Here is a 243,793-nt window from a genome sequence, read left to right on the forward strand (position 1 = left end):
GGACGTAGGTCCTTGCGTTTAATCTTGGGTAATGTAATTATGATGTGTCTTGTTGTGTTCCTCCTTGGGTCCAGCTTCTTTGGGACTCTCTGAGCTTCCTGGACTTCCCGGAAGTCTATTTCCTTTGCCAGATCGGGGAAGTTCTCCATTATTTGTTCAAATAAGTTTTCAATTTTTTGTTCTTCCTCTTCTCCTTCTGGCACCCCTATAATTCGGATGTTGGAACGTTTCAAGGTGTCCTGGAGGTTCCTAAGCCTCTCCTCATTTTTCCAAGTTCTTGTTTCTTCATTCTTTTCTGGTTGAATGTTTGTTTCTTCCTTCTGGTCCATACCATTGATTTGAGTCCCAGTTTCCTTCTCATCACTATTGGTTCCCTGTACATTTTCCTTTGTTTCTGTTAGCATAGGCTTCATTTTTTCATCTGTTTTTTGAATAGATTCAACCAAGTCTGTGAGCATATTGATAACCAGTGCTTTGAACTGTGCATCCGAAAGGTTGGCTATCTCTTCGTCGCTTAGTTGTATTTTTTCTGGAGCTTTGAAGTGTTCTGTCATTTGGGCCATTTTTTTTGTTTGTTTGTCTTGGCGCGTCTGTTACTTTAAGGGGCGGAGCCTTAGGTGTTCACCGGGGCGGGGTAATGCTGGTCGCTGCGCTGTGATGCTGTACGTGGGGGCGGGGCGGAGAGGGGGCAATGGCGCCCGCTTCACTCTCCTCCGGATTTCAATCCTTCACTCCGATACCCACAATCAAATTGGGCCCCTCTGGTGCTGGTTCCCGAGTAAGTGGGCCTGTGCACACTCTAGGCCCCTGTGGGGCTCTCCAACAACCTCTCCTGTGAGGCTGGGAGTCTCTCCTGCTGCCGCCCCAACCCCCAGGGGCGCTTTCAATCAGAGGTTTGAGGCTTTATTTCCCCGAGCTGGAGCCCTGGGTTGCACAGCGGTCTGCTTCTCTGCCCGCCGTTCGTCCGGTTTATCTGTGGGCGAATGTGGTGCCGCAATGTGCTATCCGCCACTCTGAGTCCGGCCCTCTGGGTTTATCTGTGCAAATGTGGGACTGCAGGGTCTGCTAGTGCTCGGACTGCCTGCGCCATTTGTCCCACACTCCGCCAGTCTCAGTCCCGCCACAGCCACGCGAGTCCTCTCCACCCCAGTGCCGTCTCCGCCCCTCCTACCAGTCTGGATGAATGATTATTTTCTGTTTCCTTGGTGTTGGTCCCCCTTGCTGTTCGATTCTCTGTCAGTTCTGGTTGTGCGAGGAGGCGCAGTGTGTCTACCTACGCCGCCATCTTGGTTCTCCTTTCTTTCTTTCTTTCTTTCTTTCTTTCTTTCTTTCTTTCTTTCTTTCTTTCTTTCTTTCCATTTTGGTGAGAACATTTAAGTTCTACTCTCTTAGCAAATTTTGATTAAATACAGTAAAAGCAAATACAGTATTATGAACTATAGTCACCATATCTTACATTAGATCCTCATGCTAACTTTTCTAAAAAAAGAAAAGTATCAAGCATACAAAAAAGTGGAGAGAATAATACAGTATGCCCCATATACTTCTCACCCAGATTCAACAATTAGAATTTTGCCACATTTACTCTACCCCTCTTTCCTTCTTCCCCTTTGGTGGACTGTTTTATTTAAAGCAAATCAAAGATAACAAGTCATTGCAGCCCTACAGACTTCAATATGCGTCTCTAAAAAAAAAAAAAGAAAGAAAAAAAAAAACATTTCTTACAGAACCACAACGCTATTATCACACCCAACAAAATAAACAGTAATTATTTGGTATCCTCTAATACTAAGCCTCTTCCTCTAACTATAAGGAATGATACCTCAGGGTTAGAATCAGAGCTAAGGAAAAGCCCCTCCCCACCCTCTATGTTGTTTGAGGGGTAAGAAATACTAGCCACAACTTCATTCTCCAAGCCTCAACCCAGAACGTTTGGTTTTACAAGGTGGACATTTCCCATAGACATCTGCCTTTTGGGTCTTACCCCTAAAGCAGCCTCTAAAACAAGAGCAGGGATTTTCAGCTACAAGAGTGTTCTCAAACTATAGACTGTATCAGAACCATCTGGAAGGCTTGCTGAAATACAGAGTCTGGGCCCTAACTCCAGAGTTTCCAGTGTACAGAGTCTGCAGCAGGCCTAATTGCTAACAAGTTCCCAGATAAGGATTCTGCTAGTCCAGGAACCAAACTTGGAGAGCCCCTGAACCCCAGTAAACTACCCAAATGACTCTTTGCTGGACAAATCTAGAGCCTGCACTGCTGCCCACCACTTAATGCCCAACTATGGTTTCAGCAGAGCCTTGTGCTAGGCACCACCTGTGTGCAGGGAGGGACTTGGGATCTCTTCATTACCCTGAGTTATTCCAGCTGCTGACACACTTGGGCCTTGATGTATCAGTCCCCTCCAATTGGGCTTCTGCTACCTATTACCCAGCAACTGGAGCCCGGCCTTGCTTGGCCATGACTGGGCTCCTTGCCATCTCCATTCTCTAATGGACCATAATCCTCATCCTCCCACCTCAGTCTCCTCTGGTCAAGTGACCTCACACCAGGTCCTTGACTTGTCCCAGAGCTTGGTTGAGTTTCTCCTTTCCCTTCCGACCACCTCCAAGAGTTGTGAGAAGACATCCTTTCCTTTTGTCTACCCAGAGCAGCACCTTTTTCTAATTCACACAAAGGTGGAGTGCCAGGCCCTAGTCTGGCTCTCTGTCAATTGCTTGCTCCACTCTGATTCCTGGATTCAGCCTGGAGCATAACTGAATGCTCCAGCACTTTTGAATAATGAGTCCTACCTGCTCCCCACCCCCAAACATGCTCGTTTTCCTGTCCCTCCCTGCCCCAATCCTTGCCTGAACCTACAATGCATGTGCCTTTCTGCTGGTTCCTTCCCAGCCTAGGCCACACGGGGGCCGCCTGCCTGTGGTTCTGTCAAGGCCCAGGCCTGAGCCACGTGGGCTTCTTCAAAAACCACAGCCCTATCCATTGCCTGGCTGTGCAGAGGCTGGAAAGAGCCAGACCAAGCTGTATCTTATTTGCCCCTTAAATGTAGATACATTCAAGGTCTGGACCCCAAAAGTTATTAAAATTAAAGTCAACACATGATGGTTCATGAACCCATGGCCTGCCCCAAGCAGGTGTGATGGCTCTCCTGCGATCAGGATCCCGCCCCAGGACACATCCGCACCCTAGCAGCACCTGGTTTGTTTCTCAGAGTAGCTGTTTTCCTGAGGTATATAATGCTGGGCCTGGTTTTCCTCTTTGTCAGAGGGGTCGCTGCTGGGGCTCAGATCCCTTTCTACAACAAAAACCTGTTGGCCAGCCAGTTAGTGAGCCCATGTCACAAACCCATTAACCCCCAGAAGAGGCCTCATGGACAAAAACTGAGGAAGAAGGTATAAGGGCCCCACCCTGGCAGAGGAGATAGGTGGGTGCATCCATCTATCCATCCAACCAATAAACATTCACTGAAAGCCTATGAAACCACGGACTATTGTAGACACTGGGAGCACCATAGAGAACCAAACAGACAAAATCTTTGTCCTTGTGGATGTTACATTCTGATGGAGGAGACAGATAATAAGTAAGTGAGAAATATATTGTAAAAGAATGCCCTAATATAACACTATATTAGAGTCCAAACAACACAACTGTGCAAATGTGGGATATTGTGAGATTAATGAAACATCAGGCTGAACCTGCTATTGAGGACAGAAACCAGTTGCTAATCAAATGTTGTCATTTCTCAAATTAAAGTAAAGTGTGTTCTACTAAAGGGCTTCCCTGTGCAAGTAATGTAAGAAGAAAATACTAAGAAAAATAATAAAACAAATCAGGAATATATAAAATGTCTGGGACAGTGAAAATTTTAAATAGCTTTATTTATATAATAAGTAGAATGCCTCACTAAGGAAGTAGCTGGGAGGTGGGGCACAACTCTTCCAATGATGCACAGAGAAACCCAGAAACTCTGAGCTGAAAAGTGCAAAAAAAAAAGAGAGAGAGAAAGAAAGAGAGAGAGAGAGGAGGGGGAGTGTCTCTGAAAAGAAGGTAGTAACAAGAGTCAAGAATTCAGTCTTGAAGGAACCAGAAACAGATTGTCTAGCAATTGATGGTGTACTTTCTGGCATCCCTTCAGACAGAGAAGGAAGGGGACCTTCCAGACAGGTGGACCAAGACAGATGACCCAGAGGTGTGTTTTCAAAGGATAAGGCTTTTCTCATCTGGGTCTTAGAAGTGCAAGAGTTAAGCTGAGCCAGAGGAAAAAAGGGGAATGAAGTGTGAAAAATCCAAGATGAGGAAGAATGGTTTTATTTCTGGCGAAAGGCCCTTGGATGGCATTGCAGAGCTGAGATGCAGAGTGGTACCTACAGATGCGTAAGAAGCCCAGCAGGAGGGCTGCCACTGCAGTCTTCGTGTGCTGTGGAGCGGCCTGGCCCAGAGCTGGCAGTGCAGAGGAGAAGGCTGGAGAGGGTGGCAGCCAGAAACTGTGGGCCCTTGGGGGCCCCTTTGTCTCTCTAAATATGTGTAGGAGGCAGCAAGTGACAGAGGTTTACTTAACTCTGAAGCAGCTCCCCTATTCCTGTTTATTCTTCTTCCTTTAATGACACGGTGAACTCGTGGTCTCCAGAGGTGCCAGGAATGAATTAGCCATTCTGCTCACTTCGGTGTTAGCAGAAACCAAGGAGTGTCCTGCTGCAGGTAGGTCTCAGCTGTGTCTGGGGACAGCCAGATGACGATACCACATGAATACTGTTCCTGCCCTCCTGAAAACAAACTATCATGCCAGCACTGATAGCCAAGAAAGAGGGGTGGGGAGTGAGGTGGGGGGAGTAGGAGGGTAGGATGGGGGTCATACCACTGGGAGGGAGAGGCTGGTGGCTACTCAGACCACCAAGGAATTAAATGTTCCACTCCTCTTTGGAGGAAAATAATTCAGTAGATTCATTTCCTCTTTCTCTTTCTTTTCTTTTTTCTCCCTTCCTTCCTTCCTTCCTTCCTTCCTTCCTTCCTTCCTTCCTTCCTTCCTTCCTTCCTTCCTTTCCACCTACTCTTGTTTGCTATGGCCACAGACTCTCCAATAAGAGATCTCTTAAACTGCCTCCTCTTTTTCTATGTCTCAGCTCCTCCACCAGTACTAACTGCACGCATGTGAACACCCCACACAAATCCTCATTTCTAACCAGTTGTGCCTAATCACCCACTGGCTCATGCCTAACTCCCTACCATTCCACAGTAGCCTATAGAAACCCTCTCCATCATCCATTTATTCTGATTTTTTCCCTCACTTTAACCCAAACCCGACATCCTGTCTCTCACTGCCTTGCCTCCTCCCAGGCTCTTCAACACAAAGGGGAAAGGGGAGCCCGTCAAGTCCATGCACGCCACTTGGTCATGCTAGCCTGGTACTTATCACCTGGTTACACCACCTTCTCCAGGCTGCTGCCACTTCCTAGTTCACATTTTTCTCTTTTCCCTGTTATTGTCAGTGACCTCAGCCTTCATGTCAATGACCAGTCCAGTACCCCAACCACCCTCTTCTGGGCTCTCCTCCATCCTGGTGACCTTTGTTCCACAGTGTGATGGCCACAGCTGGACCCCATTTCACAGTTCCACCTTCCCCACAGAGCTGGAGTGTAATGCTGTCTCTCTACAACCAGGGCCTCACCTGCTGACATTCCCTACTTCCTCACCCCTTATGAATAGGTTCTTTGTTGTCTCATTTAGTCCTCTCATTTCTTGACCCTTCATAATTCACACGGTCTAATATCCCTCTTTGGTCTACATTTTCAACATTCATACACATACACACAGTCACATGCACAGCTCTCTGGAGACTGCCACATCTTCTCTCCTGGTGTCCGTCTTCCCCATCAGTTAGCACTGCCGAACCAGAGGAAGAAAACACTCTCTATGTAAAGGAAAAAAAAAATTCTCTGTGCAAAACTACCTTCTCTTCCAAAATGATAACAATATACAAGGTCTGTCCAGAAAAAGTCCAGCCATTGTTATATAATGAGAACAGTTTGAGTGATAGCGATGTAAATTGGCAGCCAAGGAGAGTGGACTGGAATGCTCATGCATGAACAATGACAACTTCACTGTACTAATCAGTGGGGGCAGTAGATGCTGTTGAGTGAGCATGGGTACTGTGTGGCCCTTGTATTAAAAATGACTGAGCAAGTAGAGCAAGGAATCTGCATCAAATATTGCATTAAGCTTCTTGAACATTCCTCCACAGAAACTACTCAGATGATTCAGAAGGTTGCAGCCATGGGTGCCTGGTGAGAGGCAGCTTCATCACAACAATGCACCTGCTCATGCATCACGCCTCAAACAGAGTATTGGTGAAACATCGAATCACCCAGCTGACTCAGCCCCACTACAGCCCAGATTTGGTGCCCTGTGACTTCTGGCTTTTCCCAAAACAAAAATCACCAATAAAAGGAAATAGATTTCAAATCATTGATGAGATTCAAGAAAATGCAACAGGACAGCTGATGGCAGATGGGAGAACTGTGTGAGGTCACAAGGTGCCTACTTGGAAGGGGACTGAGGCATCACTGTCCTATGTACAATGTTTCTTGTATCTTCTTCAATAAATGTCTCTATTTTTCATATTACATGGCTGGATACTTTCTTCTAAACACTTTGCATGGATTATCTCATTTAATCATCCCAATAACCCATGAGGTGAGTACAATTTTTACCCCCACTTTACATATAAGTAATCCCAAAACACAATAAAAAGGGACTTGCCCACGGTCATACAGTTGGAGGCAGGATTGGATTCAAACCCAGAATTCACTGTGCTTTACTGCCATCAACCAACTCTCACCCCCAAATTACATCGAACATGTGTTGGTTTCAGTAAGATATTAATGGCAGGACCTAGAAAAGTTTTGTGATTCATTCTAACCTGTTCAGTGCATGATACAGTAGAGGACCACAATAAAGATATATTGAAAGTATTCAAATTATAAAAATCAAATTTGTGCATAAAATTAAGACACTCAAGTTGATGAAGTAAGCTACAAAGTGAGATAGCTAAACAGAGGGAAGCATGAATGAAAGGTATAAATGTGCATATTTGAGGAGGAAAGGTTTTGTTCTACCTGAATTATCAAACTTTAAAATGTTGATGACACTAATTTACACTCATTCAGACACAAATTTCCAATGGTCGACGCATTCCCATACATTTTTCAAAAAAAAAAAATCAACACTTGGAATAAACAGCCTTGCAAATATTATCAGAAATTTCTTAAACTCAGATTCTTAATGTGATCCTGGAAAATGTGGTGTTTTCTGTATCTGAGAACTGATCCCTGGAACAAGATAGCCAGTGGTAAAGAAACCCACTGTTAACATAAGCATACAAATATAGGCATTGGTGCTGAGGCAAAGGATGTCTGGGAACTGTGGGGAGATCCTGAGTGGCCTGTGGTTTACCAGGCACTCGTCATTCCCACTTGCCATGTGGAACAATGGCTGAAAAAGACCCTCAACCACTGCCTGCAAGATAGGCTTTCAACTGGCAAAGTAGAGACATGTCTGAACCTCAGCCTTCTCTCACAATCTAATCCCTCCAGCATCAAGAATATTGCTATTAAACAGCAGCTGCTCCCAGCCAGACAGGTGACCAGCATGTCAGACTGCTAGCACATCTCTCTGAACTGGTCAAATGCAAACACCAAAATCAGAACAGAAAGAAAACAAACAAAAACCTTCCAATATATTCTCATAACCAAATGCAAGTCCAGCTGCCTGCCACAACAAAAGCCAAAATCAGGAGACAGGTACTGTGAAAAGAAAAGTGGTTTATTTGAGTGCTGGTCACCTGAGAAGATGGGGGACTCATGTCTCAAAGCCCATCTTAACATCTCAGTGCAGGCTGAAGTTTTTATAAGGGAGAGGGAAAGCAAAACAAAGAGATCAAGGAGACAGGGTTGAAAAGTTCTCTATGTGCAGACCAGCACGGTTCATTCCGACAAGGACCTCAAAAGTGATCAAGCGATGGTCTGGTGTGCATCATCCTGGTTTTGTCATCCTGATTCTACATCATCCTGGCTGTATGGTTGAAGGTCAGCAAACCTCCCAGACTGGGATGACTGATGGTTGGAGTCTGTATTTTTGAAGTTAGTTCCTAGGATTCCTATACAAACATTCTGTTCATCTACAGGCTACATATTAGTTACAGTCAGCATTTACAGAAACAATGTCAAAAGAATGGCGGGGTGGGTTACAATTCCCCCACTGTTACATTCTAAGAAAGGTAAACACATGAGATACGAGGAATGTTTTAAGAAGTGTCTTAGGACCAGTGATTACACATGAGTAAGGGTGAGGCACATTAGAGTGTATGCACCGGTAGAAGAGAAAGAACCTCCAAAACAGCAAATTGAGAATCAAAACTCAAGTTTCACAGACTGTGGCAAATGCAGCTTTGGTGAAACCCATCAACCCCAGACCAGCCTCATTTGTCATTTAAGAATAGATCCTTGGTCCTTTCTGAAGAACCGACAAGATGGCAGAAGTGGAGTAGAAGAAGCAGACATCCTGCAAGTTTACCTACTGCAGCATGGATCTCGACCAGCTGCTTGGCATGTCCTACGAGCAGCTGATGCAGCTGTACAGGGTCCAGCAGCAGCAGCAGCAGCTGAACCGAGGCCTGCAGAGGAAGCAGCTCTCACTGCTGAAGCACCTGTGCAAGGCCAAGAAGGAGGCACCACCTACGGAGAAGCCCAAGGTGGTGAAGATGCACCTATGGAATATGATCATCCTGCTAGAGATGGTGGGCTGGGCAGCATGGTGGGTATGTACAAGGGTAAAGCCCTCAATCAGGCAGAAATCAAGCCAATCGGCTACTACCTGAGCAAGCTCTCCATCACCTACCAGCCAGCGAAGATGTTAAGGCCCAGCATCATGGCCACCCATTCCTCCTGCTTTATCCCTCTGAAGTAGCCAATAAAGGCACAGACTTCTTGAAAAAAGAAGGAGGAGGAGCGGGAGGATAGATATCTTTTAGGAGTCAAATATCTGAAGGTAATTAACTAGCACAGATGGTCCCCAATTTATGATGATTTGACTTATGCTTTTCCGACTTTACAATTGTGTGAGAGCAATGCACTGAAGACTATGCTTGCTGAGCTTTGACCAAGAGTCCATGCCCAGTGCCTCCCAGCGGCTATTCCCCAGCCTCATCAGAACAGGGAGAAACCGATGGCTCTGTCATTGTAGCATCGCCATAGTACAGCGATTACGTTAGTGCAATGCTTCAAACGTTCTCAGGCCCAGTGAGCTTTCCGCTGTGCACGTGAACGGTGAGCACACAAAAAGCCATTCTGTTTTTCAGTTCAGTAGTGTATTCAGTAAATTACATGAAATATTCACTTAAAACACTTTATTCAACACTTTATTATAAAGTAGGCTTTGTGTTAGATGATGTTGCCCAACTGTAGACTAATGTTCTGAGCATACTGAAGGTTGGCTAGGCTAAGCTATGGCATTCAGTAGGTTAGGTGTATTAAATGCATTTCTGACTTATGGTGTTTTCAGCTTATGATTGGTTTATCGGGATGTAACCCCATTGTAAGTTAAGAAGCATCTGTACTATCTCAGTGGGTCACAATAAACTCGTCTGCTTGGCAGTCAGCAAATGTTTTCCAAAATGGTGGTAGCAGAGTACAATGGCAAATAAGCTGGAGAGATGTAGGGAGACTGGCTCTCCCACCCATTGCTGGTGTGTGTGGATGCCACAGTATTTTTGGCAACAATTGGACAAGACGTATTAAAACAAAATGCACATGCCCTTGGTACCAGCAGTCCCACCCTGGGAAGTGTAACCTATGAAATGAAAGCACCTGAGGGTAATAATATGTGTGCAGAGCTGTTTATTGCAGTGTGTGTGCGTCAACAAAAACCTGGAAACAACCTGAAGTTCTCTCTGTGCAGGACTGATGGAATAAATGTGCAACGGGCATCTGTAGCTGCCAATTCATCCTCATCTGTCCCCTTCTCCCTTGCTCACAGAAACTCAATCTCCTTTAGGTATCCATTCCCAGAGAAAGGAGACCTGCAATCCCAGCTCCAGAGGAAAACCTATGTTAGTCCTAAGTGAAGTAGACTTGAAATCGACAGTTCCACCCCGATGGCACCACCGAAGCTATCTGAGCTGGCTGTCACTCCATCTGCTTGAGCCCCATTTTCTCACCTGAAAAAAACACTCATTTCCACACTTGCCCTTCCCACATGGTAAGGTTTTTAAGTGAGATGATGTGAAAGCATTTTGCAAACTTCTAAACATTCTACCTTTTTAAATCACTATAGATTTTGAAAAAAAAATCAGCTTCTGGATGTGCATGTTAAACTGTATGTCTGCATTCACCTCCTGGCCCATGGTCACACCCACCCCTCCTCCACCCCGCAGTGCTCCTACACGTGAGCTGCGGAGCAGCCAGACAGGTCCCTTAGCGATGCCAGTTCACCACTGGTCTTTTTACGCATAGGGACCCAGCCAACTCCTTAACTTTTTTTCTGGTATTTTTTTCCCCAAGGACAATTTACACTTATTTGCTAATGACTCTGACTAAACATACTTCAAACATAGCAGAAGTTAAAGAATCTGTCAGGTGAAGCCATTTCATAACAGCTAAAGGTCCATGGAGAGTGATGTGAGCATCATCTCAAGCTGAGGCCCTGGTTCTGGGCAAACAGCTGGTGGGTGGACCTGGTCCTCCTGGCCTTCATAGGAGCCTCCAAGGAACTAGTGCTCACACTTGTGCTTGATGTGTTTCCACAGCTTCCCCTGGATGCTGTGTTCACAGATCACATCCATGCCTTTATGGAAGGTATGCTAGGAGAACAGGGCACCATGGCGATGATAAGGGCAAAGGTGGAGGGTTTGCTGAATAGCAGGGAGTAAAACCTCCCAGTTAATGCCAGAGCTGCCATGCTTCTCCCTTTGATGAACTTTTAATCAAAAAGGATGATGGCTGTAGAACCCAACTGCTCTTCCTTAAGAAGGAATTTCTCTCAAGTTTTCTTGCTCCTGATTCATTACTAAGATATTCCATCCACATCCATTCTCTTTCCAAGGAGGAGCATTTAAGAGTTGCTTTCTGGATCCCAGTCATCTCCACATTTACAGTCACAGATGCTGCTGTAAGCTGAGGAGATGTCAACATTCGCTGGCTTTGCTCCACTTATTCCCATGCTTCCAAAGCTGTCCCCACCCCCTCACACCACTGTGACTCTCTCCTTTCCCTGACACTCACTTGTTCACACTGCCCTGCACTCCCTTGGTTTTCTCTAAGCACTCAGTTTGTCTGAAATAGTTTCCCATATTCTCCCATCCAAGTACTAACCAGGCCCAACCCTGCTTAGCTTCAGAGATCAGATGAGATGGGGCGCGTTCAGGGTGGTATGACCGTAGACCAGTTTCCCATTTTCTGTGTATAGAAACTTGCTTGCTTCTTCTTCAGTGGGGTAGGAATTAGCAAAATTTGCTCCCAAACTGCTGTTTTATTTTCTTTTTTCCTAACAGAGATGCCAGTCTGCTGTGTGTGCGCATGCCGGTGTGCACATATTTTTACAGACCTAGGAGCTGGGTCACTTGGGGATGAGCTGGCATACTGAGATTGTGGTACCAAAGCTAACCCATTTGGTTTTAACAAAAAGTTGTTCTCTACCAAGAGTAGCTCTGAGACCTGGACAGAGGAACAACATATGGGAAACAAGTGGAAGCGAGAAGGGGATCCCAGGGGACCTGGAAGAAACAATGGGGTGGCACAGGGTTAAAGGGACACTGGGTTGTATAGCAGAGAGCCATCTGGCACTGGTATGCAGGACCTCCAGGGCCCCTTCTTCCGCCTGGCTTCACAATCCTTCCATAGCCCAAGGCAGAGGACCCACAAAGAAATGTCACAGAGAGCACGTGGCTGGTGCAGTCAGACAGACCTGGGTTTGAATATCGACGCTGCCCCTTGCTACGACCTTGGTAAAGTCACCTCTCTGCACCCCAGTGGCCTCCCCTGTGAAGAAAGAATAATGAGGGAAAAAATGACGATGGAGGCCCGTGCCTCAAAAGGGTTTGTGGTAGAATAAAGTAAACTCATTCTGCCTCAGGGAGAAAAATAAGTGCCAGTAAGGGAGAAAGCAAGCCAGCCTGACACAGCAGGTATTAGTGACAGCCCTGCAATAAGAACTACTGGGTGACAGAACCTTTGACGAGTTTGCTCTAATTTTGCTGGGCCCCAGGCTAATCCTCTAAGGTTAGGTCTGCTTTCTCACTGAATGGGCAGTTATTTCTTTTTTAAAAATGCATTGGTCACTTGATAGACATATAAGCAAGAGCAAATGATTTGTCTCCATCCCCATTACAGACCTCCTCAACACCTCCCCATGTTACCTGAGGATTTACATGGTGCCCCGGAAGGAAGACCTGGCCCCTACTCCAGATTCCGACACTGCTCGTATGACCACAGATTGGTCATTTACCCTCCCTCGGGGCCTTGTTTATCCATGTGAAATAAGATATTGGAATCAGGAGCTGTCTACAGTTTCTTCCATCTCGCCCACCAATGATTTTCGCCCTCGGCCATATAAGTCTTGGCCTTATCTCCCAACACTGAACTCCTCTCCCAGGCCTGGGTCTCCCCCAGGAGTCTGTGTTAACTGTAAAATGTTCTGAAAAATCAGAGTTCCAACATCACAGCTACCACAAGAGGAAGACACCACAGGCTGAGCTAATTGTCCAGAAGCTCTGCTGGTGGGTCGCAGGGCCAGTCCTGAGGTGGTGGTAGGGAGTGCATCACTCCTCCCCACCCAAATCTTGCCCCATCTGGGCTCTTCCACTTCTCCATGAGAGGACCAAATCTTGGTGGCTTTCAGCTAGAAGCTGCTCCTTCCCGCACACCCCAGTTCCTTGTTGTCTACAGACATGTTCCCACATACTGGCATTTGTGATGTGCCCGGAAGGCAAGGTGATTATGTATTCCAGAAAGAAACAGCCTCCACCACACCTGGGGTTGGGGGAACTAGGACCATTGTGCTCTTACTGGCTCCATTATAAACAGTTTATAGAGACAAAGAGGTCAAGTTCCATGGGAGCCCATTCATTCACTGAAAATTCACCACAGGCCACACTGCAGCCCAGTCCCAGAAAGGAACGGCCTGTGCCCCTTGTGAACGCATGATGCAAGCTGGGTTTGGAGCCGGAGTAGGTGGGGTGGGAGGTAAACCTCGGTGTCACTGTATCTTTTAGAGTCACAGAACTTCTAGCAGCAGGCAGATACAGCATTTTCATGGACCACAGGGCAAGGGGGTGATGACACTGCTCCTCACTGTGTGCTGACAGCTAACCCACTCTATCCCAACACTCCTCAGCTGGTCCCACGCCCTGGGCCTCGGTCCATGGCCCCCTTCCCTTCAATAGTTGCCATTGTTCAGGGAATCTCTTCCTTTTGTTTTTCCATCCATTTGTACCTCGGCTCATTTGTTTTCCATTCTTGGGAGCAATTCATCTGCTCTTGGGCCCCACAATGTCTTTCTCCCCTTGATTCCTAGACAGGATGCTCGGACAGGTCCATTGTCTCAACAGTGGCCAACTCACGACATTTAGTGAAAGTTGTGTTTTATACAGAAAAACCAATAGGATTCCAATTTCTATCCATGGTAACTTCTGGGAAGTTTTGGAATGCTGCTGCTGAGGCACGGCTTGGCCTTTGTCCTCTTGTCTTTGATTGGACTTTGGGGTAAGCCAAATTCCAGGGGGAAATCTGGAGGAAATTCCTGTGATGCCAAGACAATGGGCAGAGCACCCCCCTGTTCCTCTCTGGCCTTCTAAAGACATTAGAACACTATACTACATTGATAGAGTGAAGGGCAAAGGGAATAGGGTCTTCTTTCCACTGCCCTGTGCATAGACAGCCCTTCCTGGCTGTTCAAGAGAAGTGGATCAGAGGGAAAAAAAGAAAAACTCAGTGAGTTCAGTGCAGTTTGGACTCAAGCAGGCCTGCGTGTGGGAAGGACAGAGGCTGGCAAGAAAAGGTTTGTCAAAGACCTGGCCTGAAAGTCCCTAATTGGGTAGCATTTTGTCAATTCACTAGCAGACTTTGCCCTGGGTGCACCAGAGAAATCGCTGTTGCTGGGATCATTATGGGTACAATTATCCCAGTTATTAATGTGCCGCCAACTGTGGGAGGGGTGGGGTGTCCAGCTCCATCCACGGGCTCTTGCGCTTCAGGTTTCCACTTCCCTGCAGTGCAGGATGACTCTCAGCTTTCCACTGAACTGTAAAGGTAGCTAATAGCATCTCTTATCTTCAACAGAAAGTTGCACGGAATTATTGACAAAAGAGAGGCTGCAGAAGAACTGGTTGTAAGAGTCTCAAGGGTTGGGTCTTCTTCAGGAATACAATAAATCCAGCAAGTAGAGAAAAGATATGGCTCAAAGGGGAATCATTCTTTTCCCAAGCCTGGGTTTTTCAGGGAAAGTGTGTTGCTGGTAAGGAAAGTATTTCCAAACAGAACCTCAGGGCTGCAAGGAAAGGATCAGATCCTCCCCTTTGGGGCCCCCTAGCCTTGGGGCTCACAATGTGTACGTACATGTACATAGATATGCGCGCACGCACACACCCTCCGCGCTAGTCCCGGAGTCCATGCAGTGGGGAGGGGACACCTCCGGCCCCACTGATCTGTAGGGAGGCCGCCTCCCCGAGACTGCACAAAGGTACCTCTTCAACATGGCGGAGACTCAGTACTCTTGGCAGAAACACTTGGCACTGGCAGGAAATCTCAGCAGGGCGGCTTGTTTCCGCTCATCAAACACCAGTAGCTTTCACCAAGAGCAGCAGAAAATAGGAGAAATGTGTCTGATCGCATCCGGGCCGTGTGTCAGCACTATTCTGAGGCAGAGTTGCTGGATTCTAGCTTTGAAGAAAAGGTTGTTACACTCTTCTTCTGCCCCACAGCATCAGCCAACTCAGAAACAGTTGGCAGGGACTTACCTGAAACTCAGCTGCCTTTTCGATACCTCTGGCACAAACTTTGGAGGGTCAGTTATTGAGAAACAGAAGCTAGTGACAGAGCTCACCCTCTCCCTACTAATCACGGGACTCCCAGTTACTCCGGAGAAATGACTGCCCAGGAGCTAATGATTGTACACTTGGGCCTCTCTTGTACCTTCTCTCTGACCACACCCACTCCAATAGCTTCCAGTCTGTTTCATTCTTGTTGGTCCCATCAAAGGCTGGGGGAAGCCAATGTAAACTCCATGTATCAGTATGGCTTGCATCTGCTCAGCAGCTCCAAAAGGAAAAAATTGGTGCATGAGGAGATAGAATCTGTGAATTATCAATGGATCCAGTATTGGAGGATGCCCAAAAATACTCCAACAAGTATTTCTTCTTGTAACTGCAACCACCCCCCTCACAAGAGCTACCCATGACTCCTTTCCTTACACCACAATTTCCTGCCCCAGCCGAGAAGGGAGTGGCTACTGGGAAGACAGGACTCGTGTGTTCCACACTTGGATTCACTCCTGTAGGTCCACCTCATACATCCATCAGTACAAAAGGACTTCTTTGAGGAGTATGAAGCCTCACACTCTCCAGAGTGCTGCCTTGGCAGGTCAGAACTGTTAAGAAGAATGAATTTAAACAGACTGCCAATAAATGTAATCTCTGAAATACACCCTGACGCATCCTGAAGCCAAGAAGAGTAATCGCCCGGGGAGCATCCAGACAAGTGATTCAGGATGGTGGTCAAGGGCAGTTCGTATCCTCCTGTTCGCCTCTTGTCTGCTTTATGCTTCTTACTCTTTTACTGAGGGAGATTATATACATTAAAGTACACAAATCTTAAGCAGCTTGGTGACTTTTTACAGTTGCCAGTAGCCCAGGGGGCTCCCTCATGCCCCTTCCAAGTTAACTCCAACCTCCAGAGGCAACTGCTCCTCCAACTTCTGTCACCATAGATAGTTCTGCCTGTTCAGAGGCCCCATGTAAACGGAATCCACACGTGCTCTTTTGCATCTGTCACTCAATATTTTGTCTGCGACACTGGCTCGTGTGGTCGAATGGAGGGGTGGTTTGGTCTTTTTTATCGTTGAGTTGTATTCTGTTGTATGAAAATCCTTACTCTATTTCAGTCCCTTCCAGCATGAGTGAGCCGTGTGGGCTTGGAGCCTCTGCTGGGCAACCCAGGGATGCAGGCCAAAATCCAGGCATGGGGAAGAGGAAATGAAATGAAAAGGCTGACCTCAGAATCCTCAGGAAGGGTGGGGGGCAGCAGTGCTGTCTCAGACCATTTGTCCTGGGCACTCCTGCTGAGCGGGGAAGGAAAGTTTCAGCTCAGCCTCTCATTCCCAACCCCAGGAACAGCTGACTGCTCCTAGGCCATCGGCCCCCTTCCCAAAAGTCAGTTCCCCAAGGACCAAGGGGGGACCCAGAGCCCCAGAGGCTGCTCCACAAGCCAGCATGAGAACAGGCCTTTTATTTTATTTGTTTCCCCCTGGCTGACTAGCCAAACCAGTCGAGCATGACAACAGTCTGCCCATTAATGCTGAGTGCCAGCCCAGCATCTGTTTCCATTTCTCTCCTGCTTCCCGTGGGTGGTGGGTGGGAGCTCACTCCAACTCCTCTCCACTTTTCCCTCCTAATCACGATCATTTGTTTTAACAGCACTGCAAGCGACAGTGGCTACAAAACCCTGCAGTGCCCACGCAGAGCGCCGGCCTTTCCCACATCCCAGGCCCAGTCTAAAGTGAAATTAAAACAGCCCACGGTGGCATTATCCTCTTTCTTGCTTGTTTTGCAGGAGCTCTGGCTACTTTTAGAATTTCTTTACTGCCTGAGGTGGCCTCCGCATGTCCAACCATTCCTCCACTGGTTTCCAAAGACAAATGCCAAGACCTCACTTACCCATGCCTAGCGCCTTAAAGGTCTGAAAATCAAAGAACTGACCTTTGCAAGGTGGCCTGGCACACCTACTTTGGAAAGGAGAAAGCACTCCCTCTGGGTCCTGGTCTTAATGAAAACAGAAGGGAGCTCCAGAAAATGTGAAAGGGGTTATTGCAGAGATGACAGAGCACCCACGGCCACCCACTCTACCTTTCCTTTTTTACTCCAAACCCAAGGGTCCTGGATGGCCACCCTCCACCAAACCCCCAACAAACACCAAGTTATCAGGCCAGCCCCCTTGTCACTGCCACAAGCCGAGTCTGACCCCAGGCCCAGCTTCCATGCCTCTCTCCTTCAATTCGCTGCCCAGCATCCCCCCTACACACACACACCTTGCCATAAGGCCAATAATGCTTTATCCTTGAGCTCAACTTTTCCATTCACTTAGGAGTAGAGTTGCTGTGGGTGACTCACATGTGTAATCTCAAGAATGGTAAAGTGTGGAATGCTCACTGCACTTGGATTTATAAAACCAGAGTTTGTCTTGACTCCGATGCTTAACACGTGTGACCTTGGGCTCAGTCCCAAGGCTGAGCCAATGTTTCTACATCTGCAAAATGGGGTTATCAATACCCTTCCGCCTACTCTCATTACAAAGCAATACGTGTTTGTTGTAAATGATTCCAAAAACCCTGGCTATGAGGAGTCGATGTGCATGTGAGGGTGAATCTGTGCCAACCTTCATCGCTGCTTTTTTCTATACTGGGTCCAGGGAGCTTCTGCTTGTCCAAGTTCCTCCTTCTTTGGGGATGTGGGCCAAAAGGACACTCCCTAACTATTCAGGAATAATAGTCAAGTTCCCAGGCATCAGGCACTCGCTCTGTGCCCAGTATTGGCATCGTGCCAAGTTACATCTTCATCCCATTTAATCCTCGTAAAAATTCTTTGAGGTAGGTATTATTAATCCCATTGTATCAAGGAGGCAACAGGCCCAGGGAAGCTAGGTCACTTGCTCAAGATCACACAGGTAGGGAATGGAGGAACCAAAATTTAACTTTAGCATGACTTCTTTCAGTCACCAGGTCATACTGCTGTTATGGGTTGAATTGTGGCTCCTCAAAACTTTTACGCTGAAACCCTAACACCCAGTATATCAGAATATAACTATATTTGGAGAGAGCAATTTAAAGAAGTAATTAAGTTAAAAAAGAACCTTTGAGGTAGACCCTAATTCACTCTGATTGGAGTCTTTATAAGAAGTGGGACAGACACCAGAGATGTGCATGCATGGAGAAAAGGCCATGTGAGGACACCAGGAGAAGACACAACCATCTGCAAGTCAGAGAGAGAGGCCTCAGAAGAAACCAGACCTGCAGACACCTTGATCTTAGATTTCCAGTCTCCAAAACTGTCAGAAAATAAATTTCTGTTGCTTAAGCTACCCAGCCTATAAAATTGTGTTATGAAGACTCCAACAAACTAATACAAATGCCTCCTACCTTCTTTTGAGAATGGCCCAAAACCTGGTCACTGCTCCAGCTGGCCCCACAGACTAACCAGCGCTCAGAGTAATAACAAAAAAATCTGGGGAAAGAGAGAAGGAATGGAAGAAGAAAGAGCCAAACTGTCACCCAACCCTCAACCACTCCTACTATCCTAAATCATTTTCCACCCGAGTGTCCCTGGGGCTCACTGTCCCTTTTCACATCCCTGCTCAGAACTGGAATCTCCTCTGAGCCTCTGACCTTGACCAATGGAAAAAGACTTCCTGTCTTCTTCTAGCCCACAGGACCACAGATGCCTATGGCTACTTGGGAACAAGCAGTGGATAGGCATCTGTGCTGAGATAAACAATCCTCGATGCAGAGTACATGTGTGAAGCCCAAGAAAGATGGTGTGAAGATGAAAGACTGTGCCAGAAGGGCTGCTGCAGGCACTGGGGAGGCCTGTGGAAGGACAGAGACAGGAGAAGTTACCCTGGGCCCCTGTGGGCAAACAGCCTTCAGAGCTGCCCACGTGGCACCCTTTTCTGCCTCATCAGCCACCCTGGCTCTTTCCCTCACCACCACTTGCAGGCCAGAGGCCCTGGAACTCAGTGACATTTAACCCAACCTCTGCAGGTTAAGAACCAGTACCGTAACCCCCGTTGGGTCCACAGCAACATGGACAATAATTTCAAGACTTGTCTCTCCTTTTACTCCTGAGACTCTGTCTCAGGCCTGTTATATAAGATTCCTATTGCTACTACAACAAATCACCACACATTTAGTGGCTAAGGCTAACACAAATGTATTATCTTTCTGTTCTGTAGGTCAGAGGATGACACCAGTCTCACTGGCCTAAAACCTAAGGGAGGGCAGGACTCTTTCAGCTGCCCACACCCCTGGGGTCCCAAGCCCTTCCTTCATCCTCAAAGCTGGCAATGACTGGTGGTCTTTCTCTAATTGTGTCACTCTGACCTGACCCTCCTGCCTCCTTTTTTTTTTTTAAATTTATAGGGACCCTTGTGATAATATGGCTCGCAGATAATCCAGGATCATCACTTTATCTTGAAGTCATCTGATTAGCAACCTTAATTTTCCTCTTGGCATGTAACCTGTATTCCTGGGTTCTGGGAATTAGGACCTAGATCCACTGGAAAGTAATTATTCTGCCTGTCACACCCCTGGATTTACTCACTTTCCAGGGTTTTTTCTACACCACTCCCCCATCCTTCTCTGCCATCACCCACCTCACTCCCCCTTCATAATAAACCCTGTAGCTGAGCCCACCCAAGTGTGGAAACAGTACCTGCAGGCTCAGGTGTCTTTCTGGACCCATAGGACACTGCCTCCAGGATGCCATCCACCCGTGCAGCATGAATCATCTAGATTCAGGACTGGCCATGAGAACAGAGGGCTGCTGCTGATGACTAAGGAGGTCAGGCCATTTCCCCAGTTTCTTACACCTCATGGTGAGGACATCACACCGGGTTAAGATCCCATTTCCCAACCTTTGTGTCCATGACGATGATGGTCCAATCATCCAAAAGCAATTGCTTCCTGAGGAACTTTAACCTACCAGGTTGCTAACCAGAGATGCAGGGCCCACTGGCCACACACATTAGAACCCCTCTTTTCCAGAAGGCTGTTTGGTGAACACAGAACAATAGGAGAAAGAACTTCATTTGTCTGGAGGGTATGTTTCCATCAAATCATGAAAGCTGGATGACTCATATTTTTCCAGCATGCAAATACTCTTGTTAAGTGGCCTGAGAGTTTCCCACTGAGTGTTTTAAATAAGTGCTTCATACACACACCCTCTCCCACCCTCACGGCTCCGCGATAACCCCAAATTTGTGATTTCTTCCTTCCTACCCTGTAAAATTCCTCAGAACAGGCACCCAAGGATCTCACCCTTTCATACAAGGCTCATGCTGAAGCTATACCCATCCCCAGGTGTCTGGAGCCTTTGGGTGGGGGTGGGGGGGGGAGTCGGAGAATAGGGGATGAAGGGGGAGAGGTCCATTGTGTCACTAGTTAAGAACTTTTCTTGTGTTCTACCAGATAGAACCACAGAATGGAAAAGCTGGAAGAAAGAAGGGGGATCTCAAAGTTCATGTCACCCAACCCTACCATTTCACAAATGAGGAAACTATAAAAACAGTTTGGAACATTAAAGGCTGTATATAATTATTGCTATTGTTGTAATCATCTTCATCACCATCTTAACCACCATGGTTTGGGAGCCTGGACTCCACTGTCCACTGATGAGTCACTTTGCTCAGGCTCTTTTTCAGGAGAGGGGCATTCTCACCTCCCCTTATGAAGAGTCCCCACAGGCTCCTCTGGCCATTGAGGAAGAAGTGGTGGCCATGAGATGCTGAGAGCTTACTCTTGGGCAGGGTCCCCAGGGCCACGCACCGTCCTCCAAGTCCCCTGACTGTGAAACACTGAGAAGGGAAGCTAAATACTGAAGAAGTCACTCAGAGTAGGATGACTACAGACAAAGGTGGGGAATGATGCAGAGGTGGGGACTGCCAGGAGGCTTTAACTAATCACTAACACGTCTGGAGCACTTACTGCTTTCTAGACCCTGGTCCTTGTAGGCGCTATTTTATTGGATCATCACACCGACCCTTCACAATCACCCAGTTTTGCAGATGAGAACCCTGAGGTACCCAGAGGATAAGTAACCTTGACTTTGCCAAGGTCAAGAGGTTGGCAAGTGGCAGATCCAGCATATGAATCCAGGAACCAACTCCTAATCCCCAGCTTCATTTCTGATTGGGTGCAGAACATTTTTTCCCCACCCCTTTTCCTTTTTCTCTCTCATCCCTAATCTTCCCTTCCCCACAAAGTTGCCAGGGGGGTGACTCACATGCATTTCTTTGCCCAGTCCCCTCCACTCCAACCCCACCCCCCCAAGCTTGGCATGCTATTTCTGGAGGGAAGAGTCTGGGGAGGAGCCCAAGAGAGGCTGTTTTCAATTCTAAACTCTAAAGCAGCCAAAACCAGCACAGGGCCTTGCCCACTAGGGACTTCCTAAGGAATGATGAAGATGGCATTGGTAGTGATGACAGCTGGAAGGAAGCAGGAGGCTGAAACGTCAGGGACAGAGCAGGACAATTTGAATAAGACTATCATTTGCTAAACCCTACACCAAAATCTTTGCCAGCCACATAATTGCTATGCTTGTGCCTGGACTTCCATTCCAACTGGACTTCTCTGAGCAGCCATCCTGGGGGCTTCCAAGATCCTGGGTATGAAGCGGTAGGGGACTCGAGCGCTCCACGCTCCCATGGAGCTCCAGGCTGCCTGGAGTCGGAAGCAGAGAAAAGCTTTCTGTTGTCCCCAACCCTTAAACCGGTTTCTAGCTTGTCAAAGCCCCTCGGAATTGCCGGGTAGGCACAATATAAACATTCATGTAGTTACAGGATAATAATTACACCTTCCTTGTACAGAACACCTTTCTTCCGCAGAGCAGCCAGCTTCTCACATTATCTCATTAATCCTCCCGTCCCTGGGAGGCAGGGAGGGCCCAGTGTGATTACCTGAATTTCACCGAGGGAGAGGGTGGGGAGGGATGGAGGGAGAGAGGGAAAAGATGCTTGCCCGGGGTCACACAGTTAAGGTTTAGTCTGTGCTGGGGGCTTGGCCAAACATCAGAAAAATAATCATGGGTGCCTTCGACTGAAAGCACTTCGATTGACTGCTTTCGTGAGACTACACCAGGCAGCCATGGGCATGGGTCCCTCAGTCCTGGAAGTGGCCTTATGAGGCTGGGATCGTTATGGTCCCCATGTTACAGATGAGAAGACTGAGTTCAGGTAAGTGCAGATCCTCAACAAAGGTGTCAGAGGCAGTGTGGCACCACACGCTTTTCCTTCTTCTTCCAGCAGACACCTAACAGCCTGCTCCGAATCAGGCCTCCTTCCAAGAGCAGTGCTGGGTAAACAAAAGCCGAGCACCTGAAGTGGGGGAGGTGGTGACACCCTCCCTTGGCCCCCAGGAAGGTCAGAGCAGTAGCAGGGCAAACAGGAGGCTGCAAAAGCAACTCATTATTTAGCAGTATGGAATCCATAGAAAAGGCCTTATTCACCAAGGGCTGCACCGCACCCCAGCCCCTCCTCCAGTCCCATTCCTGCTTCCTGGCTCATCCTTTTGACAACAGGGACAATTACAGCTATTCATACCCACCATGAGGCCACCTGCCACAGACCCATTCTGATGCACATGGAGCAAAAGATCAGGCACAAAGCAGGCCAGCCTGAGGTTTTCCACCAGACCTGGGAGTGGACCCCCTCAGTGCATTCAGGGCAGCAGGGGTCTCTGCAGATTCAGGGGATCCAGCCCACCCTGGGAGACCTAGTCAAGGAGCCTGATACTGGAGACTACTCAGGCCTGCTCACCACACCTTGGCCTCACATTTGTTATGCAGGTTCAGCCCTTGAGAAACTGGCCTTCGGAATTACAGCTGGGGTAGTTGTCCTGGGCAAGCATGTAGTCTGAGAGCCTAAGTCCTGGTGCCCACACAGAGTGCTTTGGATGTGACTCTAGAGCCAGCTTATACCGGCTTAAGGGAGGACTTAAATTTTCAGGAATTTCGTGAGATGGTTGATATCACATTGATGGCTCAAAACCAGCCAGGGCTGGAGAATTTAAAACATGTTAATTGGCAAATGCCACAAATCAGCTCCACCCTCTGTTAAACCAGTACCAGCACACCGCGGCCTGGGCTCAGGAGCAGCATCTAGGGCAGTCTGCAAAACTAAGGCTGAAGTTTCATGGAGGCCCAGGGGCAAGTGAGTGGCTTCCTTTATTACAGCACGGACTGGCTTTCTTCTTGCTGTGTTTCTGGGCACATCTCGCTACCTTTGAGAAATGTCCTGTAAGCCCATTCTTGAAGAGAAATGTTATTTGGACCCAAAGAATGAATCTTCACTGTGGAGAAATTGGCCATCCTTGGCTGTCAGATCTTCTACATTGTCACGAGAGCCTAGACACTGACCCACGCAATCATTGCAAACTTTCGGTGAATTAGACACAAAAGTTTGCAATCCTTGCAAATTTTTGGTGAATTAACTGAATGATTTTTTTTAAAGTTTCAGTTTCCTCTAGTTGGATAAACCTATAGGTGTCAGAGACAAACTGTTATAAAGAGAGAAAGTTTTGTTTGCTACCTTTATTGATTGCTGCCTTTGAATTTGGGATAATAAACTGGTCTTTCCCAGCTCAGCCTCAAGAGCCCTGCCTGTGCCGAGACTTCACATGGAACTTCTCAGGGTGCACCTGAGTGACTGTAAATGGCCTCGCTGATTTTATCAAAACATTTACAGTCTCTGCAAGAAGAAACAGGAGGGCCAGAGAGAATCCTCCCTGGGTCGTTTTGAAAGAAATTTTCATGAGCCTAGTGAAATGCCTTATAAGACTGAGGACAGTGAGTCTCCTGGGGTTGCTGTTTTAGGCTTGGGTCTAAAGTAATTAAGAGTGTGAATAAACGACAAGGTACTACAAAAACCTCCAAACACCCTCTCGAGTGAATGTCCAGGCAAAGCGTTACAGATGCTATCTCTTTACCAGGAGTTTACAATATTTTGCCATGTTTCTTCCCAACTCTGAGCCCCCCTCATCCCTGCAGACACCCCACTTCCCGAACCCAAATCCTAAAGGTCCCTGCAGCTCCCAAACCCTGTGGCTGGGGGAGGAGAGCAACTCACTTCTAGGACTCCAGGCCTCCTTGATCCTGGCCTCTGGGCTGCACATTTGAACACAGTTCCTGCTTCAACAGGAAAGGAAGAAACTTCAATGCCATTCATTCATGCAACACATACTTATTGATTGATTGATCACCTATCATGTTCCAGGCATGGTTCTAGACATTGGGGATGCAGCGAAGAGCAACATGGACCTGCTCTGCCCTGGAGGAGGTACATAGAAAATTGGGGCCACGTCTGGGAGGGTTCTATCCCCCAGGTTACAAAGGCTTCCCAGGAAGCATGGTTTCAGGTGTGACCTAAAGGGAAAGTAGGAAATATCAGGGGTCAGCGAACTTTTTTCTCTAAAGGTCCCTACAATAGCCCCACAATAGTGAGAAAGCTCAGGAGTAAATGTTCTCGGCTTTGCGGGATTTACGCTGTCTGTGGTAACTCTCAGTTCTGCTGGTAGTCGTGCAAAAGCAGCCGCAGGCTGTCTGGGCAGGAATGAGAGTGGCTGTGTTCCAACAGGACTTTATTTATGGACACTGACGTTTGAATTCCATCAAATGTTCAGGGTCACAAAATATTATTCCTGTTTTGATTTTTGTCTACCATTTAAAAATATGAAAATCATTCTTAGTTCATGGCCCACAGGCAGCAGTGTGCTCGCCTCTGATGGAGACAGACCTGTATGGTGTGAAGGTCAGGGGTGGGGAGGGTGCAGGGTTTTCCAGGCTGAGGGAGGCCCGGAGGTGGCAGAGAAGGAGGTGAACCTAGATGGAACCCCATAAACCTTGAAAAATAATTTTGACTTTATGCTATGGGTCAGTGATTGGCTTTAAACGAGGCTGTCTTTTGTTAGACAAATATTTATTGAGTGCCTCCTAAATGCCAGACACTCTTAGGGGCTATTCTAGACTGAGTAGTCTGGAAAGGTTTTCTTAAGAGATGGCATTTGCACTGAGACCTGAACTACAAGACCAGGTTGATGGGGTGATGTAACCCTAATTCCAACAATTAACTTTAAGGAGGGTTGTAAATCCTCCTTTTACAAGTGAGAAAATGGAGACTCAGCAAGGTTAAGTAAGTTGTCCAAAGTCACAGAGCTAATAGGTGGCAGAGAGTCAGGATTTTAGCTGCTCTGGGTTCAAATGCTGCCTCTGGCATTTATTAACAATGTAATCTCAGAGTCCCCATACACTAATTATGAGTTCCTTCTGTTCTTCCATCAAGAAGCATGTCTAGTAAAGCTTGTACATTCCAAATGAAAGTACCGAGGGCTTAGTATGTGCCAGAATTGTTCTAGGTGCTTGAGACAGTGAACAAAAAGTGTCTGAGACAGTGAAAAAAAAACTAAGATTCCCTATATCCTGAGAGGGCAGGAAGAGGGGGGTGAAATTTTTAGATGGGGTAGTCAGGGTAAAACTCATTGAGGAAGTAACATTTGAACAGACTTAAAGGAGATGAGGGAGTTAGCTACATGATACTTTTGGAAGAGAGTTCCAGGCAAAAGGGAACAGCTAGTGCAAAGGCCCCAGCACTGAAAGCAGGTTGGTGTGTTCAAGAAGCAGCTAGGAGGTCAGTGTGGCTGGAGCAGAATGAGGAACATTGAAAGTGGCAAGAGATGGTATCTGAGAGGTGATATGGGGGTGGTGGTCAGGGGGATCAAGAAACCTCACTTTTCAACTTTACTCTGAAGTTTGTTATCTCAAGCCTCAAGCATCTGGATCCTGTCTAGGGTCCCTCAAAGCTCCATGAGTTTGTGGCTCTGTGACAGAGGGAACACAATCTGTGCCCACCCTGCCCCCGCACTGAGTAGTCACCCAAAGAGAGAGGCAGGCGTTGGGAGGAGACTGGGAGTACTGGCCACCAGGCCCCAGACTTGGGAACATGAACTAATGGGGTACTTATCTGAAGCATGAGAGGGCCTGGACCACATGTAGCTCCCTAAATCTGAAAGCTCCCTGGCTCTCAGAAATTGGGTGCAATACAAGGGGGGAATGTTGGGCTCATGAAGACAAATTTCAAAGATTTCCTTTTTTCTTCTTCTTCAAATTCTTGGTATTCTGTAAGACTCGCCTGGCTCTAGCCCAATCCTAGGGTGATAAGAATACACTGAGAGGCAGGCTAGGGTCCAGGCTGTGCCAGAAGGACCATAAAGATGGCCCCCCAGCCAGGTCTTGGTTGGAGAGGGTTGAGGTAGGGGTTAGAGGAGAGCAGGAGAAAAGCTTTCAGACCACAACAAAATAAGTTTGGCACTCATCCCCCAGTCCTATTGCAAATCTAGTTTATTGTGTGGCCAGGTCTTCTGAGTTTTCTCTTTGGCAGATTTTGTCTTTATTTTCTTATGCATCTGTTTCTGAGTCTACTTCCTTTGCCTTAAATAGATCAGTAATGGCCTCAGACTGCGTATGGGGTTAGACTGAGATGTTTGGGCTTCCTCGCAGCCTCCCTCAGGTTTCTCCTGCCTCCTGTCTCCCTGAGGAAGTAGCACAGAGTCCAAGAGCATGGACCGGCATAAAGGGGAGGCGTCCTTATGGATCTGGTCTTGAGACAAATACAGTGACAGCTCCTCTTGACTTTCCAAAAGCAACAGACTTTTGTGTGTGTCTTGGGGAATTTCTTCTGTCCTTAAGCCAGATTCCATTTCTGCCAAGAAATCCACTTTCTAGTCAAGGAAAATTCTTGGAGCCAAATGCACACTCCACTACCCAGCCCCAACATGTACCATGGGCCACCTGTAAATAAATCCATTGTCTTGTTTGAGCTCAGTGTGAATTCCTCAGCAGTTAAAAATGTTGGTTTGTTTTTTCCTGCTCTTTACAGGCTGGTATTTCATTAGATACATTTCCTTCATTCCTTCCTTGCTACCCCTGACTAAGAATCCCTTTACCTTCTGACATTCTCCTTCTTTGCATCTCTGAGCTCCTCACAGGCCTTGTTCTGAGTTATTCCCCCCCGCAGAGAACTGCCCAATGACCAAGTATCCAGTCCATTTACTGTTGCATTTGTCCCTGACTCTAGGAATGTGCTCGTTTAACTGAGGCTTTCTGCAAAGACATCTAAGGAGGTGTGGAGATGCACAAAGAGACAAAGATAGCTTTTCTTTTTTAAAAAAAATATTATTTTTAATGACATAAGTCTTTTCTTTCAATATGTAGGATGCAAAGAAACTGCTTCCTGGGGAGAAAGATGACTCTTCGCAAGCCAGCAAGGAAAGATGCCACTTTTTACCTTCTTTGTTTTTTATCTGGGGCTTTACTGGACCGTCTTCCCTTAGTCTCTTTTTTTTTAATTTTATTTTTTTATTTATTCATTTGATAGAGAGAAGAAGAAGGGGTGGGGGAGAAAGGAAAACATCAATTTGCTGTTCCACTTATTCATGCATTCATCGGTTGATTTTTGTATGTCCCCTGACCAGAGATCGAACCCGCAGCCTCAGTGTATCAGCATAACACTCTAACCAACTGAGATACCCGGCCAGACCCCCTTAGCCTTTCGATAGAAAAGGCTCTTGTCACAAACACCAGAGACCAGCAGGCTTAGAACTGGATTGGTCAACACTGTAATGGAAACTCACCAGCCTCAGGGGCCTCAGGACCTGTAAAAGTTGGGGGTGCAGCTGCATTTCTCGGGACAGGAGTCCCTATGCCTGGTGTGACGGAGCCAGGCGACCTAGCGGTTACAGGCAGGTGCCCTTTCCCCCTGTGCTAGCTGGAGTAGGTTTCTGAACATCTCTGTGTCTCAGGCTCCTTGTTTATAAAGTGAGGATAATATAAGTAGCTACCTCTTAGCATTGTTGCAAGGATTAAATTGGATAATCTATGTATAGCAATTAAAATAGTGTCTGATGCATTACAAGTACTAGCTATTTTTTATTATTATCATTGCAGTAATATTTGATAATAGACGTCTCTCCTATGGGCTGTACAAAGCAAGGGTTGGACAAACTCTCCATTTCTTCATATAGAGACACACACAGAGTGTGGCCCCAAGTACAAAGCCTTTATAAATCCCTCAGCCCATACCAAGATGCTTGCTTAACCCTAAGCCCTCACTTCGAGCCCATCCTCTTGATCCTGGCACTAAGCTGGCAGCCAGTCCCAGGCCCCCATCAAGGTCAGAGAGGAGAAAGATGGAGGGCCAGCTGCTTCACCTCCTTCACTAGTGGGGAGGTGCAGCAGCAGGGAGCAGCAACAGTTGGGACTTTGGCAGCAGGAGTGAAGTCCTCAGCCAAAGAGTGACCAACCAAGCATGAGACAGCCTTGCTCTCCTCCTGTCACACACAACCCCAGCACACACCCTCACAACCCCCCCAACACACACATAACACTTCCAACCCTACATAACTCCCCCACACACACACCATCCCCAACACACACAATGCCACGACACCCCAACAAATACAACACCACATTACACAACACCACACTACACAACACACACACAAAATACCTTCACCACTACACAAAACAGCAACACACGTAGCGCTGCAACACAAATACAACATACCCCAACACTAGTCAACACCACAACACATACAAAACACCCCATTACTACACAGTACATCAACACACACAGTACCTCAACACACATGCAACCCCCCTACACTACACAACACCCCAACACACACAGACACTGACAAAGCTGTTCTGTTCTCTATTCCAGCCTCTTTGCCTTTTTCTCTAGGACAGACCCTGACAGGGACGCCCTCTTAAGTCCAGTCTGGAATGTAGGACTGCAGTGGAAGGCGAAAGAAGGTGGCAGGACCGTACACGGACACTGGAGTCAGAGGGACCGTGTGAATCTCAGCTTATCTGTGTACTAGCGGTGGAACTTGGCGAGGGAACTCATCTCTCTGAGCTTGTTCCCTTGTCTGCAAAATAGTAATAATGCCTACATGTGACACATTCAACACAGGTGCCTGGTATGAAGACCTTTCCTACAGGTGGAAATTGTTGTGTTGTCATTGTGCACGGTTCTTACTGTGGCTGAGAATGGGGCAGGTAAAGGAAAAGAAAGGGGTGGTGGGGAGGCTCGAGGCGAACCGCTGACTGAGGGAATCTCCCCCCGAGAAGGAAACCATTACCCTTTGTCCTCTCAGTAAGTTTCCGCAGTGTCTTCAGAAGCTTACATCTGTCATGGTCTCCACCTTGGGTCCTCAAAGGGTGCAGTCTTCAGCAAATGTATTAATTAGCATTATATTATCAACCCAAACCACTGATTTAAACAGCAGAACCCTTACTTTATTGTCCCACCTGCCCGCCAGCAGAAAACAATGTGGTTGTTTCTCACGTGATCGAAGAGCCCCCTTATATTCTCACACATGACCATCCCTCACAGCTGAGCCCTGGGCAGGACCCCCAATTCACTAACTAATGGCCATCCTGTGTGGAGACATTCCAACCAGGTTCTTGCTCCCAGCTACAGCTGTCCCATCTTTCTGACAGTGGCTCTTTCCATTTTTAGGGTCCCAGACCTCCTCGAGAGTCTGGTGAAAGGATCAAACTCTTCCTTCCAATTTTGTTCTGACTGGTTTCTGGGCCCCCTTCAGACCAGTGCTCTGGGAGATGTGGGACACCAGTGCCTGCTTCCTGTCCCGCCTGTTCGGTGCAGTGTCGACAGGAGTTGGGCTTCCCTGAGGATCGGAGAGTTCTTCCACCTGGTGGCCTGCATAGAGCCAGCTTGTCAAAGTGAAGCAGTGAAGCAGTCCGGTGTGCGCACCTGGCGGCTTTGCTTAGAGCTTCAGATTCTGGCGAGGAACCCAAAGAGGGTTGGGCCAGGCGGGGTGTACACATCCTCTCTTCCTCCAGCAACAGGAGGAAATGCAGGAGCTTGTGTGTCTGTCTGCACTATTTTGAGATTTGCTAAACTATCCCACATTTCTGGAAAACAAAACAAAACAAAAACAAAGGATGGGCCACTCCCTAATATTCTACAGCCAGAGAGGGTTATGCAGTTCTGACAGGTGTTGTAGGGAAGGGAAGCTCTCACCTATGCCAGAGCCAAAGTGGGAACTCAGTAATAGTACCTAACACGAACTGGGGACTCAGTCTGTGCCAAGTTCACTTAGCTGAATCCCTTCAACAGCCTATGTGGTAGGAACTACTATTATCCTCATTTTATAGATAAAGAAACAGGAGCACTGAATTAAAACAACTTGCCAAGATCCCAGCAGGGAAGAGCTGGGATTTGGCCCCAGGGTGTCTAACTCCTGAGCCCAAACTGCTAACCTTTGTACCACCTCCACTATCCTTTACCTCATCGTTGTTATTGTAGAAGTGGCAGGGGAACGCAGGAGCAAAAACAAACTTTCCCACAGTGCTCATCTCTGGCATCCTCTCCAATAATGTTACACCCCCAGCAGTTTTGAATCTGGAGAAGTGACGTAACTGTCAAGCAGGGTTGGTTCCCTGATGCCTTCTGGTCTCTCTTGCCCATGAATTTCAGGTGCCCAAGAAACCAAAGGCATGAGAAAGGGACAGGTAGAGCTCAATGGCAAAGTTCTACCAAACAGGGCATTCAGGCTTTTAGACTCGGACCAGAGGACCTCACTGCCGGGTTGCTCTCCACCCACACCTGCTCCTTAGTGAAGTACTTTTTCATGGCTGCAGGCCAATCCCTTTACTACATCCACAATAGCCAGCAGAACCATGGCTGGACCAAGACCCTAAACACATATCCTGGTGGCCGCCAAAAAGTCACCAGAACACTTTCTCTAAGGACTAAAAAATAAGATGCTCTGAGCCTCGGCTTTACTACAACCTAAGTCACCCACTGCTCACAAAGGACCTAATTACAAATTCCTGTCTCAAATCCCTGATATGAGTGCACTCTCTACAGTACAGGCGATACACAGAAGCCCAAGAATATACTTCACAGTCACAGTTCAACCAGCTATATCATGGTGTTAAAACAGGACTATATTTTTTGACCCAGATCACATACTTGTAGACATCTGATAATGCCAGCAGCAGCTTCTACACTCAAAATGCCAGAGGGCGCCTATGCAGATATTCCGGGTACATTTTATAACCATTCTGATTGGCATTTGAGAACAAAATCCATCTTTGTCACCATGCTGGCAACGTGATGTAAAACCCCGGAAGCTACTCAGACACACGACTTGATTTCTTCCCATAGTATTGACACACTCCTCACACCCCTTTGGTTGACTTTTTCTTGTGAAGGACCCAAGTGAGAGAACAATTTAGAAGGTCAAAATGGAACCTTGAGAATAGCCTCCTTCTACAGATTTGGAAAATGAGACTAGAGAAGCTAAATCACATTACTTAGTATATTTGTTGGGAAGGCCCCTGTGTTTGGAGGCAGAAACTTGGGCTGGAGTACTAGTTTTGCCTCTTCAATCTCTCTCTCTCTGACCTTGGTGAACTTACTTACAAGCCTCAGTTTTCTCCTCTGTAAAAGGGGACCATAAGCCCCATCTCACAGAGTGGATTACATGGGATACTGTAGCATGTGGAAATGCTTCATAAAATGTAGCACCTCGTGCAAACAGTGTGTTATGAAAGGCACACCCCAGGACAGCACTCTTGTCCCTTTCTCTATGGAAAAGATCAGAGAAGCACTGGTGGGTGCTGGGAATGTTCATGCTAGCCCTCCACTGTGGGCTTCTTTTTTAATTAAGATCATATCTTTTCCTTTCGTTCGGAGGGGGGAGAGCCTGGCCGGGTCTTCACAGCCTCCAGACCTGCATATGTCTCCACTGTCAGGGCAGGACAAAACCCAAAAGGAGAAAGGGGAAAAATAAATCTTTTGTTTTTGAAGCTAAATAGCCCAAAATGCAGCTAGAAAAGGTTCCATAAAGGTTTGACTTTCACCAGCACAGACTGGAAACAAAGCTGGCCCCTCCCCTGGCCATGCCCTCTGACCCCTCTGCCTGGAAGACCTCTGCTCACTCAGACTCAGATCTGGTTTCAGGTTCTTCCTCTAGAGCGGTTTGCCTTTGGGGGGTGGGGACGGAGTGAGTTAGCGGCAGCCTCAGTTTCCCAGTGGCAGGGGCGTCACTGATCACTCTTGGTGAGCAATTTTCTGTGTCTGCTGCAGAGTCTCACGCAAGGTGGGTTTAGAGGGAGGAATGTACTAAAGAAATGATCCTCCTGACACCACCTTCAGAAATTCAGGGCTCAGGGCTCAAATAGAGTATTCGACAGGGCTCACCCCCTTTCCTTCTGTTTCCTCCCCGCCACCCCCATCCCCACCCTGTATACATTAAACTCATTCTTTCCGCTTGACAATGGCCACTGTGTTTCCTCTGAGCTCTGTTCAGTTTGGGTCTGTGTCCATAGATTTTCTCAGAAAACATCCATAAATCCCCTCAGCCACTGTAACACAATTGACAGTAATTCTTTATTTGTTGTTAAAGTTGCCACTGGCCGCCACCCTGGAGCTGGGATTGCTTTCTATCATTCCTTCAGACACATCCCTCTGCGGCCAAACCGGAAGCCCAGACCCTCGCTTCCAGGACCTCAGGATGAACTCAAGAGAAACAGAAAGTGTAACGAGCCTGAGATGATTTCCATCCATTTGTGGGGGAGGTTCTCCCCTCTCTCCCATAGCCAGTCCCAGCATAACTGGAATATTCTTTGAACAGGAATATTCTCATTGGCAGAAGGCAGAGGCAGAACGAGCAGAGGGAGCTGGGAAATACAGGACTCAGTTTTGAGGCCTGTCTTTGAAATTTTCTCATCAGGAAAGTGGAAGAAAGGAGATTTGCATTCTCTGCCTCTCAGGAGAACAGGGAGGGCAGAAGGCAGCAGTGACTTGGAAGGTGCTTGGTGAACAGTCCTGTGTAGAATGTGGGCTGCGTAGTCCTGGCTTCCAAAGTCTTAACGTCATTGTCATGGATGCTGCCGTTGGTGCACCGCAAAAATAAAACCATGATAGTACAGATTCTGAGGGGGACATGAGCAGAGACCCCAGGACGAGCCCTTCACTTGGATTATTTCATTTAACTCCCACATTGGCCTTGTGAATTAGGTTGTATTCTTAACCACCAGACCCCCCACCCCTTTGCTGGTGAGGAAACAGGCCCAGCAAGGTTGAGTAATTGGCTCAAGGCCACACAACATATGGTGGAGCCAAGCCTTGAACCTGGGTTTTCTGTGTGACCTTGGGCAAGCAATTTCAGATCCCTAAGTCTCAGTTTCCTCATCTGCAAACAATTAAGGAGCTGCCCAGGATGACCTGCCAGACTGACCCTTTCAGGCCTGAGATTACAGGACTGCCATCTTCAACAGTTCTACCCGAGACTATGTCCACAGGCCAAGCCCACATGCCGGTAGGGGCGACCCTCAGCGGCTACCTGTGGGATGGACCACGTGGCAGCTCCGTCAGTCCAGCCCCACACACTCCTCTGTAGGCCCCTCACTGGTCGCATCTTCCAGGGCCAGCGCCGCCTATTAGTCACAACAGAGACCCAGCCTGTGGGGTCTGTGCCCAGTGACAGGAAAGCTGCTCTGTCAAGGAGCCACAGGCTGCAGGGCCGGCCAGATGGACACAGCTTTCCCAAACAGAAGAAATACTCTCCCTGGCACCCCGCCTCCCTGGCTCTGTAAGCAAACCCAGAAGAAAAGCCACCCTGCATGCAGCCTGCTGACAGGCATCGTGGTGGCGGCATGCCAGCTCGTGCCCACGTCCCTCAATCAGTTCATTTTCCCCACCTCCTCCCTGGGGCACCGCCTGGTTCCTCTCCTGGGGTCCCCCAGAAAGGAAGCAGGGCAAGTGCAGGCAGAGGCAGCCCCGCTCTCAGTCCAGTCTCCACAAGGCAATTTCAAAGGCTCGACTCTGTGGGAGTTGCTGGGGACTCTCCAAAACCGGAATGGCTTCAGAGCCTCCAGAAAGATTTCCTGTCTCACCTTCACCCCCGCTGCCTGCTCTTCCCAGAATATGAGATGCACGTATTCCAGAAAGCTCATGCTGACATGTGAGATTACCTTCTGAGCTGTCGAGCTGTCGTAAACATACCAGGAGGGAGAGTCATATTGTGCTTCAAGAAAGGGAACTTGGCCACCAACCGACTGCCTTGGCACAACCTTCAAGGGAGGCCTCCGCAACTCGTTGCCTCGGTTTCCTCCAGGGTAAAAGTGAGGCTGTGTCCAGTGGGTGGCCAGCTTTGGGAGAAGCCCAGAACTTTTAATACATACAACCAGGTACAACAACATGACCTAGGGTCACGCACACCTGAATTTTATAGGATAAATTTTTTTTCTATTTATCGACTCTAGTCCGATCTGTTGTCATGACTGATGAGCGCCTGGTGTGAGTCCTTGGGATTCAGATAGAGGAGGCCTCAGTTACCATTTCATTGGGCCTGACCCAACTGAGAGGAACTGATATTTTTCCTTAACCTCACAGAACAACTTGTTCTCTGCAAGAGCTGGCAAATGAACTGCATGTAAAAAATGTTGATTGCCGTGGGCCCCCTGGAAGCCAGGTATGAAATGCCAGGGAAATGCTGAGTCCTCATTAACAACCTGAGTGACCAGTTAGTCAGCCCCAAGTAGTCGGAGCTCCTCATCAATTCCCTTCTTCCTCCTACATGAGGCAGAATCTTCTCTCTAAAGACAAAGGGCTCTGGAGGCCCTTCGCACCTTCTTGCATCTAGGGAATCCCTATTTCCTTCACTGGCCAAGGGCAGGGAAAGTGGGTTACCATGGGGGTCTGAGGATTTACAGGCACTGCTTCTCCAACAAAGCATTTCTGTGGGTGTGAGGGCGGCCAGGGTCTGCCGAGCAGGGATGAGTGAGTGAGTCATGTGACCTGTCTGCTTCCACCTGTGAAAAGGGAGATGTGCCTCTTCTGCTCTTTGGGATGATGGAGAAGCCCATGAAATACCTAGGCAAGCATTTGGGCAATAAAGATAAAACCCTACTTGAGGATTTCAGGGATATTTTAAAGATGCTTTCTTTTGATAACTGAGGGAGAAAAAATTATGGTTTGTGCCTAGATTTGCCTGGGCATCTGCTGACTTTTATATGGATTTGGTAAAAGTAAGTCAGGTAATCTTCCTTTACCAGGTCCCATCTCTGGGGCCCAGGGGGTGTCTCAGACCAAACTCTGCCACCAAGAGGCCATCACCCAGCACCCCATCTCTATACACCCACACTCCTTCACCATGACTGCGTGGTCTTCAGACACAGCAGCTAGCTTTGAAATGACTTCATACTTGGTTCCCAGGCCCAGTAATGGTTGTGTACAACCCTACACATCTCTCCTCAAGGGGTCTCTTTGGAGGTCACAGTCACGTTTAGCCAGGGGAGGCTGACCAGTATGAGTGCCACAGGCCTGGAGTTGTGGCAAAAACAACACTGACAGATTCACTCAGGGCAGGAACCTGTGACCTCGAGCACAGATGAGCTGTAATCAATGGGCTGAGCAGACAATCCCCAGGGTTAAGACTAACAGGTCCCAAGATATTCTTAACCACCACTTAAGCTATTAGATAAGGCCACTTTCCTGCACAGACCTGGGACTACAGCTCTTTAATATTTTTTTAAACAGATTTTGGCATCTTTCACTACATGTGATTTCAGAGAGTTTCTTTCTTTTACAATCTAAAAAAACAATGTCTGGTTATATACATTAAAAACCCAAGACAAATGTCCAGCATGTTAGTGTGTATGCAATAAATAGTTATTTTAAAAATAAATTCAGTCATTCAACATCTATTTACTGAGCACCTATTATGTACCAGGCACTATTCTAATATTCTAAGATTTGGGGGACACCATTGTGAATTACACAGAAAAAAGTTCCTGATATAAGAGAGCAGTAAATATATGTCAGATAGGAATATGTGCTATGAAGATAAATTAGACAAGGTAAACTAGAGTGAAACGGGAGCTTCAATCTTAGACAGTCATGGGGGAAACTCTGAAAACATTTGCGTGAAGGCCTGAATGAGGTGAGGGAGGAGGCTGCAAAAGTATCTGACAAAGAGCACCCAAGGCACGAGGAACAGCAAGGTCAAATGCAGGAATGCACTTGGCATTTCTGAAGAACAACAAGGAGGCTGTGGCTGGAGCAAAGGGAAGGAGTAAAGAGTAAGAGGAGGTGACCTTGGAGAGGCTGCCAGGGGCCAGCACAGGCTGGGTTTTGAAGGTCCCGGTAAGGCTTTGGGGTCTTATACCCAGTGCAGTGGGGAACCATGGAGGGGTTTGGGCAGGGATGTACTGTGTGGCTATGCTCTAGAGAAGCCACTGCAGAGAAGTCAGGATGGAAGATGGGCAGTCACGGCAGAGTCCAGATGAGAAACGATGGTGCCTTGGGCTGCGGTGGAGCAGTGGAGGGTAAGACGTGGTTATGTTATACATTGGATGTACTCTTAAGGTAGAGCCAACAGGATTTACCAAGAGATTGGAATGAATGAATTAAAACTACTTTAAAAAAATCTCTCAACAAATAGGTCAACTAGGTCTCTTTGAGCTGAGAGAAACTTCTCTGGTGGCTTTTTATTTATATACCCACTTTCTTAATTGTACTTATTTCTTTGATCATGGGCTATTAGGTTAACTATGGCAGTAAGTAGAGCTCAGTTATAGACCCAAATCAAACTCTCCCTGACCATGTTCCTCACAGGCCGTGCCCAGGAGGTTAGGACCACACAGATTCATTCTTTAGACATTCCATTACTGGTGTGCTCATTCGGCATGCTACCTCAAGATAAGCGGGCCTAGAAATATTTGACTTGTCTAGAAAAACATATTGCTAAACTTGAAAACAACAATGAAAAGGATTAATGGGAATCAAGGGGCAAAGGCTGTGTGATTTTTCTAGCAATTAAAAACTATGGGAAAACACTTGTTTTTTTTTTTTTAAAGAAAACATTTTAAAAGTCTAAACACATGAAGGGAAAAATCCATGAGGTTTCAGAATCTTGGAAAAACAAGCAAAAATAAAACAAAACCCAAAAACCTCATAACTCAATTACCCATGTCACTGGGAATTATCCTCTTCTTCATTTCTACCCACAGCATAATGACAGACAAATTACATGCCTGAGGTCACACTCCAGGCTGAGACCTACACCTCTTTGTCCCTTTTTCCTACATCAGACACAAAATGGATCTAAAGGAAACTGGGTAAGGACTTAAAAAAATCAGGGGTGGGGGGAGCCCAAATACGCTGTTTGTTGGTTTTAATATAACATGCTTCATCTTGCACTTTATACAAGGTATGCTTGGAAGAGAGTATCAGGGATTATAAAAAGATCACGTTTTCCCTGCCTGGGATCATAGAATGACAGATATGTAAGAATGTTGAGATTATCTGGTCCAGGATATCTGACCACTGGAATGTCAGGCCAGAAGGCAGCAGACCCCTGGGCTGACGCATACTGTTCCGTAGCAGCCCTGACCTCGGCCAGCTCCCTCGCTGCCCAGATGAAGAGCGGGACACCCAGGGAGGTGTAATGGTTTTACCATGATCACACAAGTAGCTAATGGATGAGTTTTTTCAAAAAACCAGTACTGTTTCCACCACAATCTCTGTCACTTATTTAAAATTAAACATCAAATATAAATACCAGATAATGAAATACCATCATCTCCAAATAACTTTGGCTTATGTCCTAAAAATTTTAGGAGTAAGGCTAACTTCAGGTACAGCTCGAGAAAAGGACCAGTTTCTCTCTCCCCCCCTTCTTGGGTCAGCTTCTGTGGGATTTGCTTCTTTCTCAGATAGGCACTTCCCCCACGGTGACAATGTGGCTGCTTAAATCTCTAGACCTAACACATTATCACCTCAGGTTAAATCCAGCAAGAAAAAGGGTTCTCTGCCCCCTACCCCCACACACTCACTTTCCAGCAAAAGCCTCATGATGTCTCCTTGGCTGTGGCTGGGTCTATGCCCAGATGGTTAGGTCCCTCCCCAAGGTCCCTCCCCAACTCCCACCTCCAAACCTGGACTGAAGGTGAAGGAGTGGTGGCTCGCCCAAAGGCAACTTGGGGATTATAACCAGAAGTGGGCTTAAATGGATACGTGAATATGGAGAGCCAAAGGCAACAACTGTCACAAATTGCAGTCACACATGTTGCGACATTTGGGAAGGTGGACTGCAGGGAGGTCCTCCAGCACAGAATTTGGCAGTGGACAGGCAAGGACAGGAGGGCCCCGTTAGAGAGTGCTTCCTCTTATAATGTGGGCCTGTGTGGCATTAGCAAACACTAAATCCGGTGAAAAGGTGTTATAAAGAATATAGGATTCCAAACAAAGGAAGAATCGTGATCAGGTTGGGGTTGTGGGTAAGATTTGTGGAATTGCTGGGTTTTGAATTAAATTTCGAAAACAAGGGGAACAAGATGACAAGGTAGAGGAGAGAAGTGTTTCAAGTGAGGCATGAAGACCTGTTGCTGGCAACAATCGTGTGGGTGAGAGGTGGAAAGCCTTCACTCGCTCTCTTGTTCATTCCTTTGTTCAGTCAATGAATATTGATCGAACCCCTACCATGTGCCATACACAACTGTAGGTGCTGAAGCTAGAGCAGTGAACGAGGTTACAGTCCCTCTTGCAAAGACTTGAACCTAGTGGTGTCCATAACAAAGAGAATGGAAAAGTGTCACAATAGGGAAAGCTCAGGGCCCTGTGGGAACACATGTGGGACACCTCACTGAGACCCAGGGAAAGGAGAACATGACTCTGGCTGAGATCCAGAAACAAGCCATCGTGAGCCAAGAAAAGTAGGAGAGGGGCTCATTCTGGCTGAGGGAAGAATGTGTGCAAAGACCCAGTGGGATGGAAGAGCAAGGATAGGGTGGTTGGCGGCCATGAAGCCAGGTGGGAGACTTTAGATTTGATGAGACAGAACACAGGAAACCACTGCAGGCCCTAAGCGGGGTCACACATCCTGACAATAGTGTAGAAGCAAAACGATTATGCCAGGTAAGAGAAGGACAGTCTTTGGGATACTGTCTTGCCAAAAAGAGGTGGGATTTCTGATCTCAGGATATGAAGTCCAATTGGAATGAAGCTTGAGGTTAGAAAAACACATAACCCAGCAATGCAGACAAGAAGTGCTTGTGGCTCGAAGGAAATCAAGGGTGTGTGAAGTGAAGATGAGAACTAAGGAGAGCCAGGGAAGGACAGGGCCATAGATAATAATGGCAGAATGTTATTTCAGCAAGAATGCTGATAGCAGCAGCCAGAACACTCTGCCAAAAAATCCAGGGAGCTGGATAATGCCAAGTGTTGGCAGGGGTATGGGGATTTAGAAATGCTTGTCCATGCTGATGGGAGTGTGGGTTGTTGCAGTCATCTGGGGAGCAATCTGGCATATTTGGTAAATTACAGGCAGACCTTATAACACAGCAATTCTACTCCTAGGAATAAACCCCTAATGCATTTTCTAACCCATAATGCCAACTGCAGCATTATTCATGTGATGGGAAATTGGAAGCAACTTGCGTGTCCATATGTGAAAGTGAATAAGTAACAGTGGTAAACACACACCATGGAATATTATGCAGCACTTAAAAACTTGGTGCTAAGCAAAAACCATCCAAACAAATCCAAAAGTCAAATGAGATATGTAGCCATACTATTAATATAAATAAAATACAGGTTCTCCGAAAAGTTAACACTGCAACTTGCCCAACCCCTTCCACTCAGCACTTCTGATTCCCTTTCTCTGGATTATTTTTTCCTTAGCACTTACCATCTTCTACCATACTGATAATTCTCTAATTTTTATGCTTATAAATTATTGTCTTTCCTCCCGTTAGCATATACATTCCACAAGGGCAGTGAATCAGGGGATGGTTTATTTGCTAATGCATCCCCAAATGCCTGGTACATAGCAGTTACTGAATACTTGTTGAATGAATCAATGAACAAGACAATATACATTTTGCAAGAACACATATAAACCAAAAGATCCACTTTAGGCACATGAGATAGCGCTTAGCTAAGAGCTTGGCCAGGAAGTTGTATGAGGCATGAAATGGAGGCTAGAGGGGCCGTGCTGCGCCGAACACCCTAGACTGAGAGGCACGTTAGTGGTTTCTTAGTTCCGCTCTCCCCTGCCTGCCAGTAGCTGGCCTCAGCTGCGATCAGCCATGCCTGACTCTTCCAGAACATCGGGTCTTGAAAACATCAGCCTGATGACACGAGAAGCCCCTGTTCTGGGAGCCCAGAGTCTGAAGGGCTCCTGGTGGATGGGTGGGTCTCCCTAAACCCATCTTGGGGAAGCTGTTAGCTGGAGGAGTCTGCCCCGGGGTCCACTCAGGCCCCTTAGAAGTCTGGCCAGTTTCTGGATTTGGGATTCCCAACTGGTTCACACACATTAGTAGGTTTAAAACAAAACAAACACTAGAATCACCCTAGAAGGTACTTAACCAGTAGCTTGAGAAACATCTGGGAAGTTTTGGAAAACACAAATTCCCAAGCCTAATTCCCATGGAGATTCATATGGTCTTCAGGAGCCCAGGAATTTGGTTTATTTCGTTCGAACTCCCCAGGTCGTTGTAGCCCAGCCAGAACCTGAGCCCCACACTGGGTAGTCAGAATCCCAGTCAGTCCCCCACAGCCAACGTGGCTCTCCCCAGAGAGGCAAGAAATCAGTGCTTTCCTCCATCCCCCACCAGGAATGCTGGAGGGAGCTTCAGAAGCTGAAGAAGTCAGAACTCTGGATGGAAGTGGACAGGTAATGGGCCAAAACACCCCCCTCGGCCTTGCCCTAGTATCAGCATTCCAGGCCCACCCACCTGGGCTCTTGGTCACCAGGAGACCTCACGCGTACAAACAGGCCCTAACCTGCCCTGAGCCCAGATCCGGAGCTTCCCAAGCTGCTCTCTCAGCCTGCTTTGAACAAAGGCGATTGTTCTCCCAGGAATGTACTACAGGGAGATGTCTGTCCATCCTTTCCCTTCTCTCCATCCCTTCCATCTCTGCTCCCACCTCTAATCAATCCCTGGGAGGGAAGGTCTCCTGAATATGCTTGCTCTTGGCTACCTTTTCCTTTCCAACTTGAAAGTCACACGCTCTTACTTGTGGTTATTTGTGCACAAATCCCTCCAGCAGTCAGAGGCACATTTTCAAGGCTGGAGGCTGAAGTTCGAGCAGATGAGGGTTTTTTAAATACACCTTGGGAGTTGCCGACCTTCCTGTGGGAATCGTCCCATTATTTAAAGGATGGATTGTGCCTGTCCCTGCCCCCACCTGATGAAGCAGTAAATTGTAACAAGAGAATCTGGCTAAACGAGTTTCCGATTCAAACGTTATCTTGTGGACAAAGAACTCTTTGAATATGGTTTCTGTGTTTGGCTTCTTGTGATGGAGTGGAAAGTTGTTTTCACTGTTGCCGGAATTCTTCTCTCCCTTCAGCATGTCCCCAGCGCTCACTGGGAAGGCAGCCGCAGGCAGGCTGGGGGCAAGGAGAGGCCACGTGGCCAGGGGAGCTGTGGCCAGGCCATTTCCTGCTCATTAACACATAGATATTGATAATATTTCTCTCTAGGAAGCTGCCACTGAGAAGGCAAGTTGTCCCCTCCAGTCACCATGTCGTCCATAGGCAGAGGGCCCCTTTCGGGAAGAGCCCATAATCCAAACATGCTTGGGGCTGGCGGTTGATGGAAAGCTCCTATTTTAAAAGGGCTCCAAATCTAAACAGAATGTGTCTGGTTACTGGCAAAATTAAATTACCCTCCCCTGGAGAAACTTCCCCTTCCAGTGAAAACAAAGTTATAGTTACAGATAAAATAGTAACTTGGGCATGAATTCCTAGAGGTTTCTCAGAGCAAGCAAGTGTGATTGTTAAATGTATGGTCTTGAATTCATTCTGTTTGTCTCACTTTGATATACTTCATAAATGAGAAGGCACAAAAACCTTTTTGTTGTTGTTGTAGCAGTTAAAGGGTCAAAAATTCCATAGACGCTTTGGTGAAAAGCACCTGGAGGCCCGGGTTTTACTGAACTCTCTTCTCTTGGCTGCCCTGGGAAATCTCTCTCTCTCTTTTTTTCCCCCCTAGAAATATGATAAACAGGCTGCCCAGGAGCAAAGGAAAAGGTAGAAACTTTTCCTGTTCTGTGTCCTCTTTTTCTCAAGGAAAGATTACAGTTAACACTCTGCCTTCTTGGACATTTCTCATCAAACTCTCTCCTCAGTTTTTCTTGCCTCCAGAAACAAGTGAAACAGGATTTCAGTGTTCAAAGTAGCCAACAAGAGAGCCCTTCCTGTCAATCATTTCATTTACCCCACCGGTCTTTGCCGAGGTTCTGCTTCAGGCTGTCACAACGCTAGCTAGGCTCTGAGTCTTCAAGGGAACTAATATTTGTCAAGTAGGAAGGGGACCAAAGTTTTGTCACCCAAAAACTCCCTTTTGAGATACTGATTTTGAAGCTAGTTATTAAGAAACAAAGACTCAGAAAAAACATTTGACCCTCCCCCTTTCCTGTCTAGGAGATTCCGAGAGAAAGATCTGCGCCAAGAAGGGAACCAGACAGGCTCCAAGCAGGAGCCTGTTACGCAGGTCCCCCACGTCCCGTTGTTTCTGGGTTTTCTGGCAAGAGCCTGTCTGCCACCTGCGTTTGGCTCTTCCTAAGCTACCTGTAAACTATCTGAGTCCTTTGAAATCTCAGACCCTTGCCCTACTCTCCTTTTCTCCTTTGTCCAGAATGGCATAAAAACCTCAACTGTCCCATGTGTTTCGGGTCTCGTTGTTACATGGCACCCCAAATGTACGTCCACATAATCAACTCTGTGCTTTTTCTCCAGTTACTTAACTCCTGTATGGTTTTGTGAACTGATGTCACCCCAATAAATTCCATCTTAAGAATAAATAAATAAATCTTTCTCTGTTAATTTGATTATAAACCCAGCTAGAAGAACTTAGACGGTGAGAGGAAAAACACATTTTTTTTAGCTCCTACAAGTAAGTACATTCCCTTTTACAACTCCCTTTCAACCTTCATAACTCATCCAGAGGCTGAGCAGAAGGAAAAATGGCCTCTGGATTTGAAAACGCTTAGAGACTGACGAGGGAGGTCAGATTGCAGAGAAGAAACCTCCAGAGAATGGCACGAGGCCTCTGTTAATCCTGGCCTAACCCGGTGGCAGAGACACATTAAAAGTGCTGCAGCCTGGAGAAGAGAGATCAGAAAGACCCGGGCCCCCAGGTGCTTTCAACCAAAGAGTCTAGAATATCCAATTCTGTGGGTTGGGTTTGTTAAGCGTTTCAGCTGGAAAGACCTCTTCCTCTGAGACCCAGACCTCAACAATAATGCTCCTCTCTTTCTTTTGAAGCCAGTTTCGAATCTCTTCCCTGACAGAGAAACTTTATCTCCTACATCCTCTGCGCTCTTCTTAGTTACATCCGTGGACATGGAGCCGGCAAGTCCAGCTGGACCTTGCCACAGCTCTGTTCTAAAGAGAGCTATGTCATCAACATGAGTTTATGTTTGGGGGAAATTTGCTTTTATTTTGCTTTTGATTAATGTGCTAAGATGTTACATTAGGGAAGGATCCTCTCCCTCCCCTCCACTTGTGGGCCCCACCAAGCTGGGTGGGTTCTCTGCAGAGGCAAATGTGAGCATGAGTGCTCCCGGGGCTTGGCAGGGCTGCACGGCTGTGAAGCAATGGCTCTTCCATCACACTGTCATCGCATTGCGGAAAACACCCTGAGCCGCGCAGCTGCAGCACCGCTGGCAGCACAGAGCTGATTGCGAGGGGGTAGGCCCTGGGTCAGCCCCTCCTGCCTGCCACAGCTTCCCAGAGATGTCTGTGGTGAGGTGGTAGGTTCTTCACTGGCCCTGAGACCCCTGACCCATCGCTGGGCTGGAATGGGTACTCAGTCACCATGCTGAACAATCATGTGAGGACTTGGGTGTGTCCAAGTTATCATCATTACCTTTTATTACACTGTCACCAGAGCCACCCATCCCTTGCTATGCTCCGACATAGTCCACCTAGGCCTCCTCACAACCAGACTGCCATTCCTTAAACTCTTCCTATGTAGAAATTGTGGACCCCTAACTGTTGAGGTGACAGTGGTTTTAAAATTCAACTCAGGCCCTAGCTGCTGTGGCTCAGTGGATTGAGTGCCAGCCTGCAAATCAAAGGGTCGCTGGTTCAATTCCCCGTCAGGGCACATACCTGGGTTGCAGGCCAGTTCCCCAGTAGGGGGCGCACAAGAAGCAACCACACATTGATGTTTCTCGCCCTTTCTCCCTCCCCTCCCCTCTCTCTAAAAATAAATAAATAAAATCTGTAAATAAATATATATATAAAATTCAAGTCAGAACAAATTCAATAAGCATCTATTATTTCCATTTATTTCACATTTATTGATCTCCTATGTGCCTGCCAATGGGCATACAACAGTGAATGAAGCTGGTCTTAGAAGGTTAGTGAAGGACTGACACTAGTCATTTATTCCTCAGTCTTCCAGAAAGATTCCCAGATGCCCTCTCCCTATTTGTTTGACTCCCCCAGCAAAAAGAAATAGCCACAACAATTGGCTAGAGTGTGAAAAAGAGAGTGTGTATAGTCAGACATAGATTCAAACTGCTGCTGCATTACTTCTCTATTATGAGACATTAAGCTACTTAATTAACATCTCGGAGCTCACGTTCCTCTTTTGTAAAGTGGCGATAATATATCCTTCTTTCAAAGAGTGCTGTGAAGTGCTCATTTTGGCAGCACATGTACTAAAATTGGAAGGATACAGAGAAGATTGACATGGCCCCTACACGAGGGTGACACGCAAATTCGTGAAGTGTTCTGTGTTTTTAACAGTCCCTCAGACGGGGAAAAGGAAGATGTTAGAAGATAAAATTAACAATGTGGAAAAATTCAGCTGGGCACAATTAAGAAACAAATGATTTCCCCACTCGAAGATAAAGAAACTGTAAACAGAACTAGAAGCTGTTGGGAATGTTTTTTTTCAGATGACACATTGCCTATTTGAATAAATTTGTATGTCAACTTACAAAAGAAAAAGAAAAGAAAGGAAGGAAGAGAGCGCAATGGAGACAACAAGCTAACAAGTGCAGATTTGCCCAATTTGGTGCCAGACATACACAAGCAGGCCCTGTCAAATGGTAGCTACTACTGTGGTGGTGATTATGTGTTATTATTACTATTGCTACAACTGCTGTTATTAACAGATCTGTGAAGAATAACAATAGTCTTTTTGAGAAAAGTAATACGGGGAAACTTTAGGAGAACGTCCCTTCTAGGTTGTAGCATAATCTAAGTTTCAAGTAGGGGAAAAGCAAATGTTCTATCTTTCTGGAGAAAAAAAAATGATTGAGGGTTTTTGTTTGTTTGTTTGTTTGTTTTTAACTTAAATGGGATCTTCAGTTGATTAGTCCACCCCTGGGGATCAGTATTCTTCTTCTTCAAAAAAAATTAGTGTTCTCTGCCTAATCTGTCAATAAGTTCAAATAAAAGATGTTGGGTTGGAGCCCTACTCTGAGTTAGCAGAGGGAGAAAGGGAGTTATCACAAACACTTTTTCCTTATTTTTCTTTTAAAGGGGTTGGCAGATGATAATTTTTTTTAAAAAAGTCATCACCACCTAAAAATGCTTTATAAGTGAATGAGTATTGTTTGTCTTTTTGCTTTTCCTTTTCTTAGCTTGGGGAAGTCAGAAAGTGCTACAAGGGATAATTGTAACTTTGTGTCTCCTTTTTTCATCCCTTAGACAAGCAGAGAAAGTAATTCACTTTCGGAATTCACCAGAAATCAGTTCATTCAGACCAGGTCAATAGCTGAGCTTGTAAGTGGTCAGCAAGCAAAAGTTTAAAAAAACTAGTATGTCAATTTGGGTTTTATTGTACAGAAAGGATCTTCATTTCTTTTTAAGATAATCTAGTTTTGGCTTATAAGGCCCAAGAAGATAAACTAGATGAATAACCCCACTTATTAAAAAAATTTTTTTTCTTCCAACACAATAACCATGAAGTGGTTTTCATGATATCCATTTTCAGATTTTGGTATAAAGCCCAATTCACAATTTAAATACAGTTTTCCTATTTTTATGGCCAATACATTGAGTATATATCTTTCTCACTGTTTAAATCAGAGTGAAAATTTTCTTCTAGAAGTATTTATTTTCCCTCTTTAATTTTGATTCATGTGCCTCTGGAGAATATATCTCTTTTATCATTCTAATTCCAAAAATGAAAGGAAAGCAGAAAATGAAATGCTATTGGTCTGTTCCTTTAAAAGGTTATTTGGAGGGGTCATTCCCGAACTTTTTTTTTTATAAACCATATTTCAAGTCTTTGATCTTGACAGCCCTGAAATACTACCTCACAATTACATCACAACTATGAAATAACTTTTGTTGGCTAGTGAAGTGACTTTTCAAAAGGTTCCACTAAACATACAAAAATCACAGTGAAAGGATGTCAGAGTGTTCCAAATGACTAGTGATGGCATTAAAATTGCCAGTATTGCTATATATTGCACAGTTAAGAGTTTTCTCAAGGATATCTGGTGGCCACCAACTCAGATTGAACTAAAGGAACATAGTTATTGATAAGCTTTGGAACAACATTTGCTGTGGGTTTCTCCTTTTTTTTTTCCTTCTCTCCTAACATAGAAGCTGATTGTCCTCCGATATAACAAAGAGAAATTGGAATAGGCTCTAGCAAAGGTTTTATTTGATCAACAAACACTGCACAAAGAATAGTTGTGCATTTCCTTGCTTTCCACATCTCTCTTCTGTAGGTTCATCCCTACCCCAAATGTCCCCTTTTCTCCAACCCTCCCCACAACTTTCCTAGAGGAAAAATCTCTAAAATCTCCCCTTGCACAGTATGACAATTATCAGGTAACAGAATGTCAGTGGGGTCAGCTTCAGAGGAAGAAATGTTTAGCCAGAGAGAAAGAGAAGTCTGCTTGTGCTGTAATCAGCAGCACCCACACCCCTTCTTTTGCTATTTATTTCTCTGTCACACATTTCTCACCCTGGAGAATGCTCAGGCCTGTATCTCACCCCCACTCCACCTCCCTAAGCACTCTGCTGGCTTGTTGATGAGCCCTGGTCCTGGTCTGGCTGTAGATTCCACCCACAGCCTGGGGTGTGTCCTGCCTGAACCTTGGCTCTTTACTCAAAACCACTTGATAAATAAAATTTTAAACATTCTTTGGATGCTCCTGGTATTTAATCACTCTCTAAATCGGTTTCACATTAAAAAGTTCAGAAACTGGCTTTTCTGGTCAAGATGGAGGTATAGGTAGATATACATCACCTCTTCGTGCAACCACAAAAAGGCATTACCACTAAATCTCAACAAATAATACCCCAAACTGTCAGAAAATCAAACTGTATGGTAGTCCAACAACCAAGGATTTAAAGAAGCCACAGTCAGCCAGATGAGTAGGAAGGGCAGAGACGTGGAGATGGGGTAGAGGCGAGGAGACATGGTGTGGCACAGAGAGGCAACAGTGGTGGCATGGACATGGATGGTCTCACATTCACGTGTGGTAGATAAAAATCAGAAGGGATACCTTGGAAGCAAGCAATCCCAGCCCCCAGCCAGACTGCACAGTCTAGGATTCTAGTGACAAGAAGATAAATCCCCATAACTTCTGGCTGTAAAAACAAGTGGGGATTGGGGCAGCAGAAGAAACAGCCAGATTTTCACAAAACTTTGCTTAGAGGGCCCACACAATCTTAAAAAGTATGAAAACCCACCTATCCTGGGATTCAACACCAGGGCAACAGTTGGAAGGGTGCCAGTTGCATATGGGGAGTGGGTGAAGGACTGGTAATGGGGTGACTGCTGGGAAAATGCCCAGAAGCCAGGCAGCAGCACAGTCCCCTCTCCATTCCCTCCCCCACACAGAGCCACAAAGCAGTGAAGCAGGTTGCCCCACCCTGGTGATTACCCAAAGGTTCTACCCCACACAATTTACAGGTACCTTTTATAGGGAGTCAAAAGCTCTACCTAAATCCCAGAAACAAACACGGGGAGGTTGCCAAATTGAGGAGACAAAGAAATATGGCCCAAATGAAAGAAAAGAACAAAAGCCCAGAAAAAGAACTAAATGAATCTAAATGATCAACAACCTATCAGATGCAAAGTTCAAAACATTGGTGATCAGGATGCTCAAAGATATCACTGAGTGCAGCAACAACATAAAGGAAGAAATGAAGGTTACATTAACAGAAATAAAGAAAAATCGACAGGGAATCAAGAGTGATGGGAAGGAAGCTGGGATTCAAATCAGCGATTTGGAACATAGGAAGAAATAGACATTCAACCAGTACAGAAAGAAGAAACAAGAATTAAAAAAACAAAACAAAACACAAGGATAGTATAAGAAGACTCTGGGACACCTCCAAATGTGCCAAACATCTGAATCATAGGGATGCCAGAAGAAGAAGAGGAAGAGCAAGACATTGAAAACTTATTTGAAAAAATAGTGAAAGAAAGCTTCCCTAATTTAGTGAATGAAATAGACATATAAGTCCAGGAACAACAGAGAGTCCCAAATAAGTTGGACACAAACAGGACCACACCAAGACACATCATAATTAAAATGCCAAAGGTTAAAGATAAAGAGAGAATCTTAAAAACAGCAAGAGAAAAGCAGATAGTTACCTACAAAAGAGTTCCCATAAGACTATCAGCTGATTTCTCAAAAGAAAGTTTGTAGGCAAGAAGGGACTGGCAAGAAGTATTCAAAGTGATGAAAAGGAAGGATCTACAACCAAGATTACTGTATCCAGCAAAGCTATCACTTAGAATGGAAGGACAGATAAAGTGCTTTCCAGATAACATAAAGCTAAAGGAGTTCAACACCAGTCATTATTACATGAAATGTTAAAGGGACTTATTTAAGGAAAAGAAGAAGATCAAAACTATGAACATTAAAAAGGCAACAAATTCACAACTATCAACAACTGAATAAAAAAACAAGCAAACTATGGAAACAACTAGAACAGGAACAGAATCATGGGTATGGAGATCATTTGGAGGGTTATCCGTTGGGAGGGGGAAGGGGGAGAAAGGGAGAAAAGGTACAGGGATTAAAGAGCATAACTGGTAGGTACAAAATAGACAGGGAGATATTAAGAATAGCATAGGAAATGGAGAAGCCAAAGAGTTTATATGCATGACCCATGGACATGAACAAAGGGGGAAGGGAGATTGCTGGAGGGAAGGAGGTGCAAAGGGAAAAAATGAGACAACTGTAATAACATAATCAATAAAATATACTTTTATAAAAATTCAGAAACTTTTTTAAGAAGAAAGGGGGGAAAGTGAGGGAAAAGATGGGAACTATCTGTCCAAAGTGGGTGATCCTTTGTTTTGCCACAGCAGACCCACACAGGAAGCCAAATGGTGGTTTCCCTGAGAGCACGTGTGGCATGAAGCGCGTCTTCACAGTCCAATCAGAGATTATGTTGACTATTAATAGGGCTGCCACCCTTCTGTCTGGACTTTTCTTGTAACATCCTTCAACATAGCTGTAAATCCGTATGATTCTAAATCTCTGTGGCTACATGGAGAAAAATGTAGTCCAGCTGAAGTAGAAGTAACATTATTTATTGTCTAGTAGTTTTCCTTCTTACTGAGTATTGGAAAAGAAGGAAGTTGAGGAGGATGAGAATCTTATAGGTTATAAGGGAGGTGTAGCTAAGGGTGGCCCACCAGGAAGTCCTCTGAAGTAAAAGGCAAGGTCTTTAGTGCCTGCTGGAGTTGCCAGGGAATCTTGCCTGAAGAAAGTGGCCCAAGTTGGACCTTAATTATAAATACCTCAGATTCACTGTCACACACAAGTTAGGGGGGTCGATGTGTCATGGCAATGGACATGGAAAACAGGGTGCGGGCCAAGGGAGAAAAGGGAAAGGGCCAGAGCTTCGTGGACACAATGAGACAGTAAGGACTGTGGAATAAGTGTAGAAGAATGGTTGATGTTGAAACTCTGGGAAAAACAATCTTTCTTTTAACAAATCAACACCAGATTCCTGCCATAGAGATAAGAAAAGTGGTGATGAATCAGCTCAATATAATCTCTAAAGGCGCCAATCTTTTTGGAGATATGGCAATCTAGCTATAAAGTCTCTGGTTTCCCAACATTCTCCCTTCTGCTCCTTACAGTGTAGAGTGACATTGATGTATTAAACCTAAGTGAATCAAAGTTAATTTACTTTTGAGGATTTCTCAACAGACTTCAAGCTATAAGTTGTTATGAAACTGAAGCTGGAATTCCTTGCCATCCCACAAATGTAGACTTAGAGGAAGAGATGGATCACCTCAGAAAAAAAAAGGACAGAAACTCCTATTTTCGGGTCAGGGCAAGTAACAGTAAAAAGAGGAAGCAATTTTATTTAATAAATGATTTTATGACCTATGAGATCTCCCCTCCTAGGATCCAGCTGTGGTTCACACTGTCGTGCTCTGGTCCTGGAGACATGACCTTGCCTGAGCCCAGGGCCACCGTGGAATCGGAGACAGCTGAGTAAAGGCCTGGCTGAGAGCCTTCAAAGGTAAGTCAAGTGAGTCGGTAAGTTTCCCTAAACAAAGAACACACACTTGCACAAGTATTTGATAGAGAACAAATTTCTATAAACATTTCCTTCTGAGCAAAGCTTGAGGCAGAGGCCAGATTTTTCCCATAGAAAAGGAGAGAGATGAATGGAGATGATTATACTCACTGGTTTTCTTTCTGAGGTCATAAATTTTCATTATTTGCCAGAAGTAATCATGCACATGCACAGTGAGATGGACAAGCCATCTAATGTAAATACCACCAAGCTTACAGCTCAGTCTCCTGTTAGCAAAGAAGTCTCTGAAGTTCCTCCACTCTGAAGTGAGTCCTTCTTCCTATGCCTTCAGACCTGGCTTTTCTTAGAGCAGCCAGGGATGTTTTCGATCCTCTTCAGCTCAAGCCTGCATCAAAAGCAGAGATAGGCTCTGTTTCGAAAAAAAGAAGCTGGAGAGCAGACTCCTTAGTGAATATTTGCCTTCTGCATGCCCAGTGCCACATGCGGCTCCGGGGGGAAACACAGAGGAACAGCACCCAGTTTTTGCCCTTGAGAAGTTCATGGTGTAGTGTGGGAGTCAGGCTCCCAGGCTCCTCTCGTGGTAGCTGTTCCTGAAAGGGGACCATGGTTGCTAGGCAGCGGGTCCAGAACAGTTATTCAAGTCTGGAAGTCAAGTCCTGCTTTTAGCTCTGCCCCTTGACATATGAGATAAGTCACTCATCTCAGAATCACTGCCTACAGTGTAATACATATAATTAGTGAATTACTTAACATCTATAATGAGCTGCAGTTACATATGCCCAGATATATTTTAATGACTCAAATTAAAACGGAATATAATTCTGTTCCCAGGTCATCTTGAGTAAAACCCAAGTACCTTTCCCCACCAGTCTTACAGGTCATTATCATATTTCTTTGGTGTCCTCCAAAATGCCATTCACAAATTCAGTAAGTACTTACTGAGCAAATGACTCAGAACCATTCTGATTTCTTTGAATTGCTCATTGGCTCCTCATGCTCCCAAGTCTAGTACTGAGACAACCTTGTCCTTCATTCTGTCATGGACATCAGCCTGGTATCCATTCCATCTTTCTCTATTAATAGCCCCTCATTTGGTTTTGGAAATGATCCCTCCCTATTAGACATAATCATGGTTGTTCCTTTACATACACCTAAGGTAGGCTAGAAACAGAACATCAGAATTTCAATATTGTATGTTCTTGAGAATGGTCCAAGTCCAACTGAGACTGCAGTGTCCTGAAGAGATTATTTCTTAGTTCCTGCTGGGCCCCAGGACCTCCCCGGCTTCTGTCCTCCCCGCGCCTGTCTTTTCTGCTTTCCCTTTAGTTCTGTGACCTGCCTTCATATTCTTACAATAAAATTTTTTTGTGCTTAAAATAACTATAATTGGTTTCTCTTGCTTGCAATGGAAGTATTCTAACTCCTGCCCATACCTTAGAAAAAGTGCAGGTAACTTAACTGGGATAACAAAATAAAGAAAAACTTTGCAAACTAAAAGAAGTCTTCCAAATCTAATCAAACTCTTGTTTTGCAGACAATCTGACCCAGAGAAGTGAAGAGACTTGATCAGAATCATAAAATTGGTTGGTGGTAGTCCAGCCTAGAACCCAGGGTACCTGGCTCCCTATGTAGGAGCCTCTCCGCTTTTCCACTCTGTTTCCTGCCCACAGGTCTCCTCTTCTAAGATTATTGTCTATGGCTGCTTTCATGCTCAGCAACAGAGTTGAATAGTTACAGCAGAGAACGTATAGTTTCCAAAGCCTAAAATATTTGCTATCTGGCCCTTTACAGAAAAAGTTTGCCTGTACCTGCCATATATAATTCATAAATGAATGAATGTGGCTGTGTTCCAATAAAATTTTATTTAAAGGCACTGAAATGTGAATTTTATAAATTTTCAAGTTTTTCAAAATGTTCTGTTATTTTTCTCAGACATTAAAAAATGCAAAACCACCCTGGCTGGCGTGGCTCAGTGGATTGAGCACTGGCCTGTGAACCAAGGGGTTGCTGGTTTGATTCCCCTTCGAGGCACATGCCTGGGTTGCGTCTGGGTCCCCTGTGGGGGGCACATGAGAGGCAACCACACATTGATGTTTCTTTTCCTCTCTTTCTCCCTCCTTTCTCCTCTCTCTCAAAATAAATAAATAAAACCTTTTAAAAAATATAAAACCATTCTTAGTTCATGGACTGTACAAAAATATGCAACAGGTTGAATTTGACCTACAGGCTGTAGTCCACTGATCCCTGCTTTAAGCCCGCTTTATGCTACTTGCTATGAAATACATTTATTGATTGTCCACACTGCAGTAGGTATACAATGAGGAATGACATACAATCCCTTCCCCCAAGGACTTCACAATCTACTTACAGACTCAAGGCTTTTTCCCTCCCTTCCCTTCTTTCTAAAAATAAATAAAATCCTTTTTTAAATGGAAGATTTAAATGTTAGAGTCAAACCATAAAAACCCTTGAAAAAACATAAGCAGTAAAATCTCAGACATTTGCTTTTATTTAAAGATTTTATTTATTTATTTTTAGAGAGATTTGAATGGAGGGAGAACGAGAGGGAGAGAAACGTCGCTGTGTGGTCACCTCTCACACACCCCTACTAGGGACCTGGCCCGCAACCCAGGCATGTGCCCTGACTGAGAATCAAACCAGCGACCCTTTGGTTCACAGGCCAGTGCTCAATCCACTGAACCACACCAGCCAGGGCTCAGACATTTCTCATAACAATATTTTTTTGATATATCTCTTCAGGCAAGGGAAACAAAAGAAAAAATAAACAAATGAAACTACATCGAACTAAAAAGGTTTTGCACAGCAACAGAAACCATCAACAAAATGAAAAGACAACCCACTAAATGGGAGAGCATATTTGTCAGTGATACATCTGACAAGGGGTTAAAATCCAAAATTTATAAAGAACTTATAAAACTCAACACCCCCAAAAAACCCCAATTAAAAAACAGGTAAAGGGCCTAAATAGACAATTTTCCAAAGAGGACATGCAAATGGCCAATAGACATATGAAAAGATGCTAAACATCACTAATCATCAGAAAAAGGCAAATTAAAACCACAATGTATCTAACAGGTATCACTTTATACCTGTCAGAATGGCTATCATTAATAAATCAACCAACAACAAGTGTTGTTGCAAGAATGTGAAGAAAAGGGAACCCTTGTGCACTGTTTGTGGGAGTGCAGGCTGGTGCAGCCACTGTGGAAGCAGTATCGAGATACCTGAAAAAATTAAAAATGGAATTGTTTTATAACCCAGCAATTCCTTTTGTGGGAATATACCTGAAGGAATCCAAGACACTAATTCTAAGGAACATATGCACTCATATGTTTATTGCTGTGTTATTTACAATCACCAAGATTTGGAAGCTGCCCAAGCGTCAATCAGTCGATGAGTAGGTTAAAAAGGTGTGGTGCATTTATACAATGGAACACTACTTGCCATAAAAAAAGAAAGAAATCTTACCCTTTGTGACAGCATGGATGGACCTGGAGAGCATTCCGCTAAGGGAAATAAGCCAGTCGAAAAAGACATGTACCTTATGATTTCACTCCGATGTGGAATCCAATGAGAAAAATAAACAAATAAAACAGAAACAGACTCACAGACAGAGAACAAACTGTCAGCTGTCAGAGGGAAGAGAGGTTTTGGGGCTGGGTGAAGAAGGGTGAAGGGATTAAGAAAAAAAAAACCCTCATAGATACAGACAATAGGAATGGTGACTACCAGAGGAAAAGGGGGAAGACGGGAGGTAGAAGAAGGTATAGAGGGGATAAACGGTGATGGAAGGAGATGTGACTTGGGGTGGTGAACACACAATACAATATACAGATGATGTGTTATGAAATTGTACATCTAAAACCTATATAATTTTATTAACCAGTGTTACCCCCAATAAATACAATAAAAATAATTTTTTATAAAAAACCGCATATCTGTGTTTTATTGGGCTTGGGCACATTAACTGGAAGAAATCATCATCCTTAAGAAATCACCTCTGTGAGAGAAGAAAATGTATAATAAACAAAAGGTTGAAACGATCCCAGGTGGAGGCAGTCACGCATCCAGGTTACTGTATCTCTAAACAGTTTGCTGGACTGACACAGCTTCATCTGAAATGACATAACTTAACCAGTGCAGTGCATGCTGCCGTCCAAGTGCTACATGATAAGGGTGGTAATGTGGAGCAGCTCCCGAGAGGGCAGAAGAACAGCTGTTAGTGTCACCTGGGAATGGCGCCCACATAAAATTCTCATCTCTTTGACAAGGATTCTAAAGTCCCCCTGTCACTGTCACTCACCCACAAAATTAATGACTAAAGGAGAGAAGGAGGGGAAATGCCTAGCCCCTGAAATAGAGAGAAAGACAGAGAGAGGGACAGAGCAAGTTAATAAATAAAACAAGAGCCTGAAGGGAAGAGCTGCTTTGTCAGAATATAAATATTTCCCTTCTCCTTTTATCTTTAATGTAGTGTGAGAAGCTTATTAAAGGGAAATGCATCTCTGTCCCTGGAGCCCTCGCACAAGCCTTGCGGGAGCTGCCTGCACAACGGTCTCGCCTTAGCCCCACACTTATATAAACTCTCCCTGCTGGAAGTGAGCGTAATACACAGAGCAATAAAGAAGGGCTGAGGGAAGAAAGGGAAGCCATTGTGGCCATAGGATGCTTATCTTGATGGGCCCAGTGTCCTGTTATGTTAATCCCTGGGAGATGCTGAGAGACTGAGGATGAGGAATGCCTGTCTACTCAAAGGCTTGGCTTGAGAGTCCAGGAAAGCTGGCATAGCTAGACTTTTACTCCCCTCCACTAAGAAGAACAATATCCAAATTTAGACAAAGGGGAATTTGTGTCCAAGAGTAAGACTGACAGAAAAGCTGACAGGGGTGGGGATCTAGAGTCCTGTGAGCACTCCTCCTCCAAGGAGTCCTCTCAGGCTGCTGACCTCACATCTCTAAGAAGACAGCAAGGGTGGGCAGTCCCAACATCCAGCGTTGCTGAGCCTAGCTAGAGCCATCACTATTCCAATTCCAGATTTCCACCCTCCACATCTCCCTAAAAGCCCTAAAAATAGGGCAGGACATTCAGAGCCTGCATACCAATTCAGGCTAGCAGCTTACACGGCATGATGCTGGGACTGTGCTGGTCATGTTACCACCGTATGTGTAGGGTCAAGCACGGGGTCCGGCACCCCTGGGTTTAGATGGATGAATAACACGTGCATTCTTGTTGGCCATCTTTGCTGCCTCTCCAAAGATCTCTGGTCTGATCGGGATTTGGGTTCCACCACACTCTTGGGTTATCTCTCATCTTTGCTGATCATTTTGAGATATTTGGCCATGTGGTTACACAGGGATAAGCAATCCATTCATCAGGTGTCATAGTCTAGCCAATGGCAGGCGTGGGAGAGCCCCTAAAAAATGGCTGCCAAAGGTGCTTCTCTTTCATTCATAGTGACTGTTCTTCCCCAGAGGAGCTGGCCGCAGTTGCTTTACTGCTATATCCACACCAAAACATACTCATGCATTTTTATTTCTACAATGTAATGAATGGAGAGGACAGACATTTCTTAAATCAGCATTTCTGGCTCTCTTGCCAGGGTATTCATTTATCATCTTGCACCTAGCAAGGGTTTGCTGCCTTTTCAGACCCATCAGGCATTGAATATCACTCTTGCTGCAGAACCTACTTTGCATTCCCACAGAGACTCCTCCCACTATGATTTCTTTTTTGGTTTCATTCTCGCTAAGTTTGTGAATCTGGTTCCCTTTCCCACTGAACCTCATGTAGGTTGGAATAAAAACTAAGTTACAAATCAGAAGGCTCAAGGCATTGCTATTCCACTGTGCTCACCACTTTCAGGACCAATTACATCTTATGGCAATGTCTGTGTTACAGGGAAGGGTATAATTCAGGGATGGTGAGCCATCCTTAGCTGCTTCCTAGGGAATTCCTGGCCCATCGTTCTAAACATTGCCTTGGAGCTATTTACAGTACCTGATTTAACATTCCGCCTCCTTCAAAAGCCTCTTCCAAACGCCCCTTGGCTGTGGCTGCTTTGGGGGCCTGGAATCTTTTGAGGGCCTATTTCCAGGGTTCCCACAAACAGTCTGCAGGAGGAGAAGGCATTGGGGGAGGGCGGCACATACTTATCTGAGGGGCCTTTGTATGGAAGAGAGATTAAATTTGTACTATGAAGATCAATGGAAGCCTTGGAGAGGCAGATTTCAGTTCAATATCATGAAGGACTTTCTAACAATTAAATCTGTCTGAGAAATGGAAAGGGAACCCTTTAAATAGACCCCTTTCTTCCAGAAGTTCAGGCAGAGGTGAGGTCTCTCTCCAACCAGAGCTGCCCATGACACATACCTGAGATTTGTCAGTGTGATTAAACAAGGCCTCCAGTTCTGGAGTCCAACTGCCTGGGTTCAAATCCCAGCGCTAAAACTTACTAGCTCCATGATCTTGGGGAAGTTATTTAGCCTCTCTTAAAAATGCAGACAAAGACACATTAGACTTTCTTGGCAATTGTGAGAGTTGATGTTTTTGTTTGCATGTTTGTTGTAATGTTTGTCAAAAGAATCTGAGGTTTGGTTTGGTTTGTTTTTTTAATCCTAACCAGAGGACATGTTCATTGACTCTAGAGAGAAAGGAAGGGAGAGAGAAACATTGAAGTGAGAAAGAAACATCCATCAGCTGCCTCCCACAAGAACCCCAACCCTGGATCAAACCCCTACCTCCCACCCCTGCAACCTAAGTATGTGCCCTGACCAGGGGTCAACCCGAGATATTTTGGTGAATGGGAAGATGATCCAACCAACTGAGCCACCTGGCCAGGGCAAGAATCTGAGGTTTTTAAACAGTAAAATAATGTTCTAAGCATTTGCATGTGCTAAGCCCTTACTGGTTTATAGGAATCATAAAAGAGAGGCCACCATTTTTTCACTAGCTACAACATAAAACAACATTTTGTAATTAATGTTATTTTACATACATACAGTATATAAACACAAACTTTAGCATTTAGGCTTTCAGAGATTGTGATGAGGAAAATTCTTTTAAACCAACAAATTGAACTGCATAGGGTAAAGAAAGTTAAGAAACAACAATCCATTTATTCAGCAAATATTTATTAAGTACCCACCTAGTACAAAGGCTGTTGGGAAATATAGAAATGGCTTAGATGCAGATGCTGCCTGTTGGGGGCTTGCCAGGTACCAAATAACTACTTCTGATCCTTCCACTTGCAAAAATGGACAGTGTTCCACAGGCTCTATAAATGCATAATATTCTGTAGGGACTTTTGAGCTGGTTTGTATTCCAAATAAAATGGACAGGGCAATAATATAAAGCATGGCGGAATATTTACCCCTCCCATTTTGTCCGTTTTCATTAGAAGTTCAGCTTCTCTAAAGATTGTGATCATGTTGACAAACTCTATGTGCATATTGCCTGAGAATGAAAAATAACTTTTTTTCCTTTCACTCATACTTAGCACCATTCTTGGTTCTGAAGGCCTTATGCCTAAAAAGGACATGGGTAGAAATAAACACAGGATGCCCAAAATATCTTTTACTGTGGGTTGTAGGCATCCAGATTTGGAAAAGCAAGCTTTCTCTTCGGTAGTTCCTGCGGTCTGTAGCAACTTGCAAATAACCATCTCTTCAGCTTATTCATTCATTGGAAACACTTAGATGGAAACCTGACTTCCCCCCAGGTCCTCCCATTTCTATGAGAATTTTGATTCTCAGTTGAGCATAGCGGACACTGGCAGCCTTCTGAGAAACCAGAAACTTTCGTCCCCATCTGCCTAGACTAAATTGTCTCTTTAAACCATTAAAGACCAGTAATAATTACCCTTTATGGAGCATTTACAACATTCCAGGTACTAAGTTCATTGCACTCTCTCACTTGATCTTCGCAATCCTGTGAGATGGGTGCTAGTATGATCGCCGTTTCACAAATGAGGAATCTGGGGCCCAGACAAGGTAAGTAGCTTGTCCAAAGCCACATAACTTACAAGCTGCTGAAAAAGGATTCGAATCTACAGAATCTATGTTCACATCTATTATCTCCAAAGATAGGAGAGTCCCTACTATACCAAAAGTAAGAGCTTTCAAAATAGTTAATGGGAAAACAACTCTATCACTCTTCCTAGGGGAGTGAGAAACGGGAGATGATTACTAGGAGAGGCCCAGCAGCCCACGGATGCCCTGGTCTTGTGATGTCCTCTTGGACCACTGGCTACAGAGAAGGTAGATAGAAATGTGTCCTCCTAGAGGCTTCCACAGAACACAGGAGCTCACCCTGTCTGCTCTCTGGGGGCTTCCTCCAGGGCAGACACACTTAGGTGCCGTACCCTCAAGAGCAGACTCAACTTCTTCCCTTTTCTTCTTTCCTTACCACAAGTTTTTTTTTCTTCAAAGCCAGAGCTAGGTCTGAAGTTCAGTTTTTTACTATCTGTGTGATTTTGGAACTCTGTCTATCTTGGCTTTCCCATCTATAAAATGGATCCCATAGACAGAAGCTATTTCAAAGGGCTTTTATGAGGATAAAGATTCAAAGAGTGTGGGTTAAGGTCATGCCTGGCCATGGTAGGCACTCAATAAATGTTAGCTGTTAATACATGTAATGATATGACTAATATCAGACATTGGAATCCATCCACTGGCTTTCTCTTAACTGTTCAACTGCAATTTAAGTCAGGATATCATCAACCCTGAATGCTAAGGCACAGCAAGACCAATATGGTCCTCAGAGCTAAGGCCTTAAAATAATGGGTCATCTCTGGGAGCTGTAGACCAGCTTATAAATTTTAGGCTAGGGGAAGAGGAGGAGAGAAGTTTCACAGGTAAACCAAAGCTCCTTTTGGCAGAGTGAGAAGTCTGTCACCTCTTTTGTTTATCTCTTCTTTAAATGTTTCCTCTCCCCCACCTTCTGGGCTGCTTTCAAAACTCCTCCATTTTGGTAGCAGCTCTTCACAAGTCTGCTGGAAGCCACAGGAATGGGCCAACAGCACTGTCCCCAGCTCACACAGCCAGCAGGAGCAGCCCCTTGTCCCTCCCCAGCCTCTGGGATCTAGCTGGCCCAGCAACCTCCCTTCCCTTCCCATTCCTTCCTGACAAAGCACAGCTGGGGCGAGGGTGGGAGGGGGATGCAGTTGAGGCCATGGCCAATGAGCAGAGCAGACACATTCACCCCTATTCCATGGATTTCCCAGACACAAGCCAACAGGAAGCCCCTAGCATAGCCAGTTACTCTGATCTTTCACTCTGGAACTCACACAAGCCATTTCCAACATGAGGTGGCCAGGAAGCAGAGATAAATAAATAAATAGATACATAAATAAAGTTGGGCCATTTATGTGCAAAGCTCTTGGACAAAGCACAGGAAGGACCAGGAACCCAAAAATATGGGTTTCAGTCCCAGTTCTTTCTGTGAACTCTTGGATAATTCAATCTGCCATCTTGGGCTTTGGCTTTTTCATCTATAAAATGAAGGTGAAGAACTACTGATCTCTGATATCCTTTCTAAAAATAAATCCCCAAATCATTCTCCAACTCAGCCCCTACTCTTTATTTTTTTTAAGATTTTATTTATTTATCTTTAGAGAGAGGGGAAGGGACGGAGAAAGAGACGAAGAGAAACATCAATGTGTGAGAGAAACATCAACTGACTGGTCACGTCTTGCATGCCTCCAACCAGGGACCTGGCCCACAACCCAGGCATGTACAGTGACCAGGAATCGAACTGGTGACCTTTTGGTTAGCAGGCCTAATCAATCCCCTGAGCCACACCAGCCAGGGCAGCCCCGCCTCTTTAAATCACAGCATGGGCTGGCTCCTAGCTCAGTGCCAAACTCCCACTATAATTTTGGAGACAAATTCAAGATCTTCACAGAAAACCAAATCCATTTGGTTCATCAACACTGTAAGTTCCTTGATTGCAGGCACACATTATATTCCCAGCATCTCACACAGTGCCTGGCACATGGTAATCCCTAAATACATTTAAAAATCAATAAAGCCCACATGGTTTTATTTCATCCTTTTCAAGTTAATATGTACCTTATTTAGTCATTTGGGCATTCTTTCAATCATTTATCGAGTGGCCGCTATGCGCTTAGCACTCCATCCCACACCACTGTAAATACCCAGGATTTGAATACACTTCTGTGACTCCTTAAAAACAAAGTAAGTGGTGACTGAAGAGGGGAATTAAAAATCAAGGAGAGATTCCTCAACATATTAATGAGTCAGCTAAGAAATAAATGGCTTCTCTGTCTCCATCCCAGAGACTTCTTTCTGATAGCCAGCATTCTAATAAAAGTTGCTTTTAACCAGCTTCAGAATTCCAAAGCCAAAATTAACACCATACAACGGAGGGTCCCAAATAAATTCAGAAGGTAGACCCGAGCCACAGACGGACTTGATTCACTAATGAAAAGGAAATCTCCAAACCCTCCCCAGTCTCAACCCAGCTCCTTCCACCTTCTCTTAATCACCTCTCCAATCCACCGCCTCCCTCTAGGGACCCTGCCAGGTCGCTCCGGCCCAACCACGCCTCAGCTCCTCCCTCAGGTGAGGCCATTCTCAAATTAAATCACAACAGAGGGGCAGTCAGTCTGCAATGATCTGTGTTTATTTAGTAAATGGGTTGATTGCCCTCATTTGTGGAGATTAAGAGTTAACTTCCCAAAGCAAAGAGAATAGATTTCTCCTAGGGCAGCCCCAGATAATTAAGAGAAAAAAAATAAAATTCAAATACTGCTCCCCCTCACCCCCGCCACACACACACCACCCCTCCCCATCCAGTTTTGGCCTTTCAGTGGCCTCTCCTGCAAGGTAGCCACAGGCCTCAGTTTCAGTGACCTAGGGGAGAAAGGATTTGGTAAACAAAGGCTTAGGAATTCTTTAGGTCCCTTTAAACTGACATCTGGCAAATTTGAGAGCCCAAAACAGTTTCCCTCTTCTCCCTGTTCTGACTTTGAAACGCAAATGTTTTGAGGTTTGTGTTCTCTCCCATTTACAGAGTGTTTAATCCAAATGGAGTCAAACCACTTTGTCTACACCTTAATTGAAGAGTGTGGCTCTAGGGTTTAAAGTGCCATTTCACAATAATAAGGAGGCGGCAGGGAGGAGAGGGAAAGGGGACTAAGAGAAAATGTGAAAGGGAAGAAAAGCGATGGGTAAGTGGCCCTTAAGCCCACACTCAGGGCTGCACTCACAGCCTTCTGGGCAGCCGTGGGGCACAGGTGGTGAGCCTCAACTGAGTGGACGGCAGGAACTGGAAGGAGACTCACTCGGCTTTGTGGGCAACTTCCACAAAACACAGGAAAAAGCCCTGATGGTGGAAAGGTCTGGCCCAGGTAAGGAACCCCCAAATACAGCCATAGGCTCTCAGAGCCAGGCCAGATCACTCAGACCAGCTTTCTGGATTTACAGACAAAGACAGGCTCAGAGAGGTTAACTGACTTGCCCGAGGCCAAGAGCTTGGTGGCTGGACTGAGACCCCAAGAATTCTTCTCATTTCCCTAGCTGAAACTGAAGCCTTTCCTTTGTTTGATCCTCAGGAGAGAGAAATGCACCACATCCATCTCAAAATAAACTTTCATTTACTTGGGAAGACAGTTTAATGACTTCATATGTTTTTCCAAGTGAAACAACCAAATATTTTCACCTTGTCTCCTCATCAGCTGTTTCGGATCTTGGCTGCACATTAATGCATATGGGGAGATTTTAGGCAGATTCTCCAGGGGTGGGCACCAGGAAGTAGTTTTTTAAAGTAGATTTAAAAAATATGAAATCCTTGTACCACCATCCACACCCCCTTTGAGAATCACCTTTTTAACTTATTTGAGTTACTCTTCCTACTGGTTCCTTCATGCCACTTAATTTATTTCATGCGTCCCAAATTTACATTCAACCTAAAAACAATAGCAGGGCATCCTTGACACATTTAGCTGTGGTCTAATATGATTCCCTGGTCTTTTGTTCCTAGTTAGCCTTTTGCCATCCAGTATTTCTGCAATTTATGGTTTCTTATTTTCACTGTACTTCATCTGACTGACGAATTGCACAATTTGCTTAAACAAATCAAACATCTACCTTGTGAAAGGCAAAAGAGAGAAACAAGGCACAGATCCTACTCTCAGGCACCTGTCAGATGAATAGGTGGTGGTGGGGCGGGCGGGGGCGGCGGGGAACGTAAGCACTAAAATACAAGTGAATACAAGTAATATCACACGAGCTATAGAACCTTCAAAGAAAGATGATGAAGAAAACTGGCATTTGATGAATGCCTACTATGTGCCAGGTTCCATAAGATAAATTAGGATTAGGCTTAGCTGAGAGTCACAAAACACCCTAAAATAATGTTGGCTTAAAGTAGACATGTTTGTTTTGATCTCCTATTTGAGAAATCCAGAGAGAATCCATCACAGGCTGGTACAGTGCACCACAGTGTTAGGGACCCTTCTATCTTTTCCTCCTTTCCCAAGATTATACCATGGTCCACAGTAGTCTCTGGGGTTCCAGCCATCAGGAAGAGGGAAGACAGGATGGTACACCTACTGCCTTTATGTTGCTCACAGCACCACTGCTGACATTCCACAGGCAAGACCCAGCTGGATGGACCTAAGGGAGGCTTTCATATAGAGTCTTTATTCCAAGTGTTTATATGTCCTGCTAAAGATTGGGGACTCTATTACCATGGAAGAAGAGAACAGATATTGGGGGACAACTAGCAACCTCCACACTATGCTAAGGACTTTATATACTTTAGAGCTTTATTTTGCCTAACAACTCAAGAGAAAGAGGTCTCTGGGTCTTTATAGATAATTTCTATCTTGCAACAGTTTTGCAATTACTCAGTTGAATCAATTAAATATCAATTGCAGTCCTAAGAGGTATCTTTTAAAATTCTTTCTATAAAACATTGAGCAAGAGGAAGGTGGCTGCAAGGCTGAGCCTTGCTGGCCAACACTAAATGGGTGCCTCTCCTGAGCTGGCACTAATCCTTGGAGTCAGCCTTCCACAACTGTGGGCCCACCTGCCAGGAGAAAGTCAGAAGAGACCTGTATTTTCACCCTTTTCCGGGCACTGACACTGTGATTAGTGAGCTTCTCTCTAGTTGCCAGGAATAGACAGGTGGTCAGGTGGCTTCATTAATGATCATGGTAGGATTCCAAAGGAAGGAGCTAAGAAACAGTTCTTATGACCTAGTCTTCTCCTTTTGAAACATTCTTTCCTTCCCTCCTTTCTTTGTTCCTTCCTTCCTTTTTTCCTATAATGTTCCATTATGAGAGGACTTTGCTATCCTCTCTGTCCTCCTACTTCTCCTATTACCACCAATTGTTCTCTCTATTCACCTCACTGCTTCATGCCTTGTGCTTCCTCCATGCTTCTACTACTTCCTGGTTCTGCTTCTGCCCTTCTCGAGGAATGTCTCTCAGCTTCTGCCAGTATATTTTACATTCACACCTTCCAAATGAAAGGATCTAATTGGGTGGCCACTCAATATCCAGAGGGCACGCCTTTTGAACACAGAGGTCTCATGCCAAACAAACTCAAGGCTGGGTCAGATTCTTGCCAATTCCTGGCTCAATCATCTGAGGTGAGGGGTCATATGAGACAAGGTACAAGGATGGCCATGCCAGTCTGAGGAACTGCTGTGAATGAACCATGCAAGTTAACAGCTATTGCATTATAGAATAGCCACTGTGAACTCACCCACACGGAGTGCCAGGTTCAATATCACACCATGCAACCAGACATTTGTCCAACGCCCCCCCCACACACACACCTTATTCTCTTACACACACACACACACACACACACACACACACTTCACACACCTTATTCTCCATCATGGTTCTTATTCCATCCTTCAGTTCAAAATGTAATCAAGTAGAATAAGGGCTTTACGAAAGACTAAAGACGTTCCATAATGCACAATGCACTGCTTTGGAACACAAGTCTGGGTCTGTGGTTCTCAAACCTGAGAACAGTTTAAACATTAAATCCTCAAGTCCAATGTCAGAGATTCTGACTCAACATGTCTGAGGTGGAGCCAGGCTTCTAAAAACAACAAGAAGAAAGAATTTTAACTCCTCAGGTAATTCTCATGATCATCCAGATTTGGGATCGACTGCTCCAGTTTCCACTTCACTCTTCTAGAAGGTTCCTTGGGGGGTTTCAATATTATTGTGTTGTTACTGCAGCTTCTTCTGCTAGCTCTCTGCTGACTGACATGGCCTGCCAACATTTTCTGCTGGAGAGGGCCTGCTACATTGCCAAGTTTCCCAATGGTCCTGGTGGGCAAGAACAGCACCCACATATCCTAATCTAGATCCCCACTGGTGCAGTTTCACCAATGGGAATTGAATTGTTTCCTGAAAAATTAGAAAACATTTGGGAACATTACCAAGTCTGTTTGAAACCTGAGTATGTATAATATTCAGGGAGACATAGCTGATTTGGGGCTTCTCTAACTATTGGAATGGTTTTGATAACATGTAGAAAAGGATAAAAATTAGTGACGTTTACCATGAAGGGATCAAATAGCAGTGCAGTGTAAAGTGAAAAATGTTATCTAGATCTGGGTTTTAGATCAATCTTTACTACTATGAAAAGGAACTTATACCTGGAACTTTGAAGGATCGTTATAAAATTAGAGACATTGTACCTAAAGCACCTGGCACCTTATAAATGGTAGTCCTCCTATTAAAAATATTTAATAATTGCTCAAAATAATCTCAAGAGAGTAAATTCTGTAAACCCAGTGGTGTGCCAGCTCTTGCGAGAGCTGATTATGTGCACCTTTCCAAACTCTAAGTTCAGTTGTTCAACAATCAGTGATAGCAGCGGTATTCACATCATGGAAATTGACAAATGTATATAGATCAGGGCTCTTTTCCTAAAATGCTGGTCATTAAACATCTACCTGCATACGCTATGAAAAGTCACAACCTCGGCAGAAAGCCAGAGCCACAAAATATGCACCTAACTTGGTATTTCATTTTATTTCTATGATTTGCATCCATATAACCAAACCAGGATTCTGCCCTTCTGATGTTTTTGCCCATAGACCACAAAACATTTTCATAAGTATTATTTCATTAACTCTCCCAACACTCTAAGGGAACCAGGGAGGTTAAGTGACTTGCCTGAGGCAGGACAGGAAATCAATGGTGAAAAGCAGAACTAAAGTGGTCTGTACCGACTACTTCTGCCACCCATCCTACACATCAGTACGCTGCAGACTGTTATTAAAGGCATGGGTAACAATTACCAACAGTGCTTTTACCTCATAACCCAAATTGCCAAAGTCTCTTTCTTTAGGCTGTAGTTCCAATGCTCTTTCCTTTGCGTATATATTTCACTCCCCAAAATGACCCACCATCTGCTCTTGGAGGCTTTTCCCCAGGGTTACATGTTGTCTTCAATTAGTCAGCTTCCTCTGCATTCCTTCTTCCTCTAGTCTGAAGGCCTGTGTTGGAAAACACAGTTGCCCAGAGTTAGGGTTCTGTTCTGACTCCAACAGAGGCAGGTGGCATCATAACCAATCGACATGTGTTTTTATTTGTGACCCGTTCTCTGGACTCCCAAAGAGCAGAGACCCGAGAGTTATTTCTCTTTCTGGCTTCATCTCCATAATATTTTGGGAGTGAATGAATAACCCTTATGGTAAACAGTCTCTAAATTGACTCCCAGTGATCCTCACCCTCCAATGGATTTTCGTGCACAAGTGTAGCTCCTGTTGCCCCTCGAGTGTGGGTAGACCTAGTATCTTGCTTCTAATGAATAGAACATGGCAAAAGTGACAGGATTTTACTTCCAAGGTTAGGTTACAGAAAGACTACAACTTCCATCTTTATTGCTATCTTTTATGGGCATGCTCTCTCTCCCCCCCATTTATTCTCTCTCTCTCTCTCCACTTGCTCTGGGGGAACAAGGTGCCGTGTCTGAAGTGGCCTTATGAGACACCCACATTGCAAGGAACTGATGTCTTTGGCCAGCAGCTAGTGAGAACTTAAGGCCTGCCAACAGCCACATGATGAATTGGAAATGGACACTCTGAGGCCTGCCAATAGCCACGAGTGAGTTTGGAAGTGAATCCTCCTCCAATCGAACCTTGATGTAACTACAAGTCCCAAACCAACTTTGATTTCGGTATTGTGAGAGACCCCAAGCCAGAGGACCCACTAAGTACACCCAGATTTCTGACACACAGAAACTGTGAAATATTAATGTTTGTTGTTTTAAGCTGCTAAGTTTGGGGGTAATTTTTTTTTAGACAACAATAGATAACTAATACAACCCTCAAGCAACCTAGGAAATAGTCAAACATTTTCATGATATAAATCACCTCCACTGGGTAGGGCCTAGCATGTGTAACAGGACTTTAGCATGGCCTCCTCTTCTTCAATCAAGACATCTCTCAAGTTCATAACACTTGAAAGTCTATGTCAGGGGCAAGACTGTTTCAGTTTGGAGAATGATCCAACACTCCAAACTAACCTGAAAAGAAGTCAATGGCAACCTGGTGACTGGAAATTCCAAGTCATCTATGTTATGAAGTCACAAGCCATCTGGTACAAGAGAGGCCAGAAAGGGAAGTAGATGCTATGCTACAAGCTGCCCTTTCTGGTTTTGCATGAGTAATTCTTGCAGCTGGCGTTTCACTACAACCACAGGATTGTGGCACCGCAAAGGTGGCCATTTTCAAATGTGGCCTGACATCAGAATGTAATTCAACTAGATGAAGCTGGGACTTGGCCAAAATAAGTAGCATTTAAATAATTGGGGCCAATTAATAGCATCACTTTCCTGTGGGACCGAATGACTATGATGTGAAGAAATAAAAGCCTTTGTAGTTTTGAAGGGCAGGGCAACTAGAAGTTTTGCAGCAGGCACTTAAAAAATTTTCCACCCTTAGCTCACCAAAGAAGATATCAGTTAGTAGCTTCAGGAGTTGGGTATGGAAGGTGTTGTCTGGAAAAGAAAATTAAACTGATCCTTGACAGAATGTGAACCAATGTTACATTTCTCACAGAACCTGAAACAGACTATTTAGCCCTAACTGTAAACTTACTTTCCTGATCTAACTCACCTCTTTGAAATCACAGCATTCTGTACCAGGCAAGGTATGGAAAGCTACCCCACCCTCTCAAACAGCAAATTCTGATTTTCCAGAATAATTTTGGAGTGGATTTTTTTAAATAACCTTAAAAAAACAAAACACTTTCCAATAAATTGGGGTTTGCTCCTCTGTTTTTTATATTTGTCTGCCTGAGACAGAGCAAGAGGACTCTTATCTGTACTATTTTCTACCTGGGATGGATTTTCTGCATCTTATATGTAGATTGTTTTAAAAATATTTCATTCATCTTTTGTAGTTTTAAGGGCTTTTTTTTTTCTTTCTAAATAATTACCCTATTACCTAACATCAGGGAGCTGTCTGCATCTATGAATTGAAGTTCATCAACTAAACTGATTTCAGTTGTATTTGAGACACAGTATTTTATCCTGTCTGTTTTCATTTTATTTGATGACAGTGCTTGCAATTTCTCCCTCAATAAGCAAAGATGACTTAGATCTGGGGCCTGATAAATAAGCATGCAAATTTGATTTAGAAAAGGAGGATAACCTAAAGTTCCCAGAGAGAAAAAAGGATTTTCAACTCCCCACCGTACACACTTTAAATGACAAAGCAAAGCAGCAGCATTGTCCTCAAACAACATCTTTCAAAGCAACATCAATGCTCCCCGATTATAGGAAATACGAATAAAAATTCAGAAAGAAAAAGAGGAGCTTTAAAAAAAAAATACAAGGAAGGAAACATTTTTAAAGCAAATATCATTAATCCTTCATATTACCTTGAGGCAGAAACCGGCAAAGAAATTTAAAATACTGTCGCGGATGTGAGGGGGAAACGATGCTTCGGAAGAACGTGATGAGGGCTCCTGTTGAGGACCCGATCGGCCCAAATGATTCAGCCCTCCAGACCCACTAACAGAAGTGGGAAACGAGCAAGAACTGTGAAGTGGAAGGCAAGATGCCCAGTAACTTTCAGTAACAGAAAATAAAAGAAAATAGAGGAAGCCCAAATCTCCAGTGGAAGGGAAGAAACCCAATGAATTGTCTTAGATTTCAAGATCAGTGTTGTTTCTTGCTGGAGAAGAGGCTCCCCGAGGGCAGCAGCAGAGACAGCCTCTTCTGCAAACAGGAAACCTGATCAGAAATCCCTCCGGGCTCCAGCCCTGGGAACTGAGGCTGGCAGAAGGAAGGGCTCAGCCGGGAGTAGCGTTTTTTAAAGCATAGAATTGCTCTATGATTGAGTGTGCGTGTGTGACAGAGAGAGGCAGAATATTTCCTTTCTCAACATGTCTCTTTCCTGCATGGCAATTTCTGATATCCCTTGCTGTCCTGCGAGAAGGGAGAGGTGCCCCCGCCCCCGCCCGCAGTCACTTCTGACCTCCCGGAGAGAGCGCGGGCGCGCGCGCGAGCACCCAGTGCCTGGAGCAGGGTGAATATTTGACGGAACAAAAGAACGCTTGCCAATCAGAAAACGCTACCCGAGAACAAGGGTACCCTCTCTTTGTGTTTTGAAAACTCTTTAATTAGAAAATGCCCTTGTTTCTACTACTCATTAAAACTTTTCTACCCATATTCCAAATAGAGGGTCAAATTATTGCTTCCGCAACGAAGATGTGGTCCTAAATGACCACACGCCCGAAGAACTAGGGAAAACAGGGCAATTCAAGACATGCTTTAAACCGTACAGTGTTCCTCTGCACTCGGTCTCAGGTTACTTTTATAACCATTCACTGCACCACCACCACCCTCCCCTTCCCTCCCCGCCCACGACACTTAGTTTTCTCATAACCTCACTAAAGCTACATCAGATCCCTATACTCTGGGCCGTGCGCGCAGTTGGGGTGGCCAGGGGCCGGGGGGTCCCCCGCTCCCACCGCTCCAGTAGGAAGGATCTGCCTTTCCTCCCGCCTAAGTGGGCCCCCTCCATCTGACTCCGATTTCTCCTGGGACGCGGCCCCTCCTCCTTTTTACAACTAGGAGTGGGAGTGAGGGGGGATTGTGACCTCATGTCGTCTGTTTGGGTCTGCGGAGAGAAAAGCAATCTGAGAGATGCACCCCCTTTTGCCCCATACCAAAGCCTACATTTAGGACCCGGTTTCCTAAAAGTCCCAGCAAAACCCAGCATTTTCAGACCAAGTAGGGCTAATGTGACTCTGGGTCACGTCTCTGTCTGCTCAGGCTCTGCATTATTCTTAGCTTGGTTCTCCCTGCAAAAGTCTACCCGATGCGCCATTCAGAAATGTGTATTATAGTGTTCTTGGAAAAGGAACAAATCTTTCAAGCAAACCCCCTTTCTGGTGCGTATACCTTCCCCCACCCCCGAGACAATTCAGGGTAAAAGTTTTTCTTAACTTTTCTCTCCCAGCCCCCTGCCCCTCCCCTCAGGAATCCGCCCTGAGCGCTGCAGGCACCGCCTCTCAGATTCCCTCGCCGGCCCCTTCCGACTTCCACCCAATCCGGAGGCGGCCACACAGAATACAAACGCTGCTATTGGGCAGCCCTGAAACTCGAGGACCCGCCCCCGGAGTGGTTTGTGAATGGGGGGGAGGGGAGGGGGCGGGACAGCCCGGAACCCCGCGATCCCGACGCTTCTTCTGGCGAGTTGCGCGGCTCCGAGGCGTTACTCTGCGCTTTCTCCAGGCCGGTGGCGGTGGCGGCAGCAGTGGGCCCCGGGACTCACGGGCCACGGCTGCGCGGGGCTGGAAAGGCCAGGCCCAGGCCGCGGGCACTCAGACCTCGCAGCTTCGGACGCGGTGTAACTGGATTTCGAAAAAGAACTCGCTGAGCTCTTGGTTCCAAGGCACTGACTGGACTCAGAGCGAGAATCAGCCGTTTGGCTGAAACTTGGAGCCGAGCTTTTGGAGCTGAAGAAGGAGCGAGGAGTGTTGAAAAAGACAGCGGCAAAGGCGGCGAGGAGGCGGAGCTGCACCGCCGAGGCGGCGGCCTCAGCTAGCAGTCGGCGACGCCGGGCTCTCCCCTGCGGGGGTCTGGACTTGGTGTGGGGGGCGCGCGCATTGCTGTGCGCTGTGGGTCAGAAGACTTGGGCAAACTTTCAAAGGTAGTAACTGGAGACGCTTGTTGCTCATCACCGCAGAAAAAGCCGCACCGTTACGTCGTGGCAGCAGGAGAAGGCGGTGCCCCTGGCCCAAGCCAACGAGTTTGGGGCCCCGGCAGCCGCGCAACTGCTGCGTGGAGGCGGCTGCGGCGCCCCCGCAGCGCAGGCACCTCAGCTGCAGCGCCCTCGGCTCCGCGCCACCCACGGCCCGGCCCCGGCGCCGGGAAGACTCTCATGAGCCCGGCGTGGTGGCGCCTCCCGGGATCCAACCCTCTCTTGGCTGCCTCGTCGTGCTTCTCCAGCTGAGAGCGCCGCTGCACCCTCGAACGGTGATGCAGAGCCCCGGCGCGGCCATGCCGTGCTCTCTCGTGGGCCTATGTACCCTGGTGTTTGCTCTGCTGGGCGCGCTGATGCCCGCGGGCGCCGGGGCTCAGCCGTACCACGGCGAAAAAGGCATCTCGGTGCCGGACCACGGTTTCTGCCAGCTCATCTCCATCCCGCTGTGCACGGACATCGCCTACAACCAGACCATCCTGCCCAACCTGCTGGGCCACACCAACCAAGAGGATGCGGGCCTCGAGGTGCACCAGTTCTACCCGCTGGTGAAGGTGCAGTGTTCTCCCGAGCTGCGCTTCTTCCTGTGCTCCATGTACGCACCCGTGTGCACCGTGCTGGATAAGGCCATCCCGCCGTGCCGCTCTCTGTGCGAGCGAGCCCGCCAGGGCTGCGAAGCGCTCATGAACAAGTTCGGCTTTCAGTGGCCGGAGCGGCTGCGCTGCGAGAACTTCCCGGTGCATGGTGCCGGCGAGATCTGCGTGGGTCAGAACACGTCCGACGGCTCCGGGGGCCCTGGCGGCGGCCCTACCGCCTACCCCACCGCGCCTTACATGCCCGACCTGCCCTTTACCGCACTGCCCCCGGGGGCCGCTGACGGCAGGGGCCGTACCACCTTTCCCTTTTCGTGCCCCCGCCAACTCAAGGTCCCCCCCTACCTGGGCTACCGCTTCCTGGGCGAGCGCGACTGTGGGGCCCCGTGCGAGCCTGGCCGCGCCAACGGCCTCATGTACTTTAAAGAGGAAGAGAGGCGCTTCGCTCGCCTTTGGGTGGGCGTGTGGTCAGTGCTTTGCTGCGCGTCCACGCTCTTCACTGTTCTCACCTATCTAGTGGACATGCGGCGCTTCAGCTACCCCGAGCGGCCCATCATCTTCCTGTCGGGGTGCTATTTCATGGTAGCGGTGGCGCACGTGGCCGGCTTCCTCTTGGAGGACCGCGCCGTGTGCGTGGAGCGCTTCTCAGATGACGGCTACCGCACGGTGGCGCAGGGCACCAAGAAGGAGGGCTGCACCATCCTCTTCATGGTCCTCTACTTTTTCGGCATGGCCAGTTCTATCTGGTGGGTCATCCTGTCGCTCACTTGGTTCCTGGCGGCTGGCATGAAGTGGGGCCACGAGGCCATCGAGGCCAACTCGCAGTACTTCCACCTGGCGGCGTGGGCGGTACCTGCAGTCAAGACCATCACCATCCTGGCCATGGGCCAGGTGGATGGGGACCTGCTCAGCGGGGTGTGCTACGTGGGCCTGTCCAGCGTGGACGCGCTGCGGGGCTTCGTGCTGGCCCCCCTGTTCGTCTACCTCTTCATCGGCACGTCCTTCCTGCTGGCGGGCTTCGTGTCGCTCTTCCGCATCCGCACCATCATGAAGCACGACGGCACCAAGACCGAGAAGCTGGAGAAGCTCATGGTACGCATCGGGGTCTTCAGCGTGCTCTATACCGTGCCGGCTACCATCGTCCTGGCCTGTTATTTCTACGAGCAGGCCTTCCGCGAACATTGGGAGCGCACCTGGCTCCTGCAGACGTGCAAGAGCTATGCGGTGCCCTGCCCGCCCGGCCATTTCCCGCCCATGAGCCCTGACTTCACTGTCTTCATGATCAAGTACCTGATGACCATGATTGTGGGCATCACAACTGGCTTCTGGATCTGGTCCGGCAAGACCCTGCAGTCTTGGCGCCGCTTCTACCACAGACTCAGCCACAGCAGCAAGGGGGAGACTGCGGTATGAGCCCCGGCCCTTCCCCCACCCTCCCTTCCTCCACTCTAACCGAGGGAAAGGCGCGGTAGGGAAAGAACTTGGGGCGGGGGGGCTTGTTTCTGTAACCTCCTCCCCCTCCAATGAGAGGTGACTTAGAAGTGAGAAGACTTAATGTAGACGTGGGACGAGGGGTGGGCTTGGATAGAGGACTGAGTGGAAAGATGGTTCGGGTGAAAAGACTTCTGGCAAAGACTTGCAGGATAATGATAATGAAACTAATAATGATGGTGTTTATCATGTATGGTACGGACCGACCTGGCCTCTCGAGAAGAGAAGATTGCTCTGAGTTCTTCCCAGATCCGGCTGAACTGGGACTGTGAGCGATTCCCCTGCTGCAAGACAAGTGGCCTGTGCTCAATCCTGTGAGGCCCCGGTGAAAGGTACAGCTCCGTCTGCAGCGGCTGCTTTGTTGGAAAAAGGGAGGACTCCCTGCGGTGCCCTTGTCAAGCGGTGGTCAAACCATAATCTCTTTTCACTGGGGCCAAACTGGAGCCCAGATGGGTTAATTTCCAGGGTCAGACAGTACAGTCTCTCCTCCCCTGCCCCCTCCCGCCTGGTTCGCCCCTCCCCCCCACTCCTTTAAAGTCTTGTAAAATAAGCATTTGGAAGTCTTGGGAGGCCTGCCTCCTAGAATCCTAATGTGAGGATGCAAAAGAAATGAAGATAGCTTTTGGAGATGATGCAAAGGAGATGAGTAGTAGGTATTTCTGCTATTTTTAAAATGTTCTGTGGAAGGCAGGAGAAAGAAACAAGGGTGTTTTATTTGGTTTAATACCCTGAAAAGAAGTGATGACTTGTTGCTTTTCAAAACAGGAATGCATTTTTCCCCTTGTCTTTGTTGTGAGAGACAAAAGAGGAAACAAAAGTGTCTCTCTGTGGAAAGGCATAACTGAAGACAGCAACTTTTATAGGCAAAGTCGAGCAAAGCTGAGGTCTCTTTGGATGTTAATTCGGTTGAGATAAACATTCCTTTTTAAGGAAAAGTGAAAGGGCCTGTGCGTCCATACCCTCATTGGGTCAGAGGTTCTGACTTGGCTAAAGGAAATGCAAAGGGTTTTGTTGTTTGTTTTACATACACTTAACTCAGAACACATGATCCATTGGGCTCTGTAAAATGTTTAGGGTTCTCTCTCCCTTCATTTTTTTTTCTTCCTATAAACCATTTAGGTTTTCTTTTTTTTTTCCCAGTGTGAATCCTTCGAGCTAAAAGGAAGAGCGTAATGTCTCAGCCTCCATAATACAGGAAAGTTAAATTTAAAAAGTAAAAACAATTTTTTGTCCTGTTTTAGTAGTCCCACAAATCCACTCATGAAACATTATGTGTATGCTGACCCTGTCTTTGTGTGGCTGGGTGGGGAGGTGACCTGCAGAAATGATAGTGAATGAAGAGGATAGTTCAAATCATGGGCCCCCGTTTTAAGGGAAATCATTAAAAGAAGGTAAACTTCAAAGTCATTCGGGAGTTCTTTGAAATGTGCTGGATGATTTAAATTTATTAATCTTAAATCATGTACTTCTTTTTCTATAATAGAACTCTGATTCTTTTGCATAATGGTCTAAAGCTGAGCAGAGAATCATGGGAGCTAACCTTACTCCACCTTTGACAGCACCCTGCAATCTTGCAACACTGTCCTATTTCTCAAGACAGTTTTTAAATGCTGTTTTCAACCGTTTTTAAATCATACAGGGTACTGTCAGGAATACAAGTTACTTTATATAATCTAATGTTCAGTTGAGTGGAGCTGCTTTTTATATTCAAGTTAACATTGACCTTGTGTTTCTTAATCCTCCCAAACTGTCTTATTTGTCAGATTTTTAAAACTCCCACCATGCAATTTTCAGGATATTTTTTGTTGTATCTCTTGCATGTGAAATTTGTAAAATAGAGACAAGTGCAGTATGTATATTTTGTAAATCTCCCATTTTTGTAAGAAAATATATATTGTATTTATACATTTTTACTTTGGATTTTCATTTTGTTTTGCCTTTAAAAGTCTACAAGGAAGCCCCACTTTATCACATGTACAGATCACAAATAAATTTTTTTAAAATACAGAGTGAACATTTATTTAGTTTACAGTGCCTATATATCATTAAGCCAGCGAACTAAACTTTGTGTTATACAAACAAGGTGTGGAGGGACACCATTGGATGGGTCTCTCGAGGAGGAAGAGGTGATATATTAGTGAGGTCTTTTTCTCCTTGCCTTTTAAAATACAGTGTAATGAATGCCTTAATTGTCCCTTAATTTTTTTTCTGTTGCTGCTTCCTGCCTCCCTCTACACCACCCACCACACACTCCCCTAAGCCTTTTCACATCCTGCTTTGGATAACTTATTGAAGGTACAGAATAAGCATCCCCTTTAAAGAGGTGCTATCTGATCCATGTTTTTACTACCCTTCAGAGGTGAAGTACATATCTGAAAGGGGACTACAAGATATTTTTGGTCTGCTTTTGTTGGGAAGAATTCAGTGAGTAGGTTTTTTGTTTTTTTTTTAAACTGATTGGTGTTTTTGTATCCTGATGAACCTTATCTAAATTGTTAATACTTTGGTCCTTTGGCTTAAGGTTGGCCAGGAAATTCAGTAGACGATTCCAGATATCAGGAGCCTTGCATATGGAGCATTCCTCAGCTATAAGCTTCACTCTACCTTCTAGGTCACTGGAATCAGAGGTCAAGTGATTCCCTGAGGTGACAGTGAAGGTGGCAGTGACTCAGCAGCTCTGGCAGGAATAGACTCTATGCCTAACCCCAGAATGGCCTCAGAAGTCACCGAAGCTATTCTTTCCTCTTCGGGAGAGGCTAACTTCAGAATCAGATTAGACTGAAGCCTTCACTATCCCAGCACTTTGATATTAAACAGTGTCTCAGGGAAATACCAAAGGCATTCTGAATACTTTCAATTCTAAGCCTCACTACCTTGCTTCCTGGCTTTTCATAATGTAGTCGCCTCATTTCTCGGGCAGCTGTGGAGACCCAGCAGCGGACTGGATGCTGCTGTTTTCCTTGCCTTCTTCGGCTCTAAATTTTTGTACTTCTAAAGCTCAACAGAAACAGTTCTGTTTTTGTTTTAATTAACAGGCTCACACACATGGCTGGTGTGTTTTACAAACACACAGAATGAAAATCAGTGACAGACGGTCCTCCCCAGGAGGAGGAAGTCACGCCGCTGCACTCTGGGCAGAGCAGCTTTAAGGTCCTCCAGGGTTTTCATCACAATGGGTGTGAGGTCATCTTAACCTGTGAAGATTTGGGCATCAAGCAAGGGGAAAAATAGCGACTTTAAGTCTCTTAAGGTTTATCCAGTTTTTGCTCATAAAATGACACCTTTTAGGTTAAAGCATGCCTTTTTTAACACCACACTAATACCGCCTGTTAAGAATGTTTGCTTTTAGAGTAGGTGGAAAGCTCCCAACAGGGTTTTTTTGCTCACAAATTAACTGCTAACGGCACTTAGACCCTTCTGTGGGGAGAGCTGCGTGACTACTCCTATAAATGTGTCCCTTTCCTCCTTTCAGCACTGCCTGGTCCTCTGAGGCTCTCAAAGATTGAAGAGCATTGCTCTTTAGTGAGGGAACAAAGACCCTGTATGAATAAATTACTACCTGCTTTTTTGTAAGCAAAGATAAAAGTGCTCAGTTTAATTCATTTCACATTGTGGTATGTCCTTATGTGGTGGATTTTTAAGAATTTTAGAAGCTCAGGGATTTTTTAAGAGGGCGCCTCTAAGTCAGGAAATATGTGAGGGAGAGTGTTTGTGCAAGGGCACGTGCAAAGGTTAAGAAAAACGTTGGCAGGAGTTTGGTGTTAATCCCTAGATAAGGAGCAGAAACACTTGTGAAAATTTTCTGCAGTTTATAAAACAAAATTGGTCTACACAATAATTGCACACAACACCTAATTTTTTAAAGTAGGTGTGTGAGAAATCTTGGCAGGAAATAAATGTCTTGTCTCTTACCATTAAAAAAAAGTAGAATTTTTTAAAATATGCTTGAAAGAAAATAGTGATATTAGAAAATTTCTGAGTAGAACTATAAAAGTAACAGCTGTAGGTTTGAACCTGTAATTATACTGGGAAATTCTCTTCCAACTCTCCCATCTTTAATTTCACTGAAAAGGCAGGTGGCTATTTATAGATGGTATATTTTTATATATGCATATGTGGATGGTGAATAACAGTCCACAGGCTCCAGGAAATCCTAGAAGAGACCAAAAGCACTCCAAAGTGGACTAAAACAATCCATAGATCTGTTCTACTTTTCTCTTACTTCACCCTCAGTGGCATTAAACTGCTTTCATAAAACTTGGTTCTCCAGCTCTTTTCAATTTGTAGCACTTGTTACATCTGAATCTGTATTCCTCACATTTCACACAAAGCGAACTAGTTAAAAGTGCACCACTAAAATGTCAGGTCTTGGGTAAACACACATTGTGATTCTTTCCTTGGTTAAAAAAGTTCAGTCGCTTGGAATTTTCTCAATTAGTGCCACAGTCTTAGAAAAAAGGAAGTTTGACCAAGGCAATAGTTTGTTATAAGTGACTCAGTTCAAGAAGTACCGACCAGCATACAACTGTAATTGAATAACAATAAAAATTAAAAAAAAAAAAAGTACCGACCAAGCAGCCACTACATAAAAGGTGCTATGACAGGGACTGGTGGGATTACAAATAAAAGTAAAAGACAGCCCACCTGAAAAACTTACTACATAGTTCAGGGTGAGGAGGGCATTCCCAAGAAGGAATAAGAAACTAACTACATTTCTAGACAGAGCTTGGCAAGTGCCATTATAGAGCCCAAATGCTGTTTAGAAGAATATTACTTGACATTTGGTGACATTTACTGTTTTTAAAAGCCACTTTCACATTCATTATTTGACTTTATCCTCACAATTATTATAACAACCCTACAATGTGGAATAATCCCCATTTTAAAGATGAAGGTTAGTATCCCTAACCCTCTTTCAGAAAACTTCAGACTAACAATAAAACTGAAGCTATTGTGAGGGATTCAAATGTAGTTGGCTGGGGTATAACTTCACTTTACAAGGAACTTTAGGGAGCTCTAGTCCACCTCTTTGCTATTTAGCTTCTTTTAATGCTTCACACCTGCGCATCTCTTTATGCAGCTTGGCCCTGACACCAAATTCAGTTTGTAGTTTAAGAAGTGGTCTTTCCGAGATGGACCTATTAGGAGCAAAGAGTGGCATTTGGGAGGCAGAGACAAAGTGTGTGGGGGCGGGGGGGGGGGGGCAGTAAGTCCCAAACAGTCATGAATGAAAATAAGCTGCTCAAATGATCTGGGTCAGACAACAACCTACTACTACTCGCCCTTAGAAAATATGATCCCCAAACTTCAGCTTGGCCTTGCAGATTCCAGAGGACAATTCAAGGGGGAAAATATCTTAGGGAAGGTACAGCAGGACAGGGAACCAGAAAGATACTACCAACAATGAAAGCTTGTGTGGCCTAACCTCCCACCAATTATACTTTTGGATTTCTTAAGGAAAAACAAATAGCATGTAGCATTTAGTTCCCCTTTCCAGGTCTGGGGTGGTTGCAGGGAGACATGGGTGGCAGCTGGTCCCTGAGTTGCAGCAGATGAAGAGAACAAGTCCTTGAACTAAAATCATAAATTATCTTCAGTGCCAACAAATTGTTTCTTGAGGACTTGGGACGTGCCAGGTTGCTGTGCTAGGCTCTGGATATAGCACACTGGCTTCTGGAATGTGTTCTTCTGAGCCTTCTTAGCCAGAGCTATGCACACACTCCTCACTTTGCTTAACACCAGTCTTTCAAACGCAGCGTGGGCCCAAAACACCTTCCTTTGTGTTTGCAAGCTACACAGGGCATACCATGTTTTATTGTGTTTCACTTTATGGTGCTTTGCAGATACCGTGTTTACACAAATTGAAGGTAACACCCTCCACCAGCAAAAAGATTACGACTCACTGAATGCTCAGATGATGGTTAGCACTTTTAAGAAATATTTTTAAATTAAGGTTTGTACATTTTTTAGACACAGTGCTATTGCACATTTAATAGACTACATTATAGTGTAAATGTAACTCTTATATGTACTAGGAAACCAAAAAATCATGTGGCTCACATTATTGGGATACTTGCTTTACTGCAATGGTCTGGAACAGAGCCCACAATATCTCTGAGGTATGCCTGTATCTTTCTTCCTATCATCCTAAGTACTGACAACAAATGGGTAGCTATATCATAATCACATTCTGAAGATGGGAAACCATGAGGCTAAACGCAGCTTGTTCAGCATCACGAGGAATCTCAGGCCAGCCCACAATAAAGGATTGAGGCAGTCACCCAAAGACTCTGAATCTGGCTCTCTTTTCCTCAGAACAGTGTGCTTAGAAGACGTGGTGTGTCTAGGAGAGGGACGTAAGAGGACGGGGGGAGTGATGGGTGTTTGAGCTTTGTGAAAGGAGCATGATTGTACAGACGTGCTGCCCAGGGCACTGAAGATTGGTTCTTTGTACTTTGGTGATAATGATCATTATCTTTATAACTGCTCGCATTTCTTGAACACTGACTCTCTGCTAAGCCCTGGGTACAATATGACCTACTAGTTAAGATAATCTATGCAAAGCCCTCACCAGGGTACTTGACATCTAAGAAATGATTGATGAACATCAGCATTATTGTTAACATATAATTGTCTCCCTTATTCTTCACAAAAACCTGAGGTAGGTATCATTGTTCCCTATTTCACATGTGAGGAAACTCAAGCTCTGAAAGGCGAGCTGAGAGCAGCAAAAATGACTACAGCCTGTTCCTCTGATCACTAAGCTACAAATACTTACTGAGGTCTTCATGTCTTCCATTCCGTTATTATTATTTTAAATTTAGTCCAGGATTAAAGTGGCAATAAGTAAGGAAAAGAATTTACTTCAGAACAGAATGGAATTGAGGAGGCAGGCATTCCCAGTGCTGCTCCCCAGGAAGAATTTTTACTTTTTCAATGAGAAGCAGAAAGCTCATTAATGCTCCTTGAATTCTGGAAGACTGGATGCTGCCTGTGCTTGTGTGAGTTTCTACATTGGGGTCTGAGGGCCTGGTAGCAAGAATGAGCCTGTGGAAATGCTACCCAGACACCGCCTAGAGCCCCTTGGAGGGCTGGTTTCAGAGTCCCTCCAGAGCCTTCTTCCACTGTTGCAGCTTCCTTCCCTGCCCATGCCAACCTGAGGGTTGGGGCAGGGGCTAAGTGAGAAAGCTCATACTCTTTGCTGACCAAGAATCAGTGAACAAGAGCATGAGGAAAACAAACCCTAGCACCACAGAAATCCTCTTCCTAAAGGCCTATTGGAAGAATCACAAGAACCTTGAGAGTATTATTACCATATATATCATTCAGTATTATCACAACGAAATGATAATATCATAGCTGTCCTTTAATAAGTGCTTACTATGTGCATGTCCTGTGTTAAGCACTTACACTTATTCATTTAATCCATAAAACAGCATGATGAGGTGGAAATTATTCTCATTTTCCAGGCTGTCAATGTAGAATTCTTTTAAAAAAATTTAATCTTTATTGTATTTTTTTTCCATTACCGTTTAGTCCAATGGAATTGGGAATCATCCTGAGCATAAGTTGCACATGAGATCAAAAGAGAGCTTGTGCAAGCGTCCCCTCCTAAGTACCCGTTTTATTACCCCCAGTTTCCAGAAGGAGCGACTGAGGCACAGAGAATTTATCTGGACCTGAAGGAGGTAGGATGGGGACTATTTTAGGACTACTTCCCCTCAGAGTGCTCTTTAGCAAACTGGAAGCACCTGAGAAAAGAGTGAAAACAATTCCAGAGAAGTAATTAAATTTTTTCCCCTCCATTCGTACGTAGCTCCAGAAAGTGTGAATTCTTATGGCAACATACCTTTTTTGTTGTTGTTTGTTAATTAAAAAAACACACATAAACTAATTTCCTGAGCTACAACAACAGCAGCAGCAACAAATTCAGTGCATCGGCAGAGAAAGAAGTGGGTCGTCGCCTCTGTCCTGATGCTGAATGTCAGGGCGGAGCGGCATCTTGCACCCTGAGCCCACTGCACCTCCTCTCCCTTATGACATCTGTCGGCAGGATAACTGGATTTCCAACAGGGGGAAGGGTCCTGTCACAGGGGACTTCATAGCAGAAAGTGTCAAATAAGAAACAAAAGGTTTTTTACCCAGTACAACTATCTGATAATCTGCTAATTAAACCTGTTAGATATAATGGGGACCGAGAGTCCACTTTTTAGTGTATGGGCTTAGGTGAGCTTTAGGTTGCTTAGAAATGATATATTCTCACAGAAAATCAAGTCACACATAAAAGAAATACAAGGCGGTAGTTGCTGGGGTGTGGGTGTGTGTAGGAGACTATTTTGAATAAAAGGAGTCTTGTATGAGATAGTTCAAACTGGAACTATCTAGAGGCCGACTTAAGGAGGGAAAACCTAAATGTTAAGGTAAGATCATTGTTATTTAATCTGTTATTAAAACATTACTTCTCCTCTCTCTGTCTCTCCCTTTGTCTCTCTCCGCCTCTCCTTCTCTCTCTCTCTCTCTCTCTCTCTCTCTCTGTCCTTCCAGATCAACACCGAAACACCATAGTTAGAGCTGCATTTCTCATCGTTAACTTCTGGGTCTCAGTGCATGAGGGTGGACACGGATGTCAAATGGATGCCGTTTGACACGCTTGCACAAAGACACATACTGGCCTAAAAAGGGATCATTTAATTTTTAGTAGAAAAAAAGTCCATTTTAAGGATAATTCGTTGCCATTTTCATCACCATTTGCTCTAAGCATTTCCAAGAATTAAATTCATAAATAGCACACTTTTTAAAAGAAAAAGTCAATGCCATATTAATTCGCCATCAGTGACTCCAGCTTCCAGGATAGCATGCATATGCCAGTGCTTCTTGCGAATTCTTCAAAAGCCAAATGGCTTGATAAAGTCAGAAGAGCCCCAGAAAATGAGAGCAAATGTTCCAAACCAAACCAACCTCTCAAGTCACAAAGAAGTTTTATTTTGCTGTTAGCACAAGTGGCTGAAAAAAAAAAGGCTAAAAATTAAACTTTCAAGTTCTTCACTCAGGGTCCACTGTAGGGGAGCTCCCCCTACAAAAGTGGATTCAGATTTCATTTAAGGTGGGAATCTATTTCACTATTAGAGTTAAATGAAACAGCAAGGAAATTCAGTCAGTTCATCTTTGATGAGAGGAAGGCGATGTACAATTCCTCCATTCACCTAGTGGTTTTGAGCCTATGAGTTGTACCAAATGTTTACTTCAGATAACTAAGTCCCCATTCGGAGCATACCACCACTCATATTTATAACTGCTCTGTGCTGTCTCTCAGGATTGTTCCAATCTGTCTGAGCAATTAAAGTGGCTGCTGAAAAAAATCTATGCAATCTCTGTCATCCAATTGGAATGCTACCTAACTTGCCTTTTCATATTGTTAAATTATAAAACACAATTTTCTGCTAGTCAGAACACCAGGTTTGGATTCTGCTTATGAATAGAAATACTCAACAGGTTCCACCTCCAAAACATTATCGTGTCTCTTAATCCTGGCTATCTGATTAAGAAAATAAAAGAATTTAACCCAAGATTAGCCTTTTGCATAGGATCAGCCTTCAAGAAAAATCAGAATGGAGCTAGCCTCATTTTTCTCCAGGACAATTCTTTTAACCTAGAGAGCTTTCTTACCTGTCACTCTGCACCAAGAAAAAGGAAACACTGAGATGAAATGTATTTTTAAAAAAAGATCAAAGGGAAAACCAGGAAGGGGAGAGAGATTGAGAAAGAGCAAGATAGCAAGAAAAAAATTCTGAACACAGCCCTGCTTCTGAGCCACTGACACCTTGATTTAATCATTCCTTTGACAACTATTGATTTTCCATCATTACTCTCATTCTCTGTATATAACCCCAGAGTTATAATAAGCAGTAACAGTAATGGAGGGTTTTGATGTATTAGACACATATGTAGAGTGTAGTACACACTCTACATCTTACTTCATTTGATTCTCTCAACAACTCTCTGAGATAGAAACTATTACCCCATTTTAAAGACAGAGAAAGCTGAGACACCAAGAGGTTAAGGAACTTACCCAAGACCCTTGACTCTTATACTGTACTGCATCCCTCTTCCTGGTTTGTTTTCCAACTCTGACTGCTGCATGACTGAAGAAACAGAATTGACTCTGTTTCTTTGGAATTTCACTAAAACTGTGACTAGTTTTTTGGGGAAATTGTGAAATGCATTTATTCTAAGCCACATGTTACTTGTGAGCGGGAAATTACACCCTTTTCCATGATCTATGTTTGATGACTTCACCTCACTTGACAGACTATCACCGAAGGGTCATGACCACCACTGGGGAAGCCGGAGCCAAAGGGAATTTGGATATAGCTCATCTCACTGTGTTTTTACATAAAATGAGTTGCAGGGGTGCTGGACAAGAACACCCCCGACCCAGGGTAAAGTGACTCCAGAACGTCAACATTCAAGTCCAGCTGACTCCCTGCACGTGCTTTCCGAGTGTTCACTGTGTCTGGTCCCCAAACTTCCCCCAACACTGAGGGATTTGAGAGATAATAACAGATTCCCTAAGGAGTTTGGGCATTGTTTGGAAAGGATGAGTTAATGACTCCCTCCAAGCATGAAAAAAGTCACCAGTGTCATTCCAGTTTAGGGAAATATCTTCGGCTCAGTCATTGCGTGCATGGTGCTAAGATGGTCAAGGGACACAGAATGTCTCTCAGCCAATGTAGGCTCTGTCACCTCAGCCTGAGATATCCCTTTTCCCTACCAGGGCATCCTGGATAGGAAATCACGGATATTTAAAAACCTACCCATCACCATTGTCAGAAGAATAAGGCAAAGCAGGCACCTTTTTACCAGAGAGCCAGCTACTGTAGCTGCCTCCGTAGGACTTGTCTCTGGGGAGAGGGGGCATTTACAAGGGAAATCATGTTCCCCCCTGCCATTGTCATGGACTGGCTTGCTTTACTGCCTTCCCCTGTAGCCCTGTAGGTTCTTGGTGTTTAAGAGGCATCCTGGACTGCCAGGGCAAGGGCAATGGTTTGAGATCCAATAGCTGGTGCTACATATTTCACTCTACCAGCAACTACAATTTATCCTTGGCCCTGTCCTCTCCCTTAACTTCTACAATTGGCCAACCAACTTGGATTCCAGTTCCTCCCTATGGTCACCATCGCTTGCTTACATCACTCTATTTGCTCCCTAACTGGTCTCCCTACCTCCATTCTGGTCCCTCCTCCCTACACCAGACGGAATCATGGTAAATGCCACTGTGACTATGTCTCTTCCTTGTTTAAAATCCTAAGCACAGCATACAAGGCCTCCTGTAATCTCTACCTAGATCTCCAGCCTCATCTCCCACCATTGCTGCTGTGATCCATTTACAGTTGCCCTACATACTCATGTGTCACAGGAATTCATTTTTTGATGAAAGGAAGAATTTGTAGCTATTTCAGCCACGGAAAGCTAATTGAGCCCATTATTGGATGCACTCCAGCTCTCTCGCTCTGCAAAAATGAACAGTAATATGGATTCAGAAGAAAATCAAAGTGAAGGCACAGATATCTACATCATCACCCTGGGACACTCCTATATCACCCTGGAACAACTAAAGGAATCCCAAGAAGAAGGGATAGTACTGGATTAAAAAAAATCAAACGAGATCATTATTAGTGCCTATGCAGTGATTTGCCGTACATTTGATCTCTAGTGTTCATGATAACATCCAGTACAGAGCGAAGCTCAGTGTACTGGGCTGTCTATCGTCTCACCAAAATTTATGTCCTCCCCAGAATATCAGAACCTGACCTTATTTGGAGATAGGTTCAAATGTAGTTAATGTAGTTAAGATGATGTCATACTGGAGCAAGGTGGGCCCTTAGTCCAACATGACTGTTGCCCCTGCCCCTAGAAAGGGCAGAAAAACACACGAGGAGAATGCCATCTGATGACAGAGGCAGAGATTGGAATTTTGTGTCTAAAAGGAAAACAAAACAAAACAAAACAAGGTTTACTGGCAACCACCAGAAGCTAAAAGAGACAAGGAAGTTTGCTTCCCTGGAGCCTCCAGGGAGAACATGGTCACGTTAACATCTTATTTCAGACTTACAGCCTCCAGAACTGTGAGAGAATAAATTTCTGTTGTTTTAAGCCAAGTAGTCTGTGGTAATTTGTTAAAGCAGTCCGAGGAAAGTAGTACCTCAGTGATTGTCTATTGGATAAACAAATAAAATGAATGAATGAATCACATGTGGAAAATTATTTGAAGCCAAATAAAGTATTAGCAAACTTAGGAAAATGATATAAATCCATTTCTCCTGCCCCATGACCCCATAACTAAATTAGAGGAAACATATAGTTGGAACTCTAAATACTAGTTTTGCTATAGATTGGCTCTAATACTTCACTTAGCTAGAGAATGAAACTAAGAACCCAGAGGCTCTTTTCAAGAAATCATAAATCCTTTTGGAAATCTGATAAAAACAATCAGCTCAGTCTCCAAAAAAATGCAAATATGGTCAAATATGCCCAAGATTACAGACAATTTCCTCCTGCCTCCCCAAACCCATTGAGCCAAGATTAAGAACTTCTGAATTAGAAGACACAGGTAGAATATTTAGGATTTTTCACCAATTCTTTGGACACACTAAACATTAAAAAGGGTAACAGAGTTGTTTCTCCTTTATAAACAAGGCCATGTCAAGCCATGGGGCCCTCATCATCTGGAATGGGCTTCCATGTCTCACCTAAGAATGACAGTTGGCTCAGGAGAGCAACTTGGCCTGGAAATGTAGAGACCGGAACTGCATCCGAATCCAGCTTTGCCATTTACTGCTTTTGTTCTTTCTCTCTTCTGTTCAACCCCAGTCCCAGTAAAAACGTGGATGCTTTTAGGGTCAGAGGACAGGTTAATAAGATAATGTTAGTGAAGCACTTTGCCCCCAGGAAAAGGTTCCTATGTAAACATGAGATATTATTAGACATTATCAAACCTCAGCCCTGCCAGCAGTGACCCAGCCAGGGGTGAGCCCTCTTCCTTATCTACTGTTTGGCCAAATTGGGGTTTTTTTCTCCAAGGCAGAGTGTGGGAGGTCTCCTGTTGACTGGTGTTGGGGATTCTCTGATAAGTGGACCCTATCACCTCCCCTTAAGCAGTACAAACAGATCATTTGATTACATTTGATTAAAGGCTCCCTTCTTTACCAGCAGAGAGCCTCAAATCTCTTTGTGCATACATATTAAAGCAATAATCTTCAGGGAATTCTTTTCCTCTGTGTATAATGTCAGTGTGCATTATTAAAAATTTATCAATAGAAAAATAAATCTTATTTCATATTTGGTGGTTGTAATTTTTTTTTTACCTCTTAGGAATGATTGCATAGGATTTCCCTCTTCTGCTGCTTTTGGCCAAATTGAAAAGAAGAAGAAAAACACAGTGGTTTCAGGGACATTGGTTTTAGAACTTACTAAAAATAACAAAAAGTGTAATTTCTACAGTTACTAAATTATAATCAAACTTACATGTTTCAAATTTACATTTTCTCTTCTCCATCCCCCACCTACTGCCAAAAAAAAAAGTCAAAAAAGGTTGGGGGTGGGCAGAGAGCAGTTGCTTGGGTTCTATGGGAATTTGTTTTTTGGGGGGGGTTTTCAAAGAAAAACTTTATATATTTATTTGTCTTATTAAAATGCAAGAAATTGGCATAGGTGTTATATATATATATTTTTTTGTTACTGTTATTCAATTACAGTTGTATGCCTTTTCTCCCCACCCCTCTACCCCACCCCAGCTGAACCCACCTCCCTTCCCCACCTCCACCCTCCCCCTTGATTTTGTCCATGTGTCCTTTATAGTAGTTCCTGTAATCCCCTCTCCTCACTGTCCCCTCCCCACTGCCCCCTGACTATTGTTAGATTGTTCTTAACTTCAATGTCTCTGGTTATATTTTGTTTCCTTTTTTCTTCTGTTGATTATGTTCCAGTTAAAGGTGAGATCATATGGAATTTGACATTTTTTAAAAAACAAATTCCCAGTTAAATACCATATGATCTCACCTTTAACTGGGAATTTGTTTTTTAAAAAATTTCAAGGGAGCTTTTTTCATCATTAGAATTGACAAGGACATAGTGAACTGAGAGAAACCTAAAATGACAGCAGTAATTTTCATCAACATGAAGATGACATAGAATCTTAACTCAGACCCTTAAGGAATCCCACCACAAAGGAAAAAGAGTTCACCCACAATTACCCCCTCCTCATGCACACTTACTGAGGGTGCCTGACATACATTAGCCAGTGCTCCCAGCATCTGGTCAAACTACATTTCATCAAATTTCATCGGTCATACTGTTCAACTAGAAGGGTGACTTTTCAAAGAGATTGTTAAATCCTAACCATGTACAGTATAAGAATCTTCTCTCCCTTCCTTCCTTCCTTCGTTCCTTCCTTCCTTCTTTTGTTCCTCCCTTCCTTCCTTCCTCCCTTCCTTCCTTCCTTCTTTCTTCCCTCCCTCTCTCCTTTCTATTATGTACCAGACACTGCTAAGTAAAGGTGAATGACATATTCTACTACCTATAAGATTGCATTTAAACCATTGGGATTGCAGATCTCACAACTTTTGGATGGATAGAGATGTACCTTGGGAAGAGAAAATTGTCTTTACTGAGTGAGAGAGACAGGGAGAGTGGAGGAGCAAGAGGAAGATAATTGGTAAGAATGAGTGCCTTGGAAGGGCCTGTTTCAGACAAGTTTGAAAGGCATAGTTATGATCAACTGCTAATATTCTCACCATTTTACTTCCTACCCTTTCCCTCCAGTGGATCAAACATTTAACAGCTACCCAGAACCACCTTAGATGACCCCCTTCACCCAACCTATGATATATGACCTAGGTGTTTGTACCCGGGACACAAGTATTTATATCTCAGGCTGAATTATGAAGGTGTGGAATTCTCCTAGCTCTTTTCCTCTCTGAACACTGAGTCCTAGGAACATTCATACCTCATCAAAAAGCAAGAAGGATGAATGAAAGAGACCGCCATTAGGTTTTAGAAAAAATATACATTAAAGTTGTTTAAATACATATTTAACGTTTACTAAAAATAACTCTGATTGAAGGAGAAAATTAATTAAAGCAGACGAAAAGCTTCTAATCAGATTTATGCTATCTGATCATGTAATTAGACCTGGCTTTTAAGCCATCCTAACAAGTTTATTTGAAAAGGAAGAGAGATCGTTGTTTATTGGAATGGCAATAATTTGTTTCTTTTAAATTGACTCCTAGTGTGAATACGTTGATGCCTGCTGTTTTCTAAGAGGCAGCATGGAAAGTTTCCAGGAAAAGTTCACATTCCAGGGGCAGCTTTGGAATCTACTTTCCATTGCAACCCAAGTCTGCCACTGGGGTTTGAGTTCGTCCCAACAAAATGCCAGCTTTCAAAGGCAACCTCAACAGGCAGCCAACACTGCAGCTGTGCCAGGGGCTGGATAAGGCGCCCAGCTTTGAGTTCAGCCATCACGATAATGGAGGGCATTTCCGAAATCTTACCTTCACCATATCCTAAAGCACCAAAAAGCACTAAAAAGCACTATGGTCACCAAAGGCTGGAACTTCAGAAGCCAGCAGGGAGGACTTGGAGACAGCATTAACATTCTGACATGAAGTCTGCCTGAAAAGAGCTGCAGTGAAAAGGGAGAAGGGAGTACTAAATCTTTCTCTGCCCAGTGCTCCCAAATGTCCAAAAGCAGTGTTGCCAGTTGCTTGATAAAAATGAGTACATTCCATAGGAATTTTAAGGTGCAAAATAAAAATAATCCATAACTCACTTAAAAGTAGAGATATATTTTCCAGTCCCTCACTACTCTAAGCTGTAGATTAAAAATACTTAATTTTATTCATAAGGAGTTTAGATCAGAAGAGAGATAGAGACTGGGGGTCCTGAAAGAGGAAGTGGGAATTTCAATCTGGTTTGATCTTGAAGGCCTAACAGATGACCAATTCTTTATACATATCCATGAAAGCAACGCTCCTTCTTTCTTCTGAGAACATCCAGCATGCTCATAGTGACCATGAACCCCACCATGGTGGTAGAACATGGACTAATCACAGTCCTTCCCTGACGAAGTTCCCCTGAACACAATTGACTGTTGTGAGGGTAGGTATTTGACCTAAGCTGGGGCAAGTTGTACTTTCCCCTGGGAATTGGAACTGGAATTGGAAAGGAGAAGCCAGCCTTTCCTTGGGTCCCAGGGCTATAGGACATAAGTTCAGGAGCCAATAGTGGCTATTTGATGGGCCTGAGAAATGAGAGGCAGCAATAGCATCCTAATGCCATTTGGGTCCCTGATTCTGTTTGCTCCTGAGATGTAACTCAATATCATCATAATAACAGTTAACCAATTTTGCTTAAAAACAAATAAACTCTGTTTAAAGGAATAATTAGCACAATAAGGAAATATTAGTATGTCCTTATAATCATCCTTTAGGTCTGCTTTCTTTTCTCCTCTGGACTTTCCTATAGGCACTGCTTCAGTGCCTGAGTAACATATCACTTTCCTGGAGACCATCCAATAGTGCTAACTTCTAAAACATAGCAGTAGTTGGGAACGGAATGGGAAATAACAAATCAAATGAGACAGTAGATCGGGAATCTATTGAGGACACGTACCTGGCACCTCATCCACAAGGATTGGGTATCTATATGGGTTCTCCAAGAAGCAGACACCAAGACAGGATTGGATATGCAAGAGATTTATTAGAAAAAACACCTTGACCCTGGCTGGTGTGGCTCAGTGGAGTGCCAACCTGTGAACCAAAGGGTTGCCAGTTCAATTACCAGTGAGGGCACATGCCTGGGTTTTGGGCCAGGTCCCCAGTGGGGGGCCCTTGAGGGGCAATCACACATTGATGTTTCTCTACTTCTCTTTCTCCCTCCCTTCCCCTCTCTCTAAAAATAAATAAATAAAATCTTTAAAAAAGAAAAAATACCTATAAGGGGAAATGAGGAGGGAGCCAGAACTGTCAGACAAGGGACAGGTCTGACCATGTGAAGGAGAGGGGAAGGAAAAAAGTTTAGACAGAAGTATCTTAGACTGTTGTGCAGTTCTAAAAATGTCCAGTAAGGATGCTAGGGAGTGCTTTAGCCAAAGTCATCCACCAGAGGAGTCCCATGTCTGCAGTGTTTCTCAAGAACAAGCCTGCTTGCTTACTCTGAAAATCTTGAGTTGGATACTCAGAGTTTATCTCATTTAGATATCTGCTTTATTCCCTTTCTTCTCAGACTCTTATCTGTTCACACCTTAACATTTCTAAAATTGGAATGCTGCTTATAACTTATGTCAAAAGAAATTTGCCCCTGCTGGCAGGAGAGTAAGTTGAGACAGAGTAGTTATTGTCTGCCCATGGGAGAACTTAGCGAGGCACATTTATAAGTGAAGCAAATATTTATTGCTGAAGGCATAACTATACTTTCATGTTTTCTAGCAAAAAAACAGCCAAGTACTTCAGGGAACACAGGAAGTGGATTGCCAGACTACACAACGGGTACTGTAATTACATGCAATAATAATTGACAGATATCTCAGGAGAAATAGCAGAATTTTTAAAGTTAAGGAAGGTTGCTGTGATCAACTCTCATTGCAAAGTCATCCTCAGAAGCCCAATATCTTTAGGAACCATCTGGATGATTTCAAGAGAAGCTGTTTACCTTCTAGAAAGGAATAATTTAATTAAGGGTAGGATAAAATTATAAGCTTAACCAAATAGGAAATACAAATGAAACCTTGGTATCCCATAAAATGACTAATAATTAGACCACCTAAGTTTATATTTGGTAAGAAGATTGAAATCAGCAGGCCAGGTGATAAAAAGCAGAGAATCCCCATAATGCTATACACAACTGCCAGTGGGATGGTCCAGGAACATCCCTCGGCTGAATTTGAAAGAGGTTTATTCTCAAACATTGAATAAAGTACTGAAAAAGAGTATGTGGGTAAATCTTATTTTTGTGTTAATATTAATGATAGTGGTCTTCCCCCCCCCCAAACTCTGTTATTAAACAATCAGTGTTATCTTAAAATATATGGCATCTTACCTCTTGCTGGGTAGCTCAGTTGGTTGGAGCATCATCCTATACACAAAAATGTTGCGGGTACTGATGTTTCTCTCTCATGTCAATGTTTCTCTCTCACATTAATGTCTCTCTCTTGTTTACTCTCTCTCTCTCCCTTCCTCTCTCTGTAAAATCAATAAACATATACTCAGTTGAGAATTTACAAAAAAAATTTCAATATGGCATCTTAGATTTGAGGAACTAGGGTTTCTATAATAATAAGTTGTTAATAAAATATAATAAAATGACTTTATGTTGATGCCAAAAGCATTTGTTAAGTATGATTAAATCCAGATCCTGTAATGAGAATCCTGTGCAGTTTACCACATTGAGTTGGCAAAGCTCACAATATGTATCACAATTCACTCTTCCACACCTATAGATGATATAACTAATCAGCCATGAAACCCCTTTTTTGCTAGGCCAGGACTCTGCAGAATTATTCTCAATCAAGTGTTCTAAGCAGCCACTAACAATGGATTGGATTCAGTACATAATAGGAAACCTATTTGCTTCACTACACTATGTTTTATATGGAATTATCTCCAAGGAGTATACAGGTGGTTCTAACACCAGTCTCCTCTTACTCCATCCTAAAGAATTAATGAAAATTCATGATAGCATAGCTAAAAGAACCATTTGGGGATCAGTTTGGAATCTTCTTGCAGGTTCTCTAGAGCTAGTGTTCCATATTGTTTGGGGCCACCCAACCTTGTTACCAACCACAAAAATTTCTGTTTTTGTTTATGTATTTGCTTATATATGGCCTTTCAGTGCCAAGCATCTTTCAACTGATGTATGCAAAAGGTTTTCTTCCTTAAAATATGCCCTACAAATGCTTGCTGTCTGTTCTGCTAACTAATGAAAATACCAATGTGGTATTTTATAAAGTCTAACACCAAGGGTTCTATGTTTTTATTCTCTTGGTCTTTAATCAAGGTACTGTCCTTTGCTGGGAAGATAAAAATTGCTTCCTGCTTTGAATCCAAGCTGGAAATGTGTCTCTCATTTAAGTATATCTTGAAAATTCCTCACATCATCAAGGCTCCTCCAGAGAAAAGCAGCTCAAGATATTACTATTTAATTACACCAAGCCCAGTATCATATAGGATCACTATTTTCCCTTGCTAGGCTGTGAGCTTTCTGATCATTATACTATTTACCCATTTCTCCTTATCATACTATCTCTTATAAAAACATCCATATAGAAAGTGCTCAGTAATTTTTTTCCTTTTTTAAAATGAAAAAAAATATTTGATTGAGACCCATCTCAAAAGGGCTCAAAGAGAAGAGAATGCTTCTACCACACTGGGCTACATCTCCATTCCTATCTACTGTAACTCACAGATCTGAGGAAGAAGTAAGATAATTTTGTTTCTATAAATATTACCTCCTCCTCATCTCCATTCCAAAGAAATAGAATCCCTGACCTTCAAGAAATTCCTCAACCTGAAAAATAATCATAGAGAGCCTCCATATGTTGCACCTGTTGTTCTCACTGCTGGCAAAACATTAGAATCACCTGGGGAGCTTCTAAAATTTCAGTGAACAGGTCCTACTTCAGAATAAATTAACCAGAATCTGTAGGTGTGGGGCCAGGCACATTTCTTCTGGCCCTTAGTGACAGCCCCATGTGATAGGCACTATTATCCCCATTTCCTAGATGAGGAAACTGAGGCTCAGAGGTTAAGAATTTTCCAATTATACATCTCATAAGAAATAGAGCAAAGCTGGAGGACAATGTAGAAAAAAAAAAACTCCCTGACAGAGCAACAAAATGAAAAAAGACTCAGAAAGAATGAAGAAGGTTTAAGTGAGCTTCAGGACAACATGAAACATAATAATATTGATATCATAGGGATGCCAGAAGGAGAAGAAGAGGAGCAAGAGAAAGAATACCTCTTTGAAAAAATAATGACAGAAAACTTCTTAACTTGATGAAGGAGAAAGTCATGCAAGTCCAGGAAGCACAGAGGGTCCCAATCAAGATGAATCCAAAGAGGCCCACCCCAAGACACGTCATAATAAAAATGGCAAAATCTAAAGACAAAGAGAGAATCTTAAAGGCAGCAAGGGAGAAGAAGCTAGTAACATACAAGGGACCTCTGATAAAGCTATCAGCAGATTTCTCAACAGAAACACTATAAGCCAGAAGGAAATGGCAGAAAATATTCCAAGAAATGAAAAGCAAAGGCCTGCACCCAAGACTACTCTACCCAGCAAGGCTCTCATTTAAAATGGAAGGTGAAAATAAGGAGTTTCCCAGACAAAAGAAGGTTAAAAGTATGCATCTCCACCAAAGAGGCAGTGCAAGAGATGCTAAAGGGACTGCTTTAAGAAGATGAAAGAAAGGCCCTGGCTGGTGTAGCTCAGTGGATTGAGTGTGGGTTGCAAACCAGAGGGTTGCCAGTTTGATTCCCAGGTAGGGCACATGCCTGGGTTGTGAGCCAGGTCCCCAGTGGGGGCCATGCGAGAGGCAATCACACAATGATGTTTTTCTCCCCCTCTCTTTCTACCCCCCTTCCCCTCTCTCTAAAAATAAATAAAATCTTTTTAAAAACATGAAGAAAGGGAGAGAGAGAAAGAGGAACTCAGGTAAAAAGGGGGGAAAATGGCAATGAATAAATACCTATCAATAATAACCTTAAATGTAAATGGATTAAATGCTCCAATCAAAAGACATAGGGTAGCTGAATGGATAAGAAAACATACCCTGCATACTGTATTTTGTCACGTATAACATGCATCCATGGTTTTTGCCCAAACTTTCAGGGAAAAACTTTCATTTTAATTCAATTATTTATTTATTTATTTATTTATTTATTTATTTATTTATATTTAGAAACAAAATGAAGTATCATATTCAAGGGTAATTATCTTGCATACGGATATTGTACTGTTTTCTAGAGTTACACACTCAACACATAAGCATAAATAAAAGAATTTAAAACATTTATATAGATGCAGAATTAGTACTACCCGTGTATAATGCATACCCTTAGTTTCCCCTCAAAAATTTGGGCAAAAAAGTATGCATTATACAGAGCAAAATATGGTATATGTTGTGTACCAGAGACCCACCTGAGAACAAAAGATGTACACAGATTGAAAGTGAAGGGATGGAAAAAAATATTCCCAGAAAAAGGACATGAAAAAAAAGCTGGGTAGCAATATTTATATCAGATAAAATAAATTCCAAAACAAAGTCCATAAAAAGAGATATGGACTACATAATACTTAAGGGAGCAATCCATCAAGATATAACCCTTATAAACATATATGCACCCAACAAAGGAGCATCAAAATATATAAGGAAAATCTTGGAGGAAATCAGGAAAGATATTGACAGCAACACACTCTTAGAAGGGGATTTTAACACCCCACTGTTAACAATAGATAGATCTTCCAAGCAAAGAATCCACAAGGATATCGTGGCATTGAACAACACTCTAGATTAAATGGCCTTAATTGATATCTACAGAACTTTTCACCCCAAAGAAGCAAAACGTACATTATTTTCAAATGCACATGGAACATTTTCCAAGACAGACCACATGATAGGACAGAGAACAAGCCTCAACAAATTCAAGAAAATTGAAATCATATCAAGCATCTTCTTGGATCACAATGGCTTGAAACTAGAAACCAACCTCAAGGAAAAAACTCAAAAACATTCAGATTCATGGAGACTAAATTACATGCTATTAAATAATAAATGTGTTAACAATGAGATCAAGGAAGAAATCAAAAAGTTCCTGGAAACAAATGAAAATGAACACACAACAGCCCAAAACCTATGGGACACAGAGAATACAGTCTTGAGAGGCAAGTTCATACCAATACAGGCCTACCTAAATCAGATAGAAAAATCTCAGATGAACAACCTAACCCTACATCTACATGAACTACAGGAATAACAACAAACAAAGCCCAAAGCAAGTAGAAGGAAGGAAATAAATCAAGATCAGAGCAGAATTAAATGACATAGAGACTAAAAGAATAATTCAAAGGATTAATAAATCCAGGAGCTGGTTCTTTGAAAAGATAAACAAAATCTACAAGCTTTTAATCAGACTTATGAAGGAAAAAAGAGAGAAGACCTAAATAAATAAAATAGGAAATGAAAGAAGAAAAGTTGCAACTGATACCACAGAAATACAAGAATTGTAAGAAATTGCTATGAACAACTATATGCCAAGAAATTGGACAACCTGAGCAAAATGGACAAATTTCTAGAAACATACAATCTTCAAAAACTGAATCAAGAAGAAGCAAAAAGCCTAAATAGACTGATAACAACTAGTGAAATTGAAGCAGTAATCAAAAAACTTCCAGCACCCAAAACCCTGGACTAGACAGCTTCACAGGCAAATTTTACCAAACATTTAAAGAGCTAACTCCTATCCTTCTCAAACTATTCCAAAAAGTTCAAGAAGAGGGAAGGCTCCCAAATTCTTTTTATGAGGCCAATATTATCCTAATTCCAAAACCAGGTAGACATAACAAAGAACGAAAACTACAGGCCAATATCACTGATGAACATAGATGATAAAATCCTCGAAAAATGTTGGCAATCCAGGTCCAGGTCTATATTTCATAGACCTAGAAAAAATATTTCAAAAATCTACATGGAACAAAAATGACCCCTAATAGCCTCAGAAATCTTGAGAAAGCAGAACAAAGTAGAAGGGATCACAATACCTGATATTAAACTATACTTACTACAAGGCCACTATAATCAAAACAGTCTGGTAGTGGCACAAGAACAGACATACAGATTAATGGAACAGAATAGAGAGCTCAGAAATAAACCTATGTCCCTATAGTCAATTAATATTTGACAAAGGGAGCAGGAGCATAAAATACAGTAAAAATAGCCTCTTCAATAAATGGTGTTGGGAGATCTGGAGAGGTATGAGTTACATGAAAAAAAAAAAAAAAAGAAGAAAGAAAGAAACTAGACCACCAAATTACACCACACACCAGAATAAACTCAAAATGGATGAAAGACCTAAATATAAGTTGTGACACCATAAAAGTCCTAGAGGAAAACATAGGCAGTAAAATTTCAGATACCCTAAGAAGCAATATTTTCACCGATATATCTCCTAGGGCTAGGGAGATAAAGGAAACAATAAACAAATGAGACTACATCAAAGTAAAAAGCTTCTGCACAGCTAAAGAAAACATCATCAAAATGAAAAAAGGGATCCAACTGTATGGGAAAACATTTTTGCCAATGATGCCTCAGACAAGGGTTTGATCTCCAAAATACATAAAGAACTCATATGACTCAACACCAGGAAGATGAACAATCCAATTAAAAAATGGGTTGCGTTGGTGGTATAGTGGTGAGCATAGCTGCCTTCCAAAAAATGGGCAAAGGACCTAAACAGACACTTCTCCAAGGAGGACATACAGAGGTCCCATAGACATACGAAAGGATGCTCAACATCACTAACCATCAGAGAGATGCAAATTAAAACCACAATGAGATACCACTTCATACTGGTCAGAATGGCCATCATAAACAAATCAACAAACAACAAGTGCTGGTGAGGCTGTGGAGAAAAGGGAACCCTAGTGCACTGTTGGTGGGAAGCAGACTGGTACAGCCACTGTGGAAAACAGTATGAATTTCTCAAAAAACTAAAAATGGAACTGTCTTTTGACCCTGTGATTCCACTGCTGGAATTATACCCTAAGAATCCTGAAACACCAGTTCAAAAGAACCTATGTACCCCAAAGTTCAGCAGCATTATTTGCAATAGCCAAGTGCTGGAAACAGCCTAAGTGCCCATTAATGAATGAATGGATCGAAAAACTATGGTATATTTACACAATGGAATACTATGTAGCAGAAGGAAAGAAGTAACTCCTACCTTTCATGACAGCATGGATGGAACTGCAGAATGTTATTCTAAGTGAAATAAACCAGTCAATGAAAGACAAATACCATATGATCTCACCTGTAAGAGGAGCCTAATGAACAAAAAAAAAAACCTAATGAGCACAATAGAACCAGAGGCATGGAAACATGGAACAGTCTGACAGTAACCAGAAGGGAGGGGGGTGAGGGATAATGGTAGAAAGAAGGGTAAGGGATTAGTCAAAGAACATGTATGAATGACCCTTGGACATGGACAACAGTGGGGGGACTGACTGTGGGAGCGGGGTGGGGGGTAATGGACTAGGCAGAGGAGGGCAAAGGAGGAAAAATTGGGACAACTGTAATAGAACAACAATAAAATATTTTTTTTAAAAGAAAGAAATAGAACAAACCCTGTCCCCAAATAGCTCTCAAATGTATGTCGTTTTTGTTAAGTGCCCTCCATAACATATTTTAACATGATGTGAGGTAGCACTACCAAGAGCCTTTACCGTGCTAAATTGCAGACAAGCCAGTAGACCAGGCACAGAGAACCATTCATACACGTACCGCACAGGAGAGGACCTTTGCTTGCCCAGGCAGAGCAGCCACACACCCTGACTGATTCTGAATTGCCAACTGTTCCATTACATCTCAACACTGTGATCAGGATGGCCGTTTTCTCTTGAGGAAACAGAAGCCTAGAGCAGCACAAATATTAGGGTGGATGGCCAGGCCACACGTCAACATCTTTTATAAACATTACTGTGAACTCTGAACATTTTAATTCCTGAATGACACTATCTGTTTAGATTTTAGTGAGAATAAATGCATGAAATGAAATCTGACTTGAAAAAAACACAAAAATGAATTAAGCAGATTGATACTAGTGAACCAGAAGTGAGAACAGCTTGCTTTCTTCCTCATCCCTACTTTGCTGCTTTCACGTTATTTATCCCCAGACAAAACAAAACTCAAAGCGATTCTCAATAAGATTAAAGAATTCACCTAAAAATGCCGATCTTTATTAGGGAATCTCATCAACAAATTTTTCCCCCAAAAGCTGTGTGAAGAGCTACTTCGTCCTGCTATTCTTAGCAATCTGGAGCTGCCGAGACTTCTTGGGACAAAGTGGAGCAGCCGCCAGACTCCCTGGGTTCTATCGGAGGCAGGCTTCTTTCCCCGGCTTGTGGCTGACTGGGGACAAGCCTTCCACAATATGGATTTCCTTGTCTGAACTCCCTCAGCTGAGCAACGCCCCTTGTCAGAGCACAGGGCCCGCAGTTCCATGACAGATTAGCCCAGGAAACGGCTAGTCATGAATCACAGAGGCTCATGGATGTCTGCCGAACAAAGAAATCCAGCTCTGGGGAACTTTTTGGCCCAGCCTCCCTCTCTGTCCCAGTGGAAAAATCAGGTAATTTCCAAAGTGTCCTGTAGAAAACCAGTGCAAGGATCATGCAGGCAGGTGTATTCAACCCAGTCCATTGCTTTATCTTCTCATATCCACAAATGCTACTTTTCATACCAGCTGCATCCTAAACCCTGAGTTAAGATGGTGATTAGTGGTGGTGGTGGGTGTCTCAGTAGGAGCTTTCTTGAGAAGAAAGGGCTTTGATTGAGCCAATGAAAGCTGTTGCCAGGGAACCAGATGCCATGAACAGGCCACTCCAGCAGCGTAAGAACACAAGCTGGGAGTGCTGGACTGAGCAGTAAGTGTACTTGGCAGCCGAGTCCTAAAAGGTCTGTTAACCCTTTGTGTACCTATGTCTAGACAGTGAATCAAGAGTCGGATTATTGTAAAATCTGAAAAGCTACCCCTGCTATCAGTATCTCCCACTGGAATGTACCATTTCAAAGATGTTCTCTGTTTGACTGACAGCGGCCCCCGGAAACCTGCTGTAGAGTGGATTGGCATCAGAGGTGGGCATGAGCAAGTGCTGGCTGGGAACATGAGGTTCTTCAGAGGGCACTGCTCATATCTGATCACACTTGTAACATTATCGATGCCTCTCAACTTGTGGTAGAACTTTATCTGGTCTTTTGGCCTCTGGAGAGGGGACTTTGCTGCCCAAGGTGGGTTTGCTCTGTGAGATTAGAAGAAACTAGATCCCTTCCTCCTTAAATATCTACTTACAGAGCCTCCTGGGACCAGCCAGAGGTTGCCTGGAGGAGTGTGGGCACCAGCTGGCTCTCAGAAAAAGGGGAACAAGAAAAGGTGCTGGGATGTGCCTTCTGACCAGCCTTCAAGGGATACCATCCCATCTTGCCTTACAACTTCCTCTCCCTCATTTCTCCCCCAGCAATCCCAAATCCAGGCTTCTTCTCTGAGTCCCATTCCTGCACAGCATGGTTGAATCAGTGTCTACGTAGGGACCTCCATCTTAACTCAGTTCCCGAGGAGATCTGAAGCGTTTCCCAAAGGAAACTATAATGGTTGGATAACAGGCAGGGAGGTCAGCCTGTGGGTTAGGGGCTCCTGGGTTCACAAGATGAGACCTAGCAATTCATGGGCCTTCAAGGGAAGGTTCTTTCAGAATCCAGGCTCCTCAACTCACTTTCTTCTTCCTCAGACTGGCTGCTCCATCTCCCAGACTGCTCACCTTCTGGGGCTGAGGGTGGGACATCAATTTGTACCTAAAAACCTAACTATTGTGGGCAATTAGTGGGAAGAAAACTTGCATATATCTTGGGTTATGAATGTAATATATATGCCCCATAAAAAGATATGTTTTGTATATCAAATTAGCATTTCTTTAAAATGGTTAGCAGAGAGCTCACCAATTTTTCTCTATGATAATTAGAAAGCATAAAAACTCTTTTCACCATAGAGTTTAAAGAGTGAACTGCAAGCCAGGTGCAGAGCAGAAGCTGGTTGTGCAGCCCAGCGACTTATTGCCCACTACATGTGAGATTCCCTAGTGGGAGGAAATGGCTCTCAGAGTATCATTTTATACTGCAAAACATCACTACTGTGTGCTAATTATGGGGAGAATTCATGTGTATTGTGAACTATGGAATGAAATTATTTGATAAACAATAATTTCTATTTATTGAGCACATACTATGTGCCAGGTACTATCCTCAGTGCCTTACATAAATCATTGTATCTGTTAATTAAATTAACATTACTGTAACAATATTTAGTGAAAGTCAAGTGAAAAAACTTTGCCCACAACCATACTAATGACATAGATAAAGCTGATCTGTTCTGAGAATTAAAATCACCCCTGTTTTTGTCACCCTCCATGGGTTGGTTTCCATGAAGGTTTGTTACTTTTGTCCCCAGTGGCTAAGCTGCTAGCCAGGCTAGTGATTGATTTTCCTCATGTTACAAAAGCACCAAGAATGTGTGATTTTTATTTCTTCTCCAATCTTACTATCTTTCACCATAAATTTAAAAGCTTGCAATTACTATGAGCACATCTACTAATAAAAAGCCCTGAGCAAAAGCATAGCTAAATAGAAGACTCCCGAAGCAAACCCTTCACAAAGATCTAAAATAAATGGCTCTCTAGTTCCTTCCCTCCTGAACTAGGCAGGCTATGTGGTCATAATTCATAGTTAAGGAGAGAAAGGAAGCAGAGAGCCATCAGCGACACTTTCTCCCTTGCTATATGATTCCAGAGTATTCTTTATTGCCTTTTTCCTTTTCTTTCAACCTGACCTGGCCACATGAGAAATCAGCCCTAGTCTCTGAACAAGCCAAGTAACTTATCCTCAGCAAGTCTGGAAGCATCCAACAAGTTTAGAAGGCTGAATCTTCCACAGTGATTCTCTTGGTGCTTTTTCAGTCTTTGAAAACCAAGTTTTCATTAAGCGGAGCCTTTTACCTCTGGCTCTAAGCTTTTTACTATAAGCAAACTACTAGCTATTAAAACAGGCTTTGACATAATTCTCCTCTTCCACTTAGCTTACATACTGGTTCAAAGATCAGTACACATTTGTCTGGGAATGTTAAAAAGAAAGCAACAAATATTTATTCAGCTATCATGTTATGCAAGGGGTGCTATGGGAAGTGCTAAGAATTATAAGGTCTAGTCCCTACCTTCCAAAGACTTACAGTCTAGTTGGGAGTATAAAACAAGCAAATGGAAAGCATCTTAATAATGGAAGGTGATGCTGATTATCCTAAACGTACATATTTTAAAATATTCTTTGTGTTCGGTGCTTATGGTGGATAACCTTCACCATATAAACCTTCATTCCATTTTCCTTCCATGGCAGGTTAGAAAGCTAAAAATGTTATTTCCTAAAGTCCTTTGAAACTAGATTTGCAAGGTAAAGTGAGGAGAAGCAAGGTAAGGAGATAATGAATGTTTCAAGCCATCCATTAGCCAGACACCGATCCAGTGTCTGCGGCTGAATAGAGCACTGTGGTAGCTTCAGTCACAGCAGTTTTTTGACTGCTGGATATCAGCCACGATGTAGCTTCTTATGAATGGATGTTGCTACTCTGTTACAGAAGTGGGATGAACAGCAGGCTCGGATTAGGACAAGGACCTACACCACCTCTGGTTCACTAGGAGGCTTTGCGCAAATTATTAAGTCTCTGCGCCTGATTGGTCCTCTTTGGGTGACAAGGACAATACCAATGAGTCTTCTTGTAGACTTCCCCTGCAGGTGAATACAAGTCCTAGAAAACACTGTCACTCTGCCCTTTAAAGGGGGGTGAGAATCCTGATACTATCACATAAGCCACTTCCCCAGAGTAGCATCCATTTACCCTAAGTACTTTGGAGCAAGGGACAAAATCCTGGATGTAGTGGGGTCGTGTCAAAGAAACATCTCTTTTCTTTGTTTCATGAGGTTTCTATTTATTTAGGGCACCATGGTTATTCACGATGCTTTACAAACCATAAAAACAAAGTCTCCACCCTCCAGAATTTAAAGTGTAATTTAAACAGACAAGCTGCATGGGCTGACAGGTCAGGCATGCCAGGAGATGGTGTTGGTGTTATATAACATGGGTGTGGAGGGTTTCTTCTTGAGTTATAAATACTTTCCAGTTACAAGGGCCTTTCATCTGGGATCCCCAAGCACTTTAGAATAGCAATAATCTTGATTGCTTTCTAAATGCACTTTCCATAAACTGCTGTGGGGACTGAGTAAATGCTTTTAAATGTCTATTAATTGATCTGTACATCTGTTCATTGTCCATGTTAAACAGCGTGGATGTAAACAGCACAGTTTAAGAGAGGCCTGCTTTGGGCTGTAGTCTTGCTGCTCATAGATTACAACCCCAGAGGCCTGGTAGCCCGGCCGTGGTTTTGGGAGGTCATATGGGCACCTGGGTATTTTCCCAGGTGAGATGCTCACTGAACTGAGGGCCAGAAAGATCACTTCCTGGGGGCCTGGTTCACCATTTATGGGTGAGTTTATATTTCCAAGTCAGGTGAGCTCAGAGGATGACTTTCCCTGGTGAAACTTGGAGAAATTCTTTGGCTTGGAGAAATAATGGTTCTCCTTTGGGTCCCAGATGCTGCCTCACTTTCCTCTCATGCTACCTACTCTCTTCCATGAGCAATGGCATTTTGAACATGGCAGCACTTACATTTCACTGCAGCTGGTATGCAGTTTCCCCTTTTGTCTCATTGAAAGGCCATTTAGCAGGTAGTTTGCTCCTGATCCATTTGACAAATGCATTCAAATCCAAGGGAAATTTGGCCTGGGTTGCAAGGTCCTGAAAGTTCACCCAGAAGTTTATGAGATAAGCATCTCTTATTCTACCCATCATTTATACTGTTCTCAGAGTTATCTTTCTAAAACCCAGATAGAGTCACATCACCCCCCTGCTTTAAAAACTCTACCTGAAGAATAAAGTCCAAAGTGCCTTAGCAGGATACATGTGGTCATCATGGCCTTGGCCAACTGGCCTTTCTCCCTGGCTTCATCTATGTCCACATGACCCAAGGCTTTGGCTACGCCAGAGAAGCTGCCCCCACCCCAGAGATCTCAAACTTTCCTGTCCATGTGATATCCTCTTTCATCTTCCCTCCTTGCCACACACTACTGTCCATTAAGGCTCACCTCCAGTATCCGTCATCTAGACAGCTTTCTACAAGGCCCACCGTCGTCCATCTCCCCTACACACACACACACACACACACACACACACACACACACACACACACCCTGACCCTTGTCCCAGAGCAACTACTTATCTCTACCTCTGTTATCACAGCTGTCACATCATCTTTCAGGTACTGGCTCACACACACCTGTCTTCACACTCTGCTGGGAGCTTTTTGAGGGCAGGGACCATCTCTCCATGAAGTAGTCTCTCAGTAAAGTTGAAGGTGCAGAGAAGGGGAAGGGAGAGAGCAACTGAAGCTTAAGACCCTTATAAACTGTTTGTAGGCTTTTGTCCTACCTACCCGGAGGAGTGCATTCACAATAATGCTGACCAATCAGCTTTCAGATTACAAAATGCTAAATTCAGTTTTTTGTTCTCTTTGCTATCATTTTTTAGCTTATAATTGTGATTAAATATGCATAACATAAAATTTATCATTTTTATCATTTTAAATGTGCTGGTCATTGACATTAAGTACATTCACAATGTTGTATAACTATTACCACCGTCCATCTCCAGAACTTATTCACCTTCCCAAAATGAAACTTTGTACCCATTAAGCACTAACCTTCCACTCCCTCCTCCCACATCCCCTGGCAAACACCATTCTGCTTTCTGTCTCTATGAACTCGACTACTTTATATAATTATAATCAAACAATATCTGTCCCTTTGTGACTGGATTATTTCATTTAGCATATGTCTTAAAGATTCACCTATATGGCGGCATGTGTCCAAATTTCTTTCTGCTTTAAGGCTGAATAATATTCCATTGTGTGTACACGCCACATTTTGTTTGTGCATTCATCTGTCGATGGACACTTGAATTGTTCCCACCTTTGGGCTATTGTGAAGAATGCTGCTCTAAACATAGGTGCTCAAATATCTGTTTGAATCTCCGACTTTACTTCTTTTGTGTTCTATACCCAGAAGTGGAACTGCTAGATCATACAGTAATTCTATGTTTAATTTTTTGAGGAACTGCCATACTGTTGTTCAAAGTGGCTACACCATTTTATGTTTCCACCAACAGTGCACAAGGGTCCCAGTTTCTCCGTGTCCTCACCAACACTTGTTATTTTCTGTATTTTTTTATTTTGTTCTTTTCCATACTAGCCACCCTAATGAGTGTTGAAATGTTATTTATTGTGGTTTTGACTAATTTCAGTTTTGAGTCCCTACATTCACTGTCTCGCTTCTCCATAATAAACCCAATCTAATTACAGAGCATGACCTCTATTTCATCCGCAGGAAACTTGAGCCAGCTCCCCAGGAAAGGCTGGGCTACAGAGGGAGATCAAAAAGGTAACTGGGCCTGTAGCCTGTTAGGCTTCTTCCCGCAGGTCATCAGCAGACACCCCCACAAGACTGCCATGGTGGCTCCGAGGAATGATGACAGGGCAGGTTGCTTCTCCAGGCCCAAGCAGGTCCATACACCATCAGCAAAGGCATCCTTCTGTTCCCTGACACTCCCACCCCCCTACACCTGCCTCCTGTCCTCCTCACAGTGTCAGCTCCAGGAGAACCAAGCCGCCCAGGCACTGGAGTGTTTCTCAAAAGGGCAGCTACTAGCATTTGGAGTAGGACAATTCTTCATTATTCAGGACAGTCCCACACACCACAGAACGTTCAGCATCCCAGGCCCATGCTTGCTAAATGCCAGTAGTGGCTGCCAGCCATCCTACTGCACCCCCACCTCCATCTCCCAAGTACACCAACTCTGGAGATGAGATTCACCCAGGTAAGAACCAGGTATGCAAAGGAATCTGGAGATTCCCAGTATCTCACACTCGTACAAAGCAGCAACTAGCATCAAGGGCCTCATGTCCAGTGAAGGAAATGCTGGAGCTTAGCCAAGGAAAGTGTCACAGGTTGCTTTAGGTGACCTTGACGACTCCTCTGAATGTTAATGGTGAGTTGGCAGCGAAAGGCTCTTACATCAGAAGGAAGATGACGCTCTAAAAGCAAGATGAGTACTGTTATAACAGGAAAAATATCTCAACATGACTCCCCCATCCGCACCATCAGGACTTGAAATCTGATCCTGGTCCCTTCAATGTCCATTTGACCCTGCCTCTCCCTGCTTGTGAACACTGCCCTCAGCAGTCTCCGCCTTGGTTGGGCTGGTTTAAGGGACGTCACTTTCCTGTGCTGCCATAGCAACAGGGAAACAACCTCCACTGCCCTGAGGATGGTGCACGCTGCCGGTAACAGAGCAACAGGACCCGGGAACAACACGGGCCCAAGTGAAGCAGAGAGAGGCTGCCCAGAGAGTAGACAATCCAGGGCTTGAGGAGTTTGGGTTTGCGGTTTATTTTTTCTCCCGACAAAGACACATACTGTCTGAACTGTGTGGCTGGTTGTTACTAAGAAGCTGCTGTATGAGGGGAAAATGTATTTAATAAAAGGCCCTGTGTTTGTGGTCTTCTTGGGCTCCCTGCTGAGCTCAGGAAATCTTGAGGTGTGACCAGTTTTCAGCCTTCAAAACCAAGATGAACTGCCCTTGAGAAGGGTGGTCAGAGGGAAAGCATGTTCACGCTCTCTGTCCTGAGCCGGGGACATGGGAAGTTGGTCCAGAACAAACAGAAGGTAGAAGTCTATTTTGAACCAGAGGTGAGTTTTACAGCTGAATAAAGGCATATTTGGAGGACTGGGGGAGGAATCCTCTAGTTTTCCATTTGGGGCTGAGCCATGTGTGCTTGGGTTTGCTTTGTTAGTGAGGTGGTGGGGATCAGTGGTAGAGCTTCCCTCCTTGGTAAAACTCCAGAAAACAACGTACTTTGCCTGATATACCAAGGTTGCCATGGGGACCCTCCTCCTTCACTTTGCACACTGACCTACAGCCTCATTTGTTTTAGCCTGAAGGAGATGCCAGATTGCCTAGAATGTGGCTGGTTTGGTTCAAGACCAGAATTTCCACCTTTCAGTTCTAGGCAAGCTGATGGCTATTTGGTGTTTAGAAGCTGTGCTCTGTGGTTGAAACGCTGTGTGTTCTTGTCACTTCAATGGCTTTCTTGAACTTTCTGGAATTCAGCCCACAGGACTCATATTTAATATGGACAAAAAGAAAAATTTACTTTAGAACATGTTTAAGTGGTGGCAAAATTCCCTTGTTGTACTGCAATATTACTTCATTGAATTCTGCCAAGAATAAAAAATTCATTGAGAGCATTTTGAAAATTTTTGGATCTCACAGAGATTTCAATTGTCACAGTAGTTTGGCACGATATTCAACCTTCGCTGTATTAAAAGACATATAGAGTTTCAAAGGACCTCTGTGGCCAATGGCATTTACTTACTTACAAGATATGTAACTACTTTATAGTCTCCTAAATAGCCAAATTAGATAAAGTTACATAGCATCTGGAATGTATAGAAATTCTCCCTGTGCACAGCTAGAGTGATGGCTGGAATGGCTTTCTCCTTTTCAAACTGCCAGCTAGTCCAGGTCTAGTTTCAAAGTTATGTGCTGCCCTTGATATTTCTGACTACTTACGTGTATACCAGGAAACTTTAACTGGCCTCTAACGTACACTCTACCCTATTTAAGCCTCTAGGCATGAGTGGCTCTCCTGAAAGTTTATGGGGTAAAACAGAACCATGCCCTGGTTTCTACTAATTCTGAGATGCAGAGAACAAAACCAGTTGCTTAGAAGAGTGATTGTGTTCTGTGTACCTTGTAAGCAACTGAGAGAAAACTACTCACTAAAAAAAAAAAAAAAGTGCAACACCTTGCACAAGCAGTATTTGCTATAAAAGTGCTGTTCACAGTGAATTGATCAAGGTGGTTTCTTTCCATTGCAGGATTATCTGAACTGGAAGTCTCCAGAAGACTATGTCCTGGTCAGCAAACCGCAAGATAAAGGCAACCCCAGCCAGCACACATGGAGCCTCTTTCTCCCTAAAACTTTCAGCACTAGAAAGGGGGTCCTCCTCCTCTACTCGGAAGGTTTAGCCATTTCAGCATGGACCCCCAGAAAGAGGAGAAAAGGCCTCTACTGCCCCAAAGGCCACAGGAAAAGGCTGGATCTCAAACTGCTCCCGCTTCGGAACCTCACAGAAGCCACCCTGGTAAACAGAAGGAGACAGGTAGGCAGAACACTGTCGCAGAGACTGGCCTCTGTGTCTACAAATCCATTCGTAGCTTTGGGTGTAAGTTCTCCTCAGATCCCAGGGAAGGTAGGAAACTCTCAGCCTCCGTTTCTTCACCTCCCTGACGGGATGGTACTCTTGGCCCTCTCTGCCACGCACAACTGAGACGAGGCTTAAAGGAAGTAATGTAAGTGAAAGGGCGCTGAAAAGCATAAAGGATTATATTATCATCATTTTGTGCTTTCCTTTCCATTTGAGTAACACAGAGTCCTTTTCAGCATTCAGACAGAGCCAGGCCAGCAGATGTTTCATCAGAATCCTTGAAATCCTGCCTCATAGCCACAAGCAGCAGCATCACGCCTCTGATGTTCTTGGCTTTGTAGAAATGAGAGAGAGAATATTTCAAATATTTACCTTGAGTCCTTCAGCATCTGCAGGATAAGTTAAGGACTTTTTTCCATTTTGTATTTAATATTAAGGGAAAATCCCTGTGCTCATTTTTCTGATTCATACTTCCTAATGTTTTATGAGATGGACACATGGCTCCTGCTTTATATAACTGCATGCATCAGCCCATTGACTGAAGCCAAGAGAGAGGCTGGGAAATGTGTTACTTCATGAAATTCTAACTTATACATGATGGGTTACTCCTTAGTTTAAAAGTCTCTGCTGGCTTCTCGTTTATCCTGTTCCCATAGGATAAAGCCATTAGCTTCTTATACCAGGCTCTTCACATGCTTTCGCTTCCATTTTTAGCCACATCTGCCACTTTTTCTTACCTGCACCTTGACTGTGGATCCCTCAAGGCTGCACCCATGGGAACAGCTCACCAATCCACAAACAGCTCACACATTTCGTGACTTTACACTTTTACATTGTTTTTACAGAGGGAAACTGCTCATCCTTCAAAACATAGCTCAAATGTCATCTCCTTACTGAAGCTTTTTCCCACTTCCTTAGGCAAGGATGTCCCTCCACTGTAAACATTCCAATACCATCATGCACTTCAATTTATCTCTCTGCCTATCTGCTGCCATCCCCTTGAGTCAGGGACCATGTCTAAATCATTTCCAGAAAATAGCGAGGACCCAGAAACATTTGTGGAATGAAGGCATTGATCATGCATGATACTTTCCATGTTCCTTAAATAATCTCTCAGTATCATTATTGGGCAATGTATCACCTACCCCACCCTAGGCAGAGCTTCCAAAAGGGAAGAGTCCTCTGCCCCTTTTCCTTCTTTCAATATATAGAGAAACTTAATGACCTTGGCCAAATGCCAAATTGTCCTTTCACTTAAAATCATAAAGTCTTTTTTCCTTTTTTAAAAGTATTTTTGCCCTGACTGGTGTGGCTCAGTGGACTGAGTGCTGGCCTGCGAACTGAAAGGTCACCAATTCGAATCCCAGTCAGGGCACATGCCTAGGTTGCAGGCCACGTCCCCCAGTTGGAGGCGTGCATGAGGCAACCTATCGATGTGTCTCTCACACATGGATGTTTCTCTCCCTCTCTTTCTCCCTCCCTTCCTCTCTCTAAAATAAAGTCTCTAAATATGTTTTTATTTTTAAATTAAAGTTGATGTATACTATTAGTTTCAAGTGGACAAGACATTTATAGAACTTAGGAAATGATCACCCTGATAAATTTAATACCCATATGATACCATATATAGTTATTACAATAATAAATTCTTCAATGACAGGAAACCAATTATCGTTGAATGCTTAATAATACTTTATAGCTATTATTTTATTTAATCTTTACAATGACCCCATGAGATGTGGTTTTTCTTGCCCCCTTTTGTTGATGAGGGAACTGAGGTTCTCAAACCTCCATTAACTGAACTCCAAGTTAAGTGACTTGGCCAAGGTCTGAGAGCTAGTAAATGACAAAAGCAGTATTAAAACCTGGTACTGCCTACCTCTTTGGGGAAAACATGCTTTTTCTTCTTTTTTTATTTTAGAGAGAAAGGAAGGGGGGGAGAGAGAGAGAGAGAGAGAGAGAGAGAGAGAGAGATTTGTTGTTCCACTTACTTATGTATTCATTGGCTGATTCTTGTATGAGGCCTGACTGGAGATCAAACCCACAATCTTGGTGTATCAGGATGATGCTCTAACCAACTGAGCTACCTGGCCAGGGCTCCAGGCCAAGCATGCTTTGCACTTTGCCCTGTTGTCTGTGGACTTGGAAGGGCCTCCAGAAGTCATTGTGCCAGGCCTTGGCCTGTTGGCACTGCCATCCACTCTTCGCCCTTACCTTACTCTGCTCTGCAGCACAATGGGGTTGACCTTGGCCTATATATATAATTCTATTAACATCTGTGTCAACTGGCTTTTTTTTTAATAGTATAATATGAAAAATATGGAACGCTTCACGAATTTGCGTGTCATCCTTGCGCAGGGGCCATGCTAATCTTCTCTGTATCGTTCCAATTTTAGTATATGTGCTGCCGAAGCGAGCACGTCAACTGGCTTTTTAAACTGAATTTGCCTGTGGAAGACACTGGAAGGAGATTGGAGAGGGAGAAGAGAAAATCCAGGGTATTTCTCCCCTCCCATTCTACCTGTGGTGGTGAGAAGCCCCTGTATCATCTCTGTGGTCCAGCTCCCAATAGGCAGGCCCACTGGGGCTCCAGTTCCTCCAGGTGACCCCACCGGCTCTTCCCTCTGTCCTTTAGTCTCAGGGTGCCACTGGCTTCCTAGTGTTACTAATCTCAGTGTTACCTCATCATCTTTCTGGCTTTTAATCACCTGTGTAACCAATTCCCCAAATTAAATTCCTTCTGTGTTTAAATACATAGAGGAGCTTCTGTTTTCCTGGTTGGACACTGGTATGTAGGTTAACTTATTGCCCAGAGAAGAATTCCTTCCACAACTTTCAGACACTTGTCTTTATGGTTGACATAGTTTGGGCAACAGAGATCTTATTACTTTATAAAGGAGATGAGTTTGGGGGATGGGGAGACTGCTTCATTTTTAGTTAGATTGGGCTCAATAAAAATAGAGTTCTTGTCTTCCTATAGTATTTATCTACTAGATTTATAACACATACCTGAACAAAACAGAACACTGTACTTTAACTCCAAATGGGTAGAAGAGAAATGGTATGAAAAAATCAGAAAGGAAAGAAAAGGTTAGGATAGTAACTGAGCAGAAATTTACAATAGAGACATAATAGATTAAAATAAGAGGAGAAGTTACTCAGAAGGAGCTTGGGATATTTTTTAAAAAGTGACAACCTCAGAAGAGAAGAGCTTTGGAAACTACAGAGCACTATCTGACTATGAAAACTACAGACTGGTGAAGAAAGTTTTTAAATCATAACATCCGGTGCTAGGAAGGCTATGGGGAAATGAGCTATCTAATACTTTAGGAGCACAAATTCACATGACATATTTGGAGGGCATTTTGGCAAAAGCCTGAAAAGTGGCTGATACTGTTTGATTCATCATTTTACTTTTAGTAATTTGCCTTAGGAAATAATCAGAGATGTGCCCAGAGATTTATGCACAAACATGCTTACTGAAGGGTTATTTGTTACTATATAAAATATTGAAAATAATAAATGTCCAACATGAATTAAATAAATTATGGTTCAATCATATAAAGGATTTTGGGTCAGGGAATTAAGTCTTATATTATTAATAAATAACATGAAAAATTCACTGTATTTTTTAGAAGCAGGTTAAAAATAATATTAATACAATAAAAATACCAACATTCATTAACATTTTTGAGTATTTACTATGTTCCTGCCACTAAGTGCTTTTCATATATAATTCATGCATGCTTTCTATGAATACTGGAGGCACAGAAAGTCTGAGCAATTCACTCAAGATTATACAATCAGGTAGATAATTGCACCAGAACTGGAGCCTAGGCAGTGTAGAAAACTGTAATAGTAATGTAATAGAAAACTGTAACAGTAACATATAGAAAATTGTAATAGTAATATAATCCCAAATTTTAAAAATTAGTTATAAAAGCAGAAGGATACACATCAAAATTTAACTGTGGTGAATGGGATTATGTCACATTTTTATTGATAATATCTTTTTACCAAATATTATTTAAGTCATGGAATTTAAAAAATAAAAATATATATCTATGATTTTGAAGGAGGTAGGCAGTGAAAGAGAGAGCACGGATGACCCTGGAGAGCCAGATGGGGTCAGGAAGGGCAAGGGACTAGAAACCGCTGGAAACTGAACCCACCAATAATCACACCATCTGTTCCATGGGGTCAGTATCTCCTTGTCCAAATAGCATAGCTCAAGAGTTAGAAACGCCATACGCAAAGTAAATGAGCCAAAATGGGGAAGGAGAAGAAAGGGAGTGATAATTAATTAATAAAGTAGTGCTGCTTACAGAAGATTATAGACTGGCTGAACCATGAATCAGGAAGCCTGCAAAACGTAGGCTTCGTTCAGACCTGTGAGAACTGAGGCTGTCACAGGGAGGTACAATTAAATTTTTAAAGCATCTCACCTCCAGTTCTGTGTATGAATCTGATGACACACATGTAGCAATATATCTGGGTTTATAGCTCAACACACACCTACTCTTTAACTCTCTTATGACCCAACTTCCTAACAAGAAAGATAAAGTCTAAGTTAAAAGACTAGATATCAGAATTCTCACACTTCTAGATACACAGATAGGTTGCTTGGTTTTTTGTTTACTTGGTTTTTATTTGTTTTTTTTTTAACAGGAGGACATATTGTTCAAACATTTTCAAAGTTAAAACCATTCTTCTTGAGGCCTTTAATTCTTTGGCTTCCAACAATAGAACATTAATTAAATAGGGTATTAAAAATAATTTGTTTTAAATGTTCAATTCACAGAACATCCCATGTCTCTATCACATTGAGGGATAGACAGGATTTAGATTACTATAGCCGATTTCAACCAAGATTATATCGCTTCTGCCATGTCCCTTATAAATGTGGTTACATTGAAGAGTACCATCAACCTTGTTCCACTGAATATATCCCTACTTGTTTGATCCTTCCTCATTTCTGCCCACAATACTCAAGGCACTTAACTCTAATTGGTGTTTTCAGTCAATGTCCCACCCGTGAAGGTACCTGCAGGCTACTATTTTACCAAGTAATATTATGAAAACTATATTTTCTTAATAGAGTTTAGCTTTCCATCCTAAATATAATGGCTCATCATGCAAAATAGAAAAATAGAGAAAAGTAGGAAGAATAATAAGTTATCCTTTCAGCCAAAAATCAGAACAAAGATGCCTTTGCAAGTCCTGATCAGTAACTTGCTGCTCAATGAATGGCATTGGGCAAGTTGGACAGACCCATGCAGAAAAATGAAATGAGACCACCTTCTTACACCGCAGACTGGAATAAATTCAAAATGGGTCAAAGCCTTAAACGTTAGACCCAAAACCATAAAAATCCTAGAAGAAAACATAGGCAGCAAAATCTCAGATATTACTCATAGAAATTTTTTATTGGATATATATCCCCAAGCAATGGAAACAAAAGAAAAAATAAACAAATGGGACTGTATCGAACTAAAAAGTTTTTGCACAGCAAAGGAAATCATCAACAAAATAAAAAGACAACCCACAGAATGGGAAAACATATTCACTGATATATCTGATAAGGGGTTAATATCCAAAATTTATAAAGTACTTACAAAACTCAATACCAAAAAAACAAACAACCCAATTAAAAAATGGACAAAGGATCTGAATAGACACTTCTCCAAAGAGAAGATACAGAAGGCCAAAAGACATATTAAAAAATGCTCAACATCACTACTAATCATCAGAGAAATACAAATTAAAACCACAATGAGATACCATCTCACACCTGTCAGAATGGCTATTATCAATAAATCAACAAAGAAGTGCTGGTGAGGATGTGGAGAAAGGGGAACCCTTTTGCACTGTTGGTAGGAATGCAAGTTGATGCAGCCACTGTGGAAAGCAGTGTGGTGAGACATCAAAAAATTAAAAATAGATCTGCCTTTTGACCCAGCAATCCCACTTCTGGAATCTATCTGTAGGAACCCAAAACACTAACTTGAAAGGACATAAGCACCTCTATGTTAATTGCAGCATTATTTACAATCACCAAGATATAGAAGCAGCCCAAGTGTCTGTCAGTAGATGAGTGGATAAAACAACTTTTACACAATGGAATACCACTTGGTTATAAAAAAAAGAAGACAATTTTACCCTTTGTAATAGTATGGATGGACCTGGAGAACATTATGCTAAGCGAAATAAGCCAGTCAGATAAAGAAAAATACCGTATGATTTCACTCACATGTGGAATCTAATGAACAAAATATACTAACAAGCAAAACAGAGACAGACTCATAGATGGAAAGCAGATGACAGCTAGTGGTTGGGGTGGGGTGGGGGGAGGTTAAGGGGAGGAGGGACTGAGCAAAAAGGAAAAAGGACTCATGGACATGGACAACAGTGTGGTGTTTGCTGGGGGCCAGGGGGGCATAAGGGGACTAAATGGTGATGGAAAAACAATACAATAAAGATTAAATTTTTTTAAAAAACTTAAGACTTGTTTGACAGTGTCCCTAAGAAGTGATCAGTGCCCTAATGCCCATCAGCAAAGTATCAAGTAAGCCCCAGAGCAACGAAGGGGAGAAAGAATGACTTGCTGGCACTCCTTTTGCCCGGAATCCTTCATTTGAGCAGGAACCGAGCGGTTGTCCTTGGAGCCTTTAACAATCCTAGAAATACCAAAGATCAAGAAAGACTCATGCATCAACTATGACAGTGAAGTCAAAGGTATTGTCAATACAGCTAACACTTACTGAGTGCTCAGGGTATGCCAGGCATTTTGTCTCTATAACCTCAATCTACACAAGCCTAAGAGGTGGGTGCTAACATTACCTGCATTTTGTGGGATGAAAAACTGGGTCTTCAAGTTAATTAATTTTCCCCAAGTTACACCTCTAATTTGTGAGGATAGGATTGGAACCCAGAAAACAGATTCCAAGCCCCACTCTTAACCCCTAGAGGGCCTGTTGGAGATTCCACAGCTCCAGAGAAAAGAAGCATCTCACCTGCTTTAATAACATTTTAAACCCTTTACAATTCTAGGAAAATAATTCAGATTATCATTAAAGTCAATCTGGGTTATATGTAACATGTTCATAGTAAATCATGTATGTGATCCAGTGGACTCCTACTTTCTAGGTTTTATGTCATTTTATTATTGTGAAATATAACATAAAATTTACTATTTTAATCATTTTAAGTATATAGTTCAGTGATAGTAAGTACATTTACATTGTTGTACAACTATTACCACCATACATCCTCAGAACTTTTTCATCTTGTAAAGCTAAAACTCTGTAACCATTCAACATTAACTCCCTGTGTTTCCCCCTCCACCAGCCACCAGCCATTATTCTACTTTTTGCCTCTATGAATTTGACTACTCGAAGTAGCTCTTATGAGTGGAGTCATATAGTAGTTATCCTTTTAGTGTTTTGTGTCTTGCTTATTACATTCAGCATAGTATCTTCAAGGTTCATTCTCATTGTAACATGTATCAATATTTCCTTTCTTTTGAAAGCTGAATAATAATATGTTTATGCCCTGTTTTGTTCATCCATTCATCAGTGGATGCACATTGAGATTGCTTCCACAGTTTGGCTATGTGACTAATGCTGCTATAGTCATAGGTTACAGATTTGTTCGTGTGTCTGCTTTCAATTCTTTTGAGTATGTACCTAGAAGTGCAGTTGTTGGATGATATGGTAGTTCTATTTTTAATTTATTTGAGGAGCCACTATGCTGTTTTCCATAGTGGCTGCACTGATTTACAATCCCAGTAGTGCACATAGGTTCCCTTTCTCCACATCCTTACCAACACTTGTTTTTTGTGTTTTTTTTAAAATAGTAGCTATCTTAATGGGTGTGAGATGGTATCTCAGTGTGGTTTTGATTCGCATTTCCCTAATGATAAGTAACATGGAGCATCTTTTCATGGACTTATTTGCCATTTATATATATCTTCTTTGGAGAATTGTCTATTCAAGTCCTTTGCTCACCTTTTAAATCAGATTGTTTGTTTTTGAGTTGTAGGAATCCTTTATATATTCTGGATATTACCGTATTTTTTGGATTATAAACACACTTCCCCCCCAGATTTGGGAGGAAAATGGGGGTGCTTCTTATAGTCTGAATGTAGCTTACCTGGCTCACTGGGGTGGGGGGGGGTGGGGGGCGGTGGTGGAGTGGGGTCACAGGAGGCAGAAGCAGGGCCATATTTTTTGCTTCAAAATTTTTTTTCCTGGAACTGGAGAGTGTTATGCTAAGTGAAATAAGCCAGGCGGTGAGGGACAAATACCATATGATCTCACCTTTAACTGGAACATAATCAACAAAAGAAAAAAGCAAACAAAATATAACCAGAGACATTGAAGTTAAGAACAATCTAACAATAGCCAGAGGGGAGTGGGGAGGGGACAGGGGGGAGAGGGGATTACAGGAACTACTATAAAGGACACATGGACAAAATCAAGGGGGAGGGTGGAGGCAGGGGTGGGAGGTGGTTTTGGCTGGGGCGGGGTGGAGGGATGGGGAGAAAAGGCAGACAATTGTAACTGAATAACAATAAAAATTAAAAAAAAATTTTTTTCCTATTTTCCTCCTCTAAAACCTAGGTACGTCTTATGGTCCAGTGCATCTCATAGTCGGAAAAATACAGTAATCCGTTATCAGATATATGATGTATAAATAGTTCTCCCATTCTGTAGATTGCCTTTTTACTCTATTGATAGTGTCCCTTGATAAACAAAAGTTTTAAATTTTCATGAAGTCCAATTGATCTATTTTTTATTTTATTGCCTGTTCTTTTGGTGTCATATTCAAGAAACCATTGCCAAATCCAATGTCATGAAGTTTTTCCTCGATGTTTTCTTTTAAGAGTTTTATAGTTGTAGCTTTAATCCATTTTGAGTTAATTTTTTATATGGTGGTGAGGTAGGGGTCCAGCTTCATCTTTTTATACATAGGGTATATTCTTTTACCACGCTCATTTGATAGATAAAGAAACTGAGGCAAGTAATTACCCCAAAGGCAAATAATTAGTAAATGATGGAGCCAGCATTTAAACCCAAGCAGACTGAATTCTTAAAGGAACTGTAGCTTAATTTTTGCTTTTTTCAATTATAGTTGTTGCACCTTTGCTTTTGTGACAGATGGCTGGTCAAATCTTTGATGTAAAAGAGTCAGGAATCAAGCCTTGTTACAACATTGCAACTATGGGAAAATTCAGACCACTTCATAATCCTCTTCTTAATGGCCTGCTATCCAGGAACACTAGGTCACCAAAGACATATGGGAAAGATAGTATCATTTGCACAGAATCTCAGAAATTAAACCTGCAGAGGAAAGGAATGGCTGAGGGTGGTGGTGTTTGTGCAAGACTGATTAAAGTCAGGCTGGTGTTGGATAACCTTTTCCAGGCACAGCTGCAAGTGGCCACACATCTCTCCCCTCCCACCCTATCCCCACTCTACTCCCATTGCACTCGCCTGGCGGCTCCAAGGCTGGCTCGAGTCACAACTACACAGGTGCAACAACACTGAATAGTTGCCCTCTGTTCTAAGGCTTGGCCTTTGAGAGCATGCTGATTCCAGCAAGCTCGACTGAGGGGCAGGAGACACCAACTGCACTCCTCCTGAGGGAAGGACTTCTGACTGGAGTGGGCAGCTTGAGGCACATTGGTTGGCAGGCAAGTACAGACATTTTGGGGATTTCCATTCAAATGAGCTAACATCCTGAGTCATTATTAACTAGTCAAGCCTAGACCAAAGCCTGGCACATGGCAGATGCTCAACCAATGGTTGTTGAATGAATGTATTAGCTGGCAGGGTGTGGCAGGGGGAGGCCATAACCTACACTCAGCAGGGGTGGACAATGTGGTCAAGGAGGCAGTCTTGTGCCCCCATAGTACTTGATACAAGGTGGCCTATGAGAGGAACTAGACTATAGTTTATTAATATACTGTCAAAGTAAAAAGAAGGTAGAGATTGTGCTTGCTTCTTACTAGGAAAATCTAGAGTGGTGTCTTGGAGGAGGCAGAATTTGAGCTGAGTCTTGTGGAAAAAATAAGTAGAGAGATACCTTCTCGGCATAGGTGAGTGAAGGCCTAGAGGGGAAAGCAAGCAGAGGAAAGTCAGGGTAATTAGATAGCTGTAGCTTTTAGCTGGAAAGGTACCAGTAGAAGTGGGTGTGGTCAAATTGTGAAAGACCTTGAGGACCAGTCCTGGGATTTCTGGAGCTCTCTCTTCACTCCTCTGTCCACTCCTACACACAAAGGCTGGCCACCCTCTGGGGCAAGGTGGCAGCTGGCTGTCTGAGCCTTTCTGGGCTTCCTGGGGACTCTGGCACCCTGCCACCCCATATCTGCTGGGTGGGAGCACAGCCTGCGCCAGGTCCTTCCATCCTCTGGAAACCCTTGCCTGCCAGCACCAGGGTGGGGTGGACATAACAGCAAGCTTGGAGGTGGGGACAGGTGCATGGGGGTCCTTTTTACCCTTCTGCATACAGAGGTACCAGAAAGGTGGCCAGCAGGAGCAAGTCCCTCATTTAAGGAAGCATTCTTGGCTGAGTGTGGATAAGAGGCCATCCACACATACTAATTATTCATTTTAGAAGAAACCAGAGCTGCAGATGATTGGCAAAGCCAAGGCAGGCCTGAGCAGTCTGAAACCATCCGCAGCCAGTCTCCTGCTGTTGTTTATTTCCCTGTTCCACAAACTCCCTTTCCAGCTCCCTTCTGTCTCCTTTTATGTTTTAGAGTAACTTTTGGGTGGGTGGTTAGTTGTCGAAGATAATGTTGGGGAAGTAATGGGAAAATATGTATGAGAAGATAGTGAATGCAATAGAATAATTTAACATACTTTCAACTTATAAATATCCTCTAACTATATTACTGAAAATTTTTATTTCATACAAAAAAGAAGAAAAAAACGATCTGTAATCTTATGCCCAACACCCTGATACCACTGTTATTAAAATCTTAATGTATTATCTTCCAATATTTCCACTATGCTTATGTATCTATACAATAAACTTTTATGAGAGTGTAGTTGTACTATACATTCTATCTTCTATCTTGCTTTTTTCCTACTTAACAGATTATTCTACACATTGCAAATGAGTGAATAGATTTAACCCTGACTGGTCTTCATGGTCACCCTGAGCAGGCCTTGGGCTTCTCTCAGTGTTTAGTCATCCAGTGAGATTTATCAACCAACTTCACAGGTGTACTTTGGAAACCTACTAAGAGAAACCAGAAGACTAGAAAAAACTTAAAGAAGCTGTGGTAGGCAGAATAATACCCCCCAACCAAGATATCTATGCCCTAATCCCTAGAACCTATGTATATACTAGGTTAAATGGCAAAGGGAAATTAAGGGTGCTAATCAGGTCTTAAAACAGGGAGACTATCCTGGATTATCTGGGAAAGCCCAGTATAATCACAAAGATTTTTATAAATAGAGGGACTCAAAAGGGAGAGCCAGAGAGATGGCAGGATAAGGAGGACTCAGCTCAAAGCTGCTGACTTTGAAGATGGAGAACGGGGTCACAAGCCAAGGAATGCACGCAGCCTCTAGAAACTGGAAAAAGCAAAGGACCAGATTCTTCCCTAGAGCCTCCAGAAAGAACACAGTCCTGTCAACACCCTCATTTTAGCCCAGGGAGACCCATTTCAAACTCTGACCTCCAGAACTACAAGATAACAAATTTGTATTGTTTAAAGTCACTAAGCATGTGGCAATGTTATAGCAGCAATAGGAAACTAATACAGAGGTCAAGATTAGCTTTCAAAATCTAAGCAAAAATAATACCCCAAATTCCAGGATAAAGAATTCTCTAACTCTTTTTGGCAGCTCTCTACACCATGGAGCAAGCCAGCCAGTAAAGCTCCAGAACCACACTGGTGCTTCAGAAATACCCATTCATGAGACATTAATGTCCAGATCAAACAGTGTATCATGCCTTCTAAACAGGGGCCACCACATCTTACAGCTGACTTAGTTTTGCTGCATTCACAGAAAAGTCATTTGAAGCAAAGATTTACAGAAAAAAAAACTAAGTGCCAGTTCAAAAAAGACCTTGAATCTAACAGCACCATAATTCCAGGGCTTAATACAGTGCTTGGCACATAAAAGGTGTTCAATAAATAGTCATTGTGTGACCAAAGGAAAAAACGGAGTGAATGAGAGAACTAAGTCATTTTGCTTCCATGGCTCTCCCTACAATTCGTTCTTTCTTGTTCTCTGGAAAAAGCCTCAAAATGTATGCGGGGCTGAATTTTTCAGGCTCTTTTTGCACTTGAAGTACCTGCCACATAAACTGTCCAGACATCAAGGACCAGTCAATGCTCTGTTTGGATTCCAAGTACTCGTTTAATTTACAAATCCCTAGGGCGTAAAGCCAATAGAATAATCCATGCTTTCATGTGTTATTCACTTTATTTCTGAAACATCAGTTTGTCTTGTTCATGAATTGTCAATCTGTCTTATTCATCCCCTTTTTCTCCAGTGCTTGGCATAGAGTTTGGTGCATTGTAGGTCTTTGAGGAATGAATGAATGAATGTCCTCTCTCCCAGCAGAAGTATTCTCCCTCACCTTACGGACTTGGCTTCCCAGCCCTCTCTTTATCTGGAGAGTCTCTCTGGTTGTCCTGAATCTCAGCTATAGCTGTGGGCTGCTCTTCTGTGGCATTTCCACGTCCTAACTACATCAGAATGGAAGCAAACCACAGCTTTACTCAGCAGAACAACGACCCGAACCTCCTCTCCTCCATCAAGCAGGTTTTATATTTTCATGATATTTTTCTTTCTTTTTTTAACCATAAATCTTCCTTGGTAAAATCTGGCAGGATATGGCAAGGAAACTTAGGCCAGTGACTTACTGATCTAACCTGAGAATAGTAATTATCTGGTGGGTGGGACAACATTGACCACAAAGTGGCATGAGAGAACTTTCTGGGCTGATGACAATGTTCTCTATTTTGTTGTATATGGTGGTTACAAAGGTGTATACAATTGTCAGATTTTATTAAGCTGAACATTTAAGCTTTGTGCATGTTATTGTGTATAAATTATGCCTCATTTTTTAAAAAATCTTAGAAGGATTCTGAGATCAGAATCAGTTCACCAGTCAAGAATGCCATAATTATCTAAGAAAAAGAAGAAGATCAAAAATACGAACAGTGAAATGACAACAAACTCAAAACTATCAACAACCGAACCTAAAAAACAAAAACAAACTAAGCAAACAACTAGAAAAGGAACAGATTCACAGAAACAGAGATCACATGGAGGGTCATCAGTAGGGAGGGGGAGGGGGGAAAAGGGGATAAAGGTACAGGGAATAAGAAGCATAAATGGTAGGTACAAAATAGACAGGGGAGGTTAAGAAGAGTATAGGAAATGGAGAAGCCAAAGAACTTATATATATGACCCATGGACATGAACTAAGGTGGGGGAAAGATGGTGGGAGGGGCATACAGGGTGGAGGGGAATAAAGGGGAGAAAAAAAATGGGACAACTGTAATAGCATAATCAATAAAACATATTTTTAAAAAAGAATGCCATAATTAATCGGTGGTGTTGGCCATGGACAAGGGGAATGGGAAGGGATGTCAACATAAGTATAACATGTTTGCTATTCTTGTGCTTAACTGATCATCCTTAGAGAGTTTCTGCATCACTCAAGTGGTTATAATATTAACTCGTCCACCTTAAAGGATTATAATGAGGTGAAAGTTCTTTGTATAATATAAATCCCTAGCCAAGTATAAGATGTTACTATTCACATTTGCTCCCCATGATGTCTTGCATAGTGGGACTGAATTTGGCAGGTAGGTTCCCAGAAAATTCTCCCGGGATGAAATGAAAGTCAGCAGGGCCAGATATTTTTAAAACGCCAGGCTCCCCGTGAACATGGACATAGTTTTTCTGTCCCATTATTCATATTACAAACATTAAATGATGATGCTGATTTGTCAAGCTGGCTTTCCCATTGCTGCCCAGGGCCACTCAAATGATTTCCACAGGCTAAACTAAGTAATATGTTTTCTTTTGAGGCTCTTTATCCTTTTCTGATGCTCTATCTCAAGGTGGGGTCTGGTATTTCTCATTTTTCCTTCTCCTTCCAACTGCAAATCTGCAGGGGCCTTTTAGAGCTTTTCTCTGTGGGATCTTGGTTTATGTCTGTTGGCTGAGGCATCTGTTTTTGGTGCCTTCCAGCACCTTCCAGGAGTCTCCTGGATTACTGATGAGTATTGTGCTAACCAGCCTATATCAATGGGAGGCTCAGGGCTCAGCAGCCACACTGTCTCCTGACTAGTGTTCCCACAGAGGGAGCAGAACAGAGCCTGGCAACCGTACTTCTACTTCTGAAGCCAACCAGAGAGCCAAGCCCTCTGAGGTTTCCTGTGGACATGGCCCCCGACACCATGTATAGGCTCCAATGTGCAGGTCAGTGGGGAAGTGGAAGGAGGTGCACCCTGAGCTGCCCCGCCTCACATTCTGGTGTGAGAGAGTGTTTTCCATCAAGGCTTAAACACCAGAATTTTGGGTCCAATTTTGTGTTAAAACAAAGGTACTCAAACTCAGTGGTGTGCAAGCCACTCTCATACCTTTCACTATTCTTATTTGCAGAGGAACATAAATGTGGGGAGGAAGGAAAGTCTTGCCTTCACTCTAGCTTCTCTCAGCAGCTTTACACTCCACATCCCCAATAGAACTTTCTTCCCAACCTTCCCCACTCCGAGACTTCAGATACCTCAGTTCAATCCCTGTGTTTTACAAGGTAAGGAAAAGGAGGCCCAGGGGGGCAAAGTAATTTGTCCAAGGTTATATAGCCAAAAGCAGAGCTGGGACCAGAAACCAGATCTTCCCCACACCCCTGGCTCGACATTCCTCTCAACATTCCTTAGTTCCCCTTCTGAGTGATCTCAGATCCTCCAGAAAGTAGAAATGTTAGGCCTCCTCCTTTTAAAGATGGCGGCTGTCCAGCACAATCCACTTAGTGGTAAGATGGACATCCTTCTGCTAAACAGAGACCCCAAAAGCACTCTGTAAATAAAGGGCTAAAAATGAAAACAGGAAATGGTTGGGGATTAGGGAGGGTTGTTTGATTCAGTGCACACACACACACTCACACACATACACACAGAGAGATAAACTTGCAATATTTGTACATATTTCTACTAAAAAGTATTCATTGTTTATCTGAAATTCAGTTTTAACTGGACATCTCATATTTTATTTGGCAAACCTATTAGTATGAGAGGGGTGAGCAGTAGGATTTGCCAGTGCCCACTTGGCTGTTTGCCATTTCTTCAGCACCAACAAACAGACAGGACTGGAGGAAAACTGACTTTCTTCTTGCTTGGGAGGTTTATCTTGGGAAAGGAGAGAAAACTCTCTCCCCAATAAGTGATGACTTGAAAAAAATGAGAAAAGTGGACTTGAGCAGCAATTGGTTTTACTTTCATGGCAGGCCCACAGTTACTGGAAGTTCCATTTATTTAACACTAGTTAGAAAGAGCCTCTTAACCAAAGGTATGTTTATCATTGGGTGGGCAGAGGGCAGAGCAGGCCACCGCTCCACAGCCTCGGCCCAACATCTTCAATAAGAAGGCTTCTTCACATCAAAAAATATCTCAGACCCTGTCTCTATGGAAGTTATATGGCTACCAGGAGCAGTTTAAGAAAACATCCATTCTTGGGCCCCTTCCCATAGTTCCTCACCAAAGCCCCTCTTGAGGGTGAAACCCTCACACTGGAAGACAAGAGCTATACTGTGGTATGAGACCACTGGCCCAATGGTCTGTGCCCTGCCTCCCCTCACATCTCAGAGCTCACCACCTTTGTGGTATTAACATGTTCTCTGGTCCCATCTTCTCACCCCTATGATAAATCCTCCCCACCCTTCAGGCCCATGTCTTCAGCAAAGGCTTCTCTGACAACTTCAATCAACACTGAGCTCCTCATTTTCCGACCTTACATCACACTGACAGTTGAGGCTGCACAGTTGAGCACAAGAGAGCTTAGTCTCTCCAACAAACTGCTAGTGCCTTTAAAAATGGCCCATGGCTGGTTCTTCTGTGTCTACCCCGCTGCCTAGCAAAGGGGTAGGCCCATGGGTAAGCCCTCAACAAATGCTTGATATTTATTGAATTGAGAATATCTGGATTGAGAATCAAGAAGCCTCCAGAAGCAAGCAGGATACATCTAGGAGAAAACTTTGTATTCTCCTCCTGAGGCGGAAGGAGCCTCTTCTCGAACCCCAAAGAAGCACAATGTTTCTTCTACCAGAGAGACCCAGTTCTTGGGAAGAATTCTTGGGAAGAATCTCACATGTGGCACAGGATCAGAAGTGCCCGACACACTGAGCAAAAGGACCCTTTATGGGTTCCACCTGATTTTTTTAATCCCTCATATCTAATTGTCTTCCTTAATGGGCAATATTCAAAGCCAAGACTGGTGTTACCTGTAAGACCTCAACACTGGTGACCATTATTTCTACCAGTAACTCCTGACCTACTCTTCAGGATACACCAAAGATTCAGTGTTGCTCCAAGAAAGTCACTTTAATGTACCAAAGAACCAGAGGCCACAACAGGATCTTTCAGGTGTACCCCCAAAATACCATCTCCTGCCGTCTTCCTTCCATTTTTGACTCAATAAGAAAAACCTTTTGAATAAGGTACATGTTGATTTTATGACTGGATCTCAAATATTTAGATTTTTAATGCCTTAAAATGGAGTTTCCCAAAATAAGGTCTAGGGATTCTGGGTTTCACTTTCCTCATCTGTAAAATGAGGATGTTAGTCTAGACCAGTACTGTCCAATAGTACTTTCTGCAATGGAATGTTCTGTGTGTGTTGTCCAATGTACTAGTCATTGACTGCATGTGGCTGCTGAGCACTTGAAATGCAGGTAGTGCAACTGAGAGACTGAGTTGTTTTTATTTTATTTACTTTTGATTGATATCCAAATAGCCACATGAAACTAATGGCTGCTATATTGGACAGTGCAGGTCTAGACTCTAGATTTTAGATGATTTATGTTGTTCCACTCCAACATTCTTTAACCTGATGGTTTTGTGCAATATCATAACAAAAAATACAGGTTTTGGAGTCAGAAATCTTAATTTCAATGGCTATTCTCTCTCTTACTAGATGTGTATTTTGAGCAAGTCACTTAACCTCTTTGAGCTTCTGTTTGCTTATCTCTGTAGTAAACATAATAAGACCTACCTCATTACTACACAGAAAATTGTTGTGAGCTGTCTGTAAGCTGTTCAGTACTATGGAGATTTTACTTGTCAATATTATTCTTGAGACCTTGAAGCATTAAAAGAGCCAGAAGTTGCCTTTGCTAAATTAGAAGATGGGAAAAGATAACTGGGTAGCAATAATGGACAAAGAATAGGACCTTGGCTAGTACCAGAGTTTTTGAGAAAAGAGAAGGAAAGAACAAGAAACTAACATAAAGTTAGTTTTTCTGAAATTAAAAAGAAAATTTCTGGAAACAATGGTAGTACCTAACCAAGCCCTGTCCTTAGAAAAGGATCTGGTCTGGCTAAGTAGAGGATCCATCTAGTCTATCAAATGAGTGGAGAGACTGGTGCCATTAAATATTCCTGCGGTACACCTCCCTTGAGTCTTGACTACAGTACCAGGGAATTTGGTCATAACCTGATACCAATGTAATTCATCTACAGGAACTATGCTGGCCAACCAATTGTATTTCTCTTTGTAAACTAATACCCGCATCTATACATCAGTCTCTACACACTTTGTTAATATGGGTCAATATCCGTGAGGCCAGTTGATTCGGGGGCCCTGAAGGGATCTAGTTTTGGGACCACCCATGCTGTGGGAGTGGTAAAGTCACCCAGGAAATGCTACTGTGTTTGGACCCTCTGCTTTCCCCCAGATGGCACCCCACCTTGCCATTGCCTTAGTTCTTCTTTCTGTAAAATTCGTACTGTCTTCGGTTCATATTCTTAGACGTTGATGCTTTGGGATCTAAAGCAGCTGGACAGTGGACGGCAACATTTCGATTTTGGGGGTGGTTCGCCACTGTACACCTAAGAGATCAAGTGACTGCCCTAATCGATGCCATCTTCCAAGGAGCTATCACGATCAGGCAGAAAACAAAGAGGCAACAAAACATAAGTAATTGAACATGTGGCCATTAGCACCAGATTCCAAGGCATGTGCCCTCTCTGGGCCTCAGTTTTCCTCATTTATAAAATGGAGATGACCACTTCTACCTTTACCTCACAAGATTAGAAATGAGAGTTAAAAGGGGTAATGTAGCATCTGGCACATAGTAAGTGCTCAGGAAATGTTAGCTCTAGACCTCCCTAGCTTGTATTTTTTAAAGCATAATTACTAACTGAATGCCATGCCCAATTGCCCACAATCACTAGACCAATGTCAACTTTTTAAGAAATAAGAACAGTTCAAAGTGTATAACTTGAACTCTGAACTGATGGTTTTACTGGTTTTAACTTCATCTCCCCTTGGCCTCCCTGTCTTTGCCAGACTCTCTATTTAGAAAAGTAGCAAAAGTCCTGGCTGCAAATCCCAGATCCCTCAACAATGTGATGTTGGCCAAGTCACTTATACTCCCTGCATCCTTAGTTTGTTCATCTACACAATGGGAGTAACAGTAGTTGCCGAACTGATGGTTTTACTGGTTTTAACTTCATCTCCCCTTGGCCCCCCTGTCTTTGCCAGACTCTCTATTTAGAAAAGTAGCAAAAGTCCTGGCTGCAAATCCCAGATCCCTCAACAATGTGATGTTGGCCAAGTCACTTATACTCCCTGCATCCTTAGTTTGTTCATCTACACAATGGGAGTAACAGTAGTTGCCTTCCACCACCTCTGGATTGTTGTGAAAAACCACAGGAGAGGACAGAGGTTAAAAAAGAAAAAAAGCAAGCTTTCTAAGAGTTCTAAATTGCTACCACAGTTCACATTATTTGGGTAATCTGAATCCATATTTGAACTATAGAGAGATCAAGTTTTGCAATCTCCTTTTACCAACTGAAACTTCTAATAGTTTGCTTGCAGATCTGTTTTTATTAAGCATAAACTAATGAGCCAGAGCTGATGCTTACTGAGAAGAATCTTGGTTGAGTTATATAATCAAAGATTGCATAGATTGAGTTACATAATCAAAATCACCTGGGATACAGCCAAAGTGAAGCATGCTTCTCCATATCCCTGGACTCACAACGCCCCCTCCAGCAACTTAGTCTGCTGTAAGAGTGTAACCATTTAGCCAAAGTTTTACTTCCTCTACCCTCAGAATTTGGGTAGAGGAAGTAAATCTGACCAGTGAATCTGACCAGGAAGGATGGACTTGAAGTCTGGCTTAACCCCAAAGGATCATTGTGGAACACACAAGGTCTTGCAGGCCATTCCCTGTAAGGCAAGGGTGTCAAACTCATTTTCAATGGGGGCCACATCAGCCTCAAGGTTGACTTCAAAGGGCTGAATGTAATGTTAGGACTGTATAAATGTAACTACTCCTTAACAGTTACGCGAGAGCTTGGTGCTGCCGCAGGGTAGAAACACGGTGCCAGGCTGGATAAAATAAGGTGGAAGGCCAGATTCGACCTGCAGGCCTTGTGTTTGCCACCTGTGCTGTAAGGAGTTCAGGTCTTCTTGGAGGCAGGCCTAATGTGGCCCAGGGCTTCCTCAGATTAAGGGGTCTCCGGGGCTCCTCAGGCTTCCCTGGGCCACTGAAACCTGAGAAGATCCCTCTGAACCTGAGCCCAAGTCCACATCTGTTCCAGCAACACTCTCAGCATCAGCTCAGCCAAAAAATAGCCTTAGAAGCCAATGGGCAGAGGAAGGAGAGCTGGAGGGAGGGAGTAGCCCCACAAGTAGGCATTTGGCTCTGTACCCAATGACACCAAGGATGGGAATGACACCAAGGAAGGGAAGGACGAAGGCTGGGGAGGATAGAGAGAAAGTGAGTCTGGCTGAGAGCCTCCAGAAGTCCAGCGCTCCAACAGACAAGAGACCTTGAAGGCTTCCAGAGCCCCTGGTTGAAAGACAACCCCACATTGTTCCACTGAGCTGCACACTGAGCGTGGAGGTGTTGAGAAACCAGCTCCATACAAAGAAGGTTTGCCAGACTGTTTCAGCAATAAATCTACCTTTAGTAAGTGATGAAAATAGCTGCAGGACCCTTTAAACCATCGATGAAAGATTCATTAAGTATGCTGGAGTCATCTGTTGACTCAGATTCTTCCCGAGGGTTGTATGGACAGGGTAAGTTCAGGGAGTTAAGCAGCCATCCCACCACAGTGCTCTTCAGCAGAGGTTTTTCCATAAGTACAACCAGCAGACAGCCAGCAGACAGCCAGAAAATCGAGGGCTTCAGACCCAGCATCTCAGTGATGACAGAGGAGGGCTTCAGGTCACTCCTCCATGATCACAACTTTTATCTACTAGTCCCTCACAGTTTACAAACAGCTGTCACATTCATTATCTAATTTGAGTTCCATACAACTCTGCAAAGAAGGGAGGGCAAGAAATCAGTATCCCCATTTTACAGATGAGAAAACTGAGTCCAAGGAAAGATGACTCAACCCTGAGCCTCCTGGGAAGGGCTGTTCTGTTTTTCTGGCCTGGCTGCCACTTCTGTGGAGGCACTAGCAGATATAAGGAGGGAAGAGGAAAAAGGGCCTTGGTCAACACTTTTGCTCAGAAAAGTCAGAAGAGAGGCAGCTAACAGAACCATGTCTGAAGCTGACCCACTGTTCACCTTTGCATGTCAGCAGAGCCTGGATGAACGGGAAGCTGGGGCTGGTAAACACGTGGACCAGGGCTCTATAGCCAAGAACCACAGCAATCAGGGGACTCACTTGCGGCCACTCAGGAAGCAGCCCTGGCAGGAAGATGAAACCCAAGCAGAGATACCATTTCTAATGGGCTCCCCTCTGTCATTGTTCTTCTTCACTCCAGAGGGGATGCTCCCTTCCTTCACCATTTCTTGGGGTCCTCCAGAGGAGAAAAGAGTACTCTGAGCCTATTGACCATTGTTTCCCAAAGTGTCACCTGTAGAGCGTTGCCAGATACTTCATGAAAAGGGGGATAGGGATCACAGCCAAACACATTTGGGAAATGCTGCCTACTGTGTTTCCCTCGTGGAGAGTCACGGCACACGGGCCATTGAATACAGGCCATTTTTGAGAAGTTCTATAGGTAAAGTAGCCACTTTAACTCATGGGTTTCCAAACTTATTTAGTCACAGATCTTCCCTAGACTCTTTGCCCCATGTAGGCATCTGTAGTCTCTAAGGGGCGGGGGTGGGGAAGCTCTTGGCCTTAGTATTGGAAAAGTCTCGGTTTGAGTCCTGTATCTAACTAGTTGTGGTGAGTCTGTCCAAAAAGCAATTAACTTTGAGCCTGATTACCCATTCTGTAAAACGGAGCTCTTATCATACATATCTCTCAAAGTTACTGTGAGAACGAAATGAGTTAATGTAAAAATTCTTTCTGAACTCTACAGCCTGTGTGTGTACAAGATGACAGTGGTTCAGAGCAACACAGATAACGCATGCTGCTGTCTTGAATGAACTCGTTTGACTTTCAAGGAGGTCATATGCTGGTGAGAACAGGAAAGGGTGGAAGAGAAGTGCCACATAATGGAAAAGGAGAGGGAAGGGGCATTTCTAGTGGATAAAGGCAATGATACTAGTATTTCATTTTTTTAATTTACTTTTTTGCACTATAGACATGCACGACCAGTTCTCCCAAACATGGAGTCCTGTAGCCCAGGTCTCACCTGAATGAGGGTGAGGGAGTTGTGGGTGCAGGTGGGCTATTGGCCATACCCCTGCTTGCAGCCTGTCTGCACATCCTGCCTACCTCCTGCACCCCAGCTTTTCCCTGCTTCGCTCATGGACATCGTCAGGCATATTTTTCACCTACAGGAGACTGTGCATCTTCTACCAAGACTCTGGATGTGGTTTGATGTCCAGAGAGAGTTGTGCTTTTACACAGCTTTCCAACATGCAGCTATGATTGGTACAAGATCTGGAATGATCTGATGCTGAGGTTTCATCAAGTGATTGCCCTCAATGTCTTAGGCTCTGGCTTCAGCAACAAACCGAGGCCATATCACCACTCTGTATCTGAACAGGCCAGCATCGTGGATGCACTTTTGTGGCATCTGGGACTCCAGAACTGTAGGGCCAATCTTTTGTCTCATGATTATGGAGACATCATTGCTCAGGAGCTGCTCTAGTGGTCCAAGCAGAATCAATCTGGTTGACTTATCATAGTCTCTGTCTCTCAAATGGAGGTGTATCTCCTGAGACTCACTGCCCTCTCCTTCTCCAAAAGCTTCTCAGAGATGGAGGCAGGCTGTCACCCATCCTCACACGATTGGTGAACTTCTTTGTATTCTCTAGAGGTCTCACCCCAGTCTTTGGGCCATACCCCTGACCCTCTGAGAGTGAGCTAGCTATGGGACATGTGGGCAGGGATACACAACAATGATGGGAACTTAGTTATCAATCATCTCTTACAGTATATCAACCAAGGAAGAGTTGAGAAGATGCTGGGTGAGAGTTCTTGCCTCTGTAACTATTTCCATTCATTTTCTCTATGGAACTGTGGATCTGGTGAATCTCTAGCTGGAGTTTTTGGAGCTGTACAGGAAGGTGTTGCTGCGGTCCACAGTGTTGATTCTGGATGACCACATTAGCCACTACCCAAAGCTCTAGGATCCCAAGGGCTTCTTGAATGCAAACATGGGCTTCATCAACTCCTTCTGAGCTGAAAGGAGAAGCTTCCCTGTATTAGCTCCCCAACCCCCTTATCTGTTGTCTGTTCCATTTAGGAAGAAATGCCCCAAAGAAGTCCTGACCACCAAATACTATTATATCACAGAAGTCTAACCTGACTTCTCTTAGTGAACAGAATATAGTAAAAAGCTAGCAGAAGCTCCAACTAAGGGCGATCTAATAGTCCACTTCCCATTCCTTTGACATCTGATCGAATGTATGGACTTGCCTTTGTGTTATTAGGAAATTCTGATGCACGCTACTACTCACTGACACAGAAACACAGACATTCTTCTGCATAAAAGTCTTTTAACACTTCAAAAAAAAGAAACCACTATATGTCAGGCCTGGTTAAATGTCATTCTTTCTCTCATCAATAATAAAATGTTTCATTGCAATAAACAGCATTAGAGATCTTGCTATTATAACCATGTTTTTCTTTCCAAGCTACAAGGGAGATTTCATGCTTGGAACCACAAGACTAGCCACAAGGTCTGACTGTTAAAGGAACCTGCTCCGTTCCTTTACAAAGTTTATTGACAGAAATGTGTATTTGTTGTTCCCTAGGACACGTCAATAGATAACCACCATCGTATGCACGCTTCAAAGGAAAGCCACAATGAAAAAGTTCAGCAAACCTCCAGAAGGGCCTTTGGGCATGCCCAGATTGATCATTCTTGGCTCCTGAGTGACAAATCCCACATTACATTCTATGGCAACGCTTTCCCCAATAGGAAGGCAAATAGCGGTAAGAAGCCAAATGTCTTGTTTGTTAATCTGGGTAAACCTAACCATGCAGCGTTCATTGGAGAGCACTGAGGCAGGCTGAGTGTTACTTCCTCATGCCACTCACCGTAGAAAAGAACAGCCAAAGTTCAGGTGGAGGTGGGGATGAGACTGACAAGTTCTTCTTTGCCCAGTACTCAACTACACACATTTTATAACCAGACTGCCTAGGTTCAAATTACCCTCCTCTTCTAGCTTTGATCTTGGTATGTTATTTGATCCTGCTGAGGCTCAGTTTCCTCATCGGCAAAATGGGGATAATACCTCCATAAGTCTACTTATAGGAATTGAGTTAATGCATGTAGAATACTTTGCACAATTCTTGTCCCATATTTAGCACTCAATATATGAGTATGTCAACTATTATTATTATTACCATTCTCCCCATCACCTCACTCAGCCAGCAAGAACCCAACCACATGATGAGATTAGAGCTCCCCAAACCTGCTTCATCCAAAGTCATGGCTATCTCAGCACCTCAGCACTCTCTTTGCCTTTCTTTCCACTAACCCCAAAATTATAAAAGTTAAAAGTCAACTGTCCCTCCCCATACCTGCAACTAATAAGTTCTCATGCCCATCCTGTTTCTACAGACAAACAAGGGAATATGAAACTCCACAAGGGCAGAAGCAGCCACTTGTTACAGGAGCCGCCTGCTGAAAGATGCCTTTTCCCTCCTGTAGCATCTGCCACTGACTCAGAAAAGCACACAGCTGGGGAATTGAAGACGAAAAAGGTTGTGTGTGTGTGTGTGTGTATCCATGCACACATACATTTAAAAGATTAATCTCAATTTAGGAATGAGGTGATTCAAAGGAATGTCTCAAACAGAACTAGCCTTACTCACTTCTGAGCTCTCCATGTGGAGCTGGAATAAAGCTGTAGTAATTTACAAAATGTTGAATGTAGTGAAGTCCCAGGAATTTTAGATGTCCCAATTCTACTGTAAAGCATATGATGCTACTGTAGTCTCTAGTGGCAACAGAATCCTCTGTTCTATTAAGGGGTGGGGGGTTGCCTATAAACAAGTAAAGATAGAATTTGAGTTTGTAAGCAATTGATCCACTTCAAACTGAAAATGCTGGAGATCTAAAATCCAGCAATGCTTTTGCTTAGTTGAGGGTCTGTCACCTTTGAAAATTTAGGGTAAATTTTGCAAATTTATCAACCCCTTCAGAAGTCAAGGACACCATCTTCCTTAAAAATGTCCTTAGCTGTCTCTGGCCTGGTCCTGCCTTGCAATTCTGTGGGGTCTTTGGTAGTTTGGAGGCACCTGTGCTGAGTGGGAACCAGCAGGGGCTCTATAATGCTCTGCCCCAAAGCAGCTGTGTGAACTTAAGCAGGTCGCTCACCCCTCTAAGCTTTAGCAACCTCAACTGTGTACATAGATAATAATGCCAACCTCATAGAGCTAATGGAAGGAAGAAAGGAAATGATGTGTTTTGGTGAAAGTATCTTGTGTCCCACTGGGAACTGCAGCAATGTTATTTAACTGTGGGCATTCATGTCATCCGAAGTGGCCCTGGAGGAGCCATGGGCACTCCAGGTTGTTCTCATGCCAGCAAGGGAGGCTGTTTTCAGTCTGTTCAGGATTTTCTCGGATTCCCTGTGTCTAAGCTGATCTTAACATTTCCAACCACCCGAGAAGGGCATCTGTCTTCTCAGGTTCCTCTGGACCAGGAGTAAACAGCAGGCATGGCCTGCCAGACCCCTTCAGGCCTGAGGAAAGCCCTCAATCTCACACCCACGGCCAGCCCAGAACTGGACAAGGCTCAGAAGACAGGAGTCCCTCACCTCAACCCATGTATATGGTTTAGCAGAGGAAAGCAACATTTTCCACTATATTAAAACTCTGTAAATTTTTAATTAGAATAAAGAAATTAATGCTTGGCTTGTCAGCCATGCCTCACACAAATCATTTGAGTTTCCATGTAGATTTCTCAATGCAAACCTTGTCACACAAAATGCACAAGGTCAGTATTCAGAAAAGGGCAGTTGGTGGGCAGCTGGCATCTGGGCATGAAGGTCTCCAGGAACATAAAGATCCTGTGTGCGTGCATTTGGTTAATCATTTTCTTACTATCTCAAAATTATAAATATTACTCTGCATATATTTGGTTGAATTTCCTTCCTCATTCAACTGTAAACATGTAGGATGCCTACGTGTGTTTCTGATTGTTTTTTTTTTCTTTTTGAACATTAAAAAGTGAGGAACGTTTTTATTTTTCCTTCTGGGAAATTGAACTCCCTGAAACCCAGCACGAATATACATTTCATAGAGCCAAGGTCATATGTTAAAAGCTGCAAACCTCCTGACCAGGTGGCTCAGTTGGTTGGAGCATCATCCCATACACCAAAAGGCTGTGGGTTCAATTCCCAGTCAGGGCACATACCTAGTTTGCAGGTTCCATCCCTGGTCAGGGTGTATATGTGAGGCAGCCAATCAATGTTTCTCTCTCGCATCTCTTTCTTTCTCTCTCCCCCCCTCCCCCTTCCTCTCTGTAAAATCAATAAATACATCCTCTGATGAGATTTTTTTTTTAATTTTAAAGCTGCAAACTAAAAGGATAATTTTTCTACAACTTCTGAATAATTGGAGACAGGAGGCTCTAAGTACGGCCCCTAGTGTCTCTGCCTCTGTACACACACACACACACACACACACACACATTTTGGGGGTTTTTTAGACACAAAAACTGGGCTTAAGTTGTAGCTGATTCTGAGACACAGTGGTTCTTTTTAGCTAGCTCATATTACAGAAGTGTGGAGATAGAAATTCCACTAGTGGCAAGATGGGATATTAAACTCCAATGAGAGAAGAGTCTACTCTCAAAGAAATACCATAAACATAAACTTAGTTCTGAACACTATTGTAACTACGTATCATTAGTTCATTTAATCCTCACGGCAATCTACCTACCTCTCTTGAGGTAGGTAGTATGATTACTGTTATTTTCCAGAGGAAAAATAAGAGGAAGAAATTGAAGCTTAGAGAGGTTGCATAAGGTAAGCAAAAAAAAAAAAATGTGTATTCCTCTTTTCTGCTCATTCTTACCTAAAAGGTTGCATAGTCAATGTTCTGCTCCTTGAGTTTCTTCCATAATGACATTATGCTGAGATTTTTTCCCCCTCCATACATAGAAATCTCAGCTATACCATTTCAGTCTGGCTTAGTTTCCTTAGCTGTGAGAGAAAGAAAGACAATATTTCCTCTCAAAGACTCTTGAATTGATCACATTTACACCTCATAAGAATCAGAAGCTAGATGAACAGGCAGAGATGAGTTCCTACCTAGTCAGATACCTGGTCCCAGGTTGGTTAGCTTTACTTCTCAGCCACAGGTACTGAAGCTATACTCAGCAACACTTAGTGCTTGAGATAAAATAAGATTCCATGCCACTTGTCCCCTGCAGGCAACAGGGTTTGAATTGGTTGTGTTTTGTTTTTACATTTCCTCCAGGATTCAAAGGCTTTCAAACTACCTCCTATCTCAGAAGAACCACCCAAAGCCCTGGATACCCTGAGGAGTCGATGTAAAGCCAGTGAGCCCCCAGCAGAGCTCCTCGTCTTCCCAGTAGAGATTCATTTCCACACCCAACACCCCTCAAAAGAGAAAGCACACAGAAGAGGTATGTCCCCTGTGGAAAGGTGCTCCTGAGGGAACTCAGGTCCACCAGGGAGGACTGAAATGTGGGTCCTGCTAATACAGCCCTCTCCTACATCATGGCTGACCCTTTCCAGGGTCATCCCCTTCAAAGAATGTTTTTTAAAAGGGAAAAAAGGTAAAATCTAGTAGTAGGTCTCTTCTGGTCACAGTCCACTCAGTTTTTCAAGTATCTATTGAGTCCTTCATTAAACAGTGCATTTTGCTAAGCCATGGAAGAGAAAACAAGACAGACATACATATATAAATAAGTCTGATGCACTGCAGATATTATAAAGCTACAAGAATTTTCAGGCAACTTACAAAAAATGAATATAATACCAACTAAAAATTGAAAGTAAAAGAAAAAAGAGAGAGAGAGAAATTTTGGACTTCCAATCAAGATGGAGGTGTAGGTAAACATGGCTTGCCTCCTTGCACAACCACAGCAAAAATTACAACTAAATTACAAAAAACTATCACCCAGAATCATTAGAAAATTGAGCTGTGTGGAAGTCCAGCATCCAAGGAATTAAAGAAGTCACATTCATCCAGATGGGTAGGAGGGGCAGAGACACAGAGACACAGGGGCATGGAATTGGTGGTCCCACACCTATATGTGGTAGATAAAAATTGGGAGGGATATCTCAGGAATGAAGGATCACAGCCCCACACCAGACCACTCAGCTCAGGGTTCCAGTGCCAGAAAGATAAGCCCTCATAACTTCTGGCTGTAAAAACCAGTGAACGTTGGGGTGACAGAAGAAACTGTAGTATCTGGAGCAGGGCAAGTGCCAAGGGACAGCTTCCTCCCAGGAAAAACTCCAGAGGCCAGGCAGCAGCCATTGTCCCTTTTCCGAGCTCTCCCCCATACAGAGCCACAGAGCAGCAACACCATATCTGAGACCCCATCAACCTGGTTCACATGGGTTGCCCCACCCTGGTGATTACTTAAGGCTCCACCTCATCCAACTTTCAGGTGTGCTTTTCTACAACAGGCCATGCTACTAATACAGGGAGTCAAAGCAGCTCTACCTAACACATAGAAAAAAAACACAGGGAGGCTGCCAAAATGAGAACACAAAGAAATATGTCCTAAATGAAAGAATGGAACAAAACTCCAGAAAAAGAACTAAACAAAATGGAGGTAAGCAATCTATCAGATGCAGAGTTCAAAACACATGTTATTAGTATGCTCAAAGAACTCACTGGGTATGTCAACAGCATAAAAAAGACCCAGGCAAAAATGAAGTTTACAAAGTAAAATAAAGAAAAATTTACAGGGAATCAACAGTGGAGTGGATGAAGCTGAGAATCAAATCAATGATTTGCAACATAAGGAAGAAAATAACATTCATTCAGAACAACAAGAAGAAAAAAGAATTAAAAAAAAACCCCAAGAAGTAAGCAGTCTGTGGGACAACTTCAAACATATCAACATTTGAATCATGAGGGTTCCAGAAGGAGAAGAGAAAGAGCAAGAAATTGAAAACTTATTTGAAAAAATAATGAAAGAAAACTTCCCTTATTTGGTGAAGGAAATAGACATACAAGTCCAGTAAGCACAGAGCATCCCAAACAAGATGGACACAAAAAGGACCACACCAAGACACATCATAATTAAAATGCCAAAGGTTAAAGATAAATAGAGAACCTTAAAAGTAGCAAGAGAAAAGCAGGTAGTTACCTACAAAGGAGTTCCCATAAGACTGTCAGCTGATTTTTTCAAAAGAAATTTTGCATGTTAGGAGAGACTGGCAAGAAGTATGCAAAGAGCTGAAAAGCAAGGACCTACAACTAGATTACTCTATCCAGCAAAGTTATCATTTAGAATGGAAGGGCAGATAAAGTGCTTCCCAGGCAAGGTAAAGCTAAAGGAGTTCATCATCACCGAGCCATTATTACATGAAATGTTAAAGGGACTTATTAAGAAAAAGAAGATCAAAACTATGAACATTAAATGGCAATAAATTCACAACTATCAACAATTAAATCTAAAAAACAAACTATGCAAACAAGCAGAACAGAAAGAAAATCAAATATGGAGATCATTTGCAGGGTTATCATTTGGGAAGGTGAAGGGGGAGAAGTAGGGAAAAGATGCAGGGATTAAGAAGTACAAATTGGTAGTTACAAAATAGACAGGGGGAGGTTATGAATAGTATAGGAAATGAAGAAGCCAAAGAACTTATATGCATGACCCATGGATATGAACTAAGGGGTGGGGGATTGCCAGAGGGAATGGGGGGTTACTGGTGGAGGGAGGCAAAGGAGGAAAAATTGGGAAACTGCAATAGCATAATCAATAAAACATATTTTAAAAGAGAATCTGGTTAAAAGAAGTCAAGAAATAGATGTTATCAGACATCTGGGATGAATTTTATTACATTAAGTGGGCACTGAATTTAGTTGAGTTTCCTGGCAGCCAAGGTATAAAGGATGTTTGGCTCCTTGGATCTTCATTTTATTATAAATAAATAAATAAATAAATAAATAAATAAATAAATAAAGGTTTATTTGAAGAACCATTTTCCTGATTTTGAATTAGGTTACTCTGTAACAGATGGTCTCTAAGATCCTTGTCAGGACACAGATTTTGTGCTAGTAAGCAAAGTGCTAAGAGAATATGGGTAAGGGAAAGATTAGTTCCAACTGGTGACTTAGGAAGCCTTTATGGAGGAGACTTCTGAGTGACCGCTAACCCTATGTCCCAAGGAGAAATTCTTCCTGACCTTCCCAAGTCAGTCTGCAGCACCCTTGCCTAAGACACAGTCTTACTCCTGGGAGTTCTCTGGGCATTCTTAAGCCAAAGGTGAATCTCTAAAGAGCAACTCCAGTTTCGAGGGGCTCCTAATTCTGAGCTTTCTCAACAGAAACTACCACTAATTTCTCAGAAAGTTTTGTTCTGAGGCTGTCTGGAATTCTCACTCTGAAGAATGCCTAACTGTTGAGCTTCAAAGACCAGCCAATGGAAGGATACATAAGAGAACTTTCTGAGGTGATAAAAATGTTCTAAATCTTGGTTGGTTGCATGGATATATACATTTTTCAAAACTCATTAAACTTTATACTTAAGATCTGTGCATTTCACTCTAAATATTACACTTTAAAAAATTATTTGGCTCCTTAAAAAATACATAGTATTTTGTGCTTGCTTCAGCAGCATATATACTAAAATTGGAACGATACGGAGATTAGCATGGCCTCTGTGCAAGGATGACATGCAAATTTGTGAAGCATTCCATTAAAAAAAATACACAGTATTTTAAATGTAGGTTCTATTATTATTCAGGTATGGTGAAGGCAACAGATCAGGAGACAATTGCCATTGAAAAGATAGTTTCCTCACAGACCCTGAAGGAGGGGGTAGACCATGCCATGCAGGACCACATGGGAAAGTGTGAGGGTCAGTTGGGAGGTAGAAGGGCTGGGGAAGTAGGAACGGGTAAGAGTCTTTGTTGTGGTTTTTGCAGGAAGGAATGAGTGAGGCAGAGTAAGCAGGCTAAGCAGGTTTGGGATTGTTTAGTTTGAATAGTTTTGCTGGGTTCTGGGCATAAGGGTACATTGTCTGGTACCTGGCCGTGGGATGCTTAAGGCAGGTAGATAGTGGCCTGGGGTATAAAAGCTCCATAAACAGCGTCTCTTCGGGTTAGGGACTCTGGATTGGTTGGTTTGCATATAGAAGGCAGGTGATCCTTTACTGCCTCTAGGAATTGGCTAGCCCTGGGAGGAACAGTCTCACCAGTAAGAACCCAGATGTCAAAATATCAGAATAAAAAGACCTACTTAATACACATAAAAATACACATTAATGGGATTGGGTTAAATCCTGATTATTTATTATGACAATCCTGGCAAGAAGGTCAGGAAGGCCACCAGGCCAATCATGAACCAGAATCTTAAAGCTGTTAGACACACTAAGCTTGCCAACATACTGCCAAGTGAAAAATAGGAATAAAGTACAGAGAAAGTGGACCCACTGAGTTCTTACTGCTTTCGTGTGTCAGTGAGAACTCCTTCAATAACAAGTTTCAGAACCCTAACTCAAACTGTTTTAAGCAAAAAAGAAATGTAACTAGGTAGTGCCAGGATGAGAAAACCTCACGCTCAGTTGGATCCAGGCCTCAGAAATTGTCATCTGGGCACTATTTGTCTAACTCCTTCAGCTCTGTCAGCCTTTCCTCTCAAGCAAGCTGTCCCATGTGGTGGTAAAGATGGCCTCCTGCAATGCCATGCGGACCTCCTACCTGTTAATCCTGGTCAAAAGTCTATGCCTCTAACAGGGGTGTCCAATCTTTTGGCATCTCTGGGCCACACTGGAAGAAGAAGAGTTGTCTTGGGCCACACATTAAATACATTGCAACATATAATCACCAAAAAATCCCATAATGTTTTAAGTAAATTTACAATTTTGTGTTGGGCCATATTCATAATCATCCTGAGCCACATGCGGCCTGCAGGTCACAGGTTGGATACCCCTGCAAGATCTTGTAAAAGTACTAGAATTGCTTCTGACTGAGTTACATGCCCACCACGGACTCAATCACTGTGGCTAAGGCTATAAGGGCTTTCATTAGCCAGGCTTCAACCCCAAGCCCATCCACGGATCAGGAACTGAACACAGCACACCCAAACCATATGATGCAAGCAGGGAAAAGATGGGTCCCCCATAAAAGAGGCAACTGGCAAAAATCACAGACATTTTATACAACTTGGCTTTCTTTTTGTCTCCCAGGTGCTCCATGTACTGAGTCAGGACCAGAAACAGAAGAACAGGCCAGTCCTTTGGGGAGGCCTCCCCTGAAGCACACGTCCTTAGAAAGTCTGGGGGAGTTAACAGTGCATCTCCCTGTGGACATGAGCAGAGACATGCTCTCACCTCAAGGTAGCTACTCCCACTCTCCAGCATCCCACAGGGATCTCACCCCAAAGGGAAGGAAGGCAGGATACACAAGGGTTCTCAGCCATGGAAAAGGAGGCTGGAAGGCAGGTGAGCTCCTCTCTGGCCACTTGAAGATGGCTTTTGTTCAGGCAGCAGCTGTCATAACCAACGTGCTGCAGTAAAGCCAGCTTAGTGTCTAGCTCCCCAGTTATTCATTAGATCATCCCCTGCTAATATTCTTGGTTGCAGAAGTAAAACAGGCCCAAACTGATTAAAAGTTTACTGCATGCTCTATTGTATATTCCATGATTTTAGCCAATAGAATTTCACTTCTAAACTATTTAGGAATATGTATTTCTTCATTAAAATGTCCATAAGATCAATAATAAAAACCTTCACTCCAATCTTCCAATACATCATATGGACATTTGAAATTACACACATTGCGTCTGTATGTGTTGGATAGATTGAAAGTAACAGGCCATATTTAAAAAGCTCCCGATTCTCAGAAAACTGAACCTCCTTTCCAAAGAGCAAGTGCAAGATGTCAGTATCACAAGCGTTAAGTGATCTCTGACTAGTGGCAATCAGAAGATGCCAAGGGTGCACATTAATATGTAAGGAGTTCTTCTTCTGGGCCAGGCACTGTCCTTAATTTTTAACACATGGTACCTCATTTCTTCCTAACATCAACCCTACCCTCACTTCACAGATTAGAAAACTGGAGCCCTGAGAGATAAGTCATTTGTTTGAGGTCACACGACTATAAGTGGCCCAGCTGGGATTGGAACTCAGGCCTCCTGCTGCCAGGATCTGTGTTCTTACTTGTTACTCTGCACTGCTTTTTAGCATTAACAAAACACTGGACCCAGATCAGGACCTTTATGACACATTTTGGTTTTGATAATTATTGTGGCAAGGGCTTTTTTACTCTATCAGTTACGTGAGAATTAATCATCCTAAAGACTATAAAGTTTCCTTTAAAAAAAAAATACAAAACAGACTTCCAGCCAAGATGGAGGAATAGGTAGACACACTGTGCCTTCTCGCAAAACCAAAAGAGGGACAACAACAAATTTAAAAACAAAATACAACCAGAACTGTCAGAAAATCAAACTGTATGGAAGTCCAACAACCAAGGAGTTAAAGAAGAAACATTCATCCAGACTGGTAGGATGGACAGCTGGGTGGAGAGGGCTCACAGCAAGGCAGTGGCTGGCAGAGCAGCTGGTCCCACATTTCCATGCTGATAAACAGGGAGGAACAACTGGGGATCGAAACAGACCACACAACCCAGAGTTCCAGCGCCGGGAAATAAAGCCTCAAACCTGTGACTGAAAACACCTGTGGGGGTTGAGGCAGCAGCAGGAGAAACTCCCAGCCTCACAGGAGAGGTCAATGGAGAGACCCACAGGGTCCTAGAATGTACACAAGCCCACCCACCTGGGAAGCAGCACCAGAAGGGCCCACTTTGATTGTGGGTAGCAGGGGAAGTGACTGAAAACCAGCAGAAAGCAGAGCAAGTGGCACTATTTCCTCTCTGACCCATCTCCCACATACATCGGCACAACTAGTGAGGTGGTTTGCCCTGCCCTGGTGAACACCTAAGGCTCTGCCCCTTACTGTGCAACAGGCACACTGAGACAAAAACAAATGGCCCAAATGAAAGAACAGATCAAAGCTCCAGAAAAAAATACAACTAAGCGATGAAGAAATAGCCAACCTATCAGATGCACAGTTCAAAACACTGGTAATAAGGAAGCTCATAGAATTGGTTGAATATGGTCACAAATTAGAGGAGAAAATGAAGGCTATGAAAAGTGAAATAAAGGAAAATGTACAGGGAACCAACAATGACAGGAAGGAAACTGAGACTCAAATCAATGGTTTGGAGCAGAAGGAAGAAAGAAACATTCCACCAGAATAGAATGAAGAAACAAGAATTCAAAAAAATAAGGAGAGGCTTAGGAACCTCCGGGACAACTTTAAGTGTTCCAACATCCGAATCATAGGGGTACCAGAAGGAGAAGAGGAAGAGCAACAAATTGAAAATTTATTTTAAAAAATGATGAAGGAGAACTTCCCCAATCTGGCAAAGGAAATAGGCTTCAAGGAAGTTCAGGAAGCTCAGAGAGTCCCAAAGAAGTTGGACCCAAGGAAGTACACACCAAGGCACATCATAATTACATTAGCCAAGATTAAAGATAAGGAGAGAATCTTAAAAGCAGCAAGAGGAAAGGAGAGTGCTACCTACGAAGGAGTTCCCATAAGACTATCAGCTGATTTCTCAAAAGAAAGCTTGCAGGCAAGAAGGGACTGGAAAGAAGTATCCCAAGTCATGAAAGGCAAGGACCTACATCCAAGATTACTCTATCCAGCAAAGCTATCATTTAGAATGGAAGGGCAGCTAAAGTGCTTCCCAGATGAGGTCAAGTTAAAGGAGTTAATCATCACCCAGCCCTTATTATATGAAATGTTAAAGGGATTTATCTAAGAAAAAGAAGATCAAAACTATGAATAGTAAAATGACAGCAAACTCAAACTATTAATAACCAAACCTAAAAAATACAAAAACAAAAACGAACTAAACAAACAACTGGAACAGGAACAGAATCACAGAAATGGAGGTCACATGGAGGGTTATCAGTGGGGGAGTGGAAGGGGGATAGAGGAGGAAAAGGTACAGGGAATAAGTAGCATAAATGGTAGGTAGAAAATAGACAGGGGAGGTTAACAATAGTATAGGAAATGTAGAAGCCAAGGAACTTACATGTACGACCCATAGACATGAACTAAAGGGCGGGAATGAGGGTGGAAGGGAGTGTGCAGGGTGGAGAGGAATAAAGGGGGGGGGAAATGGGACAACTGTAATAGCATAATCAATAAAATATATTTTTTAAAAAAACAGCCCTGACTGGGGTGGCTCAGTGGATTGGGCATCATCCTGCAAACCGAAAAGTGGCTGGCTCAATTTCCAGGCAGGGTACATGCCTGGGTTGTGGATCATATCCCCAGTCGGGGGCATGCAAGGGGCAACCAATACATCAATGTTTCTCTCCCTCACTTTCTCCCTCCCTTCCCCTCTCTCTAAAAATAGATAAAACCTTTTTTAAAAAACTCAAATATGGACAAGGATCACTGTCTGCCAACAGGTAAGGAAGGAGCTTTCCACCTGTGGGCCAGGACGTCAGCTGCACAGCTGCAGCCAGTGAGATCAGTGCCAACAGCAGTGAATTTTGTCTTGGGCTTTCCGCACCTCGCACTTCTCTCCATTTGTTTGGAGCTGCCGTGCCCACCAGGGACTGAGAATCTTGAGCTTGTCCATCCTCTGCCACCCAGCCAGGGAGAAGCTAGTCTAAAAAGTCCCTGATACTCTGTTGTAAGTTAGTTCAGTACATGACCCAACCTGGTGGTAGATGCATCAAGAGTCCAAGGAGGCAAGATTTTCATGGCAACCTTTCTCTCACAGAGGTCCCCGGGCAAGGATGCTTAGAGCTGGTAAGTGGGACTATCTTGTTGCCTCAGAGTTTACACATACACACTTATTTACTGAGCCCTGTATTATTTCACCTCTAATGTCATAAAAATAAAGCTAGGTTTTATTTATGCCTATATACACATACCTATTTTATTGTCAAACCATCTGAGAGTAAGTAGTGGACTTTGTACATTTTATCCCTTTTCAGTACATTTCTCCTAAGAGCAAGGACATTCTCTTTGATAATCACAATACAGTTATCACAATCAAGAAAATTAACATGAAAAACTATTTCTAACACATACTCCTTATTTAAATTGCTCTAATTATACCAATAATGTTTCTTAGAGTGTCTTTTTCCCCAATCAGGATTCAACTAGGATCCTGGATTGTATTTAGTTCTTACTTCTCTTTAGAATATTTTAATCTAAAACATTTTCCCAACTTATTTTTCATGACATTGACTCTTTGGGGGTGGGAATAGTGACTTAAACAAAAAAGACCCATTTACTAGCTCACACTTCTATAGGGCTGGGCATGGTATATCTAGGTTCTTCGCTCAGAGTCTCACTGGGCCAAAATCAAGGTGTTAGCCAGCTTCATTCTCATCCAGATCTTGGGGTTTTCTTCCAAGACCATTGACATTGACATTTTTGAAGAGGATAGGCTAGTGATAGGCAGAATGAATTTCAATTTAGATGTGTCTGTTTCCATGTGATTAGATTCTGATCAAAAACATTGTTTGGCAACAATAGAAGGTGATGGTGTCCTTCTCAGTGCATTGCACCAAGGGACACAAAATATCCCTTTACATTTATTTCATTTGTTATATCTCATTCCATTACACATGATGTTAAATTATCATCATGTGTTTATTATTTGGTTAAAGGTGGCTACATTTCTCCTTTGTTAAGATAACTTTTTTTCCTTTGTAATAAAGAAGAAGCTTGTGATACTTTGAGACCATGTGGGAAGCCAGCTTTTACACACAAACATCAATAGTGTATTAACATGTAATAAAAACCACTCTCTCTCTCCAGGAGATTAAGACCAAGTCTCAACCACTTAGATTGTTGGATTTCACCTCCTCGGAGCCTTCCCTGCTAGTTTTGAGAAGGGGAGAGAACAGAGGTGGAGCATCATGACCAATCCCATTACCCTCTAACCGCCATCTGGGGGGCGCTACTTTGTACTTTACGGCCTTGAGGAACCATGTGATCATTGGTTCTGCGTAGGGAAATTGCTTTGTGGTTGGAACTCTGTAGCCAATGATCCCAGGAGCTCTAAAGCTGAGGTTCCTCTAGTAAGAACCTTCAGACTCAGGGCTAGAAGGACTCTGCAGCCTCTCTGGTCTTTCTTCTATATCAGGAGCCCATCAATAGAATGAGAATAACAACCACCACAACTCCCTTCCTCCCAGTTCTTGGAGTTTTCCCCCAACTGAAGAAAGGGCACTGTTTTAGCCAAGAGGAACTTCACCTTGGCCAAGGGAGTTACCTGGCTCCTTAGCAGGGCGGGAAAAAGGGACCAGCTAGAGAATAAGTGGAATAAGCCATCAACCAAGTTAGAAAAGAGGTTGCTTCTTGCTGATTCAAAAGTTCCCCCACTCATGCTTTTTCTCCTTTTGCTTTTGAAGATGATGATGCCCCACTCCAGAATATAACCGCACCACTGTCCCTGATTGAAGGAAGAAAAAGTCCAGAGAGACAGAGGAGCCTGGACAGCCTCCGGACATCAAGCTGTAGCAGCCCCTCAGGCCCCCCAAATGTGAGATGGTCCAGGGCCGCACTCCCAGCAGAAGGACAAGGTAATCACTCTGGGGCAGGGGGGCGGGGGCTGGATTCCCCCACCTTGGCTTGTCTGTGGCTTCATGCTCATTTTAATCATCTTCCAGGGCCACAAGGCACCCATGATGTAAGCTGTCAGAAAGCTGCCCCATTGAGAAGGGGAAATCACCAGTGTTTCCAAAATGTCAGGGGAGTTAATGCTCACCATGCATATTCCCAAAGAGTTAGTACATGTTTTAAGGGTTTGCTGCACCAACACGCATTGCCAAGCTGTTCTGTGCTTTCCTCAATGCTGGCAGCAACACGTGATGACACAGCTCCCTACGCTCCTTGGGAGACATGTTACTGAATTTACCAGGCAGACTCAACACCCAGCCATAAGCCTCCAGGGCCAGGGAGCCTGGCGACAAGGGCAATGGGAAGTCATCTTGCAGCCCAGGGCAGAGCCTGTGACCTGTTCACAAAGAAAGAAGGACTCCTGATTTCTATTGAAGGGTGAGGTAGGGAAAGGCCACACCCTCTATGACTTAGTTCTTACCCTTAAAAGCTGACAGTCTAGGAGACTAAGATGCTTATACAAGAGCAATGATGCACAGACAGTATAGTAACAGCTTCCATGAGGGCTTTGATCTAAAAGCAGCTCATAAAATTGCTTATTGTCCAAATTGCCTCTGAAAATCCCATTGGGAGGTACCATGCTGAGGACAGACAAACCATTTTCTAGAAATTGCAGCCCAGCCAGCTATCCCTCCCTCTTCAGAGCCTTGGGCTGCTTTCTCTGGTTGAGCACCAGATGAAGGAGAAGGGGCTGTTTGGGTGCCAGACAATGTGAAAAAAAGTATCTGTTAACAGCAGAATCACACCCAGGGCTGAAAGAAAACACTGTGAGAGGCATGTGAGAACTGAGAGGCACCAAGAAGACAACAGATACCACGTTTTTCATTTTCATCTCATGCTCACCCAGAGACAGAGGCCTCACTGTTTAAATATCTCTCTCTCTCTCTCAATCTCTCTCTCTCTCAGTCTCTCTTTCTCTTTCTCCCCCCACAAACACCCCCTCCAAGTGTGTGTACTTGAAGTCCTGTAAGCATAAATTAAATACGTAGATCCATAATTAAACCCATAACTCCATTGTGTTTACAGCTTCTCAGTTTAAGGTTGAAATGGTCAAAACTAAATCCCTTCCCCCCCCAATTCTCTCTCTTTTCCTCCAAAGTCATCATTGTCACTTACAGCCATTTCAGAGAGAGAACCTTTTTATAATTCCCTTTTATATTTGCATGCAATGACGCTTTCTTAGTTTTGATACAAAGAAACCAAATGTTGGCTACCACATGACAGCACCAAGGGCATTCCTAGAAGGTTGTACAGTCCAGGACACATCACACCACACGCACACACACACTCCTACCCAGCCATCCTGATAAAGAGAGAATCTGATTAGAACGAATGCCAGAGCCACGACTATGACAAGAGTACAGCCTGAAACCCCAAGTGTCTGTGTAAGTGAAGGTGTGTGTAAGTGAAGGTGTGTGGGAGGACACATGCTAATATGCTTATGTTGGTGCATGTGTGCGCTTGTGTATGTTCATGCACACCTATGTACGCATGTGTGTGATTATGCAGGAATGCATGTATGTCTGCAGACAAGGTGCACACATCGGTGTAGGTGTTCCTGCTCATGTGTGCTACATGTGCATGTGCGTGCACGCTTGCCTTGTGGGTGTGCATATGTTCATGTGTATATGTGTGCACATCTTTGTAAATGTGTGAGTGTGTTTTCTTGTGTGCATGTCATGCTTCTGTGTGTTTTTGTATCTGTTTGTGTACTTGTAAATGTGTCATTTGCTGGTGGCCAACTCTATACCTGATCGCTTCGCCTTAGAGATAGGGAAGGTAGGGGTAAACAAGCACTTTCAATCTTTCTGAGCAACTGAGGGAAATACAGCTTCCTTTTCTGCCCTGGCCTGAGCCCCCTGGGGTCCCTAAGCAGGTCCAGCATTTGGCTGGGAGAGCGTGGCTGTGCCTGCCGAGCACTGCACAAAGCAGAGGGAGCACAGAGGCTGGGCTCACCGAACCCTGGGCCACAGCTGAGCTACACACGCCTACAGGAAGGGGCTCCCTTTCCTTCACACAAGGCGCCCCCTCTCCAGCCTAGGCTGGCCCCATGGGGCTGCTTGAGACCAGAGGGGCCACCTTTTCCAGCCTCTCACAAAATCATGGTATCAGCTGGTGGCAGGCCCGCTCTGTTCATCTCACCTTTACCTCCAGTGGGTAGGAACTAAACAAGGATCTTGCTCTGCCAAATCCCAGAAACAGAGCTGACCTTGTACTCTGAACGGCCCTTGAGCACACCAGCTCTTTTCCCAGAGATCCAGGGAGCACAGTCCAGCTTCAGCCTCCCTCCCTGCACTGGTGCTAACACTGCCCATGCGCATGTTTATTTTCAAGAAGAGTCCAGAGACCTCTCACTGGGACACTTCTTGCTGGGTCCAAATGGAGTAAACGTCTGCCTGTCCCTCCCAGGGCCCACCCAAACCGAAAAGCTTCTGTCGAGTGAAGGTGAGATGATACATCCCAAGTCAGCCTCATTTTCATAGGGAAATATTTTTACCTGCAGCTTCTAAAACTACCCAGCAGCAGAGACATCATTAAAAACAGACACAAGTTAGCCAGTTTCTCCCCTCTTGCTGACACAGAGGTGCTTCTGTAGCTCAGACATAATAACCCAATGTTTGCATAACAAGTTTACTCTTGCTAGAGCATCTGGAGAGAGAAGTTCCCGTGGAACGGCTTGGAGGCGGTCTAATGGGCCGCGCTGATGCCTTGATGAAAATGATAAAGCCCCTTTGGTATTTGCCCAAACTAAACATCACCTTTTCTCTTCTTTCCAAGCACCCTCCAGAGGTAGAGATGGCTAATTGGTAATCCAATCAGGTATCCTTGTTATGAGTGTTGATTCATTGCCGTGAATCATCTGGCTTCTGACAGATATCAAGGCAGTTTCCAAAATCCCTTCTGGCACGTTAACTTTTTGGAAAGGAGATGCTGGCTCCGTGCAGCAGCCATTTTGCAAAGGGGAAAGAAATGAAGTCAGAGGGTGATGAGTGTCAGCCGCCCAGGAACCATCGGATGTGTATGCATGAGTAGTACAGCCAGCAGGCCTCTGGCTGAGGGAGATTAAAGTCTGCGCTCATTCAGTGGGTTATGTCACAACTGGCCTAATAAAAAGGGCATGGATTCAGAGCCGGGAGATTTGAGTAGCCCTAGCTTGTCCTCTATGTCGTCAGATGACTTTGGGTCAGTTCCTCCCCATGCCCAAGGTTCCTCATTCCATCCGAAATGAGAGGGTCGACTCCTCCACTGACAGCAGTTGAAAAAGTCCTTGACTATTATTGCTGCACTGGTCACGTTGTGTCTGTTTTTGTTGAACTAGCCGCCTGATACATGGTTTCCAGAAGCCAGACTGCATTTGGTTCCAAATTCAGTGTTAAAGAACTTCCACCACTGCTTGGGTTGTGCTGTGATAGGAGGATAAAAATAACTTGGTTCTGACTTGGCGGAAGCAGAGTTGACAGGTGGAGGGCAGCGTCCTTGTGACACAGCTGGTACAACAGCTGGAAGGTAAATATGATTGTGCCCACCTGCTGCACATTTTTACACTCTGTTCCAGGAGAAACAGCTCCCCTTTTGGCAAAACACAAGTCAGAAGCATAAAAGGAATATTTAAGTTAAATATTTAGGTTTGCTGTCACATTGCCGATATGATGTTTCAGTCATTTCGGTATCCCCAGCCCCTACCACAGTGCCTGATGCATACATAACAGCATCACAATAAATGTTGATTGAAAAATCTCTCAATATTTTTTCTACACAAAGAAAGAGAAATTAAACTTATACTGAATAAATGGAGGTTGGCTTGCCATCTTGTCCCAGTCCCATGAACAATAATCCTACTTGCCTCTCAAACCTAAAGGTATTCACTCTGAGCTTGTTGAATGAATGAATGAATGAATGAATGAGTGCATCAGTCAATCACTGGCCTCTCTCTAGCCTTTCCTCCTTAAACAGCTGGTAGACTTTCTGTCTTAATGGTGATTGGATGGTGCCCTGGAATATGAGGCAGGAACTTAAACCCACATCTCCCTATGAGGGTCCATAGAACAGACCTAGCTTTCTAAGAGTCTCTATTAATGGGAAAAGTTTGTTGCTTTGTCTTGTTTTTCTTTGCTTTGTTTTGAGAAGCAGTATACTGAAACAAATTTTAATTCTTGCAAAGGATTTGCTCCAACCACACCAAACTCTTTGCAGCTAAATTTGTTCAAATCCATCTTGATTACCATCCCCGACCTACCCATCCAATCTCATCTCCCACTACATTCAGGCACACCCTTTTCTCTTTCCTTTGATGGCCCAAACATTCAGTCTTCCTTCTCTTATCTTCCAGTCTCTGCCTAAATTCCCCCAAATATTTAGAATACGTTTAAGTTCCAGGGGAAGGCTTATCTTTTCTGGGACATTTCCCTTAATAAATCCACCTCATCTCATAGTACTGCCTGGATGTAGCCTCAGCTCATCCCTCTCTCTCACTCCCACTTTTGTGATCACTGTATTTATCCTCATCTGTTTTCTGTTTAGCTCTCAAATGTATGAGTCCTAGAGAACCTCTTATTCTTATCATATGTTCAAGACATGCTTGTTGATTGACTGAATACCCCACGTGCCACAAGGAAAATGCTTTTGGAATCATAGTTGGTTGGGTTTTTTTTTTTTAATTAAAAAAAATGCTCAGTAAATGAGTAAATATGATCTGTCTCTTTTTTTCTGAGACTTTCAGACTTTGTCAACATCTATTTAGAAATAAATTCTTAGGCAATTAGATCACAATATCTTGCTTTCAAACAGAAAAGAAAAATGAATATAAACCTTCAGGAAAAAAAAAAGATGTGAAGACTAGAGATGGAATTTGACCCTCTTGGTCATGTTGGGGTATTGTAACACTTAGAAAATTCAAAGGCTTAAGAAAGGAAAAGTTAACTTGAAAGGATACAAGTCAAAGCATTGGATATGATCTCTAAATTGCTTATTCTTTATTCAGATCTTCCATCTATTCTCCTAATTGCAATGGCAGCTATAGAAGTTTTTTTCAAAAGTTCTTTTATTCAGAAATTTTTTACTGCAAGAAGCTCAAGGATATCTGTGCCACTGATTTAGGACTTTAGGTCCCATGTAAATTTAAATTCCTGCTCTCTTTCAGAGTTTCTAACTAGCACTTGTTCTTGTCCTAGATAAATTTTCACCTCCAAAACATGTTTTGTTTTTGGTAATTTAATTAGCATCCTTCCCTCTTACAAATCTTGTTGGTGTGGTGATTTTAAAATACTGGGGTGGTGCTCTGGCCAGTGTGGCTCAGTTGGTAGAGAGTCATCCCATGAACTGAAAGGTCATGGGTTCAACTCCTGGTCAAGGCACACGGCTAGATTGCAGGTTCGGTCCCCATTCGGGGCATGTGTGAGAGGCAACCGATCAATGTTTCTCTCCCTCTCATCCCTCTCTCTGAAATCAATAAGCATGGCCTTGGGTGAGGATTTAAAAGATGAAATAAAATAAAGTAAAATAAAATACAGGGGTAGGCAAAAGTAGATTTATAGTTGTGAGTATGCCAAACAATGTATTCTTGTATGTATTTATTAATTATTTTATTATTTATTATCATTGACCTACTTTTGCCCACCCCTGTATGTCTACAAGTCCTCTGAGACTTATTCTTTCAAAAGGGAGAGCTTAATTCTCCTCCTCTTGAGTGTGGGCTGGACATAGCAGCTCCCTTCTAGTAAACATAGAACATAACAGATGTGACAGTGTGTGACTTCTGAGACTGGGCCATAAAAGGAACTTCCTCCCTGCTTTCCCTCTTGAATTACTCATTCTGGGGAAAGCTAACCACCATGTCTATTATGTGACCACTCAAGTAGTCTAATGGAGAGGTCTGCATGGCAAGGAGCTGAAGCCTCCTGCTGACAGCCAGAATGAACTCTCCTGGCTTGTGGGTGAGCTACCGTAAAGTGCTCCCGCACCAGTGACACAGAAACCTTCGGAGGACTGCATCCCTGGCTGACATTGTGACTCCAGGCTCAAAAGGGACTTTATACCAGAATCACACACATAATCCACTCCCAGATTTCCACAGAAACTGTGTGAGATATAATAAAGGCTTGTTGTTTTAAGTCACTAGATTTGGGAGTAATTTGTTTTCAGTAATAGGCGATATACTTGGTGTCATTCCCTGATGGTCTGCAATTTGGTAAACAAAAAGATAAAGGGTCCGAGAATATCCCATCTGGTCTCAAAACACTGATTATTTGGGGGGCAAACATATGCTTAGTGGTTGACTTTCTCTTTGTTCTCCCCATTTGTCATTTGTGATAATGTTGGTTATGGGGACAAGTGTTGGTGGGATAGTTGACAGAGTACGATTTTCCTGGGGTAGCCTTTGTGAAGATGCTTCAGATTTAAAGGATAAGGCCTTTAGATGAGGCAGCATGAGGAAGAAGAAAAAACTCTAAGCCAAATTTTCGAAGTCTTGGCTCTACCACCACTGATTTCTGTGATCGTGGACAAATAATTTCACTGCTTTGGAACTCAGCTTCCTCATATAGAAAAAGAGGAATGGGGTTTAGATCCATCCTCCCAGCACATGTCCCACAGAGCTCCAGTTCCTCATAAGGGTAACAGGAATTACATAAAATAACTAAAGGTTCTGAGGCCAAATAAGTTAAGCAGATTCCTTACTTCAGGACTTAAGAGAGCCTCTAATATGGTAATTTGAATTATGGTTCTTTGAGATGAGGACAGCAATGTTTCCCAAACTTATTTGACCGCTGAATGCTTTATTGTTTTTAGCACAACATCATGTGGATCTAAATAGTTTGGGGAACACACTTTGGTAAATGCTCAACTAATGATTTCAAGATTCCTTCCAGCTATAACGCAGTATGTTATTAAATAAACCCCTTTCCCATGGAGACTCAGGAGGGCAGTTCTGCTGCCTAAATCCTGGAGCAGAATCTCAGCCATTTGATAATTCATGAATATCCTTATTTTTCTTTTCCAAACATCGGTTCTGAATCAGCAGACTTGCTGCAACAACTTTATAAGCACCAAGTTCTCTGTAGTCACTTCGTTTCTTCTCATAATGCCTGGTGCTTTCTGCCCTGTGCTGAGCCTTGACCAGCATACTCTCCTTGCAGAAATCACAGGCTAACCGGTCCATTCCATGTATCACAGGGCGGGCTGTCAAAGCTACGTTTGCCCCAGACTTCAGAGAGAAGCAGTGTTGTTTACCTCACCACAGTGAAACCAGCACAGTCTCGGCAGCCCTCGCTGGAAAGTGTTCTGACAGCCACCGGCTGAGAGCCACCGAAAAACACCAGGGAGTCTCCTTTCCTAGGACCAAAACCTCTCCCGATTTCTGTAAGCACAAAAACGCCCCTACCTCATATGGCTGAAAATGTAGGGTCATTACCACTTTTTGCTTTTCAAAGAAGGAAAATGTCAAAAGTAATAGTTTTCTCTGAGTCCACTAGAAATTCTTTTAAAGAAAAAAGTTAATGTGAAGTGTTGAAGAATATTTCATTTCTTTTTATTTTTTGTATATGATGGCACTTACATTTTTAGAGTCTGGGAAGCCATGAATTCTACCTCTCTTGGCATTTGTTCTGTTTTGGAAAACACTGGAGTTGAGAGGGAATGTAGGCATCACCTTCATCAGTGTTTAAGCAGAGGAAGCATTCTGTCAGACTTGTCGAGGGCATCAGTGGATAAAATGGATACGAGCTGAGCTCCCTGGTTGAAGTGGAGATGGCCTGACTGTCCTCCTAACTTCTCCATAGTCCAGCTAATTCTTCCCCTCCTAAGCTGGTTCCTGGGGGGTGGGGGCGGAATCTCGAGAGCCACTAGAGCTATAAGAACACACTGTGAAAACCCTGTCATTTTATGGATACGGACACTGAGGCCCAGAGAGGTATGGTGATTTGCTAAAGTCACACATCTTTTATGTGGCAAATCTAAGGCTCAGACCCAGATCTTCCTGCACCCACTTGGATCAAAGCTCTTCCCACAAGATCACACTGCATCTCATCTCTCTTGTCCAGATTTCTAGGCTCCAAGGAGTAGCTGAAGTCCCACCTTTATTGTGATGCCTTCCTTACCTCATCCCACATTGACTGCTACTTCCTTAGCATCTCACCAGGCACTCCCTCACTTCCTTGATCTTTCTCACTCTTTTTCTTCTTTCCTCTCGTAGAGTTAAAATTCCTGTAGATCCCCCTCATCTACTTCTAAATATCCCAGAAAACATAGTAGGTACTCCCAGAACATTGTCTACAAATATGGATTGAAACCATGAGTAGCAGAGACTCATTGTTCCCCAGGATCCACTCTTCCATTATCCCTTTCCTAATAAAGTGCCCCACCCTAACATTTAGCTGAACATAGGGCAGCCCAGCTAGAAATTACATCTCCCAGCCTCCCTTACAAATAGGTATGGCCACATGACTTAGTTTTAGCTAATAAAATGTGAGTGGAAGTAACATGTGAAATCTCCAGGACATTTCCTTAAAAAGAAACTGCTTGCCCTCCTCCTTCTCTTTCCCCTTGGACTTGGTTATGGTGGTGAAACAGCTTCAACCGTGGAAGAGGGCAATTCTCTATGAGCCAATGGGGCATAGAAGGAGCCACGATGTTCTGATAACTTCATGGAGCAGAGCCACCCTGGTCTGCCCACCTCTCTCTGGACTCTTAGTGAAAGAAAAATAAATCTTCATGTTTTGGAGCCTCTGTCACAGCAGCTTACCATGTTCCTTAACTCCTAATACAACGATAATAATGTCTGCCATCCTAGTTCACATTGCTTTGTGACAATCGAACCAGATCATACTTGTAGTACATTTTGTAAAGAATTAATATAAAATTCCAATATAAAATATCATGGGCCTAAAAGATGGAAGACCCAATTACATGTGTGTTTGACTCCTTTGATAAAATGTACCGAACACCTACCAAGTGCAAGAAACCAGGAGGGGTTAATACTGAGAGTGAACACTCTCAGGCACTGTGCCACACACGTCATCTCATTCCACCATCCCACTAATCCTATGATGTGAGTATTTTCATCCTCATACCATTGGTGAGGAAATGGAAACACAAGGTTAACACCCTTGCACATACTGATGACCCCAGGTAGGTGGCAGTGTTGGGATTCATCCCCAGGTCTGTCTGTCCGAAGGGCTCTTGTCACCCCACACCCCAAGGCTCCTCTGCAGGCCCTGTGGCTACTTCCCCTGGGGACCTCACAGTCCTTGTGAGAACAGGTTCTCAAGGAACTAATTCTACCACAACGTGGAATAAAATCAGTGCTATAACAGAAGCCTAAATAACACAAGGCATTCAAGGAAGGAGCCATTAACTCTAAACTATGGGGCTAGAATGGGTTTTTACAGAGAATCTCCACTTGCACTGACTTTTGAGAAATAGTGGAAGTAGATTAACTGAGATGAGGGAAGGACGTAACCAACTGAGGGAAGAGCATGAACAAAGGCAAAGAGACAGGAACATGGGGTGATGTGGGATGATGAGTGTGGGGGAATGGTCTGGGGAGGGGCTTCATGGTGGGGGATGGAGCTGAAAGACAGGCCAGGGCCAGACCAGGCAAGGCCTCCCATGCCAGGATAGAGCTGAAATGCTGCTATTGAGACAATAAGGAACCAGATATTTGAGAAGGGATGTCATACAACGCAACGTGTGTGCCAACATGAAGGGACAGGCAAGAGAAAAGGTCCAGCACTTAGGCTACTGCAGAATCCCCCAGATAACAGCTGAGAGCACAGTGGACAGACTCAGGAGACACTGCAGAAGGAAGATCCCCAAGGCCACACGCCCTGGACACGGGCACCAACCAGCGCTCTGCGTCAGAGCAGCCGGTGACAAGCCTGTTTGTAGAGCCTCTTGACAAAATTGGCTACAATTCTCCTCTCTAATTTTCTACTCAAATTACCTTTTCTCTGTTTTCACTTTCAGTTAAGAGGATTAGTTTGGGGTGAGGGTGTGTGTGTCGTGTATCTTAATTAAGATAAAACAACAATTAAGGCCCCGGAGCCCCAAGTCGCTCCCACAGGGCACAACCCTCTCCCTCAGGGCACTCAGCCCCAGCCGCCTCCCTCGTTCTAAGTGGAACTCCCACCAGCACACATAAAAAATAAATTCCAGTGTCGTGCGCCTCTAAGCCTGTCAGTGATGCAGCGTGGCAGTTTTCTGGCTTATGTGCTTTTGGGGAAATGGTAGAGCTTCCTAGCAGAAAATTGTGGTAAATAATCAGAGTTCTAAGGAAAACCCTGATAGCAAATTTCTTGGGAGCTGTGAGTGAGGCAAAGGGCAAGGCGGAAGCAATGATGGAGGGTGTTTGTATAACCCTCCTGTACCCTCTCGCCCCAACACACATGGAGGTTTCCCTTTCATGACTGTCTTAGCCTCTTTTCCATTCCTACCACTGAGCACTCAATTCTTTGAGGGAAAATTAACATTCATTATGCAATTTATCTCTCTCCTTTTAATCCAGAGTGTCTGTCTCCAAGGTCCCTTACTCAATAATTAATGTTTGTTCTCATTTCCCATTCTCCAGAGCATCTATTCTTGAACTGAAGGGTGAACAATTAACACTAATTACGGCTTTTTTTCTCTCCCCAGTGTTGGTTGTCAGAATCCCAAGCTGCCACGCTCAGCCTAAGTTATGTGCATGCGTGTGGCTGCGTGTGCGTACACCGAGGCAGAAAAGCACCAAGGGGCAAGCTTTTCCAAGCCCCACCGCACTTTAGCAAACCAATAAACCCGAACATTCATTTTTGGCAACCTCTCTAGTACAGTATTATCAGTAATGAGACAGTGAAGCATAAATACATACATAAATGTATTTGGAAATTAGTTTTAGTGGGTAGTTAGATGGAAGATCTAGAAATCTTTTCCAGTTTGTATTTTCCATGATTTCCTGGAACTTTTCTTCCCTACTCTAATCACCTTGACATCTTACATGTCTCTCTGTCTCTCTCTGTCTCTCTCTGTCTCTCTCTCTCACACACACACACACACACACACATACCACCACCACCACCAAATTTCCTTCTAAAAACTATTCTTTCATTGCCAATCCACTCAGCTGACCTCTTTGCTGTCTGTTACCTTCCCCTTAACTGTCATCCTCTTTGGCAAACTGCATTGTTTTAACTAATGTTCATTTTGACTGACAAGGACAGCTAGGAGAATAATTCTCACCCACGGTGACTCTAAAAGATCACACACAAAAATTCATCAGGGCTGTGCAAAAGCCTGTCTCTCTCTTTGGCTGTAATCAGAAAGGCTGGAATCCCTCATGTCTCCCCGGGTCCAACCCTTGTATTTGTGCTACAGCTGGAGGCTGGGGCCCCTCACACGTGCCTGTCATCCTGCCATTGCTGGGCCCGCAACACATCTGCTGCTCGAATCTGGGCACCTCCTCACAGCATGTCAAGCGTTAACTGTTTCATGCTCTTGCTCTGTCAAAAGTTCCCCTCTCAGACATTTAGCGTCGTGGTTCCTGCAGGGTTTCACCCTTACACATCTTAACTAAAAATTCTGCGATGCTTTTTAAACCCTGTCAACCTTCTCTCCATGATTCCATCTATGTGTTTACAAAACCACCCAGTTCATTAGGACGCTTAAGCATTGGGCATCCACTTTGTGTTTTCCCCTGTCTTGGGGTAAGAAAAACAGCTTTTTTTCAAGACTCTTTCACATTCTCAAGGTAAAACCCTATTATTTTCCAGTCTATGAATCTGTTGGTTCAAAAATCAGCCACAAAAAGGAGGGGTCTAGTATTCCACGTCTCCTAAAAGTTTAGCTTTTCCTCAAACAAGTCACCTGTACTTCTCATCTATGTCATTTGACTTACATACATATTATTGCATACCTAGACCTCCACAAATACACAATTTCTCCCCAAATATAGCAATAGGGAAGAGGGTTCACTTCTTGGAGAGCCCGAGAAACGTGGTGTCCTCGTGAGCTACACAGGGGCAGCCGTGTGTGCTGTGGCCTGAGTGTAAAGATGAGGGAGAAGAGAAGCTGGGTTGAACCAAGTGCTTGTGCCTGGCTGGCCCAGGAAGGAGAACTTGCAGGGATGTCCTGGGGGTTCCACAGGTCATGTGCTGCACAGTTCACAGTGTGAGGAGGTGTGCACAGCTCAGCCTACACAGCCACAGACTAGGAACCTATCTGAGAGAAAAAGACTCTCAGGCTTGTATTTCAAATGGAGGCCAGAGGCCAGTTCTGCCTCTTCTAAGCTTCCTCTTATATTTTGTTTCTCCCATACGGAAATAAGCAGAAACCAGGAGTATAGGTTGACTTTGTAGCTCATCCTCCACCCACAGCCATTGCTGCTTCTGCTTTAGACCAAGGAAAAAAGATGATTATGTAGAGACTTTCTCTCTCTCCTAAAAATAGTCTTTGATTAATAGGAAAATGTGTGTGGTCTTCCTTGCTGCTCTTTGCGGGGCAGGCAGCAATGAATCCTGAGGGAGGGAGGGACCTGCTAGAGTAACAGGAAGCAAGGCCATAGACGGAGGGTCAGAGCCAGAGCTGGCTAACGGGAATTGTTTTTGCCAGAGACTGCAAAACTAGAAGGAAGAAAGGCACAAGCACATGCTTGCCAATCTCAGAATCTGTAAGCAGAGAAATACTTGGGGCCTGGCATTCTGTAGTGCCCTTCCTGCCGTTCTTCTTGGGTGAACGTGCTGACCACGGTGTGAAGAATGTCAGTGCCATTGGCCTCACACATTGATTGGACCTGGGCCAAAGCAGCTCTTAAATAGGAGCCTCCAGTAAAGGAGGAGAAGGATGATGATGATGATGATGATGATGGTGATGGTGATGGCTACCTTTCTTTGATTTGCCAAACATTGTGCTGAGTGCTTTACATTTATTTCACTTCATTCTCACAACAATGATGTAAGACATATTCTATTATCTTCATTTTTCATCTAGGACAATGTGGCTCAGAGAAGTTAAGTGACTTGCCAAAGGTCACACAGCTAAGTGGTACAGCTGGGATTTGAATAGTAAGAACCTGCATTTTTACCACTATGCATGGTTAGTGGGGATGTCAGTCTAAATAGCACATTTCCATCTGACAACATGTGAAAATTTAGGAAGTTCCTGACTTTAAAAGGACCCATATAAACGAATGGCTTCTGCTGCTCTTTTCTCCTGCCATTTCCTAGCAACCAGCAGCAGACACACTGTTGTGGGTAACACTGAAAATGATTTGCAACTTTTAGAGATGTGGGAGAAGGAGAAAAGCTGGAAAAAAAAAGAAGACATTGTTTGGGAGAACCAAACTCTTGAGACAGATATTCAAACAAGATAGGCCTGTTTACAGGCTAGCTCTCCAAACCAAAAATGTTCTTCCTTATATGGCCAAAATGGTATAATGTCACTTCTACCATTCTACTATTTAAATCTCACTAACAACAGATTCACTTTAGAGTCAGAAGTATTCTCTTAAAATACTGATACTGAGACACTAATAGCCATTCACATTTCAGTAAAAAAAAAAAAAATGTATTTAATTGGATGACTGCCCTCTTGCAACCTAGATGAGAATAGCTGTGCTGAGGGACTAAAATTTCTGGTAAGGGTAGAAACAGAGGTTGATAATTTTAGGGTAAGTAGAGTTTTAAGGGTTGAAACATGCCTGACCTGTACGGTGCCCCAGAGGGCTTGGATTGACAGAGAATATTAGCTATATGGGGAAGGAGGCAGAAGAAGGAGAAATGTGCAGAAAGGGAAATGGTAGATGCCCAAGAGAAACTGTTTCAGAATTGCCCCATAACAAGCTCTATATCCAGGAAAAAGGAAAAAAACCCAACAACTTTTATTCCTTCTCTTCTTTATTCATAGTAACTAAAAGACCTTAGACCAATGCAAATCTCTTTCTTATTTCTAAGCTTTTGAAAATACTGTTCTCTCTGCCTGAAGCACAATTTCTCATCTCCTATCCCCCGACATTTTTTAAAATTGTGGTAAAATACACATAACATAAAATTTGCCAACTTAACCATTTTTAAGGGTACAGTTCAGTAGTGTTAAGTATATTCACATTAGGTGAAACCGATCTCCAAAATTCTTTTCATCTTGCGAAACTGAAACTCTATACCCATGAAATAACAACTCCCCATTCTCCCCCATCCCCCAGCCCCTGGCAACCTCCATTCTACTTTCTGTTATCCCCCAGCTTTTACCCCTTTTCCTAGTCAACTCCTTCTAATCATTCAGTTCCCAATTAGTTCTCAAGTCAACCTCCCTCACAATTTTCTGTGCCCCACACCCAATCTTCTCCACTGATTGGATGGCAGGCCTCTTCCACCCACTCACACTGCACCCCGTGCTTACCCCATCACAGCATCTCTCTTACGAACTGTCCTCTAACTAGGCTTCTCTCTCCATTAGACTGCAAGCTTTGCAAGGGCAGGGACCCACTAGTACCACTGGAACCTGGCAGAATGCTGCTGGCACTCACTGACTGTAGGTGTTTCACATGTATTTGAATAATAAAAGACTTCAGTTACAATACAAGTTAAAAAGGCTTTTTAAAGGATGACTTGGGAGTCTCGCCACCACGCAGAACATAGTCTCTGCAGGAAAATGTATTCCAATGGGACTGCCTTTATAAGCACAGAGTTCCTCTTTCAGGGCTTAGAATATAGGAAATTTATTTGTTCCCTTGATTTGTTCAATGACCTTAATGAAAAACTCTTATGCCTCTTTGTTTAACATTCCCCATTTGTTTTTAGGAAAATGAATATAATACTAATCTGAAAATATTCGATATCCCCCGGAATTGAGTCCAAAAGGCGATTTAAAACATCTAGTCATCGGAATCACCTATATAGAGTCTTTACAACTTTTTGGTTTGGGTTTGTTTGGGTTTTGGGGTTTTTTTGTCATTTGGTTTTAATACACATTTTCAGATAAAATGATAGGATTCTAAAAAATCATACAGATGGTTGACTTTGGGTATTTGGGTATTTGTGGACTATAAGATCAGTTTCAACTATTTGCAAATGACTTCAGAAGTCAGAGACACATACAATATGTCATTCTGCAGAAGCACGAAGTCAAATCATAGATAGCATAAGGGTGGGAGATAGAAGGCCACCACTAAGCTAGTGAGTGCACCTACCCAACCTCCTAGCACCACATCTCAGTGTTGTGGTCTATATTTATTGTAATATCTGCAAGGCCTGTTGTGAAGTTACTTGTTAAAAAGTAACATTGATTTAGCCCCAGCCGGTCGGTGTGGCTCAGTTGGTTGGGCGTCGTCCTACAAAGTAAAAGGTCACTGGTTCAATTCCTGGTCAGGGCACATGCCTGGGCTGCAGGTTCAGTCCCCTGACAGGACACCTACCAGAGGCAACCAATCAATGTTTCTCTCCCTCTTTTTCTCCCTCCCTTCTCTTCTCTCTAAAATTAATAAAGTCTTAAAAAATAAAAAAATTAAAAGAACATTTATATATGTGTGTGTATACACATATACATATACATATATGTATGTGTGTGTGTGTATGGTTTTTTTAAATGGCCCTTAAAAGAAGGCCAACTGCTGGGGCTGGTGATAGAAATAAGAGAAAGTGAAGTGGTCTAACAATTTGATAATTCTCTGCCAAAAAATAGTTTTGTAAGGATTACTCTAATCCTTTGTTTATAGACCCATTTATTTATAGATTCATTTATAGACTCACCAAGAGTCCAAAGAACTCCCTTTCTTTTTTCCATTTCTACTTTAGTTTTATTGGGAATATGATATACTAGGGGTATTCATAAATTGAAGGATTCTTGAAATTCTCGGATGTGTTCCGAGATCCGCTGTTCACTTAATGTATGACATGCATGAGGGATCGGAGCCTTGCTCAAGCAGTGAAGTAGTACTTAGTACAGTGCATTTTAAGGCTGGTATGGATTTCGAGATGTCTGTGTGCATGTGTATCATTTATATTTCTCAACCTGTAAAAAAGTTTAGTATACTAATTTTAGCTCTGTCAAGTGATCAAAAAGTATAATTTTCATTGACCAATAATTCATAAATACTGCTTTCTATTTTCTCACCCTTCAGACATTTATTATCTTCCCATCAAAAAGACCATAAAGAAGCATAAGGCTTTTCCTAAGGATTTTTTCCCTTGTAGTTTCTCTCTTACTTCTTTCACACATTTGCCTGTGACCTAAGGGTTTTTACTTGCTACTGTTTTAGTTCTCTGCAATTCCTCATTTGAAAATTGATGAAGACACCAGCATCGCAACATGTCCAATAGAAAGAATTAGTGATTCTGTTTTACAGAGGACATAGATTGCTAATTCATTCATTCATACATACATTCATTCAACAAACACTAATTGAGCATCTGCTAATGCCAAATACAGTGCTAAGCACAAGAATACAGTTGAGAGATAAAAGTCCATGCCTTAACGTAGTGGAGTACACTGAGAGCTATAAATGAGCACAGCCTACCTTAACCAGGAGGTTGAGAAGGCTTTTGGAAGGAGAGGACACTTATGCTGAGTTTCTAAGGATATATATAGGACCTAGCCAAGTGGAAAAGAAAAGGAGGCTCCAGGGAAAGAGACCATATGTCAGTTAAAAAAAAAATGACAGCATGGGAGAATTGTGAGCAGCTTATAATGCCTGGATACCAGGGCACATGTAGGGGAGGCAGAGGTGAGAAATGAAGCTAGAGGGGTAGGCAGGAGCTAAATTACGAAGGGCCATAGACAGCAACTATGGAATTTATCCCAAAGGCTGTGAGATCCTGTTTACAGAGAAATTGGCATAACCAGATTTCTATTTTATTTTAAAGATTTTTATTTATTTATTTTTAGAGAGAGGGGGAGGGAAGGAAAAAGAGAGGGAGAGAAACATCAATGCATGAGAGAAACATTGATCGCCTGCCTCTCGTCCGCACCCTGACCAGAAACCAAAGCCGGAAACCAGGCACGTGCCCTGACCCAGAATTAAACCAGCAATCTTTCACCTTGTGGGACAATGCCCAACCAACTGAGCCACACCAGCTAGGGCAACCAAATTTTCACTTTAGAGAAATGATTCTTCCAGCTATGTAGAGAATGGATTGAAGGGGTTAAGCCTAGAGGCTGGGAGACCAGATATCTATACTTGTTTGAGAGCAAGTGACCAAGAACAATATTTTCTGCAGAAATAAGACCACCACATGAATTGAATGGGTTGACTACTTTGTATGTAGCTCTGCCTTCAACCTTGTTTTGAATTCCCTTCTTCCATAGTCTTCCACCACAGGAATCCTTATTAATCTTTTTCTTAATGTTTTATTGTTGTTGTTGTTGTTGTTGTTGTTTTAATCCTCACCCAAAGACATGCTTATTGATTTTATATAGAGAGAAAAGTAGGGAGAAAGAGAAACATCGATGTAAGAGCAAAACATCGATCAGGGTTGCCCCTCATATACGCCCCTACCAGCAACCAAACCTTCAACCCAGGCATGTGCTCTGACCAGGAATCGAACCCGCAACCTTTCAGTTTACAGGAGGATGCCCAACCAAACTAAGTGACACCAGCCAGGGCAAACTTTATTAATCTTATCATGTGTCTTGATTGGAGGATTTCTCATGGAGCACTTTTTTTTAATTGTTGCTGCACAAGTCTAACTTAAATTCTATCATCTATCTTGCCTTCCATGTTGGGCTTGGTAAACTGCTGCGTAACATTGAACCTCTCCACAAAAAATTATTTATGAACCTTTGAGAGAAGTTGGTGTTCCCAAAGCTAAAGCCAGACCCTTGAGACTGAGCTAACCTTGGTGTAAGAAGACATAAGCAAGTAAAGGAGCTGTTATGCCAAAATGTAAGAAAAATATTGCCCTTGCATTTACTAGGCATTTCATATTTAAATTCAGACTGACTCATATCTTCTAGATCCATCTACTTGGCTCCTTCAATACTGCTCCCTGGGGTATGTCTTTCGCCTGCAGACTTTCTCAGTTCTTAACAACGATTTGATATGCCCATCTCACCCTCCTCATCACCCAGGAAGATTTAAAGAGAAAACATGCAGCATTAACAAGGTCTTAAATCTCGTCCCAAGAATTTGATAATGACAATACCAAAAGGCCATCTTGGATCTCCTACATTAAACAAGCAGACTTGAGATTTATTATAACACAATAAACACTGTATAGGTCATAGGCGTCTTGAGTCATATCATATAAAGTAAGTATTTTTAGATATCATTCTTAAGGAAAGGTCAGCAGGGCTATATAAAGAGACAAGAATTATCCTTCCTTTTATGGTTTAGTTTATACTGGAAATAATTTTTTTAATAATCTGGAATTTGCCTTTGCATCTTCCATTTTTGACCAAAAATACAAAACCATGAAGGTAAAAAGGCTGACTTTTAGGCCTTCTCCTATTGGTTTCTGCTACAAGTCCACGTGCTAAGCTGTGTGACAGCAAAACTGCTTTCCGAGGTTTGATGGCAGTGAATAGATGCCCTCCTCAAGGATGACCCACTGCAAGTCGTGGGGGAAGCTCCATGACAGTGTACTAACAATCAAAGGCTACTCATGCCTCAGAAATGGTATGTGTGGGAAAAGGCCTTGAACAAATTTCAAGAGGCCCTGCCAGCACCTGCAAAACCTCCTGCCCTTGTGACAACAGAATGTTTGGCCACTTTAGAGCCTATGGGTCTGAACTTCTTCCCCAAGCCCTGGGACACATCTATGAAGGAGTCAGGTGGCCCACTTCGCCTGATAAGGTGACTTTAGGGAGGTCAGTCTCCATTCTGATGACAGATGGGGCCCACCAGAGTATCTCACACCAAGGGAAGTAAGTGTTCTGAAACACCAGGAGTAAATATGACTATCTTTCATCTTTATCTAAAACAATGAACAATAGCAGCTTGGCAATTAAACATAATCAACATAGGTTTAAACAGGAGGAGATTTTAAGGCATCTTATTCCAGGCCAGAATCAGGTGCTCTTTCCTGCTCTTCAGGTTCTGAGTGTTTGCTGAAGGATCCCATGAATTGAAGAAGGCAGAAAAGGCTTGGGAGGAGACCCCATCTCGTAAGGGTCATCTCTGAAACTGCCCAGTTATCTGCTGGGAAGGCTATCTCCTTGCTAAAAGCCTGTGGTTAGATTAATGCGAGCAATTGAAAATCTGCACAGGCCTGATGGTGGGCAGCCAGGGAAGGAATGTGTTTTCTGTTTATCTCTTCAGTGGCAGAAATGTTCATCACAGAAAGACCCCGAGTTCCCAGTTTCAGGCGGGCCTGGAAGCAGTGCAGCCGGTATCTGTGCTTGCACACATCACCTCTGGAATGATGAAAAGAACCGGTCTCTGTTCACAGCCGGTTGTCTGAGTTGGTCAATGGGTTAGTCAGTTTCTTTGACATGATCACAGGGGCAGATCTTGCCACATTGTTCAGAGAGGAAGTTTTACCACCCCCACTGCTTTATCTCCCAGGAATGCAGTTTTGAGTTGTGTCTCCTCCTTGACAGCTTGGACCTCAGTAAATTACCAGGGTCTTGACCCACGAGATGGAGAAGTCTTAAGCGATTTTTCAGCCTCCTATCTAAAAATGTGTTTATATTTCTTGAACTCTGGCTGACTGATTCTTTTTCGTGGTGTTGCAAGAACTTTCCTTATGCGTTAGAATTTATAAGTTTCACTTCTGAGAGACCCATGGTTCCTTTCAAGCCACAATGAAGTGAACCTCATCACAACACAATTCTGCTGGGCTGGATTTGTGCGGAGGCCAAGCAGCTGGGATGTGGCAAGCTCAAGTGAGGCTAACAGGAGGCAGTGTGATGTGGAGGGGAAAGTACAAGATGCTAAATCAGGAGATCCGGTCTTGTGCTATTTCAAGGTATGGCCTTGAGCCAATCACACGGAATCACTCTCTGGGCCTCAGTTTCCCCAGCTGTTTTCAATTTAAAAATGTTTTAAGTCTGTGCAGAAGCCACTTTCAAACAAGACAGAGGAGGACAGCTGAGAAACAACAGAAAAGGAAAGGTCAGCCCACAAGGAATGACTAGAGGCTTCAGGTCAAAGAGACAAAGATGCAGAGTCACACATGGCCATAGATTCTTAAAAGAGCTACTTACGAGTAGCAAGCATGCAAAGAACTTTTTGTTGGACACTAGTCCCACACAAGAAGTTACAATCCTTTGTCACAGTAGTCATGTGCCTGGCTAAATCTGTTCCTCAAATAAACAGTCCTTTATAAACATTAAATTTACTTTCTTAGGGGAATAAAAGAAAAACAAAATAAATCCTATCCTTTTGCAGCCTGGGGTTTGAGTCAGGCAGTCTTGGGCTCAAATCCTTACTCAAAACCTCACTAGTTACACAACCTTGGGTGGCTTACTTTACCTTCCGAGCCTCAGTTTCTACACTTGTGAGGAGCTGAGATAGAGCAGTGGTGGAGAAGGGCCGCGTGGATTACATGCCAACACCATGTCAGTGTCTGTGCGACTCATGCTTCATGGGGAGCCCCGTGATTTCCCCGTCGGTCCCCTCCCACCAGCCCCACTCTGGTGTCATGTTTCCCCCTCTCCTGTTGCCCCTGCACACTGTGGGGGCAAAGGGAAGTCTCTGATCTCTCTGTCTGGAAGGTTGCAGAAGCATTTTCTTGCTCCGTGAAGTACCATCATACAAAATTTATACTCCAGAGCATCAGCAGATTTTTTCCATCAATATTTCTTTTTTTAACTTCAGCTGTATCTGAGTCTTAGTAGCACAAAGATTTAAGATTTTTGTTCTCTTAAAGATCAGTCAAAACAAGAGAACAGAAATTTGAATATAAGGTCTTAACAGTACATGTGACATGGTGTTTAGACTGTGTCTACAGAAGTTATGGGTATTACTTGCTGGGTAAATGTGGGTGCTATAGGTGTATGCATGTGTGTTTATAATCTTACACATATGAATCAGGTGTGTATATAAATGGGGCATATAAAAATTCATGAGACCTAAATCTGACAACACCAATTCTTTTCTTTCTAATTTCTACCATAGCAAACACTGAATCTGGAACCAATCTTCCCAAGAATCTTAATGAAACCTCACCTCTGATTCAAAAGCCAGAGAAGCAGGTACAGTATTGAGTTTAAATGAGCAGGAAACGGAGACAGAACATTTGGGTTCTTATCCTGGCTTGCTGTGTGACCCTGGATGAGATTCTTTACCTCTCTGGGCCTCATTTGCTTCATCAGTAAAATGAGACAAATGAACTATAAAATCACAGAGGTCCCTTAACTCATAGACATGGAATGTTTTGTCTGGCTCTTCATGTTTGTGAATAAGCTGCGTAGGTTTTTCCCTCATTTCTGCAAAGTCAAAAAGGGGAGTAGGAACACAGAAAAGAATCATCCATTGAGTCTGTAGCCACTATGACTTTGTGGCAATGGGCCCATTTTTTTCCACTCCAATTCTCATTCCTAACGGGGAGGGAAAAAATAGCTATCAAGAAAAAAAATGCAAGGGTACCTTGAAGAAAGGAGAAAAATGCTTTGTCTGGATGGGTTAGGAATATCTATTAGTGATTCAAAGGCATGTGTTCACAAATATTTATAATTCTGTTCCTTCACTTGAAGCTCTGAGGCTGGGACTATCTTCCAATCCTCTCTGGAGAGACAACTAGGAGATTCCTGTAGTTGTACCTGGGTTCTCAGTGAACCTGAACCTAAAGCAGAAGCAGCGCAGCTCCCAGCACGCTCAGGTCCCTCCCTGCTGTGCGACAGCCTGGAGGAGAGAGGGGGCTTGATCTCTCTTTCTCTCTTATCTCCGACTTCCTGCCACAGCCTGGCTTTCTCCTATTCCCTCGCACTCATTAAAAAACAATAATAATAAAAGTAGTTTTGTTTTCATCTGTGAGACTAGCTGGGTTCCGTGGGAGGACCTGAACTTTCACGGTTAGAAACCCAGGCTGGGTCAGGCCTCCTCTGAGGTAAAGAAAGCATAGCCGAGCCATCCCTTCCCACTACTGAGGAACAACAGAACCAACATTTGCAATTTTTTCTTGTTTTTGTTTTTTTACATTCCCATTTTGAGGACACTCTTTATAAGGGATCTAGAAGCTCTTCTTTTTTAATAGTCTGTAACTATGGAAGATATAATGTGTTATATTTTGATAATTCCAGAACTCCAAAGGCCTTGCAAATACCTCACATACCGTAAACACACTCCAAATTCACACAGCCGCGTAGCTGTATTTCAGGAAAACTAACATCACCTGCAATGGAAGAGTGGCTCAGTCATGTCAAATGAAGCCCTAGACTGAATTATGCAGTCAGAAAGAGGCACACCAGACGGAGGGTCTTAAACTCTCACCCTATGAGGCTGTGGCAAAGCAGCTTGCTCTGAGAACTTCACATGCGTCCTCTGTGAAAGGACAGGGGGGTTCCCACCAGACCTGGTTGGCTTGTTCAAGCCACAGTAGTCTTATTCCTTTAGTAGTAGCCCCCAAAAGGAAGGCCATTTAAGAAAAGTCTAGGGAGTCCCACCAGCCCCTACACACAGAGAAAATGGAGGTGGGGTGGGGGAAGGGGTATCTCCCCTACCCCTTACTTTTGGAGGTTAATGGCCCTTTATTAGATTAATCACTGACTTCAATTTTAACTACTTCCTCAACCTACTCCATGTAAATGACTAATTTCAAGTTTACTATACAGCATCTGGAAAGGATTTAGAGACAAATTTCTGCCCAGCAGATTTCAGTTACGTACCTCCATGGGCCACTGGCAAATCCAGTGGGTTCTTCTCATGGTCGCCCTTCTACTCTGAAGCAGGCTAGGATATCACACAAAATTGATCTTTATCAGCATCAGCAGTTTCTGCTCGTCCTTCCTGTCAGTTAATTCCCCACTCACTCACCCTCCCCGTATTAGTTCAGTCACATAAAATGGTTTTGCTTTTTTACCAGCTGCGAGGAGAGAACAAAAATCCAAAGGTGGGATATTTTGGCATCACTATGCTTTAAGGAGATGTCACAGTCCTAGACTTGGAAAATAATTTCTGAGAGGTGTGTAAGACAGAACACCCTGACGGTGTGCCTCGCAGACGTGATTAGATTCAGGGATGCTCTGGGTCCTGGAGGCTGCCTCCGGGTGCCCCCTACTGGTTGGATTTAAACACCTCTGCTCTGCGTTTCCCAGTGGTGTCTCCACTGAGGAAGGCAGCGGGATGATGTAGGGCTCCTGTCTCCAACACACAGAATGGTAAGTCCTGGGACCAAGCTCCTGAGACAACCCTTCCACACCTGGCCGAGGATCAGGGCCTCGGAGGTAAATCCATAAATAGAAATGAGAGTAGCAACTGTTATCAACCACTTCCTAGGAGTTAGAGGAGGGGGTAAGTCGGGGATAAAGAGAAAAGAAAACTACAAGGGGAAATGTGGAGATGAAAAGAGCAATGAAAAAAGGAAAAGGAGGCAGGCAGACGTGTTTCAACTCCAAGTTCCCATTTCCTCTTTCAAATGAATTGCCTCCCCACTGTGAACAGAATCAAGTATTTATAAGGCATTTTTTGCATATTAATAATAGCTGCATAGAGAGCGTTGCCAGTTCTGAAGTCCTAAAGGTATGGTGCCCTTTTTAAATGCGGGGCCTTCAAACTCCTCACCGAATGTGATATTCTCCTTCACATTTAGTTTCCTTTCCGCCTTGTGGCTCCTCCTAAGGCCTTTCATTTGATTAAGGGAAATTCGTTCCCGGGATATAGTCAGAGACCAAGTACTGTTCTTACCTGGCTGGCTGACATCAATCGCTAGAGAAGCTTTTCCTCTTCCCCAGGGCCTCTCTGTGTAGAGTCTGCAGCCTGGGTGAGGTGACCAGCACCTCAGAAGAGTGTTAAAATTGTAAATGAAAATTCTAGGAGGGAACATTAACATATCTATGGGGGGGATGAAAGTAAAACTTTTTAAAAGAAGTTTTAAAATAATTTCATTAACTAAAACAGCATTATTATCTATAGTCAGTGAAGATCACATTCAATTTTAAAAGAAAAATATTGAGAACCAGTTAGATAAATAAGCAAAAGACAAACAATTCAGATAAAAAAATAATAGTAATAGAAAGCAAGTATGGAAAAATATTCCTCCTGAGTAGAATTAAAATGCAAATTGAGGCAAACTGGAGACAGGAATTTTGAAATGTGTGTCTCCTCTCACTTTTTTAAAAGGTAATACTCAGTACTGCCAAAGTTTTGGTAAAATTTGCACACTTCTGGTGGATGGTAATTTGTTTCAAACCATTTGTAAAGCAAAATGGCAATATAACTTGTGAAACATGAAAAAAAATATTCATACCCATTGATTCAGTGTTTCTGACTTCTGGGAATTTATCCTAAGGAAATAATTCAGCAAGAAAAAAAAAGTGAGTGAAGATGTCTCTTGCGGCATTATCTATAATAGAGAAAACTTGGAAACAGCATAATAGTCCAACATTGGAGAGATGATAAGTTAATTCTGACATATCCCTCTTAGTGAGGGGTTTAATTCAGGCATTAAAAAAATCATGCTTCTTCAGACTAGAAATTGTGATCTAATACTAATAATAGAACACAGAGTTTCTCAACCTCAACGCCACTGACTCGGGGCCAGAAATTCTCTGTTGTGTGGGGTTTTCCTGTGCATTGTAGGTTATTGAGCAGCGTCCCTAGCCTCTACCCACTACATGCCAATAGAACACCCTACCTGCCCCCAGTTGTGACAACAAGAAAAGGTCTCCAGACCTTGCCACATGTTCCTTGGAGGGCAAAATCACCACCAGTTGAGAACCACCAACTTAATTTTAAAAATGAAAATCAAAGTGATGTTAATTATAACTGCTGCAATAATTTTTTTAAAGTTATCTTTAAAGAAAAGGCTTGCAAATAACACATTCAAAAATGTGTAGTCACACTAATTTAAAATTAGGGATGTGTTGGGTTGAGATTTTTTTGTTTTTATTAACTGTCTTCCTGGTTTTTAATTTTTTTCAAAATTCTCCCTGTAAGAAGGAAAAATACATCATGAGGGTACCTGGTTTTAAGTCAGGCTTAAAATGATCTAGGGGTCACAGTAATCAAGTACACGGAAAGCTAAACAAGGCACCATAGCGCCATTATTCTGTAACTATTGTTAAAGTTATTTAACATTAGTTAGGTTTTTATTAGATTGTTGGATAGGGCTATCAGAATTCTCCTTTTAAGAATCTGGGTCCCTTTCAGCATTTTATCCCTCTGATGCTAGACCTTGGGGACCAACGAACTTGCCTCTTTTTCTGAAAAGTTTGGATCTCAAGGTCTGAAACTCTCTTGTCCATCCAGATCCATCTTTGTAATACTGGGACAAGAGGGGCCCTGAACCCACTGCTTTTATAGAGCTGTCAGAGCAGAGAGGTTGTCGGTAAAGAGTATCAAAGAACAAGCTCAAACCCTAATTAGATTTCCCAAGAATTGTTGCATCTCTTTGTTTAAACTAAGAAAGAAATCTTCTCACCAGTGTTCACATTGTCAGTTTTCTCTCTGTTAGGGAGAGCAAACATCCTTTCCCACATGCTTTATCTTGGGCTTTGCTTTGTTGCTTTGTAGGGATTAGGACCCTGGTAGTGTCCTAAAAATCCTGTTAAACTGGACTTAGGTCCCTTTTCCTCATTTCACAAAGCCACTTCTATTTCGACCCAGATTATCTCTTGACCTCAGGTTTCATGAGTTTACAACAGTATAAATTCATATTTGATCTTATGTGTCCTAACTTTACCTCTTTTGGATTTCAAAGAGTAGCCTGTAATTCTAACACACTGGGATTTAGGTTGAATAAACCTGTGTTTACCCATCTGTTTCCTTGGTGGTTTCACAGATGGTGTTCATATCGCCTTTCAGCCTTCCTCCTTCAGGACAAAGAAAAACCACACACACACCTGTAGACACGCTAAGTTTTTGACAAAGGTACAAAAATAGCCTTCTGTTTCAGTGTCCTTCTGAGCTATTCCCTACCTTCTGTTGAACTTTTTGACTGTTATCTAAAAGAACAAGCTACCACTCTTTACAGACACTTTTTTCCTAAACTGCCTATTCACCTTTGTATACCATGTGGTTAGCGTTTAGCACAGTTCCTGGCACATGGTAGCTACGGGGTTGAGGGGAGATGATAAATCTTTTGTTGACCTTCAGGTGCATGTTCTGGAAAGAAAAAGCCCCTAATTTTCTAAATTGGATTTGGAGATTGTGCTTGTTTTATTTCCAGTGATAATGATAGGGAAGTTCAGCTGACATTTCTCTAACAGTCACACAATCTCCAGATACTTCCTGTTGTTGGTTGCCACAATTTGGTATTTCACTCTCTGGAAAAGCTTTGGGTTGTGTGGAGACTGCAGATGTCATTAGGCGTCCTTCTTTGAGATCATTTTGAGGCTGATAAGTACGATTGAGCCTAGCACTGGTCCTTAGGAGAATTAACTGTCTTCGCTTCCCCATCTGGAGAAGTATGCTGTACTTCCCACCCTGTGTTTCTCCTTTCTAAAGGCCAGCACAGCATTTCCCTGAGTGCTAGGCTCCTTCTCTCTCCCTCCCCCTTCCTCTCTCCCTCCTTTTGTAAAATTGTAAAAATTTACAAGCTTTGATTGTAAAATTTTGCAAAGGTTTTGGGGTTTTTTTTTTTTTTTTTTTGAAAATCTAAGCAAACTTCATCTTTTGTTTCAACCCTGCCCACAGGATTATTTTGTAAGGCCAAAAACTTCATTGACAAGTTAAGGATAATTTACAGAGAAGGATTTCTTTTTAATTACAAAATCAAGGCTTTTATTTGTTGAATTTTTACTTAGACTATTATTTATTCTAGTAAGTCTGTGTTTATTGAATTCTTGGCTGCTGGATCCAACCAGACACCTGATATGTGCCTAATTAATTTTTTTTCTTTTTTCTTTTGTATGTTTATCATGGAAAACTTCAAACACATGTGTAAGTAGAGAGAATAGTATAATGAACTTCCACATACCTATCATGAGCTTCAACAGTTACTTCCCATTGTCTTGAAAAGGACTTTTCAAATGGTAATAACAGCCAGTGTTTTTGAGATTAACTCTGTGAAAGGTGTAGGATTATCTCCTTTAACCTTTACAACATCCCTGTGAAGTAGATACAGTTATTATCCCCGTTTTGCGGATGAGGAAACAAATGTCACCACATACAAGGCCCATTCTACCCGTGGCCCGTACTAAGAGACCCTACCGGCCTGGGGATCCCATAAAGCTGCATTGAGATCCCAGCTCCTTCCATACTGCCCCTGTGGTTGCAGGGGGGTTATCGATGGCTCTGAGGCTCAGCTTCCTCATCTGTAAGGGATAATAATATTTCCCTCATGGGGTCACAACAAGGATTAGATGAAACAACATATGGAAAGGGATTAGCACAATGTCTGTCACTAAGCAATCCCAATAAATTATAATAGTAATTATTATTCTATTCCTCTGGCCTCTGTTTTCAAAGACATTATAAATACAATCTAAGGGTTCAGATATGGAAAAAGAGAAGTTTGAAAGGCAGGACTATGAGTCAATCTACCAACTGTTCCCCATCCTCCAGCCTTATCCCCAGCCCCCAATATCCTCCCTACTGTCTGGAATTTTGTTTCACTACTTACAATTCTGCCTAGTAGAGATTCCTTTGGGCTTATCATATCTCATTGTAAAGGGGTTTTTTTTGTTTTTTTTTAAATTGTTTTTCTGCCCTGCACCTAAGGAAGCACAGCTGAAGGCCAGTGGGCAGGGAGGGGAGGCAGGGAATTTTGAACTGGATGCACTGTGTCCAGCAGTTCTTTGCTGCCGAGGAAAACTTAGAGGTCAGAGGACAGCAGGGCCCAGTGGGAGGGAGGGGGCAGAAAAGAAAAGGGACAGACATCTTTCTCTTCTTCCAGCCCTGCCGTCCCCACATTACCAGGGCTAGTTCAACTCCTTAGCCCAACTAAATTATGGGTTAGATAAGCTTTTATGGGCCAGTGTGGGAATCAAAATACCATGGGTAACATTTCTTTGTTTAGTGAAAATCAACTGATTTTAAATGACCTTTTTATAGTGGAATCCGTTTGCAAGTTGAGATCCCCTATCTCTCGGTTGTCAGATAGGAAAAGGCACGTCAGAGCCAACATAACAAGGAAGTCCCACAATTTGGGGTTAAAGTAAAGTTGGGGGTGAGAAGGAACTAGGGACTTGTTCAGATTTCCCTCCCTACACCCCCACCTCCCATCTCCCAGTCTAAAATAGGGTGCGTCATCTCTCAAACACAGGCAAAATTCCAGCCTGGAGAGAGCCAGGCTCCCCCTCGCAGAAAAAGCTAGTTTCTGCCTCCCCTGGGGCAGAATAGATCACTATTTTGGCTTAAAATTTTTCTCCTCCAGTTCCTGCTAAGCCAGATAAACAATGATTCTGTTGTATCAACAAAGCACCTAATTAAACTTAGAACAATATCAATTAGAATTCACAGATAAGAGTTATTTCCATATAGTAGAAGCCCTGGAATTAAAGTGTCCTGGGTTTCAGTAATTCCCTGAGGAGAGCAGTGAAGTAAGGAAACTGAGGCAAGGAAAGCTGAATGACTTGGCAAAAGTCACCAAATGAGTCCCTCTCAGAAGCTAAGACTGGAGATGGCAGTGTTCGTTCCTCTTGCTGGCCCAATGTTTGCTAGCTATTACACTAATGCTCAGCAGGATGTAAAATCTCCTTCCATAGAGTTGAGGCATAAAAAGTGGATGGAGACCTACATTCGTGACAGGGAGAACAAGAAGGCTCTTCTCTGACTTCCAAACAAACTGTATCTCTGCCAGGCCTCCTATGGAGCCCTCCTAAAACTGCCCAGTCAGCCCATTTTACCAGCACCAAATTGCTTTCAGAAGACAAAAAGTAGGCCAGGATGTCAGGTGGTTAAGAGGAGCATGATGAACCCAGGTGACTGGGCAGCCTTGTGCTGGGCAGAACCACGATGTGGCTTGAGGTCCCTTTTGCTCCTCATGAAGAGGCCATGCAGGCAGGCCAAGTTTTTGAATTGAGAGCCTGATGTTTCATCTGGTCTCCTGAAGACTAGAGGTTTCCTGCTTCTCCAGGCCAGGGAAACCTAGTCAGAGACAAGGTCTCAGAGTAGAATCTGGGGGTGGCCAGGGTGGCCGGCCTTGCACAAGCTGGGTCCCCCCACCCCAAGGTGATAGAATATAAGAAGCCCCTGGTCCACTCAGATCCCTCCAGGCAGCCCAGTGGTAGGGAGTCCAGCAGAGTTCTATGTCCCTCCCAGGCCTACCTATGTCCCCATTCCTACTGCCCACTTTTAGTCCCACAGGCTACCATGGGCAAGAAACAATGGCCTGAAAAGGCCAACCACAGGGAAGATCACCAGTCCCTTCAGCCCATAGCTCCTGGCAGGAGGGGCCCTTTCCAAGGAGATGTGGCCAGAGGAAAGCTCAGAATTTCAGGCCTCCTTCCCCCAACACCCAACTCCCAGCAACTAAATCTCTCAGATCTATCCATCTCCACTGGGATTCAGAGCACCCCCAGCCCCCACCATCCACCCAGGGAAGTGGAGGGACAGACTTCAGCCAAGTAGGGGGCTTAGTGGTCCAAAGGAGAGACTGACTCTTTTCCTTTTGTTTGCTCACAGGAGGAGGACAAATGCCCTGTGTGCACAGAGGTTTGATGTGACAACTTGATAGACCACATAGGGCTTTCAGCAAAGGCCTCCCGCCCCTGCTCTCCATGCATTAAGATAATGGTGGGGTGTGTGCCCCAGCACATTTCAGATCCTGGCTACAAAGGCCCTCCTTCCTTCTGTTTTCTTCCTCCAGCTCAGCTTGCCCACAGGTTCCCAGAGGCTCTTGTCAGTTTGCTCTCAGGCAGAATGAAGTTGTGAGCTGCGTGGGAGGCAGTTAGACAGTGAAAGTGTTGCGACCTCCTTAATGAGAAACAATAGCTCTTCTTGGAGCCATTATGCCATAGCTACAGAGATGGGGAACCCCAATTAGAAAGAAGTGAGAGGAGTAAAGAGGAGGGCCTGAGAGACTCCTGTAGGACGGATACGTATCTTTGGTGGATCTGTGGAATCCATGGTTGGACACCTAGCTTCTTGGGTTTAGGATCTCCTTTCCTTCCTACGGTTAGATATCCCAGTGACTAGCGAGCCAACCCTTGGTAGTAACTTTTCAAAATACACAAATTGAAAGGAAGGGGAAAAATTGTTGGGGAGAAGCCTTTCTTCTTGAGTTTGTAGCTCAGTTATTATAATCTAAGAGTAAGAAAGGAAATGATATTTGTTTAATTTAATGATGTCCTCTAAGTTTGGCTACATTATATATATGTGCATATGGATATTTGTATACAGATGATAGCTCTCTTCTGTTCTGGCTTTCAACTGAATCACATTATGTTTACAGCACGATAATAATCCTGGATTTTCCATGGCTCAGTCTGTCAGAGTATAAGATTAGCTCTTGAATTCATTAACAGTCATCTCCCTTTAAATGTCAGATACCGTTTTAAATGCCAAGAACTTACACAACACCTTCTGTGCAATTCAAATCAGCTCTACCAAATTAACTCATTAATCTTTATTGTTTCATTTACTGAAGAGAAAGGCTTCCAGGTGTTTTTAGCAGAACATAAAAATATTAAAGTATTTACAGGACAATATAGGTGAAGGATGGGTTTTTATTTTCTGCTAAACATTCCACCCTTCCATCAGTTTTGTGATCATCCCCATTCGAGCGTGCTCATAAAAGAAACAAAAGAGCTTCCGGCATCTGTGCTTTCTCCCACTTCCCGCATCTTCATTCCCTTCTGTCCAACCTTGTGTTCTCTTCTCCCTCTACACCTTCAGAGACCTTGACTCCTGGTCACTACTTATTCTGCAGTCTTTGCTCTCAAAATAGCCCAAGAGCTGCACGTGTCAATTATGATGCCTCAGGAAACAGAGGGGTGCCTCACAGGGTCAGGGATGGAGCCCAGAAGGCTGGGGCAGCACAGGCCTAGATATCAGGGATTCTACTTTCCTTTTCGAGGAATCCCTGCCTGGTTTTACCTCTGAATAATCAGATACACTGCCTGCTAATGAGAGATTCTTTTAGGACTGGCTCCTGATTTAGGACCTAGCTCTCTGCTCAAATGTCACCTGGCAGAGAGGTCTTCCCTGATCACCCGAAGGCAAGTCTCACCCCCTCTCCATCAACCTCCAGCCTATCACCATTTCACTGTCTTCATAGATTTAGCTCTACCTAAAATCATCTTGCATATTTATGTGTTTGTTTGTCTGACACATACAATATCACTCAATAAATATTAGTTTAATGAATAAACGAAAAATCACCCCCAATGCATGGCTTTCTTTCCTAGCATTAACTTTCTGACTTCCTCTCCTCTTCTCACTGCCGCTCAGCATCCTCTTTATATATTTCATCTTTTCTTTCTTCCCATCTCCCAAACCCCCTTCAATATCACTTATTTGTTAGAACTTCTGAACATAATAAGCGAAAACAGCACTTCACATTCCAGTTGACTATAGAGCCTTCACTGAAAACATTCCATTAAGCTGGAATTGATGGCCCCTAAATGTTAGAGAGATAAGCCATATAGTCAAGAGAATTGTTTTATCAAAAGATTTATAGGTCGAGTGATTCGGAGGGACTTTTCTCAAAGCCTCCCAAATCCCCACGCTTCCATCTGAACCCCACATAAGGAGTTAAAGTGATTCCAGCCATTGACTAGTCTTGGCTAGGCCTTTTGTCCTCTAGCCTAACACAGAATTGTCTCTTGGAGGTAACAGAGAAATTTCCCTTAAATCAAGATTGTCTGATTTCTATTATTCCACCCAGTGATTCATGGTATGATTTTGGAAGCTAGAAAGCTTGAAATGCTTTGTCTGATTCCAGCTTGAACAAAACACTTTCATTTGATCTGGAAACGGGGAGGGGCTGTCTCACCCCAAGAAGCTAATTAGATATATGGCTGAGATAACAAAAAAAATTGGATATGTATTTGTCCAGAAAACTCTTTATCTCTAGCCACATTTCAAAACAAAGGAAAAGGGTGTGGATATTCACTGGAATGATGTCTGCTTAAAGGGACCCATCAACTGTTAATTCATCATTAATACTTAAAAGTAATATAAATGTTATGGGAGGGAGTGTTTATGACAGCCCAGAGGGACGGACATTGAGAGTTGGTCTCCTAGAAAATATGGAAATGATCAACTCCCCACCCAGAATGATCTCATGGTACACTAATATATGTTACCCCGACAAGCCAGCCCTGAGAAATAACTTTCCTCTTTGGGAACGAGGAGGCAGAGCTACTCAGACAACAGGCCTCTGGAGGTCAGCACACACTTCCTGTAAAGGTGTCTTCATTGGCCCTCTGCACTTTCAAATGGCCCGAGTTGGGCCATGACGTGTAGCTTGTCTGCAATGCGATCGTTATTCTTTTGTTCAGCAAATGTGTATCGAGTGTGGATGCATTCCCAGACCCTGTGCCAGGCACTGCTGTTACAAGGGAATGGGACAGTCTGGTTCCTGCCCTCATGAAGCTTATAGTCTACTGGGGAGGACAGGTAGCTAGCTACCCACGCATGAGCATCATTTGGACAATGGCAGGAAGTGCTGAGCACTCTGGGATGTCATGGGCAGCACCAATGAGCCAGACCTGAAGGGTGAGGAGGAATTAGAAGGGAGGAGTGTGTTGCCAGGAGAAGGAAGGGCATGTTTGATAGCCTCGTCCAGGAACTGAAAGGTCAATGTTGATAGTCGCCCTTTGAACTTGCGGTTCCCACAGTGAGGTAAACGCTTCCCTCAGAGAGCCCAACAGAACCTTCCTTCACCTTCTGCAGAGCTAAAACTTTGCTTTTTTGTGGGGCCTTCCCTGGCAACCCTGCTTAAAATTGCACCTCCACCGCCATTCCCAGACACTCCTCACTCCCCTCTCTGCTTTATTTTTCTCTATGTCACGAATCACCTTCAGACATAACTTCTGTTCCAATTGCTTATTATCTCCTCCCTCTCAGTGGAATGTATGTGCAATTTTCACGAGGGTGGAGACTTCTGTCTGCTCCTTGCACTGCCGTATCTGCTCTGCCGGGCATAGAAAAAGCACTCAATAAATATCTGTTGAATGACTAAATGAGGCAGGAGAGATAGTCCAGGGCCAGGCAGGAAGAGTCTTGAAAACCTCTTAAGCAGGTTGGCCTTCATCCTGAGGGCAAGGGCCTTTGAAGGTTTTGAGCAGAGGAGTGTTGTCCTGTTTGCATCTTGGACCAAGCGCCCATGTTGCAGTAGGGGCAGGCCTGGAAAGCCACTTCAGATCCAGCTTTGTAGTGCGCTGAAATACGACACCATGGGCGTGCTGTGGTGACAGGCAAAGGCGTGGCCCAGAAGAGGGCAGAGCCCCTGGAGCCTCCCAGACTCCTCTATCAGAACATTCTTCCTTCTCTCTCTGCTAGGTTTTTGTTCAGATCACTCTTTCTAACACAGCAAACACATTTTAAGTTTGGAAATAAACTGGAGCCTTGCTACAACTTTATTTGCTGCAAGGAAGATTTGATAACTAGTCATGAAAGCTATAGACATTTCAAAAAGATCTCATTAAAAAGGGAGTCTTGAGAAGATGGTGATTTCAGCTCCGCCATTTACCAGCTATGTGGCTTTGGGCAAGTTACTTAACCTCCCAGAGCCTCTAGTTCCTCGTCTGTGAAATGGGAATAACAATACATGCCTCACAGGGTTGTTGTGAGGATTAAATAAAGTAATTACAACCCTGGAACATAGTAAGGTGCCTGTCTCCATTTTTCCCATTACACCAGCTCCAGGCATGAATTAATAACCAGTCTCGGATTATCCTGTGTACATATGGATCCCCTGTGTCTTTCCAGGTAAAAATAGTTGTTACTATTAGAGTTCCTACAATGAAAAACCACTTTCTATAAATATTTGGGGATTTGGACTAGCTCTGGTCACACTATGTATCATTCCTATGAAAGGTGGGCTTTCTGCTTCTCTTCACAGGCAGCCCAGCAGTCCTTGGAGGCAGCAGCTCAGAAGACAGGAGAACCTCAAAGTTGTATAAATAAAGGGCCGATATGTTCAAACGGAAAGGAATTTTACACGCGCAAGCTACACATTGACATGACGCCGTTCCTGAAGGTGATCTCACACTGAGAAGACGAAGGGTTTTATGGGCACGTACACAGGCAGTCCAGTTAATACACTTCTGCATGGTACAAAAACAGCTTCAGAAGTCCCTCAGAGTCCCTGCTTTATCAGAAGGGACAGAAAACAGGCAGTTTGTAGCAAATGAGCAAAGTACAAATTAGGACAGTAATCACAGCCAGCTGTTGGGGACAAATCAGTTGGGTGTCTGGTTTGGATGGTAGGGGACAGGGAACAGAGAGGAGAAAGGATAACCTTGAACTTGAACCACCTCATAAAACAGGCAAATATAATTCATTTTATCTTGATAGTAACTCAAATCACTGTTACTGTTTCACCACTGTGATATTCCTACTGTAGAGAAGGATTCTTGAGTTAACTATTTAGAAGTCAACTGCAAATCCTCTTCCAGATGTCGGGTCTTGTTTTCTATCCTCCCAAGCTCAGCTTCATATCTAGTTAAGGGTACTGAGGGGTCCTGTAGTGGCGATGTCATTTGTCCATCTTTGCAATACTCCTTCCTGCCCCACCTAACAGCACCTGGCACATGGGAGGTGGTCTGTAAATGCCCCGTAAACTGATCCTCCTTTTCATCCCACAGCCCTCTGTCTTAGGGTCCTCTTCCTACCCATTCTTTGTGCCCCCTCAGAGCTGAAAGAACTGGAAATAAATGACCACAGAGTAAAAGGAAGTGATCAGGAATAAAGTAATACTCGGTATGGAAGGATCTCAGATCCTTCATATTATACTAGAGGACAAAATCTCAGCCCTTTGATAAGAAGTGACTAGGAAAGACAGAGACAGAGGAGAAGAAACCAAATACTTCGTGGCTTTTAGCCAGTGCTGTAGACTGGCAGGGACTTTGGAGGCCACACGTGTCACACTCCTAACCTCAGCTAATCCAGAGTCCTCGAGTTACATCTTCTCTGGGCAGCCCCAGTCTCAGCTCTGCAAGGTGGGGCTTTAAGAGTCATCTTTTGCCCCAGACCTTTTCTCTGCATGGCTAGGCTCTGCTTTCCTCTGTTTCTTCTTAGACAGGCTCTTTCCTCATGGCGGCAAGATGACCACCAGCTTCTGTTTTCTAGATCATTCCAGAACTGAATCTTATTGACCTGACTTGGGTCACATGTCCATGCCCAAATGAATCACCATGGTCAAGGGAATAGAAGACACTGATTGGCCCGGCCTGGAGCCACAGGGACTAGGGGTGGGGAGGGGAGAAGTGTCTCAAAAAAGAAAACAGAATCTTAAAACCTGAATAAGAGAATGATTCCAGGTAACAAAGGATATTTTCTACAAACATTCAAAATAATTGCCTTGATTTACTACATATTATATGAGTTTGGCAGGGCTATTATAACAAAGCACCATAGACTGAGAGCCTTAAACAACAGAAATGTATTTTCTCACAATTCTGGAGGCTAGAAGTCCAAGATCAAAGTGTTGGCAAGTTTTATTTCTTCTGAGGCCTTTCTCATTGGCTTGTAGATGTCCATCTTCTCCCTGTGTCTTCACACGATCTTCCTTTTGTGTGTGTCTGTGTCCTAATCTCTTCTTCTCAGGAGCCCAGTCATACTGAATTAGGGCCCACTCTGATGACCTGATTTTACCTCTTTAATGGCCCTATGTCCAAAGGCAGTGATATTGTGAGGTGCTGAGGGTAGATTATCAACATATGAATTTTGGAGGAACACAGTTTAGCCCAAAACACTTATATTAATGAAACTGGCCTTTTTTTCTTTGCAACTGTTTAGTTCTTGTTTAGGGCTTGAAGAATTGTGGTTGGTACTTTCTGGGATGAGGTCTCATCAACATTGTGACTGTTCATTCATTCAACCCATAATAAGCATCTACTCCCTACTTTGTTCCTGGGCCTTTAGGATATATCATCAGCAAACAAAACAGACTGAGATCCTTATCCTGCTCCAGGCAATGTGTATAGTATGTTAAAAGGTGATAATGCCATGGAAGTGAGATAAGGATATATTTATGGAGCATCTAGAAACTGCAGAATTCAGAGTGGGGAATTTTATAAATTTTTTTGTGTATTTAGTGTCAACAAGGCTTTTGTGTTACACTTTTTATCCCACATTTTTGGCATCATATTATTACTGTAAATTATATCATATACCATGTATCATATACATATAACACACATATTATATATAACATATTATAGAGGGAAAGGCATCGTCATCTCTAAGGCCCACTTTCCAGACCACCCTTTTCAAAACTCACCGAAATTGTAATGCAACCTGCTTCTGCTGGGGGCTCATGAAGCACACACTAGGCTTTCTGACTCCCAGACCAGTCCTTGCCCAAAAGACCACAACTTTTCTTGGGAATGTTCAGTGTTCACAGCTCTCCATAAATAGACTTTCTTGTTGATATGGTAGCTCATGGATTCTTAGGGATTGCCTTATAAAAAGACACAAACCTCAAGGCTATATAGAAAAGGATAGTGAGTTCATACAGAAGAAGACACACAGGCTGTCCTCAGCATCTGGAGCTATATAGAAACCAACCCATTCTACACATTTCATTCCTGCATTTCCTGCCCATCCACAGGGCACTTCATTAATTTTTGCCTGGTGCATGTGAGAAGTATTGCACATTTCAGGCATGAGGGTAGAAGATAAAAATATTGAGACTGAAAAGGAGGATGGAAGGAGATGCAAATAATCACAATTGCAACATCACTGAACACTTATTCCGTGCAAGGGTCTGTTGTAAGTTTTACATGCAAGACCTCATTTAATTCACAAAATCAATCTAAGAAGTAAGTAGCATCACCTCATTTTACAGATGAAAAAACAGAAGGCATTGCAAAGTTAAGTAACTTTGCAAATATCAGATAGTTGGTAAATGACAGAAACAAGATTCAAAGTCAGGCAGCATGATTCCAAAGCCCATGTTTTCAACCATCTGTTACAAAGCTTCACTGCAGACCCCAACTGAGTCCTATAGAATCAAATGCACCACCTACTATGTTAGCCAAACAGCCGGCACAGCTCCTTCTAGACAATTCTACCCCTGAGTACTTAACTAGTCTGCTGCAGGAAGATTTTCTGATCCTACAGGACTCTGCCCTTTCCCCCACTCCCACCTGCATTCTGTTGAGCCAATGTAAAGCTTCTCTCCCTGTGATTGTTTGGTTAGATAACATATATTGAACATCCTCTGCATATCAGACACTGTGCTAGGCACTGAGGATGCAGAGGTGAATCATCTCCATCCCTGGCCTCCTAAGGAGCCTACAGTCTAAGAGAGAGAAAAACAGAGAAGCAAATGCTGTCAGTACAATGCTGTAGCAGAGGCAGGCCCAGGTTGCTATGGGAGAGACTCATTCGTTTCTTAGTCATTGCATGTGGAATCCTCCTCAAATTTAAGAACTTCCTTATAACACTGAAGACAACACTATTAGCCCATTTTGGAAGATAATCTTAACAGACTTAGATCGGAGAAATGTGATTGATCCAGAGTACATCTGGGTTCCTATAAAAATGGAAACATGTCTTTTAAAAATCTATTTTTTAAAAAAAGAAATGGTAATTGATAAATAAATTAGGATAGGGATTTTTCCCCCCAAGAACTTTAATAAATTGTCAGGGTTAGGTAGTGGGGAATAAAATAGCAATAATAAAAATTAATGCTAGATACAGAGTTGAATATGCTTATACTCAACATTGGTATCAAGGGCAGGTATGTTACGCCCAGAGGATGTGAGGAATGGGGAAGGGCTCTACCTTACAGTCATCGCACAGACAGTTGTCACTGTGTGCCCTCACACTCAGGGCAGAGGAACCTGCCTGAAATCAGTTATAAGACTTTAAGCAGCACTCCCCAACTCCCCTCACACCCCAAGTTTAGGGCCAGCCCCAGGTTTTACTCATGCAGGCAGATGTGGGCACATCTCACCAGGCAGAAGATGACTATCACTGCCACTGAGTCCTATGGTTATGTCAGGGAGGGCCAGCTTGGATTTCAATGAGTAGAAGTAAGAGGACAATGATGTTTGGCTTCAGACATTGTCCAGAGATGGAGCAGCCCCCTCGGAAAAGAAGTTCCAGGGCCTGGAGTCCTTTAAACTGCTTCCTTGGCCACTGGCAGGGCATCTGTAGGGGCATCACAAGCTTTGAGATGCAATGATTCCAGGATACTTGAATAATAATATTTCCAGGAAAAATATTCAGGGTGTTGGGTCTATTCGATTTCCAAAAGAAAGAAGCCCAGGACTAAGTAGATTATTATCTCTATTCAAGTATCAGACCAGGAGTGACTCTGAGTAACTTTGTAACGCTCCTGTGACTCCACTGCCTCTTTAGGAAAATAGAGATAATAATGCTGGGACCTCCATACCTGTCTCTCAACAGTGAGGCAAGAGTTATATGCAATAATAATTTTCAAAGAATGTTCACATCTATAAAGGACTCTATTTATGAAGGAGACAGTAACATTGATTGATCCTGGTAAGAGCCAAGCCCCTCACATACTGAACCTTATTTAATTTTTCCAACCCCCCCAGGCTAAGTGTGCAGGTTGCCACTGAGCAGATGAGAAAACTGAGGATTGGTGAGATGAGAAGGTGACTGGTGACAAGACTGGCAGCAGAGGGAGCTAGGATTCAAAGCCATGAAACCTACAATACCTGATACTGATGAAGTCTGCCTATTCTGTTCTGGGAAGACTGATTGTACATGTTTGTTCTGGCTTCAGAACCTGTTGTTAAACTACAGGTCATGCAACTGGCTCACATCTGACAGGAGCCCCATGTCCGACTCCTGCACCCCATGTTCCCCCTTCCTTCCCACAGTACCTTACAAAAGCCTGCCGGGGGCCAGGAAGTACCGTGCTCAGATGGGGTGCTGTGTGTGAGGGTAGAGGGCAAGTGTACGGTTCTCCAAGGACAGATAAGAACTTAAGGTCACCTGGCTCAGCCCCTGTCCGTGGAAGAAACTAAGGCTCAGAGGTTAAATAATGTGCATGATCTGTAAGGCAAGAAGAGCAGGAATTGGCACTTCCGTGCACGCAGTCGGGCTCCCAGACCCACACCCCAGCTGTCTCTCTGGTTTTAGTGCTGCAGTTTGTGTTCACAAAGTGTCACCCACCCTCTGCCTACCCAGCCCCACAATGCCACACTGCTGCCAGTGCTCTCTCTAAATACAGCTTCATCAGATCCCTGGTTTGCCTGAAATTCCTTATCACATCCCCATGAGCCTTCCAATTAAATCCCAGCATCAAAGATGTATTTCTTTTATAAATAGAAAAATATAACATGCAATTTTTTTAAAACTCCAAACTGCAACCTGTAAGCTCTGGCCCATGTCTGATTCACACTGCCCATGCACTGCAGACACACCAAACTACCCCCTAACCAGCACACGCTGCTCCCTCTGCTGGGCTGCCCTGCCTCCCCTTCTCCGCAAGAGGTAGCACCAGGTCCACTGGTAAACAAACCTTCCAGGCCTAATTTAGCTTCACCTCTGGTGAGGTCCTGCTGAAACCTGTCATAATCTGTCACAGTATCACACTGCATTGCAGTGATCGAGATTTCTTGTTGTTTTTCCTCAAGTCAGTGAGCTTCTTATAAATAGGTCTTTCTGCTTAGTGCCCCCAATGCCTAGCACAGTGCCTGGCACACAAGAGACACTCGGTTGTTCTCGAGCTGAATGAGCAGATGAAGAGGAAATGACTTGACTGGAACAAGAGAGCTGGGGTTTGAATTTTTAGCCCTTTAGTTTGTTTCACTCACTCACCAAATATTCAATCACTCAGTTTAGCCATGGCATTTGTAACTAATATTAAAAGTGACAGATAACATTTTGCTTAGTTTTAGTTTTTAATTCAAATTTTGAATCCAAAATATACTCAGAAGGTTTAATTTTTTTTTTTTTTTTAAGTTTAAAAGGGTGTGTCTCCCAGCTGCTGAGTTCCCTTCCCTGGGGACACCACTGTTACTAGTTCCTGAGTTGTAATGTGCATATGTAAGCCAGTGCACATAGACACATACACAGATAGGTAGATGCTTTATACACATTTCAACATTACACACATTGTTCACAGCCTTACTTTTTTAACTTAATGTACTTGGAGTTCTTTCTGTGTTAATTCATAAAGAGATGCTTTTTAACAGCTGCACAGTGTCCCATTGTATTTGTATGAATCACTGTGACTGGTTTGTCAATGGAATATCATGGTTGTTTCCCATCTGTTGAAATGAATGACCTTAGTCATTTCACATGTGTGTTCATATATGTAAAAATGATAGATTTTTTTTGACACTTTTCTAATCAACAGACAAAATTTTAAATTAAGACTATTTCTTTTTCTAACAGGGACTCACCAAAAGATTCTTTCCAAATCCCTGACTCTCTCTTCCTCCATCTTCCCATCTGTGACATGAGAATATTTCTTGCCCCTGAAGATTCATAGCTGTATGTTGTTAAGATTCAAGGTTTATCCTTTTGGCGTCAGTATTCTTTCAAAGGAGGAAACTCATTTCTCCCTTTTCATCCAATTTCCTGTTAGATTAAAAGGATTTACAAACAGACTTTTTAAAAAATTTACCTTCTTTCCAGTTTTCTAATTTAGCAGTTTACTATGACTGAGGCAATTTTTTCCTGCAATAATTTTTTAAATACCTTTCCATTTATCAGGGATGAATTTTTTACTGCATTAGGCCAAATCTGCTTTGTCTCCAAAATAAGTACAAAACCAAGAAAATTACTTAACTGCTTGCTCTAGCTTTTTTATGTCAGAATAGCTCATCAGCTACAAACACGAAGTTAACAAGTGAGAAACATGCAGGGTAAAAAGCCACTAAGTGAGAAGAGAATGTCAAACAAATTAGCAGATAATTAATTGTCTCTTCCCAAAGCAGCTTGGATATTTGATAATAAAGTGAAAAACTGATAGTCACTAAAAGAAGTTCCAGGAGAGACTCCCGGGGCCTCCACAACAGATTCCTTCTCTACAGCTGAAAAGAAGCTGTGGATTAATCAGAGATCCAGGTTACAAAGGCCAAGAGCTGGCGTCATCAGACACACAGAGCTTTACTTGGGTCCCTGACTCTACCTGCCACATCTCTTTGGCTACTAAAGAGACTTGTGATTCTCTATCCTGGCTACATGTTAGAATCACCCAAGAAGACTTAAAAATGTCTCATCTTCAGAAAGTCTGATTTTAATGTTTGGGGTTAGGTCCTGGGAATCATATTTTTTAAAGCTCCATGAAGAGTTTTAATATGCAGCCAGGATTGCGAAGCACTGTTATGTAGACTTCTGGACAGTGGGATTGCAAGCAGTTTGTGTGACTCAGAGAAAGAAGGAAGAGGGGATTAAATGTGATAAAATACCCAATCTGTGATAATCCAGGAAACTCCACAAAAGGCCAATCTCATTCTTTTGCTCCCCTACTTTAAACCCTCAGTGCCCTCCCTGTGTTCCCAAGATAAAGACCAAAGTCCTTACCCTCCCTGCAAGGTCTAGGAGATCTGATTCCTCCCCACACTTCTCACTTCTCTCAGTCTCTGCTCTCATTACACACTGGTCCTCCCTCAAGTCCTTGGCAGTACCCTGCTTCCTTCCAACAGTTGGCCTTTGCCTGGGACGTTCTCCCTGACACCCCAAACCCTCTTACCCCCACCCCATCCCTGTTAATACCTATGAACACCAGGCACTGAGCCGAGCACAGATGAATCGGACAAGCCTGCCACAAGAGGACGACTAAGAACCTAACAGCGCTCAACGCTGTGGCTAGGCCGTCTAGCTTTTTATGGCTAGTCACACTTCTTGGCCACTTAAGTTAAACTAAGTTGACAAAGGAAACAACTAAGAAACAACTAAGAAAATTGTATTCCCTTCTCCCAAAAGGCATGGACCACAGGAGTATTTGCACTAATTTTGTCTTAATTACTTTTGTTGTGTGTTAACCGAATAGGAAAGTAAAGATGAACTGGACTATTATGAAGAACCAGGAGGACCCCTCAGAGAAAACCATCAAGACACCCAAGGTAGAGACAGCTGGGTTGGATTTTATAATCTTATCATGATAATTGTCAGATGAAGTTTGCCCCTCTTATAGATGTTAATGGGGAATGACTTCCATTTCCCTCAGGTTGTGGGTTGGAAAATCAGAAGACAGACCAAAGTGCCAAGTTCTGACTCTGATGTGTTCTTAGTGACTGCAAATGGATGGAAGAGAGTGGAGACTCTGGGGGCGTTACAAAAAGGCCCCACAGGCACTTCCACCTTTCTGTTTCTCCTGCTTTCACAGGGCCTTGGATACGCAGATGAAAGAGCTGAGGTTCCCTGCCTGAAGGGATAATATTCCAACAGATGGGGGAACAGCATCTTTAGAGACCCAGCCCATAGCTCTAGGTGGCCAGAGCTACAGCCCATAGCTCTAGGTGGCCAGAGATACTTGAGTATGGCTTCCTCCAAAAATGATGCTCCATTTGATAATGATGATGATTCCAGGAACTACTGGGCCCAGAACTGGCATAGTTCTTATTCCCAGACCCTGAGCCAGACACCAAGCTCTTCCCTGGGGGTGCCTGGGCAAGCTACTGTGTCATGCTACAAGTGGCTAGGCCCAGAAAGCAGAGCTGTTCTGTATCCTCGTTGCTTCTTGCAGTAGTGGAAACCTGTGTGAGAAACTCTTGAGTTCTCAAGGAGGGGATGCAGGGCAGGCCAGCCAGAATTGTGCTTGTACTTTGCTGTACAAAGGCATTCAACAGAGGGAGCAAATACAGGCTGAAATCCTGCTCAGCCCCCTAAGCCATATTCCCAGCCTGGGTACATCTACCCAGAAGGGGCTCCTGTTCCCACCTGGTCCTCCTACTGAGGCACCCTCTCTAAGTCACATAAGATGCTCTGTTTAGGCCGGCAGCAGTGATCTGAGAAGCTGACTGGAGAACATGGGCTCTGGAGTTGGACTACCTGCACCTTAACTTCTCTGTGCCTCAGTGCCCTCAACTGAAGCTAAAAACATTACTCCCCTCATGAGGTTGCCTGAGGAATAAATGAAGTAATTCATATACAATAGTCCTCTAATGAATATTAATCTTGAGTTGGATATCACTATGATTACCAATCTAAAATGATACCACGACTCTCCCTATGGCATCTGGACCCTCATGGGGGAGAGAGACCATAGGAGCTCATTGGAGATAAATGTGCAAAGTCATGGATTTGGGATTTCACCCTAAACTTGATATTTTTCTATTTACATCTCTTACATTTACTTTCACTTGACATTCTAGGCAAAAATAATTTTTATACTCATTTTAAAAGATTTTAGTCCTTCTGGACATCAGACAATAAAATATCATGAAGGTTATTGGGTCATGAAACCCAATCCGTAGGTTTGTTCAAGCTGTTAAGCAAGGTTTCCACTAACATAGGTATTCTGACACCTCCATTTTCAAAACTGAGTGACAACAGCCAGGGAAACATGCTCCAGTCCTCAGATCTTTGACATCGTAAATCATGAATGTGTAGAATGTGAACACTGACAAGCCTCTCAGGTCTTGGCCAACTGCAATAGGGGTTTTAGGCAGTACAGAACATGGTCAAATCTAAGCAATGGCCAAGTCAGGCAACACAGATTACCTGTCTCATTACAGAGGGACAAGCTGCAGCTGAGTTCCATAAAGGTTATTCACAGTCTTCAATGCAGCAAAATTATCACTGCAGAAAATTAAAGAAACCATTTACCTGTCCTGAATGATAAATGCTAATGTTTAAAAAGGATTTCAAATCTTTTAAAAACAATGGCTGTAGGGGATTGGAGGGCACTGTTTAAGCAGCATTACTGTGATCAAGAGTACTGCTTATCAAGCCTGAGTCCCTGGGTTCAAATCTTTGCTCCACCATCTGTATAGTTAGGGATTACTAACTGTGTAACTTTGAAAAAGTTATTATTGAACTTCTCTGGCATTTTTTTCATCATCTGTAAAATGGGGATACTAACAACACTTATCTGATGGGGTGGTTGTGACATAGAGGAGTTGTCAATACGTGTAATGTGCTTATGAGTACCTGATGCAGAGTAAGAGCAAATTAAAGGTTAGCTATTAGTCTATTTCTGAAAAACATTAATATTTTTAATTATATTTTATTGATTATGCTATTACAGTTGTCCTGATTTTTCCCCCTTTGCCCCCTCTCCACCCAGCAACCCACACTCCCTCAGGCAATCCCCCCACCATTGTTCATGCCCATGGATCATGCATATAAGTTCTTTGGCTACTCCATTTCGTATGCTGTACTTTACATCCCCATGGCTATTCTGTAACTACCTATTTGTACTTCTTAATCCCCTCACCTCTTCACTCATTTTCCCACACCCCCTTCCCATTGGCAACCATCAAACCATTCTCTGTATCCATGATTCTGTCTCTGTTCTTCTTGTTTGCTTAGTTTGTTTTTTAGATTCAATTGTTGATAGATTTGTATTTTTTGCCATTTTACTGTTCACAATTTTGATCTTCTTTTTAAATAAGTCCCTTTAACATTTCATATAATAATTGTTTGGTAATGATGAACTCATTTAGTTTTTTCCTGTCTGGGAAGTTCATTATCTCCCTTTGATTCTAAATCATAGCTTCGCTGGGTAGAACAATCTTGGCTGTAGGTCCCTGCTTTTCATGACTTTGAATATTTCTTGCCAGTTCCTTCTAGCCTGCAAAATTTCTTTTGAGAAATCAGCTGACATTTTTATGGGAACTCCCCTGTAGGTAACTAACTTCTTTTTTCTTGCAGCTTTTAAGATTCTCTCTTTATCTTTAACCTTCAGTATTTTAATTATGATGTGTGTTGGAGCGGGCTTCTTTGCATCCATCTTGTTTGGTACTCTGTGCTTCCTGGACTTGCATGTCTACTTTCTTCACCAAATTAGGGAAGTTTTTTTCATTATTTTTTTAAATAGATTTCCAATTTCTTACTCTTTCTCTTCTCCTTCTGGCACCCCTATGATGTGAATGTTAGACCTCTGGAAGTTCCAGAGGCTGCTTATACTAGCCTCATTTTTTTGGATTCCTTTTCCTTCCTGTTGTTCTGATTAGTTGTTTTTTGCTTCCTTATGTTCCACATCATTGATTTGATTCTCAGCTTCATTCACTCTACTGTTGATTCCCTGTAAATTGCTCTTTATTTCAATTAGTGTATCCTTCATTTCTGACTGAATTTTTTTTATGCTATGGAGGTCCTCACTAAGTTCCTTGAGCATCCTTATAAACAGTGTTTTGAACTCTGTATCTGACAGATTGCTTATCTCCTTGTTGTTTAGTTCTTTTTCTGGAGTTTGGATTTGTGCTTTCATTTGGGCCATGCTTGTGTCCTCATTTTGGCAGCCTCCCTGTTTGTTTCTATATATTAGGTAGAGTTGCCTTCCAAGTGTGACCTAATGTAGGTGTCCTGTAGGGTCCAGTGGCACAGCCTCCCCTATCATCCAAGCTGGGTACAAGGTACACCCTTCATGTGTTCTGAGTATATCCTCCTCTTGTAGTTGAGCCTTGGTGACTATTAGCAGAATCAATGGGAGAGATTTACCCAGGCTAGTCAGCTGCAAGGATTGGCTTGACAACTTACCACCAACCTCCACCCTCTGTGGAGGATCAGTTGTGTAGGGGCAGGGTGGTGGCACCCTGACTTGGTCTGTAGCTGTCCACTGGGTGTGCTGACCCTGTGGTTTCCCAGGAGGTGCAGGCCAAGGTCTGCCCCCACCTGTGTTTTGCCCAGAGCCACCCTGCTTGAGCTATAAAGAAATCTAAGATGGCTGCTACTTGTGCTGGGCTTGGAGATTTCCAGGTGAAGCCAAGCTGTGAATCTAGGTTGGCTATTGCTAGTCCTGGGCCTGGGGCTCACCGAAGCCCACTGTTCCTTGTTTGATAGGATTTAGGAAGTTGTGAAGCATGAGCCAAGACCAGCCATTCATATAGAAAAGCAACTTGGGTGGGGCAGAATCTCTGGGGATCTCCAAGGCAGGTCAAACAAGTGTTAGCCAGTTTGATGGAGTCTCAGATATGGCACCAGCTTGCCGGCTCAGTCTGGATGGATGTGGTTTCTTTAATTCCATAATTGTCAGACTTCTATTCAGCTCCATTTCTGATGGTTCTGAGTGATGGTTACTCTATATTTTAGTTGTAATTTTGATGTAGCTGTGTGAAGATGTGAGCCATGTCTGCCTACACTGCCATCTTGACTAGAAGTGAAAAACTTTAATTTTAGTAGCTATAAATTTCACTTTGTCAGGAGAGACTTGTTCTAACTTGATAAGACAATGATTCCTTTACTTTCCAAATCAGTCTCAGTGGGGTGGAGCTTGCTCTTAGGGGAATGATTGAGTTCTCTATGTAATCCTTTTTCATTTAAGTCCAGGTGTGGGCAGCAGACTCAATCTTAACAAAGCAGCCTTATCAATCTCTGCCTTCTGTGAAAGGTTATATACTAGTTTATCTCATTTTATTCTCTCCAAAATCTTACGAGGTGAAGTATATTACCCCTCTTTCACACATGAGGAAATGAGGCTCAGAGGGGTTAGGTAACCTACCCAAGGTGCAGCCAGCGGGTGAAGCAGCTGAGATATGAACGTAGGCTTCTATGGCTCCATGCCATTGGGTTGGGGGGGGGTCGATTTTATTTATTTATTTATTTTCAGAGGGGGGTTGGCAGGAGAGAGAAAGAAAGGGAAAGAAACATTATGTGAGAAACAATGTGTGAGAGAAACATTGATTGGTTGCCTTTCGCATGCCCCAACTGGGAACCTGGCCCGAAACCCAGGCATGTGCCCTGACTGGAATCAAACCAGTGAGTGACCTTTTAGTTTGCAGGCCAGTGCTCAATCCACTGAGCCACACCAGCTAGAGTACTGTTGGCTTTTTAAAAGAGTTGTAACTCCATTCACATGTTTCTGATTAGGAAATAGGTACAAAGTCGGAAACATCACAAAATTATGGCAGAAATTTTTTAAGCCAGCATGAATCTGGGAGATTATTTAAGATTTCTAGAAATTCTTTTATTTTTTTATTGTCTTTTATCATTTATGCTATTATACTTGACCCCACTTTGTCTCCTTTTGTCCCCTCCCCTGACTTCCCCCTCCCCTCTCCCAGGCAATCCCACATCATTGTCCATATCCATGGGTCATACATATATGTTATTTGGCTAATCCTTCCACTTTCTTTCATCCACTTCTCTCCCCCCAACCCCGCTCTTTTATATTATAGATAAAGGAAGCTGAGGTCTAGAAGCCAAGACAATTATGCAAAATTACAGCCAATTATTAACATCAAGGTAATCCAAGTCTCTACTCAGTGTGTGTGTTTAGTTCGATTTAGTTTCATTTTCAAGGCCTTTCCTCAGGGGCAGTCCCTGGCTCCAGGAGCAAACAGCTCCAGAATAAACAAGTATAGTGACTGCTCAACCTGTGCAACAAGGTGAGGGGTAGCCAGTGTCGCAAAAGTGTCTCTTAAAGGTGTAGAGAAAACAGGGAGACCGGCAGTGTGTGTCCAGAAGTTGAGGTGGTGCCACTGCCCCAGAATCTACAGACTGGAAGGTGGTACCTCTGCAAACTGTCACCTCATGATGTTGGTCAGAGCTTCTTGCTTTGCAAGTTGGTCCATGTGAGGCCTGCACAGTCACTGAACACTGTCGCCCTCTGCTATCTGGAGCCACGGTACTGGGTTCAGAATACTTTGCTAGTTCTTAGCAACCTACATGACCTACATGCTCTGTTACTGCTTTATTTTTCTTTGGGGAAAGTATTTTAGAATTATCCTCCAGTATGGGAAGTGGTGCCTCCTTAAGAATGTTTCTGGCTCACTCCACTCAGCTCAGGGTGGTAACCCCAGGGAAGTCCCCAGAATCCCAGAACACAGCTGTTGCCCCTTGATCCTGAAAATTCTCTTTGCCTTCCATGAAGTAAAGCTCATTTCTAACAAAACCAAAAGCAGTTGAAACTAGAGACAAGGACAACATAAGAAAGGAAATTTATAGACAATCTCATTTATAATCAAAGATGTAAGACTTCTAATAAAATATTAGCCAATTAAATTCTTAAGCTTATATATATAAATCCTTAAACATATATGTGTATGGAAAATCTGTTTATGTAATTCACATCAAGAGATTAAAGGGGAAAAACCTTAGGGTCATCTCAGTGGATGAAAGAAGAAAAATAAATTTATAAAATTCACCTTTTATCAAACCAGGACTAGATGAGTACTTCCTGATTTTGATAAAGAGTATCTACCAAAAACTTGCAGTAAACATCACATTTCAATGGGAGAACTTTAGATGCATTCTTTTTAGAGACAGGACTAGGATAAGGATGCCCTCTCTCATTGTTTCTATTTCAACATTGTACCAGCACAGTAGGGAAAGCAAAAGAAAGGAAAAATAAAAGGATAGAAAGGAGGAAATAACACTGTCATTATTCCCAGACAATAGTATTACTTAATATAGAAAATCTGAGGGCCTCTACAGATAAGCTATTAAAAGACAAACCATTAAAAGACAAAAACAATCAGCAAGATGACTAAATATAGATTGCTAAATAAAAATCAATTGTGGGGAAAATAGTGTTTTAAAACATCAAGCATGATTTATAATGTAATTGTTTCCATAACTGTTATTATGGAAAGCTCCAAACAACACAAAAGTGTACAGAGCAGTACGATGAATTTCATGTCCCTATCTCCTGGCCAATGTTATTCACCTACTTTCCCAACTCCTTCCTCCTTTCCACATTATTTTGAAACAAATTCCAGGCTCATATTTTTTACCCATATACACTTAAGTATATATCTCTAAAAGATAAGAAAAGACTCTTTTGACATAACCATAGCATGATCACTATTGCACCTAAGAATTAGAAGTATTCTTTAATATCGTTGAATATTTAATCAGTTTTTTAATGTACTAATTGTTTCACAATTATTACAATTGTTTTAGAATTTGTTTGCAATGGGTTGATATGACCTTTAAGTCTTATTTAATTTATAAGTTTCCCTCCATTTCTTCTGCTCCCCACCTTTTAGTTTACTTTTAGGAAATCAGGTCACGTGACCTGTGAGTTTCCTACATTCTAGATTTTGCCGATTGCATCCTTATGGTGTAGTTTCACGTTTCTCTCTCCTATAGTATTTCCTTTAAGTCAGTGCTTAGGCCTAGAGACCCTACTCAGGTTTGGTTTTTCCTTTTGGCATGCAGGTCACTGTGTTCTCCCATCAGGAGACATAGTATCTGCTTCTCTCCGCATGATGACAGCAGCTACAGACCCATTCATTCATGAGAGGCTACAAAATAGTGATGTTGAAATTCTATCATTCTTTCTTCACTTATGACTTGAGAAACTCTTACTAAAAGAAACCTGTCCCCTTTTACTATTTAATTATCCAGTGGTGCAGTTTATGTAGGAAGGCGGATAAGTGTAGTTTTTAAATATAACATTATAGAACTTCCGGCCAAGATGGAGGCATAGGTAGACACACTGCGTCTACCTACATTGTAGGTAGTTTTCAAACAACCGAAAGAAGAACAAAAACAAATTTAAAAACAAAAAAGTTTTTAAACTTTTCATCATCACCCAGCCCTTATTATATGAAATGTTAAAGGGACTTATCTAAGAAAAAGATCAAAAATATGAACAGTAAAATGACAACAAACTCACAGTTATTAACAACTAAACCTAAAAAAAAAACAAAAACAAACTAAGCAAACAACCAGAACTGACAGAAAATTGAACTGTATAGAAGTCCAACAACCAAGGAGTTAAAGAAGAAACATTCATCCAGACCTGTAGGAGGGGCAGAGATGGGCAGCTGGATAGAGAAGACTCCCAGTAAGGACGCAGCTGGTGGACCCAGAAAGGGGGCATATTGTGGGGCTGGCGGTCCCACATTCACACGCAGATAAACCAGGAGGAACAACTGGGGATGGAGACAGACCACACAACCCAGGGCTCCAGCGCCGGGAAATAAAGCCTCAAACCTCTGACTGAAAACACCTGTGGGGGTTGAGGCAGCAGCAGGAGAAACTCCCAGCCTCACAGGAGAGGTCGTTGGAGAGACCCACAGGGTCCTAAAATGTACACATCCCACCCACCCGGGAATCAGCACCAGAAGGACCCACTTTGATTGTGGGCAGTAGGGGAAGTGACTGAAAACCGGCAGAGAGCAGAGCAAGTGCCATTGTTCCCTATCGGACTCCTCCCCCCCATACAGCATCACAACACAGCCACATGGGTTGCCCTGCCCTGGTGAACACCTTAAGTTCCTCCCCTTACTATGTAACAGGCATGCCAAGACAAAACAATGGCCCAATTGAAAGAACAGATCAAAGCTCCAGAAAAAATACAACTAAGCGATGAAGAAATAGCCAACCTATCAGATGCACAGTTCAAAACACTGGTAATCAGGATGCTCACAGAATTGGTTGAATATGGTCACAAATTAGAGGAAAAAAATGAAGGCTATGAAAAGTGAAATAAAGGAAAATGTACAGGGAACCAATAGTGATGAGAAGGAAACCAGGACTCAGACCAGAAGGAAGAAAGAAACATTCAACCAGAACAGAATGAAGAAATAAGAATTCAAAAAAACAAGGAGAGGCTTAGGAACCTCCAGGACATCTTGAAATGTTCCAACATCTGAATCACAGGGGTACCAGAAGGAGAAGAGGAAGAGCAAGAAATTAAAAACTTATTTGAACAAATAATGAAGGAGAACTTCCCCAATCTGGCAAAGGAAATAGACTTCCAGGAAGTCCGGGAAGCTCAAAGAGTCCCATAGAAGTTGGACCCAAGCAGGAACACACCAAGACACATCATAATTATATTAGCCAAGATTAAAGATAAGGAGAGAATCTTAAAAGCAGCAAGAGAAAAGGAGACAGTTACCTACAAAGGAGTTCCCATAAGACTGTCAGCTGATTTCTCAAAAGAAACCTTGCAGGCAAGAAGGGGCTGGAAGGAAGTATCCCAAGTCATGAAAGGCAAGGACCTACTCCAAGATTGCTCTATCCAGCAAAGCTATCATTTAGAATGGAAGGGCAGCTAAAGTGCTTCCCAGATGAGGTCAAGTTAAAGGAGTTCATCATCACCCAGCCCTTATTATATGAAATGTTAAAGGGACTTATCTAAGAAAAAGATCAAAAATTTGAACAGTAAAATGACAACAAACTCACAGTTATTAACAACTAAACCTAAAACAAAAACAAAAACAAACTAAGCAAACAACTAGAACAGGAAGAGAATCACAGAAATGGAGATCACATGGAGGGTTATCAGTGGGGGAGTGGGTGGGGATAGAGGAGGAAAAGGTACAGGGAATAAGTAGTATAAATGGTAGGTAGAAAATAGACAGGGGGATGTTAAGAAAGTGTAGGAAATGTAGAAGCCAAAGAACTTATATATATGACTCATGGACATGAACTAAAGCGGGGAATGCAGGTGGGAGGGGGTGCACAGAGCAGAGGGGAATAAAGGGGAGGAAATGGGACAACTGTAATAACATAATCAATAAAATATATTAAAAAATAAATAAATATAACATTATACATATCAGTGCTGTATATAATGTTCATACATAAGAAGATTCACTATCATAAAGATGACAATTTCCCTAAATTAATCCATAAATTGAATGTAATTCCAATTTTTAAAATGCCCCCACAAGGTTTTTGATGGAACATGGTAAGTTGATTCCAAAAGGCATAAAGAAGGGTCAAAAATGCCAATACAGTTTTGAAGAAAAGCAAAGTGGAAGAGTTTTCCCAACAAAATATCAAAAATTACTTTAAAGCTAAGTCATATTGCTTAGGGATTAACAGAAGAGAATAGAGAATCCAGTGGGGGGAAATGCACTCATATATGGCAAAAGTGGCATTATACAACAGGGGAGGGGATAAATTAAAAAAAAAAAAACAATTAGGAAAGAAGGAGCTGTCTTCAGAGACAAGAATACTCCTGTGCTGAAGGGAGGGTACCCCTCATATGAGGGTTTTTGTGACCTGCTTCAGGGGAGAACAGGGAGGTGAGAGAGTCCTATCAGTGCCTGCCATTTCTCAAGTTCCTTCAGCTTAAAATAGCCAGTGTGCCATATTTTGGAATAGCATGTTCTGAACCCTGTCAACTGGTAGATACCAAGTTTAGGAGAATGGTTCTGCTGGGGGAGAGTGAGGGAAATGGCATTGTATGGGATCGAGTGAAGTCTCGGACTATTTCTGAAATGGGTTTTTTGGGGTAAAATGTGAATCAAATATGGCAACATGTTAAGATTTCACAAAACTAAGTGGTAAGTACATGGATTATCATTATGCAGTATTTTTTCTACACTCTGCATTCTTAAAATACAGGGTCCATCAGAAGTAACACCATTGAGTGTGGTTGGAGGGTACGTGAATGTCTCACAAAAGATGGACAGCAACTTGAGCATTTCACCTCAAACGTCTTATAGTGTACTTGAGTGTGACATTGTTATGTTACAGAATTACATGCTTATGATTTTGTAATAAAAGATTTGGTATAGATTACTGTCACATAAAAAGGGGTGTTATTTGTGCCAGACCCTGTATTTTACAGCTTCTATGAAAGAAAGAAAGAAAAGAAAGAAAGAAAGAAAGAAAGAGAAAGAAAGAAAGAAAGGGAAGGAAGAAAGGAAGGGAAGGAAGGGAAGGAAGGGAAGGAAGGGAAGGAAGGGAAGGAAGGGAAGGAAGGGAAGGAAGGGAAGGAAGGGAAGGAAGGGAAGGAAGGGAAGGAAGGGAAGGAAGGGAAGGAAGGGAAGGAAGGGAAGGAAGGGAAGGAAGGGAAGGAAGGGAAGGAAGGGAAGGAAGGGAAGGAAGGGAAGGAAGGGAAGGAAGGGAAGGAAGGGAAGGAAGGGAAGGAAGGGAAGGAAGGGAAGGAAGGGAAGGAAGGGAAGGAAGGGAAGGAAGGGAAGGAAGGGAAGGAAGGGAAGGAAGGGAAGGAAGGGAAGGAAGGGAAGGAAGGGAAGGAAGGGAAGGAAGGGAAGGAAGGGAAGGAAGGGAAGGAAGGGAAGGAAGGGAAGGAAGGGAAGGAAGGGAAGGAAGGGAAGGAAGGGAAGGAAGGGAAGGAAGGGAAGGAAGGGAAGGAAGGAAGGAAGGGAAGGAAGGGAAGGAAGGGAAGGAAGGGAAGGAAGGGAAGGAAGGGAAGGAAGGGAAGGAAGGGAAGGAAGGGAAGGAAGGGAAGGAAGGGAAGGAAGGGAAGGAAGGGAAGGAAGGGAGGAAGGAAGGAAGGAAGGAAGGAAGGAAGGAAGGAAAGGAAGAAGAAGAAGAAAGAAAGAAAGAAAGAAAGAAAGAAAAGAAAGAAAGAAAGAAAGAAAGAAAGAAAGAAAGAAAGAAAGAAAGAAAGAAAGAAAGAAAGAAAGAAAGAAAGAAAGAAAGAAAGAAAGAAAGAAAGAAAGAAAGAAAGAAAGAAAGAAAAGGAAAAGAAAGTTAACCTAGCTGGTGTGGCTCAGTGAATTGAATGCCGGCCTGCAAACCAGAGGGCTCACAGTTAGATCCCCAGTCAGGGCACATGCCTGGGTTGCAGTCCAGGTCCCCACTAGCAGGGGTGTGCAAGAGGCAACCACACATGAATGTTTCTCTCCCTCCCTTCCTCTCTCTCTAAAAATAAATAAATAAATTATTTAAAAAAACAATTAAAAGTTGTAAGTATTATTCAAACTACTGCCTTGCTATATTTCAGTACTTCCTAAATATCAGATTATTTTACTAGAGAAGAATAAATCACCCTTCTATGGTTCACATCCCAAAACTGACAGTTTGAATTCTAATCAAAACGGTGAAATTACACTAAGGTAGAACCTCAGCTTTTGGTCAATACAAACGCGCCCTCTGCTGGTCCAGTCATGCCCTGTCCCAAAGTTCGAAAAGCTGTGAAGGGCAGTGAATGTCCAATGAGACAGCTTTTTCTGAGCCAGCCATGTTTAAAGAAACCCTCACAGAATCCCTCTTATCATGAAAATACCATAATCAGCTCCCACGTTCTGTTAATACTACAAATTATTCAGGGCAAAACAAATTCCAAGATACTGCCTCAATCAGTTTCTCAGTTTCTTCAACTACTTTGTGCATTAACAGTTTTGTCCCCACTAAAGTCTAAAGGTTGGCGTGTGAGACAGTGCATGTCACCCTTAATGTTCAGGAATGACAAAAGAGAGCCCAAGATGAAAAGAGGCCCTGGGGTGGGGGCGGGGCAGAAAGGGGGGCACTGGACAATAACTGAACATGGAAGAACGGATTAACTGCATGTTAAGAGAATGATGCTAGTAGGATAACAGAACTTTTTCTTTTAATTTTTTTAAATAAAATACCTTTAAATAAAATTGAGGAGAAATAAATTAATTTGTGCAAGAATCTGTTGCTCAAAGACAATGAGAGAAAATGGGGATTCAATATTAGAGTGTGACTTTCAAAAAGTTTTTTTCTAGTTTTAGTTTTGTTTTGTTTGGTGTTAACATCCACCTCCCCCATGAGCCCTTAAGCTCCCTGAGCCCAGGGTGTGCGTCCAGCCTACTCACTATTCCCAGAACCTAACACAATGCTGGCATAGTAAGGATTTCATGATAAATGAAGGAAGAAATGACCATTTTCTTGGACTGTAAATTGATACAAATTTTCTGGGGAACAATTCAGCAGTAGACATTGTTCCTTAAAGACTGTATACATCCCTTAATACTCATAGATGTGGACAAAAAGTAAGTCTTTTAATAATCAAAAACATTCCTTTCAGAGATATACTATGCAAAGTGCTTCATAGTTTTTAAAAAATTGAAACAATCTGAATTTCAAAACTTACATGTTTGGTTTTAGTCAATTATAGTACATCCAGATGATGAAATGCTGTGCTGCTATTAAAATATTTTAAGAATATTTATGATAGAGTACATTCTAATAACATAAAAGTACATTAAAATTATATATACACTGTATAATTTGTATACATGCATGAAGGTAAATATGCGAAAATATTTGCAGTATTTTATGAGGATAGAGCAATCATGGGTAAGGCATTTTTTGTTGTTTGTTTTTACCAGGTGCCAGCACTGTTTTATGCACTTTATTGTATTAACATATATTTTGTTAGGCTTTAACAGCTTTATCAAGGGACGATTGATATACATAAATGGCACCTATTTAAATTGTACAATTAGATATGCTTTTTGTGTTAAATATTATGATTTAATTTTTCTGCAAAGATTTTAATGCAATCAACTTCACTTTTCTTAGATCTTACTTTTTTGTATAATTACTTGGTAGGATCTAAAATTATTCAACCATCAATTGTATTTCATTGAAACATTAAATATTGATATGATTTTGAGTTTTTTCTAGTTTTATTAAGATATAATTGACATATAACATTATTTTAGTTTATGGTATATAACATGATTTGACACATGTATATATTGTAAAATGATTACCACAATAAGTTTAGTTAATGTACATCAGCTCACATAGTTAACAAAATTTTTTTCTTCTGTGGAGAACTTTTAAGATTTACTAGATGAGTTTTGATACATGTATACACCCATGAAACCATTACCACAATCAAGAATAAAACATTCATCCCTCCCCAACTTTTCCTCATGCTCTTCCTCTCCTGCCTCTCTCATCCCCAATCACTGATCTGCTTTCAGTCACTATAGATTTGTTTACATTTTCCAGAATTTTATGTAAATGGAATCATACCATATGTGCTCTTCTCTGTCTTAATTCTTTCACCACATAATTCTTTTGAGATTCACCCACGTTGTTGAGTGTGTTGATGCTTTATTCCTTCTCACTGCTGAGTAGTATTACATTGTATGTATACACCAGTCTGTTTGTCTATTCACCTGTTGATGGACATATGGTCTGTTGCAAGTTTTCGTCTATTAAAAAGAAAGCTGCTATGCACGTTTGTGTACAAGTCTTTGTATGAACATATGCTTTCATTTCATAAAGTACCTAGGAGTATAATGGGTAGATGATATGGTATATATAATATTTAGTTTTTTAAAAAACTGTCAAACTATTTTCCTGAGTAGTTGTACCATTTTACATTCCAACCAGCAGAGTATGAGAGTTCCAGTTCCTCATGTCCTTGTCAGCTCTTGTATAGTCAGTGTTTTAATTTTTGTCATCCTAATAATTATGTGTTGGTGGGGGTGTCTTCTTTATGCTTTTTTGTGTTTTCCAAATTTTCTGCAATGAAATATACCTTCCATAATTTAAAAATTGTTTAAAGAAACTAAGATAAAAGGTATCCTAGTCCAATGTGAAGTCTTAGTCTAGAGATTCTTCTCAAAGAGCTACCCAGTGTGGTATTCAGAGGCCTCAGCAAAGAGAGCCAACTGTGTGACCTGCATACGCCTTCCTCACAGGACAAAATTTGTGTTTTTTTAATCAATTTTCTTTCAATGTCAAACCACACTGGGGTTTTAAGAAAAATATAAACATGCATAAACCTCCCAATCTAACATATTTTTTTCTATTTTCTCCTCCAGACCTTATTTATCTAAATACATATTTTACAGAATTCTAACATACTAGTCTATAGTTTACATTTTTATTTGTCATTATATCATATTTTTCATATTGCTTATTTATCTCATAACCATAATTTTAAGTGTCAAATTAATGCATCATAAATTACTTTCCTAATCTCCCATTATTGGGCTGTTTTTATGTTTTTACTATTAATAATAATTTTGTAATAGATAAGTTGGTACAAAAAGCTATTTCTCCCTTTGAACTATTTCTTTATGATAAATATCCAGGAGTGAGAATCCTAATCAAAGACCAGAAATCTTTCTGGTTCTTGATACATACTGTCAAATCACTTTCCCAAAGGGTCTTACTAATTTTAATGTCATTTGCCATGTTCCAGCAGTGATAACTGCAGATTTGCTAATTTCCTAGATATAACATATCTCACTGTTTTAATCTGCATGCTGTTGAGGACTTACCAGGGAGACATTTACCTGCCTTTGGGATCATTGACTGTTGTCCTTTGCTGATGAAGGATGCTCTCTGTTTTCACAGACCCAGAGCCAAGGAATGTGACCCTGGGTGCTCTCAGAGCTTCCTGGGCTGAGCACATGCAGAGGCCTGAGGCCAATGCTGTCCAAAAGGCGTAAGTGTTCGAAGTTGTAATATACGGACTTCTCTTTTATTTTGTTTATGCTTGTTTTTAATTCATTTCATTTCTGTGTTTTCTGAAAATTCTCAGCTGATAGCATACTCTGACAGCTAGAATTAAACTTCTGTCTTAAAAAACAAAGATTTTGGGGGAGGACTGTATGGTGATGTGTTTCCTATTTAAAGCATACCCTTTGGGTGGGTGGGTGATGAGTGAAGTTCAACTCCAACACTGTGGAAGCAGCTTTCTCCATGTGTCTACTTAACTGACATCTACAGATCTGCCTAAAAAGCTGAGGTCTATCAATTCAACCTAAGTTTCTCCTTTCAGCATTCACTCTGCTCTAGCTGAAGTACAATAAATAACACTAATAGTATTCATACTAATTGCTAACGCATATTAAGTGCTTCCTTTTTTCCTCTCCTCCAAATATAACTATAACCTACTGTGACCTCCCATGAGCCTCAGTGACTTGAGAACTAACCCTCACCTGCCTTGTGGCATAGGGATTCCCTCCTGAATCAAAAAGGCTTTGTGTTCCCTAGCAACTAAGGGAAAATGGCACTTGATGGTGAGGCAACTATCTGAAGAATTCCATTTTCTAACTTTTATACATCATCTTTTTCCACAATAGATTTAAACTGCTTACAACAAACCATCACCAAAAAGAGAGAGCCCTTACCGGTGTGACTCAGTTGGTTGAGTGTCGTACCACAAAGCAAAAGGTCAAGTGTTTGATTCCTGGTCAGGGCACATGCCTAGGTTACAGGTTTGGCCCCCGGTCGGGGCATGGACAAGAGGCAACCAAATGATGTTTCTCTCCCTCTTTTTCTTCCTCCCGTCCCCCTGTCTAAAACTAAATTAGTTAATTAATTTAAAAAGAGAGAGATCAACAAAATTTTTTAAATTGGAAGGAAACAAAAAAACTACACCAACACTCCACAAAAGTCATTACAGACATTGTGATTAAAGAACAGTCTCTCAGCCCTGGCTGGTGTGGCTCAGTGGATTGAGCACCAGCCTGTGAACTGAAAGGTTACTGGTTCAATTCCCACAGAGCACATGCCTGAGTTGCAGGCCAGGTCCCTGCTCAGGGGACTTGTGAGAGGCAACTGGTATCTTTCACACACTGATGTTTCTCTCCCTCTCTCCCTCCCTTCCCCTCTCTCTAAAAGTAAGTAAATAAAATCTTTAAAAAGAAAAAAGAAAAGACTTTCAGACTTGATACATAGATTGGTGAATGTGAAAGGGGGGGAAAAAGGCAGCATGATCAGGTTTGTGGTTCTCATTTATAGCATACCTGTTCCTCAGGGGAAATAAATGTTTTCCTAGCACTAAATTCTAAAGGATAGTTCTTCTCTGGGTTTTTATAGAGTGACATTGAATGATTTAAAGACTCATATATTTACAGGAAATTCCATTTACCTCATCTGACAAATATTTCTCAAGTTTCTATAGAAGGCCCTGTGTTAGCACAGCACAGTAAATATGATACTGATGGAGCTAAAAAACATCAAATGCCCCAAACCAGGCCTGGCACACAGTAGTTATAGCTGCTGCTGTTACTGAAACCCATATCTTTGTTTCTTAGGGACCTTTTTACTCAGAGAAAATAAGTCAGTTATCCTGAAGACACACTGTCAGTGACAGCAATTCTACAAGGAATCAAACTGACACAGCACATGACCTTTGGTGGCTGAATTTGATCAAGAATAGAATTCAGAGAGTGAAAAAGAATGGATGGATAGTTGCATCTTCTTACACAATCTCTCTTAAAGGTCACCTTATTTTCCAGCTATGCCTTTGATAGAAGAAATTTCAGTTAGATAATCCTACGTCATTCAATTGAAAGCATAAACATGCAATCCCAAGAGGCAACCTATTTTTTCTGCTGCCTAAGTTTTAGGATTTAGCCTGAGACAACCTCAAAAGGGAAGACCAAACTTTCTAATCTTCCTTATTCAGTAGAAGAGGGTTGACCAAGTATGTGAAATGCCCACCAATTATGTGAAATGACTGAGTGTGAGAAATGGCAGAGAACAGACACTCAGTCAATGTTCACTTTCCCTCTTCCTTGTCCACCCAAGTTTTCTCTTTAGTTTGGTCTTGTTGGATTGCTTTTTTCAAAGGGGCAAAGATTATGATGTACACCATCGGCACAGAGGACGTTTTCTCTTTAGTTTGGTCTTGTTGGATTGCTTTTTTCAAAGATGCAAAGATTATGATGTACACCATCGGCACAGAGGACTCCCAGAACCTGGGCCTGAGTCCTCAGAGAGTTTGGGTCCTGTAGACACATCTCTTCTTCCAAAAGAAAGAGAAGGGAAGACTGAACCACGAGTATCCAAGCAGGAAACACCAGCCAACATCAGTCATGTGAGTGTAAACACCTACATACTTGGTCAAAAGGCCCTACCTGGATCATGCTCCCGTCATAGCTACCACGTACAGCTGTGTAGATTGCCTACTATACAAAGGCACCTGACAAAGTGGGCAAGTCAGAGCTGAAATCCAGTCTGTGGCCTGCTCACCATGTCCTGCACCCCAGCATTGGGTTGTATCCTTCTGAAGGATGAGGTGACCATTTCTAATTCTTACAAAGGTACTAAAAGGAAACTTCAGTTTTTCTAAACTTACACTACTTCTGACACCAAACGTCTGGAGGTTTTTCCCACAACAACCAATCCTCCAACTCTCTGGACACCAACGGGGTGTCCAACGATTCAGTTCTGATACTATCTACCCAGAGTTAGGCCAGGCCCTACAGAGGATTCCCACCCCCCACTTCCCATCAGGTTTGATAATTTGCTGGAATGGCTCACAAAACTCAGGGAAACACTTATGTACTGATTTATTACAAAGTTTATGGAAAAGGACACGAGTGAATAGCCAGGTGAAGAAATGCAGAGGGCAAAGTCCAGAATGGTCCCACATGCAGGATCTTCTGTCTCCACGGAGTTTGGGGTGTGCCACCCTCTCAGCATGTGGATGTGTTAACTAGTCCAGAAGCCCTCTGAACTCCTTTGGTTGGGGTGTTTATGGAGGCTTCCTTACACAGGCATGGCTGATTACATCATTGGTGAATGGCGATTAACTCAAACTCCAGCCCTTCTCTCCCTCTCTGAGGTTAGGGGTGTGGAGTTGAAAGGTTCAGTCCTCTCTAATTACCTAGTTGGTTTCCTTGGCAACCAGTCCCCCTTCCTCAGGAGCTTTCCAAAAGTCACCTCATTAACATAATCTCAGATGTCGTTGAAAGAATCATGTTATGAATAACAAAACATACTGCCTTTATGCTCCAGAAATTACAAGAGTTTTAGGAGCTTTGTGCCAGGGACTGAGGATGGAAAACCAAATGTACATTTCTTATTATGTCACAATATCACAGGTACTGAGTGGGTAGCCATGACCCTGCTCTGCCATCATCTCTTAGAGGGAACCTGCATGTTGTCCCAGCCCACAGGGAAGGTGAGGACTGACATGGCTGCAGTCATCTGCTTGTAGTTTCCTGAAAGTTAGCGAATGATGCAGCAGTGAATAAAGCTGGCTTTGATTTAAACTACTTAAGCATTAATCGTGGCAACAGCAATCTATCAAAGGTGAAAACTGCTTCACTTTGATCCAGGTCTGTAGACCATGATTTAGTATCAAAAAGGGGGGTGGATCATAAAATGTATTCTATTCCTCCATTGTCCCATGAAATTATACCTGGCAGTTTAAAAATCAAAGGCTGAACCTTCGGCTTTCCTCGCCAGCTCCACACTCTCTAAAACTTGCTCTTCTGCTTCATCTGGAACCCACACGAATTCTATTCAAAGCCATTCTGCCTTGTTCAACACAACCTTCCTTTGATGTTTTTGTTTGTCTGTTTGTTTCAGTTCCCACATGTATCATTGTCCCTGTATCATGGTCCCTTTCCTTAAATGTTCACCTTTAGGAGGAGACGGAGTTGATTGACAACACCAAGAGAAAGAAAAGAACCAAGACAGACAAGCCTAAGGTGCCAAAGGAGGAGAGAGTAGAAAAGGTCCACACAGAAACAAAGGCTCCTGTTGGTAAGTGAGCATGCCCACAAGGAATGGCCAAGGACACACCTAGTGGGGGCTGGGAGGTGTCACTGAGGATCAGTGTGGATCCTATGGGACAAACTCTCTGTTTTGAGTCTTCTTGACCACCGCAGCTAAGATGGTGTTGCAGCCTTACTGCATGTCAACATCTCAGGAGACAGATACAGAGGAAACCAGCATGCCTGGAGACTTGTGATCACCAAGAAAGACAATGATAATTATATTAGCACCTATTTACTGAATACCCACGGTATTAGGAGCTCTGCATGTATGATATCATAAAATCCCCCACAACATCTTCATAAAGTAAGTGCTATTATATCATGTGGCAGTTGAAGCTGAGAGAGGTTGGGTGACTTGCATAAGATCAAACAGATCAAACAGTAAAGTGGAGGACCCAGGGCCTGACCCTGCTGCTTGATTCCAAACACGAGCTGCTACCACGGCCTCCATGAGCTAAACACTACATCACAATCTGAGAAACGGGCAGGGAGAGCATTTGGGAGGGGAAAGGATGCAACCAACTCTGTGTGATTACCCCAGATACCATTTTTCTTCTTGGTTCCCTATGTTATACCTCACAAGAAATTCACATTCCTGTGCTTCCGAAGACATTTATTTTAGCCTAAAATCTACACCAGTTTTTTCCTGGCCACATGATTCAGAATGCCCTCCAAACAAATAAAATATATATATATATAAAAGGATGACGTTAAATAGTCTCCTGGGCCACATCTATTTTTAAGGTTTGCTTTTCAAAGTCTTGCTGACTTCGTGGTGTTGTAACCCATGGCTCGGATAGCATTGGCAGGACTGGGAGGAGGAAGCGCTTGTGACCCGCAGAGATAAACTGAGGAAGAGTCCTGAGAGAAAGGAAGGCTTAAACTTTTCCAGGTTACAAACCTCACTCTGGAGGCATGACCATCCAGCTGTGTCCACAAGTCTCCCTTCTGGAGGGTCTCGCCCCCATCACACATTAGGGTGTAACAAAACATTTCTCGTAGCAAGATTACTGAATTACAGTTGATCCAACTAAAATAAGGCAATTTCTCAAAGGGTATTCTGTGGACTACCCTTCTTAAAACAGTTGGAGTGATTAGTAAAATGCAACTTTCTGCCAGATCAGACTCTTGAATGGGGCTCAGGAATCTGCATCCCATGTGATTCCATTGCACATTGGAGTGAAAAAGTTACTGAAAAGGATTCATAGAGCCCTGGCCAGTGTGGCTCAGTTGGTTGGGCATCATCCCGCAAGGCAAAGGGTCACCGATTCAGCTCCTAGTCAAGGCTCATGTCCAAGTTGCAGGTTCAGTCCCTGGTCAGAGTGCATGCAAGAGGTGACGGATCGATGTGTGTCTCACATCAATGTTTCGCTCCTGCTCTTTCTCTCCCTTGCCCTCTCTCTAAAGATACATTTAAAAAATCTTAAAAAAAAAAATAAAATAAAAGGATGCATGCCCTGGCTGGTATAGCTCAGTGCACTAAGTACCAGCCTGTGAACCGAAGGGCTGCCAGTTCAATTTCCAGTCAGAGCAATGTCTGGGTTGCAGGCCAGGTTCCCAGGTGGGAGCGTGTGAGAGGCAACCAATTGATGTATCTCTCGCACATAGATGTTTCTCTCCCTTTCTGTCTCCCTCCTTTCCCCTCTCTCTAAAAATAAATAAATAAAATCTTTTTAAAAAAGAAAAGGATGCATTGAGATCACATCTACTTAGCTATATCTCCATCCCTGATTATTGTCACCCAGGAAAGTCAAAGGAATCAAAGGCGGAAAAGAAATCAGAGCTAATTCCCAAAGGAAAACAAACAGGAGCCGAAAGGAAAAGGACACAGAAGGAAAGGAATCTGGAAACAGCAGCAGAGCTGAGTAGCCCTGATGCCATTAACTCTAAGGGAACAGAAGACACCTCAGATAAAGGTTTGTTTCCTTCAGCCTCTGTTGTAGAGGACCCTCGTCTCTCTCCCAGACCTGAGGCTCAGGAGAGCCAAGTTTCAATAGATAGAAGGTCATCGCCCACCCAGATTGCAACTGTCATGGGAAACATGGAATCTGAAGAAGAGAGAAACCACGAGGATCCTCCCAAGGTAGGATGCAGTGTTCTCACAGAAATCCCTCTGGCCCCACTGGTGCAAATGCAGAAGTGGGAAAAACTGCCCCAAATTATACTGCTGTACAGAAACAGTTCTAATACAGAATGGTTTTAGCTATTCTACTTTGGTACCTATCAACTTTTTGAAGAAGCCAGACCTGATCAAAGTCATAAGGTAGCGAAGACCCTCTGAAATGATGTGTTGTGAGGTCCCAAACTTCCAGGGTACATGCCCCACCCCTTAAAGAGCAGGAAGCTGGTGCAGCAGCCATCTGTGAGGGGTACAGGCCCCATAATTACTGGGAAAGGTGGATTCGGGCCATCAGAGCCAAGCACATATCCTTGACTTGACCTGAAGCTCATGCCTTGCTTGCCTCCAAAGGCTGTGGATACCTCCTTTCCTAATCTGCTATTCTGTGGCCCACAGCTGGCCCCCAGGCAGCTCACACAAACACTCACATCTGCCTTTACAGGGTACTTCTGCATGTAAGAGTTACTTTGTTCCAGAGGCCTTGATTCCAATGTCAAGTATTTAAGAGAAAAACTAAGTGAATGTAAAGAAAATTACCCTTGAAAATTCCTGCTGATAACCAAAAATAATACTTACAAGTACATCATTTAAAGAGACCAACACAGCCAATTTTTCCTCTGCTGTTGGAATAGATCACTATTTCTTCCACTGAGATGAAGGTGTTGAACTGTATTTAGAGATCTTGTACCAAAAAAAAAAAAAAAGTATCTTTAAACACTACATTAAAATGCCCACAGTTAAGCCACTATGGTTAAACTTACATAAGTTAAATGTATATGGTACAACTCTACTGAATCTCATTTAATCTTTACAGCCAAACTTTTAGGTATGATTAGTCCTATTTTACAGACCTAGAAACTGACGCTTGAAGAAGCTAAAAGCTGTTGCCATAGTTACATAAACATCAAGTGGTGGAGCCAAGATTTAAACCCAGATCTTTTGACTCCAAAATCAGAACTCTTGTCACTATTTTAAATTATGTATTTTATAGTCCATGGTCTTCCAAAAAGGATTTCAGAAAGATGTCTCAATCCTCCCAGCTGCCTAGATTATGAATTCTGCTTTCCACAGCAGACGACAGTTTCAAACAGAACTTTTCTGAGCCCGCTGGGTTATCAGAATTTCTTAGATTTATTGCCAACCCATAGCACCACGCTGCCCCTGCAAAGGCTAAAAAGCAAGGGAGTGTCACCCCAAGTTGGATACACAGGGAAGAGTTGCCTTTCAAGGTTCCCCTTATAGGCATATTTCTGACTGACGAGGAGGCACCAGGGAGCAAAACAAAGGTAAGATACCCTTCACATAAACTGAGAGAACCTTTCATGGAAAAAGTGGGTTTATTTGGAATTAATTGTGAGTCTGACACATCTACACCTAAGACCGCCCTTGGTAAAATAGCCTTTATCGAGAACCTGTGCTACCTAGCTGACTTCCTGGGAGAAGCTTTTAAAATCACAGATACCTCCCACCTAAATATTCTCATTTAATTGGTCTGGATGAGGCCCTGGCCTCAAGTAATTTTTAAAAGCTCCTTGGGAAATTCTATAGTGCAGCTAGGGGTGAGAACTCTAGACATACAATGTTACCAAACATTATGTTGGCATTTTCACTGTTCCAGTTAATTCCGGTAATAGTCCCAAGAGAAAGACGATATCAGAGACATTAAGCTGTGATCTCCAAATCCTGAAGCTAGTAAGAGACTTGGATCCAGATCAGTCAGACCCCAGAGCCCAAGCTGGTGGCAGCAGAGTTTGTGCAGCTGTGGTCAGAGTGTAGCAACCACTCAATGGTTCCATCTCGGATTAGAGACAATCTCATCTAGGGTGGAGGAAGGGCTCACTGCTGAGACGCTCACCCCTGATCACTGTACTGTCGGGTTGCACTAAGAACTTACTGGTTTCTTAGGAGCTCTTCGCCAAGCGGGAGCAGGAGAAAGCTTTCCGGGACAGGCTGCGAGCAGAGAGGGCTGAGATGAGACGATTGGAGGTGGAGAGAAAGAGAAAGGAGCAGGAAGAGCAGAGGCAGCTCCAACAGGAACAGCTGGAGAGGGCGGAGAAGATGAAGGAGGAACTGGAGCTCGAGCAGCGAAGACGCGCAGAGGAGATGCGGTGGGTCGGTGGGTGGGAGAGAGCAGCCTCAGAGGCTATGGCCATATTAGGAAGCAGAAGAAAAAGACAGGGGTTGATCTCCACTAGGGACAAAGTTTGGTTCTGAGGCTCCTGCCCTGAAGTAAAGCAGCATGTCTCATTTTTCTCTATCCTCAGCTATATTAGGAAACACCTGAACCAAAGAAAAGATTCAGTGTCTTGACCATTAGGCTTACTGGATAGCTGTTCATGGGAGCTTCCTGGCAGGGCTGTGCACTTCAGTCCGGAAAACATTTGTTAAGTCCCTACCACACTGTCTGGTTTACACTAGGCCCTTTCACAGGCCTTGACTCATTTCATTTCACCTTCGTAACAACTTTGTGCGATGGGAGTTTCAAAATCCATTTTATGAAAGTGGAAAAGGAAGCTCTGGGATCTTAAGGCCTGTATTCCAGAGCACAGAGCTGTGTGTTGAAACAGGCAATCTTCTATTGGGTTGGCCAAAAAGTTCATTTGGTTTTTTCCGTAAGATGGCTCTAGTAGTGCTTAGTTGTCTTTAACTTCATTCAAAACAATTTTGTTAGATTGTATTTTGACAGCTGTCATATCAGCGTGCATTTAAGAAAAAACATCAAAATTGATGAATTTTTGTATAGCCATTTTGATATTGAAGATGGAAGAAAATACACAACATTTTTGGCATATTATGCTTTATTGTTTCAGGAAAGGTAAAAACCCAACTGAAACACTAAAAAAAAAAAAAAAATTAGTGCAGTGTATGGAGAAGGTGCTGTGACTGATCGAACGTGTCAAAAGTGGTTTGAGAAGTTTTGTGCTGGAGATTTCTTGCTAGACAATGCTTCATGGTTGGGTAGACCAGTTGAAGTTGATAGCAATCAAACTGAGACATTAATTGAGATCAATATTTATACCACATGGGAGATAGCTGACATACTCAAAATATACAAATCAATCAACTTACTACTGAAAATGAAAAATGTATCTTATTTTACAGAAAAAACCATACGGACTTTTTGGCCAACCCATAGTTCCAGGTCCTTTGTGTTCTCGCCTCTGCACTTCACTTGGGTTTCCCTTGAAAAACCAAGCCTCCTTGAGCAGGATTCTCCCCACGGCCCATAGCCTGCAAAGTCTCCACCAGGAACACTGCCTGTTGGCTTGTCTTGCGAGGATGCCCCATTTTCTTCTGCCATTTTCCTGACTATCTTGTGTTTTCTCAGCTTGAGGAAACAAAGACAAGAAGAAGAACGGCAGTGGCAGGAAGAGGAGGAGAGAAGGCAGTGGCTCCAGTTGCAAGCAGCCCAGGAGAGAGCCAGGCAGCAACAGGAGGAGTTCCAGAAGAAACTGCAAGAACTGCAGAGAAAAAACCAGCAGGAGGAAGCCGAGAGAGCTGGTGAGGGGGATTCTGGAGCTCTCTCTGCCTCTCCTATCTGGGGCAGAAATATCTTTCTCCCACTGTGGGTGTTCATTTGAATCTCTCAGGAGTTAGTCCTATCCTAGCCCTTAGTGTGTGAAGCACTCTAAAAGTATGAGCTACTTTTTTCAAGGTAATTGATGTATGTGACCATAGTGAGTTCAGATTCACCAAAATAGGACTCCCTTGTGAAAAAACTCTTGTCTCCTGCTTGGAATTCAGTAATCCCCTGAACAGGCGATCCTGCCCCTCCCATTGCCCTTTCCACATTGCTCAGGAGGAGCTGCTTAAATTAGAGTCAGAGCCCTGTTCCTAGCCTCCTTCCCTAGCAGATGGAAACAATCAAACATCTGGATAGCTTCAGGGCAGCCTTTCAGGTGCTGATGTGGGGAATCTCTACGGCCTCACTTTTGAGGAAGAGAAAGAACTTTCAGCAGATGTCACTTTTTAGACTGAACGGTCCAGCTGAGTCAGCACCAAGTTTCTCCAGAACCTCACCTGATCCCCTTCCTCAACTCATCTGCATGCCACCCCATAAGCACACTAGGCTCTGGAAAATTTTCCCCCAAGGTTTTGTTAATTGTAGTATGCTGCACATAGTAGGTGCTTGACAATGGACTCTTAGTCAGTTAACCCCAATGTAATCCCCACAGAGGATCTGGCAGCCTGCTGGCAGGGCAGCATTTCTCTGGGGGAATCCCTGGGAATCACAGACTTGAGAGGTGGGTCAGAGAATTTTCTCCAGTACAGACCCCTGATGACGCCACCCCCCTTTTCTATTCTGCAGAGGCAGAGAAGCAAAGGCAGATGGAATTGGAAATGAAGTTAGCAGAAGAACACAGACTCCTGATGGAAATGGCTGAAGAAGAACGGCTAGCGTACCAATGGCAGAAACAGGAAGCAGAAGAGAAGGCTTGGCTGGAAGCAGAGCACAGAAGGCAAAAGGATGAGGAAGCAGCCAGGCTGGCTCTAGAGAAAGCCGTGAAACAAACCGAGGAACTAGCCAGGTACTGGGTATTTGGGCAACGGTTACCACAGGGGAATTGTTCAAGGGCTTCACTGCCTGGTGCTAGTACTTGCACTGCCTTTGGGCAAGTGAAGTCCAAATTATGCTCCCACTTTCTTCAGCATAATTTGGAAGAACTAAAAAACAGAGGTGCTTTTGTCACGGAATTTCTTCATGGCTTATAGAACTTGGATTGAAGCTGGAAGTTTAGAGATTATTTCAGTCCTCTGGTTTACAGATGAGAAAAACAAGTCCCAAAGACAGGAAGCATCTTGATCAGGGCCAGACAGTGAGTTAGGGGCACTGCCCAGGACAAAGACCCCCTGATTCTGAACCACTCCTTTCTCAGTATTTATTGGGTGCCCATTATGTGCCAAACACTGTTCTGGGCACTTCCTGGGAATTCAGGAGTAAGCAAGAGGGATGTCTCTTCTACCATGCCATTTATATTCTAGGAGTGGGGGGGATGGCAAGAGACTCTAAACAAATATAATGTAGCTGGCAATAAATGCTATACAGAAAAATTTTAAATCTGTGACAGGATTGCAGGCTTAGTTTAAGTATCTTTAAAATGTCTTATTTATTGATTGATTTTACAAAGAGGTGGTGGAGAGAAGGGGGCAGAGAGAAAGAAACATGGAATGTTTCCCACTTGTTTATGCATTCATTGGTTGATTCATGTATGCGCCCTTATCAGGGATCGAACCTGCAACCTTGGCATATCAGGATGATGCTCCAAATGAGCTACGTGGCCAGGATGCAGGAGGATTAGTTTAGATTGGTTGGCCAGGGCAAGGCCTCTCAGAAGAGGTGATATATAAGTTGAAATGTGAATGACAAAGAGTTAGTCACATAAACATCTGGGAGAAAAATATTCCAGCCGGTAAACAGTAAGTGCAAAGATCCAAAGAAAGGAATGAGACTGGCATGTTGGAAGAATAAAAGAAAGTCAGCATGGCTGGAACAAAGTGAACAAGGCACAAAGAGTACTTCCAGAGGTCAGAGGTAGACTAAAACCAGATCTTGTGAGGGCCTGGTTAGGAGAAAAGACACAGAATCAGTCATCAGGAACCAATGGCATTTCTCCCCTTTATTCTCACCAAATAGTAATGATCATCACATCTTTCTGGTAACAGAAGCTCTTGAGTAATAAGGGTTTTGGGGTTTTTTTTTAATTTTTATTTATTTATTTTTAGAGAGAGGGGAAAAGAGGAAGAGAGGGAAACATTAATGTGTTGTTGCCTCTTGCATGCCCCGTACTGGGGACCTGGCCCACAACCCAGGCATGTGTCCTGACAGGGAATCAAACTGGTGACCCTTTGGTTCACAGACTGGCACTCAATCCACTGAGCCACACCAGCCAGGACACTTGAGTAATATGATTTTAATCGACTCTTTAAGATGCATCTAAGCTAATACTCCATAGGGGACTGGAAAGAGAAGGCAGCCAGAACTCTATTTCAAGGTTTTCCATCTAACCTTGAGTCGTTCCTCTCCTGGACTTCTGTTATGTGAAGTAAAATCTTGATGCAATTTCAAAATTACGTATTCCATGCGTCATAGCAGTAGGGCCAGCCCAATTCCTAAGTATTGAAACCAAAAGCAAGCTACTGGAGTTACAATTTTTCACAAAAATAAAACTGACAAGTCATACGAGGCGAAGTTGAGCAATTTTCTAAGGCTTAGAGCAAGTAGCTGAAAGCAGAAAACCACGTAATAAAGGGATCTGTAAGAGGTAGAGCCTCACTCCACCAAGGGTAGAGCTTAATGCCAACTGGCTGTACTTCCTCTTCACTGTGTGACACTGGCCCCAAGTACTTTAACTTCTCTGGCCTGTTTTTTCCTCTAAAATACGGGAGTCCTGCCCTGGCTTTTGCGGCTCAGGGGATTAAGCACCAGCCTTCGAACCAAAAGGTTATCAGGCAGGGTGCATGCCTGGGTCACAGGCCAGATCCCCAGGTGGGGGCTTGGGAGAAACAAGGAATTGGTGTTTCTCTCACACGCAGATGTTCCTCTCCCTTTCTCCCTCCCTTACCCCCTCTCTAAAAATAAATAAAATCTTTTAAAAAATAAATAAGGGAGCAATGCAAGTTTAAGGACTGGGAGTTATGCCTTTCACTTCCCCAGTAGGAAGCTCATGACACTCTAAACTTCATCCGTAAGGAACTAAATGAACTGAGCATGATGTAAGACGCACACTGAAATGCAAGAGCAGGAGCCCCAGGTCCAGCTGATGATTACTCAAGTCCAGAGTTCTTCTACTAACTGTAAGGACCATTTCTAGGATGCTTAATCAGGATTGGGATTGGGGGTGGCGTTGTTTCTTTAGGCAAAAGTCTGCTTTGAAGAAACATCTTCATTTCCATCAAGAACTCCACAAGGAAGCCAGTGGCCTGCAGTGGGCACACAACATCTCCAGACCGTGGGTCTACTCTTACTTCCAGTTCCTACAAACACCCAGACCTTAATGCTAGAAGAAAACTAAAAAGTAAGTTGGGAAGTAATGACAAAAAAGAAACTCCTTCTATAATGAAGTTCCACCTCATCTTGTTCACCTCAACCCACACCTAACTTCACTCTGGGAAGTTCACTCCATTCACTACCCCTCCCCGCCACGACGACTTTACTCAACCCACTTACACTCTTCACTCATATAAATCCTTTATGTTCTCTAGCACCACATTAACCCAGCAGCTTTGGTGCCTGATTTCAGTAAGATGCTATCATAGTCTTAGGATAGTTCAAGTGTTTCATTTTTGTCAGTGTCTGAAGGAGTTGCAGGTAAATGGAAATTCTTCAATGCAAATAATTCTGAATTAGCTAGGAGAAGCTAATTCATATACATTAAGAATTATTATAGTTTTTATAAAGCAAATCTACATCCATTTCATCCTAAGAATCTAAAACCTAGTGTCTATTTAAAACAAGATAATCACTTGATTAATGTTCATTTCCCAATATGAGCCAAAGTAGAGTTTCTAGAACTACACTGTCCAATAAGAAGCCCTATGTAGCTACTTAAATGTAAATTAAATATTCCATTCTCCAGTCACACTAGCCACAATTCAAGTGCTCAATAACCAGGTGTGGCTACTGGCTACCATTTTGTACAGTACAGATATAAAACATTTTTATTATCACAAAAATTCTCCTGGACAGCAAACTGTTCTAGAGCCCAGAAAATTTAACACATCTTAAGGTTTGCCTCCCAACTGTGATTTGAAGAACCAACAATTCACTTAACCACCCAATTTTAAAAATCACACTGACTCTGTCAAGGAGTCTTGATTAAATAATTTGTCTTTAACATCTGTTTAATAAGTATCTAGTTTTACCATAGAATTATCATTAAAGGGGATGAAAGAGCTTCAGCAAAAATCTATAAAAGGATATTAAAGCAAGCATTATCTGAACCTGAATTTTCCCACAAATTTCCTTTGCCCTACGTTTTTACTTCATTGTCCACAGCTGAAAAACTTGATTATTTGCAGATGATTTCCTCAGATTTCCCACTAATGCTTATAAGGTACTTTTAATTGCACTTCTACAATCCAGAAATCAAGCTTAATTTTGATTCTGTATTGCTGTTACTGAACTTAGATTTGATGCTTATTTTTAATTCCTTGTTTTATGTAAAATAAGAAATAAAATGACCCAAACACTGGCTATCAGTCATAGTAAATTTAATGTCTTTTTCTCAAACTTGATGGCCCTACTTACACATTCATTCATTCATTCTTTCAATTATTTTATCAGATGAGAAAGGAGCATGTCAAATAATTCAACCAAGAAGAGAAGAAAGAATACTCAAGGAAAACATCCCTGTGGGGCAAATTACCATTATTGACTTTATTTTCTTCCTTCTTTTACAAATTTAGGATGTTGCAGTCAAACACTATGTAGAGTGGCTACACTAAATGTTATTCAAGGTCCCTTCCAAATCTGATAATCTCTGAAACTGTTTCTGTGAAAGGCCTATTTTACCAGCACTACTACATCAGATAATCACATCTGAAAGTTAACCATAGCAGAATTCAATGCATTTGGAAGAATCCAATTAATTGAAAAGAAAAAATTTATTTCCCCAGTAGCTAAGCTTTACCACCTAAATGCTGAGAGCCTTCAGAGATGCAAACAAAAATAAGATACCAAACCACATATTCACGCATTCTGGATTGCTCAAAGAGTCTATCGGCTTTGTTACTCAGGCCTGATATAAATAAACAATTTGACGAGGATCTTCTACAAACAGGCCTAATTTCTAGTCACTGTTTAATATAATGTAATAAATGCCAGGTGATGGTCTAAATGCACTAATTTACCTAGACTATATACGTATAATGCAAATAATTTTTTAGATAGGGTCAAATACAGGAATTTATAAGGCAAGCCAATTATTTTTAAGAGGTGACCTGGATTTATAAGTTTATAAAATGCATTAGAGACAGGTTTTACTTGCTCTTCTCAAATGCTCAGATGACATTCTATTTGGGACAACATGAAACTGGATTATGTATATGCATAGATATACTAAATTCTGTGATTCATTAAAAAGTTAAAAGGTTAAGACCTCTCATAGAAACTTATTTGGTACTTTAATTTTACACAATTTAAGTATATAAGATGTAAAGAAACAAAGGGAAAACATAAACAAAATATGCCAAACCTTAAGCAAGCAGAGAAACATTTTGTTAAAGGAATAACTGAAATTATCAATATAAGTCGATTACGAATTTTTGGTGTGCCCATTTATTCAACATGATTGGGTTAACTGTATCATATATATATGCACCATACAGAAATATCAAGTATTTTTAAAAAACAGAACACTGAGTATTTAAGCAGGTATTGTGGCCTTAATTAAATCCTCAATTCAGAAGGCACTTCAGTAACTTTCAGTGCTTCAAAGCCATGATGACCATCACTATACAGTACTGAAAAACATGTATTTGTACTGTGTACAGACAACGGTTTCCAGTATTATGCAAGAAAATCTTGTTTCAGCCATTTTCTTTTTCTTTCTGTACAATTAAAAATAAAATGGAACATTAGTGTGATTTTTACAAATATTTTGTTTATTTTAATGAAGCTGGTACAGACAATGTCCATTTAAAACCCATATCCCAGGCCTGAAAGTACAAATAAAATAAAAAAGAGCAGTATTCTGCTGTGCACACTTCTGCATGAATAACTTTATTAACTGCTAATGAAAATGAGAACTTTTCTGGGATCTTCTGACAAGATTTTTCTTTACTCTTAAAATGCTTTCTCTTCAGTGAAGCCATCTTTGGAGTTAGTCTTTACTCTCACTTTATCTGTCATCTTGACTCCAATGTGATATTCCTCTTCTCTTTTGGTCCAGACCTTCAGATTTTAAAAGTAGCTTCAAGTTAAGGAAAGGTCATTTTCCACAGTTCAGTTCTCTGAAAAACCTCCATCTCCCACTGAAAGTCATAGTCCAGGAGTGAAGCAATCACAAGCTAGAACTTCCGGGCCAATTAGAAATGTCATTATGAACACTTGCATTGGTCGACCTCATTTATCACAAGCCTGAAAATGCACAGTCCTGAAAAAGGTGGCCTCTCTGTGCACACATGTCATATTTAAAAAGGAGAGAGCAGTATGAAGGGGGCTAAGGTTTGATCACCAAAAATCAGCACAATGGAAACAAAACAATAATGAATGGGCACTAGAATTCAAATTACCAGATGTTTTAAAGACATGGGGGGGGGGTCAGTTTTCAATTCAATTCTGAACACCACATTACAAAAGAACTATTTTTAAAAATAAAAAAGGACTGAGGGAAAAGTAAATAAAATAAAAAGAATATCTAAACCGCTGAATGACCCCCTGTTTGTTCCTGATAAACTTCAATCACATCTTCTTCCTCCATTCCCAGCTGTAAGAGAAAATAAAAACATTTTAAGAGAATATAAAAGCATGATTTTTTAATTGACTGCAATTATGCAGCCACTGTTTTAAGGTACAAAAAGATAGAAAGGGGATCCATAGTTGCACTATTCAAAGATTAAGAATCCTGTTCCTTTAGAGACACATGGAGATATGTCTTTCCCTCAGATTCTATGTCAATGAAGTCATTACTTTGCTGAGTCAATTTCACTTTCCAGCTTATTTGCTATATAAAACTTAAGTGTTTTATTGGAAACAACCTTAAAAGAGTACTAAATCTAATGGAACATATATTTAATAGTTTAAATAACAGTTTGATGGCATATTTTCTAAAAAGTGTTTTATTTCTAGATATAACTACCTGATAAAAATCTCTCTTCTTTTTCAAAAAACCTGATCACTTTGAAATATATGTGATTTTAGTTAGAAAAGTGATGCCTAAGGATTCATTTCTAAGTGGTTTGCTTGTCATCTAGAATTCCTTCTGGCTAAAAATAATTATTATTTTCTTTGACAGTGACCACTCTCAATGCAGAAAAATTATCTATACATCTACTCTTATTCAACACCTCCAGCTTTATAAGCTAGATTATTTTTCAGCCCATCCCCTCTCAATTCTTACAGTAAAAAAAGGGGATCCTTGAAAATGCCTTTTATAGAACATTAAGCAAAGTATATAGGCAATTATCTTTACAAGTTTCATGTGCACTGAAATATCGTGGAATTTTTTTCTTACAGACATTACACTTACCTGTGGAGATATGTTCCAAGACGGCCTAGTAGAGGCCTGAAGCCACAGACAGTACCGAACCCCATGTATATTGGTTTTTCCTACAAATATACTATGTTTTTTCTTCTTTGGCATAACCGAATTGCCAGTATCACTATTCTTGCACTTTGGGGCCATTACTGAGTAAATATAGTTACTTGAACACAAGCACTGAGCTACCAAGACAGTCGGTCTGAAAACCAAGACAACCGTTAAGTGACTAACAAGTGGGCAGTATATAAAGCATGAATACACTGGACAAAGAGATGATTTGCATCCCGGGCAGGACGGCGCAGGACAGCATAGGACGGCGCAAGATTTCATCACACTACTCAGAATGGTGCACAATTTTCAACCAATGAATTGTTAATTTCTGGAGTTTTCCATTTACTATTTTAAGACCATGGTTGCTTGTACGTAACTGAGACCACAGAAAGCAATACTGCTAAGGAGAACTATTATATTAATAATGGTTGCCTCTGACCGATCAATGTTTCTCTCTCTTCCTCCCTCACTTCCCCTCTCTCTAAAAATAAATCTTAAAAAAAAAATTAATGGTTGCCTGAAAAATGGGAATGCAGATATATTCAGAGTATATTTTCCATTTTACATGGTTCAATAGTTTGGTTTTATTACTTTTATTTTTAACTATGAGAATTCTTTATACAACAAAGAAAAGAGTATGCAAAGGGGCATGGTGTCACACTGTAACCCAGGCGTACCCTTAATGAGGACAAAGGACTGTGAATCTGTTGATTCTTGTGTGCAGCCAGGACTGAGAAGCAACAGGAAGACTGAAATAAAAAACTAGCATTGTGTTCACTGAACTGTAATGAACCACAAAAAACAAATGAAAAATAAAAATTTAAAAGTCTAAGATCAATAATCTCTGATAAGAAAAGTTTCTTATTTTATAGGTCATGTTTTTATGCAGAATTTCAAAATATAAAAAAATTAAAGTATGCTAAGAAAACTAAAAATAAAATACAGGCTTTTGTCGATTTAGAATTTTTAAGTGATTAAATTGGCATTAGTGTTATGGTTATCTTGGCTGTGGTACATATATGAATATTAAATTATTAAAGATGCTATAAAACTTCATTTTAATTACACATATAGCCCGTTAAATACTGCAAGGAATGAAATTCCAAACATTACAAGAGAACCTTGAAATCAGGAAGGTAGCACATGTCCTCAAACTATGTACATTAGTAGAGATGAATGAACAATGGGACAAGGAATCAACTCCCTAAATATATACTCTTTCTCACTGCTCCATTCTTTTTCTGAAAATATAATCTCTTAATGATAATAAGGAAATTGTCACTAAAATGCATTAAGTATCTATTCTGTATTAAGAGATTATTTTAAGCTAGGACAGGGAAAACACAAGATGAGCATGGAACATCTTACTGTGCCAGAAAGTAAGGAAATGCTCAAGACAGTGGTTGGAAACTAAACTCCGGGGGGAAAGTTTGATGAGAAAGAAGACAATCAAAGTATGTCCCCACAAATTACTCAATGAAAAGAGGAAAAATAACAATTACACAGTAAAGAAAAAAGTTAAATTGAGTGAAAAAATTAACATCATCTACCATTACCCCCTGAGAAAGACACATCACCATTTATGCAGTATTCAGCCAAAAATATAATACATAACCCAGATCACGGACTTTCTAGAAAATAACTGATGTTTTTTCTTCAAAATGTAAATGTCATAGAAGACAAGACTAGATGAGGAAATGTTCCACATTAAAGATGATTAAAGAGGCACTTGAATAAAATATATTGATACTGAGCTGGATCCTGTGACAAGAGAGAAAATGTATTATAAAAGACACAACTGGGACAAATGACAAAATTAGGTTGTAGCTTAAAGTATTCTAATAATATTAAGTGTCCTAAATTTTATTAACAGCACTGTGGTTACATAAAATATACCTGTTCCTAAGAAATACACTCTAAAATATTAAGTAGTAAATGGCCATGGTACATGCAACCTACTCCCAAGTGGTTCATAGGATATACATACCTAAAGATACATATACATGGGGGTTAGGGAAGTGTAAGTAAAGGTAGCAAAATGGTAAAAATAGGTGAATCTAGGTAGAAGAGAGTAACTTTTCTGTAAGTTGAAAATTATTTCAAGATAAAAAGTTTTTAAAAGATGGAAAAAAAAAAAGATGGAGACATGTCAAAAAGAACACAGACACCGACCTGAAGGGGTCCCTCACTGGCCAATACCTTAAGAAGAATATCACGGTTTCAAAGTATCTCCCCACAAATTATTAGTTACAAAGAGAAATAATAACTTCACAATGGAGAAACCTTGCAGTTACACCACATTAAGTAACTACATCCATAACAAGACAGAGCCATCATGTACCTCCTGGTGTGATGCACTCAGAAGTACACAGCTTCACTCTGTGCCACTGGTACCAAAAATGCAAAACTGAATCTAATCATGAGGAAACATCAGGCAAACCCAAATTGAAGGAATATATAAACAAAGAAAACAGTCCACATAATACAATAAAACAAAGACACGGACTCATTAAAAGACATGATAAATCAAGATGACAGAGCCAAATATATTAATATACCCTAAGCTTCTGTATGAAGTTCTCAAAATGGGTCAAAGTCAAAATCAAACCATAAAGGTCACCATCACCATGAAAGTGTACCAGAATCTGCCAAATTTGAGGAATATCTGTCCATCTTCAAAAAGACACAGTGTGCGCCTTATGACGATCTCAGTATCTCATTCCACTTTCAACTTCTCTTTTTATTGGCACTTTTGAAGACAATATATGGGAAGTTCAACTCGAATGATTATTTTTTTTCTCTGACAAGTGATATTATACCACTTAAATCAGAGAATATTCAAGAAATGGGCAGTTTAATACCAGTGAACCAAATCATTCAATGCAGAATTTAAAATTTTTCTTGACTCAAAGAAGAAATTTTACTCACTTCTTTTGGAGTGTGATTATCAGCAATTCTCTGACCTTCAAAGAGAAACCTGAGTGAATTCATTGGAACTCCCTAAAAAGGCAAAAAACATATATATATATATATATACACACACACACAAATCTTAGAAGAGATAAAAACTTTGATGCACAAAAAAGCAAACATGAAAGCTTCAACAGAATACACAGAACATAAAATTAGCTAATTCTATCAGCATAATTACAATTTATTGAGTACCAATTAGTTGCAAGGCCCTCCCTGTCCCAAGCATTTTACATACATAATCATAATTGTTCATCACCTTATCTTCATTTTACAGCTAGGGAATCAAAGGTAAGGAGAGGGCACACAGCAAGCCAAGATTTTAAGGCCAAATCTGTTCTAAGTCAGTGCTCTTGACAACTATTTTATAGTTTCCTCTGAAATCTGTAAGCTAACACAAAAGATGAAGTCAGAAAATGGATGAGCATCCTCACTCACTCCCAACTGTACAAGCAAAACTGGTTTTAAAAAGATTAAATCATAGAAATTTGGTAAAAGCATCACAGCTAATCAGATAAGTTACAATAAGCCTGCAATGGCATAGATAGCACTGTAAGTACCACAAAAGATGTTAAAATATATTTTTAAATCACTTATTCAACAAAATTGCTAAAATATGACTCATGTAAAGAGAAGTAACTTCACTAAGTACAAGTCAAGTATCATTAACTTAGTCTAAAAGTATTATGAAAATTTTGCTCAATACTTAACATATTAAGATTTTCATTGCTTAAACATGGTCCCAAAAGCAACCCCCCAAAATTAAAACTATCTTTCAACATGTACTACAAATAAGTATATAAGGCCACGCACACTTACCCTTCATTTCACTAAATTCATTAAATTTCACACTTCTTTCCAGGGCATATAGTAAATAAAATAAATATAATTGACAAAGGCAGAATATTCTTTGATTTTAATTTAATTATAGGAAACGTACTGAATTATAGGTCAAAAATGTTTCTATAGAAACTAATCAATAAACACAAAATGGAAAAATGACTCAAATGTTTACTTTTTGTACTTTTCAACCTCTACTGGGTATTACATAGCTCCAACAAATTAAGTTTCCTGTTCCTTGCATGCCCTTAAATAAAAGAAAAATATTATCAACCCTCTGTGAACTCTGTAAGTATACTCTGAAAAGTATAAACATCTTTTTGAAAACTGAATACTCTGAAGCATAAAAAAGAAAGCACAGGGTGACTCAGTTAGTTGGAGCGTCATCCGATAAGCCGAAAAGTGACAGATTCAATTCCTGGTGAGGGCATATGCCTAGGTTTCAGGTTCAGTCCCCATCAGGGTGTTTACCAGAGGCAGCTGATCAATGTTCCTCTCTCACATTAACATTTCTCTCCCTCTCTCTCTCCCTTCCCTTCTCTCTAATATCAATACACATGTCCTTGAGAGAAGAGAAAAAAAAGTTGGAAATGATTCTAAGTTGATATTATATTTTAATTATCTCCCCAAACCTAGCACCTTCCATAAACTTTAGCTTTGCAATTTACTTCTTTACTTTGCTGTTTTTCCTCAATAATCAACTCCTTGGTATATAGATGGAGAGAGAAGAGTATATAATTTTCTTCAGAATTATTGTGAGGATTAAATACAATGTGTCTTAGTACCTAGCATAGCACACTTAATATTTGTTTCTTTCCCCTGGTGAACACTCAATTTTAATGCTCATCAGTATTATTACAAATGTGAACTAGTTGAGCCCCAATTAGTAAGATTTTCCTGAATTTAACAATATCAAAAATGGAAGAGACAGAAATGTTTACCATGTTACATACCCTAACACCTAGTTGATCTTTTTCTCCTAGCCAAAGCGATTTTTACATAAGTTACAAATTTAAACTGTAAAAAGAAACCATCTAAAAAGCCCACAATACTTGAGTTAAATCATGTAACACAATTTGATTCTTAAAATATATCTTGGTTGTCTCCTATATCTGGATGGTCCCCAACTTACAATTTTTTGACTTTACAATGACCCATAAGTGATGTGTGCGCTATAGAAACTGTACAGTTAAACCTTGAACATGGGTCTGAGCTGCGCGAGTCCACTTACATGCAGATTTTTTTCAATGAATGTACACAGTATTATAGATGTATTTTCCTGATATTTTTCATAACTTTTTTCTCTAGCTTATTTAGCTGTAAGAATACAGCACGTAATACATATAACACACAGAGTAACCCCTATGTTGTTCAAGGATCAACTGTACTTCAGATTTTGAATTTTGATCTTTTCCCAGGCTAGTGATACGCAGTAAGATACTCTCTCATGACGCTGGGCAGCAGCGACGAGCTGCAGGTTCCAGTCAGCAAGTGCGATCGTGGGGGTAGACAACCAATAATCCACAGAGCACTGTGTGCCCAGCATTTTGGGATATTGTGTTCTAAGCACGTTTAAGGTAGCCCAGGATAAGCTATGACTTTCAAAAGATTAGGTGTATTAAATGCATTTTTGACTTGCAGTATTTCGACTTAGGATAAGTCCAGGAGCATCTGCATACTAATTCTAATTACATTTATTTAAAATTATACTTTATTATTAATGATAATGGTAGCATTTATTAAGCATTTCTTCTTCTTCTTTTTTTTCTTCAATGTGTGCTTGCCTCTCATTCACCCACTACCGGGGACGTGACCCACAACCCAGGCATGTGCCCTGACTGGGAATCAAACCAGCGACCCCTTGCTTGGCAGGCCCGCATTCAATCCACTGAGCTACACCAGCCAGGGTGATTAAGTAGTTTTTATGTATCATGTTCAGAGCTTTTTGCAGGTCATCTTATTTCATCTTCATGGGGCAGGCTCTGTAATATTCCCATTTTACTAAGTTCCTTTTAAAAATAAAAAAGTTTGCTTATTTATTTTTAGACAGGGGAAGGGAGGGAGAAAGAGAGGGAGAGAAACATCAATGTGTGGTTGCCTTTCATGTGTTCCCCACTGGGGGTCCTGGCCCACAACCCAGGCATGTGCCATGACTAGGAATCGAACCAGCAACCCTTTGGTTCACAGGCTGGCACTCAACCAACTGAGCCACACTAGCCAGCCAGGGCTAAGTTCTCATTCTACTAAGGGGAAAACAAGGCACATAACTTATTCTTGCTCAAACAGTGGTGGAGCCTGAATTTGAATCTAGACAGGTTAAAGGAATTACTTATCAACTCATAATCTAGTTCATGAAGGCCAGAATCTGTGAGACTTTGGTACTAATAAGTTAATTAGACTTCTATATGACTTTTAAAAGATAAATCCCTTGATATTAAAAGCATAGAACACAATTAGCAGTAATCTGTACTATTATGTATAAAAATAATAAACAGTACTTAAAGATAATGTTAGTACTTAAATTTAACATATGGCTAAACTTTTGGTTACAAACAAGGAAACTTCATACTGATCACCAAAATGTACTTACCTTAATTATATATACTGGTAAGCCATAAAGATAAAGAAAAATTAGAGACAAAGAAAGTACTGTATTTAATACAATAACATACAAACCTGTCTTTGACAATACGATTCTTTGAGTTTCTTGAGATGTGTTGTCATTTTCACTTTGAAGTGAATCTCACTGCTATCCTAAGAAGATACAAGAAAACAATTATCCCTCTTTGTGTAAATTATTTGCTGTGCTTGAAACAAATTTAATTACACAAATATAAACAAACCTTGTCACCTGTATTTTCCCACCAAAATATTTTTTAATATGCATAACAGGTATTAAAACACTGTAATCACTGCTTTATACCCATTTCAAAAAAAATTTAATAAAACAAACATAAAGACAATCTGTCTTGAATTTTTAAATTAGCAGCATAAATAAGAACATGTGTGTCAGAGAATGCAATCCTTCATAATTATATGTCAATTCTATACTTAAAATAAAAGAAGGTGAATTATCACAAACCCCCCAAAAGCAACTCAAAACAAAAAAGTACCTCGCCAACAAATGAAGTGTTACTGAAGGTAGTCAAACTACAAGAGACATACAAGGTCTGTCCAGAGAGTATCCAGCCATGGACTATGAAAAATAGACGCATTTATTGAAGATACAAGAAACATTGTACATAGGACAATGATACCTCAGCCGATTTAAAAGGAGGTATCTTGAGACCTCACAGAGTTCTCCCAGAGTCTCTTCCACTGTTCAAAACACTCTGCAAAATCCTTTGTTGGAATCACCATCAGCTACCCCATAGTATTTTCCTCAGTTCTCACTGACAGTCTGAAATGTCTTCCCTTTCAAAGGTGAGTTTAGTTTTGGGAAAAGTCCGAAGTCACAGGGCACCAAATCTGGGCTGTATGGAAGCTGAGTCACCTGGGTCACTTGATGTTTTGCCAAAAAACTCTGCACGCGATGTGATGCACGACCAGTTGCCCATAGCTGCGGCCTTCTGCATCATCCCAATAGTTTCCACGGAGGAATATTCAAGCTTAATACCAAATCTGATGCAGATTCATTGCTGTACTCACTCAGTCATTTTGAATGTGATGGCCACACAGTATGCATGCTCACTCAATGGCATCTACCACCCCCACTGACTAGTACAGTGAAGTTCTCATTGTTCACACATGCGCATTCCAGTCCACACTCCTTGGCTGCCAGGTTACATCAATGTCATGCAAATCATTCTCATTAAGTTAACAATGGCTGGATTATTTTTGCACAGACCTTGTATACCATAAAATAACAGACTGAAAAATTTAATCATGCCATAGAAAGTCACCCCAGCGTCTGGTTTCTCTCACATGATAAAATGATTAAGAACATGAATCAGTTAAATATATTTGTGGGGACCCCAAATCTTTTTTCTTTTTTTTTCTATTCTTTTCTTCTACCCAGACTGTCAAGCAAGCTATCAGGCAAACATCAAAAATAAATACTGACACATGCATACTGTAAAATTTCAAAGCTAATCCTTATGACTGTATATCATACTCACAAATTATATTAGTGGAAGTTGAACATTTACAATACTTTTGCATCTATAATTGTAAAGAGAAACAAATTCTCTTTCTATGGATAATATCATTAACAGACAAAATATCTATACCATAATTTCACACCATACACTAAAATCACATCCAGATGAATTAGAGGTAACACCTGAAAATTTTTTTAAATATTTTCTCTTCTTCTTAAGAGAGATTTTCCCCTAATCTTGACATTGACAAATCCTCATTCTAAAGCAAGATTTAAACCTAGAAACCATTTTTTAAAAAGGAGATTGATAAATTTGACTCAAAAACAGAAAGACAAAGTGGATTAGTGGTTGCTAGAGGCTAGGTAGAGAGGAGGATGGGGAGTTACTGCTGAGTACAGCATGTCTTTTGGGAGTGATGAATATGTTCTGGAATTAAACAGTGGTAATGGGTGAACGACCTTGTAAAAATACTAAAGTCACTGAATTATACACTTTAAAATGGATTTTATGATATGTGAATTATATCTTAACAAAAACTTTCAAAATAAGATAATCCCAGAAAATAAGAAAAGAATATGAACACATAATCAACAGAAGAATATAAACATAGTGACCAAAAATTACATCTTGCTAATCAGAGAAATGTAAAATAAACAAAATTTTACCTATCTTGCTAGCACAACATTGAAGGACTAGTAATATTGCATGTCTGGTAGAATGTGGAGAAATGGAACTCTCATATTTTGATGGTGAGAGTCTACCAATTCTTTTGCCCTTTAAAAGAGCAACTATGAAGATGTATTCTTCTAACAATTTTCAGCGAAACTTAATTATCAGTTAACATCTCAAAAAGAGTCAATAAGATATAAGCCAGCAGCTAGAGAAATGAGGTACAAGAAAAGGGAAGTGGGTTGCAAAAAGAGCTGAGAGGGCCTTTTGTTGAAGGTGGGTCCTAGCCTTATTACTCAGTAGTATTTAATGTATTTGCCACTGAAGCATACTAAGAAAAAGGTTTTATTTGGAGAAATTAAGGTGACCTAAATCTGTCTTAAGGAACAATTAAAAAACAATCGGCCTCTTCTACCTCTAACAGTTTACAGCAAATGAAAACACCATTTTAAAATAACTTGCCTTAGTTATATCATTTCTCCCATGTCAGAAATTATTCACATATTCAAGAGTCAAAAATAATGAAACTCACCTGTCCAATAACTTTGAGTTTAATGTATTCTCCTTCCTTCTTATCACCCAAGTCCTCAGTTGAAGGTTTTGCCTCCTGAAAAAAAAAAGTACTTTTAGAGATAAAAGTTCCTATATGGTATTTTCATTACTCCCTTATGAGTATTCATTACTTCAGCTCAGACTACAGAATCTGCACCTGAGAATACAAAGATCATTTATTTTCTTGGCCAGTCAATTAAGCCAAAAAGATCCTAAATCAATCATGGGCTCAAACACCAGTTCACTAGAAATCAAGAAAGAGCTCTCTTTTATTATACTATCCTATAATAACGGTGGTAACATTTCACTGTCCATCAGAATCACCTGAAAGACCTGTTAAGACCCCCCAGTTTATTCTGTGGGTGTGGGGTTGGCCTGTAATTTGCATTTCTAACATGTTACCAGGTGCTGCTCCTGCTGCTCTACCTGCTGGGCAGAGGGACAACCTGGAGACCATTAGCCAACTGTCAAATCCTATTAGTCAAAGGAAACTCACACTCCATGAATTCTTACCCAAACACTACTACAAAATTATCTTCTTACAACCTTTTGGGAGAAGTTAACTACTCCAATTACAAAACTGTACTAAGAAATGTAAATTAACCATATTAGCATAAGCAGTCTATTTAGTAAGGATTTAGGAAGAAAAATCAAGTAGCAAAGTATTGGCCTAATGTATCCCTGAGTCAAAACAAACCAGTTTTATATCGTCTATTATTTTAGACATCCGAGGCAATATATCCAATTTTAGATTAGGATTGGTTGAAAAAAAAAAATAGAGGAATCTGAACTGGAATAAGAAAAAAAGTACAAACAGGCTAAGCAGGAAAAGAAAAGAGGAAACACAATTGGAAAACAGAAGAAAAAAGGGTCATAAAATACTTTCAAATGAAGGGATACTGAAAAGAAAACAAAATTAACAGAATAAATTATTTGAAATCACTTCGTCATGAAGTAAAAATAAGCCATTTTTAGTAAAGGAGGTAGGCTGGAAATTTTCACTTGGCCATCAAATTATCCAGTTATTTAAATATATATTATTCACAACAATTTCAAATTGTTAATCCACTTGATAAGAATATAACTGATGATGTTGTATTTTACAAGTAAAATCACAGGGCTATTACCTGTGTACCTCATGCCAATTACCTAAAACTAGTAAGCTATTTTAACACCCAAAATTTAACAGAACCTCTTAAATTAGAAGTACCTTTTAACATGAAGGTTAGTCTAGGGAAATGCTTATATTAACAGAATTGACTTTGTTAGCGTGAATTTTGCCTGCTTTTCATACTGCAGAACTTTCAACATTTGCTGACTACTGCATATTACAACAGCAGGCAAAATTAACCTTCTTAGTGAAACAGTATTTCACATGAAAACTGGAAGACTGTCTTCAAAAAATAGCCTCACCACCATATTTCCATGAATTTGTATTCACAGTAAAACACTTGCTTCTTCCTTTAAGTTTTCTACAGAGGGCGAGGACAGCTTATTCTACGCAGTGAAGGGCAAAAAAAGCAACAAAGCCCTGAGTTCCCTTTAACTGGGAGGAGTGTTAGTAAAGCAGCTTTGTTTGAGTTAGCACAAAGCATCATCCACACCCCAAGCCTAGCAGCAATACATCAGCACAATAGGGTGATTCTGCTCCAGTATTTCCTAGATAGGGTAGCTATAGAGGCTGCTCAGGACAAGAGCTCTTTCCCCTCCATCGGCCACAGTGTCAGAACTCTCTTTTTAAAAGCACAGCTTCTCTTACCGCAGAAGTACCCTGATTGAAAAGTATTAATAGCTTACAGTACTTTAAGGTCTAGAACCAAACCCCAAAGCACTCCACTGAGTCCCTCCATTACCAAGCTTAACTCTCATTTTTCTCTTACCCCTTTCTTTTCTTTCTTTGTTTTTTTTAATTTTTATTTTTTCTTTATTTTATTTTTTCTTCTTACCACTTTCTTAAACCCAGGGATTCTGTTAAATTGGACTATTTACTGTTCCCCAAATATGCCCATTAGCATTCTTCCACCTTTGGTCCTTTGTGGTCTCTTTCCTTTACCAGGAATATACATCCTCCCTCAGCTTCTCCTGAAATCCTCTCAGAAATCCACCCCACGCATCATCTAAAGACCAGTATTTAAAAAATTCTTCTAGGAACCACAGCACTCCTCAGCCTTCCAAATGAGATTAATTATTTTCCTTTAATGCTCCTATTGCAATTTATTCATACCTTTTATAGTATTTATTCTCAATTTAAAAATACTCCATCTCAACTGGCTTCTCTAATTGTTGTCCTCTTTTTCGTTAGACTTTTTACAAGAGTGCTCAGCATTTGCCATCTCCACTTTCACTCTCAACCCACTGTAATCTGATTTATCCCTCACCATTCCAATTGGCATTGCTCTCACCAAGATTACTAGTTCAACTCCTTACTGCTAAAGCCAATAGACAATTTCAAATCTCATCTTTAACTCTCTAACACAACAAACACTTCTTCCTTGATGACTTCCTTCCTTAAGCCTCCACCTTTGATTTGACCTCCCAGATTCCATTCTCTCTTTCTTCGTCTTGGCCATTTCCTTAAATACATGGCTGCTCTGGAGTCCATGTCTTCAATTCCCTGCTTCTTGTCTCCCTGGGTGACCCATGATTACATCTATCTCTAAGATACAGCATACCTCACTCTATTGCACTTCACAGATGTTGCAATTTTACAAATTGAAGGTAAGACCTTCCACCAGAAAAAAAGATTGCAAGTCATTTTACTGCAGTGGTCTGGAACAAAACTGGCAATATATCCACCTGCACTAATCACTGTTAATCATTCTCTCCAACCTGACAACTTTCTGAGTTTCACACTCATTTATCCAAGTGCTTGAATACTTTGGACGTCCCATGGATACCCTCAATGTAAGTGTCCAAATCCCAATTGCTTTCTTTCTAACTTTTCTGTTATGTTAGCTTTAACTCCTGGTCCTGAGAACCAAAATCAAATTAAAAAGCCTACAACTCCTCCTGGACTGACTCCCAATTACAATAAATGACTACCATATATTCAAAGGCCCACAAAGAAACTTGGAAGAAGGTCATGACAGATTATTCTTCCTCTCTTAAATCTCACATTTAATCATTCATCATTCTGCCAATTGTCTTCGAGGCTCTCATGTCTAGCCCATTCTCTCCTAGACACTGCCTTAGTTCAGGCACTCATTCTTGCCCATTAACATTACTGCAATAGCCCTGGCTGGTGTGGCTCAGTGGATTGAGTGCCAGCCTGCCAACCAGAGGGTCCCCAGTTCGATTCCCAGTCAGGGCACATGCCTGGGTTGCAGGCCAGATCCCTAGTAGGGGGTGCAAGAGAGGCAACCACACACTGATGTTTCTCTCCCTCTCTTTCTGCTTTCCCCTTTAAAAATAAGTAAATAAATTTTTTTTTAAATTACTGCAATAGACATAACAATCTTGGTCCCTTCAATTAATTCTCCAAACTACCACCTAAGCCATGGCTCTTAAGTGCAGTCCAATCAGCCCAGAAACCTCAGAGTTAAGTTCAAACCTCTTAGCTGACAGACATTGGTCCTTCATGAGCTGGTCCCTGTCTGGCAATCCAGCCTTATTCTTCTGTTTCTCTTGTTAATACTATTCTTTGCACTACCCATACTGAACTATCTACAATTCCTTGAACAAGGCTATCTCCACCATCTCTGTACCTACAAATTCCCTCTGCTTGAAATACTCTTACTGTGCCATTCCCCTTTCAAGACAACTCAGGCATCACTCCCTACAAAATTATGTCCCTGAAAACTCTCCTAACTGTTCCCATACTGCTTTTATCTTTTATAACCACATGTTTATACATGTATCTGTATCTCCCAGCAGACCAAGTTCCTATTGGTATGCCTTACTCTTCTTTGTATTTCTAGCCAAGTACAGTGCCTGGAACTTTGAAGATATTCAATATGCTTGCTAAATAAACTAATGTTTTCTGTGACCATTTTGTACGTCTTGTCTTCCCTAGAAGTTTACAAGGAGAGAACCCAAGTTTTCCATCTTTATAATCTCTATAGTGTCAGGCAAACACTAGGCAATTGTTTAACGTTGTTGAATTAAGTTGACAGCACTATTTTCTGTATTGTCCTGAAAAATCTTACTAATGCTTCAGACTTCTACTATATACAATAGTCCAAACAAAAATCCCTTCAGTTTGTTATACTTACAGTTGGGTAAGAGATAATTCACTTCAATTTCATAAGAACATATAAAGACTAGGATTTGAAATTTCCGAAAACGAGCTGCCAATTTCTCTATTCACTCCATTTTGAAGCTCTCTTCCCAACTCTGCAGCACTCTAGCAGGGTCATCTGTACCACTTGTTTAATAGCCCCATGTTTGCCTCCTGCAGTCATCCAACTTTTCATATGCTCTTTTTTTCCTTTTGACAAACTAGTCTGGAAAATGAGATGATCTTGGACAAAAAAGGCCAAAGTTTGTCTCCAGTGATCTCAGTGTCTTTTGTATGCTGCCTTTCCTTCTCTCCCCTGTAAAAAAGCAGCCAACACAGAATGGTATGGCACACTAGCTACAAAACAGTGAAAGCATTCAGCGCTGGGTCTGGGACACTAGGTCATCAGAGAAAAGAGAATCCCAGAGAGGGCTGGTTGGTTTGGCTGTAAAGGATACACAGCCCCAAAGCAGAAGAAACTGGCAATGGAAAGAAAAGTAAATGTATGTGCAAGATCAAAGAGAGGAACTACAAACCTCCACATTTTCAGGTACCTGTCACCCACAGATGAATCACGTTAAATGGAATGATAAAGGAATTTATCAAGCACCAAGCACTATCAACTCTTCTTTTAAAGACATGGAAGGAATAGCTTGGAAATTACAAGACGGCTAAGGATCTGAAAAGAGAACTTGACTGGAAAGGATAGAAGACACACAGTCCTCATTTACAAATGTTCAAAATTCATGAGAAGGACTTTATTGTGCAATTTCGAAGTCAAAAGAATAAGAAGTCTGCTCAAAGGCACTCCAGCAATCAGTATGTTGACAATTCAATCAACTGGAGAGAGCATCACATTTAACTACCCCCTATCTGTCACTGTCCCAGTTGTACAAGGATTGTTCATTCTTCTATTAGAGGGGGCGGCTCTGAGGGGGCCCAAACAAAGAACACATGTACGCTATTTGATGACATTAACAAATCTGTTCATTTTTCTTGTTTTAAATTTTTTAATTTTTTTATTATTGTATTTTTTCTATTACCATTTTGTTCATTATTCAAGGTGTGATAACAGTATCCTGGTTTTGTCAAGAGAAAAAGTCCACTTTTAGAGACTTTAATACTTCTATTAAAGTATTTATAGATAAAATAATGTGATGTCTGGGATTGGCTTCAAAATAATATGAGAGAGTGGAATGGGGCAGTGTAGACAAAGTAAGATAGGCCAAAGAGATAGGCCAATTGTAACCATGTATATGGGTACAATTATACATACATTAAAATTTTTCATAATAAACATTTCATAAAAAATGCATTCAAGGTTTCCAAAAATTCTGTTAACCACAGGTCTTATTATAATACATCAGCTTACTTCATTTTATTTCCTAATGAAGAAAACTCAACAAGAGTTAAATTGAATACTTCTAATATTTATATTATTAAAAGATACAAACCCCCAAACTACAATAAAGTCATCTCCCTCCTAGTTCAGTAGATATACCACTTTAACCACAAAAATACACATACACCTTTCATTTTTATGCTGCATATGTTCAAACTTAATGATTTGAGTACTGGACATTTGGAATGGAACTGACCAGATTTAGCGCCGTAACTTTAAGGTTTAAGTAAAGCTGTCAAGATACGGGGTCTGCTGGAAATTTACATGCAACCCTAGAATTGTGCTAGATTTTAAACGCTAGATACGCACAGACAACATCAGAGGAACTAAAAATTATAACTAAAAATTGTACCGGTTTTTGTAAAACCTCCTCTTTGATTCTTGACTATGCAAAACCTGAAATTGATTTGACTGTACCCAAAAGTACTAGCAAACAGATTTAGAGGTATGGCAGACTTTGTTAATTACCTACCCAATATACATTTTCTTGCATTCTCTCCTTCTTCCTTACAAAGGGAAGCCTAAATCTGGCCAGCTAAAAAACACATTTCTCAGCTTTTTAATGGCCATGTGATGCAGTGCTGGCCAATGAGATAGGAGATGACATATTTTTTGCTGGTACATACTTTCTGGCACACTTTTTTCCTTTGCTTCTTCCCTTTCTCCATCCCCTTCTCTTGCCTGATACAAAGACAAAAGTAACCTTTTTTTGTGACTGCAAGGAGACAAGCATGAGAGTGAAGACATCTGTTATGGGATAAAGAGGAAAGGAATATGAGGGCATTGGGGAACTGCCTTATCAGCCATGAACTACTAACATTTAGACTTCTGTTTCATGAGAAAAATAAACTGCGTATTTGTTTAACCTAATATATGAGACTTTATGTTATTCAGTCCAAAAGCAACTGGAACTGACACGGAAGGTGCTATAAATAGGTATCATTTGGCATATGTTAAAAACAGGGCCTAGAAAACTGCCTCAAATGCGCATCAAAAGTAGAATGCTAATAAACTGTGGTGCAGTCACACAATCGAATGCAATATAGCAATGAGATTTAACAACATACAAATCTCCAAACAATCCTAAGCAAAAGAAGCCAGACACAGATGTACAATACATACTGTATGATTCCACTTACAAGTTAAAATGTATACAACCAGGCAAAACTAATCTGGGTATCAGTAGTTAGGACAGTGGTTCTTAACCTGAGTGCTGGTGGCATGGATGTGATCAATTTGTGAAAATTCAACAAACTGTACATTTATGTGCAGTTTTTCATACACATATGAATCTTCAGGAAAGCCTTTAAAAACAATTGGCTCTAGATATTCAGAACAAGTCCAACAAACAGAACTCCACCCTTCCTTCCTTCAGGTCTTTCCTTCAGATTATCACTAGCTTAGAAAAGGCAATTGAATGCAAAAAGAATGGTCAAAATAAAAAAGTATAACAAATGCAACATATCCAAATAAACCTACCCTGCCTGGTGTGGTTCAGTGGATTGAGCACCAGCCTGAAAACCCAAAAGTCGCCAGCTGGCTCCCCAGATTCCAAGTCAGGGCACATGCCTAGGTTTAGGGCTGAGTCCCCAGTTGGGGGTGTGCAAGAGGCATCCAATCAATGTATCTCTCACACATTGATGTTTCTCTCTCTCTCTTCCCCTCCCTTCCTTCCCCTCTCTCTAAAAATGAATAAATAAAATCTTTAAAAAAACAAAACACCTCGATTTGTTGTTCCATTTATTTATGCATCATTGGGGACAAAATCCACAACCCTGGCATAGCAGAATGACACTCTATAACCAACTGCGCAACCTGGCCAGGACCCACATGACTTTTTTAAAGAAATAGAATATCAGCCCAGGCCAGTGTGGCTCGGGTGAAGTGTCAGCACATAACCAAAAGGTTGCAGGTTCCATTCCCAGTCAAGGCACATGCCTAGGTTGTGGGTTCGATCCCCGGTCTCAGTGTATATAGGAGGCAACCAATAGATGCTTCTCTCTCATATCGATGTTTCTCTTTCACTTCCTCTCTCTCTAGAAGCAATGAATAAATGTCCTCAGGTAAGGATTAAAAAAATAAGTAGAATATCAGAAAATTATCTACCAAAAAGCCACAATTTTAGTAAATTCCAAAATGAGATACTAAACCAGGTTTAAGAAAATTAGCCATAACAAGCCCAATGACCTGAAAGAAGTAAATGATTTCATCTTGGAGAAACAGTTACCAGGTAACTATTGCTAACAGATTTAAAGATGGGGAAGGTATACAAAAATATCAGAAAATGAAAACTCTGCCATAACAACCAATCCTTAATAACAATGGGAACTGAAAGCAGAGGAGGAAGATACCTGCTGCTTCATGTTTTTGAGGCAATGTTCCAATTCCAGGGTCTAGAATAGTGCCTTGAACATATTGTGGTGTTCAATAAAAATTTATTAAATGAATGAATCTGACCACTTCAACAACTTTTCATAAGTATCCAGTCACTGTATTGGACAGTTCTGAAATAAAGGATGAATAAAGTTCGATTTTTGAACCTCAAAAGTGGACGGTCCAGTGGAAAAGGTACTTAAATAAATAATTTTTAACACTATGTATAAAAGCTGCAAAAGAAACATTCTAACTGCTATGGGTATCAAACCATAGTTTATGGACTGCTTTTTGAAATTTGAACTATTCAAACAACCTTCATGAGTAACTCTAACCATAATAATCATATTTTCAAAATACTATGAAATATTGTTTAGGTCACATTTTCTTTAAAATGTTTTATTATAAGCTATATATTTGCAATATCCACTAGCAGCAACCTCATGTATCTATCAGAGAGAAGATAGAATATATCCTTCTTCCCAAAGCATGAAATGCTTAATTATCACTACATGTACAAGCCATAGCTATAGTTTAACATATTTATTCTATGACAAATAGTATACTAATTATGAATCTTAATATATACCCAGCTCATCATATTCTCCTGCTATCTCAAACCTATAGTACGATCAATAAACATGAACAGAGAAATATAAGGAATACTGCAAGGAACAATGCTATCCTGACAGAATTAACACAATTAATGTGGTAGATTCAGAGATAACTTCAAATTATTTGTTACTCTTCCCATTGAGAAATGGAATCTCAATGTTTTCCCCTTGGTGGAGTGGCTACAGTTAATACTGAATTGTATATACATTTACAAGTTGCTAAGAAGTAGATCTTAAAAGTTATCACAAGTAAAAAATTGTAACTGTGTGGTGATAGATGTTAACTAGACTTAGTGTGATCATTTCACAATATACACTATCGAATCATCACATTATACAAATAAAACTAATACATGTCAATTGTATCCCAATAAAAAATAAAGTCAGGAAGAAATAAATGCCTTCTTCTGAAATTAGGCTAGCCTTAGTGATATGCCTGACCAACAAATGGCAGCAGTCTTCCAAGGACAGGTCCTAGGAGGCCTGAGGTTTCTTCCACCCAGGGTTCTCAGGGAGTACACACTCTCTCTGTGGGCCCTGAGATGGTGTAAGTCTGAATACCCTGGTGTCTCCATGCTGAAAAGATCACGTGATGAGACCACTCAGACCCTGAGACTCCATGAAGAGCCCAGCTATGGCAGCGCCCAGACAACTGAGTACTGTAGTCCTAGCAGAGGCCCCACACACCAAAGAGCAATGATGAGTCCAACTCACAGAGTCCTGCCCAAGTTGCAGATTTATGAGCAAAACATAAAGTTGTTGTTTTAAGTCACTAAGTTTTGAGGTAGTTTGTTAGGTACCAACAGGTAAACACTATTACAAAATGCTTCCAAATCCCTGACTAACAATAAAAGGAAATCATCCAATGAATCTCTCTGTCTGAGGTGGGGATGGGGAGAGTGAATCCCGTTATAACAGCTTCAGTTAGGATGTGAAGCAAATCAGTCATCCAATTATTACAAATTAACAGACCCGAACTGAAGAGCTGTGAAGTCCATGCTGCTGTTGATGATTTGGGCAAGGAAAAGAAACACTATAAACTTGAACACAGGGAAGTAAAAGGGGAAAATATTTGTACAAATTACCCTTACTGGTTTGACAGTAAGCTCTGGTTCTATATACACACTTACTAGAATTGCTGCAAGGTGAGATTAGGCTAATGGAGAGTACCCAAACACATCTCTGTTATTTGTTACAGGCTAGTCCTTAAACTTTTTTTTTAAAGGGTTTTTCTCTCTTTTTTTTTTTTTGACCTTTTTAAAAAATTTTTATTGTTTGAGTACAGTTCTCTGCCTTTTCCCCCCACCCCACCCCAGTCCAACCCCCAGCCCTCCCCACCTCCCTCCCATTTCCACCCCCGCCTTAAACTTTTTGAAGGAGTATATACTCCTAATGAAAGCTATGGGCCCTTTCTCCCTAAAAAATACACATGCACAAATACTCACAAAACACTCCATAGAATTTCAATGGATTTTCTGCCTTTTAGGGTCCATGAACCTTGGGTTTAGAACCTACTTTAGAGGATTATTCAATAATGGCCCAAAAATCTACTGGACAGTCTGGAATTGTTAGAATTATAACGAAGTGTTTCACTCAAATTCCAAAAATAATATTTCATTAATCAATGGAAAACCCAGCAATTTAAGTCCTGTGTGAATTTACTGTCTATGAGGGATGTCCAATCTTTTGGCGTCTCTGGGCCCCATTGGAAGAAGAGTTGTCTTGGGCCACACATTAAATACACTGCAACACGTAGTCACACACAAAAAAACCCACCTCATAATGTTTTAAGTAAATTTACAGTTTTGTGTTGGGCCACATTCATAGTCATCCTGGACCACATGTGGCCAGTGGGCTGTGTGTTGGACACCCCTGGATTTAACCTGAAGTCATTATTCAATTTCAGTATCTTAGCACCAGACAATAGCCTCCTGAGGGTGCCTCAGAAAATACATTGTGCCCGGGCTGCTGTGACTCAATGGACCGAGTGCCAGCCTGCAAATCAAACGGTCACTGGTTCGATTCCTAGTCAGGGCACATGCCTGGGTTGCAGGCCAAGTCCCCAGTGAGAGGCACACAAGAGGCAACTACAAGTTGATGTTTATCTCTTTCTCTGCTCCCTCCTTTCCCGTCTATCTAAAAATAAATAAATAAAATCTTTAAAAAAAAAGAGAGAAAATACATTGTTCTAACAAAACTTTCTTTAAATAAAAATTGTCTTTTAGGGGCAATGGATGATATTATTGTACAGTAGTAACTTGGGATTCTTACTCCCTTTTCAAAAGCCTTTTAAGGGTAAGAGCTCAGCTTCCTACCTCCTTAAATCCTTAGCACCCAACATGACATTGTACTGAGTCCCAATTATCAACAATGATACTTGTCTATCAAACTTGAACAAGTTCTTAAACTTTTTGGCCTCAGGACTTATACGGCCTTAAAAATTATTTAACCCCAAAAATTATTTAAAATTTTTGTCAGGTTAGTTATACCTATTGAGGTTTAACAATATTAAACACTGAAACTGAAAAATGTTTTACCAGTAAATATTAATTCATTTTAAAGTAATAGTAAACCCCTCATATATTACCAAGTAGGTTTTTTTTTCATTTTTTTAAAGATTTTATTTATTTATTTTCAGAGAGAGGGGAAGGGAGGGAGAAAGAGAGGGAGAGAAACGTCAATGTGCGAGAGCTACATTGATTGGTTGCCTCTCCCACGCCTGCAACTGGGGACCTGGCCTGCAACCCAGCCATGTGCGCTGCCTGGGAATCAAACCAGCAACCCTTGGGTTCACAGGTCAGCGCTCAATCCACTGAGCCACACCAGCCAGGGCAGCAAATGGTTTTTATTAAAAATAGTTTTCAAGGCCCTGGCCAGGTAGCTCAGTTGTTCAGAGAATTGTCGCCCTAAGTCAAGGTTGTGGTTCAATCCTCAGTCACAGCATTTCTAAGAAACAACCAATAAATGCTTAAATAAGTGGAACAACAAATCAATGTTCCTCTCTCCCCTCCCTCCCTCAAAAATTAATTTTTTTAAATTGTTTTCAAAACGAAACTAGCGAGAAGAGTTGACACTGTTTTGCACTTTTTCAAATTTAATGTCTGTCCTAATGGAAAGGAGCTGGATTTTCACATCTGCTTCTACATTTCAATCTGTTGTGGTAACACAGGTCATGTTAGTCTTTAGAAACTCCACTGAACACTCATGAAAGAATCAAAGTGAAAAAAGACAAATAATGTCCTAGCATTATCGTGAAAATAGTTTTGGCCTTGAGTACCCCTAAAGAATCTAAAGACCCTCTGGTGTAAGGCCACCTTTTTAAGTGTCTTAGGTCCTTTATTTCTTCCTTCATATGTTTCTTAAATGACCAAAGGTAAAATTGGAGCAATAAATTCTACAATTTACTTTATAATTCCTTCTGTACATTGCTCTTCACCCGACTAAATTTCAACATGCTTCCTGAGGTCATGCTTCCTGAGCCACTTCTGAGCATCAAAATAAAAGGGTGATGAAACTAAACATTTACACCTGTTCCTTCCTCCCTGGCAACCGAGTAAACAACTATCTAGGGAGATACTTACAATGCCATTCCCATACCAACTTGGGAATTAATCTAGACTGTTAGAAATAAGATCCACCCAAAACTAATCTAGATTATAGGTAGGCTTTAAAAAAATGTAAATATATAAGACTATACTTGCAGGGATCATTTCTATAGTTCGTTATTAAAAATGTAAATATACATTTCGCACAACAGTACAAATCCACAAAAGCTTCATTTGCTATGGCCAAGAGATACAGAACTGAACTGGGTTACAAGCCAAGGAAGTGCATTAAATTTAAAAATTCAAGTACATCATGGAGTTGAATGAAAAACAGTTTTCTAGATAACTATCACTAAACAAACAAAAGGTCCAAAAACACTTTAAATTGAAAGTCAAAGTTGCCTTAGCAAACAAAACGGGAAGGCCAGACCCCCCCCCCCCGCAAAATAACCCTATTAATTCAAAACTAGCCATAAGCGTGATTAACTAGAAAAGGATGAAGAAAAACTTACCACGGACAATCGGACTCTCCTGAGTGCAAATCCCAAAAATATCCTTGATATTAACATTGAGATAGAGCACTTTGCCATAATAGGCAGCTTTCCGCACACGTTCTGCAACTGCTCTATATACACAAAGCTTTCCTATCTTTCCCTCAAAAGAAAGTCATCTTCAGGTTAATGCCCAGAGGAAATGTTTTCGGTTGTTCGAGCAGTTTGCTCTACTTTGTTTCTTGATTATTCCGAGTGCTCTCTCTCAACTGGAGGGTTGCTGAACCAATCCCGAGTAAGAAATGGAAAAGCACAAGAAAAGAAGCGACAGCTCTGCACCCCCACACGGAAAAAGACTCAGAAACAGAAGCGGCGGCCTTGCCGCAGCTGCAAACCGAACGGAAAGCACAGCTTTCTAGGTTCCCAGCAACACCCGACAACGTCTCCCTCCCCCCGCCCCCACGTCTCCACTCCGGGACTAGCCAAAGATCGAGAACCAAGAAAGTGGAGTCTACCCGCTTCGAAGAGCCACAAAGCCTCCCGGGCAGAGGTTCTCTCCCATTACATAACTGGGGCCTAGGGCCATGCTTCTGCAATCAGTCTTTTAAAGAGGGACGCAGACGGGTTCCCCAGAGACTCACCCTCCCAGCGAGGTAGCAGCTGAGTTCTGCAAGCAAGGGGGGCGACTTAGGGGAGGCCGCGATCAGAGGCGATGGGACACAGAGAGTGATGAGAGAACCCGGAGAGGATCAGGACGGATCCCGGAGACCCGCGGGAGGCCCAGCCGCCTCCGGCTGTAGTCCACCCCCATCCCTCGCCCGCCGAGTCCCCACCGGCCGACCCCCCCGCAGCAGGCGCTCCCCTCCCCCGCGCTTCCATCCCCACTAGCCCCAGCCCAGCGGCAGGCGGACCTGCCAAGTAAGGCCTCGGCCACCGCCATCGGACGGCTCCCAGTCCAGTACCTGGTCAGACATGGTGATGGTGGCTTCACCCGGGGTCTCCGCACAGAAGCGGCCTCGGGAAGGCAGAACCTCGCTCCGGGGTTCACAAATCCGTCCCTCTTCCCCAAAGCACAACACCGCGTCTGGAGGGACTTCCGCTAGGTCTCGCGTCACTTCCGCTACGCACTGGGAGCGGGGAAGGGGGAAAAAGAGAGGCGAGGCGGGAAAACGGGGCGGAGCGTGGGCTGTACGCGGGGGTTGGACGGTTCGGTAGCTGCTTTGCGGTGGTCGTGCGAGTGAATTAACAACAATCCCGTGTGCTACACCAAAAACTGGGCCGTGCGCCTGGATCTCGAGCCCATCCCCTAGGGGAAAAGTTCCCGGTCCCCAGACACGGTGTTTGGCACCGTTCTGACAGCCCAGACTCCCCCTCCGATACCTTGCGCGTTTCTGAAGGCTGAGCCGAGATAATTCTATTGTCTCCTTGCTCGTCAACCTGCGGAGGTAAATTGACTTGGATACCAGCGTTTCTTACCCTAGAGCTAACATTTTTGGTTAACCAGCGGCCCCCCTCCAAACACATGACTTTGATTGGGGGACGAGGGAGCAAAACAAAACAACGATCCCATTGGACACCGTCTTGGTGGCTACTGTTAAAAAAGACGCTGCTGAAAAGTTCTGAACTGATGGGGGAGAGGAGCTAATTCCGATCCTTGAATTCGTTGCTTTGAATTAAAGAATGATCCTTCTTTGATTTCTTCTTTAAAATACAGTGTCCCTACTGGCATAAGCATAGAGAATAAAAATACACACTAATGAAATAGAATAGAGATTTGGGAATAAATCAAAAGGGCTTCAAACTTCAATTTTCGAGAAGAATGCCAACACTATTAAATGGTGAAAGAAATCTTTCAACATATGTTGCTGGACAACTGGATATCCACGTGCAAAATAATGAGTTTGGATCACTCCTGTGGAACTTATGAACAATTAGCTTAAAATGAACCAAAGGCATAAGTGTAAGAGCTAAAACTATAAACTCTTAGGAGAAAACAAAGGCATAATTCTTCCTGACCTTAGATTAGGGGATGTCTTTTAGATGTGATACAAGCAACCAAGTGAAAATAAATTGGACATCATCAAAATTAAAAACTTGTCTTTTGTATTGAAGAGACAACCTAGAGAAATGGAGAAAATATTTGTGAATACATCTGTAAGGGTCTAATATTCAGAATACATAAAGAACCACTACAATTCAATAATTAAAAGATAAATCCAATTTTAAAATTGACAGAAAATCTAAATGACTTTCTTCAAAGAAGAGATACAAATGACAAATGGACATTTAAATGCTCAACCTCATTAGCAATCAGGGAAATGTAAATTAAAACCACAATGAGATACCACTTCACATCCCACTAGGTAGGGCATCTATAATTGAAAAGACAATGGATAACAAGAAGTGTTGACAACGGTATGGAGAAATTAGAACCCTCATATACTACTTAGTGAGAATATAAAATGCTTTTGGTAAACAGTTCCTCAAACCATTAAACATAAAATTAGCATGACCCAGCAATTCTATTCCTAGATATACACCCAAGAGAATTAATGACATGTCCACTCAAAAATATGTACTCAAATATTCACACCAGCATTACTTACAATAGAAAAAGGCTGAAAAAGACCCAAATGTCCATCAACTGACTAATGGCAAAATAAAAGTGACATATCCAAACAATGGAATATCATTCAGCCATAAAAAGAAAAGTACTCATACAATGTGGATAAAACTA

General features: G+C 42.5%; 3 protein-coding genes, 3 non-coding genes and 2 pseudogenes across 7 annotated transcripts; 6 read left to right on the forward strand and 2 right to left on the reverse strand.

Moving 5' to 3' along the window:
- The first annotated feature begins 8,524 nt into the window (after window positions 1-8,524).
- On the forward strand, window positions 8,525-8,961 carry LOC112308049 (small ribosomal subunit protein uS19 pseudogene; annotated as a pseudogene).
- Window positions 8,962-44,711: 35,750 nt separating this feature from the next.
- Window positions 44,712-44,818, forward strand: LOC112308116 (U6 spliceosomal RNA). Its single transcript, XR_002975118.2, has one exon. It is a non-coding gene; the product is annotated as a U6 spliceosomal RNA (small nuclear RNA).
- A 25,427-nt stretch (window positions 44,819-70,245) lies between these two features.
- On the forward strand, window positions 70,246-74,880 carry FZD7 (frizzled class receptor 7). Its single transcript, XM_024564257.3, has one exon. It carries the CDS (start codon window positions 71,061-71,063, stop codon window positions 72,786-72,788), a length of 1,728 nt encoding a protein of 575 aa, XP_024420025.2. The 5' UTR covers window positions 70,246-71,060; the 3' UTR covers window positions 72,789-74,880.
- Window positions 74,881-105,116: 30,236 nt separating this feature from the next.
- On the forward strand, window positions 105,117-217,118 carry KIAA2012 (KIAA2012 ortholog). The gene is made up of 19 exons (XM_053918945.1): window positions 105,117-105,537; window positions 106,729-107,013; window positions 130,429-130,609; window positions 131,241-131,383; window positions 134,108-134,276; window positions 139,026-139,175; window positions 144,287-144,457; window positions 165,571-165,647; window positions 178,562-178,699; window positions 186,644-186,716; window positions 201,751-201,841; window positions 204,058-204,223; window positions 205,782-205,899; window positions 207,659-207,996; window positions 209,938-210,140; window positions 211,361-211,533; window positions 212,342-212,561; window positions 214,890-215,048; window positions 216,317-217,118. Exons 1-18 carry the CDS (start codon window positions 105,454-105,456, stop codon window positions 215,026-215,028), a joined length of 2,919 nt encoding a protein of 972 aa, XP_053774920.1. The 5' UTR covers window positions 105,117-105,453; the 3' UTR covers window positions 215,029-215,048; window positions 216,317-217,118.
- On the reverse strand, window positions 109,372-109,478 carry LOC112308111 (U6 spliceosomal RNA). The gene has a single exon (XR_002975113.1). It is a non-coding gene; the product is annotated as a U6 spliceosomal RNA (small nuclear RNA).
- LOC128780271 (mesoderm-specific transcript homolog protein pseudogene) lies at window positions 128,863-129,852 on the forward strand (annotated as a pseudogene).
- Window positions 137,438-137,541, forward strand: LOC112308122 (U6 spliceosomal RNA). Its single transcript, XR_002975122.1, has one exon. It is a non-coding gene; the product is annotated as a U6 spliceosomal RNA (small nuclear RNA).
- Window positions 217,119-217,614: 496 nt separating the features above from the next.
- Window positions 217,615-242,175, reverse strand: SUMO1 (small ubiquitin like modifier 1). Of its 2 annotated transcripts, XM_045198229.2 has the most exons (6): window positions 242,019-242,175; window positions 228,396-228,470; window positions 225,771-225,848; window positions 222,213-222,284; window positions 218,391-218,459; window positions 217,615-217,939 (listed from the first exon to the last, which is right to left on the reverse strand). In XM_045198229.2, exons 1-5 carry the CDS (start codon window positions 242,028-242,030, stop codon window positions 218,391-218,393), a joined length of 306 nt encoding a protein of 101 aa, XP_045054164.1. In that variant the 5' UTR covers window positions 242,031-242,175; the 3' UTR covers window positions 217,615-217,939. The 2 variants fall into 2 exon arrangements, with proteins under 2 accessions (XP_045054164.1, XP_024419725.1); XM_024563957.3 differs by having other exon boundaries at window positions 217,615-218,459.
- Window positions 242,176-243,793: the final 1,618 nt, after the last annotated feature.

This window comes from Desmodus rotundus, chromosome 2, assembly GCF_022682495.2.
Source record: "Desmodus rotundus isolate HL8 chromosome 2, HLdesRot8A.1, whole genome shotgun sequence".
Taxonomy (NCBI): Eukaryota; Metazoa; Chordata; class Mammalia; order Chiroptera; family Phyllostomidae; genus Desmodus; species Desmodus rotundus.

Bases quoted from the DNA above. Each gene is read 5' to 3' on its own strand.
- SUMO1 (XM_045198229.2), bottom strand. The intron at 225,849-228,395 runs GTGAGTTTCATT...GTATCTTCTTAG, and splicing joins AACTCAAAGTTATTGGACAG to GATAGCAGTGAGATTCACTT. The intron at 218,460-222,212 runs GTGAGTAAAATT...TTTCTCTTACAG, and splicing joins ATAATCACACTCCAAAAGAA to CTGGGAATGGAGGAAGAAGA.
- KIAA2012 (XM_053918945.1), top strand. From the start codon at position 105,454: ATGTTCACGCTCTCTGTCCTGAGCCGGGGACATGGGAAGTTGGTCCAG. The intron at 144,458-165,570 runs GTAATCACTCTG...TTTCTACCATAG, and splicing joins ACTCCCAGCAGAAGGACAAG to CAAACACTGAATCTGGAACC. The intron at 207,997-209,937 runs GTAGGATGCAGT...CTGGTTTCTTAG, and splicing joins ACCACGAGGATCCTCCCAAG to GAGCTCTTCGCCAAGCGGGA.
- FZD7 (XM_024564257.3), top strand. From the start codon at position 71,061: ATGCAGAGCCCCGGCGCGGCCATGCCGTGCTCTCTCGTGGGCCTATGT.